At 55.6% G+C, this 253,098-nt stretch overlaps 14 protein-coding genes across 31 annotated transcripts in view; 7 read left to right on the forward strand and 7 right to left on the reverse strand.

Moving 5' to 3' along the window:
* The window catches only part of CCDC25 (coiled-coil domain containing 25), an 11,616-nt gene extending 784 nt beyond the window's left edge, over window positions 1-10,832 (reverse strand). Inside the window, exons 1-8 of one of the 3 annotated variants that reach the window (XM_052809693.1) lie at window positions 10,701-10,832; window positions 7,822-7,869; window positions 7,017-7,056; window positions 4,435-4,486; window positions 3,853-3,928; window positions 3,183-3,286; window positions 1,850-2,052; window positions 736-781 (exon numbers count right to left, since the gene is read on the reverse strand). In XM_052809693.1, the coding sequence (XP_052665653.1) occupies window positions 736-781; window positions 1,850-2,052; window positions 3,183-3,286; window positions 3,853-3,928; window positions 4,435-4,486; window positions 7,017-7,056; window positions 7,822-7,869; window positions 10,701-10,725 (594 nt within the window). In that variant the 5' untranslated portion in view covers window positions 10,726-10,832. Of the gene's footprint in view, window positions 1-735; window positions 782-1,849; window positions 2,070-3,182; window positions 3,287-3,852; window positions 3,929-4,434; window positions 4,487-7,016; window positions 7,057-7,821; window positions 7,870-7,939; window positions 8,168-10,700 lie in introns of those variants that run through there. The other 2 variants (XM_052809694.1, XM_052809695.1) reach the window with 2 other exon arrangements.
* An 825-nt stretch (window positions 10,833-11,657) lies between these two features.
* ESCO2 (establishment of sister chromatid cohesion N-acetyltransferase 2) lies at window positions 11,658-31,024 on the forward strand. The gene is made up of 11 exons (XM_052810229.1): window positions 11,658-11,694; window positions 13,458-13,526; window positions 15,079-16,084; window positions 18,487-18,577; window positions 21,485-21,545; window positions 25,701-25,830; window positions 27,408-27,539; window positions 27,859-27,948; window positions 28,427-28,570; window positions 28,974-29,155; window positions 30,341-31,024. The coding sequence occupies exons 2-11, from the start codon at window positions 13,474-13,476 to the stop codon at window positions 30,477-30,479; spliced, it is 2,028 nt and encodes a 675-aa protein (XP_052666189.1). The 5' UTR covers window positions 11,658-11,694; window positions 13,458-13,473; the 3' UTR covers window positions 30,480-31,024.
* A 604-nt stretch (window positions 31,025-31,628) lies between these two features.
* Window positions 31,629-42,267, reverse strand: PBK (PDZ binding kinase). Its single transcript, XM_052810098.1, has 8 exons — window positions 42,187-42,267; window positions 41,164-41,233; window positions 39,993-40,083; window positions 39,249-39,391; window positions 37,333-37,502; window positions 36,272-36,401; window positions 34,394-34,570; window positions 31,629-32,093 (listed from the first exon to the last, which is right to left on the reverse strand). Exons 2-8 carry the CDS (start codon window positions 41,210-41,212, stop codon window positions 31,888-31,890), a joined length of 966 nt encoding a protein of 321 aa, XP_052666058.1. The 5' UTR covers window positions 41,213-41,233; window positions 42,187-42,267; the 3' UTR covers window positions 31,629-31,887.
* A 741-nt stretch (window positions 42,268-43,008) lies between these two features.
* SCARA5 (scavenger receptor class A member 5) lies at window positions 43,009-81,927 on the reverse strand. Of its 3 annotated transcripts, none has more exons than XM_052810245.1 (9): window positions 81,661-81,927; window positions 80,228-80,346; window positions 75,577-75,705; window positions 66,998-67,672; window positions 61,512-61,592; window positions 58,993-59,091; window positions 51,651-51,698; window positions 46,485-46,676; window positions 43,009-43,274 (listed from the first exon to the last, which is right to left on the reverse strand). In XM_052810245.1, the coding sequence occupies exons 2-9, from the start codon at window positions 80,337-80,339 to the stop codon at window positions 43,138-43,140; spliced, it is 1,473 nt and encodes a 490-aa protein (XP_052666205.1). In that variant the 5' UTR covers window positions 80,340-80,346; window positions 81,661-81,927; the 3' UTR covers window positions 43,009-43,137. The 3 variants fall into 3 exon arrangements, with proteins under 3 accessions (XP_052666205.1, XP_052666204.1, XP_052666203.1); XM_052810244.1 differs by having other exon boundaries at window positions 46,485-46,679; window positions 80,228-80,343; window positions 81,661-81,926; XM_052810243.1 differs by having other exon boundaries at window positions 46,485-46,679; window positions 81,661-81,926.
* A 20,733-nt stretch (window positions 81,928-102,660) lies between these two features.
* Window positions 102,661-119,188, reverse strand: LOC128152222 (L-gulonolactone oxidase-like). Its single transcript, XM_052810325.1, has 12 exons — window positions 119,171-119,188; window positions 118,693-118,794; window positions 117,928-118,053; window positions 116,410-116,504; window positions 114,779-114,869; window positions 113,889-114,074; window positions 106,117-106,224; window positions 105,600-105,676; window positions 104,538-104,687; window positions 103,977-104,141; window positions 103,410-103,500; window positions 102,661-103,091 (listed from the first exon to the last, which is right to left on the reverse strand). The coding sequence occupies exons 1-12, from the start codon at window positions 119,186-119,188 to the stop codon at window positions 102,963-102,965; spliced, it is 1,338 nt and encodes a 445-aa protein (XP_052666285.1). The 3' UTR covers window positions 102,661-102,962.
* A 7,375-nt stretch (window positions 119,189-126,563) lies between these two features.
* EPHX2 (epoxide hydrolase 2) lies at window positions 126,564-136,420 on the reverse strand. The gene is given in 20 exon segments (XM_052810033.1): window positions 126,564-127,149; window positions 127,257-127,315; window positions 127,671-127,751; window positions 127,829-127,898; window positions 128,135-128,237; window positions 128,325-128,370; window positions 129,235-129,309; window positions 129,642-129,737; window positions 129,739-129,754; window positions 129,879-129,964; window positions 132,001-132,027; window positions 132,143-132,177; window positions 132,400-132,478; window positions 132,794-132,889; window positions 133,225-133,299; window positions 133,611-133,733; window positions 133,848-134,038; window positions 134,583-134,742; window positions 134,885-134,969; window positions 136,249-136,420. Coding segments are annotated over 20 exon segments (1,689 nt in total). The 5' UTR covers window positions 136,350-136,420; the 3' UTR covers window positions 126,564-127,064.
* Window positions 136,421-137,575: 1,155 nt separating this feature from the next.
* LOC128152243 (uncharacterized) lies at window positions 137,576-141,472 on the forward strand. 2 transcript variants are annotated; one of them, XM_052810345.1, is made up of 4 exons: window positions 137,576-137,678; window positions 139,175-139,653; window positions 140,157-140,361; window positions 140,809-141,472. In XM_052810345.1, exons 1-3 carry the CDS (start codon window positions 137,586-137,588, stop codon window positions 140,308-140,310), a joined length of 726 nt encoding a protein of 241 aa, XP_052666305.1. In that variant the 5' UTR covers window positions 137,576-137,585; the 3' UTR covers window positions 140,311-140,361; window positions 140,809-141,472. The 2 variants fall into 2 exon arrangements, with proteins under 2 accessions (XP_052666305.1, XP_052666306.1); XM_052810346.1 differs by lacking the exon at window positions 137,576-137,678 and adding an exon at window positions 138,154-138,261.
* A 1,855-nt stretch (window positions 141,473-143,327) lies between these two features.
* On the forward strand, window positions 143,328-152,425 carry CHRNA2 (cholinergic receptor nicotinic alpha 2 subunit). Its single transcript, XM_052809606.1, has 7 exons — window positions 143,328-143,568; window positions 145,420-145,761; window positions 146,958-147,112; window positions 147,905-147,949; window positions 148,169-148,278; window positions 148,702-149,809; window positions 150,375-152,425. Exons 2-7 carry the CDS (start codon window positions 145,698-145,700, stop codon window positions 150,498-150,500), a joined length of 1,608 nt encoding a protein of 535 aa, XP_052665566.1. The 5' UTR covers window positions 143,328-143,568; window positions 145,420-145,697; the 3' UTR covers window positions 150,501-152,425.
* Window positions 152,426-152,530: 105 nt separating this feature from the next.
* PTK2B (protein tyrosine kinase 2 beta) lies at window positions 152,531-182,306 on the reverse strand. 6 transcript variants are annotated; one of them, XM_052809601.1, is made up of 31 exons: window positions 182,263-182,306; window positions 167,831-168,078; window positions 166,348-166,526; window positions 166,126-166,213; window positions 165,669-165,748; window positions 165,412-165,474; window positions 164,970-165,024; window positions 163,963-164,103; window positions 162,910-162,984; window positions 162,709-162,810; window positions 162,154-162,271; window positions 161,880-161,919; window positions 161,744-161,790; window positions 161,390-161,443; window positions 160,954-161,051; window positions 160,777-160,861; window positions 160,126-160,226; window positions 159,914-160,029; window positions 159,581-159,681; window positions 159,344-159,433; window positions 158,602-158,806; window positions 158,048-158,156; window positions 157,844-157,909; window positions 157,046-157,171; window positions 156,121-156,267; window positions 155,416-155,451; window positions 155,101-155,128; window positions 154,648-154,694; window positions 154,256-154,399; window positions 153,677-153,757; window positions 152,531-153,589 (listed from the first exon to the last, which is right to left on the reverse strand). In XM_052809601.1, exons 1-31 carry the CDS (start codon window positions 182,297-182,299, stop codon window positions 153,374-153,376), a joined length of 3,123 nt encoding a protein of 1,040 aa, XP_052665561.1. In that variant the 5' UTR covers window positions 182,300-182,306; the 3' UTR covers window positions 152,531-153,373. The 6 variants fall into 6 exon arrangements, with proteins under 6 accessions (XP_052665561.1, XP_052665560.1, XP_052665564.1 ...); XM_052809600.1 differs by having other exon boundaries at window positions 154,648-154,703; XM_052809604.1 differs by lacking the exon at window positions 182,263-182,306 and adding an exon at window positions 180,296-180,620 and having other exon boundaries at window positions 154,648-154,703.
* A 5,717-nt stretch (window positions 182,307-188,023) lies between these two features.
* LOC128152239 (uncharacterized) lies at window positions 188,024-192,205 on the forward strand. Its single transcript, XM_052810339.1, has 6 exons — window positions 188,024-188,713; window positions 188,821-189,012; window positions 189,310-189,361; window positions 189,480-189,534; window positions 190,041-191,092; window positions 191,522-192,205. The coding sequence occupies exons 1-5, from the start codon at window positions 188,660-188,662 to the stop codon at window positions 191,071-191,073; spliced, it is 1,386 nt and encodes a 461-aa protein (XP_052666299.1). The 5' UTR covers window positions 188,024-188,659; the 3' UTR covers window positions 191,074-191,092; window positions 191,522-192,205.
* Window positions 192,206-193,315: 1,110 nt separating this feature from the next.
* Window positions 193,316-207,527, forward strand: DRC1 (dynein regulatory complex subunit 1). 3 transcript variants are annotated; one of them, XM_052810233.1, is made up of 17 exons: window positions 193,316-193,431; window positions 194,206-194,296; window positions 194,856-194,968; window positions 197,280-197,463; window positions 198,087-198,224; window positions 198,966-199,052; window positions 199,798-199,920; window positions 203,205-203,344; window positions 203,674-203,808; window positions 203,934-204,163; window positions 204,558-204,730; window positions 205,319-205,408; window positions 205,837-205,923; window positions 206,271-206,461; window positions 206,865-207,008; window positions 207,121-207,223; window positions 207,353-207,527. In XM_052810233.1, the coding sequence occupies exons 1-17, from the start codon at window positions 193,316-193,318 to the stop codon at window positions 207,467-207,469; spliced, it is 2,262 nt and encodes a 753-aa protein (XP_052666193.1). In that variant the 3' UTR covers window positions 207,470-207,527. The 3 variants fall into 3 exon arrangements, with proteins under 3 accessions (XP_052666193.1, XP_052666195.1, XP_052666194.1); XM_052810235.1 differs by lacking the exons at window positions 193,316-193,431; window positions 206,271-206,461 and having other exon boundaries at window positions 193,454-194,296; XM_052810234.1 differs by lacking the exons at window positions 193,316-193,431; window positions 203,674-203,808 and having other exon boundaries at window positions 193,455-194,296.
* A 1,309-nt stretch (window positions 207,528-208,836) lies between these two features.
* TRIM35 (tripartite motif containing 35) lies at window positions 208,837-213,652 on the forward strand. Of its 2 annotated transcripts, none has more exons than XM_052810231.1 (7): window positions 208,837-208,953; window positions 209,588-210,035; window positions 211,069-211,200; window positions 211,570-211,800; window positions 211,974-211,996; window positions 212,490-212,611; window positions 212,943-213,652. In XM_052810231.1, exons 1-7 carry the CDS (start codon window positions 208,871-208,873, stop codon window positions 213,506-213,508), a joined length of 1,605 nt encoding a protein of 534 aa, XP_052666191.1. In that variant the 5' UTR covers window positions 208,837-208,870; the 3' UTR covers window positions 213,509-213,652. The 2 variants fall into 2 exon arrangements, with proteins under 2 accessions (XP_052666191.1, XP_052666192.1); XM_052810232.1 differs by having other exon boundaries at window positions 211,105-211,200.
* A 4,832-nt stretch (window positions 213,653-218,484) lies between these two features.
* STMN4 (stathmin 4) lies at window positions 218,485-224,898 on the forward strand. 5 transcript variants are annotated; one of them, XM_052810301.1, is made up of 6 exons: window positions 218,485-218,593; window positions 221,814-221,871; window positions 222,329-222,424; window positions 223,134-223,342; window positions 223,540-223,731; window positions 224,688-224,898. In XM_052810301.1, the coding sequence occupies exons 1-6, from the start codon at window positions 218,543-218,545 to the stop codon at window positions 224,745-224,747; spliced, it is 666 nt and encodes a 221-aa protein (XP_052666261.1). In that variant the 5' UTR covers window positions 218,485-218,542; the 3' UTR covers window positions 224,748-224,898. The 5 variants fall into 5 exon arrangements, with proteins under 5 accessions (XP_052666261.1, XP_052666262.1, XP_052666259.1 ...); XM_052810302.1 differs by having other exon boundaries at window positions 223,137-223,342; XM_052810299.1 differs by lacking the exon at window positions 224,688-224,898 and adding an exon at window positions 224,237-224,677.
* Window positions 224,899-229,220: 4,322 nt separating this feature from the next.
* On the reverse strand, window positions 229,221-244,202 carry LOC128152150 (angiopoietin-related protein 7-like). Its single transcript, XM_052810220.1, has 7 exons — window positions 244,105-244,202; window positions 242,590-243,447; window positions 236,610-236,832; window positions 234,671-234,808; window positions 233,040-233,256; window positions 231,633-231,828; window positions 229,221-231,106 (listed from the first exon to the last, which is right to left on the reverse strand). The coding sequence occupies exons 2-7, from the start codon at window positions 243,022-243,024 to the stop codon at window positions 230,960-230,962; spliced, it is 1,356 nt and encodes a 451-aa protein (XP_052666180.1). The 5' UTR covers window positions 243,025-243,447; window positions 244,105-244,202; the 3' UTR covers window positions 229,221-230,959.
* Window positions 244,203-253,098: the final 8,896 nt, after the last annotated feature.

Raw genomic sequence — 253,098 nt, forward strand, 5'->3', positions numbered from 1 at the left:
ACCAAGGAGGAAGCTGCAGACGTGCCAGACCTCAGGCAAAGCACAGGTGCATCCAGTGCACACCAGGGCCCCTTCTGAACTTCAGCCCCCAGCCCTCCTGTGATCCACCTCCTCATTTCCCTCCTGCTGGCCTGCGCTCCTCTCCATTTTGGCTCCTTTTCCACCGTCAGACTGCAGCCATGTTATACTGCTTCAGTCCCAGGCCGACGCCTGCTTGCTCTCTGCATGCACATCCCTTCAAGCTTCCTCTTCTGCCCCTCAGCACCTATATTCACCCCTCCCCAAACTGTTGTCCTTACACCTCCAGTTTACTACTTGTTAAAAATGTGCATTTTCCCCCCTCCCTTGAAGTAACAAGGTGGCATATGCAGGTCGTGGTTGCCATTAGGGAGACCTCCTCTGCTCACGAGCCAGGTTATGCCCAAACAGCTCACAAGGAGAGTCAAGCCTGGTGCCCCACTTCAGACTCCATCTGTTCTCTCACTTGGGTGGGAAGGGGGCTGGGAGGACTTTGCACACACTTCCAGCAGCACAGACTCCTCCTGGCTGACATACAAGCAATAGGGCCCTCTCAGAAAGTGGAGGAAAGTGGCAGTGTCCTTCACCGAGAAGGGGTGACAGAGATGTGCTCTGTCATGCAGGAGTCACCAAAACCAGACTGCAATGCGGGCGCTGTACCATCACAATCCCGCATTGAATTTCAGCTGTCTGAAAGGTTTCTGTGGGCAGTCTTACCTGATTGGAGGACATGTTCTCAGCCTTCATTAAGGATGAGTAGCTCCTGGAAGAGAAATTACATTATCTTGCACAATACGTTTTCAAAACCCACCAACAGAGAGGCGTTTTGATAAAACAAGACCAAGTAACAGAAAACCAAATTTTCTTCCTTTCTGAGCTCAGGCAGGCTGGACCTGTATTTGCTTATCTCATACTCTCTGGCTAATTAAAACAACCAGACAAAGCCCAGGCACTATGCAGACTCCTCCACATTTTTGTTCTGGAACTACCAGCTAGATCATCCCAGGAGGTAGAAAATCCTTTACTTTGGGGGACGGCCAAGAGGCAGCTCTGGGGCGAGGTTAAATAAGCAGGCAGGCCCCTTACTCTGTAGCACAGCCGTGCCTGCTGGTGACTTCTCCCCAGTTTAGTTTGCTTCTCTAAGCTCTCCTTTCTGACCTCTACATGTGTTGAATCACTCACAAAATCCCAGAGTTTTTCAAATTCTGTTTTCACTGTCATTTACAGATAAACAAAACTTACTAAAGCTTAAAAGCAAGCTTTTGGGGCAAGCCAGCGGATACATCCAGTGCTGTACGGGGCCGTCAGTACTAAGGAACAAGCTCACACATGCTGTGGTATGGACAGAAAGGTCAATATGACATTTCAAAACACCATCCCTCATTCTGTGTTTAAAGGAGCGTGCGACTGAGGATTCACACATGTTTTAGTTAACATCAGTGATGCAAGAGGAAGCTGAAGAACTCTAGCAAAGGCTCAGTGCTTTCCAAGGCTCACGCAAAGCTGGAAGCAATTGCTCCCATCCCAATGACAGAGAGCCAAGCTGCTTGCCCAATTTCACCCAAGTTAGGGACAGGTTTCAAAAGACTCAGTCCTTTCTTTTAACAACGGTTTAACATCCAGGTTTATTTTAGGAGAAATGGGGAAAACGCATTTATTCTAAAGACAAAGGAAATCACTGGGCCATGCAGACGTCTATGCCAGAGCAGGTCAGCTGAACACTGAGTAATGCCAAGCCAACTATTAAACAGAAACTGCTGACCCATGACTCCCTCCCAGCACCAATGAAAACTGCAGTAGTTAGAAGTTGGCACTACAATTTATTACTTACCTAAGTTCTTCCAGCTCTTTCTTCTTCTTCATCTCTTCCTTTTCCTTCCGCTTCATCTCTTGGATCTGGGCTTTTTTCTCATTTCTCTCCTCTCTGTCCCTGGCTTCCTTCTCAGCCGCCAGGTCTGGGAAGCGCTCCACTTTTGTCTTCTCTAGCCGGTTCAGGATCTCGTTCACCTTCTTCTCCACTGTCAGCATTTTCACCTTTGGAGTGCAAAAAACTGTGATCCTTATAAAAAAATACTTTTATTCTGGCACTTTCTCAACGGAAAGAAAACACCCTATTTCCACTTTACACATGGCTGAATCCCACAAAAACAGATGCTAAGGAAAATCACTGCCACCAAGGCCTATTCAGCAGGTTGTGTAACAGCAAAAAGAGGCATACTCCCAACACTCAGAAGCACATAGCTAATAAGCATAAGCATTGCTAAGTACATAACCATTAATAATTTTGTTTCTTGGCACATGCCTCAATAAAGAAGCCAAGAGACAAGAACCAGTCTCTGCCAATTCCTGAAGAGGTGGCATGAAGTCTCTGCAGACCCATTTCGGAAAGAGCAGCTCACGCGCTGCTTGTTGACTGCAGGGGTTTTAGCATTTCTTGTCCCGGTACAGACCTGTTCTAGTCAAACAACTGCACCCCTAGAAAGCCTTCTCTCCCAGCAGCCAAGCTACATAACTACAATTTAAGCATAACATTATCTGTGGACACTAGGTCAGGCTTAGGAATAGCTTGGTACACTGGCTTGATCCTACACCAAAGCTAAGCAGCTTGGCCTTTTAACAGGTTTAACAAATTCAGAGGCAGCACCAGGGTGAGACAGCTCTCGGAGCAGAGACAGTAGAGCGAGCACAGCGTCAGACACTCCCAGGACCCCACACAGCCCTCCTTTGCCCAGCAAGTTCAAGTCCTGAGCCCTTCCAGACGTGTGGTTACAGTACTGTCTGTGAGCTGATCCAAAGTGACTGCTCATATGCAGGCTCTTCAGCTGTGGTAAGAGATGATTTCAGTGGAGATAAATTCAAACGGATAGCACAGACTAACACATGATACCATTCGGCATCAGCAAAGACTCGTCAGCTACACCGTGCTGCAGTTTGGAAACACACACTGCACAGGCTACACTCTGCTACAGGCCGACACTCAACCACGGATTTTCAGGTGACATTCAGGCAAGTCCAAACACGCTCCTGGGATCTCTCTTAGGCTTCAAGAGTGGATGATTCCCTGGCTTTAGGGCAAACGCTGAAGACAATCCACCCAGCTCCTAACATGGAAACGTTACAGTCTGCCACCAGGTCACCGTCACTGGTCTGCAGCAAACACTTACATCCTTCTGCCTGTGAAAGCCAATCTGCCCCACATCCATGTCTGCAGTCTTCTTCAGGTTAGTCCATGGCGTGTATACCACGTTGACGTTGTTCATCTTGCAACCTAGGAAGCAAGGGAGAAGGTAAACATTTCAGTTCTCTCCCTGCTGAAAGAGGTCTTAAAGCCTTCCGTGAACATGGAAACACTGGCAGTTATTCTTGTCACAAACATTACTAGCTAGGCAAGAAAGACAAAAACGGAGAAGCCCTTCCAGTGTTACAGTGAAACGGAAGAACACCACGACATCATTTTCTGCAGTAACATGAGCGCTGCAGCAGTGTTAACGAACTCCAGATGGAGACCGTCTTTGCCAGAAGAGTGATTACTATGGAAGGGGGCCCCAAGGTGGTGTTAGAGAAGAGACTGCAAGGCCTCCTTGGCTCAGACAGTAATATGGAGGCACAAACAGGAATTTCTGAGATTTAAAATTCCTCCTTACAAAAGTGTAACAGGCAGCCCCAGCAGCTGCAAGCGACATCTGCTTCCCGTAAGACCCGCTGGCACAGGCTTAACAGAGAGCACCACAGCAGAAATGTCACAAGTGTTTGATCCAAAAAACCACACGCTCGTGTGGACCAGAAACATTCGCCGCAAACACCTCACACCGATTTCCCGGGAATTGGTATTACCTTGAATGCTATTCGCCTTCACTAGATGGGCACAGTCTATCAAAACTTCTTTAGGAATGTCATCCACCGTCTGCCCCTGTGACAGAGCAAGGCAACATGAGCGGCTTGCGGCCGGGGGCTGTAGGGACTGATGAGCACACAAAAGCCAGGAAGCAGGGCATGATCATCTACAAACACAGCCAAGACCTCTACGCTCCACATTTTACAAGACTGGAATCTTCTGTGGCATTTGTGAGGAGAGGCTCGAAGCACTACGAGCGACTTGCAACCTGTTTTTCTCAAAGGTATCCTCATTTAGTGGGTGATGGTTCCTAGACATACGCTTTGTGTCAAGCCAGAAATCAATTGTTCTGTTGGGCCACGTTAAACTTCCCGCTCCTCCCCACGTTATTTGGTTAACGGAGGCTGTAAATTCAGTCTCCCCACACTGGTGGTTACCTGCACCCTGAGGGAGCCCTGCAGACTGTAGCAGTTCACGTAAGCAAAGATGGTCTCTTGCGCAGGAATCACTGCAGAATGGGCGCGTGCAGTTCTTATGTGAGTGAATATTAATGTTTTTAAATATACGTGTCACAGGATTACCTTGTGTAACCGAAGGTACACATGTGCAGAAGAGAGCTTATCCACATGAAACCTACAGAATAAAAAAAGCACATTTAACAGAGGATAAGAGATGGTGATCTGTTCTGAAAGATTTACTTCCTAACAAGTGACAAAATAGCCACTCCATGGACGACTGAAGTATAGAAATCTTCATGTTTAAAAGCAGGCAAGGGAGTCAGAGCCTATCCTTCAAGAAACATCAGTCCTCTCAATGGGAGACTGAAAAAATAAAAACCCATTCCCCCTCCCTTTTTTTCTTTTAAATGTTACACTAGATGCAGGCAACACTCACAGGATGAGCCTGCGTATGTTGTGTTTTGGTCTGTCTATTTATTCTTAAGAGGAACAGCAAACTCGTGAACTCTGCAGCAGGCACTGCTTCACCACTTACATGACTAGTCTCAACATCATAGAGTAAAAAATCCCCCAAATTTCTCACTGGTCAGTACTAATGGAGCAGCCTGGTGCTCTGCCTCCAACAGCGGAAACAGGCGATGCTGCCTGGGAAGTTTACCGTACCTAGTGGTTTCAGTGGGTACCAGTCCCAATAGCAGGTGAACACCAGTTCTGCATTCACTTCATTCACTGTCTCCAAGATTTCATAAGCCTCAATCACCCTGCCTCCCTACCAGACTGAAGAGAGGTCTCCACTCCAGTCCATCCTTACAGCACGGCCGTTCATCTCCTCAATGGCTCCAGCTGCCCTTCTCTAGACCTCTTCTAACTTGACTGTGTTTTTACCATAATCACCTATTTTTTAAGCCTCTGTCCTGATCAACACTCACTCCAACCCTGCAGACTTCCAAGGACAGAGGGGGGGAACTGATCTCATGTCACCTCCCAACCTTTCTTTCCACCACTTCCTTTTTAATATAACTGGACTTTTTCCTTCCTGCTGCAAGACAGAAAACACTCCAGCACCAACACATGAACTCTCACTTGTACCTCCTGAGCCTCCTACCCCAACTCCACTGGACCCCTCTTAAAGAGAAGTCTAAAAAGTGCCAGACACCATTAGAACAATTCCCAGGAGGCCTCTGCAAGAGGACCTAGGATATTTTGTTGAGATGGCACCAGGATACAGAAAAACCAACATGGATGTCAGTGTGAGCTACAAGATACAAAAGAGGTGGGGAAAGATGACTTTCATGGTTCAGGCAATTTGAGGATGAATCTCAAGGTCATTCCTAAATAACAGTGTAGACATACCTTAAATTATGTAGTGATAGGACAAACATGAGACAGAAAATGAATGTGATACTGCTACAACAGTGTGTTATTCAGCTGAAGCACAATCTCTTCTGCTAGAAAAGAAAAAATATTCCCTTGCCAGTTAGCTGACTGCTGACAAAACATCCTCTACAGAGCGTGTTAGATACTACCTATTAAAGCTTCAGTCCTACCAAGACATCTCAGCTCATCCTGGCAGAGGCTGCCTTGAAGAGTGAGAAGGAGCACAATCCACATGGTGCTTCTTGTTAGAAACTGTTAGCAAAGGAGAGGGTGGCAACTGTGATACAGCTGGTCTGTGCAATAGTGCCTGGAAGCAAGCTAACTCCTTCCTAAACATCTCTCAAACCTTATCAGTTTGGAAACTTTATGGACTAATCCCGCCAGCAAAGATGCTGTGAATTGCTGCTAACAGGTTTGGGAACTCCCCTGCCCTTGTTTTCTCTTCTGATGAGACCTTGTGAGCTAAAACCAACCCACACATGACAGAGCGCTTCCTTTTGCCTGCCTGGCCAAAGCTCTAGCGGGTCTGCTTAAAGCAGACACGGCTTTCACCCAGCAGGAATCAAAATATCAAACTCCTCTGCTCCTGCTCACCAACTGCAACTCCTGAGATGGCGATGGCTGTTTTACAGGACAGGCCAGTACATGCTCACAGTGCACACAGGGGTGACACAGAGGAAAAGGCACTGGGAGACAACAGACAGTTTTCTCTAGGCACAGCATTTACTGTTGCTTAAAAAACTTCTGGCTCCATCCCCAGGCCCCGTCTGCTCCGTGATTTCATGTGTTTATGCCTCCACTCTGCCTGTCCTCTGTTAGCCTTTTGGTTTTGCTGGTTTCGCTTGTCTGTGTGTGGGGACATCCAGGATCTGCTACTCTTGCTTGACTCAGGAGGCGTGCTCTCTTACAAATACCAAGCTGCCCTTCTGCTTTAACTCTGCTCATTTCCCAAACACAGAAAGAGTAACAGCAAGCTAGCACCTATATTCTGAAACATAGATATCCATGTATGGAGTTATTCAGGTTATTGCTACTCCAGCAGCTCCATGCACAGAAAAAAACCCAAAAGCTTCACAAAGGGGCCAGCTCCTATGATGAACAAAGCGGGGGGCGGTCGAGGGGGAGGTGCAGGGGAATGAATTCAGAATCAGTGGGGTCCCAACAGCTGCACCCAGGTCTGCTTCAATCCACCTCCGCCCTGGGACTGTATTTAAACTGCTAAGTGGCCTTGGAAAAAAAGAGACTCTACAGTGCCTGTGGAAGCAAGAGGGTTGTTACAATCATTTGACTCAGGTGCATAACGAAAGGCAATTTGTTTCAGCACCTACCAGATATCTTCAGGCCAGCCATACTTTATTAGATCTTCATCTGTAGGAATAAAAGCATCAATGAGCAAAGCCCAGGACCTCATCAACAACAAATCCAACGAGCAGGAGTCCTCCGCTGTTGGTCAGCCACTGCATGGCGACTGAACCGAAAGAGAAGAGGGTTTTAACGCTGCACCTGTCTGCTCCACTTATGGCAGAAACAGGTACGCCAGGAATACCTCCATCACGTAATTTTGAAATTTTTAAGTGAAAATATGTTTCTTCAAATATTGATCTAATGCGGGAGACTTTCAGGGCAAGTCTTCAAAATAGCCACACTAACACTTTTCCCTTGGAGTAAGACACCTGGTTTCACATCAACTACTGATGTGGAAACAGGAGGGGCAGCAGAACCGTAACCTTTACCATGAGGGAAAGGATGGGCACAGGAAACCTACAGAGTACGAATGCTCACTGGAGAGGGCAAAAATACAGACTGAGCAGGGAAATGGAAGGTTGGTTTGTAAAAAGTTATCAAACGCAACCTCAAAAACAGTGTTTTTCTCTAGACAGATTTTTTTTTTCCCCAGTGAATTTAGTTTTCACTTGTATTTGAAGGCAGTTACTCTGCCTAGTGGATTTACAAAATTATTTATCCTAAATAAAAGTAACACAGTGGATTTCAGAGGGGTAAGTCAGAATCACTTGCAAGGATGAACAAGTTTTCAAACAATATATCGAATTAACACATACAAAGACATCCTTTCAAAATGACCTTAAATCCCCACAAATCTAAATCTAAGCCGTTAGGCATTAATGTACTTACTTTCGTACTTATCTTTTCCCATGTAAATGGTGTAAACGGAAGGAACAACTGAGGGACAGAAAGAGGAAAACAAATCAAAAGGGGTTTGGACAAACTGTGCAAGGAATGACAAACGCACCAGTCTTGGTCACAGAAATTAGAATGAAAACTGCTTCATCCATCCATCCATCCCACTTCTCTCCTGGGGGCCGAAGGAAGATGGTTTTGCGTTTCCTCCAGATTTTGTCCCAAATGCTTCAACAGACTTTGGAATGTGGCATTTCCACTGCTTTCCATGGAAGATTATCCAGCAAGGAACAGCTTTCTGGGCAAAACCCCCTCAACATCCAGGTGGTTCAGAGTGTATCTGTGTAATTGTACAATCTGTTCAATTAAGCACATGTCTGGAGCCAGAAAGGCTGACATTGTATTTACAGTCTGGGATGAACATTCTGTAGGGCCTTGAGTGAAACAGCTCATCCCAAAGTACCAGAAGCCCAATGTGAACCTCCTCCAGGTAGCCTGGGAGGATTAAAATTCACAACACAATGGAAAGACCGAAGTTCCATAAACTCATTTGGCTCATCTGTGCCCTACTGGGACACGTAAAACAGTGTCCTTCTCTTCTTTAGGGCTCCTTCCATCAGGCAGTAAAGACACTGCCAATTCTGGGAAACCAAGCAAGTGTCCCTTCAGCGTCTCGACTGAAGGCCAGCACAGCTGGGAGATGGACACAGAGCAGTTAAGAGGGTGCTACAGTCAGGGAAGTCCTGTTGCAGAAATCACTGAGCAGCCTGCTTAAAAAAAATCCTCTGTTCTTGTATGTGGCAGCAGGGAAATCTCAATTTCACAGCAACACTATCTACCAGATTGTCACGTTTCCAGCTTCTACAATTTTTAACAATTATCTTGTGCGTGAGCAAATGCTGCAGCTATAGTTACAAGCCTCAGCGCTGCACTGAAATTTAGCTGTTCTTCACGAGGACCTACAGCACCTGTGCACTTCAGCACGAAGAATTACTGAGAGTGGGTTTTCCGCAGACGGCTTCACACCGTAACAGCCAGTGGCTGAAACAACCTGCTGCAGCAACACAGATTTGCATTTTTCATATATTGTTGCAGAACAAACAGAATTCTCTAAAGCAACTCACAAATTAAGGACTAAGAGCAAACAAACGAAAGGCAGGTGACCAAATCTGCCTCCAAAAAGCATCTTTTGAAAATATGGTGTCTAACCTCATATTTTCAAAGTCACTAAAATAGCAGACATACTTCTCTTATGTGCTACCACTCTGGCAGTGAAATGACTTGAATCCCAAACTGCTTACTGACCCAGTCCTTTCTGAGGGCATTTATATTAGAAATCCAACATCACTAGCACAAAGCCCAGACAACACTTTTCAGTTCAGTAATGAGGTAATAAGAAATGGAAATTAAAAAATATGAAAGGATTATATGCCTGTGGGAGTTAAAGGTTGGGAAAAAAATCCACCCTGGACACATAGGAGAGTCCAGAGAATGTGAGATCATCGTGACTACAGGCACTACCCATAAGCGTAAAATTAAACGCTCAAAAATAAAATTGCATTAGTGATGGTTCTGTGAAAATGAAGCTCGTCCTGCCAAAACAGCGGGGGAACGCTAACATAACCAAAAAGTAGATTACTTAAAACCCATATGATTTAACAGACATTAGTAACAGTGCAACGGATGTTAGGAAAACAGCAATAGCCTCATTGTAGACCTCTCTCTGGCAGCAAAACTGATTATAATGCGTCAGAAACCCTCTGCAGAACTAGCATTTAAAAACCAAAGGAGACTGTTCACATCATTAGCAGAGTTAACTGCAGCTTGTCTGCTCCTAGTACCCCCGAGGTACCCTACACGTCTGCCAGGCACTGTACCAGGCTCTTTCCTCCCCACTAAAAGGGAAGCCCAGGAAAGTCTCTGAACTTCTCCCTAGCAGCCTCCAGATAAGCAGAAAATGTTTCCATCCAAGTGCTGGGTTAAGTGATCAACACAGCCAGTGCATCTGTTCACTGAGGGTGTAAAGGGCCTGACTTGCCACAACAGAGGAAGAAAAGGGTTTCAACCAATCCCAAGAACAAATTTATTTAAGAAACATTCACAAGAGTGTTAAGTCTTGCCTTGTCCAAGGAAAATCAAGCAGCCAGACACTCAAATCTTTCTCACTAAGGAACTTTCTCTCTAGAATGGAGAAAAGCTATGCTATAAAATTTAGCTTGTGGATACAGTAGGTAAGGGGTAAAAACCACACTGAAACTTTCACAAGCAGTTTATACACTGGTGAAATGCCTGGGGGCACACCAAAAAGGAATATTCCTGTACTACCCTCCCTATCATCAGCCCATACTGCATCAAACCACAGATTTCTGATGCTTCAGAAGTGGCCAACCTTTCCATATGGGCAAACAAAAGGGATCTGTCTATATTAAAGGAAAAATAATGAGACAAATTATGCATTAAGCCTTCCTGCAAACTCCCGACGGCAGCACACTTGAGAAAGCTTTTCAGAAGTCACTCACCGGTACTGCTATTCATTCAAGGCTGTTAGCAACCACTGCTAAGAGGCTCCTCAGCTCAGGGAACCTCGTAGCTCCTAAAACGAGTTTAAGTTGTAGCCGATTTCGGCCCAAACCGTGTCCTTTACACCCAACCCCGGGCGCTCGCAAAAAGGCACCGGCAGGACTAACGGGGCTGCTCAGAGGCGTAGGGGCAGGAGGACGTGCCGTTACCGGACGGCCCCGCTCTCTGAGGAACCGGCCGGGGGCGCGGCCCAGTGCTCCCCTCACAGCGGCGGGACCCGGCCCGTCACAGACCAGCCCCCCCCGCCCCCGCAGGCACTAAGGCCTCTATCCGCTCTCCCCTCACCCACTCACCGTTGGAGGTGAAGTAAAACACCATAGCGGCAGCTCCTCAGCCCGCCCGGCCCGGGGCTCCACACGGCTGCCGCTCTCCCGCTCCAGCAGCGCCTGAGCGACGGCGGGGGCGGAAGCGAGCAGGGCGCATGCGCACCGAAGGATCCCGCATGCGCAGTGCGGTGCGAACGCTAGCTCCCGCCCTCTACGCATGCGCCAACTCTCCGGGCGGTGAAGCCAGAAAGAGCATTGCGCACGCGCAAAATTCCCGGGAGGCGATGGCACGGGCAGTTCGGCGCATGCGCGTTATGCCCCAGCAATGCTGGCGCGCCGTGTCGCGCATGCGCAATACCGCGGCGCGCGGCTTCCCGCCGTGTGCGCATGCGCAGGGCTCAGTGCAGCGGGGCCAGCTGAGGGGCCTGTGGGCGCAGTTTATTTTATTTTATTTTTCCTGGATACGCGTAAATGTCCCTGGGAGTGTGCCTGGAGGCCACGGGAGGACCTCAGCGGGGGGGCCTCCATGGAGCTGCCGCCGACCTGTCACCTCTCACAGGCCATTTAAGAGCAAAGACACTGCTGGGCACCCCCTAACCGCCCCCTTAACCTTTGCAAACGCCTCTCGATTCACTCCATCCCCTGTTATGCCCAAATCCCCGCCTTGAGCCTCCCGGCCCGCCCGCCGCACCACGCATGGACTACAACTCCCATTAGCCCCCGCGCGCCTACCCTCCCCACCCCCCTCAGCGCGGAGGCGGCTCTGCCCTCGCGAGGCACGCTGGGAGTTGGAGTCCCTCTGGGAGGAGCGGGGAGGGGGAGCGTGGCGAGTTCCGGCGTCTGATTGGCTGTAAAACGGGTAGGGCGGGCGCAGAGCGGCGCGCCGCAGCTAGGCCAATGGCGATGAAATACAGCGTGAGTGACGAGGCGCTCGGCCAATGGTAAGGGGAAGGGCGGGCGGGCGGGAGAAGGCGCGCGGATTCGAAGGCGCGGGAGCGTTGGCGGCGGAGGCGGCGCTGAGGTGAGGGAGCGCGGTCGGGGCCGGGGGAAGCGGGGCCGGGCCGGGCTCATGCTCAGGTGCGTGTGGAGGACGGAGGGGTGAGGGTTTGGCGCCGTGTTGAGGCGTAGGGCTTGTGTGAGGGGGAACGAGGGGCGCGGGTGACAGGGCCTGGTGCGGTTCTGAGGCGCCTGTGTGGGCTGAGGGGGGAATTGCCGGGCCCCCGGCCTGACGTTGTGTTGGGAGGGGGGGGGGGGGGGGGGAGTGTGTGTGTGGATGTGAGGGGTGTGGGGCCCCAGGCTGGGGGCTTGGTGCTGTCCTGAGGTGCACCAGGCTCTACATACCGGTGTAGGTGGGGTGGGGGTGACGGGGGGGAGGCAGCGTGGGGCCCGGTGCCGGGTGAGGTGCGGGGAGGGGGCTTCTGGGGGGTTTGGGGGGCTTTGGTTAGGTCCTGAGGGGTGGGAGATGTGTGGGGTGCTGTGGTAAGGGGCTGGTGCCCCAGTAGGGTGTAGAGTGCCTGCAGGGTGCTGGGATGAAGGTCTGATGCAACACTGAGGTGTGGGGCTTCTGGGGTGAGGGGCTGGCTGGGAACTGGACTATGAGCATTTTGGGAAGGGGTGTGGGTGGCTGGGGCTGGCAGTGGAGAGCTGCTCTGCAGGGAGTGGCCTATGGGACCATCAGGTTAATAGTGCAAGTTATAACGATTGCCCTCCCCACCCCCACACCTTGACTCTCCTGCCAACAGTGTGTCCTTTCCTTATCTTCTCCCTTTCATCTGTACCTGATATCTTATTTCCCAGGTACCTGCCGGCTTGTTGTTGTTGCCCTGTGCTTCTAAGGTATTGCCTGCCCTCTCTTGAAATTCCCCTCTGCCAGCACTGCTCTGTGCTGAGGTTGTACAACTCCTGCTGCAGCTATGCAGCTCCTGGCTCGATCCTCTGCCTCCACGTGTGTTCTTGGTGTTCCTGGGCTTGACAACAGCTTGTCATGTCTGAGCTGTCATCAGTCAACACTTCCCCAAAACAGCAATGCCTTAACGCAGGCAGGTTAGGAGGAACTTCCCCCTACTGGTAGATTATTGAATAAATTATTATTTCTAGCAGTTCATGAGCTCTTATTACTAGTCTTCTTGGATACAGAGTATTTATTCTGGGGTTTCAGTTTTGAAAAGCCATGTAACAGAAAAGTTAATATTTTACGATAATGATCTCAAACTGAGAACAAACAGCGTCGAGTGTTAAACTGCTTTAAATGGCTACTGTGTTAATGAAGGCTAAAAAAGCATGGTTTATGGTATTTGGCAAGATGGGAGCTGGGAGAGAAACTCTAGAAGTCTGTTGGGTAAAGAGCTGTCTCGGCTGGGAGGTAAACGCCAGCGTGAAATCCTCACAAGAATAAACTGGCCGCAAATATAGGCAGGAGCAAGAAGGTTTCTAGGAATGTGTCAGGGAGGTCTGGAATGAGCTTTGCCAGAGACAGAAAGTAGAACTAATTTCTGAATTATCTGACTCCATTTTAGAAAACGGACTTTAGGATGCATTTGTTCATGATGACAGAATCTGACTTGACCTGGAAGATCTTTTCTGTGTGCGCTTGTTTTATGGCTTATGCTCAACTGAAACAGAGTCCTGTGTTGTTCTAGTCTCTGTCATGCCTGAACTGCTGCCATTCGGTGTTTTCTTCGCAGTCCCCCTCCTCCTCTTCCTTCTTTACTGATTTTTTTGTTTTGTTTTGTTTTGTTTTTTACTGGAAGTCTATTTCCACCTATTAAAATTGTGTTCTTGTAGGTGCTTTGGTGAAGACATGGCAGCTGTTACCCCACAGAAAAGGAGCCGTAGTTCTACTGATACTGATGGGTATGTTAACTTTTCATAGATTTTTGTTTTTCTAATAAAACCAGATTAATTGCTGCACATAGAATAAAATAGGTGTTTAAAATCCTTGAGAGCTTTTAATGTAAAATGGAAAAAATATTAAGATGCTTCTGAGACACAGTTAGCATCAGCCCATGTTTGTTATTCATTTTTATATTGTACTGAGCATCTTGAGAGGCTTCATCTAATATGTAGGGAAACTGAATCTAAAAATGATCTTCGATCTATAGCATAGCACAGAATTAGAAATGAGAAAAAGCCCTTACACTGAGCTGATACTTTGCAGGCCCACATTAGTAGGTTGCATTATTTTGCATTAGGGCATTTTTTTTCTGTTATTAAAGTAAAGTATCGTGTTTTGGCAGTCACCTCTGTCAAGTGCGTATCCCTGTACATGACACTTACACGCACACCTAGCCAGACATAACCAGTAGAAACCTAAAAACTGATTGTTTAGAAACTTAAGAAATAAAACCCCTGATGTTTGCTTTTCTTAGTGGTAAAGCCTCAGTCTTTCCCATTTGGAAAGACTTTGATATACAGTACAGAAATACTGAGGTCTGCACAAATTATCTGAATAGTCTTCTAGTGTTAACAGAAAAATAGTTCTGTTGTTATGTATACCTAAAAAAATTATGGATATTTTTTCCCCCTAAATCTAGTGGAGGAGGAGCTACTGGCCATGAACAAAAAGCTGAGTTTTAAATCCAAAAGAATAGCTTGTTTCTTATTCTTTAGTAACTCTACCAGCTGAACAGATTTTTCTCATGCTTGTTGTCTACTTCCCCCCCCCCCCCCCCCCAAATATTTGGGGGGGGGCTGGGGAGACCAAGAGTGAAGTTTGATTTCTGAATTGGAAAGACAAATCCCTGAGATAGGGTGTAAATACTCACTGAGGAAACGCCCCGCTATGTTGTGCACCAAATACGTTACAACCAGGAATGGCTGAACGTGTCCTTCATGTAAATGTATTATCTCCTTTTAGGCAGTATGTTCAGAAGCTATTAGTGATTTACTGATGAGGTTTGAGACTCTGACGTAGCTGTCAGAGTGAGATTTCAGTGCATGCCTTTCAGAAACTGCTGTAAAATATTGTGAGTTCCCCCCCAAGCTTTATCAGTCTTACATACAGGGGTGGGGGATGCACGAGCTTTTCAGAGGCACAAATCTGAGTCGACAGAGTTGGTCTGAAACAAATCAAACTTTTTTTTTTTCTCCTTAATCATGAATAGCGCTGATTCTGTCGGCAGCGTTCCAGAAAGTAGAATGACTGTTGTTCCCAGGTGCTTTAACAAGTTCAGGCAGGAAAATAGATTTGCTATTTAAAAAAAAAATTGTGGAGAATGGCGAGACAGTCTTAGGCCTTTTGATATTTGTGTATTATATTTTGTTATTTGATATTTGTATTTGTTACAGAGCATATACCAGTACAGGCAACTAGGCTGAGTGAAAATTAAGTGTTACTTAAGTAAAATAATAATTGAAAAGCTTTCAATAGTACATGTGATGTTTTGCTCTGTAATTATTTTTACAGTTCATCCTTGGCCTTTGAGACTCCTGTGAAAAAAATGATGATAGGCTTTGCTGAAGGTCTGTCTCCACTCAAGAAATCAAGAAATGATTGGTTTGCTTCTCAAATAAAATGGTTATCTAGCTCCAGTGATGACATGAAAGAAAATGAGGCTGTCCCGGTGAAGCCGGCACTGTCGAGGAGGCTGGATGTTTCACCCCTTCAGGCAGCCAGTGTTCCCACAGCCGTGCAGAGGGAGTCCTCAGGGAAATTATCCCCAAAGCCCGCTTCCTCGTACAAGCCCCTTATGCCTGTGGTGACTTTTTATAGCAAGGAAAAGCGATACCTTACTCCTCTTGAGAGGAAACAACTGAATGAGAACCACTCCTTGGGTGAGAGGAACAGGGAGGAAAATCTCCCAGCTGCCAGCAGGACTGAGAAGATGAACATGAACTTTAGCAGGAAAACAAGCTTAAAGCCAACCAAGCACTCAACAAGCTCCCAGCATGGCAAAACTGTCCCCAAAACACTTAAGAAGGCAAAAGGAGATGTACCAGTGGTAAAACCCAGTGTGGAGAAAGAGAATGTGAATTGCTTAATTAAAAAGAAGATGGATTCACCCTTCAGAGTCCTAAGCATGACAGTTAAACCAGCCCTGAAACTCCAGCTGGGAGCAGCGTTCTTTTCTGCCAGGAAGAAATCGCACTCTAAAAAACCAGTTGTAGACACTAAGTCTCTCCAGGGTCTCCCCAAATCTCTGCAAGAAAACGATCAGCCCAGACCACCGACAACTACAAAGTCTAATTCAGCTGATAGAAACAAAATTCTTGAGGCGGGTGGTATATTGAGAAGTATTTCTGTGCCTCAGAAGAAAGGAAATGAAAACAGGGAGGACTTTACAAGCTGTGCAAATCAAGACAGAGATTTGGCACGTGAAGGAAAAACATCTCCGCAAAAAAGCAGAAGCACCTCTGGTCGGTTTTGGGCTTCGAAGTCTGCAGCTGCAGGAGACAGCGATGCAGAGAATGTGGTAAGTAGAGGGGTCATCAGGACCCACAGAGGCCTTCAGGTGACGCACACAGAGCTTTCTGAGCAAGCTGGAAGTAACACGTGCTCCAGTTATTCGGACATAGGGGGTTTATTTAGATATATTCGTGGATTTTGCCTAGGAAATCTTTCACAGATTTATTCCTGCCTTACGAAGGCATAAAACTGTGGTAAACTTTCAGGAAGTTCTTGTCAGCATCCCCGTCTGTCGCTAGCTCTCTGTTGTGGTGAAATATTCCATTTATGACAGCTGAAAGGAAAGCTTTCTGCATGATGTTTTTCCAAAAGACAACATGTATTCTTTTTTTATGATAAAGGGCAGCTGAAAAAGAAATTTCTAAATGTTTTAACAAATGTAACAAATGCCGAGGCTGACCTTGCTGAGTTCTGTGGGAGGTCAAGAGCCCACATCCTGGGTGTTCTCCCCAGGTAACTGTTTGCAAAACCTTACCTGCTCAAAGCTTGGTGGAAGGAGGCGCTTCTCAAGTTCTGCTGCTGTGCTCCTTGAAACCAATTTTGGTTTTCCCCACCCGTGTGCTTCTCAGCCAGTGAAGTAATCAGAGAAAGCAAAATTGTTTCTCGAGTGTCTTTAGAGATTTCTCCTGGGTCACAAGATGTTGCTTGCTGGGACAGCCTGTGCTGTAATTCAAGTGGCACCAGCAGGCTTTGGTGTGGTCTGGGCTTATCTTTTTAGCGATTATTTTCTCAGCAGGAACTATGTGTGCTACTTCTGCAGCTCCCTTCTCCAAGGAAGTGAGGCTAAGCCCTGGTTTCCCATGCTTTAACAAACCAACAATGACTTTTCTGAGCTGTTCTGTGTTTGAAGAACTGTAACATTTTTGTATATCACTGAAGAGGTATAAGCTACCTTAGCAGTGAATACTCCTGGTGATACAAAAGTGTTGTTTGGGTAGGTTTTTTTTTAAATATACATTTGATTCTTGTGCAAATATGTTTAGCAGTGCCTGGATGGTTAAACTTTGCAATGAGTCTCACTTATTGTCAACCAGTTAATGCTTGCCAGACCTCACTTTTAATTTTAGGATTTGCTAGAGAATTGTTTAGTTTGGTATGTGGATTTCGCTTTCTAATGTGGTGCTTAGGTGTGAAAGGTAAGGGTGGCAATGGAACGCATGCAGCAGTAAAATACAAATTCAGAACAGGTTTGCAAACTGTTTCATTACACTTGATGTCATATTTTGCTGTTGCATTCTGGCATCTAAAACTTAGGAAAGTAGGAAAAGGCAGTGCAATACTACTGTAGTATTTTATACTGGGCATTGAAAGGAAGTAGTGAACAAGATGGGAAGCTGTTTTTATAGGGCTAATGTGTTCTATATTCCTGTGTCAGTTCAATAAAAGACAGTTTATTGCCTCCTTTGTTCACCTGCACTGTTTTAGTATCTCTCTCACATTCCTGACTTGATTGTCAATATGTTTTTACAATGCAGCATTAATAAACCACAAATGTTAGCTTGTGCAGTCTAACCTTGTACATGCAGTAAAAAAAAAAAAACAAACATGAAAGCATTTGATTCTGCTGTGATGGCAGTTTTTTGTGTTGGCAAACTATTTCTCAGAGGTTAACCAGAAGCATAGAGTGTTTGAAAAGGGAACGTAGTGACTTCGTTACCGCAAACTAAATACAGACCAAGTTTGGCCTTGATCTAGTCTCAGATTCTGCTACAGCCGGTTGCTTTGCCTGGTGACTGTCTAGCGTTCCTGATGGGAAATGATACGCTGTCATATATAAAAAGAGCAGAGTTCAAGGCAAAAATCAGTTTGGCAAACTTTCATTTTTATAGAACATTTGCAAGAGGCTTCCAAAAGCTGTGAAGATGCATAGTTGTAGACAGAGAATGAAGCAGAGTCCCAGAAATGCTGAGGTAAAGAAATGATACAAACCTCTACAGTTAAGATTTACTTAAAAACACAAGAAAAAAAACCCGCACATCCTGCACTAAAACAAAAGAAGGGGCATACATAGGTGTTAAGGTGTTGAGAATCAAAATCCACGATCATTGTCATAAGCTGAATTTGGTCTTACAGCAGTCAAAGGCAGGTAGATGAGAAATGTCAATGGTATGCCTCAAGGCTGTGAGCAACCTGCAGGACATGAACTTTTCCTCAGTGCTGGGATGCAATGTTTTCAGCAACACTTTCAAATTCAGCAGTCAGATGTAACTTTAATAATGGTGAGATGGGTAGTCTGCTAAGACTGCGTTTTGTTATTGGAAAATACAGCCATTGGTAACACTTCATAATGTCAATTAATGCTCATTGTGAAGGTCCCTTGAAGTGTATGTGATTCTGTAGCTGCTGTCTGAGAACTTCATCAACTGGAGAGTTTTTGTTTTGCTCTAAGAAAATTGTCTTAATTTATAGGATGTTGATGAAATCAGTTCTTCTACAACCTGTGAGTCAGATGATTGCATTATTCCTTCAAGTCAATCTCTGTGTAAGGCACATAAGCGAGGTAAGTTGGATTATACATGTCTTGGTCTATGACCTTTGTTGCTGTAGGAAAATGACACAGAAGAGACTTTGAAAATCTCTTAGGTTACTGGCTTTTCCCCAGCAGGATCAACTCTGCTGAATTCCCATGTTGTCCTATAATTTCGCGTTTAAATAAGCTGGACAGTGATGATGGAGATTCTGCTGTTTCCCTGATGAATCTGTTTTAGTGTTAAGCTGTATGTAAACTGTGTTTTATCCTGATGTCTAACCTATCTTTCCTCTTTGCTTTACTACATAGCCCATTCCCAGTAAGATTTGGGAAATTACCGTATTTGAAACCTATTATTATGTTTTTTCCCCATTCTTTTCTCCCTGGACTGTTACCCTGATTCTTTCAGCTTTCCTTTTTAAATCTTTATTTGTAGGCATCTGACTTTTTCGTTTATTTTCTCCAGACTGAGTCATGTCTTTCCTGGTACAGCACTCCCAAACAGATCTCTGTCTGAGCCTTACCAGCACTAATTAGCAGGAAGGGAGTGATTCATATATTTCACATGTAGTGAATGCATACATTTCCACAGGAAACTTTGTGAGATGCCTTTGGTTTGAGGCAGATGGTAACCCAAGTGTTTTACATGCAGCTGCTGCCCAGAGGGTTGATCCCTATCCCTTATTTTGCCCCGGCTTGTTCCCTATCCCTTATTGTGCCCCAGCTTGTTAAGTATAGTGGTTCCTCTCATCCTTATTTTAGTCTGTTTGTTTCTGTCCATTTTCCATACAAGAATGCTTTTTAAATTAAACTCTTAAATGCCCCTATGTGCTAGGTATTATCTACAAACTTATAAACTTATATTATTGTTTATTCCTGATGGTCACCGAGGAAACGCCACTCTATACTTTTTGTTTCAGCAGTGAATTATTAACAATAAGTACTTGAATATGATTTTTTTTTCCCTAGTCAACTTTGCCCCTTTTCTTATGGTTGGTTTACAGGGACCATATTTCCCTACTAATGCAAGGGAATTTTCAGAAGTTATATATTAATTTTAAGACATTTATTATTTTTCCTCTTGGGGATAACAAGTGATAATAAAAAGAAAATATGTTGCTTAAATATTATTTTATTAAGGCAGACTAATGTGTTGGCCTTTACCTGCTGTCTCATCTTCCAAGTATGCACTAACATGTGCCAGTATGTTTGCAGGAGTTGAGGTCATGTTATTTTATCCTAATTTCCTGGTTTCTCCATTTTTTCCATTTTAAAAATAGGCAGCATTCGCTATTCTAGCCTCAGCAGCCCTGGGTTAATTCAATCCTTGCTAGCCTGAAAAGTTCTAATTTATCTGAGTGTTCTCTCAACATCTTTCCCCAGTTGTGGAAGTTCAGATCTCCTTTGTGTCTTAATTGCGCTAATGATCTCATCACAACTAATTCTTTTACTGATGACTGAAATAAAGCGCTAGATTATTTGTTGTCATTTGTCATCTGGTTTTGGTGTTTCCTCCTCTTTTGGTAGCAGAAACTTCTGGATTTTCCTCTTGCTGCTACAGGATTCTTTCCTGGTACTGTGGCCTTCCCAGGTAGCACTCAGTTTTCAATTTGGCATTTCTCCTTTCAGTCCTTCGTGTTGCTGCCCTGCTTTCCCCTGGTTTCTACTCTCTTTGTGATTCCTTGAGTTTCCAGTGAGAGGAAAAAGTCATGATTTAGCTGTGTTTGTCTCTTACTCCACTTCTTTCTGGCACATCTGGTCTTAATCTGTTTCTTGGAGAAATTGCCAGCACTCCTGAGCTTCCTTCCCCCCACCCCTTTAGTCTTGCTTTGCATGGGAACTTATTTATCCACTTTTGGAACGTAGTGAAGTCTGTTTTCTTGAAGGTCACCATTTCTCCATGCCGCCTCCTCTTGTTCTGAGGAGTGGCATGCTCTGTGCTGCCAGCCACTTTTCTTTATGCTACCTCCAGCTCTGTATAAAAGCCTCCTGTTACTGTGTTTTCTACCTGTTTATAAAGCTGTTGCCATCACATTCCCAAAGATTGCCTGACATTATTTGCCTGCTGGCACCTTTCCCAAGAAGTGCCTTGGCCCTCTAAGATGCTACATTTCTAGGAAGCCGTAGGCTTTTTATTGTTTGTTAGTGTCATCTTCATGACTCCTCACGATCTTTTCCACTACTGATATTAACAAGAGACTTTTTTATTGTGTCCTGTTTCCTAGAAACAACTGGTTCATCTTCATGGTATGTTTTTTGGCGGCTGTTAGGGCCACTCTTCTGCTTATGTACTTTACTATGTTTCTGTAATTCCTATGAATTCTCTGTCAAATATCTGTGAATGCAGTTGAAGTATGAGAACAGAAAGCAGCCTAGTACCTAAACTTTTTATACTTGAGGGAAAATATATTCCTAACTAATAATTTGCCTTGTTTTACTTATCAAAGTCTTTGCTAAACTATCCTAAAACTTGCAGCTTGTGTGCTGTAACCTGGCGCTGAGCCCATCATTTCCCAGCTTCTCTAGGATGAAGAAGCTATAGGTTCAGGCTGCCTCAGCCGAAATAATGGAAAATGGAGAAACCTCTGCTTGATTAACACTCTTAATTAATAGCCAAGGAAACACTAGACTAGTGCAGCGGAAATTTCTGCTTTGTAATTCCGATGTGAGAGGGGAAAGTACCAGATAGCCTGATCAATGTTACTTCAGTGGATTGAAGGTAATTATGGCTGGATACCATTCATGGACACAACCTTTATATACTGCAGTATCAACAGCTTCCCTGTACTCTTATAAGCTCTTGTCTATAGAGTTCAATTTCACTCTTGTGTATCATTTTGAAGTCTCATTGGTGTTTGAATTTCTGTTTCCATGTATTGACATGTTCTGCAACTAGAAAGGATTCTAAACCACAATAACTTCATTCATCTTTTCCAGCATCTGCTTCAAATGCTGTTGTCTACCCCATATTCAGTGTACCCCCTGCCAGCAAGAAAAGGTAGGCTTATCTTTGCTAAGTCTCTCCAAGAACGATCAGAAGTGTCATATCTGCAGAATCTTTTTTTTTTTTTTTTTTTGAAATTATAGTAATTCTAAAAACAATAGCTTAGCTTTCTCGCAATCCTTGTAAGGTTTGGGAGCCTGGGGTTTTTACTGGGTTGGCTTTTTTTTTTCCTTTTAAAGGGAAGATGAAAGATGAAAGTTGTGTTGGTTTAGGGGGATACTAGCCTGTGAATAGGGAAATACACATTTGCTTACTGTCTGTAATACATTTTACTTGTGAGGTTGTACATATTATTTAGCTGAATTTTTTTTTTTTTTTTAACGAAAAAGGAAATAATAGTTTTCTCTTAGCTGTTGCTAATGATAAAATCATTAGAACAGGGGGGACTGTTTCAGGATATATTCATCACCAAGAATGCCGTAGCCTTGGTGGTGTTTGGGCCCTGTAGAGGGGTTTTTATTTATACTACTTCTGTAGTGTTCTGTATCTCCCTATCTGGAGTGTCCACAATGAGCAGTAACTTTCAGTCTTTATGTACTGGCCATTCATTAGGGACCTGCACCTCCCATCAGCCAGAGACCCTCGACAGCACTAACTACAAATTTGAGTAGGTACCAGAGTTGTCAAAACAAATTGTCTTTACTTGGACAGTACTTGGCAAGTGCAGTGGCAAGGTATAACATTGCCTGCTGGCCATACAATGAGCAGAGAGGCATTGCTGTCCCTCACTAGAGTCTAATAAACGGTATGGGTTTCTGTATATATGTTTAAGTCTGCACTGTAGACGGCAAACGTGTGTGTTCATAAGTTTACTACACCTACATCACCAATTGGTATGGCAGTGATGGCTCTGGCATGTGCATTCTTGCTACATTTGAAGAAATTCTGTGTTGCAAGCAACCTTTTGAGCTAAGTTTGTGTACATCAGCTACAGCATGTGAAAATTTGACTCTATGTTTAACTGGGCCAGTTAACTCGTTGATTTACTCATTGAGTAACGCTGGAAAGGCTGACAGGGCAGGTCAGTAACTCTGCTCAGGCCAGTCTGTGGCTCTTGCAGGAACTGGCAGCTTCTCTGTTTCTGTCACAGTCAACCTCCTTTACCAGTTAAGCCTACAGTATTAATTTTTAAACTGTTGAAATGTCTCACTCTTGGGGAAGGCACTGGCTTACTGGAGTTGTACAGAGCTAAAGATTTCAGAAGGCTTGTTATTGTGGAATACCCATGTTCTTTAAATTTAGTGTCAAACTGAACTTTCTCTGCCATAAGGTTCATTGCTTTTCAATAGTAACTTTTCCTGTGATATGCTTTTGTAAATATTACAGTGCTGTGGCTAATGCTGACCAACATCTTCACTGTTAGCACTTGGGGAAGTATTTGTGTGCTATACAGAAATCACCTGAAGTGCAAAGATCATTAACTGCACTGGTCAGGTGTGTTTTGTATTGCACTTTTTTTTTTTTTTAACCTGAAAAATTTTAGTACAGCAACACTAGGTAGAAGCACACTCAGAAGTTTTGATCTAGGTGCCAAAGAAAAGGCAGAAGTTGTAATAAAAATGGGTGAAAAGGATTAACGGAAGCACTTGCTTCTCTTCCACTTTCCCATGTTCACCTGAGTGGGTATTTTGTAAGTTTGCTGGGCGATGTTTGCGTCCTGGTTTTGGCTGGGACAGAGTTAATTTTCTTCCTAGTAGCTGGTACAGTGTGTTTTGGATTTAGTGTGAGCATAATGTTGATAACACACTGATGTTTTAGTTGTTGCTAGGTAGCGCATACCCTAAGTTAAAGATTTTTCAGTTTCCCATGCTCTGCCAGCAAGCAGGTGTACAAGAAGCTGAGAGGGAGCACGGCCAGGACAGCTGACCCGAACTAGCCAAAGGCACATTCCATACCATAGGACGTCATGTTCAGTATATAAACTGTGGGGACTTGGCCAGGAGGGGCTGATCGCTGCTTGGGCATTGGTCAGCGTGTGGTCAGCAATTGCACTGTGCATCACTTGTCTTTACTTGGGTCTAATTTCTCTCTTTTTGTTATATTACTTTTAATTATTACTATTTTTTTATTACTGTTGTTGTTAGCATTATATCTTATTTTACTTTAGTCATTAAATCTTTCTTCTCTCAACCCACAAGTTACTTTTCTTTTTTTGATTCTCCTTCCCATCCCACTGCAGAGTGAGCGAGCGGCTGTGTGGTGCCTAGTTGCTGGCTGGGGTTAAACCACAACAGTTTGCTATTTACTGTGATGGAAATGAAGCACAAGCATGTGAAGTTTGCTTTTTGATTCTGTAAAAAGCATGATATTGCTAAATTACTTGCAGGCACTGGGACTTCTTACTCATAAGGTGTGATTGTACTACCTGGTGTCTGTGCTTCTGACTAGCTTATTTCTTCGTCAATTTGCTGTTGTACTCGTAGACCTCTAGTGGAAAAAGACTTTTTTTCTCACACAAGAACCAGAGCTACTAATGCCTCTCCCATATTGAATCAACTTCTTGATACATTTTGTTAACAATAAAAGCATTCTGAGATGAGTTTATTGTGAACATAAAAAAAAACCACTTAAAGTTGCTCCTAAAAGAGCCAAAATAAGCTTTCCAAAACATGTTGCGCTACTGTAGTCTTCTGCCACAGAAGTGTTGAAAGAGAGATCTGATTGCAATATTTGCTTTGCTTCCTCATGTGGCTTTTCAAATACCTTCCGTGGTGCAAGTGGAACCGTGGAATATGTGGAAATCCTGGTGTTTGTGATTAACTGATAATCAGTCTTGGATTTGCAGTTGCCTCCTGGGAAGCTGATGAGCACAAGCTTTTCCTACATGAAATCTCTGCTTTGGAAATTCTCCTTAGTATCCAAATCTATAAAATTGTTTGGTGTATCTCTAAATTAGTTCCATATTAAGGTTCACTGCACAATAGTTAAAATGTCCCATTTGAAGATTGCTTAAGAAATGCCACCTTACATGCAGAAGTCTAAAGGTAGGTTAGAAAACCTGTGCGATTATTAACATCCCTAACAATGTGCTTCTCTGTAGCTGAAGCCTACATTGTAAACCTAAGAATTCATATAAAGCCTCCATGTCTGGATCTGAATATGAAAAATTCCTCTTGGCCTTGCTTTGGTCCGCTTCCCTTTGGGAGCATGTCCCTGCTAGATGGCAGAGGAGAGCTTAGCCCGAGCACCAAGGGTTTTTCCTGAAATGCTGCTGATCCCCTGGTCTAAAGGTGGTGTTGGCGTGAGGATCTGGGACTTGTGGTGGTGAAGCAGGAGCTGAGTGGGGAAGCGGTCTGGGGACCCCAGGGGTAGACAGAGTGTGGGCTTGAGACCAAACTATGGTGATTCTTGGCCAAAGCCTTGTCACATGTTCTTGTACACCGTGATCGAAACCTAGATGAAATGCTTCGTAGGTTATTGGAGTTCACTTTTTCACTTTCTTCCCTTTTTTCCCCTTGAGGGGAGAGTGGTGTTGATGTGGTGTGCACTCTATAGTCAGCTTTCCTCACAAAATTGGGAACACTCGAAGCTTTGTAAGATGACTTCAGACGATGCTACTTCCCCTGCTGAGTCTGGCAGGGTAGGACCCTTATCCTTGCCTCTTATCACACTGTCCAGGAGTCTGGCACAGATTCCTGAGCTGCTCAGACCAAGCTGAGGTACTGTGGGTTGCAGTGCGGTCATGCAGCGAGGCACATGCTCACATTTCCAGGTATTCATAGTCACATCTCCCTGTGTTCATCTTCCCGAGCCCTTTGATGATTGCAGCTGCAGCAGCACCTATTTCCTCACCTGCAGTTTCCATACTTCACAGGCCAGGCCCCCTGCTGCTCAGTTTGTTGTGTATCCCTTCAACTGTTGAAGGAGCTGCTGAATTTCCAATATCCTGGAAAGGGATGGCTGTGGAAGTGAGAGAGGTGCTTAATCAAGAGTTATTTAACTTCTGATACAATTGTGGCGCTTCCTAGAGCCCCTGTCCTTCCCTCCCTCTCCCAGGGAAGCTGGCACCACAGCCGTCAAGAAGCTATGCTGTACCTGGCTTAGTTTGGGGTGTTCTGTAATAAGAGTCGCTACCCTGCCCTGGTACCCAGCGTGTAATGTTAACCTTTGTCTGCAGTGACTAATTTTCATCTCTGAAATTATTTTCAGGATGCAGGCTACGCTGGATGAACTGACTTCTCTGTTTGGGTCCAGCCCACCTGCAAAAACATCTCACACCTCGCAGAAAAGCAAGAAGGCAAAAAAGCTCTGCAAGCGCTCCAGAGATCAGATGATCATTGTAAGGTTCCCCTCGGGGTGTGCTGGGTCCTCGGGGTGACATGGTGGTGAGGAAACAAGAAATATGTCTTGAGTCTAACAGATAAGTAGATTTCCTCACGTGTAAACCTCAAACCAAGCACACTGTGACGACAGTAACACGGCAGTGATTAACGTATTTAGCACTTTAGGACAGGGTAGTAGCTGGGAAACACATTGTTATGGTTTCCCTGGGACTAACACTTTATTACATTTTGGAATTCAAAAGAGGTTTATGTAACATAATATTTAAAACAAAACAAAAAAAGCCAAAGAGGAACTCAGCCAAGCCTGTATAGATGCTATAGGAGTGAATTTGGCTGGATAATTTTCCTTTCCCACGGCTTCCTGGCCCGCTGCGCGAACAGAGTCAGCACAGCACTGCAACCACAGCGGCAAACGTCAGCCAGGGCAGCACAGGAGCAGGAATGTGCGAGCGAGAGCTGAGCCTGAACGGAGCTCGCTCTGTTAACGAGTGGGTGCCTCTTCGGTAGCTCCCTGTCTGCCTTCCTGCTGCTGCCCTTCGGTGTGGAGTACTGATTTTGGAGCAGCAGGAGGCCAAACGGTGTTATTGAGGCTCGCGTGTCATCTAGCTATCACACGTATGGGTTTCCAGAAAATACGCCCTCAGCGATGAGTAATTTTTTTAGTAAACCATTTGTTCTCACTTGGTGACATGCAGACGTTTTCAAGCCTGTTTCCTGAGGGAACAGGGCTTATGTGATCATTCTCATCTGCTGATCTGCCTTTTCTAGCACCTTTTGAGTCATTTGGATGGTTTCTGTCAAATTTGAGACCTCACAGATACAAAGTTTTGAGTGTTTTGAAAACTGGTCCCCATGGAAGGGAGAAACCCAGATGAATGCCTGTGCTGAGAGGAAAGCAGCAGCATGTATTCAGCAGCCATCGCTACCCTGAACATGGGTGGCTGGCCAGCCACAAGCTCCAAGCCTGCCTGGCACGCCTCAGCTGCGTGTCGAACTGCTGGGCCCACGAGGGACAGACTGTGGGTGCTGTGACATGGGGAGGAAGCCCGAACTGGGATGTGGGGAAGGGAAAGCAGCTGCTGCAGTATCGGCCAGTGCAGAGAAGTAAGATGAGTCCTTAACAAACCACGCTTCACTTCACCTCACTACTTAAAGAGCAATCTGCTGTTTGCTTGCACAACTGGCATTCAGTTCCTTCTCTTCCCCTCCCTGTGTACTGACAGAGATAAAAATGAAGTTATTTTTAGATAACTGATGAAAACACAGTACAGAGTTTTCCTTTGTTTTTTTGTGGTGCTCTTTTACATTGTTTTCTCAGTGAATATGTTGCTGAACTATTTCAAGACTTGTTCCAAATAATGCATTGATTGTATTCCCTGGATAATTTAATGCTATAGAGTTCTGAATATTCTGCAAATAAGCAAAAGCTTGTCCTCCTCTCCACAGATTCAAATGAAAACAAATACTTGAATCTTTGATGATTGTTACTAGAACTAATTCTCAACCTCATTCTTTAAACTGAACATGGTTTTGAACAGCTTCAGAGTGCTTAGCTGGCTCTGTTTCTCACTAGGATGCCGGTCAGAAGCATTTCGGTGCCATAGTTTGCAAGTCGTGCAGCATGATCTACACGGCTGCTAGCCCGGAGGATGAAGCCCAGCACATCCAGCACCACGAGAGATTCCTCGAGGGACTCAGATATGTGGTAAGGTGATGGCTGTGCTCGCAGCTCAGCTGAAGAACACGGGGAAGTGGTGTGTGATAGCCAGGTACAAAGTCAAGACAGCTGCAGGCAAACGTTTTGTCATCCAGAGGGGAGGTTAAAGTGTAAGTTAAGCAGTTCCAGCAACTGTCTGCCTTCATCAGTTTGATGAATATGACTTGACTTTATTCCTGAAAGCTGGAGTGGTTCAGATTACAGCTTCATCTGCCAGAGTCTGCACTGAATCACTTCCTCTCTCTTGCTAGACCACTAACTTGTTGTTTGTTTTTTGGTTGTTTTTTTTTTCCTCCCTCTGTGGCAGGGTTGGAAGAAAGAACGGGTTGTGGCAGAGTTCTGGGATGGGAAAATCGTATTGATTCTTCCAAATGACCCAAAATATGCCGTCAAGAAGGTACATGTTTGTTTATTTTGGGGTTTATGTTGTAGATTAGCTTTCTGCTGGCTCAGCTCCTGGAACTACCTCAGTGTGTGATCATACATTGCTTGACAGTGCACAGGGTGAACAGGAGAGCTGAACGGGGTTGTGGCAGCAATCTAGGTTGCTGTGGACACCCACCCTGACACATCCTAACCCTGTTCCCTGTGCTGAAGCTCTTGTTCTTACACCACCAGCATAACCTGATCCTTTCAGGCCCAAGGACTGGGTTGAGAGGCAAGGGTAGAGGACTGCACTGAGCAAGAGGTGTAGAGGGATGAAGACACAAGTGAGAGCCTGTTCTTTAACATTCTCTACACAGTTAGAGCCTGATCTTGTGTAAGCACAGGCTTATTTGGGGGAACGAGTCCACTTTCTGACAGGTTTCATGCCAGAGTCAAAGAATGTGCGCATTGGTTCCCTAACACACCTCTCTCCGGTTTTGTTTTCTTAGGCAGAAGATGTGCGAGAAATTGTAGATAATGAATTGGGATTTAAGCAAGTTTCTTTGAGCTGCCCAGCCAAGACTAAAGTATACTTGTTTGTGTCCAATGAGAAGATGATTGTTGGGTGCTTAGTGGCTGAATCAATCAAGCAGGTACATGTTATTAATATATGGGGAGGGGCTGAAATTGCAGGCTGGGGCTGTTTGCCTAAGCCTGTGTATTGGAAATCCTGGCTTAGGGCAGGAGGGGGGAAAATAAAACTAAGGAAATAAAACAAAAAAACAACCAACCAAAAAAACCACAACAAAAAAAAAGAAATTAAGGAAAAGCTTGTGCTTTTGTCAGGTTGAGACGTTGCTGGCAGGAGTTAGCTGAGTTTGCACGGCTGATACTGCAGGGAGCTTGCATCTGAGCCTGGTTTGGGTTCTGGTTTACCTTGCTGGGTGGTGGTCTGACTTGTAAGAGAGCAGAAGGCAAGGCTGGGAGCACAGGAGGGTCTGTGGCTCCGCATCCTGTTGGGAAGGAGCAGTTTGATGCCTCTGCTTGTCCCTGCAGGCTTTCCGGGTGCTGTCCGAGCCAGGAGCTGTGCCGTCCTCTGGCCAGGACGCCCTGCAGCACCACCGGGCTTGGCGCTGCTCCACGGAGCCGGAGCCTGCCGTCTGCGGCATCAGCAGGATCTGGGTGTTCGGCCCGATGCGCGGGAAGGGCATCGCCCGTCACATGGTGGACACGGTCAGGTAGGGAGAGGTGGTGGGAGGGCAGCGGGGAGCCGGGATCCCAGCTGGGATTTATCCTTGGGGGGGAAATGATGATTGCAGCAAAAAGTGTTTAGAAGGAACTTAGGGAAATGGATAAACTTGTATCGTTAAACAAGTCTGGAATCCCCACTTCATAGTGGAAGGATATCAAATGGACAGATATTATATGTATATCTAATATTAAAGTAATATTTTTATTTAAAATCTGACACAAGTGTGGGCCATGCTGTTAACTACTGGGTATAACCAGAACACAGAGCTACATGGACTGGATTTTCCAAGAGAAACTGTGCTTGTTGGGAAAATTTTTATTTTTTTACTGGTCAAGTTGATGGGCCCAAACACTTGAGTTTTTCCAGGCAGGAAATTCTGAGCTTTTCAAGCTCAGACGAAACTGGGAGGAAGACTTAAAAACTTCCCTTCATCTGTTAATATGGACTGCCTTGAGGGGGAGCTTGGCAGTCCATGAGCCTGTAATAGCACATATCTTCTTTGTGTCATATCTGCTCACTATGTGTATATAAAATACAGACATATAAAGTATATGAGTACATATGTGTATAATTTTATATATTTATAATCATTCATTATTGTATCTGGAGCTCAGTATTCTGTAAATTCATCAGCCGGTGTTTGGTCTCCGCTTCCTCCCATGGTTAGGGTTTGATGTGCTACCTCAATGACACCTTCCAAACCTACAGGCCGTGTGAGCCAGCTGGACCTGGGTGACCTGTGGGTGCCCACGAGAGTCCTGGCACTGCTGTGGTGGACTTCACTCAGGAACTGTTGCAAGATATTTAACTGAAACCTCTGGGTTTCCACGTAAAACTGTGCGTGTGGGTTTTCTACCTGTATGCGGTCTTACATTATCCTTCTTGCTAATTTTAAAATGCCTCCTGGTTCCTGATTACGCCAGAATCTGAGGGCAAACTGGCATCTTGCAACGATCTTCTCTGGTTTGAAAGTAAAGTGACAGAAGAAATAACAGCTCCCTGCAGAAAGAGGAAAACACCCCTGTGTTTTAGGGGTGTTCTAGGAGTCTGATAAAGCAGCCGGCTGGTTGCAGCGCACCAATACCTCTGCTTTCTCTTTCAGGAGCTTTCTCTTTCAGGAGCGCATGTACGGCTGCTACCTGAGCACTAATGAAATCGCTTTCTCTTTCAGGAGCACATTCATGTACGGCTGCTACCTGAGCACTAATGAAATCGCCTTCTCTGACCCGACACCAGACGGCAAGTTGTTTGCAACAAAGTACTGCCAAACCCCTAACTTCCTTGTTTACAATTTTATTTATAACAACTGATTCAACTTGGTTATTGCAAGTTGAGGTTTGTTGAAATCATCTAAGATAATTTGTGTGTTTAAAATAACACTTAAGCGTTGTTACCTGCCTAAATGCTGTTTTCCTGCTGAGTGCTTGTTCTTCCTCCCCTTGTGAGCAAGTTTGGGGAGAGTGTGTCACTTTGTGTACAGAGTTGTGTTGTATTTTAGTGTGTGCTGTGAAACCTTGCTTGGATTTTGGGTAGGGGTTTCTTCTGAAACTAAATTTTATTGCGAGTAACTTAATTTCTTTAAAAGGTTTAATTAATATAAATATGGCTGATTTCTACCTGTGTAGGTATGTAATTGAGCTCTCTGCAGTTTGTGCGCTGTAAAGGGCTTGTCTGGGGTAGAAGCCTTAGTACAAGCAGTTACTAAATTTATGCACAGAGGAGTAGGAGATGTCTTAAAACAACTGACTCGTGGCAGGACTTCTCCCAGTGTGTAAGACCTGGAACCCTCACGGTGTTGTGCTGCAGGGGAAGCTGTCACGGGAGCTGCCTTCTCAATAAAATGTGTGAAATGCTGCTCGAGCTTGTTTCTGTGCACAGAAGAGATGTGGGAATGCTTCCAATGCTCTCCTAATTGAGGAGTTCAAAGAAGGCAGCAGTGGCTGAAACAGAAGCTGAGGGCTGCGTGGGGGAGCAGGACAAGTATATGTGTTGTAACCTCTTTGTCTCCAACCAGCTGAAGGCAGGCATTTCCCCTAACAGCAGGCTTTCCTTTAACAAATCCCCAAGAGACGGTTTTTTCTTTCTTGACCCTAGACCCTTTTCTACCATGGTATGATTCTGTGTAACAAGCTGCTTTTCCTTGAGCTTGCTGTTGTGTCAGGAAACCTTTTCCTTGAGCTTGCAGCTGCTTTCCCTCAGTAATGTTCTTCTGTTAGCTGGGACTGTGCCCTGACCACCTCAGGAACACAAGTACTTTACAGGAGAGCCCTCACCAAAGCTTGCACATACCCAGCAGACACACATGCTCCTTAGGAGGAAAAATCCACCACTTACATTTTTTTTTTTCTTAACCTCAATGTGAATTTTTAACATCTCAGTCACAAAACTGTTGTTAATTCAACACAAAGAGGGAGGGAAGGGTTTTAAAACAGCTGTAAGATGACAACTAAAAGCAAAACTGTTGCACAGAGCATGTAGCTTATTTAGGAACAAGTGCAGGTGCAAGGGGATTGCTCTAGAAGCAGAGCAAGCCCCAGTCACCTCAGGCATGTCCTTAAACCAGGGGTTAGAGTTTAATGAGTTTAGGCTCTGGTTTTTAAGTACACAGAGCCGGTTTCACATACTAGAAGGCTAAATGCTGCAGGAGCAGCCTTACTCTTCTAAGTTTAATCCTTCAGCTCCTGCACCCATGGCACGGGTATGGGAGCTTGGATGCTTTTACTCCTGGGGCAGACTTGCCTCCAGTACTTCCATGATGCACGCAGCCGAGGGACGCTTCTTGGGGTCCTCACTGGTGCAGACAGAAAAGAGGTCGATCATGTGCTGGTAGGATGAGTCCAGTTCCTCCATGTTGAGGGCTGGGCGGGTTCCCAGGGCTGCATAATATGCTTCCTCATCAAAGCAGTCTTCATCAAAAGATTCATCTGCACAAGAAAGTGGCAAAGGTGTTGGGAAGGGTGCTGGAAACCGCGCTGCTCCCTGGCTGCCCCTCATGCATCACAGGATGGTTTGGGTGGGAAGGGACATTTCAAGTTCATCTAGTTGTCCCCCTGCCATGAGCAGGAACATCTTCAACTATAGACCAGGTTGCTCAGAGCCCCTTTCCTCATAGCAGAGGTGTTCCAACCCTCAGATCATCTTTGTGGCCCTCCCCTGGACCCGCTCCAACAGGTCCATGTCTGTCCCGTGCTGAGGACCCCAGAGCTGGATGCAGGACTCCAGGTGGGGTCTCACCCGATCAGAGCAGAGGGGCAGAATCCCCACCCTCAACCTGCTGGCCATGCTGCTTGGGATGCAGCCCAGGACACAGTTGGCTTTCTGGGCTGCCAGCGCACATTGCCAGATCACATCCAGCTTTCATCCACCAGTAGCCCCAAGTCCTGCCTTGCAGGGGTGTGGTGGGCTGTGACCTTCATCTCAGCTTCGCTATTCCTTTGTTATCCCTAATTACTGCCTAGGATACATCATTACTTTGACTTAAATCACTTATTTTGAAGCTCTATCTACCCCCTTTCTCCCAGGAGAATAACTCTGAGTCACCCCTGCAGAGCTGGCTGGGAAAAAGCTCTGCAGCCAGGAGACACTGAGAGCAGGAGAGTGAGGAAAAATCCCCTGGCTGCCTAGAGACCGAGTCAGAAAACACAAGCCAGCCTGTGGGTCAGTGCCAGCGCAAAGGCTGGAGCAAGAGTTTTCCCAGCACAGCCCATCATAGGATTCTTAGCTTTGTATCACTCCAGGGCACAGATCTGCCTGCAGGCAGCTGTTAGCAGCCCCTGCCCATCCCATCCACTCCCTGCCTTGGCTGCTCGGTGTAACTCTGAATGACAGGGTGGCCAAGAAGGCCAACAGCATCCTGGCTTGTATCAGAAATAGTGTGGCCAGCAGGACCAGGGAAGTGATTGTTCCCCCATACTCAGCACTTGTGAGGCTGCACCTTGAATACTGTGTTCAGTTTTGGGCCCCTCACTGCAAGAAAGATGAGGTGCTGGAGCATGTCCAGAGAAGGGCAACAAAGCTGGTGAAGGGTCTAGAGCTTATGAGGAGCAGCTGAGGAACTGGGGTTGTTAACCTGGAGAAAAGGAGGCTGAGGGGAGACCTTATCGCTCTCTACAACTACCTGAAAGGAGGTTGTAGCCAGGTGGGGGTCAGTCTCTTCTCCCAGATAACAAAAGGACAAAAGGAAACAGCCTCAAGTTGCACCAGGGGAGGTTTAGATTGGATATTAGGAAAAATTTCTTCACTGAAAGGGTTGTCAAGCACTGGAACAGGCTGCCCAGGGAAGTGGTTGAGTCACCATCCCTGGGGATATTTAAAAGACGTGTAGACATGGTGCTTAGGGACATGGTTTAGTGGTGGACTTGGCAGTGCTACGTTAATGGTTGGACTTGATCTTAAGGGTCCTTTCCAACCTAAATGATTCTGTGACAAATCCCTGCTTCCCCTGTGCTTTGTCAGAGATGAGCAGGTGTTTGGCAGCCTGGGTACAGTCCTGAGCACCCTTAACCTGAGCACAGCACACTTCCTTTAGCTTCCCTTTTCCAAAAAGGCTCAGCTGCCTCAAATATTTTTGTGCACCATTTCAAGCACAATGTCATTTTAAGCTTTTCTGGCCGCATCATTTTGGTGGTATCTCAACAGCATCCACCACACAGCTACAGCCTGACAGATTGCTCCTACACTGCCGTGATGGCAGAGGACATGGGATGGAGCCGGAGGACAGCCGAGCACACTGCAGGGCTCCTGGGGACATGTTTCAAGCCTACCGAACTGCACTGACGGGCATCTGATGAGCAGCTGAATTTCAAAGAGCTCTATCCAGATGTTAGACAAACAGCTGGAGCACTTAAAGAGCACTGGTTTGCAATGATTAGTTACCGTCATTTATCAACTTCTTATGGTGGAGTTAAGCCAAACGAAGTTGAAAGCAGCCCAGGCCCCTGCACAAACACTGAAGGAAGCCGGCAAGCACCCGCTGCAGAGCAGCCTTGGGGTAGTGCTGAGCACCTCGGTGCTGCAGCGAACTCCCCACTGAACTCCTCGTGAAGAGAGGCAGGGCTGGGAGACGCAGCAGGCACAGACACACTCTTGCAAGCCCTTTGGATGGCATCTCTGGGAGACCCAGCATTTTGGGGGTACTAACACATGCTGCGGATATCAATCCTACTAAGAGAGGAAAGCATTTCTAGGAGCAGAAGTTGCTCACCAGCAAGGTATAGAAACAAACCTTCGTCATCAGGGTCGCCGCCCAGGTTGAGGTGGGGCATGGAGAGGGTCATCATTTCCCAGAGAGTCAGCCCAAAAGGGAAGATGTCGGCCTTGTCGGTGATCACGCCGTCATCCTGCAGGGCTTCCTTGGGCTTCCAGGGCTCAGTGCCGATGTAGTACATCTCTGGGTCACTCACTGGAAGGAAACACCACAGCTTGGGTGTCTGCTGGGACTTGCAGACACTAAGACACAGTCACAGCTCGCCACACAGCAGGGATTTAGCCTGTCAGTTAGCTCAGGTGTGCTGAAGCCACAGGGCGGGATCTTTTAGGGGCCTGAACCTATTTTTCATTCATATATGTGTAGTCTCAAAGCCCCTGTAACCTGCGGCTTGCTCTGCGGCAGTGCCAGACCCACTGGGGCTCATGCTTCTCCTCCACAGGCCTGGCAATGCGTGTTGGGGACTGCGCAGAAACCTCCGTGAGATTTCACAGTGGAGCGTCCGAGGCCACACAGAGCGTGGAGAGAAGAACAGAAGGCCAGAGCTGTGCTCTGTAGCTTAATCCTGCTGTAAGACACCCCACAAGGAAGAAGTGAGAAACTACCTGCATTTTACCCAGGTTTCTCCCTTCCTCAGCTTGGCCCCTGCTGGGGAAGCAGGACAGATGTGACAGCAGTCACAGGGCACCTTGCCTAGACAACACCAGGGGACAAAGCCAACCCGACCCTGGTCCTCACAAGGCTCTGTCAGCCTCCACCACACAGTGCCTCCTGCCAGCCATGCAGTCCTCCTGTTTTCTTTACTCCAGCCCAAACCAAGTTCTCACCACTTTGTTCAATTTAATGCCTCCTTGATCTTAATTAGCCTTGGGAGAGTTGAAATGATCAGCTCTCAGCCCGATGAAGGAAAAACCAGCTCTGACTTGATCCCTTATATCCCTCTCTCAATTACAGGCCCCACTCCCAAGAGGAGAGTGCCACATTTCCACCCCGCTCTCCCTAGCAAATTCCCGAGCTGTCAGCAAATCACAGCTGTTCAAGAAACTTTTTTCTTGGAGGGCTGATCTTCAAAGCCCGGCCTGTAACAAGAAGCGAATGCCAAAATCCCTCAACACTTCACGGGTTGTTGTGCTTTAATCCTTGGCTACCACACAGACAGGGACCCAGCACCCTCGCTGTCGGTGGGTGCCGGTTGTCTCCTCAAGACCATGAGGAGGCAAAGCCAAAATCAGGGCTGGGTGGAGAGGACTTCTTCCTGTTAAACCAGCCCAGAAATTGATACTTTAACCACACTCCTCTCCAGGAGATTACGCTGGGGCGCTGCCTCCAGCTCTCTCGCTCCTTATAAAATGGAACAGCTACTAATAAAAATGTAATAGAGCAGCTTTATAAATTATGAGGCTGTCGCAGGCCCAAGCGCTGTGTAAAGCAGTGGAGAAAAGCATTCTTGTAATTAACCCAAACACATTCCTGCTGTTCACAGCCAAGCCACGACGCCATTAGACATCTGCTTCTCATTTACATGAAGTCTTTATAATGCTCACAGTTGGCTCGTGCTTCCTTCTAGCCCTATGAGAAAGATTCATTTACTTAACTCTCTGGCAAGAGCATCTCCTCAACAGGGTCCAGCAGGGCCTGATCCAGCATCCCATGTACAATGGCATTCCTGCCCATGGGAGTGAATGCGTGAGCATGGAAGGGCACGAAACAGATGTCACAAGTCTGGAGAATTAATGCTGGACCTTCCGAAGATCCCCTTCACCCGCACATGCTGCAAACGACGAGCCAGTCCTTCCCTCTGAGGACACGGAGGGGTAAGTGTGTTCACTCTGCTCCTGGAGCCAAACTCTGGCAGCCACCATGCATTCAGGTCCCCTTCCCAGCAGCCCGACCTACCGGTCATGTTCTCATCCAGGGGCAGGGACACTCCCACATCACAGATCTTGATGGCTTCAAAGTCACCTTTAACGACCACGTTTGAAGACTTGATATCTCCGTGGAGCAGCTTCTTATCGTTGTGAAGATACTAAGAGGCAGAGAGGAGTCGTTAACACCTACTCACAGACACAGCCATGGAGAGGCAGGAAGAGCCATCGGATTTGGACAGCAAAGCACCAACTTCTTAATGTTTAACAAATTTAGCCTTAAAACCTCGAGGATGGGTACCTGTAACATGTACAAAACAGGGCAGGTTGTTCCACCCAGCCTAGTTTTGGAGGCTTATGGTTGCCTTTTAGTGAAAGACTGCAAGAAGCGCCTCTAGCAACAAGTACTTGAGAGCGGGTGTGAAGCGCGGGTATTAGCTGATGGCCAAGCACACACCTGCATTATCCCTGGAGCTCAGAGCTGCATCTCCTCAGCAGCAATAGCACAGGACTTGCTGCCATGGCCAGGTCAGCCTGTGCTTTACCCTGACCACTGGCATAGCCCAAGGGGAGGCTCAGAAGCCATGCCGTGTTTAGACAGAGCACCGCTGAGTCTCCATTCCCCCCTTTTTTCCCTAAAAGCAACCCCAGCGCGGCAGTGGCTGCTGCAGCTCAGTGAGAGGAGGTACACAAGCAGCACCAGCTGGCAGCCACGGGCATCAGCTAAACATTTTCACTGCCAAGACCAGCTGCCTGGTGCAGCAATAAGGATGCAGGAGCCAGCAGCCAGCCGGCTAGCGAGCAGGGACAGCAGGTAGTCCCAGGGGAGGGCAGCAGGACATTCGTGACAAAAACTCCATTGCATCTGCTTTTATATTAATTCAATCTCAAGCTTCAGGGCTCGGTTTTTCACCTGAGTCTGTACAGCACCCCGGAAAAAAAAAAACCACCCACCAAGGCCTTATATGAAGCGTCACAGCATCTGCTCTCCATCTGCCAGCATGGCCCTCACACACCGAATTAGTTTATTTTTCCAGTGTCACCAGTGTATACGATTCCACACAGAACAGCTATGGTTAATATTAAACATACCTTCAGCCCCCTCGCCATGCTCAAGGCAACTTTGAAAATCGTGGCAGCAGGGAAAGGGCCCAACTGTTCTGCACTTCTTTCTTCAATTAAGTCATTGAGAGATTTTTCTCCTCCGTACTCCATGGCCAGACACATGCTTCCATCATTGGCCTCGGTAAACGCACGGTAACCTTCCAACAAAGATTGATTTGTTAGAGAGCCGAAGCAGTTTCTGCGTGCTTGCCGGCCCAATGGAGCCAGAGCATTTGGGGCTGCTACCCAGGTGCTTTCCCAGCGGCTCCGACCAACCCCAAACAAATTCACATGCCGGGGGGACCTGGCTTGCAGCTTTACATGGCGAGGTGAAGCCACAGGAATGTCCGTGGAGACCTGCGTGGGCACAAGCCACAAACCTTGTCGAGGTAAAGGGGCTCCCTCCTCCAGGAGGGCACACAGACACCCCCCTTGTTGCTTCCCAGGTCAGCTTTGCACCCCGTGCCAGGGGCAGGGAGGTTTACCCCAATCTTTGTGGGACAGAGAACCAGGAGAAAGGAGGGAGGAGAGCGGCAACAGATCTGCAGGACAGACATTCCCAGTTGCAAAGATAAGGGGCCACAGAAGCAAGACAAAGGGCGGGGGGGGGGGGATGTTTGGGAAAGCCAAGCCCTCATCTCACAGGGGCCATTTCACAAGGTTAAGACTAACGCCCATACAGACTGTCATGTAATCTTTCCTCCTCCGTGTTTTACTCCTGTCTGCAAACAATATTCTTCAGGTGGAGTTATAAACGGCAAAGTCTTGCATAATGGCATAACAAAAGACTTATCCCACATGTGATTTACAGCACCTTTTACGAAAAAGCAGTGAAATGCTTGCAGTGTGAAAGGTCGAGACTATCTTTGCTCTTAAATTCCTGCCAGAAGCAAGACATGCCATTTTAGGAATACAAACAAAATTCCTTGCACGCAGGATTTCTAACACAAGGGACCACAACTAGATAGTTTAAAGCACAAATAAGAGGATAAAGTCAGACAAAGCTGCTGTTCCAACCGGCAGGAGAGATTTTAGACAAGATAAGATCAGAAATGAAACACAGACTAAAGCAGCTTCTCAAAACATTCCTACCATTGAGAGCCAAGAGCCTCACAGAGCCTCAATTTTCACTCACAAAGGTGTGTCATCAGGGTGAGACCCGGAGCCTTATTCCGCACACAAAAGCCATCCCAAATATCACTAACACATTGCCTGTCCTCTGCAACTTTATGGTGGTCTCTCCCTTCCCTGAGGCCATTAGCTAAAGCTGCGGTGCCGGCGCAGCCCTGGGGCGGACAGTGGTTTCTCCAGAACCAACCCGCAGCTCTCCTCATGCCGGAGCTGCCCCGCAGCACAGAGCCGGCAGCGAGGCACCTCTCAGCTCCCGGGGCCACCCCAGCACACCAGCGGCTTGTGAGTCCCACCGTAACTGTTTCTGTGGGGTAACTTACCCAGACAACCACCTCTCAGTGACCAACGCCGATCTCAACAGGCAATGAAGCACCAAGGGCCGTCTTCTGCCACCAACCGTGCTGCCCCGGCAGCCCAGGAGCACTTCCAAGTCCCCATCACGCAGGGCAAGACTAAGTTGATTTAATAAGGTCCACAGTGGGCCCAACCAAAGGCACAGGCAGCCCGGCAACCCATCTTCAAAGCGTAAGGACGGGGCAAACACGCGGTGATCCTTCCCCTGTGCATCCTCCCAGCCACCGCACCCCGGGGCTCCAGACTTCCAGAGCCAGCTGGGGAGGTCTGTAACCCACAGCCCTCGGTGCGAGAGGAGCACAGAGCTGGGGAGGGCAGAGAAACCCTGCAGCAGCCTCGTGTCCCATCAGCTGGCTCCAGAGTCAGCTCCGACAGCTTGGTTTGCAATTGAAGCAACACAGGCTGTGCTGCAAACTTACCCACGATGTTGGGGTGCTGGAGGTTTTTCAAGATCTTGGCTTCTTCGTTCAGTCTCTGCTGATAGATGCTCTGCTGGCTCCTGTTGCATTTGGAATTAATTTTCTTCACAGCCCAAGGGGAGCGAGACAAACCTCTGGGAGATCTGCATGGGAAAACCCACACATCTCAGAACCGCTCCGTTCATAAGCAGCACCATGGTTAAAGCTCACACAGGTCACTGAGGAGCTATTCTGGAGAGCGCCTGCCTTTATTTTGTGGAATTAATAAAGAACAATGCTAAAATAAACTAAAGTTTGCTAGCACGCACACCGCAGAGGTGCATAGTAATGCTTTGCCCATATACAGTGCTCCTCCATTGAATTTTCAAGCATTTTAGAAAAGGAGATTTGTACAGATTTTCATTTTCAGGTGGAGGAGCTGAGGCTCGGCGAGGAAAGCAGCTTGCCCAGCAGGCCACAGCAGAGCCAGGAACAGGCCCCAAATGCCTGAATTCCAGGCCAGGGAAAGGCTGATGGGGTTATCCCAGAACGATGGGGTCCTTCCCAGCACCAATACCTCCAGCACACACAAGACAGCTGGAAATCCCACACCCCTTCCTCGACTCCGTGCCCATTTGAAGGGGTGCAGGCAGCATCAGAAGGTCAGTGATGGCAGCACTTTCCATCCCCTATATTATTCTAGAGGAAAAAAGATGCCAAGCCCTGTTCCCAAGCAGCACCTCACACCTGCGCTCTCACACGTACCTTTTCATCAAGTAGACGTTGACCCCAGTGCCGTATCCAAGCTTCTGCATGAAGGGAGAGGCTGGGATGGTGACAGAAACTGCCCCCCCATCTAAAAAGAAAAGAGAAACCCAGCCTCGCAAATGACTCCATACTGCAGATCAAACAGCAAGCAGCGGCTTCTCACTAGGAGTTCTGATGCTCTAATTACAAATCACACTTATGATTCTACCGTATGCGCTGTGCTATGTGCGGAAGGAGTTTGGATTTTTAGAAAAGCTCCTTTCCAAACCCCCTTTCCCCCAGTATCTTACCAAATTCGAACTCCAGTCCCACCGAACTGTCACTACCACCCTGGTTAGGTTTCTCACCCAGGACAGCTCTCTGTAAAGCGCTGTGCAATGTTTTATACTCAAGCCTGATCTTAGACGCAGCTTTTTGGTTCCTATCTACTCTCTGGTCTCAGCAACCGTACTGGGTTTGGCTGGGATAGAATTAATTTTCTCCACAGCATCTTGTGTGGGGCTGGGTTTTGGATTTGTGATGAAAATGGCATCGATAACAACACGGGGATGGTTTAGTTATTGCTGAGCAGTGCCTGCACAGTATCAAGGCCTTTTCTGCTTCTCACGCTGCTCTGCCAGCGAGTTGGCTGGGGGTGTGCAAGGAGTTGGGAGGGGACACGGATGGGACAGCTGACCCCAAATGACAACAGGGACATCCCAGACCATATGACATCACGCTCTGCAATAAAGCTGGGAAGAAGGAGGAGGAAAGGGGAGACATTCGGAACAATGGCGATTATCTTCCCAAGTCACCGCGACGCAGGATGGGGATGGCCAAACACACCCACCTGCCGATGGGCAGCGGTGAATGAACTCTTGAGTTTGCTTTGCTTGTGCACGCAGCTTTTGCTTTAGCGATTAAACTGGTTTTATCTCAACTCCCGAGTTTTCTCACTTTTACCCTTCCAATTCTCTCCCCCATCCTGCCAGGGCAGGGAAGGGAGCGAGCAAGCGGCTGAGTGGCGCTGAGCTGCCCGCCGGGGTTAAACCACGACACCCACCCCAACAGGCCGGTTTAACACCCATTGCCCCCCACCCCCGTGGCAAAGCACAGAGCCCCCAAAGCGTTCTGTTTCCCCACCAGCCCCTCTGGCAAGATTTAGGGCTCGCGCCCGAATGCGACTCACCAGATTTCTCCCTGTGGGCCAGGCTGTTTGGAGACTTGAAGGCTTCCATCGCTGCAAACTGTCCTGATTCCTACAGCAGAGAGGAGAGACTTTATTACACCTCCACCCCCAAAAACGCTGGAGGGAACCACTCAGGAGGACGAGCTGCGCGGGGCTCAAGCCCTAATCCACGCAGTGGCATTACAGATACCATGACAGCACATCAAAGGACATAAAATTACATAAATTACACCCTTTGGGAGTTCCCAACTGCTAATTTGGCTTCTCCCGGCTCTGCTCAGCAAGCGGGTTTGACAGCTGAAGCGGGGATGTCCTCTCCAGCACACCCAGCTCCGTGGGCTCCCTCCTTCCCCCGTGTCACCCCGCAGCTTGTCACCGCTGTGTCCCTGGCGGGGCTGACCCCCCCCGGGCCAGATCACAGAGGGGGAATGAACCCCGTAACGGGTCTGGGGGTGGGGGGGGGCTCTGAAGTCGGGCAAGAGTCTGGGACCAGTGCCCTAAGGGAACTGGCAAGCAATGTGGCACAAAGGGAAGGAGCTGGCGGGGGGGGGGGGGGGGGGTGGTGGTGGTGGTGGTGGGGCGTCCCCAGGCTGACCCCATCAGGACAGCCCCCCCCCCCCCAGCCCTCAGCACAGCCGGCACCACGGCGGGGGTGGGACTGAGGGTCCCACCTCTGGGGTGAAGGGGGGGGGGGCAGGCAGGAGGGGACTGCTGGGGGTGAAGGGGGGGGTCCCAGGGTGGGGGGGAGACAGGAGGGGACTGCTGGGGTCCCATCTCCGGGGGCGACGGGGGGGGTCTCAGGGTGGGGGGGAGACAGGAGAGGACTGCTGGGGCCATCTCTGGGGGTGAGGGGGGGTCCCAGGTTGGGGGGAGACAGGAGAGGACTGCTGGGGGTGAAGGGGGGGGGTCCCAGGGTGGGGGGGAGACAGGAGGGGGCTGCTGGGGTCCCATCTCCGGGGGTGAGGGGGGTGCAGAGGCCTCCGGGGTCCCACCTCAGGGGTCGGGGGGGGCCCGGGCCGTTACCTGCCGCCGCCGTTTGAATCCTTCGCGCGGGAACCCCGCCCCTTCCTCCCCCCGCCCCGGTACGGCGGCCGCGGGCGGACAAAGCACGGCGGAACGCGGAGGGGGGGGTGGGCGGAGTCAAATCTCGGCGGGGGCGGGGCCTGTGGGGGCTGGGAGGGGCTTGGGGTGGGTCTCCCAAGGGGGGGGGGCACAAAGGTCTTTTGGGGGTGCTTTTGGGGGGGGGGGGGCTGTTGGGGGTCCCCGAGGCTTTGGGGGGTATGGGAGAGGGCACCCGGGTGTTTGGGGGGGGTCTCTGTGGGGTACCCAAGCCCCTGGGGGGGGCTGTGTGGGGCCCCCGAGCCCTTGAGGGGGTCTCTGTGGGGTCCTCAACCTGTGGGGGAGGGTCTCTGTGGGGTCCCCAGGCCCTTGGTGGGGTCTCCATGGCATTGCCAACCCCTTTTGGGGGGGGGGAGTCTCTGTTGGCCCCCCAGGCCATGGCGGGGGGGGTGTGTGTGACCCTGGGGTTCAGCCCTTGGCGGGTCTCCATGGGGTCCCCAAGCCCTTGGGGGGTCTCTGGGGGGTCTCCAAGCCCTTGAAGGGATGTTTCTGGGGGGCCCCAAGCCCTTGGGGGCAGGACTCTGGGTGGGCTGGGGGGGGGGGTGCTCAGGCACCCCAGGGTGCTCTGTACCCCCACCCAGCGCTCAGGGGCTTCTTGAACCAGGGCTGAGCCGGACCCAGGCTCTGTATTTACGACCCCCCCATGCATCCCGCCGGACCCCCGTGAATCCCCACTGCTCTTTGAACAGCCCCCCCCCCCTTCCAAGCATGGCTGTGCCACCACGGTAGAGAATAATAAAAAGGCATTTATTTCTCTAATAATAAAACCATTTTGGGAAGCACAAGTGAGATTCGCAGGGCGGGCCGAGCCCCCCGGGACCCCCCCAGCCAGACCGGGGGTGTCATCCCCCCCCATCACGGCGTCAGGCACTTGACGCCGGCGTCCTCGGCGTGGCCGCAGTTGGTCTTGCCCCAGCTGGAGAAGCTGCAGCGCAGAAGGCTCTCCTCTGTCCCCTTGCAGGAGACGTCGTCCATCCAGATCCTCCCCGTGCCTGCAAAAACAGGGTCCCGGTGAGCGACATCGGTGGGCACCGGCATCGGTACCGGCACCGGCATCGGTACCCGGCACCGGCACCTCGGTGGATCCCTTCCAACCAAGGGCAGGTGCGTCGCTGCATCACCAGGATAAAGCAGAATTCAAGCCATTCTTGAGCAAAAGGCTTCATCCGTTATGAAAATTCCCTCCCCGAACTATTATATCGGTCCTTCTTTATAGTAACGTGTATTAATTTTGTTAAATTATATATTAATTCACATTATACACTGTAATGTAAAGAGGTAGTGGAGTTTTACTGGAGATTTTTGCATTTTTCATGCTTAAGTAAAACAAACTAAAGTGCTAGAAGTAAGGATTTTGCTTCTTGGAAGCTTCAAGCTGTCCACAGAGATGAAGGATGCCCCTGGACAACCAAGATAACGGCAGCATCTGATAGCCCCCCTGATACGGCTTTGAGACCCTCCCAGCATCATCTGGCATCATAGATCAGGAACTCGAGCAAGACTGGCTCTAGGGACGTCTGGATCAATAGAGAAGCAGCAAAAATGCTGCAAAAATAGAGTTGCTTTCCAAAGTTTTCCTATGATTAGTAATTAGTAATATGGATGTTAGGGATTAGTCCAATTGTGTTGTACCTGAATGCTTGAAGGGGAGAAGAACCCCATTTAAAACCACATTTGGGTGCCCCAATTTGGCTGGGACACCTCAAGTGCAAGAACAAATATTGACTCCTGTAATTTTACACTTTGCATCCCAGCCTCTCACCTGGGTCAGCATGGGCGAGGTGCGAATTTTTGTGGCACATCCTAATTCCCCATCGCTGCAAGCCACCGTCGCCAAAGCTCTGTGCCAGGGTCGCTGCCTAAGGGATGGGGGGGGGATTCTATTCCCCAGCCCGAGCCCCTTGACAACAGGTTGGCAAAACCTTCCGTTTTCTTTGTGGTTCGTTTTTTTTTCCAAGGGCACTATTCACACGGCGTGTCCCTCAAGGGTCCTTACTGGGGCCAACGCTATTTAATATCTTGATCGATGACCTAGATGGTGGGATTGAGTACACCCTCAGCAGGGTTACTGATGGCACCAAGCTGAGTGCTGAGGCTGAGATACTCTAGAGGGAGGGGATGCCATCCAGAGGGACCTTGATGGGCTCAAGAAGTAGCCCATGTGGACCTCATGAAGTTCAACAAGGCCAAAATGGATGGACAAAAAACTGGATGTGACCCAGCAATGTGCGCTCGCAGCCCGGAAGGCCAACCGTGCCCTGGGCTGCATCCCAAGCAGCGTGGCCAGCAGGTCGAGGGAGGGGATTCTGCCCCTCTGCTCCCATCGGGTGAGACCCCACCTGGAGTCCTGCATCCAGCGCTGGGGTCCTCAGCACAGGACAGACATGGACCTGTTGGAGCGGGTCCAGAGGAGGGACACGAAAATGATCCGAGGGCTGGAACACCTCTGCTATGAGGACAGGCTGAGAGAGTTGGGGTTGTTCAGCCTGGAGAAGAGAAGGCTCCAGGGAGACCTTACAGCAGCCTGCCAGTACCTAAAGGGGGCTTATAGGAAAGATGGGGACAGACTTTTTAGCAGGGCCTGTAGTCACAGGACAAGGGGCAACAGTTTTAAACTAAAAGAAGGGAGATTCAGGCCAGATATAAGGAAGACATGTTTTACGCTGAGGGTGGTGAGACGCTGGCCCAGGTTGCCCAGAGAGGTGGTCGCTGCCCCATCCCTGGAACCATTCAAGGTCAGGTTGGACGGGGCTCTGAGCAACCTGATCTGGTTGAAGATGTCCCTGCTCATGGGGGGGGGGGGGGGGGGGGGGTTGGACTAGAAGGTCTTCACAGGTCCCTTCCAACCCAAACCATGCTATGATTCTATGAGTCTATCCATCTGCCCCCGCACAAACACAGACCCCAGCTCTGCCTGCACGGGTGCAGCACAGTCCATCTGGCACGTGGCAGTGGGGTAGCCCCAGATTTTGGGGGCTACCAAGCCCCTGGAGATGCACAATCCCTGTCCTGGAGGAAACACCCCAAGGAGAGACACCAGCCGCCAGCACGCAGTGGGTTGTGGCCGTGGCAAGGCACTGGCTGTACCACGCTCCATGGGGAACGGATGGGGTCCTCCTGCCCCATCGAGGATGTCCAAAGGTGGCACCGTGATGTGGCAGGACCCTTGGGGCTGCACCTCTGCATCTGCTGAGCATCCACAAGTTGCTGGCTGGGGGGATTTGGGTGCTTTCATTGCTGTGCCGAGGGAGCCACAGGAGGAGGAGCAGCAGCTCTTCCCAGTTGGGACAGCCCAAGTCAAGCCCATGCCCCAACACAGGCTCTGGATGATGTGCGTGCCAGAATCCCAAGTGGCTGTAGCAGCTTAGGGGGGTGGTGGGAGACGAGGGTGGGAGACAGGGGGAAGAAACCTGGGTGTGAGTAGCCAGGGCAATGGTGGTGAAACAAGCTCTGAGGTCTCCCAAGGCTGGTGTGAAGGACACCAAAGCTTGGAGGGGTCCAGCTGCACTCACAGAGCAGGTGTGGTCAACTGGCATGGTCACGGCTAGATGATGGCCATGGTGGCCACCTGCTTGTGGGATCCATCGGCTCCTTGGCAGCCCCGAGCAGTTGGAGAGAAGGCAACTCAAGGAGTTAAAAAGCCTATGTGGAAGGGGAGCTGGCCTGGGCAGAAACACCCTAACCCAACAGTTTGGGGCCAAAGGCCACCCCTCCACCCGCCAAAGTGTTCCTGACATTTCCCCTATGTTTTTAAAAGCTTTTCTTTTTTTTTTTTTTCCTTTTGTTATTCTAAAGAGAAAATAGATCTCAAAAGTCACGTCCGGCTGAAAAACCCAAAGCGTTCGTTCAAAAACAACAAGCCTGGGGACGGTTCTCCGGTGCTGAGTCAGCGTGCGGCAGGGCGTGCGCGCCGAGGGAGTCGGAGCAGAGGAAGGAACCGCCTGGGCCGGCGCCAGTGATGTGCTTGCACGCGGTCCTGCAAGCCAACGCCAAAATATTTGCAGACACCCGGGGCTGGCTGTGCTAAATAAACTGGTGTTGGACCAGACCGAAGCTTCTCGGGCCATCACAGCCCATGTCTTGCTCATGGGGGACATGCTGGCTGCCTCCAGGCTCATTTCTGGGGGGTCTCTGGTTTATTTATGGGCTGGCCTTAGATATGGATGCTGGGCTAGGTGGGGGTAGAGGTGGAGGGATCTTACCTTGGCCGAACCGAGCCATGCGGTACACCTCCTCGGCGCCTCGGAAGCCCAGCATCCGGCACACCACGTCTCCATCCTTCTTGTCCCAGCCGTCGTCGCACACCGTGCCCCAACGCCGGTCATAGAAGACCTCCACCCGTCCCTCGTGGGAGCCGGAGCCATTCACCAGCCGAATCATCCCCTCCTCGGCGGCTGCTGCCGGGAAGAGAGAGGGAGGTCAGAGGGGACGTGGTGGCATCTCCAAGTGCTGCCCCTTGCCCACCTTGGACCACCTCCTGTGCCCTCCCCGGGGTGCCCGTGGCTGCAGAAAGCACTGGGTGATGCACCTCCAGGAGACCTGGAGACATCCCACCAGCATTGGGTATGGTGCTGGAGGGGTCCCATCAAACCCAGGGTTTTGTTGGAGAAGGCTGAGCCTTGCAATGGCCATGCCAAGATGGGAAACCTGTTTGCAGCCTGAAAGTGCTGCACAGAGGGCAGGCACTGAGCAAGGATCGGTCCTGAAGCCATCAAGGTGAGACCAAATGGAGACGGCTCAGGCTTGCAACGAGAAGAGAGATCTGAACAACCGTGTGGGAGAAGGAAGATGCCAGCAAAACCGGGGCACAAATAGTTTCCAAAAGGGACTAGAAAGGGAATCTCAGGTGATTGGGAGGCTCTTCCAGCCTCAAGACAGGACCCTGGACCAAGTCTAGGTTGCCCAGGTGGACCCTGACTTCATGCTTGAGGGGACAGTGAGGGGAGGCTCACGCCGGTCCGAAATGCCAAACTGGGGTGGGGGGACATGGCTTGTCCTCTTCCCCACCGTGGCATTGCTCCCTCTGCTCCCAGTTGCCTTTCTGTGGCTGCTCAACCTTCCTCCCTCCATCACCACTCTCCTGCTAGGGGAGACAAGCATGGTTGCCCTTCATCCTTCAGCCAGGGAGAAGCAAGCGCTGCTGGTGGTTTATCTGACAGGGGAATGACCAAGGAGCTCAGTACCAAAACCAAACCACAACGGTTCTCCCTCCACCCCCAGCCAAGGAAACCCAGCAAAAGGAACATGCCACAAATCCCATTATTTGGGATGAGAAAGGGGTCAAACGGAGAAAATCGCTGTCAGGCAGCTGGGCTCGCTCCGTGACTCACCGCGGGCTGGGACGGCAGCCGAGGGTGGAGCTGGGCTCCCCCAAACAAGGTTGTATTGCAGCTGCTCGGAGATTTTTATTTAAAGACATTTTCTCAAAGCCAGCATTGGGGTTTGGTTTTTTTTTTTTCCCTATCAAAACACACATTCCCATTAGAAATGTTCAAGGATATTACTTCTCAAATGCGAAGATAAATGGGCTTTGGATTGCTGTGTGAAGCATTTCCAGGCAGACCAAGATCTCCTGGATGACCATCAACGCTCCATCCAGCTCATCCTCTACATCCCATGCTGGTCCCTGGCGGAGAGGAGGTTGGGGGGCTGCACCCCGCTTCCATGCCACCAAAACCACCACAACCACAGCCGCCACCAAAGTCCCAGCAATGTAAAAGGGAACAAAAACTTCTTGTCTGTGATTTTGCCGGTACATGGACCACGGCAGCTTCTCAAGCGATGAACCCAAAAGGTCTCCACCTCACGAAGAGGTGACTGGTGCAGAGGGAGCTGCCGAGCGCTGGGTAAAATCTGACATTGGTCGAACATCTGCTTTAACTCCGCGGTGGTGGGATGTCACGGGCAGCCGTGCTCGGCTGAGGTATCTTCAGGCACCTTGGCTAACCAAGCTGGTGACCATGAGGTTGGCAAAGCAGTGTCCCAACCTGACCCAGGCTCTTGGGGCTGGGAGGTGAAGGGTTAATGGGACATTTAGAGACCAGAGCAGCATTTGGGACCTGCTGCACAGAGATGCAACGGGTTTTGGCACTGCTGGCTGGCTGGGACCTGCACAAAAGTTTGTTTTTTTCATGTTTCAGGCTCTGGGTTTTCCCTGGCTCGCTCCCAGTGGGAACAGGGCCACCCCTTCCAGTGACCTCCAGAAAGCACAGTCCTTGCTTGGCCTCGGCACCGGCCGATCTCCCACTTCCAGGACCTGCTCGGGGTCAGGCTCAAGAAGGGGTCTGGAAACCCTGAGCATGTTTTCCTGGATCTGGGCAGAGCATCAGGTTCACCGAGGAGCCAGGAAACATCTCCTGCTGTCCCTGAACCATCCCACTGATATTATTCACAGCCCTGCCGTGGACGCGGAGGGGTGGCATCACATCTCAGCAGAGGGGCTCGTTTGGGATGCTGCCGGCCGTCATCTTCGACCAGTCCCTGCCCTCTGGGATGGGATGTCTCCTCCCAGCCATTGAGCATCTTCGCTGAGGCAGCTGCCTTGGCTCACCCCAGGGATGGTGTCATCTGAGGGCTGGATGAAGCGACTCTTCCGAGTCGAACACGTGCGCCGGAGCTGCGGACGCTGCCCGGAGAGCTGCTCCTACCAAGCCAAGCTTGTGCCGGGTCCAACGCTGGTGTCCCCTGCTAGGGAGCCAGCCCAGCCTCCCCGCTCCAGGCGAGCAAGCGGAGGGTGGGATGCGGCCAGGGAAACCCAGGGTCCAGCATTTCTCCTTCTCCGCTCGGGTTGAGGTGGCGAGCCACGCAGTGTCACCTACCTGGCTCCACGTTTGGTGACCCCAACCGCCGGCACCGCGGCACCCGGGGCGGGTCCCCTCGCCTGCTTGCTCTCCCGGCACCAGGGAACACCGTGGCCTTGGGACCATTGTCCCTTTTGCACCCTGGAGCATCCTGAGGCAGGGGATCCTTCCCTGGGTGCTGCCACCTCAGGGCTGGGATGGCTACGGGAAAGCAACAGCTAAATGGGGCATGGAGGCCCCCACCAGGCATAATCCCCTCCGTGAAACCATCCAGCTCTGCCTCCAAAGCTGCCCACGTTCCCTGGTGCCTGGAGAACAGGCAGGTGACTGACGATCCAGGACCAGCTCCCTATATCCAACATCAGCTCACTGCTCATCCTGTCCAGGACCAGCTCCATATCTCCAACCCAAACCAGTTGCTCATCCCAAAGTCCTCATTCCTCCCCCCTATGAGTCTGTCCTCACCCCAGCCCTTCGCTGGATGCTCATCAGAGCCTGTGAGTACTGGAAGACGAAGACTGCTTCCCTGAGGAGGGGAAGAGATGTGCAATCAGGGCACGGATCCAGGCACGACCAGGACGTTCCCATTAATCAGCAGGGTGAGGGCTGCTAATAAAGCCACAGAGCTCAGCCGCATGAGTCCTGGCCACAACCCTTCCACTTAGCCTCTAACAAGCATTGCTTAGAGGGCTAATAAAAGATAATAAAACCCAGAAGTCTCCTCCCAAACCAATGCCAGCTGCCCATAACGGCCCCACAGCCCAGCCCAGCCCGGGGCTGTTTCCGTGCCCACGAGCCCTGGGGACTCTGCAAAAGCTGCAGCTGGAATCGGGGCTGTGCTCGGGTCCTGGCCCCGGCGAGCTGGCGGAGCCGTGGGGAGATGCACCGGGACCGAAGCGGGTTGTGCTCCAGAAAATTGTCCAGGAACAGGCCCTCCTGGTCTGCAGCTCCGGAGGAGCATCCCAGCCGTGCTCTCTGCCTGCAGCAGCCCCATGCCTGCAGAGTGGCCCAGCCCTGTCGGTCTCAGAGCAGCTCCCTGGCCCCTTCCCTTTCCAGTAAACCCTGAAAGCATCATCCTGTGCGTGTGCATTTGTTTTGCTGCAGCAATTACTTCCAAACCCCTCGACCTCCCCGCCGCCCATCCCCCAAAAACAGCAAAACAAGAAAGGAAAAGCTAAATTGGGGAAATAACTCCTGGTGGCCGAGAAAACAAGGGCCTGATTCTTTGCAGCTGGGCTGAGATATCATCTCCCCCGTGGTAATGGAGACCATCTGCCCCTAGTTCCCTGGGCTCCGCACCACCCTCTCCCGCTGCCCCTGCTCCGCTCCAGTCCCTTTGGTTGGGGAACATGGATGCAAACATCAAGTTTCCAGGGGGCAGATGTGGGTTATGTCCATCCCAGGAAATTAAATAGTGATATACCCCATCATTTGTACTTTGCGGATGGGAACCAGCTGCGCTTGCCCACCAAGCAGTGGCTGGAGGGGGCTGGGGTCCTCGGTCCTTGCTGGGGTGCTGGTACATCCCACTGCGGTGCTCCCTCCTCCCCAGCTGCCTCTGCTGCTGCTCCCCTTCTAACCCTGCCATGACCCTGCTCTTGCTTGGCACCGTTTGGGTGTCGTGGTGGCTGGTGGCAGGGACCTGGAGCCCCTGCATGGGCACCTGAGGCAGGAGGGATGTCCCCAAGGAGGAATGTCCCTGGGCAGGCAGGAGGGATATCCAAAGCTTGGAGGAAACCATCAGCATCTCCAGGGATCTCAGGGACAAGCTCCTTGCATGGCATAGCCGTAGCGCAGCAGAGTGTGGGCAGGATCCAGCCCCAGGCTCATTCCCTGGCATTTCTTGGCTTGCCAGCCCAGGAGGCCAATGCTGGGGAGCGGTTAGTCTTGGCCCCAGAAGAAAACCTAAAGCTGGGCACGGCCGTGGTCAGCAGCACAGTGTAGCCCAGGTGCCTCCATCCAAATGGGCATTTCCATCTTTGAGCCCTGGAAAAATGCTTCCTCGGGCCAATCCTGCCATGGGGCGATGGGTGGAAGAGATGTATCCTTCCAGCCCCTCATTCCTCTCACTGCCAGCTCCAGGCTGGCCCCAGGTTGGTGATGATGCTGTTTGCCAGCAAAACGCCGGCGCGGGTGGGCGAGCTCAGCCCTGAACTTGATCCTGTTTGTTCCCTGGGAAAAAGTGGGGATTAGAAACTCCCGGCCAGCTTCGGGCATCCTCAGTCCAACCCCAAGAGCCTGGCCGGGGTCTTGGCATGCCAAGGGTTCCTGGGGCTGCAGAGCAAGATGCTTCCCCTGCTTGGCTCTGCCTTAACATCACGACCACTTTCCTCGAGCATCCTCGGTCCTTGCACACTGCTGACATCTCTCCCACATCCCTGCCGGCTCCTCCTTGCCCAGGCAGGGAAACGCAAGGACGGGGCTTAGCAGCCTCATCCCAGCAGTGACCACTGCTTTCCTGCCCACTTTGCAGCAGGCATTTATTTCCCCCGCAGGCTCCTAACCCCTCCAAACACCACCGAAACCATGCCCGGAGCACCGGGGAGACAACTGCGAGCGAGCGCTTACCTGTGCTGCCGCCTCGGTCCCCCTTCTCTCCCTTCGGGCCTCGGTCACCTGGGAAAAGAAAGAGCACAGGGCATAAATCTAGCTAAAATCAGATTTTTACTGGATATCCTGCTCTTAGGTAATGCTGTGTGTCTGTAGCTCTTGGAAGGCTTTATCAGTTTGGGGAAACTGAGGCACGAAGCAGCAAATGATTTGTCAGCCCCTCTCCTGACGCCGCAGCTGTGCTGCAAGGCGATGGGACCCACCTTCTCACTCCCCCACCTTCTCCCAGGATCCTCCTTTTTAAAGGCAAAACCAACCTGGCCCTGGGAAAACACAGCTTCGTGCAGGATTTATCCCGCGTGGGGCCAGCCGCTCCCCGGGCTCCATGTGTTTGTATTTCATGCTCAAAGTGGCTCTTTCCCTCTGCATCTGGGGGGTGGCGCCCAGCCCTGGGTCCCCCCCTCGGTGGGGGGGTTGGAGCTGTGCAATACCCCCCCAATCTGGGTGCAGGGTAAGGATGGGAGCATGGGGAACCCCCCAAAAATCCTCCTGGGGCGCATGTCCTGTAGCAGATGGAGGACGGAGGGTTGGTGGTCCCTCCAACCATCCCACCCCCTCTGCTACCCCCCCACCCTGAACAGCCAAGCCCTTCCTGCAGGGCAGTAGCAGAGCAGGAATAAAGGAAAGCAAACCCTGAATTTGGGGCTGAAAACCCCTATTTGGGACTCAAAATGCTGCGTTTTGCTGGGGTCAGGGACAGGGATGTGGTTTCCCACAGCCTCGACGGAGCATCGACCCTTCCTGCACCCAGCTGGTACCTCCTCATGAGCAGATTTGCTGAACCCAAACCCCATATCCATTGAGAAGCAACGATGCTGGAGGGTTCAGACCAGCTGGGTAAACAGGCTGCCTTCAAAAACACGCCTATTTCCATATAAAAATAATGAGCTGAATAATTATCTGTGTCATGGCTTGGCTTTCTCCGCAGCTCGCGGGCATGGGCTGCCTCTGCCTGCATCCCACCACCTCCCTTAACCCCTGCCCAAACTCCGGCTTTGCTCCTGGCAGGCAGCAGCCGTGTTTTCCCTTGGTGTGCACCACAGAAAACACTGTCCTGAGTGGGACCATGGGCTTGGCTTTGCTGGTCCTGGCTTTGACCCAAGGCTGCAGAGGGAAGGGGCTGGAGAAGGCTCCAGGCTGCTCCGGCCAGCGATGCTCCGGGTGAGCCCCAGCCCTGCGGCACGGCCTCGCTTCGACATATCCTCCTCTTTTGTCTCCGTGTAAGAACAACAAACAACACAGACACACACACTCAGAAATTTCTTATAAAATAAAATAATAAGAAAAAAAAAAAAAACCGCGTGCAGGAAATTCTTGCCCTTTAACTTGGAGGCTCTGGGAAGGCGAGATTGCTCCCCTGGGCAGCCGCAGCTGTGTCAGATGGAGGAAAGCTGCCTGCAGCCTGCCCCGCTGATGGGAACCAGATGACAACAGCCCCCCGAGCAGCAGGAGAGAGGCCAGAGATGCTGCTCGCCAGCACGTGATGGTACTGGGACGCTGGAGTGGCCTGTGCTCTCCACCACCTTCCTTCCCCAGCCCCGAGAAAAGGGGGTTGGAAAGCAACAGTTATGGTTCTTATGTGTTTGTCCCCAAAAATCCGGCTCTTCCAGAGCAGAAGTGCTTTCCCTGCAAGGTCTGGGCTGCATCCTATAGGGCATCCTATAGGGATGATGGAGAGAGGTGAAGGTGGAAAGGTGGAGCTCGAGGGACAGGAATATATCAGCCGTGCTGGGTAGAAACGCTATGAGCTGAAACTCCTAGAGTAAATAACTGCTGTATCGTTGCTGCTCTCAGGGAGGTGACAGCAACTGGGACAAGTCAGGGACTTCAGAGATGCTGCAGGGGAAGGAAATACTCTGATGGTGGGAGACCTCAACCACCAGAAATGGTTAGAAACCCTTAAGAAAAAAAAACAAGGCAAAAAAATTCAGCATAAATTGAAACTGTACTGCACTGCTGCAAGAGGAACAGGTTGCCCAGAGAGGTGGTCGCTGCCCCATCCCTGGAACCATTCAAGGTCAGGTTGGACGGGGCTCTGAGCAACCTGATCTGGTTGAAGATGTCCCTGCTCATGGCAGGGGGTTGGACTGGATGATCTTTAAGGTCCCTTCCCACCCAAACCATTCTGTGATTCTATGAAGAGGCATGGCTGGCAGAAAGCAGTGGAGCCGGTGGTGAGACCTCTCCGGCAGCTGGGAATGCCATGGGGGAAACCAGGGGCTCCTGGCACAGGCAGAGCGAGATGCCCAGCAGCACATCTTCAGGGCCAGATGCTGCTCGCCTGGAAGCCCCGATGCGGGTGTCATTAGCCAACAGAGTGCACCCGGGTCTCCAAAAAAGCAGCAGATGTGTTCAGCTTAAAGATGCTGAGCTGTTAACAATGGGTCTGGGGGCTCTTGAGGAGCGAGAACAGGTTACGGATGGGGCAGGAGGAGCTGGTGCAATGGGCTCTGTGGCTGGACCTGTCCCAAACGCGGCTGGGGAAAAGCCCATCATCGAAGTCAATGCTGCTTTGGGATGGGTTAGTGGGTCTGACCAAAAGCATGCCATTCTAGGTGTGCTTCTCCTCCCCAGCCCTGACCTGTGCTACTGCATTGGGCTTAAACTGGGTTGGTTTTTTGTTGGGTTTTTTTTAGCTTCATATACATCTGGCAGAGGAAAGGCCCTTTAAAAGAAAGAAGCGCTTTACAGATGATGTCAACAGGCTTGCACGGGTGCTTTAAAACACTTCCCATCCCCTCTGCTTGTGCTTCCCCATCCGCCTTGGCTTTTCCTGTGCAGTCCTCCAAGCCCCTTCATTTCCTTGCTCTCCTGGAAGGCTTTTCTCCTTCTTTTCTCTTTTTCCCTTCTTCCCACCTCTCTTTTCTTCACAGAAGCTCTCCGGTGAGCAGAGAGGACAGCCCCTTCAGCGGCACAGCTTGCTGACTTCACCCTGGGGTGAAGCCCAGCTCCCCGAGGTGTCAGGGCTGGAGAGCATCCCTAGCTGGGGACAAAGCCCTTGTGAGCTGGAAAGGAGACAGCCTCGGGGCTGGGACAGAGCCCACGAGAGCCCCTTGCTGGCATCACTGCTGGTCCTCCCAGGAGGTCCTGCCCAGTGCCTTCACCCAACAAGTGTCAAGGTCTCGCTCGGCCGTTTCCCGCTGTGGGTGAATCAGTGCAGCTCAGTGTTTTTTTCTGGACTGTGCACACAATTTTGGCACAGACGCCACGACGAGTGACCCCCAGCTCTTCCCACGGCAGGAGCTCAGTCCCCACCGACGTCCTGCTCCTGGGCATCACCTCTGCTCCAAAAATCAGCGCTGCTGAGAGAGGCAGGGCACAAAACCTGCAAAGCTCATGGGAGAGGACATCACTGGAGGAGGGTGGACAGAGCTCCTGGGTCTGCAAGGTGAGGTGGACCACCACGGTCTCAGAGCAAGCCCCAGGAGAAGCTGCCAAAGCCCCATCTTCACAGGCAGAAACATGTTCTGCCTTCAGCAACATGCCAAAAACCTCCTCCTTGCCTGCACGTGGTGTTTAGGAAGGGGTCTTCTCTTATTGCCCTGAATTTATCTATAAATTAGTGATCCCTACCTTGGCTCAGTTACTGCTGTTTCCTCCTGAACGTGTTCCCTGCACGATGTTCTCCACGGAAGAGTGAAGAAGACTGATGTACACTGACTTTCCAGAATAATTTTCCCCATTTGGAAATGAGGAAAATAATACTCCACTGGGGTAATTTTGAGGGAAAATGCATCAAGGATAGGAAAATACCAACAAGGGAAAATACTCGTGACTCTGCTGTGGAGAGGAGAAAGCAGCCCTTGACCAGGTCAGACCATCTCTATGAGACGGTTTGACTCGGGATTTTTGGTGAGGAGGCTCATCCACCCCAGATGCCCCCCGCCCCACGACAGGCTGCATTTCCCAGGGAGCTGATAACTCTCCTGTGCTCAGAAGAAAGTCATTATAGATGTGTAAGACTAGTGCTGCAGAAAAACAGGCCTTTACTTAAAGCTCAGGCTTGGACCATTGCCTGGCTCCGTGTCTGTTTCCTATAAATTTCAGAGAATCCTATAAACCGTAGAAATTCAGTGCCTGCTGCCAGCGTGGTTTGTTATTTATTGGAGAAGGGGTTGGATGGAACCCCCTTATCTGAGCACCCCTGACCTCTGGGAGGTGGGAAACGGGGGCTGTAGTTTGGGGCTCCCTTCGTAGGGGACACAGCCAAGCCCTGGAGGTGACCTCCATCCACATGGGCCAGCAAGGGGAGGTGGAGGCAGGGAGCCCTGTGGTGGTGATGGGCTCTGGTGGGACCTGGGGGTGGTTCATGCCCCTGGGGGGAACACCTGATGGCTTTGCTGCCGTGGAGTCATCCTCACCCCAACCCAAGGACGCCTCCAAGAAACGCACAAGGAAGGGGGTGCATCAAGGCCACGGCTGGTGGAGCCTCGGAGACAGCTTAACCTTCTTCAAGCCAAGAGGTCTCCTCAGATACAGGGATTACTCTACACCAGTGAAAGGATGACAGCCAGAAGCAATGTACCGCATGGCAAAGATCCGACGACCCTTTGGCATGCCGTCTGACCCATCGCCTCCCAAAACCAAGAGCAGACGTGCTTCATCTCCCAAGGCAAGGGGGCTTGAGATGCAGACTGGCTTTGGGGAAGGGCCACCAAGCTTGTGGGGGTTGATGCTCTACTACTGTGGCGTGGCCACGGCTCTCCCCTGAAGGCAGGGGCTGTGCTGGGGGTGGTCTTCACCACCTCCTGGGCTGGTAAGCACTGGAGAAAGGCTTCATCCTCTGTTGTGTCTCCGGAGAGCTTCTTGCTGCAGCTGTGGTGCCCACCACGGGGTCTGTTAACACATCTCAGCACTGACCCAGCACCGCAGGGTGGAAATGTGATGCAGGAGCCCATCAACCTCCTTCCTCCAGAAGGGACCCGTCCCCCGGGGATGCGCTTTGCAGAACAAATCTGGCATCAGGGCTTGGTCCTCTGCTGAAGCCCAATTCAACTGGCCCAGGCTCCTTGGGATAATTTTCTTGTCTAATGAGTGGTTGGCACCGGCCAGTGAGAAAAACCCACTTTCCTCTGCTCCGGGGAAGGAAAGGAAACGGCGGTCCCGAAGCGCGTTGTGGTTTTGGTTGGCGGACCTCGTCGTTTGATGTGCTGCCAGGAACATCTCGGCGCCGATGTCTCCCTTGCGTTAGCACCCGTCCCTGCAGCGCTCACGCCTTTGCAAGGCTTGCACCAGGGACATAACCAGGGATTCGTCTGACCCTCTGCAGCATCAGACCAGGCGTTTTCACCCCGCAGCTCAGATGAAGTCCTGCACCCCCACAACACGTTATTGCAATCCTGCAGGCCAGAGTTACCTCCAAAAAACCCAAGAGAGAGCACTGGAAAACAAGCATGAAATGCTGATTTCTTTATTCTTGCACCACGTAGGGCTCTGTGCCCCACTGGCAGCCTCTGCCTTGGTGGGAGGATGGAGACTTGTCCCAGCCACATCATACCAGAAACCCTGGGCGTCCAGTTAGATGGGATGGGGTGATGGAAATAACACCCAGCAGCGCTCTTCAAGACTACACAGCACTGCATAAATATTGTCTGACCAGCCACGTGGCTTGGAGAGCCATCTCCAGCAGCTAACGGTCCTCAGGAGGTCAGCTTGTGCCCGGACTGGGGTGACTGGGAAAGCGGTGGGATGAGCAGAGCCCAGTAGGGCGGGTGATCACAGCAGCGAGGGCTCGAGGGAAAGAGGACCAGACGGGTGCTAATCCTGCAGGAAACCTTCTCGCCTTGGGCCGCAGCTCTGGGAGCTTCATGCTGCTCCCTTGCTACAGGAGGCCACCGGCAGCATCTCATCTCCTGCGTCTCTTTTCTACCTGGATCTAAAGCTCCCTGGGGCTGCACCAGGAGGTACTGGCACTGGGAGGCAGATGGTGTGTCCCTAGGAAAAGTCCTTCTCCTAAAGACACCACAAAGAGGAGAAGGGATGGCAGATGTGCTCCTGCCCCTAGACTACAAGGAGCTTTCTGGTGGCATGCAAGATAAAGGAGATGTCCACCGCTGTGGCTACCGCATGGGAAGGATGGGCCACCAGACACAACGCGGGGGTCTCACCCCAACCCCTGCCCCTGGCAATGACCAGCACTTTGGAGGACATACAGGAAAATTGGACGCGAACTCTGGCCAGCTCGCCAGCTCAATGCCAACTTTGCAGATAGAGAAGAGAGAGGACACTTAAAGAGGACGTTTTCATAGAATCATAGAATCATTTAGGTTGGAAAAGACCTTCAAGATCATCGAGTCCAACCATCAACCATGCTCACTAAACCACGTTCCTTCAGCTTTCACACGTGCAATTCACCCAAGGAGCTTGTTGCATGAAAGCAAGAGCTTGCAAGACAGATAATGCATGGGACCTCTGGAAGAAATGACAGCAACACCCCCAGCCTGGAGGTTCCGGGCATTTTCCAGACCTGGACATTGGTCTGTGGCCATGGCCCCAGGTACTGGTGGCCAGTGTGGCCATGTCGCAGGTCAACACCACTCACAAGCATGAGATGAGGGGAATACACCACTTTGGCCACCAGCGACCAGGGCAGCTCTGCCCAGGGTTGTGTCCCTTTCTTGGGCTGCGCTATTCCTGCCTCCCCCTGCCCACAAGGAATTTTGAGGCAGCAAAGATCATGGTTTGGGATTATCCATCCTGTTTTAGGTTGCAGCACAGAACTTCTTTTAAAAGGTCTCCTGGGACAGATCTGTCCTGCTAAATAGGTGCGTGGCCGCTTCCTACACCCACAGCTTCTCCCTGCTCTTAGCCGGGGTGTGGTGAGGTGCTGCAAAACCACAGCGAGCCGGAAAAGGTCACCAGAAAACAAACACAAGGCTATTCCTAAAACCCTGCCGGAGCCAAGCGTGGGAGGGCAGCCCAGCAGGTCCTCACGGGGCTCCGGTGAGGGCTCGGCGCAGGCAGCGCTGCCTGCCTGCCTGCCTGCGCCGAGCCCCACTGCATGGCAGGAGCATCATAAACCCAACTGTTTTGCTCCTCTCCCTCCAAGCCCAGCTCTCTCCACCGCTGTGCCTTGGTGGAAAGGTCTCGGTGCAGACGTTTTTCATGTGCAAGCTCCCAGGTCAGCAAGATTTCCTCTCCCCCAAGGAGCTCCAGGAGGGTCCCAAGCCAGAGGACCCACCACTCTCACACCCATGACTCTGCCCCTCATCCCAATGGTCTCCAGAGCCAGTTTGCTGCCCAAAAAGCCCAGCCAGACCCCACGACCCAGCCGCGAGCATGCACAGAGGCTGGTCCTTACCTTTGAACCCCCGCATCCCCACTGGACCTGGAGGGCCAAGGTCTCCTTGGTCCCCTTTCAAGCCACGTGGTCCTGGTGGTCCTCTCTCCCCGGGTAGCCCTGCAGCGAGGACAAAGAAGCAAAATGAGCCTGTTGCCACAGAGACCTACACAAACCAGAGGTATACACACACACACACACACACACAGTGTCCTGCTTGCCAGCAGACGTGCCAGTCGGTCTCTGGTTCTTTGCCAGGAGTCGGGGACCATCAGGAGACACCTGAGAGTCCAGCCCATCCTCTCTTTCTGCACCTGCCCCTGGATACGGGATGGATTTAACCCAGAGACAGGCAGGTGCTAATGCAGCTCTGAGCATCTTAAGGCTCAGATGAAGGTAACTGGGCTCCAAAGCTGGTGACCAAGGAGGAACAGTGAGGAGCCAGGGTGGAGCAGAGACCCCAAGGAGTCAGGATGTGCCCAGTCTGAGCTGCAGGTCCCTCGCATCCATGCACGCTGACCAAGAGCAGTGGGTTTGCTATTTATTGGAGAAGGGTTTGGATTAAAAACCCTTACCTGAGCACCCCTGAGCTCCAGGAGGCGGGAAGTGGGGGCTTTATTCTGGGAACTTGGGCTCCCTTTGTAGGGGACACAGCCAAGCCCTGGAGGTGACCTCCATCCCCGCGGGCCAGCAAGGGGAGGTGGAGGGAGGGACCCCTGTGCTGGTGATGGGCTCTGGTGGGACCTGGCGTTGGTCCCACCAAATCGACCCAGCAGGGACTCAGCCCGAGGCTGAGTTTGGGTTAGATCCAAAGCTCCTTGGGGGTGAAACTCCTCCAGCACCCGAGCTCAGCCCCCTGCCTGGCGCGATGCTGCTGGTCTCCCCTGCCCGTGTAGAGGGACCCCCGGATTCCCTGGGCGCTGCGCCTTCTGCCCCTCCTGGGCTGGGCTTTTCCAAATTTAGTCAGTAGTTTCCTCTGGTTTAAGAGGAAAAAAAGGTGCCAGGAGGAATTTGGGCACCAGCTCCAGTGGACATGGTCTGGGGCTTAACTCTTTCCCTGCTGCATCTGGCCAACACCTTGCCTCCCTCCCGGGGGGATGCTGCAGCATGTCACAACGTGGTTTCGTATTTGGGTAGAGGAGCTGGGGCAGAGGCAGGATGGTAGATCCGCTGTGCAAAAGGGGATTTACCAGGGATGCTTTGCAATGGCTGGCTGCACCTGAACCTGAGCTTCCCATATCCAAAGGGCTGGTGCTGTGACCGCATCTGGAAAAGCACCAGAGAAAGCGAGACAGAGGAAGACCCAAAAATAGTGGCCCTTTCAGCAACTCTTCCTGAAGGTGAACCCTCCAGAGATTGTTTTGTTTTTCTGTTTAAACAAAAAAAAAAAAAAAGAAAGAAAAGAGGAAAGCAGCCAGACGATATATTTCTGATGCTTGTTACACCCAAGAAAAACAGCCATGAATCTGTCAACGCAAAAAAATATAGCCGTCCGTGAAAGGAGCATGGGCAGCCAGCGCTGAGAAGGGCTTTCAGAGAGCGATCGGGTTTCCAGGCTGGCTCTGCCTAATTTGGCTGGTCCTGCTGCCCGCCGGGGAGCGGGGGGAAACGGGGTACCAAAATATGAGGTTTTAAGCCCAGCCTAATACCAGCAGCTCAGATGGACGGGGCCGGGGCGCTGAACCTGACTCGGACACCGATAGTCCTACGTGGGTCATGTCTTCAGCAGTCAAGGTGAAGCCAGGGCTGGACATCCTCTGGGATGGAGAAGGAGGTCCATGCCCCTGGCAGGACGGGTCCTGTTGCCTCAGTAGGAAAGAGCCTCTTGGGGACAGAAAATCCTTACCAAAGGGGATCCTCCATCACCTCTGTGCCATCCCTGGCTCTCGGATGCAAAGCCAGTATTTCTAGGTTTGGCTTAAAATTAGAAACAGGCTCAAGCCGAGTCCTGTTCCTCAGGGTGGGGGGTGTCTTCTGATGTTTTTTTAATTGAATTTCTCTCAAAACCAATGGTTGGAATTAAGAAGGGGGAAAAAATATTGGCATTCTTCACATTGAAAAAAAGCATCCCGTGAAAAGCCTCAGAGCTGCAGCCGGTGGCCGAGTCGCCCCTGCCAGGCTGGAGGGACCCCACGCCGGGTCCCTGTGTGCTGCCGGGGGGGTGCAGGCAGCGGGGCCAGCCCTCGTACCTTGTAAGGGCTTGGTTTTAGGGAGCACGGGGTGATGGCCAGCCCCTGCACACACCTGGGCTGGGTGGCTGTGTCGAAGGAGCCTGGGGGCATCAACCTGCAGGTGATGGACCCTTGCGGCTCTCGCTGTCCTGGGGCCAGCTGGGAGATGAGAGAGACACTTTGCCCCTAAAGATTGGCCGTCTGGCAGGAGATGGGGCAGCAGGTTAATCCTGTTCTTCAAGGCTTGTGCATAGCCAGCAAGGTCCCAAGGGACAGGTTGGGAAGTCACCAGGAGGTGTCCCGTTGACTCTATGGACTTTGGGTGAAGGCTTGCAGGGTTATGGGCACCCCGGACGTGTTGTTCCTTACCTCGCAGCCCAGGCAGGCCGGGAAGACCAGGTTCACCCTCCATCCCTTCATTGCCTTGGTCTCCTTTGGGTCCTGGCGGCCCTGAAACACACAAAGGTATTGGAGTGCAGCCATCGTGCCCCAGCTTTGCAGCCGTGCGGCAGATGCATGTGTGCACGCACCCACCCACCCTTCACCAGCCATTAGCATTTATCAGGTGTCCAGGGACCTCTGACAAACACAGACCCCTGCACACAGGAGCAAAGTGACAGCGAGGGAGCTTGCCAGCAGCCTTCCTCCATGATCTATGGATTTTAAAGGCCAAACACGACTACACCGACTTGTCTCACGTGCCAGAAAACTTCACCTTGCTGCTCCAGCGGTTCCACCTTGAGCGTGACTCTATGGGAAATTCCAGTCTCCTGGAATTTCCTTTTTACCAAAAGTTGTGACATCTCCAATAAAATAATGTTAGGGGGAAAAAAACCAAACAAAAATAAATGCATTTTGGAAATACTGAGATGAAGCTTTAGGAGGGGATTTGCATCACTGATCTCATCAGGAACTAGCCATTGGTAATTGCTTTGCAGTGTAAACTCTTGTGAGCGAGCAGAAAGTCCAACCCAGTAATAGAGTTATATTCCTCAGCCTGCAAAGGGCCAAGTCTGCAAAGCTGAAAACAATTATGAGCTAAATCAATTGGAAGAAAGAATTTGAACAGAAAAAAAAAAAAGACTCATGGGATGATAGAAAATAGGGCAGAGAGAGGCCTGGAGGGGTCATTTGGTCTTTGTCCTACCAAGCCAGGGCGATAATTAGAAACTGTTAAACACTGTTTTCCTAGAAACCCCAAAAGTCATAATCTCACAGTTGTGCAGAAAGCAAACAACCAGCCAGGGCTACAGGCAACGTGGTAATGCAAAAGGATCAGGAGGGGAAGAGGGGGGATGTTTAGCAGTCCTAATGAATGAGTAATTAGGATCTGCAAATATTATGCAGAAATTAGGGGGTTCCTGAGCAGATGAACCACAGCAAGCTCAGGAAACATCCCAAGCTGGAGATGGTCAGGTGCTGGGAGAGGACTACAGGGAAATATTGCATTAGCTTGCCCTGGGTTTCCTCTTCCCTAGGTGATGCACATCTCCGGGCGCTAAGAGGACGTGGGGATGGACCCTAGACCCTGTCCTCAGTTGGCAAAACAAAAGGATGCAAAGAATAATGGACACGCAGGAGAGCTGAGTACAATGAGGAGGCATTTTCAGGTGGGAACAAGAGGAACCACGAGCAGCAGGGATGCTGTCTGCCTGGGGAGAGGCAGGATTGTCCATGATGGAGAAGGTCCAGCAACGTTCGAGAGCTGCTCCATGGGCGAACACGGTGCAGGAGCCAGGCGAGGTGTGCGCTGTGTGAAGGTGCTGGGACAGCTGGTGAAATAGTTTTCATTCCCATAGCATTAAAGAAGGGCGTTACACAACAGCCATCAAATCATTGAATCACAGGATGGTTTGGGTTGGAAGGCCAACCCCCCTGCCATGAGCAGGAACATCTTCAACCAGATCAGGTTGCTCAGAGCCCCGTCCAACCTGACCTCGAATGGTTCCAGGGATGGGGCAGCGACCACCTCTCTGGGCAACCTGGGCCAGCGTCTCACCACCCTCAGCGTAAAACTACATATTCTTAAATCCGCTTTCTTGCCTGCTGGAGTTTGAAAAAATGAATAGATGGGCAAATAAATAAGCAATAGGAAGCACCTGATTGCATAAATGGACGGTATTAAGTACAGCTGTTGATTTTCAGTGCCCCAAAAGAGCAAGGGGGAGGTCAAATCATGCCAGTTTGTTAAAGTGCAATAATGTGTGTATGTTTAGGCTGCCTCATATCACCCAAACCCTTCTGAAACAACTAATGGAGAATGTATTAAAATAAGTCGATACCATTAATTTCAGCCTACAGGGTGTTACAGAAAGCAGAGCTTGCCAGAGATCCATGGCTTTATAGAGGTGATGGTGAGTTTGATGGGTAGCAGTGGGAATGTCAAGGCAAAGAGGTTTTTTTACCAGCATATCTCCTGCCCGAAGGTCCCAGGTGTCCCAGGATGAGCAGCAGCGAAAACTCTGTATGACCCAGCCATGCTCCTGGGTTCGGGTCAAGTTCTTCCCTCCCCTGCTGCACCCCAGCATAGCAAAGGTTGGGCTGCTGAAAACCACTTGCTTAAACAAAACAGATGCTTTCCCACCGCTAGCAAAACTAAAAGTAACCCTGGACACATTTGCAGTGGGAGCCACCAAGGCAAGGTCTCCCATTTTGTCACCCTGACTTTGCCCCAGGCATTCTCTCCAAAGGGAAGGGGTCCCACACCAATGGCACTGGAGCAAAACTACTGCTGACATGAAATCTCTTGCTTCTCCCACGCTGGCTCCGGCACGGCTCGGCTGAGGTCCCTTGTGCGGGGGCAGCTCCGACAACTTCCATCTGCTCTGGTTTTATGGGCATACTGGGAAATAATCCACACTAGGGCCCCACCTCAGTTCTGTTAACCCTGGAAGGGACATGGGAGCTGCCCGCTCAGGGCACCTCTCAGTGGGATTTGGGTTGGAGCTGCCCTTCCTCCTTAAAATCAGCTGCTACAGTGCAGCCCCCTAGTCCTCTGCCACCATCTCTTCTCTTCTCTTCTCTTCTCTTCTCTTCTCTTCTCTTCTCTTCTCTTCTCTTCTCTTCTCTTCTCTTCTCTTCTCTTCTCTTCTCTTCTCTTCTCTCATCTCAGAAGACCATCCCACGGGACATTGGGGAGGTCAAGGGCATGGACAGGCTAAGAAGGGAACTAAGTTTTGTGGAGGATGGCCATGGGCAGCAGACATGCTCTGGAAGAGCTGGAGACTGGGAGAACACAGCCAGGGAAGAGACGTTGTCCCTTACTCCCTTTCTCTAATGCCTGGGCTTAGAAACAGGGCTTGGAGATGGGCAGATCGTCGGGCTGATCCTGTTTGCTGGCTCCTAGGTTTTGGCATTCATCCCTCAGAGCTATTCCCACAGTAGTGAGCCCTGTGGTCCATCAGCCACCAGAACATCGCCTCTTGGCTACATCCAGGCAGCTCCATGAGCAGAGATGGTCCCATCCCCAGGGACAGCTGGTGGGATGGGACACAGGGAGCAGCTGGGGTGGAGGACGGGGGAGCACTGGGAGGGGCAGTTGGGAGAGGCTGAGCAGCACTGCAGACACCGTGCCAAGCTGGTCCCCACCCCAGAGTGTTTGGGGTTTACACTTGGGAAAGAAAACCCCAGCCCAGAGGCACCCCTGCTTCACCCGCCTGCCTGCACAGGGCTGGGCTGCTCGCTGCATCAGCAGAGGAGAAAAACCTTCCAAAACCATCGGGATGAGGACTTTCATGACGTGCGCAGATCTGACGGCCAGATGGGACCGTTGCAATCATCCCGCCAGACCTGCTGCGAGCCAGCACATCCCACCCAGTGAGTTGTGCGAGTGGATCCAGCCGGGCGGTGGATCTCAGGCATCCTCCCTCCTGGTGACACCGTTATTTAAGACCCAGAGCCCCTCTGTGCTGCGAGGCCAAGCCCTCTCCGAGGCACGTGAGCTGCTTGGCATGGTCGGCTGCTGGAGACGAGCCTGGGGACCTCCTGAAGCTGCCATCGCCAGCAAACAGCCTCAAAATCCAGAGCCCAGGGTAGCTAAGGTCTTGGGAGAAGAAAAATGCACCCCCAAGCAGGCAGCCCTGCATCACCCAGGACTGGCTCTGCTGGTGCAAATCCAGCCAGGAGCACGGTGGATTCATCCAAGGACATCTGGAGCTGGGGTAAAGCCAGCTGGGCACAAGGCTTCTAAAATTATCCACGACCCATCGCTGCCGACAGAAAGCAGGGAAGGAGGAGGGATGGGGAGAGAGGGAAGGGGCTGCCAGGAATGTGTCAGGGCAGCAGCTGATAAATCAGGTGCTGGCCCGTTGGGAGGGGATTTGTTTTGCTTTCTGCTTATGTTAATTGGATTAACATGGCGCATGGGTATCGGGCTCCGTGATGGCCCCCTTCCTCGGGGGCTTCATCCAAGAGAGGGTGACATCCTCCCCACGGCAGTGTGGGGAAGAGACGGCACCAAGGGTGGGTAGGCACCTAGGAAAACCTCAAAGCAACGGCTGCGACGTGGTCCCAGCAGCCCCGAACCAGGCGTTGGGAGCCAACGTCCCCCAGGGACCAGGGAAATTACCCCAGTGAGTTGCTGGTACCCACGGGTGATGGTTGGCCTGGATGGGGAGATGTGGCTGCTGTGGTTCAAACCACATCTGTCCCCTCTTGGCTCAGCAGACGGCCGGAGGGAGCAAGTGCCTTGGCGTCAGCCCCTTTCTGCCCCATCTGGTATTTCAGCTGGAAGCACCAGAAATGAGCAACAGCCTGTTGCATCTCCGCAAGTGCAAATCAACAGCCTAGAAGTGGGACAGCAACTGCCCCCCAACCTTTTGCTCTGCCCCCAGGAGCTTGCATTGGGCTCTTCTGTGTTTCTTCATGGTTTTTCCCCCCTCCCATGGCCAGTTCATTCCCTGGGACTGTGATCAGGTCATGGCATTTAACAGCCATGGATGTGTCCTGAATGAATTTGTCCAGCTCCTGCGCTCATGAGATAATGGTGTGACAAATGGCTGGATCTTGGAGATAATTAAGACAAAGGGAGTAGATGTTTAGCAGGTTGAGGGGAGGATTACCAAGGTAACCATATAACTGAAAAAAAAAAAGGGTATCAGGAAAACTAGGGTCAATGGTCAAGAGTTAGCAGGGGTGGGTGGTTTATTTCACCACGCCGAGAGTGGTGAGACACTGGCCCAGGTTTCCCAGAGAGGTGGTCGCTGCCCCATCCCTGGAACCATTCAAGGTCAGGCTGGACGGGGCTCTGAGCAACCTGATCTGGTTGAAGATGTCCCTGCCCATGGCAGGGGATTGCACCAGATGACCTTGAAAGGTCCCTTCCCACCCAAACCATTCTGTGAGTCGATGATTTTATGATTTGGGAGGGGCTGAGGGTGGTAAAGGAGAAGATGGGAGGGGGAAAATGGAGTAAAGGGGATGTACGGTGAAGTGAATTATGTGATTGATGACGACTGAGGGTACTGGTGGGCAGCCTTCTGTTTGATCACTGCAGTACAAAGCAGGGCAAGAAACCCCCCGTCTCTGCCGTGCTCGGTCTGGTTCACTTTCATGGTCAGGAGGGACCTGGCAGAGTTTTTTCCCGGCATCTCTGAGGGAACCTTGGGAGCTTTCTCCCTAACATGGATGGAGGAGCATTTGGAGGGTCCAAGAGTCCAAGGTAATGGAGACACCTGAACAGCACAGACACCTAAACAGTGGTGCCTGGTGGATTTGATACACCAAGGAGTACCTGAGACATCCCCACAGGACATCCCCATGCCACAGCTCCACCCAAAGCACCGAGAATACCCCCCATCCTCACGACAGCTTCACGCACCGACGAGGGAGCTGCTTACAAGAGATGCTCGGCTTACCCCGTATGACGGAGATGTTCTTCAGTGCGACGGAGTGCTCCCAGTCCTTCAGCCGCAGGTCCTCCGTCACGTTGTTGAGGATGGCCAGCTCGTGCTTCAGCTGCTCCTCCATGGCTATATGGATGAGACGCATCTGCCGGGCATCTTCGGTGGCGTTGCTGATCAGCACCTGCAGGTCCTGGATGCGGGTATGGTGGATGTTGACGTCGTAGGAGAAGGTCCTGTTCATGGTGTCCACGGCCCCGCTCACGGTCGTCACCTGGTCACTCAGGCTCTCCACCCTGCTGCCCAGGTGGCTCAGGAGATGGTCATGGTGCTGCAGCAGCAGCCGGCTGCTGTTGCCTTCCACGGAGAGCTTGTACATCTCCTGCTGAGCCGCGTCGCTCTGCTGGGTCAAGCTGTCCCAGAGGTTGGACACTGCCTTATCGGTTTGGCTGGCCTGGGTCTGCAGGTTCCAGAGAAGCCCTTCCAGCTTCTGCAGTGACCCCGTCATGAGGAACAAGGAGTCTGAGTGGTTCTGCAGGAGGTCCTGGAGCCTCCAGATGTGATCCAGCACATCCCCCTTCATGGGTAGGTGCAGCAGCTTCAGCTGCATGTCCCGAAAGCTCTCGTTGAGGCGGTTGACGTTCCCCATCAGCACCTTCAGGTCCTCGGGGGATGTCTGCGGTCTGGAGACTGCAAGGGATGGAGAGGAGTGGGACATCAGAAACCACCCCATGGAGGTGGGGACCCTCCTGAGAGGTGCAACCCCGTCTCCTCCCAAGGAGTGCTTGGACATCCCCCTGTTCCTTGGTGCTTGGAGGTAGAAGCCCAACCTCATAGCCCCAAAAGGTTCACCTCACCAGCCCCTCTTTGGCCCCATGGTTTTCTCCGTGGTTGGAGAAGGAGGTTGGTTGCTGAAGGACTGGAGAAGGAGGCACCTCGCTCGGGAGGGACAGCAAAGGCTCCCAGCAGCTCTGGGCTTCAGGGTGGCTTTGGGCTTTGCCAGATGGGTCACGATGCTACAAAGCTCTGCCTCATGGCTTCACCCGGCTTGCGTTTGCCTTTGGTCAGAGGACTGACTGCTAACAGCATCCGCTTCCCTCTCCTAAAAACAGACCTTAAAACCTGCTTCTTCCCCCTCTGAGGTTTTAATTCTAATTTTAACAATCAGGTTTCCCTTCTGGCCACTGATCTTGGACCTCAGCTCAGCCCCTTGCTCTGTAATGAAGACCATGAGGCTGGCTCGGCAGGTCTCCACGGCGCTGGGTGCGGTTTGCTGTCAGCCTCCAAGCACCACATCCCGCATCCTGGTGCTGCCACGGCAATTCCCAAGGGAGGAAACCCACCCCAGCTCAGGAGCATCCTTCACCCCCTGCCTCTGCAACCCCGGTGGCAGAGAGCTCCTGGCCACCCAGGCTCCCACCCCAAACTCCTCCTGGCCTCGTACCAGCTCCCAGAGCACCGAGACGGGGTTCGGAAAGGGAACCTAGAAATTTGGGGGGAACTTCTTGCTCTCAGCAGCTCCTAGCACCGCTCCAACAACCCCCTGCCCAACAAGCCCAGTAGCATCCAGTAAAGCCCGATTCTGGACCCCATCACCCCACCGCACACCTTGGTGCCCCCCAAAAACGCTGATCCAGGCAGGGGAATATAATCTTCTCCCTCTGCCTTGTGTTGATGCTGGGTCTCCAATGCAGCCCGGGGTGGGGGACTCAAAGCCAAATCCACACAAATAATGAGGTTTGTTTTTTTTTTTTTTAAATAAATAATCCCCATTGTTCTTTAAGCTGTGGTGGGGCTTCGGCTGGCGTGACGCCGCGGGCTGGCGCAGGACCGGCCTGGCAGCTCACCCCCTCATTTCCATGGAGGAGAAACGGAGCGAAGCCATTTGGTTTGAATTAAAATCGCAGGAATAAGGAGAGGGTGAAAGCAGACGTGCACACGCGAAGAGCTCCAGCCCCCCCCCACCCCAGGCTTGGGGCCACCCGCAGCGGTGGCACTGGGTGCCCGGCGTGGGGACCGGGGGGACCCGCCGTGCCCAGAGAGGGGCTGTGGGAGCACCGTGGGGCGAGCAGCCGCCCCCCAGCTCTGCCACGGGCTGGTGGGTGCCATAACGGAGGAGCTGAGCATCTTCCAGACACTGAAGGCATCTTTCCTCCATTAATTAGCCCCCATTAACTAATCCCGCTGCTGGACTGTCCCAGTTCCCCAGCCTGCCAGCTCGGCGTTCTCCTCCTGGGGCATGGGGACGCTTTTTGGTCCCCTCTGCGCATCCCTGCTTGTCACCCGCATCACTGCGGGGGGGACGTCTCAATGTCACCGGTTATTGCCCGTCCCTGCTGTGCCAGGCACCCAGCGGGCGCCGTCTTTGCCCGTGGGGGAAGGCGACCAAGCGACATCCCCAAAGCCACCCCGAGAGGGGACAACTGGCAAGGAAAGACCTTGGGAAAAATCGCCACGGGGCTGGCAAATGGGTGGGTGCCGCTGCCTTCTGCGTGGGTGACCAAAGCTGTTGCGTCAAGTGTTTCTCGACTCAGGGTGCCCATGATGGGTGCAGAGACAACCCACGGCTTCCTTGCAATGAAACCAAGGGGGAAAGCAACCCTGTGTAGCCAGCACAAGGAGAAATAACCCAAATCCCAGGTCCTGCGGTGGCCGAGGGCTGGGAAGCATGGGCGGGCTCCTCTCGTTTGCACCTGCGGTTAGCTGCAAAGCCCGCGGAGTTCTCCGAATTCCCATAAATCACTTCCAATAACCAGCTGGGATCCCCGCGGCTCTCCTCTGCCCAGCCCTGGCACCGCAGCCGCCAACCCGAGAGCAGCAACCGAGGCTGCTCCAGAGCATCCCGCAGCCAAAACCACGCCGGGAAGCTTCCAAGCAGCAACACCTCCAGCCTTGGGCTGCTCTGTGCACGCACGTGCATGCGTGCCAGCGGCTCTCCTGCCTCCCAAATCTTCTGCCTCCCACTTTCCACTTGCCGGGTTGGTAGGATGGACTAATCCTGCCGCAAGGCAGAGGCACGGACATCGCACCGCTCAGCGGGCGAAGCTGTGGGCCAGGGCTGCAGGCGCAGGGCTGAGCCAGAGGAGCAGAACGTGGGCGTTGTGGGCCCATAACACCCTCCTCGGTTTCTGTTCTTCGCATGAAATCGAGTGCTGGGGAGCGTTAGGGTTGCTGGGAGCCTGGAGTACACACACAGAGGCATGCACACAGCTCATGTGCGCGCACACATGCTCACACATGCATGCAGGCATGGGCACAGCACAGATACTTAAGCACACCAGTACATGCATGCCTGTGCACAGCACAGACATGTACGCACACACACACGCATGCGCACAGCGCACACACACACGCATGCATGCAGCATGTGTGCAGGCACACGGCACACACAAGCATGCACCCAGTGTGCACACCCATGAATGCACCCAGTGCAGACATGCAAATGCACATGCATGCATACACACACGAATGCACACAGCGCACACACACGCATGCACACAGTGTGCACACAAACGCACGCAGCACGCATGCATGCACACAGCGCACAGAAACAGACACACACGTACGCACACATGCACCCAGCACTGACATGTTCCCTGCCATGGAGCCCCAAAATACCGCCTGGCAGCACTGGGGGTGAGCTAACGGTCCTCAAAAGGCTCCGTGAGCAGCTTCTCCCTCCTGCTCTTGTGCTTTGGGGACACGCTGTCGTCCTGGCTGCTGTCCCCACTGGTGTTTCAGGGAGAAAAAGTCTGCAAGAATTCCACGGTCCTACCCCAAAATCCTTTCCAGGCCCTTCTGCCACTGCTGAACTGAGCAGCACCAGCCCTGTGCAAGGTCATGCCTTGCACACGTGCTCGCAGGCATGCACGTGGGCGTGAAAGGTGCTAAAAAGCTAATGGGCATCGAACGAAGGTGGCACAGTAGAGCCCCAGAAAGACAGAAGGAGGCGGTTTCATGTGGGTAAAGCCATGGAACAGCTTGCTGCAGGAAGGCTGGAAAAGTACAAGGCGAGAAATGCCTTGAGGTTACTAAATATACATATATTTATATAAATGCATACCTATATGCACACAGCACAATGCAAATGTGCATGCACGCACCTGCACACCTGCATTGCAACCCATGCAGAGGCACCCTGAGCTGCGCGCGCACACACACACACAGAGTCACGCTCACACACATTTTTGCACGACGGGGACCAGCTTGCTCCAGGGGAGTGTTTCGTGCCTGCACGCCATCGGCTCTGCCAGAGGTAATCCGGCCTCGATGGAAACCACCGCTTCACTGGGGCTAACGAAGAATGTGACCTGTGCCCTCGCGCTCCTGCTAATAATTTTCATGTGACTCGTCCCGGAGGAGCCTTGCAGAGGGGACAAGCACGCACACACGCAGCCGTGCATGCACACCGCTGCACTGCACACCCTCACTGCCACCCGGACCCGCTCCCGGGTGCACCCGTGCACCACGAGCACGTACAGGCACCTGCACCCTTGCACGCACCCAAAATCCGTCTTCCCCCTTTCAGGCTCACGTATAGCCAAGGTGATGCTGCAAAGCAGATGCATGCACGTTGAATACAGATGTTTTCACCATCCTTGGCAATCCAAGTTTTGCAGCGTTACCCGGCTGCGGAAAACCAAGAGGCTGCACGCAAAGTCTTGCAGGACGCCTCAGTTTGGTCTCCAAGCTGGAAGCGCTTCTGATTTGGACCCAGCTGTGAGCCCTGGGGCATTGCCACTGGCTCCCCTGGGTTTTATTTCTATGGGGCAGTCGGGCAGATGCTGAGCACGAGGTTCAACACGCAACTGGATGCACAACGGCAGCGAGTCTGGGCATCCCAAACATGAGCCCAACATCCTACAGCCTCAGCCCTGCGCAAGAGCATCTCCTCCAGCATTTCGGAAAGGGTGGAAACCAAGCCCTGGGCTGGGAAAACAGCTGCAGGAGAAGGATTTGGGGAAGGATGGGGAGAGGGGGACGGTGGGGAGCCGCCAGCACTCAGCTCCAGCATGAGTTTCAGGGCTTATTAGCCCAGGCAGAGGGCCACAGGGCCCCGCTGCCGGCAGCTTTTCGGTGGCTCAGGTTTGCTTCGTGTCCCCAGGGAGATGCTGGTTGCAGGCACAGACCCACTTTGGAGCCAGCTCATGGGGAGCAGGAGGAGTTTGCGCTGGAGCTGACCGGGGAGCGCTCACACCATGGGGCTGGGGCTGTTGCTCTCCTCTCCGCTGGCATCCTTGGAACATGAGTTTTGGGGCTACAGCTCTTGAAACGGAGGGTGCTCGTTTCCTTGGATGCTTCTGCCAGGCATCCAGGGGTGCCAAGCATGGAAATGTGGCCACTCTCAATATGAGCACGGAGATGGGGTGCAAGTCAGATGCCCATCTGTATGCACGGTTCACGTGAAATCGCTTGGCTCATTAGCCGCGTCCTAACGAGCCCTGCCTGACCTCCCGCTGCTGCTGGAGCAGCTCAGGGCTGGGTGCCTGGGGTGCCTGGGCATGGGGCCAGGTGGGGATTTGGGTTCAAACACCAAAGTGCAGGTCTGTGCATGCAGGCGGCTGGGATTTAACCCAGACCTTGCAAAGAAGCCAAGACTGGAGTTCTAACCTTGGGCTAGGTGCCTTTTTAGTGGATGAGGAGAGGTCAGGGACAGGGAGAAAGGGAGTGTGCACCCCCAGGAGCCAGAAAACTGCTGCCAGGCTTGCGAGAGAGGATATTAAAAGCAGGCTGCATTGAAACCACCCCGGCTCTGTTGCTGAAAACATCCTGTTTCCGCATCTCCGAGGTGGTTCAGGGTATTTTTGGCAGTTTACTCATTTTCGATCCCTTTTCACAGCGTGTCTTGCGAGTCACAGGACACCTGCCCAAGCTGGCTTCAAAATGATGCCTGGGGGAGCTGCCTTGCCAAACCCCCCAGGTTCGCCTCTCGGGAACACCAGCATGGATTCGGGGACTTATCTCTAGGGGGTGGTTTCCCATGCAATGCCCCAGCCCTGCTAGGAAACACCGTGGGGTGTGCAAGTGTGTATTTGCACACACATGCATGTTTCTGTGCGTGTTTGCACACATACACGCTTTCCAAGGAGGCTTTTGGGAATTTCCCTCCTTTCCCGTGGGCAGGATGGGAAGCAGCGGAGCAAGGCAGGCGGAACATCCCTGCTCTGTGTTGCTGGCCCTGGGGTGAAGGGATGCTGGCAGTGGAGGGCATGGACCAGGGGCACAGTTTCCCCATCACTCTTCCCCAAGACAGCGTGGTGAGAGTTGCTTTTTGGGGACAGTTGCTTTTTGGGGAGCAGCCGGGGTATCACAGCACATCCTTCTCCAAAAAGCATGAGGTCTGGAGATGAGCTGGACACCCCATGCTCATTTGCCCTGGGTGGGATGGTTTCTGCTCCAGGTGGGACCTGCTCTGAGCAGGGTCCTCACTGCGGCTGTGGGAGGACAGGGATGGACAGGATGGAACATCAAATGGTGATGTTCCTCTTACACCATCGTGGCCAGCTCCTCCCAGCTCAAGGAGCAGATGAGAGCAACTCTACTTCTCTAAACCCTGTATCTTTCTGTGCACCTTCCCCTCTGATGGGAGACAAGAGATGCTGGGCAGAAGGTCTCAGCTCTGGCAAGCTGGTGTCTGGTCTCCAGTAGCACAAAGTGGGATTTTCCATGGGAAAACCAAGCCCTCCACCATTAAGGGTGCCCATGAATATCCAGTCCTGGTCCTCCAAGGACCATCAGCTCCAATGTCGAGGTTTCAGCCACAGACACCTGAAGCTGAGGACCGTCAGGGTTGTCTCCCTGGGCTACATGTGGCTCCCAGCTGGATGTGGTCTCCTCGCCCTGTTGCAAGACCACGCTGTGCCTGTGGTTTTCCTTGATGTGATAAGACCGTTCCGGGCACCCACGGTCGGCACAGCCAGCTCCAGACCTTGTGAGTCAGCTACATCCAAAGCCAGAGGCTTGACTTAAAGTTCCAGACATGCAGAAAGCAATAACGAAAGAGATGATTTTTCTCTTCATTTTGCTTTTCTTCTCCAAGATTGCGGTCCACAACCCGGGGGGTAAGGTGGTTTTACTGGGGTCTTACTGAAAGCTGAAATCCTGCCAGTCACGGGACTCCAGGAGATGGGGCTTTGAAGATGCCCGTGAGCGTGAGCCTCCAGCTTTCCCTGCCGTCAGCCGATGCCCTAATGTTATTGTTATTGCTGGAGCTGCTTTCGGGTGAGCAGCTGTAGCTCAGCCCAGGACAAGAGCGCCTGTCCTGAGCTTTTTGCACAATTCATGGCATCCCTCGCTCAGGGTTTCGCAGGCCAAAAACAACATTAAAACAATGTAATGCAAGAAATAAGTGGGAGAGGCTTCAAAATTCCAGCAAAACCTTTTCTGTCCCTTCCCTAGCCCAGGAAAAAAAAAAAAAACCTAAATCCACCCTTTGCAAAAGACACAGGCTGCCTTCACGGTGCTGGCATTACCGCAGCTGGAGTTAAACTTGAAATCTGTCACCCCCCCCACAGCTGCCTGCAGCAGGCAAGGCACAGAAAATCATCCCGAAGGGATGGTGCGGGGGCAGCGCTCAGCCCTGCCCAGCAGCTAGTGGAGATTTGGGGCTGGAAAGGAGGGTGGGGGCATATCCCCCCCCCCCCCCCCCCATGGATACTGGGGTTAAAGCTGGGAAGGAGGTGGGTGGGAAGCAAGGAACCGGTCCTTGGTGGTGGCATTTCCCACCCATGCCTGCTGCGGCACCCATCCAAGCCCCCCCACCCAGCAGAGCCCCACACGGGGGTGGTACGGGTGCAAGGGGATGGTACTGGGACCATGGGTTAAAGCAGGCATCTTCCCAAACTGCTTCCAGCACGGCGAGGGGGAAAACAAGCCGGCGGCGACGTGGACCACATGGGATGTGTACGCAGGGATGAGCTGAGGCTGGGAGCAATTACAGGCATCTGCGAGCAGCTTTCCCATCCCTGTGCTCACCAAAAAGCTGGAGAAGGAAGGCAGGAGCCTTGCCGGCACGTGCTGTGCAAGAATAACGCCCTGCCTGTGAGCTGCCTGCGAGCTGCCTGCATCTCCGTCGCTGATGGAGCCAGGGCTTATTCTTACCCCAAGCAAAATGGAGGGGATCGGTGCAAACACAGCAGCCGTGACCTAGTGATGGGAACAATTCCAGCCCTGAACACGGGGTTCCTGAGCACCTCCTGAGCCTCACCATCCCCAGCACGTGATGTTTGGACCCTGCAGCAACTCCAGCCTCAAAGCTTAAATCAAAACCGCTCCAGATGTGCAGTATGGAGCGGCATGGGCTCATGTCATTGTCCCCAAGGAGCTGAAAGTGCAGCGCGGAGGCGATGCCTGCCTTGGTTTGCAGCCATCGCTTTCAGGCAGGCATCGCCTCCTTGCCCCACTTCTGCTGGATCCCGTATTTTCCTCCCCTGAATGGCATGGAAACCCTCCTGAATGCCACCGCAGAGGGTGCAGAATCATGGTCCCATGCTCATGGCCAGACCCAGTTCACATTTCACCGAGCTTCTGCGCAAGGGAGCATCACCCTGGGGTACTGCTGCACCCCACAGGGAGGACCCAGGCTCAGCCCTTACCTGCGAGGATGAATACTCCGACGAGGATGAGGAAGACGAGGAGGTAGAGTCCCACCACGGCGTACTTCAGTGCTGCCAAGGAGCCCAGCCGGCTGCAGCGTCCTGCTGCCTTCATCCTCCGCCTGGGACCTGGGGGACAGGGCAGGGTGTCAGGGAGAGCATCATGCACCCAGTCTGTCTGGGCTCCATCTCCCACCGGGAGAAAAATATTGCAAATATAATTTTGGCAATGCCTTGCGGGTGCAGGCACAGCTCTGCATGCCCCACTGTTGATCCATGTGGCTTCCCCTGAGTCAGGACCATCGACGCTGGCACAAGCCCACGCTCCCAGGTAAAGGCTCACATGCGGCCGGGACACCATTGGCAAGGCCTGATCCTGCCCATGCTGGTGCTATGGGTCTGGGTTGGAGGCAAGCAGCCCAGTTTCAGCACATGCACACATCTCCCCTCCTGCACGGGCAGAGCTGGGGTGCAAAGGGCCTGGTGGGGATCCCAGCTAGGAAAACATCAGCATCACGCACCGTTGCTGAGCCGTCACCCCTCCAGCTCCCACCCTCCGTCCCCATCCCCTGCCTGCCCTGCCTGCAGCCCTGGGACTCTCCCTGCCAGGCAGGAGGCAGGCAACAATAAGGGGCTGGAGGAAGGTAGGACAAGGGGTAATGGTTTTAAACTAAAAGAGGGCAGATTCAGACTAGATTTAAGGAAGAGGTTTTTTTACGCTGAGGGTGGTGAGACACTGGCCCAGGTTGCCCAGAGAGGTTGTGGATGCCCCATCCCTGGAAACATTCAAGGTCAGGTTGGACGGGGCTCTGAGCAACCTGGTCTAGTTGAAGATGACAGAATCACAGAATGGTTTGGGTTGGAAGGGACCTTAAAGATCATCTAGTTCCAACCCCCCTGCCATGGGCAGGGACACCTTCCACTAGACCAGGTTGCTCAAAGCCCCATCCATCCAACTTGGCCTTGAACGCTTCCAGGGATGGGGCATCCACAGCCTCTCTGGGCAACCTGTTCCAGTGCCTCACCACCCTCACAGTGAAGAACTTCTTCCTTATATCTAATCTAAAGACTGGATGTCCCTGCTCATGGCATAGGGGTTAGAACCAGATGATCTTTAGAGGTCCCTTCCAACCAAACCATTCTAAGATGCCTGGATCCTGACAGCCCTGCCAGTCTCTGCTTGCCCAACCCTGCACTAGCTGCGATCCAGCTCCTCTCTGACACTGCCACAAGCCCTGAGCAGCAAGAGCTGTGTGCGAAGGAGGTGGGGTTTTATGAATCAAATAGCCAGGAGGAAAATGCAAGGAAAGAGGAGGAAAGGCTCCCGTGCCATAAACCCAGCGGCAGGGAAAAGTCATCTGGTTTTGGGCTTTGCACATGTTCAAAGCTTGAGCTCGTGTTGAAATCTGGGCCAGGTTGTGGTCTTAGGTGGGAGCTGGAGCCTGATCTGGATACAGACCCCGCACCCCTCTGCCCCAGCCCCAAGGCTGCAGTGATGCTTCAGCCTGACGCCTTGGCTCTCTGGGTGACCCCGTGCTGCTGGGATGGGGTGCAGGGCGTTGGGTGCCGGCATTCTGGTGTTGGACCCCTGTAGAAACACGAGGTTTCTGAGAGCAGCTGAGAACCAGCAACTTCACGCCAGGTCAACAAGCGCTGCCTGGTTTTGCCCCTTGCCAGATCTGAGATGTCTCCAAGAAGGCACCACCAGAAGGTGGAGGAAGACTCCCAAACTCCCACCCCCTTGACTTTTGGGTGGCTGCACCCCATTGCTTTCTGCCCTCTAAGCCCTGAGGCACAGCGTAGCACCGATCCAGAGCCTGCATCAACCCAGCAGAAAGGGTGAAGCACGACAGCCCCGAAGCCAAACCTCCTGGGGAGGAGACCACCCTCACCCATGGCCATGAGCAATGCCCACCTCCAGCCGGGACCATCCCTGCTGGGCTTCGGGACCTCACCCCATCCCACCTCTCGGCTCCCTGTGGGACCAAGCTGGCCCTTGGGATGCCAGAGATAGAAAGGAGGTACGAGGGGTTGGGGGTGTCCCCAGCCTGGCAGGGACCCTTCCCCACTGCACCCTTGCCCTTCCCCAGCTGACGGTCCCTGCGTCCGTCCTGCTGGAGGACGGGGAGGTTTGCAAAAGCCTCCAGCCAGCAAAGGGTTACGCTGGGTGTATCGCTTAACTCGGCCCCATTTTGGGGCTCCAAAATGATAAAGTGCTGAGGTCAGGCTCGCTGACACCCAGAGGGGATCCCGCGGGGATGTGGGGTGCTCAAGGCCCCCCAGCTCAGGTGCGAAAGGCGGTGCCTCTCCTCCGGGACCCCTCCATCTGCGATTCATTACCCGCACGCGGTTCCCATTTGCTGTCACCGGCCAAACAGATGGAGCCGAGGGCTTCAGAATGAGGAAAGCTGCAATATTTTTCTGACATTAACACTTATATCAGGTCCTGGGAGACTCCGGGAGGAGCTGGCCCCGGGCCCCGAACCACCCACTCCTCTTTGCTGCTCTCGGAAGAGCAGGAGGGACCGCAGCTGCGTAAGCAGCGTTTTCACAACAGCCCGCTCCAAGGAGCCCACGGGCGGGCTCCGGCCAGTAACCAAGGGGAAAAGCAAATATTTCTTCCCCCTGCCCATGCCCCGGGGAGCTGGAGCTGTGGCCCGCCCGGTCAGTGGGGGAGCAGAAGGTGGGAGGCTGAAAGCAGCCAGGACTTGTCATCCCCCAAGCCCTGGGGGGGTCCGCGGCTGCTGTCCTGGGGGTCGTGGCAAGCAGCAGGCTGCTGCACTGGTCCTCAGCCCCACGCCGAGCATTTTCCGTGAGCCCAGGAGCCCACTCAAGTGGTCCCATCCTCATGATGAAGCTCTCAGGGTTGTCCTTGACCCTGCCCCGTGCAGCTGCAGACCAGACGCAGCCCCACAAGCGTTGCTCCAGCAACTTCTCCCGCGGGAACGGGCTTCCTTGGAGGGCCAGCTCTGCGTCGGGGTGATTGCGGATGAGCAGATTTGCCCTGAGAGGTCCGGGGCAACCAGCCACAAAAACACCAAAGCCAGGGAGATACCTTGAACCCTCCCTGCCATTGCCGCACACCGGGGGCAAGGTCTCCGCTGGGAATGGTGGCCTCAGTCGCGGAGGACACCAACTCTTCCCTCCCATCTCTTCCAGCATCGCTCCCTCCAGGCTCCACCACCCTCTCTGCCCATGTCGGCAGAGTGGCAGAGCATGGGGACAGCCCCCGGGCAGGATCTGCCCCTCTCTCTGCTGCAGGAAGGTGCCGCGGGCGTTAGACTTTACAAGCCAACGGCAGGAGGGAGGGCAGAGGCAGGAGCAGCCACGCTGCTGAGAGCAGGGGGACCCTCGCAGGGTGACGCCGAGTTTGGGGAACGGCATCAAGGCTCAGGCTTCACCCGAATGGGAAATCCACCCTCTGGATTCAAAGCTGTCCCTGTCCCCGGGGGCTGGAGGGCAGGAGAAGACACCCACACAGCAATGCCACATCTCCTCTTGCAATAGCCATCAGGAGCCGCTTGCACCTTGCAAGCATCCAGAAGCAATTTGTCCAGAGCTGGGTGTTCCCAGCTCACTCGGTGCCTGGATGCAGCCCAGCCCGGCACACGAGCTGCCCTCTGGAAGCACCCCGGGCTCTCCATCACACCCTGGGGATGTCCCACGTGCCTAAAACCAGGAAAGCGGGTGCCCCCTCACCCCAATCCCATGCTTGTGGTGGGGGACAGCAGTGCTGGGAAGCCTGCTCAGAACAAGACCAGTTTCCCCAGCAGCCCTGCAGGTCTCCAAGCAAAGCTGTCAGCAAAGGGGACCTCACATCTCTGCTTGAGCACCCAACTCTGCCTGCAAAGGCCTCGGGAAAAATTCATCAGGGCTGTTTGCTTGGGGACCAAGCCTGGATCTGGTGAAACATGGACAGTATTTCATGCGGCAAGAGTGAAGGAAAGAGCTCAGCAAGTCCACAGTGCAGACAGAGGCCAGCTAAGATGTGCAGGAGATACAAGCAGGTCCCGCTCTGTCCTGCTGCACAGCCCTGGTGCTACCAGTCCCGCTGCAGGGCATTTCTGGACAAGACTACGCGCAAGAGAGCCAGAGGCTTGGAGGAGAAAAAAAAAAAAAAAAAAACAAAAACCCCCCAAACCAACCTTTAGGAAGCAAAGTGACTTTCCATGGAGCACGACCCTGGTCAGCGGCAGAACTGAATGAGATCCTGCACACCTCAAGAGGCTCACGGTGCCCTGGGTCTGTCATCCCCCGTCAGACCAGAAAGGGGGGGACAGGAGAGGAGGCACAGAAACCCCCTTGAAATAGGATTCCGCGAGCGTTTCTCCCAGTGAGGCTGTGCCAGCAGGAGAGAAGAATTTTCCTGCTCTGTTTGGGACACACACATTCACCATGTTACTTCCACCAGGGCACCCTCACCCTGGGCACCCTCCCTTCCCGGGGCAGGGATTGCTCCTCTGCTCTGGTCCCCTGGGACCCGCGACTGGAGCTGAGCACCTAACTCGGGTCAGACACCTTTGCCTGCGTGGGGCCAAATTGCTGAGCTTCTTCCTGAGCAATCCAAGCTCCCATGTCCCTCCCCCAGAAGTTCTCCAGGTTTCTGCTACCAGGTTCAAAGCCCCCCCCCGCACACGGAGCCCATTCTCACCGTCCTCGCAGAGGTTCAGTTTGGAGAGGTTCCTTCCCTCGAAGGGCTCCTCGAAGATGGAGCCGTTCTCCCTCTCGTTGAAGGTGTGAAGGTACATGGCCTTGTTCTCCATCCTGCTGCTGGTGGAGCAGAACAGGCACATGAGACGGTGCTTGGTGGCTACGGTATATCCTGATGTGGCAGGGGCCCGATCCTGGCTAATCCTGTACCCTGCACGGCTCGGGCACCATGGTCCAGTGCAATATGGTACGGGCTGGTGCTGGGGACACAGACCTGCTGCCAAGGGAGCCCCCTGCTCTCGCTTGCCAAAGCTGACCACCACATCTCAGCATGGGCTTTCTTGACTTGCCCATGGCCCAGGCTGGGCTTGGCAGCGCCCCGAACGAGAGCCAGACCGTCTCAGCGAATGCGGGGAGAAGCTGGTGGGCAAGTTCAGCGGGACCACGGGCCCGCCACCAGCTAGTCCTGCCTGCGCCCTGGCAGCTCAGTGAAATGCTCACCACCGACACAGGACCCCCGGCTCGTTGGCCAAGGAGGGGTTCCCACCACCCCCCTCCGCTTGACCACGTGCCCTGCGGACGTCCAGCCTCGGTGTCCGCTCCGGGCATGCCCTGGATGTCTGTCCCTCCCCAGGGCTGGGGAGATGGGGGCTCAGTGTATGCATACAAGCCCCCCAGGACCTGTTTCACCCCTAGGGTTTGGGGTACCCCTGCACCCACACCACCTCTAGGTACCCCAGCACCGTGAGCCAAGCCTGCCCCCCCCGCCGGGCCTGATCCTGCTGTCACTGCCTCTCTGGTCAGGGGGGGTTTTTTGGGCTGGTCCTAGGGACAGGTCCATGCCCACAGTGAATACTGTCGGCCCTGGGGAGGTTGTCTCCCCTCTGCCATCGACATTTCATCGCAGCACCCAGCCGGGGGGGGAGCGGGAATCAGCCCCCAGCCCCCAGCAGGGCTCTGGCGTGGAAGGAGTTAAAATCACGCCCTAAGTGGGACCTGCTGAGCACTCCCAAACTCATCCCCTGCACCCCTGCGACTCCCCCAGCTCCAGCCACCCCTTGCTGTCAGCACACGGGTGCTCCGCTCCGTGGGGACCCCCAGCTCCTGCCACCCCCCCCCACACCCCCCCCAGCTAAAACCAGCCCCACTGGGAGCAGGCTGGGCAGGGACCTCCCTGGCCGGCAGCAGCATCCCCAGCCCCTGGTCCCACTCCCACGGGGAAAACATCACCCGTGTAACCCGGGAGAGGGGGGGGTGTCTCGCAGCACCGTGGAATCAGACCTCGCCCCCCACATCCAGCCCCTCCGCGCCCACCCCACGCGGGTGGAATGGGGGGAGATGGGGTGGGGGGGTGTCCACCCCCCCCCCCATCCCGCTCCCCCCCCCCCCCCCGACGTCCCCTTTGTCCCCGCTCCCCGCCGCGACGCCACTGACCTGCCGGGCGGACCCACGCGTGAGCGAGTTTGCCGTGGCTCCTTCCTTCCCCCCCCCCCCGCCCCCGCCTGCTCGCTCAGTCCCCGGGCTGCGCCATGGTGGCCGGACCAGGGGGGTGAGGACAGCAAGGGGACCCCCCGACCTCACCGCCAGCTCCCCACGGGCTCGCAGGGACCGCCGCTCCCCGCCAGCCTCCCATGGGTGGGGGGGGGTGATGCGCGGAGCCGGGGGGGGGGGACGGCTGCGGAGCCGGGAGGCTGTGAGCGAGGACCGCTCGGCCGGGAGGGGGTTTTTTTTTTTGTAGGCGGGGAACGGGAGGGGGGCCGGGCTCCCCACGCTCCCCCCACCACCCTCCGGGGCCGCCCCCCGCCCTCCCTTCGCTGCCCAATTCCCGACCAGTTCAGCCCGTGGCCGGCAGGAGCGATCGCAGCCCACGGAGAAGGGGAAAGGTGCTTGTGTGTCCCCCCCCCCCCGCCGCTGCACCCAACGGGGAAACTGAGGCACGGAGGACCGGGGGGAGCTAAGCTGAGCTGACCCCCCCAAACCACCGCTGCTCTCGGCCTCGGCGTGGGCCGTGCATGGGGGGGGCACCCACTGTGGTCAGTCTCTGAGGGGGGGGGCAAGGTGGGGAGGAAACTTTAAGGTGCTGCTGCAAGTCCCTCCGTGCCTTTGGGGTGCTGCCCGCTCCCCACCGCAGCCTGCAGCTAACGCAGGCCACTTGGGCTCGTAGCCCGGTGGTCCCCGGGACCCTGCGTCCCTACCCCATCCCTGGTCCTGGAGCAGAGCAAAGCACCCTCCGACACCTTTACGGGGTGGGGGGGGGGCTGGCTTGGCCCTGGCTGCTGTCCCCTGCGTGTGGGTGCGCGTGGGTGCGCTGCTCCCTTTCTGACGGAGCGAGCACTGGGCAGACTGGGACGGTGGGGTCACTGCTGGTTCCCCACCCGTAGGGATGACGGGGGCCAGGAGAGCTGAGCACGCTGCGTCCCGCGATGAGCCGCTCGGCCCCCCAGGTGCCATCAGACGGGACGTGACAACGCACCTTTTTGGAAGCCATAAACTGGCTGGGACTGAGACCTAGACTTGGGACGAGGATGCCAAGACCTGGGGGGAGAAGGGCAAGCCCTCCTTGCCCAGGGGCTTCTCCAGCCGTGGTACCATCCTGAGGACACCCATTTCCATCGGGAGGAAAGACCTCCAGGGGTGCAACCACACGGCTGCGGGTCTCCTCGCACCACAGTGCAATGTGAGTCCACGGCAGCTGCCTCCCACGGCCACCAAGGCTTCTCCTTGGGACACCTACCAAGGACACCCTGAAAATCTGGGACGAGAAAAGACAGCGCACTCCAGGTCCGAACAGCTTGGGGTAGGGCTCTGACCGCGGAGCTGGCTTTCTTCTCAGAAAGGCCAAAAGCATCATCGAAGCGTGCTCCGCTCAGACCTGGCCAAACATCTGCAAACGTTGCCCCGGTGAAACCGAAACTGCAGTAAATAAAGGCAATTATTGTAGAGTATTCCCAAGGTTTCCTCTTAATACAAAACACCCGACCAACCAGCCCGGTTACTTCTTTTGCATCAATAAAAAGAAAAAAACAGTCACGTGTAATCCAAAAAGGTTAATATTTTATTAGATTTCACGTAATTTCCAGCAGAGCTGCACTTTTGCATCTTGACAGCCTTCTCTGTTTATATGCCACACAATAAATTTGCCATTGGACGGTCCTGGGTTTGATTCAGGCGTAGATTGAGTCTTGCTCTGCTGGCTTCTACTGAAAAACTGAAATACATGAGCTAAAAAGGGATTCACCTTTACAAAAAGTGTATAAAAACTATGCACAAGCTACAACTAACTTTTAGTATAAATGCAATTAAACTCATACACATCATCTATCATCCTATTTCCTAAAAGACATTCAACAAAGCAGCTGAGGCACCTCCAGTGCTCACCAAACAAGGCCAGCATGGGGAAAAGCCCCTTCACGAAGGGCTGGCAGATGTGATGCAGAACCTGCAAGAGATCCACACCTTGGGTCCTTAGGAGCCTGCATTTAAGCTACAGAATCTAACCCATAACGTCTCTGAAATTCCCACTTACATGATGGTCAACACAGAAAAGCCATGAACTGATTGGTTAAAAGCAATTAAGGATAAAAGCCAAAAAAAAAAAAATCTTGATGAAAAAAAAAGCAAAGAAATACTCTTGTTGCAGGTCTTTTTGGTCAGTCCAGCTATCACAGGGATTTTGGCAAAACCTGGATTTCTTGGCATTCCTTCTGGAAAACTGCAAGGAGAAGAGCAAAATGAAACAGACTTAGTTATTGGCATCTTTTTTTGTAGAAGGGGAAGAAAATGATAATGTATTCAGTAGAAATGGATGGGAACATGCAAGTATCCTCAGCAGTCATGGAGCCCAGCTGTTTATTTAGGAATATATGGTGGGAACAGACACACAGCACCCCAAGTCTGTCCCCAAGCCCTCTCCCACCCACCTCGTTGATCCCAGAGAGGAGAAGTTGGACCATACCTGGCAGCACCCCAACCAGTTGGTCCCACGGACGAAAGGTGAGGCTCAGCATGTTGGAAAAGTCCTTTTCCAGCATCTTGGTGACATGCTCCTGCTATCGCAGAGGGCAACAGCGTCAGATGTCAGATGACAGAGCCATTAAGCTCCAGGAACTCCCAGTTTGCACTATTATCTGCCGGGACCGCCAAGTTTGTAACGCTAGTGATGGCAGCTTTGACCTGGGCATACCCAAAAAATCTGCTGGGGAAGCATCAAAACTGATCTTCCATACCCAAAGCAGATGAGGGGTTCCTTAGGTGAGTCTACATCCCACCTCGGTGTCCATCATCTCCGGTCAAGCCGGCATGCCAGATCTTTGGCCTGCGTAAAGGAACTTCACTCAAATAACTGTGATGAGTCTCGGCGTGTGTGATCACAGCCTGAATCCATCAGGTTTCAGCACACAAGAATGATGTGAATGGCCAGAGATGAGGTAGAAGAGCTCATATGAGGTCAGATATCAGGAAAGGAAGGGGCCAAGCTAGGAAATTACTACCTAAAAAATTATAATTTTTCTTGCTAAGTAAGAAGACGGCAAAGCTGGTTTGGGGGACAACCAGGGAATTGAATCCAAACAAAAATCAGCTGAAGCTGATCAAGAGCTCATTTTGTCACTGAAATTTCCAAAGACCATCACATTTATAACGTTGCAGAACAACCTGCATCTTGCGCAATCACTCTGTCATCTTAGTAGCTATGTCCCACACAGTCCATACAATTTCACCGAGCGTTAAAAGCACTCTGCAGTGACCACCAGTCCAGCCATTAATTTGTCTACCACACTTTCTGGATTGACAGCAGTAGGTTCTGAAGCATCATTCACCATTAGATCCTGGAACTGGCTCTTCATCTTCTCGTTTGCTTTTTCAAACATCTCCCTCCCAAACTCCACCTCAATGTCATGTTCCGGATGGGAATTTATCTGCTCGCATGTCTCCTTACTGCTTATCTGAGCAGCGCCTCTTGCAGCGATGGGAAACATCAACATGCTGTTGTTGATGCTAAAGCCGTGCTGCCCGGGAACCAGCCAGTGGCAGATTTCTACCTCCCAATCCTCCTCTTCCCAACCTACTTTTACCAACCTAAAAAATTCCTTTATTCAACAGCAAAACCTTCAAGTTACCTCCTTCCAGTTTCCCTCCAGCTTTTCCCAGTAACCTTTGACAAGGTCTCTGCTCCCCAACCCCACATGCTGCTCTCTCCATCCCGGGGATGAAAAGCCTCCAGTTGACCCACAAGAGAAGCATGATGGGTTTATGTGGTTTGACGATCAAGGGATGGGACAACAGTATCAAAAAGACAAGGGATTTATGCAGTTGGTTTTGGAACTCAGACATTTTCTCTGGAAATAAGATTGTGACCCACTGAACGCATCACCCAAAGGCACAAATTGACACATCCTCCTTCAGCCAGCAAAACTAAAGGCTTCTGCACCTGGACTCCACGCAAGAGCTGGGAAAACACGTCCCAGGGCCAGACAGCGAACTCACAGTGGCAGACGCAGAATTAGATGGAGAACCAGTCCTATGTTTGTAACACAGCAATAAGGTGCTCTGGATGGACAACACAAGGGACTCATAGATACTTTTCTTTTTCGAAAGAATTTATCTTTCAAGGGTTTTCATGATGATGTTTGTCTGCAGGAATTGATGTCAAGTGTTTACTAGCATCTCTCGAAAGCCTCATTTGCCAGCAGAATCCAAACAAACATTTCCAAGCCCAGGAGCAGGTGGAGCACACCAGATGGTAACGCAGAATTGAGATGGTAAAATTGAGAGATACTGGGTTAAATCTATACCACTAAAGACATTCACTAGAGCAGTGGTCTCTGGCCAACAGGCCAAATGGTGCACAGGGATTCAGGATGCTCCCTCTCCACCCTGTCAAGGCACACTGGTGATGTCCCCACGGCCAGTGGGCAGAAATTTGTGTGCACATGTGTGATTTTTCCGGTTCCAAGTGCCCATAATAACAACAAACCTGTCTTCAAGCTGACTTGACTGGTGTTTTAATAGCATGGCCTCAAAGGCGTGTATCACACAGACTTTTAAGACTGAGTTTGTATCCTGGGCTGGACATAGCCTACCACACTGCCAGGAGTTCCTTGCAGTGCAGGGTATTATTATTAGCTCTCAAGCTTAGGACCAAATCCATCATGCTCTGGTCACCTGGGGTTCCCATTTACTTTCCATTACCTTCTAGCAGGGCATCTCACAAACCACCTAGTGTTGCCCCAAGGATGACGCAGGAGCTGACTGTGGCTCAGCATTAAACACAGTTCTGCTGCACCCAATGCTGAATAATAACTACTGGTTATTAAAGGTCCCTCCTAAATGACAATGAGATGATAGACGATGGGCTTCCCCCGCTCGCCATCTCTCCTGGGGTCACTGCTTTCCCAGGCACAGGAGGTTTGAGGGGACAGCAAGGGTAGGGGAGCTCCAACGCGAGGGAGCGGTGTGGATGGGGGATGCTGCTGATGTTGCCTCTAGGTCCATGTTAGGATCCTATTCCCAGGCTGAGGATTTGGTTGTTGCTGGTTTATTCTCTGCCAATCAAGGCAAGTTTCTTTTATTAGAATACACAAGATGAATTCACTTTCTTCTTTTCTTCGGGGAACGGGAAATAGGAAGATAGTAATTTTCTTTCTTATTCTGTCTGAAGCCATGTAAAACACAGAGCAGAAAAGGGTGGAGCTGCAAACGCCACTGTGATTTATATATTGCACTGCTAATGCAGTACCTCGGTCCTGGTTTTCGAGGTAAAGAAAGGCTGAGGGCTGTTGGCTCTAGGAAGATTAGAAGCAATTAGGGGAGAGATGAGAAAGTTGCTGAGACGCATAAGTCAATTAGAAGCTTTGCCTAAGTAAATGTATAATGGTGAGATATTTTTAGTTTGCTCAGTGACTGGACAAAGTCATGCTGTCTTAGGTTTCTTGGGGAAGAAGAAAGACCTGCGTGCTTCCCAGACCAGGTTGCCTGCAGCTGAGTTTCCAAGATCAGTTCTGTGAGGGTATTTGAGAAGAGACCAGGCAAGGTTAGATGACAGTAAACATTTCACCAGACGTGTGTATCACTGAGGGAATGCAGACAAGATGTACCGGGATACAAAAAGTTCTTTAGAGTTGTTTTATCAAGGATGAGAGTAGGGTCATCTTGTCCTGCCAAGCCAAAAGCATGGCTTATGACATTTTTCTTCTTTGTGTTTATTTGGCTTTAGCAGGCGAATTAGCTCATTTGTTGCTTTGCTTCTACTAAAAAATGAGTGATGGCTTAAAAAATTTCAAAATTCCTGGTGGCAATTTTTATGTAACTACCCAGAAAAACAAAACAAAAACCCCCATCTTCTGCTCTTTTATACATCCCATCATGACCTTTTTGTTCCTGGATACCCAGGTCATTCCTGCTTGTCTCAACATATGGGAAGGACAGCTAGAAACCCTCTGCCTCTGCTTCGTCCTCCCTGCAGCCTGTGTGAGCATAAAATAAAGATCTTTGCAGGATAGTGGCGACAGACTTTTTAGTAGGGCCTGTAGTGATAGGACAAGGGGTAATGGTTTTAAACTAAAAGAGGGCAGATTCAGACTAGATATAAGGAAGACATTTTTTACACTGAGGGTAGTGAGACGCTGGCCCAGGTTGCCCAGAGAGGTGGTCGCTGCCCCATCCCTGGAACCATTCAAGGTCAGGTTGGACGGGGCTCTGAGCAACCTGATCTGGTTGAAGATGTCCCTGCTCATGGCAGGGGGTTGGACTGGATGACCTTTAAGGTCCCTTCCAACCCAAACCATTCCGTGATTCTATGATCCTTATAACAGCACGCTGGTTTGGAACAAATTCCCGCACTTTTATTACTTTCCCACCACTAATGGAAAGCAAAGGCAAGCCCAGAGCAGAGAGGGCACCGACAGCAGGGAAGCCGAGCTGTGGGGCATGCACAGCCACCACGGTACCTGTCTCTTATTCCGTGAGGACCACAGAGTCCCAGTACTCTTGGGCACTGACGGTGAAAACCAGGTCTTATTTCTGCAGCACCTCTGAGTTGCCGGGCAGTCTCTTCTAAAGCACACGAGCGTGCAGTACTTACGGAGCAGTCCCTAAAGTGGTGCAAGGATGCTCGTGCCACTGCACGTCACAGCTCGGGTACCGGAGGGGATGGATGCTATGGGCTGTGCACCTCCAGCCCACCATGCTCCTGCCAGGGACCTTGCTGGGCTTCACCATGGAGCTGCTCTGCTTCAAACCTCCTTCACGTTTCCAGTTCTCATCCTTTGTGCCTCTGCCATCGGCTTTGTTCTGGGCACCTATTTGCCTTTTTGTTTGTTTGGCGATGGGAAGTCTATGTGAATATTTACACTGTAGACAAACTCTGAGACAAGCAGGTTGCAGCGATATCTGCTCCAGCTCCTGCTCCATGCATGGCCTGGATGCATGAGGCTCTGAGCTCCACCACCAAGTTGGGACATGGACCAAAGCACAGCAAGTGTTTGGGGGCAACAGGAGGTCACCAGCAGGCAGCTGGAGATGAAAAATGCCATTTTTAAGGCAGAATCTGCTAGGAAACAGCTACCAGGAGCTGCTGCTGTGGGAGCCCCTCAGAGCAACAAAAAGCAGCAGTGCAAGTTTATGGAAAACAAACCAGGATGATCTGTAAGTGCATAAACTAAATAGCTCCCCCACACACACATGCAAAGAGCTTACAAAAGTATCTCCATATGTTGTTTTTTTCTCATTCCTTGCTTATCATTTGGCCTCTATAATCCCAGAGCTTCATCTTTAGTATATACCTATATCATATGTATGTGGAGCTATATACATTTAGAGCAATGTTGTTTAGCTTCTGCGAGACATGAAGTCATTATGCTTTTATAATCAGAACAGTTTGTGGCGCTCAAGGTAAAGCAGCTGAGAAGCACTTAACAAATTCCAAGCAAACATCTCCCAACCTATAAAAGGCGCACGGTCCAACCGCCCTTTTTTATCAGGGTATGTAATGTTTCAAAGGCCATTTCTGCTGTCATGGTCCAGCTTTCTCACGCAGAGAAACCTTTGTAGGTGCCCATCTATTTGCCTCAGATCTGTGTGTATTTATACCAGTACAACCACGAATGAGGGTGCTGCTGCGTGGTCCTGCAGACCATGCAGGAAAGGAAGAGACAGAGCAGATCACCTCTGTGTTTAATTAAAGGTATTCAGGTGCAAATCAGTGACTGGAAGGGTTTATAACAGCACAGAAGAGGATAACAGTAGGACTCTATGACCTTAAGAGTCTTTTCTGACCTAAATGAGTCTATGATTCTATGATAACCCATGTGATGCCCACAGGATAGCACTAACACCTCCAGGTACCCAAATAGTTTGGTAAAACTGGCCACAAAACATTAACTGGGTTGGAAGTTCAGATGTTGCTATTTCTGTTTTCATGGCAAATGGAAAGAAGAAAAAGCCTATCATATTTAATGGGAAAAGACATGTGTGTAAACGTTAGCACTGTAACTGATGCACTTGTTACTGCAATAAAAAAAAAGAATAATCCTTCCCAGCCAGCAAACGCTATAAATGACTCTACCTGCATCTTTTCCATTATTGCTCTGCTGTTTTTAGTTTTCAAGACTTGGTTTCTCTCCAAAATGGCATTGTACATGCTCAGAACCTTCTAGATTACAAAAGACAGTGAATGTTAGGAGGAGAAAATTCCCAACACTACCAAACCTCCCCTGACCCAAGGCAAAGCTGCCAGCAAGTCAGCTGGAAGCCAGCAGAGCACCCAGGCTGGCTACCCCAGCACTGCCGGATCGGCACCAGGCAGGACCGAGGCAGGGCGCGTGGGCTTCTGGTCCAGAAGCCATGTACGTGGCGATGCTGAAGCATCCCCTCCATCTCTGCCCATGATGAACAAGGGCCCTCAGCTACTCCTTTTTATAAGCCATGGGAGACATCGGTCATCCTCAAAAGAGAAATGGGGCTTTTCTCATTTCTGCTCTTTGGAAATACTCTGGTGGAAAAGGAATAAGGCTTTTGACCACACAAAGAAGGCAAAAAAACCTCATCTCCGTCCTTCCAGTGTTCCTGGGGGAATGAAAAAAAAAAAAAGAAGAAGAAGAAAAAAGACTCTTTTAGCAAATATGGCAAAGCTGAACATTTTATCATGCCCTTTAGTGAGAGCAGCGGTGCAGTTTGCAAAAAGATGACAACGTGGCCAGCCCAACCTGTAAAAACATCATGGGGTTTACTGGCTCAGTTCAGACCCAGGTGCCTAAATCCTTTCATTTTGGCTGTTACAGAACAAGATAGTCCTTTCAAACACCTTTGAATTAAGGATGGTTTCTGTGGTGGGTTCCCCGACAGCCCATCACAGGCACAAGAAAAGGGCAATTCCCCCAAGCTGTCTGGACAGAGGGACGTTGTTAGCACGAATGGTGAAGGGAGGTGGATGGTTTGTGTGGGTCAGAAAGTTGGCGATAAAAACAAGGGATGAGCCCCGTCCAACCTGACCTTGAATGGTTCCAGGGATGGGGCAGCGACCACCTCTCTGGGCAACCTGGGCCAGTGTCTCACCACCCTCAGCGTAAACAGTTTCTTCCTTCCATCTAGTCTGAATGCAGACCACTGTAGCAGATGCAAATATTGGGAGAGTTTTCTCCTTGCTAGATGCAGTAATTCCATCAACCAACACCTCCCAAAGGAGCTATTTCTGCAGCATGGCCTCTGGTCTCCAACATCCTTACCCTTCCTTCGTTTCCCTGCTCCAAACCCCCGGCTAGCCCATTCCAAAGTGGGAGAAGCTCCCCGGGAGCTCTGCAGGAGATGGCACACAGCTCTCCACTCACTCCTGGCCCCTGTCCCAGCAGACCCTGTTGGACTTCCCTCTACTTTGCTGCAAGCTATAACCCCTCCTCTGATATTTCCATGAGATGCCAAGAAGGACAGCTAATTTTCCTTACGGCAGGAAGCTGTCAGAGCGCCAAATCTGCTTTATGCACCCCTCTGGAGCAATCCAAGTAGGCAATTCCCGGTTTTATTTTTCTCTCTAGAAACAAGCCTCCGCCAAACCCTCTGAGCACGGCTGAGCCTTGGAGCTAGATTTGTATTATTTGCAAGTTCCCATTATTTCTATTCCATGCAGTTTGGTGGGGAAGATACCCAGGGCCACGGGGCTCTTTTCTCAGGGAGCAATCAGAATGAGTTGCTGCAGGCATGGGGGACCGGTGTGGGATGCTCTGGCTCCTCCAACAGCACTGAGATCGCTCCATCAGGATCTGAGGACCGGATTCTCCATAGAAATGGCCAAGGCTGCGCACTGCTGCAGCCTTTTTGCCTCTCTTCCCTCTGCTATTGGCAGGGCTATGATCCCTCTCCAAAACTTGCCATGTTTTAGGCATGTCCCTGGCCTGCCCCAGTGCTGACACGCACTCATGGCTTCTCATACTCACAGTTTTTAAGAGCCTCTTGTTCCTCCTGCAGCATTCTCAGTCGCTTTCAGGCTATTTCAGCTGCATTTTCACCTTCTGCACCTTTTCACGTTGAAAGGACATCCTCATTATCACAGCTTCACCAGGTGTGAATAGAGTTACAAAGCCTCATAGTAAATAATCTAAGCTCTCTTATCACCGATGTTGGGAGAAATCGGTCTCCGAAGCCTGAATTAAAGGTGCATAGGAATGAACATCAAATCACCGGGGTTTGGACATTTGAGCTCATTACCCTCATAATCCCTGCGGGTAAGATCTAGGTGGTGGCTCACCTGACCTGGGGTAGATGTCTACTTCAGGGCAGGCAGCTGCCTAAACTCTGCTGCCCATTCTCAGCGGAGCTGCAAGGGGCATCCCAGGAGCTGGGGATGGCCAGCATAGCTCTTCACACCCAAAATGCATGGGTGTTGAAATCCCTCCACTTTGAAAGTCTTTTCCTAGCCAGCTTTCTCTAATCACCCCTGACACAGACCTGAATTGAGGTCTCCAAAATCCCTGAGGACAGCCTTTGCCTGAGTGGGGAGACTATAGCAAACCTTGGACCAGCCCCAGGCAAATTGCTCCTGGCTGCGGTTTTTGTTGCACATTTAAGGAAAGAGCAGAAAGAGCAGAGCAGGATCAGCATGATGGACAGGCTACCACAAGGGTAGCTCCCTTAAATGAATGGTATATTTGGGTGAAGAAACCTTTGTGCAGGCATCCCATCCCCACTCCCCCTGCAGTCATCACATGCTTTGTCCCCAAGCAAAGGGGAGAAACTCTAAAAAGCCAACTCCTCTATTAGGAAATGCAGTTTAAAAGATGCTGTGACTTCCCAGGTCCTGGCATCTAGCTAAAATTGGAAAGCTCTATCCTCCAGAAATGTGCAAGTGAGTGAAAGCAGAATAATTTGGCATGAGCTAGTGTGAAGGGTGGAGGGCAGCAGAAGCCTGGGGAAAGTTCTCTCCTGTGCTTGCAGAAGCAGAGAAGATGATGGCACAGGTTGCCCTCTCACCTTGAGCCTCTGCCATTTCAGTCGACCTGTCCCAAAGTCCTCATCATCCCTGGGTTGTCCCTGGTTTTCCACAATCAGGCTGTGCTCAGAGGAGCGGCCATAAGACCTCAAAGACATCTACATTTCAAGAACTGCTTGAGGGAGAAAAAGAAGATAAGTAAGACATTTTCCAGCTGATGTCACTTGTGTCATTGATCAAGCACTGGAACATGACTGATGCTCACCACTCACCCCTTTGATGGCATGGGACAGCTTCGTTAGCCGAGGAAGCCTCCAGCACAGTTGTCCTGGGGTGCTGGATCAGCAACAGGGCAGGGGACATGATTTATACCCTATGGAAGTCTAGGGGACGGTAAACATATGCAAGATTTGGGGATGAAAAGCCAGGATAAGGCTTGCTCCTAGATGTGAACCAGCCAGGAGATGAGTGTGCTCGGCTGGGGTCCAGAAGACCCATGGCCAAACATCCCCAATGCCTCCAAGCCCACCCCCGGGATGCTTCAAGCTTGGACCCCCCCCCCCCCCCCCCGCCAGCAATTTGGCTGCTTGGCTTTCTGCCGAGGTGCAAAGGTAGGGTCAGCCCTGGGAGCTGCTTTCAGTGAGCAGAAAGCCAGGGCAGGCTGGTTCCCCACCTGGACTAGCTTCTTCTTGTCCCTCTTCCTTGGTGCACCCTGACACTGCAAAGACCATCCCCAGTGCAGCAGCAGAAACACCTTTGCACCTGAACAAGTTTTGCAGCTCCACGAGGCAGTGGTAGCTCCCAGGGTGGTGCCCATGTCCTTCACCTGCTGCCCTCCAGGACTTAAAAATGGGTGGAAAAAGCCCCCTCGGCTTCCCTTCTGTGAGGGGCTTCCCACAAGGGTATTGCACAGCTTTTTCCCATGTTTGCTTTTGCACTCCTGTCCTCCCTACTTAGCTTTTTCTCAGTGCTCCCTCCAGATATTTCTCCGTCTCTCGTGAGCTTTTCCTTCACCAAAAAAGTGTTGCACCTTGCTGTTAAATCCCTGCTGCAAGGCTGGTTGTCTGCTGGTGCCATTTCTCCTTTGAACACTGCAGAGGTTCTGCCTTGCTTTCCTCTGGCAATGTTAAACCCATTTCATCGGCTCATTTTGCAGAGGGAAGCGCTTCCCAAGCAGCTCTTTGGGGCTGGTTTTATCCAAGCGTGTCTTTCACAGGAGCACACTAAGTATAAGTAAGCTTGTTCTGAATGTTTTTATTTTACTAGCAAAATCCAAAGTATCAACAGAGACATAAGCGTGGCGGGTAAAACTGGGATACGTTCAGCATGTAAGCATGGTGGGTTATAGGGTGAAAGGCTCCTGTCCACAAGCATGAAGGAGCACAGAGGTATGATGGTTGGAGGCACCCCAATAACCTGGTCAGAGACACAGACACCCTGCTCCCACTCCTCCCGGGAGAGCATCAACCCCACGGTCCAGGGTGATACCCATCACGAGGAGTCAAGGGCAGAGTAACCTTGGGATGGAGGGTCACTGCTGAAGGGTGTGGGACTCATCATGGCATGCAGGGGAGGGGTGCTTGGGGATTGCACAGGACTCTTACCTATGCAGTATCATAAAATGCATACAAAATACCTCAGAAATGCTTTTTGGGGGGGGGAATGCAGCTGAGGTGATTGCTTATGAACCCACAGAGTAAAGAGAGCAAGCCACCAACGTGAATAATAAAACCGAATCATTTGAGACGATCCCAGCAGCACTCTAAGCATCTCTGGCTGAATGCAGGTTCTCGTGAGTGGTGTAGATGAAGAAGAACTCATTCTGCAAGTCTGCAAAAAAAAAAGAGGAATCCATTAAAGACAGCTGGCTCGTGGTAAATCTGTCACCTTTCCTTGCTCCTGAAATGATCCACCATACCCACTGAGTTCATTTCTCCTATGGGGTTTGGTTATTTGGTGTTTAAGGTTTGGGAATTGGAACACAGCAAGAGAAAGGTGACTTGCATGACAGTGGGCAGCTTTTGGGCAATTCCACAGCTGGGAAGTCCTGTTGTCCTGTTGCCCTTCCCTGCCATACCTCCAAAACGGGGGTGCAGGACCCCTCAAGCCGGTGCACCGGAACCGTACCTGGTAGCTTGCTGTCGTGTTGGTCCCATGGGCAAAAGGCGAGGCTGAGCGTGTCGGAGAAGTCCTTCTCCATTATCTTGATGATCTCCACCTGCAGCCATCACATGGCCAAGTACATGAGCAGGGGACAGGGCTTGGAGCCCCTCACCCCACCGGCCCCCCAGGCCCCCCTGTTGCTGCCTGCTGGGGCTGAGGAGCTCTCAGATGCAGAGGCGGCAGGTTTGAGCTACTCTAAAGCCCAAATCATTACTGATTTGAGGATAGGAATGATGTAGTTGCCTATTAGGGATGACAGCTGCTAGTCAAGTTAGATGTTTGGGGGCGGACCCTTGAGTACAGGGCTCAGACCCACATCAGTGCTTTGAGCCAAGTTGGGTCAACACTGGTGAGCAGCCGTAATGGATTAATGGCATTAACAGCACTTCTGGGCACCGCTGGAGGTGACTCCTGCCGCAAAAGCAATGCCAGCAGTGGCCTCCCAGTGTACGTGAGAGCCTCCTGATGCCAACTTCTCACAAGGAGATGCCTTCACGTTACTACACACGTGTTCACCAGATCCTTTTTTGGGATGTTGTCCTCTACCCCCAAACACTGCCCACGGCTGTAGAGAGGTCCCCACGGAATAAGAAGGTGCACAACTTACCTTCAAGTCCTGGAAGTGCCTTCTCATGCTCCCCTGCACTTCTTCAGACATTCCCCTTTCCAACTCTCTCTTTATCCCTTGCTAAGGATGGTTTGCATCCTTTAGTAGGCTTGTACTCCACTTTGCCTGCCAGCATCTGTTGGTAAAGTGGTGACTGTCACACTGAGATCCAGACCCAAGATGCCCATGGGGAGGAGGGCCAGTGGCGTGGTTTGGGAAAGGAAAATGCTGTGCTTTACACTGCTGTGTTGGAGGTGACCCACCTCCAGGACACTTTCCTGCTTAGACTTGGCTAAGGGGCCCAGCAGTCCATTTTCAGAATTAACTAATCAAGTAATGAAGGTGTCTTCCTAAAGCAAACACGAGTGACTTCTGGATTCTGGGTCTCTTAAGTTTTTTGTTTTCTGAGTATGCCACCTACTGATGGGAAAGGAAGGCAGTAATGAATTCATGAGCTTATGACTTTAGGATGCTAAAGGAGACATGAAGGATGTCCTTCAAAGATAGACAAATAACAAGGAATTAATTCTAGAAAAAAATCTGTAGTTTACAAGAATTAGCGAATTAGATTAAACAGGCAGCTAATTTTCTGTATTTGAGCATGATCAACTTTGGACTTCAGAACTCCCTCTGAGTTGATGACCAAGTAATCCTTTTGCCCTGTGGATTTCTTCCCTGCCTTTCAACAGCCAGATTGTAAGCCTGGACTCTTCTTCTGAGGCCATATTGGGGTTATTCTGTAAAAATCAAAAGAACATTCAGTATAAAATGAAGAAAAGATGAGGTGAATGGTCATACCTTCATAGCATGGCAGCAGGTCCTTTTCAATGGATATGGTAAGGGAGTGGTAGATTTCTGCTTTCTTCTGGAGGATGGCTTTTTCAGTCTCCCTGATGATGAAGTCTGCCTGCAGGAATAACTTCAAATGCTTACCACCATCGCTTTGGTCATAAAAAATGATCTATGCTAACAACCTGATAATAATAATCTCATAAAGACGATCTAAATTAAAGTGTGGCATTCAACAGATGACTGCAACAGTTGGTGCTGGTGGGCATCACCTCTCCATTGTGCTCTGACTTAACATGGAAGATGTCCCTTCCAGCTGAAAATACTCTAGTCTAGTCTACTCTAATGTCCAACTGGGAAGTTTTATGTCTGAATACAAGAACAAGTGCAAGGACTCCACACCCCCCTCAATATTGTTCTTGCTAAAGACTGGGTGGAACATCTCACATCTCCTTTTGTCACCTTTACAGGGCCTTGAAACAGAGCTAATCACCTCAACAGGTCCTACAAAGACTGTGCTTTCCCCCTGCCCCTCTTCTAATGCTCATTCTTGCTTGCACAGCCCCTCACCGCCGTCCTCCCTCTCCTCTCGCAAGGCAGGCACACCTCCTGCCGAAGGAACTTGAGCTTGTGTTTTATGTCAGCCACCACGTACTTCACCACGGCTTTCTGCAGTTTCTGCTGCATGACGTCTTTGAACGTGTCAAGGCAGGCTCTCAGAGTGGAGCAGGTGCCCATCTGGCTGCTGTTGGGGTAATAAATTCATCGAGGACAGAGAAGAAGGGATCGTGTCATCCACCCTCTCCCCACCCTGACGGAGCAGGAAGCCAAGGGGAAGCCACAGGAATGCAGGGTGGGACAAAGCAAGCAGAGCAGCACGGTTTCCACGGTCCCAGAAAGGGGAAACTTCCTTTAGATAGTCCAGACTGAAGATGTGGCCTTATTTTTCTTTGAAAAAGAGCAAATGATGGACACAATGAGTTGTCCCTTTCTAAAGCCTGAAGATACAAATGCTACCTTGGTCCACCTTGGCTGGAGGAAGCTCTCCTGGTCCTGTGGCAATGACCCGAGCAGGTCTTCCCCAGGACACAGTGGTTGGGATGATGCTCACATCCCACTTGATGGTACCTGAAGTCACTCACAACATGCAGTGGGTCCAGGTTTTGGGGTGCTGTGGCATTTCCCTGCTCCCCAAGTCTGCTGGGCACTGGGCAGTCGGTAGCCACAGGAGGTACAATGCTCTTCAGTTTAAGCAAGCGACCAGATGAAAGCTTGTCTTCATTTTAGCTCTGTTCACTGGTGATTCACCTTCTTCTAGTCTTTCTTTTCTGTCCCCATCTTTCCATTTCCCATCTGCTATGCAAATCTTAAGCTGTCTGAAGCATGAACTATCTCTGGTTTTATATCATTGTTGACTGACTGCTTGGTGCTAAGGGTGTGAAGGTGTGTGGGCAGACAGCTACGGTCTGAGGTTCTGCTGCCTGAACAGACCATGAGAAGCTGCTGGGCATGGCAGGAGAAACTGCTAAACATGGCACCTAAGATGGTGAGAAGCTGGCCAAAGTTAGAGAGCACCCTAAAATTTTGTGTGTGGTGGAGGGGGACGGTCAAACTTCACCGGGACCCCCAAGGGAGTCTGGGGGACCACTGGTGGAGCAGAGTCTTGCAAGGCAGCAGTGACCAGGTACCCACACCAGCAACACCATACAAGGCCAAGAAATGGTAGGTAAAGATATCAGAAATAACAATTTTGGGTACACGTGTAGCAAAACTGGGACCGTTAGGGAAAACGGAATCGGGGCAAGTAATTTATTTGGGAGGGGCCCGGGAGGGATCAAGTTGGATGGAGAAGAACAAGCAAGAGAAAATGGGGAGAAAGGGGAAGAAAAGGGACTGATCAAGTGCAAGGTGCTGCTCAACACACTTGTCTGGCCAGGCCCTGCACATGAGCATCACAGTCTGTCCCACCTTCTCATTAAATCCTCCTCCTAACTGCTCTCTGTGCGACTTCACTCCATCCTCTCTGTGTGTACTCATGTAAATATGGGTAATTCATGAGGAAACACCCAGCTGGACTGGCTGGATTGGGCTACTCACACCAGCCACTTTGGCTTTGGCTACAAGAAAATGCAATTTTCTGTAAGGTGGTGGGAAAGCAAACAGCGCTGGGCACTCTCCAGCTGGGCAGGTACATGCAGAGCCATGCACCAGAGGTGCGAATGCTGCCTGGGGAAGAGCTGACCGGCGGCAGCAGGGTTTAAAGGGCAGCAAGTCAATGATATTGCACGGATCTAAAAATAGGTGACAGCCCCAGGGTGTCTACGAAGTGAGAAAATACCCTGGAGGAGGGCATCCCACTGCGCGAGCCTCTCTCCTGGGAGCAGCAACGCCAGGTTTTGCACCGTGCTTGAGGGAAACACAACTTGGAGACAGGCTGGGGATGGGCAATGAAAAGTCAAGTCCTGAAAGGAAGGACTGAAAACTGGGATTTGTTCAACCATGAGAATGCTGAGGGGAAACACAGGAGTCTTCCAATGCAGAAGAGGACACTGGGAAGCAGAAAGCAACAGCCTGTTTCCATAACCCCAAGGAATAAAAGAGCTGGGGCATTCGGGTTGGATGTTAGGGGATGTTTTCTAGTACAAGGGCTCACGGAGTGATGCAGTAGGTCGACTAGGGAGGGTGCGAGGTCCTCAATACCGGGGGTTGGACAAAAACCCATCAGAAATGGGCTGGACCCGCCATCCTGCTGTGGGGCAGGGGATGAGCCAAGGCACCTCGAGGTCCCTTTCTGCACCTTCGATTTCATGCAGGGAAAGGAGTCTCTCACCTGAATATGTTTCCAAAACTCATGTCAATTTTCCACAGATGGGCTGAGCCAGGGAGTTGTTGATGTCTACCCAGCAGAAGGTCCGGGACACGTACACTCCCTTGTTCAGGCACACAGCTTTCAGCATCCTGTGATAACCCTGGTATCCGTGCTTTCGCTGTGGGATGGGAAACGCAGAGGAGTAAGGCACGGACAGGACTGACACCTGACCATGATCTGCACTACACAACAAGCCCAGGCAAGCTGAGCTCCAGGTATCTTGAGCTTTTTATAGCCTGGGGGACAGAGGGGCCATGCCACTGCTTGAGGGACCCACGAATACGCGTGTGCCTGTGAACCCAGAGGGTGTCCTGTGCGTGTGTGTCTGGGACACGGGCTGAGCGTTCCTGCTAGTTGACTCCACAATGGGAAAGCAGCTGCAGAAGCATCCCTCAGCCGGGACAGAGACACCGAGTCCCTGGGCACTGGGCTGGGCTGCAGTGGCCAGGCAGGAGGTGCTGGGGCTGGGGCTGCTGGAGGAGGCGGCCGTGCTCCCAGCTTCCCTGGACAGGGAGGAGATGCTAAAAGTCACTATCTATCTCCCTTCCATCAGGTGTACCTCGAAGGGTGCAGGATTACAGGACTCCCTCCCAGCGATGTTCACGGTGACAGAGGACGCGGTGCGGGATCCCCTTCAACTCATCTCGTGTTCTGAGTCTTCATCCTACCATCCTAATAGACTAACACCAGACTGGGGGCGACCCTGAGTGGGTGTTGGGGTGTTATCATTTACTGGAAACTGGGCTGTGTGCAGATCAGAAGGTAGTGGCTCCAGGAAAAGAAAGTATTGCAAGATCCTCCTGAAAGGGAGAGAATAGCATAGTCACGTTCTTCACTGCCTTGATTTTAAGGACATCACCGCTACCACCTCTGGGGTCACAGCAGGACTTCTATGAAGTTTTATGTTTCTGGCTTCTTTGCAGGACACCATGGCTTAACCTTAAAGTGTCCTTAGGAATAGGGTCAGCTCCACTGGTGGGTGCATGATTTAATGCACGAGAGTGGGAGAAGACAGAGACTTGCTAGAGACACGGCGACTGACAAGACAGACTCAACAGCAGATGTAAAATTTAGTTTTAAACAGATACTTCCTTGCAACTAGATAAGGCAAGACAGTGGTGGGTGTTGGTGTCTTTTCCCAAGTAACAAGTGATAGGACGAGAAGAAACAGCCTCAAGTTGCACCAGGGGAAGCTTAGATTGGATATTAGGAAAAAATTCTTCGCTGAAAGGGTTGTCAAGCACTGGAACAGGCTGCCCAGGGAAGTGGTGGAGTCACCATCCCTGGGGGTATTTAAAAGACGTGTAGACGTGGTGCTTAGGGACATGGTTTAGTGGTGGACGGCAGTGTTAGGTGAACAGTTGGACTTGATGATTTTAAAGGTCTTTTCCAACCTAAATGATTCTGTGATTCTACGGTTCTATAATTGTCACATCCTGGATATGCTGCTACGCTTATGTGTTGCTAATCACAGTAGTCCTAGAGATAACAGATAATTATCACTTTAAACCTGGACTATTAAAAAAAAGTATAAAAAAGCAAATGTAATTGGGATTAGGATTATATTTGCTCTTTTATACCATGCATCTTTTTTGGGGGGTGATTTTGACTGGCTTTTTTTCATCTAAAATGCTTCATGTAGAACCTGTAGATACTCCAGCGAAATGATTATGCAGAGAAGATCATGAAAGAATTTGCAGAGAAACTGTAAAAAAGCACCCACCTTTTACACCACCAAACTAGACACTCAATGCAGCACACCGTTGATTGAAAGCATGAGTTTTGAGACATCAATGTTAGTTTAATTTTCCAAGAGTTCAGAGATTCTTGGATTTATTCAGACTAAAGCTTCTCTAAGAAAACCAAGTCCTACAATTTGCAACAGAGGTGCTGAGAGACTTAAGCCTTTTCCTCAGAAAGAAATCTTCCCCAAAGTTACTGTCAATAAATGCAGTGTTAATTAATTAATCAGGCTAAAATCAGAGAGCCTGTTATTTAAGACAAACTACAGTCATTCAAATATCAGCTGCATAGGAAGAAGAAGCATTACCACAAAAGAAGTGCATTACAAAGGAGTTGAAATTTATGTGAGTTTATGCAGCCTCTTAGCTTCAGATTTGTAGAGTTGTCAGAAACTCCTCTTGCACAGCAGAAATGAAACTGCTGCAAAATCTGAGGCCATATAAAACCATCCTCCCGGGAAGGTGGCCAGCTCACTCATTTGAATCTTCACCCGCTTCCTCTTCACACTTTTAAACTATCTTTTCAAAAAAACAACCAACCTTCCTCTGTCGGTTGCCTTCAGGTTGCGTTTTCAAGATCTTGCATAAGTTTGAGAGCTAGAAACAAAAAATTCAGTGCTTACACCCCACCTGGTTCCAAGGGCTGGAGACCAGGTAAAACCTCAGCGAACAGGGAGCTTCTAGGAGAAACCACCATGGAAGAGCCACCTTGCCTATATTTTTCCCCAAGATGATGCGCTTCTTCCAGCATCTCCCTGTTGTCTCATCCCTGATGCTCCCGGGCACCACCAGTGACACCCGGGTGTTCACTGAAACCTTCCTCCTGCGTTCCTCAACCTGTTTGCTCGGACATGGCTGGGACACCAGGTTTGCTAGCTGACTCCAGCACCGTGCCTTGAGTGACCTGAGCTCAGTAAGAGGGATGGATGAGCTGCGGCATGCCCACCCCAGTGCCAGCTGATGGCTCTAAAAGTCAAAGCACATCTGCCCATGAATGGCTTGTCATTGCCCGGCAAGGGCAACCCCAGAGACATCATTGCTGGTGCCCCTCATCCTCTTGTCTTGCACACCAGCAACCCTGGCCATGACACCAGACACCCAGGCCATGGTGCTTGTGAAGCTGCGGGGAGAGGACACACGGGGAAAGCATGGCAGGAGTGAGTGGGAGAGCGTCAAACCAACCGGCGTCACGTGTTTTGGGGATAAATGTCACTCTCCCGTAAAATCTTGCACTCGCTTCCTATGTGAAGGGCAGGGAGGCTGCATGGTGTTTTGATGGTGTCTATCTAAAAGCATCGTTGACCTGCTGTCCATGTGTCCTGTCCATCCTGGGCTCCTCTCGAGCAGCCCGTGTCCCCTTCCTCATCTCTTGGGGATGCAAGTGTGGCTTGGACCAGCACTGTTTGGATTGGTCTAGCAGGGGTGGTTTCTAGGAGAGGAGGGACAGGAGCACGGGCATCACCCCACTGGATCCTGAGGAACACCTCCCGCAGGTTTTGGCAGCGTGGAGCAACTGGGAGAGGACCCAATCCATGTGCCCATGCATGGCTTCCCTTACACCAACGTGAGCCAGGTGGGGGTGGACCTGGCAGGCAGCCTCTTCATCCCCAAATCTGCCTGCGTGCTTCTGCAAGGAGGGATGGCCTGAGCTCGAGGACATGGATGGCACCAGCCCCAGGCTGTGCAATGGGCTCTGGTCTCCATGTCCAGCCCCGACCCCCGCAGTGGGGCCGTACAGGGACACCAAGCCCCTTCCTCAGTCCCCAGGGCTGGGCACCTCCATCGGACACACAGCCAGGCTGAAAGCACAGGCTCAGATAAGTTCTGCTCAAAGAAAGGTCTTTATTGAGATGTTGGCTTGGACAGGAGGTACTTGGGGCTGTACAGGTCTCGGGGGGACAGGGACATGGTCCTCCCCAAGCTGCTGGTTTCCAGGAGAGGTTCCCAGGCACCGCAGAGCCTTGTCAGCATCAAGACCAGAGCACGTCCCTGCCCGTGGGGCCAGCCCTTGCTGCCTGCTGTCACGACAGATGAGGGCAGAGCTGGGGGTGCGACACCTTGGGACCACGGAGGACCATGAGCTTTGGGGGTGTCCCGAGAACTGGGGGTGATGGCTGATTTTTTCCTCCATCCCCCACGTTGACCCCATCAGTAAAACACCTTTTCCAGGTAGGTGTTCAGGAACATCCCCGTGGGGTCCAGCTTCTCCCGGACGGAGCAGAATTTGGGGAAGGCTGGGTACATCTTCTCAAAGTCCTTCCGAGTGCAGCTGTGGGCCTGCAAGAGAGAAAGTGCCCGGGGGGGGCTGCCCGTCACTGGGGCACATGTCGCTGTCCCTGGACCTCCCCACCACCACTGTGGGAAGCCCCTGCAGAAGTGGTGGGACCTCCATCCCCTTATCTACATGCCCAGCATGGGTAGCAAATAGGGGAACACCATCTTCTCAAGGCACCCATCTCCCTCCGGGACCAGCCTGATGTGGGGGCCCTTCTCTGACCCCCACTCGACTGCAAATCCCCCCCTCCCATGATGAAGAAGGGGAAGGGACCCCCTTCCGCAGACCCTCTCCTCCCAGAGGAGCGGGGCTGTCCGTACCTTTGCCCAGTGTGGTCTCCCACCGTGCTTCTTCATGATGCCCTCGTAGGTCAGCCAGTAGTTGAGGCGGGGGACGTTCTTCCCGTAGGGCCTGGGGGTGGGTCAGGCAGGGAGGGCATTAGCAGGGGCTGTGGGGGTATTTGCACACCCAGGAAACCTCCCCAAGAAACCCCGACTTGGGGAGAAGGACAACCCCAGGGACCCATCACGGGTTCTTTGACAAGCACCGGGTGATGGAAACCCTCTGGGTACCAGCATGCTGCCGGTGCTTGGCCAGTGGACCCTCATGTAGGACAACATCCTCAAGAAACAGGGGTGGGTGGCTCTGGGGTGCTCCAAGGCCACCCCATCCCTGCTGGCTTGGTGCCTGCAAATGTCCGAGTGGGGTGAGCGGGCAAAGGTGTAGGAGCTTGCTTGATCCAGCTTTCCAGTGCCAGCCAAGAGCTGGTGTCGGTGTGTTTGAGCTGTGCATTTGCTGCTGCTGGGTCTCTGGGCTGGGATCCTGCTGTACCACTGACCTGAGGAGGAAGAGGAGGAGGAGGGGGGGGGAATGGGGACATGGCTCACCGGTACATGATGATGTTCATGTAGCAGCTGTCTCGCTGGAAGCAGGGACTCAGCCAGATCTCGTCCCCCCGAGCGAAGCGCACCTCCACGGGGTAGTGAGCCACCATCTTGGGGTTGTTCTCCAAGGCAGCCTTCAGCTCCAGCAGAGCTTCCTTCGTCTTCTCACTGCCCAGGAGAAGCCCCCGGCCCCAGTTAATGCCAGCATGGGCACAGCCAGCTCTCTTCGGGTTTGAACCCCCATCCCCACAGCTCCATCCCTGGCCCCATGCTGATTAGGGAATGGCTTGGCATGTCCCAGCGCATCCCTCCCATTGCTTTGGGCTCACAAAGCCCCAGGACATGGTGTGGCACGGATTTGGTACCCCAGGACAGGGATGCAGAAGGCTCCTCGTGCTAAGCTTGCAGGTAGGAATGGTGTCTCCTAGCCAGGTCCCTTTCTCCATGGCCTTGCTCCAGCTCCAGGCAGCCTGGGCTGGGGCAGAGCACAGGCAGGGGATGGCATGTGGTTCGGGCACTGAGCTCGGCTGGGGATGGACAGGGAGGGTCCGCAGAGCCATTTACATGGGGATGGCCCAGTCTTGAACGTGCTGCTTGAAGCGACACTCGTAGTTGAAGATCTTGTAGCTGATGGCAATATTCTCCACCCGGGAGCTGAAGAGGAGCCAGAAGAAGAAGCGGTTGATCCAGCACACCAAGCTGGGCACGAAGGTGCTGCAGGGGAGAGAGCAGAAGGTGAGACCTGACCGCAGAGCTGCTGCCCGGGGAACTGCCGAGGGCAGGCTGTGAGCTGTGATGCCACAAACCACAGCCTGGGGATGCTGGACAAGGGGATACCCTCTCAAGGGGCTGTAAGCAAAGCAGCAAAGCTGCAATACTCCAAGGGTGCTGGAGCCCATGGGGTGCTGCAGCCCTGCCTGGAGCTTGCCTGTGCTCACTCCACCTGGTCTTGGACCTTGCACCCTTGTCCTCAGCTCCCTCCCTCTCCTCTTGCTGCAAGCTAGAAAAGGGGTGCTCGGTCCTCACCTTCCCTCCCCCTTGAGACCTCAGAGCCTGCCAGGCTGGGCACTGGGCATCCTCACACTGGGGGACCGAGAGCTACTGGGGACAGGGTGGAGTGGCAGGGTGGACCCCTTGGCAGAGTCCTAAGTGGCCACAGTCCCTCTTCTGCCTCTTCACAGTGTCCTGCCTGGCTTTCCTGTGCCACCAGGGTCCTGCTTCCCAGCCTAGCCCCCACGACCTGGCTGGCTCTCCTCTCTCCACCCTGGTGCTGAGGACGTGCTCACAGCCACCACCCTCCTCCAAAAAGCTCCTTTGCTGCTGCAAACCCGCACTGCTGCTCCATCTCTGTGCACACACGAGGGCAGTGCAGCCCCAGACATCAATCCCAACCCAAACCCGCTCCTCCTGCGCAGGAGCTTGCTTGGAGGAGAACAAGCATCTCCTTCTTCCCCAGGGATGGGGGTGCTGGCAGTCAGTCCTCTCTTGCCATCTTCCCTGGGACTCCCAGCAAAGCAGCACAGGTTTTGATGTAGAGGTGCAGAGAACAGGTCTGGATGAGGCCAGCCCTGGACAAACCCACCCCACCCTACTTGTCCCCAAACGCTGCCCAGACCATGCCCTTACCTGATCCAGAGCAGAAACTCCAGCAAATAGTAGCCAACAGCATAATCCCACCACCAGCTGGCAGAGGAAGAGGGGGGCTGCAAAGCCAAGCAGAGGAAGATGATGGTCGTTAGGAACCAGCAGGATTGGCAGCTTTCTTGCCAGCGGGCATGAAGGTGGGAGCACATGCCTGGACCAGGACCAAGCTGGGAGCGGGGGTTTGGAGAAGAGCACCCCGGGACTCCCCATATCTCTCTCCCATGATGAAAAAGAGCCAAATCCAGTGCCCAGGAAGAGACCAGGCTTTGTCATGAGGATGCTGAGAGCTTGGACAGCCCCAGCTGCATCCATGTCCTGGGACACCCAGACCGTGGAGCATGGGGCAGAGTCCAGCCCAGCCCCAAAATGCCATTTCCCTGATCAGACCCCCCCAGCAGCCCTTGCACTGCAAGTCCATCCTAAACACCGGCTCTGGGAGGACACTCAGTTTTGTGCACGGGCCCTTCTCCCTTCCCACATGGAGCCCAGTGGGACCTGCCTTGTTGGTGGGATCCTGGTAGATGACGCTGACGTTCTCGCTGTGAGGGAACCACAGGAATCGGAAATATTGAGATCTCTGCAGGTGGTCATCGAGGTGATCGAGGACCTGCAACAACCAGAGAAATGGGTGCTGGTCGGTGACTGAACCCCACCACAGAGCAGGGATCCTGGGAGCAGGGCTTGGAGGCACCTTGGAGAACTCCCAGGAGTGCCAGGGAAGGTCCAAGGAGTCTGTCTGCAGAGTCTTGGCAAGTTGTGGGTTGGAGGGAGGTCAATACAGCCCAACCAAGCACCAAGGGGCTAATAGAGACCATGGACCCAACACCTGGGGAAGGGAAGCGAGCATGCCCATCATCTCCTCTCCCTCGGCCGTGGCAGACCCCCGTGTCCTGCAGATGCTGCTGGGGCTGCATCTGGCACACACACAAGCTCCGACCCTGCGTCCTCCTGCAATCACACATCTGCAGCCCCCAAACTGCCCCATCGGGCATTCCCAGACATAAGGCAGCACAGCCAGGGCTGGAAGGGCCCCCTCCAGCCATCAGCCATACGGTGGGGCATGCCGGGGGCTACCAAAATCCACCTCCTGGTCCAACGTCAAGGATGCCCTCTCCAGCTTTCACACCCTGGCAGCACAACCCTCTGCGGCTCTGGAGCCCCGGGGAAACAGGGAATGGAGCCGGGATGTAACAGGGGATGGAGCGGGCAGGGGACAGGCAGAACAATGCAGGTAATGAGGCTCGAGGGGGTGACCGCAGCCCCAGGACATATGCAGCCTGTTCCCAGAGCCACTGGGCTCTTGTTCCTGGGCTACTTGGAAGAAACCCTGCTGCCTGACACAGCAGCACCCACAGAAATGAAAAGACCTTTCAGCCGTTGTCCCTTCTCCCTGCCTGTGCATGCAAGGGTGGCGAGAACCTGTGCTCACCCCCTGCATGGTGCTGTTTTGGCCAAGCCAGCACCTCTCCCTCCTGCAAACATCTTCTCCAACCACCCCCTGCTCCTCCTGCAGAGATCACCCATAGTTTTGCAGAAAAGCTTAAAAACCCAGCAGCTTTGCTTCGAGGAGTTTGCTTGACCCAGGAGAAGGTGCAGTGACCCATGGATATAACCCCAGGAAGGTCTTGGCAACCTTAGCTGCAAAGCTGCTCCCTTCTGTCTGTGTCATTTGAATTATTTGTCTTAATGAGCTATTAATCACCAAGCTGGGCTGCTTTAGCACTGAGCATCTTGCTGTGACCCTGCCATAAGGTGAGGGTCTTCATGGGGCCGCACTGCTGTAATGCCACGGTCCCGTTAAAGCAGGGAGGATGGGAAGATGAATAGTGTATTCCTGTAATTGGTTAGAAATAATGCTAATGCTGTTGACTTCATCACCACATCTGCAAGCTCCCCAAAAGCCACAAAATCTCTCTAAAATGTTCCCAGAACAGCCTACTTTCTGGCCAGAGAAGTTCTTATGTCGGAAACAGTTAATGGTTGTGCAAGTAGAAGCAGGGCAAAAGCTACGACCCCACGTTTTCATCGGTTTGGTTTAGGAACAAATGAATCGAGTAGCTAAAACAAGTGAGGAAAAGAAGGATGCAGCTTTCCCAAGGTGATCCTGCCAACGTCTGTTTGTCTTCCAGCCGCGGCGTTTGAGCGCAGAAGCAAATTGCTAGTGGGGTGACCTTTTCAATGTGCGCTTTTGATTCTTGTGATATCGGTCTGAAGAAAATAAGCCCGCGACTTTGTAGGATAATTACAGCGCAGCGGGCAAGAGCTGAAGGCAGCGAGCGAGCCGGCTTCGGGAGTCCTTGGAGACGTCGTCGGCTGGCTGAGTGCCGGAGTCAGAGGCAGAGGTCGGGCAGTGGAAATCTTGTCACTGTAACGTGACCGATGCACACAATGGAGATGACCCTGGAGCCTGCAGAGACCCAGGGGATTTTGCTCGTCTTCGTTTCCCTCCCAGGAGCCCAGAACAAATCCCTTTGGTTCACAAAGGCCGGGTCAAAAGAAGCCGCTTGCTTTCTTGCTTACAAACACCCTCGAGAGCTCATTGAGCTGAGGGTCAGGCACCCCGCCTGCTGCAATGCAGGTCTGGTTGCTCCAGATGGTTTTCAGGGAAAGGACAAGGATGGGGCAAGCAGCAGATGTGGCCAAGGTGCTGTGGAGGACGAAGCACAAGAAGTTACTAGCACATGTCCTGTAGGTCTGCCTGAGCAATGAAGGGGAGCCAGGGAGCATGGGGAGCTCGTGTTTTAGGAGAGGAGATGGATGCTCAGCCTCCCCCTTTGCCTGCGTGCTGCCTGCGCCTGGCAGGGTCCTACCGCGTCGGGATACAGTGTCCGAGCCCTGGCTGGAAGAGTCACTTCCATTCACTGACACCAAAAACAACATTTCTGGCTAAGAGGGATGAGGTCAGGCCCAGCAATGGAGAGGGGGTTAAGGCAATGGGGGGTCTCGGGGGAGTTGAGCTGAAGAGATCCGTCCCAGGTGCCTGGGACATCCCCTAAAGGGTTAGGGTTAGGGTTAGGGTTAGGGTTAGGCAGTGGTAGGCTCAGACCAAAAAAAGCACTTCTTCACCCACCAGGTCGCTAAGCTGTTGAAGTCTGCAGGTGGCTAAAAGTTTGCATGGGTTCAGAGGCAGATCAGAGACCTTCCAGAAGAGAAACTCATTGCCTTATTACATATATACAAACCACCTCCAGCTCAGGAAGCCCCAAAGCTGCAAAGACCAGGGGAAGAAGTACCATATCTGAGTCTGACCCATCCTCATCAGCCTCCCAGCAGGTCTGGGACAAGGGAAGGATGACTCCATCCCTGCCACCACCCAGGGATGCTCTGCAGGTCTCTCTGGTGACCTCAGCTGTGCAATGAACCCTCTCAGTCCCGTGCCTTGTTCCTGGTCATTGTCAGCAGCTAGAGCAGCTGAGTTTATCCCAGTGATAAAGATAATCACGAGGCCAGAAAAGAAAGCATGCAGATCTTACATAACCACAAATCCAAGCCTGGCTCCTCTGACACATATATTATTTGCAATGTCTTAGATAACTCAGGCTTAAATATTTCAAGCAACCTGCTCCCTTGCCATTATTCTCTTCCGCCTCGCTGGGCCACTCGACATGAAAGCTGGAGATCTGGAAGCAGGCGAGGAGCAGCGATGACCGAGAATTGATAATGGCATTAATATTTATAGAGTGCATTCTTGTTTCACCCTCCTAACAGCCCCGAGGGACCTGGGGAAAGACGGGCTGAGCTGTGCAGGGGGCATAGCCCGGGCAGATGATGCTGAGCAAGGTAAAGCTCAGCCTGGGCTACCTGCCCTGCTCAGGATAGCAGGGTTATCCCGCACGTGAGCTTAAGTTTCCTAGCTAAAAGGCAGATTAGGAGGTGTAAAACAACTCTTAACCTAGCAATTTGGCTGAGGAAAGGTGCTAGAGGATGCAGTGAAGGTCTGAGCAAGCTGGCAGGGTGGGTGAGGACCAAGCCGTAAGGAGCTGGCAGGCTCCCACCACATTTAAACATACTTAAAATGCATTTAAAGCAGGGAACTCTCTGCTGCAGGACACCAGGGAAGTCGCAGCTCAGAAAGCAAACAGGCGATTCACAGGCAAAAAATACATCTGAGCCATTAGACACAAACTCATCACCTCTGCAACTGGAAACACCAGTAATGAACTCACTGCATGCTGGAGAAATACCTTGGTGGGTTTCCCTTATTCCTCTGTCTTCCCTTCCTACCTCCCAGGAAAAATAAGACCCTGAAGTGCTCCAGCTCTCCACTGCTCTGGTGCAGCTGCTCTTAGGGGGGTGACAGCAGGCAGGCAAACACGTTAATGACCCAGGTAATGTGCACGGACCTCTCTGTGCACCTCCTCGGCCAGCCCCGCCACCCACGGCGTGGCACAAGGACCACTGGGTTGCTTCGGATCAGGGCTTGCGAAGAAGATACTGCAAAAGTGCGTTAAATTCACGTTCCTGGTGGTGTTCAAGCCACCCCAACGGGGCACTGAATAATTCAGTCCTTAAAAAATTAAGGACAGCGTTTCTCAGAGCTTTACTAGTGCTGCAGCTCTGATCAATCCTGCAACAAATTTTGCTGCTTTTGTCAAAGGACTATTTATTTTTCATGAGCCTGACTTAACGAACGCTTGTGCTGTCATTAGCCAGGGCTGGAACTGGACCTGTGAGACCCAAATGAGACAACGGATGAGGATGCTGCTGAGCAGGCACCAGCAGGGACGTCAGACCTCACAGGAGGACAAATACGATCGTGGTTGAAGCAGATCCAAGCTCCTGGAGAGGTTCCTTTCCACCGCCACTGGTTTCTTCCTCCTGGTGTACTTTCTGCCTCAGTTTCCCCATCCAGAAATCTAACTCCTTCCAGTGAACGCAGCGAGTCCACACAGCATTTGGGAGGCCACCAGGTCTTTCAAGTTGCAGGTGGCCCCTTCTCTGTAGGCTTTTGCCTGTGCAATGCTGCAGCCTCCAGCGACGATCTGGTGCCAGAGAGCTGGAACAAGCTGGATGATTGCTCAGCTCAAGGCAGTAGGTCACATCCTGATACAGCAGCTGTGCCAGGATGTCCCAGCCGTGATGGGGCTGAGCACCAGATGGAACAGCTCGCTCCATCCGACTTCCCAGCACCATGAGGGTGGGAGGGCTCTAAGGAAATGCATCCAGCAGTTAAAAGGAGTTTATATAATGGCAGAGACAGGGAAACTCGGTTTTGATGTGTTCCCAGGAGAAAGAATTCCTTCAAATCACTCTGTAGAAATGCCCACTGGGCCTTCAAAACACTTTCTGAGGGAACCAGATCACACCCACCATTGGCCACAGAGCCACGTGGAGACCCAAGCTCGCAAAGCCCAGGAGATGCACTGCCCCAAAAAAGGGCACTTCATGATTCTTTCGAGGGAATCAGCCTGTTTCAGCCTAGCTCCTGCTGGGAATGGGAAGCTCGGCTGGAGGAAACCACTCTCCAGCACTGAGCGTCTCTGTACCAGCATCCCCAAACACTGTACCCAGTGCCTCAGCCACATACTGAACAAGAACCTAAACTTCTCATGCTCTCCATGGTCAGCTAAGTGCCCTTTCATAGGCTACATGTGAGATGTTGTCTTCAGGAGGGATATGGCCAGGAAGAGGGGACAACAGAGAAAGGATGGATGGTGGGACAGCAGAACTTGCCAAGGAGGAGACAGCATGTGAAACATTCAGAGCCATGCAAGATCCTAATCTATGAGAGAGCAGGTCAGAAACCCTCCTCAGAAAGCCACCCTCCCTTGGGGATGTCCCAGGTGGGTCAGTTACTAGCACCATACACCTTAGTCTGGGTGATACGGACCTCTGGCAAGACGGAGACAGACAAGTCCAGTAGCAACACGACAATTGGTTTAAAGGGAGTTTTCCATCACACGACCCAAGTGCAGCTCTGGGGTTGGATCCTTATAAGGGATTTGTTCAGCCTGCCCTTTGAAATGTGTCACCCATCGCACTCCTTCTCATCCCCAGCACGGTTTGTCACAAGTTCAGCTCAAAGAAAAAAAAGAGTTACACCCAACCTGCACGCTGGGAGATGGAGAGCCCCATCCCGAAAAAATAGCCTGACCTCACGCAGAAGAAGGGACCAAGTTATTTTCAAGAGCACAAGATGCTCATGGACTATTTTAAGCGGCCCATCTGTCACTGGAAAAAGCAAGGCTGTCCGTTAGCCGAGCAGCAGGACTTGACGAGATGGGAGACGGCACATCCTCAGAGAGCACACGGCTCGTGGGAGCAGCCATGCCCTGCGGGATGCTGCTCCTCTCCTCCAGGACCCAGCTAGGCACTGCCTGCCTCCAGGGATGCTGGCTCAGCGCAGGCACAGTCTTCTCCCTGTTCGTGCTTAGTCCAGGCAGCGCGTCAGCTCATCAGACCAGACCAGGATTTCCAGCAAGGGTAATTTTCTCCAGCTGGAACATTAAATCTGCATTAGGCTTAGTCATGCGTGCCTGGAGTTACCAGATCTCCTCTGACCTGCCAGCGCCTGCGAACGCTGGGTTAAACGGAGCAGAGGCGTTGGCGGATCCATCTCACGGTGACGTTTCCCACGGACAGAAGCAAGTGCCGAAGGCGGCAGCGCTGACGCCTGCGGGCTCCTTCAGCCTCTCTAACTTGATTGTGCCGGAGCCTCCACGCTCAGCCCCGCCGCGGCTTGGAGGCGGCCCAGGGAAGATGAAGCTGATGGCTACGGGCAAACCTCCATCCCTGCTCCGGTGGGACCGCTGGCATCGCACAGCCCGAAGCAGCTCCCCACCGCTGCGGCTGCCCTTCGTCTTGCTTCTCCCCGCCTGCAGCGAGGCTCAGGCATTGCTCACGCGACGGGGGAATAGTTTAAAACCCACGGGGTTGTACGCGAGGGGTAGACCACAGCTGGAGGAGGGGGTCCTGTTTCCGTCACCTCCGGGCTGAGTCAGGCAGGGGAGAATTGATGCTGAGGAGCGAGGGTGATGCTGCAGAGGCCGGGACACGGGGACGTTGGCAGGGGTCTCATGGTCCAGCCTTTTCCCTAAAGAGGGAACTGCCTCTCCTTCCAGCCCAGCCAGGAGATCTCTCCCGAGCAGGAGCCAGCCCCCCCGCAGCAGTCTCCTGCAGCACGGTGGTCCCATCTCCCCTGCCAGAACCCAGAGGATGTCTCTGAAGGACGCAGCCGTGTTCCAGCTCAGGGTCAGTCTCCCCAGCCCCAGGCGAGCACAGAAAGTCTTTGGCAGGTTCCTGAGGACACTGGGAGCCACCAGCCTGCTCCTGCAGACACAAGCTGCCCCGGGGCTGCACGGAGGCTGATCTGGGACAGTAAAATCAGCTATTCGAATCTCAGGCTGGATAAATGCAAAAAAACTGTGTCAATCTGGACCAGTTTTAAAAGAGGAGCCTGGGAACAGCTCAGGGGTGAGCATGGCAGTGATGGAAGAGGTGAGGTTTCACGTCACCTTCACACCTCTGAGCTGTCCTGGGCCAGATGTGGAGCTGAAAGCAGCTGAGAATGGACACAACTTCTCCCAGAGATGGTGCCTTGCAGTTCTCAGAAACCACCAGGAACAATAAATAAAGGAAATTAACTTTCATCTCCATGTCTTTCCCCGCAGCTCTCCCTCTCTGCCCAGCTCCCCCAGGCTGGACACAGAGGGGTGGCTGCAGAGGGTCCCAGTGCGAGGGGCAGAGGTCCCACCTGCTCTTCTGTGAGAACTGAAGAACTCATTGTAGACTCACGGCAGCTTGGGCTTCCCCACCCGGCCTCCTCCTGCATTTTGTGGCCAGCAAAGCTGCCAGAGCACACTCAGCCCTCGCCTCTGGCTCAGCTTGCAGCCACGCGAGGGGCTGCACCTCAAACCCTGCTTTGCCCCCGAACATCAACCATGTTCATGAACATCACCATGCAATGCATGTCTTGCTGCAGGTCCTGACCACCCACCTGCCCTACGTGGCGCAGAGGTGGCATTCACCAGTACCTCTCCTCCCCACCCCACTACCTGCACCTCTCTGGTCCCAGAAGATACTCTTCCCACCCATGGGAAGTTAAAATGGCATTTGCTAAGAAACATGGCTTTTCCTTCCTCTCCTTTGTCACCCGGGAGATGTTTCCAGCTTCAAGCACACCATGAAGATGCACAAGGAGTGCAACCTACACACACGTGCGGGATTTTCTACCGGAGTGCGACCACTTCCCAGTCTTCCCCCGACCGTGTCACCTCACCGAGAACTTTGCTTATCCCCAAGGAAGCTTCAAAAGCATCGCCCACATCGTACCTCGGTGAGGGTGGAGGGGAAGGCCACCTCGTGCAGGTGGAACTGGGGCACGCACTGGAAGGTGACCGTGAGCACGACGCCCAGGCAGCCGAGGTGCAGGCGGGCAGCCTGGAAGATGTCCGCGTTGATGGACTCGGAGCACTCCAGGATCTCCCCCGAGGCTGTCAGCAGTGTGAGTGCTACGACCTGCCGAGAAGGGAGCAAAGCTTCAGCGAGCGTTCAGTGTGTCCCAGGTCCATGCCAAGAACCTTCATCCACCCCAAAACTTTGGGTTGGGGGCTAAGCAGGGAGACCCCTGTACCACAACCATCATCACAGGGTGCTTTCTGCTGAGCTTGGCTCCACCAGCCCCTCTCCTGCCACCTTTGATGTAGTGACATAAAAGGATCCTTCTCTCTCTTGGGGTTGCTAGGAAAAGCCATCAAATAAAGAAGGAAAACTCCCCCGAATTACTGCACTTTTCCATAACCATCAGTGGAATTGCCATACAGGATTTGAGCTAGGAGTGGAGGATTTTCGTAAGTGTCTAGTTAAAAATAGACCAGGTCCTGCAGAGATTTGGGTTTGGGGGGCTCCAATACAAGAAGAACTGCTTTCCCTTTGGTACAGAGCTTATTCATTGGATTATAAAACCATAAAGCACAGGGACGGAGGAGTTTTGATCTGGATTATGTTTCGGCTGGCAGATGAGGTAGGTCCCACTGTGTGTGGGGGGACTTGGGGGGTCCCCCATAGCAGCTCCATCCCGGGGGCACAGGACCCCTCCTGCTTGCAGTGTCCTTACCCCAGGGCTGGGCACACCAGACCCGGACTGGGTGATGGGACATCTCCCCTGAAGCCCTCAAGATGCTGATGTCCATGCATTGACACTCTCCCAACTCGTGTCTCACCTGGGTGGGGAGGATGCCGTGCTTGATCCCAGTGTTGTGCGTCCCTGTCCCGATCACACCAGCTGCTGCCACCTCAGAAACGGCTCCTAAGCTGGGGGCAGACGAAGGGGCTGGGTGAGGACCTCAGTGTGTGGGGCACAGCCCCCCGTGCCAGGCGTTACACCGCATGCAGACCCTTCACAGAGACCGCCAGGGCATGCCCCCCTGCTCCAACGAGCAGGGTTTTCCACCCTTCAGGGTATCCTGCAGCTACCGGTGGGTTTGTTGGCCCTGTGTGCATGTCTCCATGGGACATATCTACCAGGATGCTGCTAGAGTCCATGGGGAGGAAGAGGCAGCCGGTGAGCGCAGGTCACCGCGGTCAACTCAGCTGTGTCCCATCTCACAAGTCCCCATCTCTCCTCATCAGCCTGGAGGGACTCACTGGGATGGAGACATCCCTCCCATATGTAGTCAGAGCACGGGGTGAGGAACCCGGGTTTACCCCAGAAACATCACTGTGGAGCAGGGCTGGAAGGAGCATCCACAAGCATAAGGTCTGCAGACCAAGGTCCGTTCCTCCAACCATGGCCAAGGCGGGCACGGGGGGATGGTAGAAGGTTAAAGCAAACAGGGTGCTGTTCCTGCTATTTTCCCCAAATACTCCAACAGCTGGGGAGCAGGGACGTCCTGAACCAGACATGGTTTCTGTGGTCATTGCAACCCTCGGTGGATTCCTCCTCCACGAAGGAATCCTGCTCCATTGGCCATCTGCTCCAGTGGGGCTCATTTCTCTGAACCCTCACCCCAGCTCTGGCCAGGGCTCTGACAAACCCATCGCTTTTATCAACAGAGGAACACAGCTATTGAGGTAGACTGTAATTAAAGAGCAATTTCTTCTCTGAGGTCAGCAAGTGAAAGAGATTGAGTGTGAGAAACGCTCTTCTCCATGGCTATTTCCTTTGCAAACCCATATCTGAACATGGGTCCCCCCAAGCCCTTGACAAGACACCCGCTGCAAGGGAGAACCACATGTGTTGGAGGCAGAGGGATCAGCCATGAGCAGCTCGAAGCGTCCCACCCTCTCCCCAGAATTGCCCTGGACCCCCCCAGCCCATCACTTCCACCTCCTTGTCTGGGGACAGCAGACATCTCAAAGCAATGCAGAGCAAGGACTCTCCCATGCCTCCTGCTAAGATATTCCAATGGCTAACTGCCTTTTGCCATCAAAACCTCATTTCTAGCCTAATTTTGTGCAACATCAGCCTCCTTTGCCCAGAGCTGCCTGCTGTCAGCCTCCCTAGGAGAGATGCTCTCATCTTTTTAGGGCCAGGGAGTGCAGAGTTTTCCTTCGTGACATGGAAAGGACCAGCCTGGTAGGTACAGTGAGAATATAGGACTGGTGTGGGGATAAAGGCTCCCCTTGTCCAGTCTCCTGCTCCAAGGCAGGATAAGCTACTCCATCGTGGAGGGGGTTGACCTGCGGTCTGCAGGACCCTGGTGGAAGACCAGATCCTGAAGTAAACACCCCTATTCTGCAGTAAAAGCTCTTCAAACATCCCTGTTTTGCCATGTCCCAGCACTTGATCTGGGACAAGGACGGACACCTGGGAGGATGCCCAGGGATGGCCCCGCACACGTGTCATACTCACTTGGCCAGGGCCAGCCCGTGCTTGCTCAGCTCGACGTTCAGATCCGAGAGGAAAATCCCACCTTCCACCGTCACTTGCTGCTTCTCCTTGTCCACCTGCAAAGGATGGGATGGGAGAGGGGAAGGTCACACAGCTCGGAGGAGAAACACCCCATGGAAAACACCTCGGCTTTTACCAACGCAGAGTTGATAACATCTGTACGGGAGAGTCACGTACCACGAGGGACTTGCTCCATCCTGACCTGCCACCTCTCTCAGACCTTCACCCAACCCAAAATCTTGTCCAACCCAATGGTACCACTGGTTCCTGCCCCTGGTCCAGACCCAGCTCCCCTCTGCTCTCCCCAGTCTCAGGGGTGTGTAACCTCTCCCATAACTTCTCCCAGGTGTTGGTCAATGCAAGGGAGAAGACACCCCAGCAAAGCTCAACCTTCAGCAAACCTCTTCACTCTGCCCTCCTGCCTTGCTTCAGCCAGCTCCTGGTGGAAGGAGAGCTTATTACCATTAGGAGCTATGCATCCCGCTTCTGACAGACAGAGCTGTCAGGGAGAGAGCCGTTCCTTAATTAATTATTGCTGTTAATTACCAGTAATGATCCAGCTCTTGGAATATGCTGCTAGAGTCAGGTTTTTTTCACCTGCAGCTGCAGACATACACACACATGCGCACGTACAGAAACACACATGCATATATATATATATGCACAAATGCATGCGCACATGACAGGCACGCACACACACACACGTGCATGCACACACACATGTGCATGCACACACGACACACACAGGCGTGCACACATGCACAGAGTCAGTTCTCTCACTGTTTATAACCAGCCAGCCATGCACGCCCAGTAAGAGCCCGGTATCTCCCTACACGCCGGAGGTCTGGAAGCAAAGCAAAGGGCAGGAAAACCTCTCCCTCTCAGCAGCCCTCATCTTCCCAAAGTTGTTCAGGATATGATCCACAGGCAACCAGGAAGAGCTGTTTCCTTCCCAGTGTCATCAAAAGGAGCAATCTCCCATGGGGACATTTCCCACCTGATGCAGGAACGAACCACGGACCACGAGCATCCAGCCGGGTCTTCGCCAGGCTGCTGTGCTTAAGGCACCTTTGCAAGCTCGCATCAAGCGAGCCGCGAAAAGAGATCCTGCCAGGTACCTCCTCCCCAGCCAGCAGACCGTGCTGGGATGAGGACAACATGCCAAGGTTAAGCCTTCGCTGAACGCACGCTGGGAAGACATCACTGCTTTGCATTTTTATAGCTGCTCCACGTGCTTCCAGTGCACAAGGGAAGCTTTTATACCAGGAAAATGTGCATTCCCCAGCCTTGCACCAGCGTTTCAGGGGCTGGTTTGGGAAAACTCCTGGCTGTGAGCAGAGGAAAGCCTCTCCATCCTTTCACCTCCCACCCTGGGTATGGCAGCGTCGGCGCAATGCCTCCCAGCCCTCGGTGGTCGCACAAACAGGGGTGCCACCACATTTCAGGGCCACCGCGCCACCTCCCAGAAGCCGGTCTCACCTTGAGGACCCTGTTCATCTTCCCCATCTGGATCATGAAGTCATCGGTGCAGGCGATGTCCGAAGGAGAGTGACCACCCCCCACCACCTTCACCCTCTTGTCACGCTGCCTGGCCATATCCAGGATCTGCAGAGACAACAGGCGGCCCTGAGCATCCAGCATCTCCCTCAAAGCTGTGTGCTCAGGGCGGTGGCAGGGGCACCGTGAGACATCCCAAGCTAAAACCTCACCCATGGTTGACATCCATTTACTTGGATAACTCATCATCTGGAGTTAAACCACCCCTGGAGCCCAGACACCTCTTGGCATCATCCGTGGGGGTTGGACTAGATGACCTTTAAAGGTTCCTTCCAACCCAAACCATTCTATGATTCGATGATCCCAAAAGAGGCGATGCCCACCTGAGACACTCTAGGGTGACAGAGGCATCTCTGGGGTGGCAAAAGTGACAGAGGACTCCCACCCCTCAGCATGGCAGCTGGGGCAGGCAGGGGACCCCAGAAGGATGCCAGATGCTGATGCCCAAGGAACAGAGTCCAACTGGGGACAGGCATGCCGGTTTTCTGCATCTTTTAGGTGTTTGGCACACCTGCTGCAGAACACGTGCAGTTCAGCGGGATGGGCCATCTTCTGGGGCTAGGGGAAGGACTCATGCTGTCACCAACTGCGACCTCTCTGGCTGAACATGATGGAACATCACAGCCCTTCCTGGCCTTTTCTGCTCTTCAATTCTAATGGGTCGTCTCCTAGAAGCACCTTCCTTACCTCCCGGATCTCCTCCACCGAGGTGGGCTGGAAGTACAGCTCTGGAGAGGAGCCATAGGTCTTGGCCCAGTTCTGGAACTTGACTCCTCCTTGGCCATGAACCTGGACCAAAACCAAGAGCTAAAGCAGAAGAAAGCAAGTGCCTCCCCTGCTTTTCCACACAGCCCATCCTTCGTCCGCCGAGACAACTGTACCAGAGCCAGGTTTCCCAAAAGATTAATTATTTACGGACACAGAGGTTCATCTCAACCCCTTGAGTCCATAGAGCAGACGTGCCTCCATGTGAGCGAGTCAGCCGGGGCTCCCTTTGCAGTCAGTGGGGAGAAATGGGAGGACGCTCTGGGCTGTTTGAGACATCTCCCTTGAGCGCAGCCCATCCCTTCCTCCTACAGCACGACGTGTGCTGGGCTCCTCTTGGTTTGCATGGCCTCTTCTGCTGTGGTCTCCTCTCAGACCTGGTCTCAGCATCCATACCTACCTCGTGGCCCATGGGCATGGCCTCACCGCCCAGTGTCCCCAGATGGCCTCATCATGAGGGGCTGACTGGGACCAGGCTGGGACCTCCCTCCAACCTCAGCCATCCACCCTGAGACACTGTCCCCAGGCCTGGCATGAAGGGGTGCAGCCAAAAGACCCATCCCCTCTCCCGGCAGGGGTTAACCCAAGGCAGGGCATCCCCAGGGTGGTTTGGATGGGTTCTGGCTGGGGGGATCAGTTTCCCCCCCGGCCATGGTCAACCCAGCTGGGGCTTGGGCAAGGAAGGACCTGGTGTGGGGTTGGGCACCAAGCCCCAGGGAAGATGGTGAATCCCCCTGGTCCCGGCAGGACTGGACCCACCAACACAACACTTGTCCCACCGTGGCTGCAGGGGATGATTTATTCCCTTGCCACCTCCTGCAGTCTCCTTCCTCCCGCGCCGTCCAGCCTCCTCTCCATCAGCAAACCCTCCGCCTTCCACCTTCCCACCCAGGTTCCCTCCTCTGCCCTCAGCTCATTTTCCTTCTCCCCGCCTCTATGATGGGTTCAGCTCCCATCCAAAGAGCAGACCCCCCCCAAAACTGGCCAAACTTCTGCAGGGGTGCAGAAGGGGCTCTCCCAGGGTGTCTGCAGCATCCTCCCCCCCCCTCTTCCTTTCCTCCCAGCCCCCCCAGGTTGTTTTTAGGGGCTGGGCAGGCCAGGGACAGTGGATGGCCCATCAACCTGCCCGGGGGGGGGGGGGTGACACTGCCTGGAGCCAGGGCCATCAGGAAGCTATGGGAGATAGCCCAGATAGCAGCAGGGAGCCTTCGGGGCGAGGGGGAGGTGGGGCTGGGGCTGCCCCACAGCATCCCCCCTGCAAGTTAAAACTCAGAGCTGGTCTGTGAGCCAGGGTACAGGGGGAGAGAGACAAAAAAAAAATGAGGAAAAAAAAAAAAAAAAGAACAAAATGGAGAAAACTGAAAAGCCATAGGTTAGAAACCACTCCAGTTCAGCAGCCAGAGCCTGACCTGATTTATCCAGGGAACCTGTTGGCTTTCCTTCCCTCTCTCTTTTTTCCAAGACACCTTTCCTATTTCTCATCAAGGCAATGTTGGTTATTAAATCCATATCAAAGCTGGTAATAAAACCGCATTGTCCCGACAGCCTCAACCGCAGCGCATGGCTGCCTAGACCACCCTTCCCACCCCAAAACCTGAGAAATTCCCCTCTTGGCTGCGTTGGCTTTTCCTTACCATCCCGTCGGCCTCTCCACAAGATGCTGCTGGAGCCAGCGGGACTCCGGCTGCTCCGGCACCGGGGATGAGGGATGATCCTGGCCGGTCCAAGGCTGGCAGAGCTTGTTCCTGCTCTGTGGGTCAACGAGGAGCTTCTCTCCAGGCTGGAAGGATAATGAGTAACAGCCCTCCCCTTGGGATTTGCCTGATTCCCTGGGGGAAGGAGAGGGGCTGAGCCCTTCGCTCCCTGCTGGCAGAGCAGGATCCGGGCACAGATTTGAACCTGGGGTCCCGCGTCCTACAAGGATGCTGCAAATTCCCAGGGTTTTGGGGAGAAGCTGCTCCACTTTTGGGGGTCCTCACCCTGGAGCGGGTCCCCTGAACCTGCAGCCTTTTGCACCAGGCAACCCAGGCAAAGGGGGGAATTGGGAAACGGCCCTTGCCAGGTTTGGGGGGACCCGGCAGCGGGCGCACGGAGGGGTTCAGGCAGCGAGCGATGCGACGGCCTCGCTGCATCGCATCGCCACATGCAGAAGGGGTGCTGGGGGGCTTCGCTGCCTGGCTTGCGAGGAGGAGGATGCTCCACGCCTTGCACGCTTGCCTTGCACCCCAAACTCGCTCTGCCGTCCCACCGGGAGCAAAGCGGGGGACAGGATCCGGCCGGGTAATGGGTCTCATCTGAAGGACATGCGAGGAGCGGCGATTTACAGGAGCTCTGCAGCGCTCCGTGGCTGCGCTTTGGTGATAAGCAAACCCTCCCTGGTCCCTCATTAAAGAGGGGATGATAACGATTTTTTTTCTGAGCCGGCTAACTCGGGCAAGGTGACCTCCGGGAGCACCGCTCCAAGCCCCGAGTGGGCAGGGAACCGCCGCTGCCGGCAGCTGCCTTCGCATGCTCGCGGGATGCTCGGAGACCTGGCCTTTCCAGCACAATCACAAACCGGGGGGAAAATTGCTTCTTAATTACAGAGCAGGAGCTGTGCAGCTTGTGAAGGACCTCACGGCACCTCCAGCAGCTTTTTCCATGGGACTTCACATCTACTTCCAAAGCTCCTTGACCTCCTGACCATCCTAAATCCCTGCTGGTGTTTTCCTGGCTGCAATGCAGCAAATTAATGAATAATCCTCCGACACACCTTCGAGGCCAGATAGATGCCAAGGCGGCCAGCCGATTGGGGTCAGACACCTCCCCGGCTGCCCAGCTGACAGCTCTGGGTCCAAGTGCTGTGCAAAGGTTATCGAAACCTCCCAAAACACCCTCCCCAGGGATTATTCATTAACAGTGCGGGGTGAAGGGGATGCACACGGGGAGGGACGCAGCTCTCCCCACCGCCCCGGTCTCCACCAGCTCTCGCCTGCATCCAGGAGGGATGTCACAGCTCGGCTAATTAAAGCTGAACAGCGGGGAATAATTCAATTAAAGGATGAAAGTAAAGAAAAAGAAAAAGAAAACAGTGGTGTTTTGCCCGGTGTTGAAGCTATTTGTGAATTTATTTGTGAATCGATGAAGTTTTTGGTGGGATGTAAAATGCCCCGGCGTGCCGTTGTATCTGTCCTGGAGGGATCCAGGCAGCAAGGGCAGCAGAGCTCGGCTGGGGCTCTCCTGCAGTCCCCGGGGGACACATCCAGACCAGGGAAGGATTCAATCCCCCAGGTTCAGCATCGTCAGCTGGTGTAAATCGTGGGAGCGCGATGCCAGCAGATGCTTTGGTTGGGTTTGCAAGGCCAGGGCGTGCGGTTTGCGTGGGGATAGCAGGACTGGGGACCCTGAACACGGCCAGCTCTCCTGCACTGCCAGGGTGACACGGGGTTGTCGGCTGCTGTGGCCTGGCTGGGGTTCTCCAGAGCAGCCAAAATGGGGATGGGAGCTGGGAGAGGCCACTCTGCACCCTCACTGGCACCTCTGCAGCTGCTGGCGTTGAGCTGGCCCAGCAGCAGGGTCCTGCTGGAATTTCCTGCTTTTGCAGCTACTTTCTTCACTGTCCCATCTGCACCACAAATTCCCAGATTCCAATGCACTCCCAAATTGCAGTACACTCCCAAATTGCAATGCGTTCCGAAATTGCAATGCGTTCCGAAATTGCAGTGCACTCCCAAATTGCAATGAGTTCCGAAATGACAGTGCATTCCCAAATTGCAATGCATTCCCAAATTGCAGCGCACTCCCAAATTGCAATGATGAGTTCCAAAATTGCAATGCATTCCCAAACTGCAGGCCTTGCTGCTGTGGCGGAGGGGCAGACACGTGAGGCTCTGTCTCCAAGCCCATGCAGGAACATGGAGATGGGATTTGCCCAAAAATTTGACTTGTGGCTGGAGCCTTCCCACTTGTCCCCTGCCCACCAGGCTCCTCCCCAGAGCTGCCTGCACTTGGGCAGGCTGGCTCCCAAAGCTGCTACCTCCCCTACAGCAGTGGGGAAACTGAGGCAGGAGTGCTTTGCTGAAGCTCTTTGAGTGTCTGGGCCAGGCAGAAATCAGGTGGGGTTTGGGTTTTTTGCCTTCGTTCTTCTCCGTTTAAAAATAAAACGGTTGAAATTTAATTATGGGCAGCTTTTATTCTTTATTTCTCAGCCTCCAAGGGCTTCTTTCTTCTTTTCTCTTTTCCGAGTTAATTGCTTCCTTTCCGAAAAAGGGCCAGCGAACAATGGCTGGAGGAGGGGAGGACAGGACCAGAACTGGACGCTGTATGGGAGCAGAGAGATAATTGTCCCTTAATCCTCACCACCAGGCACAGCCAGAGTCCCACCCTGTCCTCCCTGCAGATCAGCATCCCTGCTGCCAGCACCCATGGGTGCCTCGCAGCCTTTGAGGGAGAAGCTGATTAAAAAGAGATGAAAACAGCATATTTCCAGGGGATTTTGGTCCAGAGGACAAGCAGAGCTGATCACATCGTGGCACCCTTACACCAGGGTGGGTTTGGGTCCCTGGGGGGGTGACGCTGCGGTTTGAGCCGTGACAAAAGCGTGCTGGCCCCAGAGGGACCTTCACCCTTGGCACCCAGCAACCCGGGCGTTTTCAGTCCCAGCAAGGCTGAAATATTAACCGAGCATCCCCGGGGCGAAGCCGGAGCCGTCCCAGAGTCCAGGGACAGGCTGGGTTGAAATTTAACCGGGTGTCATCAAGCTCGGTGGGTGCAAGCGAGCGCGGCTGGGTGCAGTCCTGCCCCCCCTGCACCCAAACCCCGTGCCAGAGCTGGGGACTGTTGTTGGGTAAAGTCCTGGAGGTGCAGGATTAGGCCCAGCTCCTTCCCACAGCAGCCCTGAGCCCGTGCCCCAAAGCAACTGGGCTTTTGCTGGTTCTACCTATATGTTCTTTTTTTTTTTTTTTTTTCCCCATTTCAGATGGGTTTCTAAGGAGAAACCCCAGCAGCTGTGGGTTTTCCAGCCCACCCGCTGCATGCACGGGGCAGGGTCGCCTGCCGGGAGGCCAGCCCCGGGTCTGGGGCTCTGCACCCTCCGCAGTCCCCCAGCATCACCCTGCCAGTTTCTGCCTGCACCCCGCATCCCCTGTGTGCAGCCTGCACCCCAGTACTCCCACCGTGCACCCCACGTGCGCATCTTGCACCCCGCATCCCATGCACGCCGTCCAGCAGACATTTCCCAGCAGAGCCCCATCGCAGTCATTGCAGACACCCCGGTGGGGTCAGAGGGATGGGAGAAACCCTGGGGGTGACTGTCCCCCCCCCAGATCCACTTGTCCCCTGTACCACAGCGCAACTGTCACCAGCTTCGCCTTGGAAGCAGAGCCAGGCTGGGGAGGGAGACCGAAGACATGCCTCCACCTCCGTCCCCCACCAGCATCTTGCTTAAGCGCCAAAAAAACCCAACGGAGGGTAAATAACAGGACCCGAGGCTTTAATTCCTGCTCTCCTGGGGAACGGCGGTGGAGGGGTGCTGCCTGTCCTCGGCGATGGGAGCAACGCATCCTGGGGACGGCGTGTCACTCGTGCTCGCTGACCTTTGGAGGAGTTTGCAGCCACGTCCATCGCCGCCGGCACCGGCGAGCGCAGAAGAAGGAATGGGGGGGGTGCCCATCGCACCAGCGGTGCCAGAATTGGAGGTTTGGGGGGGTTCTGTCCCCATTTTATCCCCCTTGAACCGTGCGTCGCCATGCAAACCCCCTTGCAAACGGAGCCCGGTCCTCACGGCCGGGTCCCGGACACGTCGGGTGCTGTCACCCACGCGCTGAGAGTGGCTGAGTCTTCGCTCCCCTGGGGACACGTCATGATTCTTCTTCTCGATACCCTTTTTTTTGTTGTTGTTCTCAAAGGTGAGAGCAGGAATCGCAAGCATCTCTTCGAAAATAAACCCAGCCTTTTGTGAGCTGCCCTGTTTGCTCGCGGAGCTGCCCCTAACGCCGGGGCTTTGGGACATAATTTCTTCCGAGCCTCTGCTGCTGGGATCAGGGGTTTGAAACCCACCCTAAGGTTTTTCCAGACATCTTCTTCTTCCTTTCCACATCAAAGAGCTGAGAGAGGAGCAGGATAGAGCCACAGTGCGTCGTGCAGATGGAGACCACATCAGCCCTGGGGGGGGTTGCTGGTACAAGCTCCCCAGCTCCGCAGCACCCCGAGGGATGCGGTCCTTCTCCCTCCGCTGCGCCCGAGGCCATGGTGAGTGGCTTCGAGCTGGGAAAAGAAATGCCCCAGAGGAGCTCAGTCAGATTTATTTCTTTATTTCAGACTCCATCCGTCACGCTGGGGCCCGGCCCCACGGGTGCTATTAGGCAGCGGCAGCCGGTGCCATCGCTCATGTTCATGGCTGGAGGTTTTCTCCCGGGAATAAATCCTCTGAGAGATGGAGCGAAGCCCTGGAGGAAACCAAGGTGGGACTTTGCATCTCTTCTGATGGCATCTGCATTGCTCTGGCCTTGCCCTCCTGGACCCGCCAGCATCAAAGCCCAAGTCTGCTTTGGCTCAGCTGGTTTCCCAGGTTCCCCGCTCCGCAGGCAGTGGTGTGTCCCCATCCCAACCAGTTGCCCTTTGGCTATTCCCACCCCACTGGTCTGCATGCGTGGGCATCAGAGCTTGCTGGACGTGCCGAGGACACGTGCATTGCGGGGAGGGAGGATGCATGCACTGGGGACATGCACACCCTGGAGACTGGGGATGCATAGGTACCAAAGATGCATGCACCCCTGGGGCTGAAGACGTATACATCCAGGGTGGGCGGGTGGGAGGTGGAGAAGCCGGTCTGGGCTTCAGGAGAGGGGGCACGGAGCTGGTGTGGGGCGGGAATCTGCAGGAGGGGGGCAGCCCGAGCAGGAGCAATGCCCTGCTGTGGCGATGTAGGAGGGGATTACATGGTGCACAAGGAGCGAAAGGGGCTTGGGAAGCTCTCTGCAGGTCCTCCTGCCTCCCAAAATCATTCCCAGGGTCTGTGGGAGGGCCAGTGCGCTGCTGGGCACCGCCGCAGCCTTGCAGCCCCCCCAAGAGCGGGGTGGAAACACCCAGGTCAGGCCCCTGCCAGGGGCTGGGGTGCAGGGAAGGCTGGCAGAAGGCTGCAAACACCTATTAAAACCATAAATCCAGATGCCAGTGCCATGGGAGAGGCCGTTTTGGCAGCGCCCGCTTGGCTTTCCAGGCAGGGCTCCAGGGCGGGTGCTTGGTCGCAGCTCCCGGCCGCCCAGGGATGATGCTCTTGGATTTTACATTTCAGCAGCAGAGTCCAAAGCAGCTCCGAAACCCGCTCCCGAGGCTGCCTGCCCTGCCAGCAAACCCGGAGAGGATGACAGCCAGGGTTACAGATAACTCCAGGCTGGAGGGAGCAGGTTTAAACCTCTCCTTGCCCACCCAGGGCCTGGGGGTTTTTTCCCCTCCCCATCTCCAATGCACGCAACTCCTTTTTCAGGGATGAATCCGGATGCAAAACATTCCCGTGGGCTTGCTGGCAGAGCGGGCTGGGAGGAGGGATGCAGACAGACAAACCGCAAAGCCCCAGCTGAAAATAGTTGAGGGCTGGGGAGAATTTAGCTGAGGGGGGAAATACCAAGCGTGTTTGCCCAAATCCTGACGCTGTCCTGGATGTCTGTTGAGGCCGGGAGAAGGGCCGGGAGCTCAGGGGAAGGTGGCCGAGGGCAGGGGCTGAGCCCTGGCACCACGGGGATGGGCCACGGGGAAAAGGCAGCGAGATGCCGTATGAACCCGCACCCTGCGGACCACAGGGAGAGCCGAGGCGCTCGGGTGACTTTGTGCTTTATTTCTCAACGTTACAAAGCAGAAGGTGATTTCTCAGGCAGCATTCGTTATTAGTGCATTAAAACCTCCACGCCAAAACCAACCACGCGGCACGAGTGGCCACAACCCGGGACACAAACCCCCCAAGCGAGGGAAGCCCCTGGGATGGGGTCGGGGGGATAGGGCAGCCCCGATGCAGCCCCTGCCATGGCACGAGGATGGGTCCAACCCCAAACCATCTCCCAGCACGCCAGGACCCCCACGAGAGCTCACTGGGACCTTTTAGCTGCACAAAGTAGGGGCGATGCTTTGTGCTACCCTCCTCCCAGCCCCGGCTCACCCATCGCTTCCACCCATCAACCCCCCCAAAATACAAATCGAGCCCTAAAGGTAAAAATCCAACCCTAAAAGTTAAAAAAAAAAAAAAAAAAAAATCAAACAATCAAACCCTAAAGGCACAATCATCCCAGGAAGGGGGGAAGGCACGGGGTAGGGCCCCCCGCTCACAGCCTGGAGATCTTGGGCAAGGGGGTGTCGGGGGGGAGCCCCTCCAGCCACTCCACCAGGATCCTGTTCAGCACCGCCGGCCTGGGGGGAACGGCACAAAGCTGGGGTGGGATCCGGCTTCCCTCCCCCCGGAGAAGAGGGAGCCCGGCTCCGATGGAGCGAGGCCATGCACGCCGGGACCGCCGTACCTCTCCATCTGCGTCCAGTGCCCGCACTCCTCGATGTGCTCCCGGCGCAGCTGCGGGATCTACGGAGGGATGTGCCAGAGCGGACAGGGGTTGGTTTGTGCCAGGATCCGGCACGCTGGGCACCAGGAGCCCACCCCGGGCTGCCCCTGCATCCCCAGCTCTTCATTTTGGCCGAAGCAAATCCCCTCCTGTCTGCTGCAGGTAGGAGAGAAGGCAAATGCCCCCCTCCATATCAGCCTGCCCCCCCTTATCAAGTGATGTCCCCGTATCTGGGCCAAATCCAGTCCATCTCGGCATGATGGACCTGCCCTGGGGCTCTCCCGTGGTAGGATCTTATGGAAGCGGGATGGCTTCGGTGCACGCCGGTCCTGGGCAGGGGCAGGACTGGGGTGGGATGGGACCACGCTGGCTCACCCACTCCTCCATGCCCTTGCTCATGCTGGGATGGAGCACCACATCCTTCCCGGCTGTGACCATCAGGGCTGGCATTGTGATCTATAGGGGACACAGGTGACAAGGTGCAGAAGGTGTTGGGTCTGCAAATGCTCCCACGGGGCAGGATCAGTCCCCACCTTCCTGTCCTTGGCAGAGAGAGCCCAGCGCCAGTTGGGTCGCATGTTGCGGTACCAGTTCAGGGGGCCACTGGGAGAGAGGGTAACAGGGTGGAGATGCTGGGACTCAGCTCCTGCCGACACCACCACGGGGACCATCTCACCGCCCACGGCACAGCCGGCACGGGAAGAGCCTGCAAGGGAAAAGCAGCCTCCCCCCGGCAGCCTTGCGCCTTCGTGGGGTTATAAAGCAAGGCCAAGGTGGGTTTGGGGGTCCCCCCTTCTGCAGGGGGGTACCCCACCAGCCCCCCGGGCTCCTGCCCCTACCTGAAGCCGGATTTCTCGAAGCGCTGGATGTAGTATTGCAGCTCGGGGCCGGCCAGGATCTTGCTGGCGGGGGGGTTTTCTGGGAAGCCCACCAGCAGCCCCCCTGCAAGAAAAGGCACAGCACTGCCCACCCGCAGCACCCCCCACCCGCAGCACCCCCCACCCGCAGCCAGGTCTCCCCCCGCTCTACCTCGCTCCTGGACCCTGTGGAAGTTGAGCGCGAAGGGCAGGCGGTCCTGCGGGGAGAGAGGGGGACCGAGGGCAGGCAGGCAGCGGCACCGTGCCCGGGGGGGAACCCCATTCCCGGGGGGGCTCCCCGGGACTGCCAGGCAGACTTGGGGCTCCACGGCCCTCCTCGCTGGGAGCTGGCATTGAGCATCACGGCATCCCAAGGGATGCAGGAACCGACCACGCAGCGCTGGGCTGCGGAGCTGGGAGCCAGCACCGAGCATCACTGCATCCTCGTGGATGCAGGAATTGACCACGCAGCCCCGGGCTGCGGATCCAGGCACGGCCTCCCGTACACTCCCGGGGCGCTGTTATTTTAAACCGCAAAGGTTTTCACCCTGAAGCGAGACATTAACATTTGCAGGGGTTAAGGAAGCCAGTGGCACTGGCACGGCGAGGGCAGAGGGAGAGCAGGAGCCCCTGCCCCTGCCAGCCGTGCTGTGCTCCAAGCCCCAGCACCAGACAGGCCACGCTGTTCCCCAGACGAGGCTGCCTCTCCCCAGGCAGCACAGCTTTCTAAAGGTCTTCTCAATCCCTACTTGGGGTCAGCTTTGAGTCCTAAAGAGGTGCGGGCCTTGCACTGCTGCTTACAAGGATGCGTTCACTCTGGTCCCTACTGATGCAGACTGAATGCAGACTTTGCCTCAGAGAGGCAGCAAAAGGACAGCAGACACGGGGTGGAACGTGCCTGAGGGTCACTGTGGGCTACTGCAAAGCCACCCCCGAAGCTTTGGGCTCCTGGCACGGGCAAGGTGGAAGGAGAGAGGGGTGCCACAGGCAGAGCCCCAACAAGTCTAGCAGGGCTCGGAGAGGACATCAGGCTGTGAAGCCCTCTGCTCCCACCCCAGGTCCGCCCTCAGCCCCACTCCTACCTCCTGGCGCGTGGAGCGGATCAGGACCTTCAGGGTCCGGCTGATGTCCTTCTCGAGCTCTGCCTCTGCGACACCCTGCACGGGGGGAGGAAGCACCACGGGTGATGCCAACCCTCCCCAGGGACCCAACCCACCCCAGGGCCGGATCCTGCCACCCATCGGGGCTCGGCTGGAGGCCGGGGATGGTTTTTTGCAGAGTTCAGCACGGGAACAAGGTCTGGTAAAGGTGACCACAAGCCATTTGCAGCTGGGTGACGGCGAGAGCCCCACGGCGTGGCACCCCGGCTATGGGCAAGCGATGCCCAGCCATGAGCTGGGGACCCCAACGTGGGCACACCCCCATACTTGGGAGGGTGGTTTAAGCCCCAAAATAGGGTGGAGAATAAAAATTGTGGTCCTGGACTCACCGGCTCCTGGAAATAGAACTGGTAATCAAAGGTGGGGTAGGTTTTCATCTTCTCCACGATGTCCACAGCGGGGTCGGCGGGTCGGTACGGGGTGTTTCAGCGAGGCGACGGCTCTGGGACATCACGGAGGGGGACAGAATCAGCATCGCACCCAGATTTGGGGTGCCCCATGCGAGCTGGGGCTTTGCTGTAGGGACAGGACAGGGGCAGGGGTACGGCCAGTCCCCAAGGACCCACCTCACCCTCTCGGGGTAGAAGAGAGCCATGTTCCAGACCACAGCACCGCCCCAGTCGTGGCCGACCAGCACGGTCTGTGGGATGCCCTGCGGGGAAGGGGGCCGTCAGCCCGTGCCCCCGCGGCTGCACCCCAAAAGCAGCACCCGAGAGGTGATTTGCCTTCCTCCGAAGCAGCAAAGAGATCAGGAAACAGTAATATTTCCTTTTTTTTTTCCTTTTATGTGTTTTTTTCCTTTTTTTTCCCCAAGGAAGAAGCGTTACCTGATCCCCCCGGAGCAATTTGCTCTGACTTTAAATTAAACATTTCAAGTACCTGGGCCCTCCAGAGGAAAGGGGTTTGACATTATCCACCAAAAACACATCTCAAGGCTGCTCATCCCCTGGGATCACCCGTACGGGTGTGATCATTGCACAGGGTGACAGCAAGGGGAATGTCTCGGTATCAGCACAGCCGAAGAAATCCCCAGCCCCTCTGGGAAGGGGCTCGCAGCATCCCCCAGGGCCAGACAGATCCTGCCCAGAGCCGGGCACGCCGAGCTCACTGTTCCCCCCCTGCTCCATTCCATTTTCCTGACCCCTCTGGGCACCTACAAATAAATCCAATTAAAACCCGCGCTCCTGACAATGTAGCAGCTGGTTCATAATTAGCTGATATTTAGAAGCGTAATTAAAATACCCTCCCGGCAGACGTGGCTCAGGGCTGGCTGCGTGCCGGCGAGCCCTGCTTGCTGCCATCCGACGGCGTGAAACCCAGCGTCTGAGACCCACCCCCCCCCACGGGGGGGAAGAGGATTTGGGGGGGGTCCCAGCATCTCCCACCTCCGATGTGGGGGCTGAGCGGGTCCCCTGGGTGCTGATGGGTTTCATCCCACCATCCCTGGCCATCACCATGCCGGCTCCTGGACCACTCTGCCTCTTCTGCATCCCAGAAATGGGCTCAAACAACATATGAAGCTTCACGAAGTCATTTATCTCCCCCAAAATCTCTCAGGTTGTCCCAGGGGAGGGAGAAGGAGCCCCCGCGGGGGGAGAGGAGCAGGATGGGCCCCGACAGTAGCAGAGGAACAGGGAAAACCGAAGTCCCATCCATACGGGGTGCCACGACCTCACATCCCATCTACCGAGCTCACCCTGAAGCAAAACGGGCACTGACCCTCTTGCCAGGCTGCGTATCGACGGGCACCTTTCTATCCATTTTCCTTATCATTTTTAACCAGCGTGAAGGCAATTCCCCAGCCAAAACAATCTCAGTGATCTATCATCGCTTGCTTGGCACCAAACGGGAGCCGCAGCCCTGCAGCGCCCGGCTTGGTCCCCTCCCAAAAACCCATCCAGCTCCGATGCTGGCACAAAACCACCACCACTCAAACAAGGAGCCCTTGCAAAACCTCAAGGGCTTTTTTTTCCCCTTGTTTCTTGAGTTGTTTTTTTTTTTTTTTTTTTTAGCACTGTGCTTTTTGAAGGACTCGTTCCTTTGGAAGCCATTTTGCAAGGAAAAAGCCCTGCAGATGTTGGCATTTGCGAGCTGTACCTTCTTCCCCTACACTTACATCTCTTTTAAAAGGCGCAGAAATCAACCCCATCCCCTCACCAGGATGGGAATTAAACCTGGAGCTCCCAAACCCAAGTGGATCAGATGCCAAGATGACACCGGATTCGAGCTGTGCCGAGGGGCAGCGTTGGTCCCCCGGCCACCCCAGCCACTTGGGAGCTGCTACGGTCGGGGTTTAAGGGGGATGGAGGGGATACAGCCCAGCATCCTTCTCCACGAGTATCTCGCTGCCTTACCAAAACCCGAAACAGCCATTTTTCTGGTGCCACCAGCCCATCTCCCCACCCTCAGCAAGGACACAAAGTCCAGGAAAAGGTGACGCAGAGCTGGAGACCCTCCCAAGGATGAGTTCTCCCCACTGGCAATGGGTTGTATGAACATCCCCATCCTTTAAAATCCCATCCACGGAGAACACAAAGACGGGGCTTGGTGCTACCCCAAGGGTTTTGGACCAAAGTCACCAGGGAGCTCAGGTAGCCCAGCATGGGAAGGAAGAGGTGAAGGGCAGCCACGGGGACGTGCACCCAAACCTTGCCAAGAAGGAGGGACCCATCGTGGGGGGCTCCTCACCAGTTTGTCCAGGAAAACCGCCAGGTCCTGGGGAAGGGAGGAGAGAAAGGGTCAGATCCTGCCCGGGACCATGCCTTACCAGCCAACACCACCCTCCACACCGCACTCATCCTGCCCACGTCCATGCCCTGCAGCTCCTCACCTTGCATATCTGCTCCTGGGAATATTCTTTTATGTCTGCACAAGAGACATAACCGCCATCATTTTAACATCCATGTGTTTCTACAGATGTGTTCTGCATCCACCTGAGCTGCTGGGGCTGCAGGAGGAACAGGACAGCTTCCACCCCGCCAGGAGAAAATTCCTCCACCCATCTCCTCCTGGGTCTTGGCTTCGGGGTTGGCAGCTCCAGCCCCGAACACCCTCGTCCCCCCCATGCCCCAGTTAAAACCAGCTCACCCGGCGGGGCCGTGGACTCCCCGTAGCCCTTCATCTCCAGAGCGATCACCCTGAAGCCGGCATCAGCCAAAGCTGGGATCTAGGAGGGAAAGCAGCAGCCTCCAAAGGATGCAGAGACCCCCAGACCCCCCCTCTCCCCTGGTGCCAGCACCCATCCTGCATCTGCCCACCCCAGCACGCCTGGAGATGTCCCCAGGAGGGCAGATGCGGGCTGGTGAGGCTGGAGGGTGGCAAACACTCCTGGGCTGTGTCCCGTGTCCCTCAAGGCTCAAGGCAGGGGGGTGGGACAGCCCCGGGAACCCCCAGGAGTGATGGCCAGGCACCCCCTCCACCATGCTCCAGCATCCCACCGCCAGCCCCCGTGGTCCACCCTGCTCCCCGTCTCCTCCATCACCTGGTAGCGCCAGGAGAGCCAGGACTCGGGGAAGCCGTGGCAGAGGCAGACGATGGGGCCGTGCCCCATTTCCACAAAGTGCAGCTGGACGCCGGGCTGGAAGGGACGGAGAGGCTCGCCGGCTGCGGGTGGCATGGCTTCACCCCCCAACTCTCCACCCACCGCCGGTCACCAGGCGTGGGAGCTCACCCCCCTCCTCCAGTCCACCATCCCAGAGCCACGCCAGCACGTTTTAGCTCCTGGGGTGGATGGAGAAGACCTGAACGATGGGGCTGGTCAGCATCCCCCACCCGGAGCAGCCCACGCGGGAGGGTGGACAACCCAACAAGCCACCCGTGGGCTGGCACATCCTCGCACGAGGTTGAAGACCCTCCCCAAGCCCTGCCAAGACCGGGGACACCTTGTCACCGAGGCAGTCCCCTCCACCCTACCCGGATGGGCACGTATCCGTGGGTCACATCGGATGGATCACACGCAGTTGGCAGCGGCTCTTCTTGGGTGAGAAGCTGCGGGGTGAGGAGCACAGGGTGAGCTCCATGGGACATCCCCACCGCCCTGCTGCTGGTGGCACATCCGTGCGCTTGAGATGGACACGGCTCAGCAGGTCCACGGGATGAGGTTATCGGGGGGTGGGCAGAGTTTGCAGGAGACCACAGCCCCCATCCCATTCGTTTCCAAAGCCGCCCGCAAGTCCTGCACCAGCGCCGCATCACGGCAAGACCCAGAAGCCCGAGCCCATCCCTCCTGGCTCTGCAGAACTGGTCCAGGATCCCCAGAAGAGCAGGGGACAGAGAGGACCCAGCCCACCACTACGTGCCTGGAGACCCGAGAGCTCCTCTAGCTCCTTCAGGACGGTTTCGGTGTCCCTGACGAGGACGGTGGCCATGCCCATCTCCCGGGCCGGCTTCAAGTTCTCCCCGATGTCGTCCAGGAGGATGACCTGGAGGTAGACCAGCGAGAGCCGGGCTCAGCGCCCCGGGGAAGGGCAGCCGCTGGACTTCGGGTGCCCGGGGGGACCCCTCTGTTCCCTGTGTTTTGGGGGCGATGGTCGTACCTCCTGCGGTTTTGCCCGCAGCGCATCCAGGGCGTAGGTGTAGATCTGGGGATCTGGCTTCCGCGCTCCGAGCCGGCAGGACTCGATCACCAGGTCGAAGTGACGGTGCAGCAGGTTCATCAGCGTGGCCGTGAAGAGCCGCCCCGCGCTGTCATCCACCCAGTTGTTGGTGAGGACACAGGTCTTAAATCCTAGGAAAGGGCAGAGAGCCCTGGTTTTCCCACTCCAGCTCTCCCACAAGTGTTTGATTTCACCTCCCCTCCCCAGCCACATTTCTCAGACCTTCCCAACCTAAAATCTCTGATTTACAAGGCTCTGTCTGGACCAGGATAACCCCGGCAGGAGATAAAAGGATGCTCAGCAGGAGCTTATGCCCAATTTGCACTTCCAGGAAGGCTCAATCTTCCCAACACAAGCTGGATGTGAGCCAGAGCTCGGGCACGCCGAGATGCTGAGGACCGAGCCGATGGACCGGCCATGGCATGGGGCAAAGAGCTACGGCATCCTGCTAATTGCTGGCTGGGTGATAACATGTCCGATGGATTTGGTAGCAGGGCTCAGAATATTCAGTTAGAGGACGCTGAGAGGTGACATCAGGAGAGTCCTTGGATGATGATGAAGGACCAAGCAGGGACCCCATGGTGGGACCCACAAGGGACCCCCGTGGCACCTGCTTGGGAGGGGAGCAGCACCCTTACTCCAGCACCCCTTGCCCAAAAGCCCCCCAGCACCCACCGTTCCTGCGCAGCACCCTCGCTGCCCGCAGAAGGGGGGCATTGACCGTCCCCTCGGCTGCCATCTCCTCGAAGGCTCGGGTGACGGAGAAGGTGGGCGGCAGGACGATGCCCGAGGCGGAGGCGTGCTGCCTGCAGCCCTCTTCCATCTCCGAAAAGAGCTGGAAAACACCCACGCAGTCGTTCAATTGACCCCCCCAAGAAAGAAAAGGCAGCCCATCCTGGAGCCTGCTCCCCTCGGCTCCTTCCCGAGCCCCATCCGAGCCGCCGGTGATGCTCCACGACTGGTACCCGCGGGCTCACCTGGGACAGGGTGATCTGTCCCCTCATGGCTTTGGCATAAGGACTGTCGGATCCGCCGGCAAACATGACGTTTTGCAAGAAATTCCTGCAAGGCAAAGGAGGAGAGGTCAGCTGGGGGGGGGGACATGACACAACACCCCAATACCGGAGGGGTGCTGGGGTGCGCTACAGGGAGAAGGATGCTCTGTGCCTCCAGCCTCCATCATCACCCAGGACCGGAGCATCACTTCATTACAGGACCGGGAGATCGCTAGCCATTTATTTCTGCTGGCAGCTCAATTACTTCGCCCTGCAGATAGACGAGCAGGGAGCTTTGCCAGGAATAAAAAAATAATGCGAAGAGCAAGGTATTTTGTAAGCTGTAGCTCAGGGAAAATAATTTGCCCCTATCACAAGATCACAAAAAGCCTTCTCGGGCGGCAATAAAACAAGATTACAGCGACTGGCTTTAGGACAAAGCTGTCCTCCGAGTCGATAAAAATGCAGCTCAGTTAAAAATAAAGCAGCTTTACCTGTTCCAGCAGGATTGCTGTCATTATTTTTTTTTTTTTAATATAAAGCGAAGCAAAAATATGTTTGATGGCCTGATAATCTGGGAATTTATTGCTCCATCTGCTCCACATCCTCCAGCATTTAGTGGTTTTTTTTTTTTTTTTAACTCCCTGCTTTTTTTTAACACCCACGCGCTGCTGGGAGATCCCAGCGTTTTCGGGGATGCAAACAGACAGAACCTGTTTGGCTCCTGTTTGGGAGCTTTTGGGATTACTAATTCCCAAGTACCCCGTATTAAATGGGCCAAAGGGTTCGCTAGGACTTGAGAGGCCCGTTGGGACCTGCTTTGGGTCTCATCAGCTCCAGCTCATGCACTGAGTTGTGTCGGGTCTCAGCGCTGGGGCAAGGATGGGCTTAATTAATTATCCTGCTTATTTAATAATTAGTTGCTCTTCTTACTGCTGCTGCCAGCGTCCCCTGTGGCAATCCTGCCTCTTTGGGGGTTACTTTTAACCACTGACCTGCACCCCACATCCAGGAGAGGCCACCCTGCCTTCTCCCCCCAGCCTGCACCCCACATCCAGGACAGGACCCTCCCCAGCCTGCACCCCACGCCCAGGCCTGGGGGTCCCCAGCCAGTACCCCACATATACACAGGGACCCCAGCTTGCCCCCCACGCCCCGGACAGGGTGCCCCCAGCCCCCTCCTCCTGCTATGGGGGCCCCAGTCGCGCAGACCACGCGCGGGCGGCGGCCGCACACACAGTATTGTCGCCTCGTCTCTACGTGTCTCCGGCCAAGCGGCGATGTGCCGAAGCGCGGGCGGACGAGCGCCGCCGGGCCGGGCCGGGCCGGGCCGGGCCGGGCCGTACCTGGGCAGAGCGCAGTCCCGCTCGCAGGAGCCCAGGAATTGCTGCAGGCCGGGCCGAAAGAGCACGCCGCCAAGGTCGAACAACACGGCCCGCCGCGCCATAGCCGCCCCACCGCCGCCGGTACCCGGACTCGAACCCGTGACCCCTACGCCGCCAGCGCTGAGGCCCTTCCGTCGCGCTACAGGCCCCGCCCCCGCGGCCTCGCCCCGCCCCCTGCCCGGGCGCCGCGCTGGGTCCTAGCGCCGCCGACTGGCGCCCGTCACGGTGGGTGTCCCTCCGGGGACCCTCCGCAGAGCACCCCTGCACGGGGGACACCCCCCCTCCGTCCCACCAGCACCCTGCCGGTCCCGTGGGGCTGTGGGACCCCCCCCGGTCGCGACGTCTGGTGGTGGCAGCCCCCCGGCCCCCTGCTGCCGTGGGTGCCCACCTCTCCACCCGCTCCCTGCAGCTGCTCACCCAGGTTTTGCCCAAAATCGCGTTTTCTCCCATTAACGGGGAGCCCGGGCTTCTCCTCAGCTCCCCAGGGTGCAGCAGCACCCGCTGACCCGACCTGCCTGCCCCCAACTCCGAGGGGCCTAATGGTGCTGGAAGCGGGAAGGGGCCGGGGGTGCGCAGGCAGGGCTGGCCACGTGCTGCAGGCGTGCACACGCGTGTGCACACACATGTACACACGCACACGTTCACATGCACACGCCTGCATACATGCAGGAACACGTGCACACCTACATGCACATATATGCCCGCCCACACGCACATGTGCACGCCTACACGCATGCAGACATATATGTACACATGCACACACAAAAATGCGTGCGCACAAGCATGCACATAAACACACACATGCAGGCGTGTATGCACACATGCATACACACGCGTGCACATGTGCACATACATGCACACACACGTGTGCATATGCAAAACACGTGTGTGCATGCTGAACATGCATGCACACCACCAGGCACGTTGCTGGGGATGTGTGTGCACCGTTAAGCATGTGTGTGCTTCTCCAAGCACGTGTGTGCACGCTGAGGCTGCGCAAGCACTGCCAGGCATGTGTGTGCACACTCAGCACGTGTGTGCACTGCTAAGCACGCGTGTGCGCTGCTGAGCACGGGTATGCACCACCAGGCAACTGCGTGGGCTCTGAGCACATACGTGCGTGCTCAGCACACGCCTGCATGCCAAGCACATACGTGCACACGCGTGTATGCCGCCTGGCCATTTCAGCAACCCTGAACCCCCCCAGGGAGGCAGCCTCGGGGGGGGGACGCGTGACCCCCTGCACACCTCGAACCAGCCCTGGTGTGCTCAGTGCCAGACACGCCGTGGCCAAGGCCATGCGTGTGCGTGTGCGTGTGCGTGTGCGTGGGCCGGCCCCGCCTCGGGGAGCCGCCGGCAGTGCCGTGGCGGGACGGCCGCGTCGCCGAGCGGTGAGCCGGGCAGGGGGGACCGGGAGGGATCGGCAGCGGTTTCACGGGCAATCCCAACCCCCTGCCTCAGTTTCCCCACCTGCAAAACTGGAGGTGGGATGCTGGCTCGGCTACAGCTCGGGAGCTGGGGGGGGGGGGGGGATAGAACTGCACCCCTGCCCAGGGCAGCAGAGCTGGGGGGCTGTTCCTTGCTGGGGTGGTTATTGGGGAGGGGGCAGAGTTATTTTAGGGGGGCTCAAGCCCAGACGAGCCACGCATTTATGGGCAGCATCCCGCTCCTGGGGCTCGGTGTCCCCCATCCCTCGTCCCCAACCTCCCGCTGTCCCTGGGACCCCTGACGCGACCCCCCCAGCACCTTCCCAGGGTGGTCCAGCGCCGGGTGGGTGGATGAAACCCCCTTCCCTGATTTCTGGCATGGCTCAGATCGCCGGCGGATGAAGGCTTTTCCTCCTCCCATCACGGCGGGGGCAGCTCTGGCACAGCTCCTCCGCTCACCCCAAAACGGGGGGCCGGCAGCGGGTCTGCAGCCCCCCCCGGGTCCCAGCCGCCGTGACGCCAACCCCGGCTTCTCCCTGCTAAAAAGGTGGGAGCATTTTTGAGGGGAAAAAAGAGGGGGGAAAAGAAGAATTTTGCTGGCCTGTTGCTATTCCGGGAGGAACAACCCAGCCTTGGTGCCAGCGAAATGCCAGCATGGCTACGCCTCTGAGACCCAGCCAACTCGTGGCAGGGCTGGGCCGCGGTGCTGCTGCGGTCTCCCCTGGGGGGGGTCCCCCAGCTGCCGCCCCCCCCCTTCCTCTTCTTTTGGGGTCCTTTGCTTCAAAGCGAAGACCACCCACCCCTGCCAGGTGCTGGCCTGAGACCTGAGAAGCTCGTTGCACCCCAGGATGCCGGCACGGAGCTGGGATGCCGATGGGAGCCCCCTGCCCTCTGCGGGGGGGCTCGGGGACAGCTGGGAGGATGCGGGGTGCCGGTGGGGACCCCCCCTGAGCCCCCGAGCCCCCGCGCCGCGCCGGCAGCCTCTGGCACCCGCTCCCCCGGCCCCGGCGCCAAGACTTTCCGGTGGCGGTTTTGAAAGAGCCGTATTGTCTGCCCCCCCCCCACGGCGGCCTCCTGCTTTTCCATGGCTCCAGAGGGGGGTTTTGGGGGGGACGAGCAGGATCAGCCTCACCCCAGCCCTTCCAGCCCTCATCTTAACCCCTCCGTGCCTCAGTTTCCCCATCAATATGCTCAATGTGCTGCGCTGGGCGGGGGGGAGTGTGCAGAAAGGGTCGTCCCCCCCTTCCCGGGGGGGGTTCCTCCATGGTGCAGGGATAGTGGGGTACGGCACCCCCAAATCCCAAAGCCCGGCAGCCAGAGATGCATACGCATGGAAAAATAAGGGCGCTTGGGGGATTTTGCTGGTGTGAACTGGGGGACACACACCCAAAAAGGGTCTCAGAGGGTGTCTCAGCTGCAGCCTCGACCCCCCCCCCCCCCATTTCTCTTTGCTCCTGAAGGACACCATGGTCCCGGGGGGCCCCGGCTGGTGCCTGCTGGTGGGGCTCTGCGCCCTTGTCCCCCCCGCCGCCACCCAGCGGGGACCAGAAGAGGACGTGACAGCCAGCGTCAGGACGGAGGAGTTGGGGTACCACCTCGCCCAGGATGGGGACCCCCTCCGGGACCCCCAGCGCTGCGGCATCACCTTCCACGCCCCCAGCCCTTGCAGCCCCCGTGGGCCGCCCTCCTCTGCTTCCCGCGAGGAGCTGGATCACCTCAAGAACCTCTTGCAGGACACCAAGGCCAGCCTGAAGGACGTGGAGATGGCGGCCACGCTGGAGGACAACCAGACCCGCTACCAGGACATCATCACCGAGGCGCTGCCCGCCATCCACGGGGCCAACCTGGAATTTCAGGAGAGCCTGGATAACGTCCGCAGGGAGCTGGAGGCTCACGTGGCCGAGGCCGATCACCCACGGACGGCCGAGAAGAAGGAGAAGTAAGTGCCACGGGAGGGGGATGGACCGTGGGAGATGCTCCGTGGAGCTGATGGCCCGAAATCCGTGGGTGGGAGCCAGCCCCAGGCTGTAGACACCTGGGGGGGTCTGGGTGTCCCCAAGGGTCCCACAGCCTTCGTGGTGGCTCTCAGGTGACACGCGGGGTTTGGATGCTCAGCAAACCGCTGCCGTTAACATCCATGTGTGTGTCCCTGCCCTAAACCCACCGTAGCGGGACCGGTGAGGGGTCCTCCGAGGGCAGGGTGGGGGGCTGCGATACCAGGAAGGGGGGGTCGTCACTCCTAAACCAGTGACCCAGCACAGCCGAGCCACGACGTGATGATGGAGCAGCGTTCGCCAGGATGGAGGCGTTGCGGTACCTCCTCTCCCAGCTTGGGGACCCCCACCAGGACCCCCGGTGCTGCAGCATCACCTTCCACACCCCCACTGCGAGGAGCCCGGTAAGGACACGGGGGACACTGAGCCCATCTCCCTGCCCCACCAGGCTACGGAAGGGCGTTCGCGTGGTGGCCCACATGCTACGGCTCACCGGCCGCCTGGCCCAGACCCTCGATGCCACCTCCCGCCGCCTCCACGCCGAGCTGAGCCGGCGCCTGCAGAGCTCGGCCGCCCACGCCGCCCACGCCGCCGAGCCCTAGGACGGCGGGGGACGGGCTCCGCCGTCGCCCCACGCATGGCCTTGCTTGCTGGTAGGACCCCAACCCAGCTCAGCACCACGGTTTTTGGGGGGGGTCCTGGCTCCTCTTCTCGGCCCCGGGGAGCTGTGACTTTGCACGGGGGGTTTGCAGAGTCGGTCTGGGCGCCGGAGCCGGCAGTGCCGGCAGGGGACGGGAGGTTGTCGCCTGCTACGTGATGCCATTGCACGTGCGATGCCATCACACACGCGATGCCATCGCACGTGTGATGCCATCACATACACGATGGCCGTAACCCCGGTCCCAAGTGTTTGATGCATTTATCCCCCAGGAACTCTGCCATCATATAGCAGAGCCTGGAGCCACTGCGTGTGCCCAGCCCCGTGTCCTGGGGGGAAAACCCCTCCGCGGGGGGGCTCCTTCCCATCCCCAGCAGACCTCTGTACCCCTTTCATCCTCCCTGGAGGAACTTTATCCACACAGGCTCCTTTTTTTTCACAGCTAGCCAGCCCCGTGTGCCAACAGCTAAGCCATCACACCCGAAGCCTTGCCCGAACCGGGCTCCAGCAGCTCCCCAGAGGGTCTTAAAAATTAACCCCAGCTCTTTTGGGGTTTGGATGCATCTCGCCGGTGGTCCAGCAGCATCACCGCCCGCCTGGCATGGGCAGAGCTGCTGCCGGCTCCGGTTAAGCCTTTGCCCTTGGGAACAGCTTGTCCAGGCTTGGAAGAGCCTTTTTGCCCCTGGGGGGGGGGTAAGGGGGGGAGGCTGGGTCTGGAGCTGCAGGCAGGGCGGAGGGGATGGGGCTGCCCTGCCTGCACAGAGCAGGGCAGGCAGCGGGCAAACGGCTGGAGACGAAACGGCCTGGCAATAAATTGAAGCTGGCAACTCGAGCGCTCCCAACCCACTGAGGTTTGGGCAGCGGGAAAAGAGCCGGAGGCAGAAAATCCCTCCCGTGTTTGTAAGCCCGGAGGTTCTCCCAGGAGGCTGGAGGGAATGGCCAGGGTCACCCCGGCACGTCGGGCTCGGGGCACCCCGCTACCCCCATGGTGCACCCTAAGGATGGGCAAGAGGCAGGAATACCCGCGGGCAGCGGCAGCGGCACTTCTGCAGGAGCTGCAGGCAGCGAAATAAAGATGCATTGCGCTCTGCCAGGCGTCAGCGTTATCTCCGCGTCTGTTTTCTCTCCATCCTCTGCTGTCTAAGGGGAAAGGAGGACGGATGAGGTTGTCTGCAGCGTTAACTGTCCCTCCACCTCCAAAATAGTCCACCCTGATCGGGAACCCAGCGAAGGGGATGGACCCCCCAGCATCCACGATGGTTCCCCCCCCCCCCCTCAGCCTTCAATCCACCATCCAGCAGCCAGCTCCGTTTTTTTCCTCCCCAGAAAAATCAATGTTTGTTGTCTTCTTTTCCCTGATTAATTCATTATGGCCTTGCCCAACTCATCCTTCTCCTTAATTCCCTTCCTTCGGTGGGCCCGGATCAATCTCCGGGAGCAGCCCTTGCGATTTCCAGCTGCTCCCCATCCCTCTGGCATCCATTGCTCCATCTTCCCCCGCTCCCAATCTCCCCAGCTTCGGGGGTCCATCCAACACCAAACACTCCCTTCGGCCTCACAGGCAGCCTTGGGACGTGGCCGTGGGCTGAGGGCTCTGCACCGTGGCACGGGGACGGGGCTTTGCATCGCACCGCTGGCTGCAGCGTGGTTCCCCAGGGTGGTGGAGGTTTGCCAGGGTGTTTTGATGCAATCGTGACATCGGTGATTAAAAAATGGAGTGGTTTGATGCAATCATGACGTCGAGGAGACATCTGGATCACCCCGGCGTGATGTTTGCATCGGTGAGATATTTGTGGCCGTGGGGCTGGAGAGGCGACAACCCAGTATCTGCCTGGCTTTGGCACGGGCTGCTGCTGGGGTGGTGGGATGGCAGGGTACCAGCTCCGTGGTCCTCTTCCTCATGGATTTCTGGTATTCAGCATCCCAAAGATGGTAGGAAAGCCGCATGGCTGCAGGCAGGATGGGGGTCCCGCAGCAGAGTGGGGGGAGCAGTAAATTCAGGTGCCCTCCGTGCCCGGGTCTGCCTCTTCATTTATCTCCCAAGGGAAAGGAAGCAAATCCTTGGGCAGGTCCCCCATGGCTGGAAATTGCAGTCCTGGGCTTCGTTTGCAGGAAGGTTGCACATTAAATTTCCTAGCGGGAAGGAAGGAGAGAGGCTGCTCTGGGGAGAGGCTGGGTCTTCGCCGGGGAGGTCGGGAAGCAGGGGGGGGAGCTCTGGGTTTCCCATCCTCTTGTGGTCAGAGAACCACCTCTCTGGCCCAAAGTAGCCCTGTCCCCATCCCTGTCCCCGTGGGGACACCTGAGACAGGAGGGGGAAGGGGTCAGCAGGGTGGGGGTTGATGCTGGATGTTGCCCCGACTTTGCTTTCCCAATTTTGCAACCGTTCCCTTGGCAGTGTTTTAGGGGGGGGGCAAGCGTGGGCTGAGGCAGGCGCTGTGTGGGGTCAACTCAAGACCTTGCACCCCGTTTTCCCCAGACCAGGGGACATCGCCGCTCCCTGGAGCTGCCCTGCAGCCCACAGGCAGGTTGGCACTAAACCCCCAGCCTGGGGCTGTGGGGCAAATGGGGAAACCCTGGTCTGGGGGGAGGGACTGGGGCAAGCAGCCCCTTGCTTCCCCCCACCGGTACAAGAGCCTGGACCTTTGAAATGCCCCCTGCAATGCCCCCTGCAATACCTTGTGTGATGCCCATGCAATGCCCTGCGATGCCCCCTGCAACACCCCAAGCAATGTTTCCTGCAATGCCCCATTCTGTGCTCCGGCTCCACTTCTCCACAGCACTTTGGCTCCTGTTCTCCTTCCCTCTCCCTCCTCATCCTCACACATAAAGCCCAACACCCCCTTCCCTCACCCCCAGCTTGAGCGGTGCCTTGGAAGAGACTGACAAAACCCTGACAAATCCAGCCTTTTCCAACCCCGGGGAAGCTTTGGCAATGCACAGGGGGCAAGAAGGGCTGGGGGAGCCGATGCCCCCCCAGCCTTCCTCCCCCTCATCTCCCTGCCTCCCCTCCTTCCCTGCCTGGGCATGGCTTTCCCTCCTCCCCCAGCCCCTGTCGTCACCGTCACCGCTTCGAGTAAGAGCTGAGACATCCTTCGCCAGAGCCCAGTCCTTGCCGGAGCCCTCCGCGGCACAGCATCCCAACCCCGGCACTGCCGAGGGAACGGGGAGCTTCGGGGACCCCTCCTTGCTCTCCCTGCAGCAGGTAAGGGGGTTCGTTGGGTCCAGGCTGGGTGGGAAGGAGAGAAGCTGTTTTTCCCTGCAAATATCCATGATTAAAGCTGTTTGCGGAGTGCTCAGGATGGTCGGGGAGCGATGGGGAGGCAGCGGCGGGGAAAGTTTCCCAGCTCTGCATGAAGTTACCATCTAAAAATGGAAAATCCCCTGCTGCCTGCCTTTAAAAATCCAATAAATAAGTTAGTTATTCTCGCTGCCTCCCTGACTGCACGTCAGGATGCCGAGAGCTTCGCCGGGCTCGCCGAGGTCGCGGGCATCCTCCGGTCCAGCCTTTAGCATCCGCACGGGGCAGATTTCTGCATCCCTTCAGGAAAGTGGTTGGCAAGTACCAGCATTTTGCAGGCACGTAGGTGCCTCCCGGGGCATCTCTGCTGCAGGGTCAGCACGCTTCAAACCGAGCGCTTTGTGCCACGGAGCAATGGGAAATCCGTCAGGGAAACGGTTTGGATGCAGGGAGGCAAGGCAGGGCTGTAGGTAAAGGTCAGGCAGGAGGGTAGGGCTGCCCGCCCCGCTGCCAGGCTCTGCCTGTGCGGTCTCCCACCCACGCAGCCCCCTTCCCGCTCACCTACCCATCCCCACTGCGACCCACGGGTGCATGTCCTGCGTGGGATCCTCTCCACCCGTGTGCCCCCCAAACCCCCTTCGCCCCGTACAGGCGGTTTCAGGCACAGCTTTGCATCACTCAGGGCACCTCCTTCCCCTCTCCAGTGTCTATCAGAGCTGTGGGGAAATCCCCACTCGTGTGACCCTGTAACCAAGCCCAGAGTGGGAGCAGCTCCCCCAGCACCCCCTGTACTCTCTCGTATATTTAGATATCTCAGCCAGGAGAGGCACATCCATAATTTTCTCTCCAGCTCAGCACAGCGGCCAGTGTTTCTCCTCCCGTTTCTCCCCCACTCCACCATCCTTGTATTAATCAATTGAAAATTGCACAGAAGACGATGATGACTTCAGGAGGGCTTCGTGATTTTACCGGGGCAGGGAGGAATTTAAGTTAAAGGAGCTTCTGAGAACCTCCTTCCCTTTGGGGGTAGAAGCAGTTGCCTCCCGGAGAGGGGAGGCTGCTCCTGGGGGCATGGGTCAAGTGCGGAGGAGTCACCTTGTAAGCAGGAACAGATTTCGGGGCCTCTGCAGAGCAAGTGATTCCCCCTTTTGCAGAGATTTGCCTTGCCAGGGAGGGGAACCAAACACATCCGTGGATGGATGGATGGATGCATAGGTAGATGGATGCATGGATAGATGGATGAATGCATGCATGGATGGATGAACAGATGCGTGGATGGACGGGTGGATGATGAAAGGGTGATCTCTCTTCTCAGAGGTGAGTGGTACTGGGGAAACCAGCCTCAGGAGCCCGTTCGGGGCAGTGCAGCCTCTTGGAGCAGCTGAGATGCTTCCCCCTCCCTCGCTCCCAGGGCATGAGGGAGCTTTGAGTCAGGGAGGGCAGAAGGATGGTTGAAACCAGTTATATTCTGGTCACCCCAGTGAAAGTTGAAGCACTGGGCTCCATCTCTGCTATTAAATCACGCAGGGGCAGACCTGGGCTCCCCATCGCTTTAACTCACAGGGTCCAGCTGCCTGGCTGTGACCGACGCTGCCCAGATTCACGCCCTGCCCGCCCGAGGAGCGCTCGTGAAACGGGGAGCAGATGCTTTGGGGACATTTTCCCTTGACTCTGCCATGGTGGCAGCTCGGATCAACTCCAAGCCCCGCTCGCAGCTGGGAGCGGCTTTGAGGGAACCGCAGCGGGACCGTCACCTCCCAGACCTGCACCGTGGTGGCATCGCAGTGACAGTGCCGCTCTCTGCTGTCTTTCCAGGAATGAAATTTGGGGCAGGTGACTTGGCAGAGCATCCTGACCCACACACCCTGGCCCGGCTGTGTCCCTGCTGAGGCTCTCCCAGCCCACATCCAGCTCCATCCATGGGTCCTCCAGCACTCGCTAACAGTGGGGACACGCAGGGCACCCCGTCAGAGGTCCCCTATGGTGGCTTTCCCTGCTGAGCCTCCACTCCCACCACCATCTCAGCTCATCCCCGGGGGGCTTTGCAAACTGCTCCAGGGAGGGGGTCCACGGGGGACACCAGCACAGGGAGCATGGGGCGGCTGTCCCATGGCATCACCCCCTTCATCGCGTGGTGCTTCGTCACCTTCCACGCAGGTAAGGGCAGCTCTGGCTTTCCCTGGGGTACCTGAATTTTCTTTGCTTGAGCCCTGCCTTCCCATGGGGGTCACCCACTGGGGCCCTGGGGGGGCGGTAAATTTGGGGAGAGGGGAGGGGGCTGTGGTGCGTGTCCATGGAAAACCAGTTCTCTCCCAGTTTACCCCCATGCAGTCTCACAGCATGCCCAGTCTCCACACCGGCATAATGTCCCCCACCGCACGCCGTGCTAGGACGGGGTTCGTGTCTTTGCAAAGCAGCTTGCCACCACCCAGACGCTTGGGTGGGGGTGGTCTGCTCTGGGTCATCCCCCCCAGGGGATGTACCTCTGGGACCCCAGATCCATCCCGTGTAAACTAGAAATGTGGGAGAGAAGGAAAAAAATGGATTTTGCTTCCACCTGCTGTCAATGCAAGACCTCCCATGAACTGGGCATCTTGCTTGTCCCTTCACTGGGGACCAGCCCTCCCCACCACCTCTAAGACCCTCAATTCCTGGCCAAAGTACAACACCCAGGGCCCTTGCTGGGCTTGCCTGCCCAGCGGGGAGACTTTGCACGGGGCATAGGGCATGCTATGGGGCCATGCACCTCCTTCTTCAGGGCAGAGCCACCCGTACAACGTCTCTTTGGCTGCACTTCACTGTGCAAAGCCCTCCCTCCCTCCTGCCATCCCTCCCTCCCTCCCTCGGCCTCCCTCGACTTGCTGGTGGAAATTTATGGGGCTCTGCAGCGAGAGCAAGGACGGCCGAGCGATGCGCCGAAGACCAACGCCAACAATTTCTAGGCAGAGCAAAGAGCGTTGCGCTCCTTCCCAGCCCTGTCTCCAGCCCAGCCTGAGGGATGGCCTCTGGGCAGTCCCAAGGACTGCGTCAGCCTCCACCTTGCAAAGTTGAACCAGTTAGCACCAGTAAGAGCAGCTGGAGGGGACTGGGAGAGGGACCTCAGGCACGCAAGAGTGGGATTTTCTCGGCCAGGTTGACCTTGCACCACTCTGCTCCTTGGGACGAGCACGGGGCAGCTTTGAGGGGGCTAATTCCCCTCTCCCCATCCCAAAGTGGGGTTCAGCATCCCCGCCTGCTGCAGCAGAGAGGGGGCTTGCCCAGAATGGGCACCCCTTTTCAGTGGGGTGCAGGGGTGTGGAAAGGGGGGTCAGCAAGCTCTCCCCCACCCCGACCCCATGCCCATCTCCCCGCAGCCACCTGCCTGCGGGACCAGCCCGGCAGCCACGCCGAGGAGCGTCTCTTCAAGCACCTTTTCACCGGCTACAACCGCTGGTCGCGGCCGGTGCCCAACACCTCCGATGTGGTCATCGTGAAGTTCGGGCTCTCCATCGCGCAGCTGATCGACGTGGTGCGTAGCCCACCGGGGGGGACCCCCAGTCCCGTGTCATGTCTAGCTTTTCACCAGTTGGTCCTACTGGTCTGCCAGACCAGGACCTGGGGACCCTGGTAGGAGGTGGGGTTCAGGCACCAGCAGCCTCCTGGCCATCTCCAGCAGGCGACAAACCATCCACCGTGCCCCCCTCAGTCCTCCAACGAGCAGGGGGTCTGCACCCCTCCTCTCCATCCCAAACCCTCCCTTCTCCTGTCAGCAGGAGAGCACCAAGGAAAACTGCAGTTCTCCATCTTTGCCACGTCCTTATCCAACATCTACCTGCCCCGGGGCACCTCTGGGATTGTGTGTCCATCCCTCCCTCACTCATTCCTCCCATGCACACCCATCCATCCACCCATCTACCTATCCATTTATTCACCCATCTACCCATCCATCTGTCCACCTGTCAACCTATCCATCTATCCACCTCTCTACCTATTCGTCTGTCCACCTAGCAACCTATCAACATATCCATCAATCCACCTGTCCATCTCTTCTTCTATCCATGTGCATTTGTCCATCCATCAGAGCGGCTCAGAGCTCTACGCTGCAAAATGCTATTTCTTGCTGCCATCTAGTGAGCAGTTATCACAGGGAAATAGAGTGTCTCCTTGGACTTGTACTGGTACCAGTTGCTCCCAGAAGCTGAACCCCAGAGGCAGAGGGCAGAAAGTGAAAGCAGTAATTTGGGGGCCAATGCATTGACGGGACAAAGCCTTGGGCTCTCGCTGCCTGTTTCCTCTCATCTCTCGCTCTTCCCCACCGCAGGATGAGAAGAACCAAATGATGACCACAAATGTCTGGCTGAAGCAGGTAGGAGCCTGTTCCCTCTCTGGGGCAAGGGCAGGAGCGTGTCACGGAGGGTACAGCCTTTGGGGCAGAGAGACCCTGCCCAGGGGGGCTTGGTGGCATCTCCATGGTGCTGTTCCTGGAGGGATGCTGCCAGGGGAGGAGGAAGAAGGTGGCATCGGACAGCTCGGTCCCACCAGACCCAGGGCCACCTGACGCCCTCCCCTCCATGTCTCCCTCCAGGAGTGGAGTGACTACAAGCTGCGCTGGGACCCGGCAGACTTTGACAATGTCACCTCCATCCGGGTGCCCTCTGAGATGATCTGGATCCCCGACATCGTGCTCTACAACAAGTGAGTGACGCTGCTGAGATGGGGCATCCTTAGGGCCAGCTTCTTCTTCCCCTTCCCCTTCTCCTTCTCCTTCCCCTTCCCTTCCCTGCAGCTCACCCCATCTCATCCCATCCCATCCCATCCCAGCAGCTCCCCACCACTGCCAGCTCCCCTGGGCCTCCTGCCCTCCATCCCACCCCACTGGTAAGGATGCAAATCAGTCTACATCCATCTCCCCATGTCCGGTGCTCATGCTCCCACCCATCTCCATGCTCCGGATGATGCCCAGGAGGGTGAACCCAGCACCGTGCAGGGATGCACGACGGGGCCACAGCCTCAAATCAAGGCTCATACCAGCCCTGAGAGCTGAGGGAGCTCCTGGCCCTATTACTTGGGGGAAACAATTCATCCTCCTCTGATCTTCACATCTCTCCATGCCTGCAGCGCCGACGGGGAGTTCGCCGTGACCCACATGACGAAGGCCCACCTCTTCTCCAACGGGAAGGTGAAGTGGGTGCCGCCTGCCATCTACAAGAGCTCGTGCAGCATCGACGTCACCTTCTTCCCCTTCGACCAGCAGAACTGCAAGATGAAGTTCGGCTCCTGGACCTATGACAAGGCCAAGATTGACCTGGAGAACATGGAGCATCACGTGGACCTCAAGGATTACTGGGAGAGCGGCGAGTGGGCCATCATAAATGCCATCGGCACCTATAACTCCAAGAAGTATGACTGCTGCACGGAGATCTACCCCGACATCACCTTCTGCTTCATCATCCGTCGCCTCCCGCTCTTCTACACCATCAATCTCATCATACCCTGCCTGCTTATCTCCTGCCTGACCGTGCTGGTCTTCTACCTGCCCTCCGACTGCGGGGAGAAGATCACCCTCTGCATCTCTGTCCTGCTGTCCCTCACTGTCTTCCTGCTGCTCATCACGGAAATCATCCCGTCCACCTCGCTGGTCATCCCTCTCATCGGCGAGTACCTCCTCTTCACCATGATCTTCGTCACGCTCTCCATCATCATCACTGTGTTCGTCCTCAATGTCCACCACCGCTCCCCCAGCACCCACACGATGCCCTGCTGGGTGCGCAGCTTCTTCCTTGACTTCATCCCTCGCTGGCTCTTTATGAAGAGACCCCCGGTGCTGCCTCCCCCCGAGGGGACCGCCGGGCAGTACGACCTCCCGGGGACGAGGCTCAGCACCTCCCGGTGCTGGCTGGAGACCGATGTGGATGACAAGTGGGATGAGGAGGAGGAAGAGGAGGAGGAGGAGGAAGAAGAGGAGGAGGAGAAGACGTACCCCAGCCGCATGTCCCAGGCGGGCTCCCACGGCCAGGGCACCCAGTGCCGCTACAGCTGTGGGCGCCAAGCTGGGAAGGCGTCGGGGGGCTCGGCCCCCCGGGTGCCCCCCAAGGAGGAGGAGGAGGAGGAGGAGGAGGAGGTGGGCTCGGACCGGGGGCTGATGCTGTCCCCCAGCATCCTGAAGGCCCTGGAAGGGGTGCAATACATCGCGGACCACCTGCGAGCCGAGGATGCCGACTTCTCGGTGAGTGGGTGCCCCTGAGGGCTGGAGGGTGAGGGGGGGTCCCCTACCCTGGGTGCTGCCTCCTGCCAGTTGTACCTCCGTGGCGGGGGGTCAGTGCTGGGACCCCCGGTTGGTCTCCTGCCTGCTGAGGACCCAAAGCCAGGGAGAAGATCAACGACCACCTCTTGGGAGATGCCCGGTCCACGGGGTCAGTTGAGGGTTCCTCCAGCTCCCGTCCCTGCTGGCTGCAGGGATGTTGGAAGTCCCTCTCCTGCCCGTGGTGTCCTGCCCTTGGAGAGCAGAAATGGCCCAGCCTGCCCTGCTGGGACCCTGCACCCCTGTTTTTAGCCAGGTGGTTTCAGAAAACCCTGGGTGGGATTAGTTCCGCCCCAAGAAGCCTCCCCAGGGAGGTCCATCCCCCAGTCCTGCTGCTCCAGGGATTTCCCAAGACACAGGGTATCTCCTCACCCAGAAGCAAACCGTGGATGCAGAGCAAGCTCCGGGTGGTCTCCTAACCCAAAGGGGTCCTAAAGAATGGGGGGGCTGCATCCTTTACCCACACTCACAGACCCTTTCCGCTCGGCAGGTGAAGGAGGACTGGAAGTATGTGGCCATGGTGATCGACCGCATCTTCCTCTGGATGTTCATCATCGTCTGCTTGCTGGGCACCGTGGGGCTCTTCCTCCCGCCCTACCTGGCGGGGATGATCTAGGGGCTGGGGCAGGCTGCGGTGGGGACGGCGGGCGATGCACGCTCCCTCCTCCCGGGGAGCGGGCACGGTGGTGCCCACGGCCAGCCGGACCCTTGCCTCTCCCTGGGAGGACCCGGCTGCAACCACGGAGGACCCTCGGATGGGAAATGCAGGGTGAAGCAAGGGCTGTGCCGAGGGGTGACCTGGGGATGATGGGGAGGGACGGCTGCCTGTTGTCCTACCTGGGGCGGTTGCAGCAGTCCTGGGATCAGGGAAGGCATGGCACAGCTTCTCTGTTGCCCAAGCACAGGCTGGAGGCATCTAAGAGAGGCATCTGCTTCCTCGAGCTGCTGCAAGTCCTACCCAAAACCCGAGAGCTGCGTCTGGTTGTGACTCCAACGTGCTGGGCAAGAAGAGGGGACCTCACAGCTGCTTTAGGACGCATCCTGACCACAGGGTGCTCAGGACCACAGGCTGGCGCGGTCATGCATGATGTGAGGCAGATGACAACACTTCGGATGGTCCATGCAGAAGGGGTATGGTTGTGGGATGGAGGTCCCTGCTGAGCCGCATGGCTTGGAGGTCTCTGCTCTGCAAAGCCCACCCCAGGTGCAGACCCTCTGCAACCCGCCAGCACGAGCGGTTGCTTCCACGCCATCCCATACCGGAGGTCGGAGTGGCAGGGAGATGGGAACAGCCGACCCAAAAATGTGGGTGGTTTGGAAGGGAAAAACCACCCTGCAGAGCGGGATAACCCACCCGGCCACGGCCAGATGATGCCCGTGGACCCCGGGATCTTGGGGTGCTGCCTCGCGCCAAGGCTGGTGGACTCAGCTGGCGTGGGGGGAACCTGCACTGCCGAGGTCCATCCCGAGCAAATCCTCCTCTCCATCCCATGTCAGATCCCAGACCGCCTGGCTCTGATGTCTGCTGCCATCCAGCTTTTAATTTCTAGCTTCCATATATCCTAAAGGGCATCTACTCTCTTCTTCCATGTCCTCAGAGGCACCAGGATTTTCCAGCAATGTTTTCTCCTCCAGGAGACCAACCCAGGCATCGCGGTGCTGGATGCAGTCCAAGAGGTTTCAGAAAACACTTTGTGCTTTCAGGAGTGAAACGGGCTGGAATAAAGGGTGCCACGAAAGGACGTGCATGTCCCGAGGGTGTTGCAGCCGCTCATGCAGCCTCTGGTGCTGGCAGGCTGGCTCAGGCGTGCGCACAGCGGGCTGAGAAATGAGATGTGCGAGGGAGCGAGTGCCTGGGCACGGCTGGCTGGATGCGTGCGTGGGTAGACGTGCGTGCGTCTCCAACCCGGTACGCACGAGCTTTAGGGCTCTGCAGAGCCAGGAGTGCAGAGAGCTCTCCTACGAGGACAATTTCTGGCTTGGTTGGGGCTGCATCTCCTTGGGGTGATGCAGGGATGTTGGTTGGAGGTGAATAGGATGGGATACCCAGCGAACAGGGCACTGCCAGCCGTGGCACAGCTTCAGCAGCCCTCACCGCGATGGGGCAGAGGGGGGGACTTGCTCCCCTTCCCATCTTAATCCCTGCAGCCCCTCTTGCCAGCACCCACCGCCCCGCTCAGCTCAGCCCTGCCTGGCTGATGAGGCCACCAAGGCACAAGCTGTGGGGTGACCACCCCCAGTGTGGCAGTAGACCCCCAAGCCTCCTTCTTTTGGGGGGAACCCATCTTCATGGCTGCGCTATCCCACATAAACCACTTCCCAGCAGCCTCCGCCATGAATTACTCGTGATTTCCTGACGGTCTTCGAAAAGCAAAAGTCTGCAGATACTCTCACTAGCAAGCCTTGGGGTGGGAGCAGGGGGAGCCCAGGACCCTCGTATGGATTGTGGGGTCGACGGGAGGGAAATGGGGCTCCGGAGGGGACGTGGACGCAGCAGACCCACGTTCACCCCAGCAGCTCCCCTGGGGATGCTGCCACTGGGACAGCTGGGAGGTCTGACCATCATGACCCTTAACTCTTTCTAAAGAGGTGCTGGTGACCAGGGAACTTGTCCTGGGGGGTGACAGGCAAGCACAGGCACAGCAGGACTTTGTGCGTGGTTTATCTCAGCCAGAATGAACAGCGTTGTGGGAAGATGCTGGGGAAAAGCCCAAACCGTACGGTTTCCAACTCAAAAGCACAAACCGAACAGAGACTTGGTTTGCCGTCGTTGCTTACACAGAGCAGCTCGGAGAAAACTCAGCTGGAAGAGGCACCGTTCTCCTGGTTTGTGTCACCGAAGGCTGCGGTTCGTGGGGTCCCATCCCTCCCCGTGCTCTGCAGGTTTGGGGCCGGGCGCGCTCCGGCCACGGGCGCTGGAACCGGCTCCACCGCGGCACGCGGACCCGCTTCCCATCATTAAATAAACTCTTCTATACAATGTACAAGGAAACGCAAACAGTCCCTCCGGCCACCGTTCCAACGGCCCCTGGGGACCCCCGTGCGGCCCCCCCGGGGTGCCAGCTCCCCCAGCCGCCGTGCCCCCCGGCTCCCGGCAGCGAGGAGCGGGGTCCAGGTCCCCGTCGCGACATGCCGCCCGCGGCTGTCCGTCCTCGGAGGCGCCGAGGGACGGACACACGGACCTGCTGGCAGCCGGGGAGAGGGGAGCCGCCGAACCAGAGGGATCTTCAGCTGCCCTTGGGGACGGTCAGGTCCCCCCTCAGTCCTTTCCAGGGACGAGTCACCAGATGCCTCCCTTCTTCAGAAGACCGACGAGATGATGCTAAAGACATGAGTGGCTGCAGGAGGAGGGGGGACAGGGAGGGCAGGACAGCGAGGCCATGGGAGACACACAAAAGCCAGCTCCTCCGCGACGCTCTCCTCCCATCTCCGCCGACCGAAGCGCGGCGGTCCCTCTCCTCCTCTCCTTCCCCCTCTCCGCCCCTGCCCTCACTCCAAGCACAGCTTCACCAGGTTGGCCTGGACCTTGGCTTGGTCCACGGCATCCAGGAGGTTCTTGGCGTCCACGGCCAGGGTGTGGGAGGCCGTCAGCATCTGCCGCTTGCACTCTTCGCTCAGCGAGGTGACGGCGTTCTGCTGTGCCAGGCGCATCTTGTTGATGAGGTCGGCCAAGTCCTTGTTGAGCAGCTTCTGGGTCCCCTCGATCTGACCATGACACGCAGGGGTTACAGACGGGGGTGCCACCAGCACACGACCCCACGCCGGACCCCTTTCCCTCCTCCCCAGTCCTACCTCGGTGCGGGAGGCAGCAGGCAGGACAGGCAGGATCTCGTCAACGCTGCCGATCAGCTTCCGCAGGGACAGGCCCACGTTCTGCGGGGAGGGCAGCAGGGTTAGGATGGATCCAGGTACGGGCACAGGGAAGTGGTGCATGGGAATAGTCTGCGTCACTAAGTCAAGGATCCCATTCGAGAGAGGGCCATGGTGGGAGACTCTCCCACTGTTGACACAAGGACCCAACGGAGGAGCAGGACATGCTGGAAATGCTCCCACCATTGACCCGAGGACCCAGTAGAAGAGCAGGGCATGTTGTAAACTCTCATCGTTGACCCAAGGACCCAACAGAGGAGCAGGGCATGCTGGAAATGCTCCCACCATTGACCCAAGGACCCAATGGAGAAGCAGGGCATAGGGAAATGCTCCCACCATTGACCCAAGGACCCAATGGAGGAGCAGGGTATGCTGGAAATGCTCCCTCCTATATGTGCAAGACCTTCCCGAGAAGGATGCTTGGTGGGAGCCACACAGCAGTCTCATTCCCAACTCCCCCCCCCATTCCCCATAGAAGCCCTGGTGTTGTCCCCTCCCTACCTTCACCACGAGGATGTACCCCTCCGGGGGCAGGAGGCTGATCTCGTTCTTCAGCTGCAGCACGGCCCGCACCAGGTCCATGACGTTGCTGTACACCGTGTCATCTGTGCGGTCCAGGTTGGCGGTGGGGGCTGGTTGGATGGACTGCCAGGGACCGAGGGGGCAAGGAGGGAAAGACCAACACTTATGGGGAGCCCTGGCCAGAACCATGCACCTCCCACCCACGACCCCGATGCTGCTGGGTCTGTCTGACCCCTTTGGGGCCTGGGGGAGACAGAAAAGTCCCATCCTGCAGATGCAGAGGGGTGATGGAGGTGGAGGAGGAGGAACGAGACTGTGGAGATGGAGGAGGAGGTCCAGAGCCATGGTGGCCCGATCCAGGGAGGTCTTACCTGCGCCCCGAGTCTTGGAGGCTTCTGGGGGGGGCCCGTGAACTCCGCTATGCCGTCAGTAAGGGAAAGGAAGGATAGTCACTCCAGCTGCTCCCACGGACACGTGGGCATGCTGCAAGACCCCTGGGACCCGTGCCACGTCCCACACCAACCTGCAGCAGCGTGTCCCACTGCGGTTGGACACCCTGACCCACCCCAAGTGTGCCACCTCCCCGCAGGGTCAGACCCCCCTGGACCCCATGCCCGGGACAGGCAGACCCCTGCCTAGGGCAGGCAAAGCTGCTCCCCAGGATCTGGGATTTCTTTCACAGAGGATCCCAAAGCCGGGAGGGACACAGCCCCAAGGCTCCTCGCAGCTCGGCACAGGGCTCCCCGCTTGCAGCCCCAAAGTGGGTGCTCCCAAGTGGGGGGGCCACAGGCAGCCCCACACCCCGTGCAGCTGTGGGCACTCACTGTAATCCGTCTCCTTCTCCGGGAGCAGCTGTGGAGGGAAGAAACAGTGAATGAGAGGCAGAAAGTCCTGGCTGGAGGCAGCGAAGAGAGAGGAGGCATCACCATCCCCTCCCGCGGCTTCTGGTGGGGAGCTCCACACCACCAGTATTTCACCCCATTAACATTTTCAGATTAATTTTCCCAATGCGAGGGGCACATATATAAATATTTATCACCCATCCATGCCAAAGCAAATGAGGATCTCTGGACACCCTTAAAAGAAGGACCCCCTGCACCCAAATACGACCTGGCTTCTCCAGGGCTGGCACCACTCACCGGAGGAGTGTTGTTGTTCATGAACACTGTCGGGTCCTGCAAAGGGGGAGAAGCTTTGTGAGAGGCATGGAAAAAAGGAAAAAGAGAGGAAAAAAGGGATTTTCCTGATTTCTGGGAGACTCATGAAACACATCACAGGAATGCATCTCTGCAGGCTTCGGGAATGTGGGAGGGGAAGGGGCTTCATGCCCATCGCTGGTCCCATCCCATCCCATCACCCCTATCTGCTGCCTGGGGCACCAGAAACCTCAAACTGCTACTTCAAAAAACCCAAAGCTTAATTCAAGCATCTGACAGCCCCCGGGGGCGAGGGGAGCTGGGCTTTGCTTTATTGGCTGCATGAGTTGATCAAATAAAAGATATTTAGTTTCCCTCCAAGCCTGTCTCGCCAGGAGCTGATGCATTAGTTACATGTTAGCTATCTCCAGTTCTTATTTCAAAAGCATTATAAAAGCTCATTAAGACACGATTGCAAGTATTTAAAAATTGCCCAACTTTCAAAATATTCATTTTGAAATGAAGCAGTTCCATGAGATTTTTACGGGCACAGAAAATAAAGGGGTGCAAGAGGTTTGGCTGCTGGAAGAGCTGTTCCTCCAAGGGAAACTGGCTTTTCCAGCCATGAAGAGCAACCTCAACACTGCAGTGGCTCTTCCACCACCTTCATGAGGGTGCAAGAGCTGGAGGCAGCCCGAGGCCACTCACCAGGGACTTCTCCTCCTGCCGCAGCCACTGGTAGTCCTCCACCATCTGCTTCTGCTGCTTGTCCAGGACCTGCCGCATCTTCAGCCTCTCAAACTCCCAGAGCTTCTGCGCCTCCTCCCTGCTGCTGGGACGGAGGAAATCTTCCTCCTGGTGTGCAGAGCCGGCGGTGATGGACAGGGCTCAGGAGTCAAAGCCCCCCTCCCCAATTTCGGCACAGGAGCCGGAGCCCCGCTCCGCACATGCAAGCCATGCGCCAGACCCCAACAGCCACGAACCCCCAAACTGAATTTGGGGAGCACTTGGGTTTCCAGCAGAGAGAGGAAACCACCGGCTGGCCCCACATCTCCCACCGCTGCATTCCAGCACTTTCCATGGGCAGCATGCATGGACCACCCTGGGGACGTGCTCAGCACCACGGCCGTTCTGGCACACCGGGCAGGGCATCGCAGGATGCGCCCCAACACCCAGCTCTGATTTCGGGGCTAATGTAACCGAGCTCAGGCTGCAAACCACCGCTGGCATTTCAGGTGACAATGCCGAGCGTGAAGACCTGGCCCAAAGCCCCGAGGAGCGGCAGCCACCCATCCCCTGCCCGTTTTTGGGGACGCCGTGCCAGTTGCTTGTCCACCAACGTGCTTTCACCAGGCTGTGCGTGCAAACATGCATGGCGGGGGGCTGGAGATACCCCAAAGCCCTTCACGAGCTCGATCCCTCCAGCCCGCAAACAGCACCCATGGGGTGACAGGTTGGGAGCAACGCTGAGCTCGAAGCAGCGCAGGCGGCAGCACAGAGCGGAGCGTAGTGCAGCAAGCATCCCTCCGACCGAGCCCTCGCCTCCTGCGTGGTCCCCGGCGTGCCTGGGATGAGGCCACCCGGGACCGGGATGTCCTCTGGATGCCGTGGGATGGGGGAATCCCTCTCTTACCCTCATGCTGTGGCGCTTGAAGACATTGTGGCGGTTGAGCGGCGGGGTGTGCAGGGAGTTGGCCGGAGACTGGTACTCGATGGGGCTGGTGAGCGTAGGCGAGCTGGCACACAGACCCTCGGGCACCTGCGGGCAGGCAGGGGGGAGCGGGCAGCGGGGCGATGCGGGCACAAACAAAGCCACGGGGGTTAGTGCGGACAGACGGAGCAGACAAGGCAGGGGAGAGCGGCTTTTGCACCGGGAGCAGCCTCTGCCCTCATGCCCGTCCGTGCAGCAGGAACGGGACCTTCCTCCCTGCTCGGCTCTTCCTCGCCCTAAGCGTGGGCTTGAGACCTCCCGTGCTGCTGCCTGGACCCCTGTCCAGCCCCAAAAGAGCATCCAAAATAGTTGCTCTTGAGGGCTTCACCCTGGTGCTCTAGGGACCAGCACTGGGGTGGGTGACCTGTGCTCCCGCAGGGCAGCCAAACAGCCCTGGTAGCACTGGAGAGCAGCAAACCTCCTCTCCTCCCAGCCGAGCATGTAAACCGGCCGGTGCCGAGCGTGCAAACTCCCGTTCCCTGGAACAAAAGCCTCTCTGCCAGCTCCGAGGGGCAGACAAAACACAGGGCAGGACAGGGCTGAGCCCCGAGCGGTGCGGTGTCCTGCTGGCAAGGCGGCGGGAGGCTCTTGGTGATGGTGTGGGGCACCCTGGACCCCCAAAAGCCACGAGCCCCCGAGGGCTCGAGCTCCAGGCAGGGCTTTCTGGCGTTGATCCCCTTGCTCAGGTCCCTGCAGGATGCTTCGGCTGTGCAGCCTTACCTGGAAATGCAGCTTGGGAGCCAGGAGGTTGCTCTGGGGTGGTGGCTTGTACCTGGGTCTGCTGGGCTGCGGGGAGTGGAGGAGAGAGAAACGCATGGTGGGTGCAAGATCAGGGAGGTCCCACTTCCACGGCACCCATCAGCGGGTCGAGGCAGGGAGATGAACCTGCCTGCGCTGCCTGCATGGGCTCTGCCCTCTCCTCACCTTTGGAGGTGGCTCCTGGAAGGATGGCGGCTCCAAGATTTTGGGAGGCCGGTGGCGGTTGTTCCTCTCCTGCTCCTTGGCCAGCTCCTTCTCCATCAGGTAAATGTCGCTGCAGGGGGAGACGGAGGGTGACAGCCCCGGGGAGGGAGCCTTGGCACAGCCCCTCCGGCAGGGACGTATCTCCCATGCCCAGGGATGCTTGAGCTGGATGGACCACGGAAAACATGAGGGAGCAAGGAGGGATGGGAAGAGCAAAGGGAAAGGACTGGGAGGACGTAGCTTGGTCCCAGACGGCCACACCAGCATCACCCTGGCTGGCCCCAGTGAGATGTGGGGTCAGGACTCCCCTGCAAGACCCCTCCCTGGGAAGCAAAGCATTTCCATTTCAGCCCAGGCACCACCACCCCAGGGGCAGGTGGGCTCAAATCGTCTCAAATGGTCCTTTGAGTTCAGACTCGGCCAGAAAACTTCAGACCCAAAATCTTGCAGGGGTTCGTGTTTCTCCTTCACCCACTTGCCCACCCCTCCATCAAACCACGGACCTCCCCGCTCACCTCAAGCTGCAAACCAAGTCCTTGAACTTGGGCCTTTCGCTGGGGTCGTAGTCCCAGCAGCGCGTCATGAGGGTGTAGAGGACGGGTGGGCAGATGTCAGGCTTGGGCAAGCGGTCGCCCCTCTCCAGCACCCCGATGACATCCTTGTTCTCCAGCCAGAAGAAGGGCTGCTTGCCGTAGCTCAGGATCTCCCACATGCACACGGCTGCGGGAGCAACAGGAGCAACCTCAACTGATGCTACAGCTGGGGGACCAGCCCCTCGCTTGGGTTTTTGGGGACCTGGTGACAGTGCCACGCTTTGCTGCGTGACACCAGGTCACTTGGCTGCTCGGCCTTTCTGGTCCCTCGGTGAAAAATGCAGAGGAAAGAGCTGCCTGCTCTCCCGGGGAGCTGCAAGGAGCCCAGCTCCTGGTTGCCGCTGGCCATAGGGCTGTTGGGGATGGACAGAGGGTCAGATGAGCACCAGAGGCCATGGGGATGGGCTGATAGGCAGGGGGATGGATATTTGCAGGGGGTAGAGTTTAACTCAGCCCCCCCGATGGTCTTGAATTCACTGGAGGAGGAGGAAGCACCTAATGATGGTTGAATTGCAAGAAGCTCTGCCCCAGGAGCCCTTTCCCCAAGGGCAAGGCTGGAATAACTCCCCCGCTCCAGAGCAGGATTTGTCCCTGTGCATTAAAACAATGCCACGGGAGGCGGACGAAGCCCAGGACCCCGCTCCGTCCCCGTCCCACCGCGTACCGAACATCCAGACATCGCTGGCCGTCGTGAAGCGGCGGAAGTTGATGGATTCGGGTGACATCCACTTGATGGGGAGACGCGTGATGGACGCTGGAGGGAGAGACAAGAAGGTGGCTGTGCTCACTGTGGGGGGGATGGAGCAGCCCCAGCGCAGGCAGGGCAGGGCAGCGAGGTCTCACCATGGTCTCTGCCTTCACAGGGTTGAAGCGAGCCCCAACCCCATCACGCAGCTCTTACCTTTGTAGTATTCCTCATCCTCGATGTACCTGGAGAGCCCGAAGTCGCCCAGCTTCACGCACTCTGGAGAGGCCACCAGGATGTTCCTCACGGCAATATCCCTGCAAGGAGAGAGACCCTTGGCTGGGGAGAAGGGACGGAGAAGGGATGGAGAAGGCGAGCTCACACCCGGGCAACCAGCTCACCCAGCTGCAGAAAGGGTGTGCAGCAAAGGATGCTGCCAGTCTCTGCCTCTGCCCGCTCCTACTCCCCACCTGCCTGTCCCCCCAGCCAGTCCTTGCTTTTCCCTGCCTTCCCGGCATCCTGCCTGGCTCGTTTTCCCTCCTGCCCTACCTGTGCACGCAGTTGATGGCCTCCAGGTAGGCCAGGGCTTTGCTGATCTGCAGCACGTAGAGGATGAGTGTGGGCACAGCAAGACAGTGCTTGTTCTGCTCCAGGTATTGCCCCAGCTGCAACGGGACGAGTGAGGGGGGCTCAGGGACTGGGCAGGGGTGGGAAGGGTGGCAGGGGGACAGGATGGGCTCCGGTGGTGGGACCCCGCTCACCTCTCCGTAGGGATAGAGCTCCATGATGATCCAGGTGGGCTCCTCTTCCGCAATGCCAATGAGCTTCACGATATGGGGGTGGTCCAGCTTCTTCATCAGCACTGTGGGAGGACCATGTCAGACACCCTGCAATGGGAGGGCCCCCCCTCCAGGAGCCCAAACTCCTCTCCTGGGGTGTAGGGGCAGGTCTCTGCCATGAAAGTGGAGACAGAGCAGGAGGAATTCCCAGCAATAGCCTAGTACGTCGCCAGAGGGGTTGGGGCTCCTGGTTTCCAGCTCCCCAGGGATCTGCATCCAGGTGGTGCCTGTCTGCTCTCACACGAGGATTCAGCAGCTTTTCTTCCCCACTCCCGGTAGCCATCCCTCCCATAAACCAGTAATTTTGGAGAACAGCCCTGCCACAGGGGCAAGGGCATGGGCCACCTCCCTCCTCCTGCTCTGTCCTGCATTGCAATGGTAATTTGTCCCCAAACAGGGACCAGAAGATGCCAGGAGAGGGTATCTGCCATCCTGTCTGTAACACCCCACCATTGCAGTGCTGCAGACACCACCAGGCCCCCCACATCTGTCCTCTGCCCACCTATGCGAGCCCCGGGGGGGGGCTGAGCCAGCTCCATCCCCCCCGATGGGCAGCAGGACCACCCGGCATACCCGCTTCGCTCAGGAACTTGTCCTTGTTCTCCGGGCTGCAGTCCTTCTTGCAGGTCTTCACGGCTACATTGACCCGCTCGCCTTTCTGCAAGGAGAAGGAGGGGTGGGGGCTGCTTTACCCCACTCCCCCCGGCCGTGGAGGAGGCAGGCAGGGCAGGGAGAGGGCAGGACGCTCACCGGGGTGGTGTAGATCCCCTCGTAGACCTCTCCGAAAAAGCCTTCTCCGAGGATCCTGCCCAACGTGATGTCCTCCCGGGAGATCCCGTAGTGCTGGACTTCATGAACAGGGGAGCAGGGCAGAGGTGGCAGCGCCAGCGGGCAGAAAGCTGCCTGTACCCCTGCCTATTCCGCAGGCAGAGCCCCCATACTAAGCGGGAGATGTTGGCGATCCCTGGGTACCAACCCTCTCCATCACCTCCTCGGCAAGGACCCAGAGGTCCTGCCCCATGGCACAAGGGGTGATCCCAGCTCCTTCAGCCCCTCTGGGGGGGGTAAGCTGGGCAGTGCAGGCAAAACCTTGTTCCCAGCTTTGGGGGAATGGAGGAGGAAATTGGGAGGGCTTGGTTGGGGTGTTGGGAGATGGGCAAGAGGGCACCCAGGGGATGGCACCTACCTCCAGACCTCGGTCTTGTGGACTCATCAGGGATTTCAGCATAAATATCAGAGTCTAGGGCAAGAAAGAGGTTGCAGGCAGGGATTCGAGCAGCTCACCGGGCAGGGGGGTTTCTTGCAGCATCCCCACGGGGTCCAGCCTCCAAGCCCAGAGCAGCCCCCGCAGGGACCTCGGTCATCGGGAGCGTGTAGGATGCCAGCCTAGCCCTCCTCTGGGATGCTCGGCTGCATCTCACCCCCCAGGTAAAGGGCTGCGGGGTGTCCAGTTCCACCAAACGCCCAAATCCCCATACACCGGTGTCCCACAGCCCTGCCTGTATCCCCTGGGAAAGGAGGAGAAGAGCCGAAAACTCACCCACGCTCATGCTGTCCGACAGCGTGAACTGCCTCTCCTCCAGGTGCCTGTGGGGTGGGAAGAGGTCGGGGTCAGGGAGCGGGGTGGGGGGACAGGACGGGGTCCCAGCCCCACTCCAGGACCAGGCGCTACTCACGGGGCCGGGATCTGCGGCAGGCTGATCCTCTTCTCCCGCTCTGTGGAGAGGACAGCGGACAGTCAGTTCCCAGCCACCCCCATAGGAGCCTGATGGGTGCTGGCCCCCCCGCCCCCCAGATGCCTCGACCACACATGCAGTGAGTTTGGTGGGTCTCAGCTGGGGTCACTCTAAAGCCACGGGTGATGCTGTGGCCATGGAGAGAGCAGAGAAGGGCTTGGGGGGGGACAGGGGTGAGGACCCTGGCGGGGTCGGTGCCCTCCAGGGCGCTCACCTCTCCTGGGGAAGATGATGAGGGAGGTTTCCAAGTCCCCTTGCAGCCGGCAGTAGCCATCGATGAGGTCGGCCATGTTCTCTGCCTCTGCCAGAGAAGCCGTCTTGATAGCCAGGGACTGGGGGAGACAGCAGGGATGGGGGGTCAAGTGAGCCCAAAGCTGGGGCAGGGGGATGCTGGGATGGGGGGGTCCCCCATTTCTCTCCGCCTTGGGGTAGCTTGGTGACCACCTCCCTGCTCTGCAGCTGATCCCGGTTTCTCCAACATCATCTTTCCCAGGACACCCCAGCCAACACACCCGGCACCAAACCACCCCTGAGCAGGGGTGGACCCTTGGGGCAGGGGCACCCCCGGGACAGCCTGGACGTGTCCTGCTTTGGGGGACAGTCTCCCCTCGTCCGGGGCTGGAGGCAGGAGCTCTCTCGGTGGAAACAGAACCATCCACCAAGTCCTGCCTAATCCACAGGGATGCGATACCACCCCACAGCACCGGAGGATGCCCCATCCCACCCACACCCCCCAGCACCAGGGGCAGCCCCCCCAATGCCTCCTCACCTGGGGGGTGCCGCTGAGCCCCAGCTGCAGCACAGCCCGGCCTTCTTCCACGCTGGAGCATTTGATGGACTTGATGTGCTTGAATTCGGCCAAGCACGTGGGCTGGGGAGAGAGGCAGAGCCCCGGCGTCGGCTTTATTCACCAATTTAAGAGCAGCCACCCCCCATTCCCCATCCAGCACCCAACACCCCCGCCCCATACCTTCGCCTCCTTGCTCGTCATCTGCCTGATGCCCTTGGGTCCGATGACCAGGTCCACCGTGATGTTCCACCCTTGCTGGGGGGGGGCAGCAGAAGGAGGATGCAAATTTTAGGGGGCAGGTACCCCCAGAGCCAGGTCCCCTCCCTCAACCTGCTGCCATGTGTGAGACACCTTGGGAAAAATCACCTTCCCGGCGGGACTTGAAGAGGGGATGGTTTGGGGAGGGGATGGTGGACGGTGCAAGGCGAGGAGCCCAGCGTGGCTGGTTTTCCTCCTCCTGGCCCCAAAGGGGTTCCCAGCGCTCCTGGTTTGCCGCCTTCTCACCCCAAAGGGGTTCAGCAAACTTCAGGCACCGGTTTGCACCCACTGGGTTTGGACCCCTGGGTGTGGAAGGTCCCCAGAGCCCCCGCCGCAGCCCCAGTCCCTGTCAGCTCACAGCATCCTCCAAAAAGGAGCCCCCAGAGCCTCCCCCCGCTGCAGGCAGGGGGAGAGATGCTCAGCTGCCCCTCGGGGAGGTGATGCTGGGGGGCTGCATGGGGGATATTGGGTTTGTGTCTCCCTTGGGGGGACAGCGAGTGATTTCTAAGCCTTAGAAACACCCCGCAGGGACTCCTCCAAGCTGGGGGTGGCCGAGTCCCCACCCGAGTCCGGGGACCACGGTCCGGGAGCAGCCCACAGCAGGGTGGTTTTGTCCATGCTGCCACTTGCAAGCATCCCTGGTCTGCGCTGCCTAAACGGTGCCAGGGGATGCTTCAGTGTGGGCAGCTTGCTGCCCTGCTATGCAGGGTTAATTAACGGCTTGAGAGCACTGATGACTACGGTTGCATCTTTAGCAAGACTTTTCTGGGTTTAAGGGCATGGGAGATGCAGCCTCAAACACCAGCTTGTGATGGAGGTTGTCCTCATCCTGCAGTGGCCCCCCTGCACACTGCCTGGTACAGGGGGTGCACAGCCAATGCACCTGACCCCAAAGCACCCAGGCAGGGGGATGTCATCCCATCCCATCCCATCCCATCCCATCCCATCCCATCCCATCCCACCCCGCGGACTCACAATGAGCTCGCAGCGGTAGCTCTCCTGGTCGATGTTGGCAAAGGTGGAGAGGGTATGGAGGAACTTGAGGATGCACTCCTCCTCCCGCAGCAGCGCGTACTGCTGGAAGGTCTGCTGGATCATCTTCCGAAACTGCTTGGGCTGTGGACACAGTGGCCGCTAGCCATGCCGGGCACGTGGCAGGCACGCAGCGGGGATGTGGGGTGCAGGGGGTGCGAGCTGCACGTGGACACATGCACGCACATGGACACAGGTGCACCCATGCACGCATGCAAATATGAATATGCACCTGCACATATGCATGTGCATCTGCGTGCACACCCATGTATGTCCACATGTGTGTGCATGCCAGCATCCCTCCGTGTGTGCGTGCTCACTCACGTGTACTCCAGTATGGGCAGATGTGCATGCAAAGCAATGTGTGCGCACATGGCCATATGTGTGCATACATACGCACATGTGTGCATGCAGGTGCACCATCACATGTGTGAGCAGATGTGCTTGCATGCATATATCTGCATAGATATACATGCATACATATGCACATGCGTGCAAATACACCCTCACATGTGTGAGCAGACATGCCTATACATGCAAATCCACCCGTGCACACATATACACAGGAGCACACACAGCCCTGTATGTGAATGCACACACAGAGGCAGATACACCTTCACAAGTGCATGCAAAGCTCCACGAGTGTGGGCAGATGTGCACATACGTGTGTGCAAACGCACACATGCACACTGATGCGCACATCTGGCCCCATACGTGCACGTATACACACGTGCGCATGAGTGCGTGCGTGCAGATACATCGTCACACGCGTGAGCACAACCGCACACGTACACAAGTGTGGGCAGATGCGCGCGCACGTGCAAATCTACGCGCGCGCTTCAATGCACGCACGTGAGCAGCCCCAGCCAGGTCCGTGCACGCTCACACCCCTTGCACCCGTGCACCCAGCCCTGCCTGTCCGCACCCACACCCACGCACACGTCCCTCACCTTCAGGTTCTCCTGCATCTGGCTGGGGAAGAAGAGGTCCAGGCCCACCTCTTTCCTGGAGAGCAGAGACCCCCGTGCACGTTAACGGCCCCGCAGGGACCCCCGCTCCCAGGGCTGCGGGGGGGCCTCCCCGGGGACCTGCAGACCAGCGAGGGGGGGGATGCACCAAGCAAAGTGGGTGCTGAGGGGCAAGGGGGTGCTCCTGGGGGAGAAGCCTCCCACCCAGCGCAGGGTGAAATGTTCCCATCTCCCCCCCCTTGCACCCTCCCCATCAGCAGGGCTGATGGCTGCGGGAGGATGAGGAGCTGCGGGACGGTAAGGAGCTGCAGGAGGATGAGGAAGGCCATCTGCAGCACCCCAGCTCCTCGGGGCTGGCTGGACAGGGTGCGGGGTTTAGGGGTAAGGGGCTTTCTGCCCAGCAGGACGGGCTGTGCCTACTCACTCCAGGAACTCGAAGTTGGACTTCTTATCCAGCGCGTTTTGAGGCATGTCCTTATAAAACCTCCTGCGAGAAGGGAGGGACATCAGACAGCCACCCTTGCACTTGCATCCCCCCCCCACGTCCTCCCACCACGGCAAAGAAAGCGCTGGAAACTCTGTCCTCTCCTGCAAAACCCTCCACGGCCCCAGCCCTCACTCCCCCGTCCTCCCCAGCCCTCCCACTGCAGCAGACAGGCTGGGACAGGCAGAGACACGTACCTGAGCTCGAGGCAGCCCAGCTGCAGGGCCATGCCTTCGCTCACTTTGCTGGCATAATTCTGCATGTACTCGCTCCGGAGCTGCCGAGGAGACGCAGGGGTCAGGAGGAAGAGGGGATGGATGCTGGCACGGGATGGTGGCAGGGGATGCTCACAGGGGATGCTCGGAGGGTCCATGCCCTCCCGCATTGCGTGCTGGGATGCAGCAGGGGCAGGAGTGGGGTGAAGGGGTCGGGACCAGCTATCTCTGATGGACACGCACAGATCCAGCGGAGGGATGGGACCACAGGGGCTGCCCGTCAGCAGCCCAGGGTGAAGGTAAATGGGCTGCAAGGTCTTGGGAATCAAGTTTTCTGGGCTGGAGAGGAGGAAACACCCTCCTGGAGCTAGGGGGTGGGTCAGGGTGGCTGGAGAGGAGACCTGGCTGGGGCTAGGAGACCCCCAGGGCCACCTCTGACCTGCTGGTAGAAGTAGAGCAAGGTGGTCCTGTCCTCTTTGAAGCGCTCCATGAAATCCTCCGGCAGATAGCGGATTTGGAGATCGTACCTGGCAACAGGAGAGCCCCTCGATGAGGACCATGCTGGAGAAGCTTTCCCTCTAATGGGGCTCGGTGGTCCCCACGCTCCTGCCCCACGTGGGTTTGGGGACACGGAGAGGGACACCACCACCATGGGTCCTACCTCCACTCAGCCTCCAGGTGCAGGCACTCGTACTTCTCCTGCACTTCGCCCACCGTCAGGTCCGGGTGCAGCCAGTGGATCTCATCCGACTTCACGTGCTTCAGGCGGAGCCCGTAGCACTCGGCCAACTTGATGTCGGGCCCGATGCGGCCGCTCACCAGGATGGACCTGATCACCTCCTGGGGTGGAAAGGAGCAGGGCTGAGACCCCAGCATCCCCAGCCAGGCTGCAGATGAGCTTTAGATAGCAGGAAAATGAGGAAGAAACACAGCACAACTGCAACAGAAATGTCCCTGGAGCAAAAACGCAGCCTTGGGCACAGCCACCAGCCCCAGCGGTCCCCATGTGAAGCCTCCAAAGATGCCTCCAGCTTGCTCTGCAACAACCCACAGCCTGAACATGCCTCATCCAACCTCCCAGCGGTGTCTTGGTTGGGGATAAAAGCCCAGGTGGGTCATTTCCACCCTTCCTTATGCCTCAGCTGAGCTACACCTGATGCACGGCATCAGTTGCTAGCAGGTAGCAAAGCAGACATCATTGTTGCCGGTGAGCTTGCGGTGTGGCTTGTTTCTCCTGCCCCAGAACTGGGGCATTGCGGGCAGGGAGTCCCCAGGACCCTGCCAGGCCTCTGCTCTCACTCTGGTAGCCAAAAAGCCAACTAAAAGCTGATGGTTATTAACAGAACCGGTGGCCAAGATGACGCCGGTGAGGAGTGACCACCTCTGGATTGCTCCACTCCTGCGTCCTGCTGGCTGCGCTCCCACCCCTGCACTGAGGACAGCCAGACCGTTGCCATTTCACGGCTTAGCTTGCATTTTCCCTCCTCGGGCATCTCCTTCCCAGCCTGATGAGTCCTCTCCTGCTTGCAGTATGGGCAGGAGAGCAAGAGATGCTGCTGGCCCTGGAGCTGGGTGCATCCCTGGGGTCCCCAGCAGGCAGTGGCACCATGACGTGGCCACGGGGAAATGCTGAGGGCTTGGGACTGTGAAGGTCACTGTTCCCCTCATCACCGAGGACCTGTGTCCACGCAGGTCAGCGGGGATGGAGGAAAGGTGGGGACCCAGGTCCTGCCGGTCCCCAGCCTCATCCTGACAGTGCGGGCTGAGCCCCAGCCCTGCAAGGCACCTTCGTGTCCCAAATCCACTTGCTCCCTGCACCACTGTGCCTGGGGATGTCTTCACTGGGGCCTGGGAACTCCTCTTTGCTACCCAAGAAGGGGACCAGCAGCAACTCACCGGGGCCAATCCTTGCTGCAGGAACGGGCAGTGGGGCCAAGGAGCCCTCGCCCTCTCTAAGGGCCCCCTGAGCCACCAGAGATGGCCAAATTTTCTCTCTGTCCTCCAGGTTTTGGTGCTTCTCAGCCACAGGGCTCTGGGGGCTATCATGTCATGGGAAAGGGTGTCTGGGAAGGGAGCTAGCTCTGATGCCGGGTGGACAAAACAGCCCCCCCTCCCCTGCCCTGTCCACCCCCCTGCCCACATACCCGGATCTCCGTCGTCACGGGGCACTTCACCAGCTTGAAGTTCTTGCCCATGTTGAAGCTGTTGCTGTAGAAGCACACCTTGAGGATCCGCATCTCCTCCTTGTCCATCTCCAACGTCCCCATGCCCAGGGTGGCTTCCAGCGTCCCGGCCAGGCTGCGGGAGGAGCTGCTCCGTGGGCGACCCAGCGCCTCGGGGATGGCCGACATCCTCACCACGCCGGGGGTGCTAGGAGCTGAGCATCCCTTCCCTGTGGGACAGACACCGCGCTGGCACGGTGGGGACTCTGGAGAGTGGGGGGGTCACCCTGCGGGATGGGGAGAGGGTCGGGGAGATGGGGATGGGAGAGGCAGGGGTGGGATGGGGACAGCGGGGACACCCCCAGGAGGGAAGGGATGGAGAGACGGATGGAGAGAGAAAATAAAGAAAGAAAGAGCGCAACAAAGGGTGCCCTCCGTCCTGCCGTACGCCCCCGGCCATGCACGGCCACCGGGTACTGCTGAGCCCAGCACCTCTGGGCAGAGCCTTGTGTCCTTGTCACCTCCAGAGCAGCGCCTATGTGTCCCACCACCTCCAGAGCAATACCTCTGTGTCCCCAGCACCTCCAGAGCAGTCCCTGTGTGTCCCCATCTCCTCCAGAGAAATACCTCTGTGCCCTTGTCACCTCCAGAGCAATACCTCTGTGTCCCCAGCACCTCCGGAGCAGTCCCTGTGTGTCCCCAGCACCTCCGGAGCAATGCTTCTGTGTCCCCAGCACTCACCATTTTCTCCCCTCCATGAAACCCGGGTGAAGGTTTCAGGCTCCAGCTTCCCAGCACGGGTACCTGCAGCTGCAGCTGCAGTTCAACAACGTGACCTCCCAACCGAGCTGAATTTAGCAGATAGCTTTGCAAAAAAAAACCAATAAAAAGCAAAAAGGGGCAAGCAAGCCGGGTTCCTTCTCCCCCGGAAGGGCGATACTTGTTTATATTGATTTGCTCTTTTATTTTTAGAGGGGATAAAACCCAGAAGCCTGCTCAAAAAATGTCATTTGAGCCAGAAGGGAAGTGGCTTGAGTTTTCTCTTCGCTGAGAAAAACACTGAACGGGGTATGTCAGTCTTGGATGATCTGAATGGATCCAAAATTTTCCTCTTCACGTGGCTTTTGGGTTGCAAGCTGGGCAGGGCTGGCACAGAAGAGGGTTTGCTCTGGATTGCTTTCTCTACCTCTCTGGATATGCATCTGGGCTGAGGCTGGGCAAACTCAGCTCACATAACCCTGTAAGAGTACAGATATTTCTCTCAGCCCAGCCACTGGCTTCCCAGGAAATCACACAGCTTTACACAGAGCTTGAGCGAGCAAAAAAACCAGCCAGCACAGCCAGATGCACGGGACAAATTCAGATTTGCAAAGAGATTTGCAGGGAGGGGATGGAGTCGGTGGGACCGGCTGCGGGGACGTCCCATACATCCCCCTGCGTGGGGCTGAGGGTCCCGCTCTCCCCACGATACCCACGGGGTCGGACGGGCCGAGACGGCCTCTGATACGGCAGCAAACAGCATCAGAGCATCCCTCGTCTCACCCGGGGGCGATGCGCCCAAACTTCGCGGCCGGCTGCCTCGGCACTGGAGCGGATGGGGAGCGCTCGCACGCAGCCCCGGCAGCACCGACCCGGGGGGGGGGGAGCAGCGAGGATGGGCAGGAACTGCAGGTCCGGGCTGCAGCCATCTCCCCATCGCCGGCCTCTGCAAAACCAAGCACCGATGGGGGAGACGGCAAGGAAAAACATGCAGCAAGGAGCTGTCAGCAGGAACCCTTCCCAAGGCTGGCTGCTGAGGTTTTCTTCCCCCGTTCCCCCGCTTCTCCTTCCTCGCTGGGATTTGCAACATCATTTGCACAGCGCTTAGAGGCGGCTTCGCTGTAATTACAGCCCCGCGCGAGCTTGCGAGCTAGCGGGATGCTGCGTGCTGCCTCCCGCAAGCTTCGGCTTTTTAAAGCAACTCTCCTGAGTCACTGGCCTAAAAATACGCGCGGCGTAGCCTGACACTTTCGGATCCGTACCAAGGGTTTTGCTGGCAGCGGTGCAACGCGTGGACGGCCCAGACTTTGTTTTCCGGGTTTCTCCAAGGGAAAGAGGGTCCGCATCCCCGTGGCTGCGATGGAGCATTGCTACGACAGGGATGGGATGCTGGGATGCTAACCTTGGACCTGAGCGAGGCAGCAGCGCTGAGCTGGGCACTCTCGCCTCTTGCACGGGCCGGCAGCGAGCCCAGCCACGCCGGCGGTCACACACTCGTGAGCTCGCGTGCGTTTTTCACACTGAGTTTTGATTTTTTTTCTCTCCTTCACAGCAGTTTCTCAGGCTGCACAAGGAGGACCTTGCAGCAACCCACATCCTTTGCAGAACACCCCTATGGCTGGTTCCCTGCAGGCGATGTGCCTTTTAGCCAGATCCCCTTCTCATACAGGCTGCAAGGGCTGGCTGCAGCGCGGACAACCAGGGCATCCCCCCTTGCCCTGTCCTGTCTCCGGCCATGCCGGGGAAGCCGAGGCCATCCCTGCAAGCGATACCATGGATGCTACATGCCTGAGCAACACCAGCCCGCAGACCGCATCCACGCTGCCGCTGCCCAGCATCATGCTGTGCTGGATGAGGGTTTCCCTGCTCAACCAGTCTTAACCAGGGAGAGGGTCAAGCAAAACCAGCAAGCCCCCATCCCAGCTCGGCAGCAGGCACAGAAATGCTTCGCTTCAGGCTTTGCTACAGCTCTCGCTGCTCTGCAGAAGAAGCCGGTACCCAGAAAGCTTTTCCTCCCAGAAATAGGGAAAATAAAGATTTCTTTCACTAAATAGCTAAAACCCAAACCCTGCGTTCTCTGGGTTTCAGAGGGACCTTCCCAGGGGGGTGTCACGGTGGGGACAATGGCCCAAGCCAGCCCCCGGGGAGGGGGAGTTTGGCCCTCGGTTGAGAGGGGCAATGGCTGACTTAGGAAGCATGCTGGTATTTCTCAGGGCACATGGACCCAAAATGTTTCCCTTTGGCTCATCTTCTTTTTCCCCACTTTCTCTTCGTTTTCTGCTTTCTTCCTCCAGCCCCATTCCCACGACATGTCCCCTCACGCTCTCAGTGAGCCCACGGGGCCAGGACCGGGGCTGGATGTCCCCTCCGTGTCCCTACCCTGATGAACGATGCAGAGAGCATCCCGCAGACAGCATCCCGCTGCCCCTGAGCAGCATCTCTGACCGTCACGGCCGGAGATGGCCAGGGCTAGAGGCAGCCAGCACGAACAAGGGCACATCCCGTGTTTCGATGTCCCCTCAAGCCCAGCACGGACACAAGGGACGGCTCCAGCTCTCCAGCCAAGCACCCCACAATCTCCCAGCCCCTGCACGGGTCGAGATGCCCATCCAAAATAAAGCCGGGAAGCGCAGCGAAGGCAGTGCCTGCACCCTGCCTGCACCGCAGCTGTGCAGCGCCTGGGGGGACACATCCCCAGGGCCTTTTGGCTGGAGGGGACACGAACCCCATATGGACCTGGCCATACTCTGCCTCTCAGCTTCAGGGATGAAGAAGGGGCCCTGGCCACAGCCCAAGCCCCCCGGACCTCCACCCCCTGCCCGCTCGCCTCCTCTCCGGCGCGGGGACGTGTCCCACCGTGGGGACGTGTCCCACCGGAGCCCGGTTCTGTCCCCAGTGGGGACAGCCGTGTCGTACGCGTGACGCAGCTCCAGCCAGGCAGACGGGGACGGTGGAGCCCACGAAATGAAACCGAGAGCTTGCACTGCTGCCACCGTCACCAACATCCCCTTGCTGCAGGCTCTATGTCCCCCCCACCGGCAGCCCCCGTTGCCTTCTCCTGTGGGTGACACCCCGAAAGGTCCCCACGACGGCTCAAAGCCACCTCTCGTCCCGCACCCCGGCACAGCCCTGGATCAGGAAGTTTTTTCGCTCGCTCCCACATTCTCAGAAAAGTTTGATGCCGGGGGTGCCCCTTCCTCCAGCCCTACCCCAAACCCCAGACGCACCTGGGCTGACGGCCACGGCCACAGCGACACGCTGAAACCCCACCGAGCCCCTTCCCCAACTCAGCGCGACCAGTTTGCCCGTGCTCAGCCTTCCGCCCACCTCCTCGAGGAGGCGAGGGTCTCGGTCCCACCGTTGCACCCTGGGGCACCCCAGGCACCCAGAGAAGGGGGTGCAGGAGGCAAGTAGGACTTACGGAGAGGCAACCGTCCCCTCCGTCCCCACGCCGAGCCGGCGCTGATGGAGCCGGCGTTTCCTGCTGCGGTTGACAAGCGTGCGCAGAAGTATTTGCATAGCACCCAGGCAGGCAGGGCCCACGCGCAGGCACGCTCACACACGTGCCGCAAGCGGTTGCTCAAGCCCGTCGTACAGATGGGGGAAACTGAGGCACGGCTCGCTCCTGCCCGGAAGACCAGTTTGGGTGGTCTCAGCACAGGGAGGTGGATGCAGGCAGCAGGCAGAGAAGGCAGCTCGTATCCCTCTCCTCTGCAAACCTCGAGGTTCGGGTCCCACTGGGCGATGACACGACCCCGAAGCGCCTGTGCTGGGGGGGGGCGGGAATCTGACCCGAAGACCCTGCAGGGGTCGGGGGTCCCTCATGCCGGGACCCAGCGCATCCCACCCCAAACCATCCTGCCTCTTCTCTCGGCTGCTGCCAAGTTGGATCCTGGCTCCATCCAAGGAAAACACGGCCCCGGGAGCAAGCCAGGGACTTCAGCCCAGCCTGAGTCACCCCGGGGAGCAGCATTCCTCAATGGCAGGGGACAGTGCAGGCAGGGCCCCAGCAGGCAGGGCTGCCTGCTCTGTCCCCCCCTCCCCAGCCCCCGGCCCTTCCCCTATCTATGCAGGTATTTAAATGACTCATTACTTTATTGCTCCAGTTCCCCGGGGAACAGACAGGCTCTCACCCTGTTTGGCACCTACAGCATCACACTCCAGCCCTGTTTCAGCACCGAAACCAGTGAGTTTCCACCGTATAACTGGGAGTGGGGATGGGTGCTCTCCAAGCCATCACTTGTGGTGGTCTGACCACCCTGCTGCACTCCCAGCCTTATCTCTCGTTCCTCATATCTACCCCAAATCTGCCTTGTCCAGCTCCCATCCATCACTTCAGCCCTGTCCCCCAGAGAACACGGGGAGCAGGTTTTTGCCTCTCCACCGCAGATCCTGGATAGGTATTGAGGGCTGGCAACGCAAAAACATGCCTCAGGGAGCTGCCGGGACCTCCACGACGGCTGGGAGCCGAGCTCCAGCCAGATCCGAGCCTCTGCCATGGGGTGTAATGCCGGCTGTCCTGCCTCCTTGCACATCCCATTCCTGTCCTCCATCCCCTCTTCCCCCGGTCCTGCCCACCCAGGGCATCTCTCCCCTTTCCCACCAGCGAGGGTTCATCCCTGTGGGATTTCACACCGGCTGGCCTCGGCGCATCCCCGGCGCACGCACGAAGCTGCCAGCTTGGCAGCGGGATGCGACGGCCCTGGGAGGTGGGATGCAAGGTGGGATGGCAGCAGGGAGCCTGGTCCAGCGGTGGGAGCTGGCTGAGGGGCACCGGCATGGTCCCACTGCCCCCATTCCTCCCCCCCCTCCCCGGGGCAGGCAGCACTGGGGCAGGCTGGGGACCGATGTTTCCTCACGTGATGTCCCCTCAGAGGAAGCCTGCATTTCGCAAAGCGAAGGAAATGACACAGGCTCCGGCCAGAGAGAACAGGCTGCTCGGGAGGAGGGTTGCAGCAGGTACAGAAGCGCTGTCCCCTCTGCTAAGGGACCCCAAAAAATGCCCACCCTGCTGACCCCCCCCATCCCTGGTGCAGCAGCTCCCCATGACAGCCAAAACCACCCCCAGCAGACGACAAGCATCCCCAAGACCTCCTCGGGTCCCATCGCATTTCTGCCCATCTGACACCCATCTTACTAAAACAGCATCCCAGGACCCCTCGTCCTGTCTCCTGGGGAGGGGGTTATCCCCCCCCGCAGACACGCACACCGCTTTTTCAGACTGGGAAAACACCAGCGTGGTTGGTTTTGGGTGCAAGGCTGGGCATGGACCCGCACCCCATCTCCCCCTGCATCCCATCGCCCCCCCCCGCATCCCATCTCCCATCCCGAAGCTGCGACTGCGACCTGCACCCCAACAGCCGGTGAGACGGCCGGTATCGGCGACGTGCTCCCGGGGAATTAGAAATAACACCCGGAGAGCTGCCGTCAAAGCCCACGCGCGGCAGCTCAGCTGGAGGGGGTGACTCAGGCACGGGGGAAAGATCTCCGTGTTCCCGGCGCAGAGCAGCGCTGTTTATCTGGAGCCGGCGCTGGGACGAGGCAGGACCATCTGGGGAGGAACGGCTCGCCGGGAGATGGGGATGGCGGCTCTGCCGGCAGCTGCTTGGGGATGAGACGGCAGGCTGCCGGCATGCCGGTACCCAAGGTGCCGGGATGCCGGTGCAAGGCTCCCCACGAGAGTGCACTGGGGAGGGGGGCTTGGGGACCCCCAGCCCCACTTTTTTTGGCCGTGGCCAATGCGATGCCTGATCCTGAAGACAAAATGTCCCCCCTGAGCTGCTGCTAACTGCTCCCAGCCACCTCCTCCCCAGGCAGGGGGGTCCTGCAGCTGCCCCCCAAGCATTTCGTAGGCCCCATGGCTGCAGGGGGGCCACAGCATCCTCCACCCAGGGCAGACTGCCCAGGTTTCAGACACAAGGTTTGTTACAAGGATCCCTTCTGGTCTCCGCTCCAATAAAGTTCTTCCTGACAGAACTACCTGAGCATTGCCCCTTGGCCATGCCAGAGACATCGGCTTCTCTGTGCTGCCCCAACTAGGAGCAATCCCATGGCTGCAGGGGGAAAAAATGGCCCCCGAGCAGCCCCAAGCTTTGTAGGAAGAGGGGTTCATCCTAAATCCCTCATCATTTATGCCAGGAGAGAAACAACTCACACCACAGCCAGCAAAGCTAAGTTTTTATACTCCCCTGCCTGCTGCCTGCAGCTGCCAGACACAAAAAGGATCACAGGCAGGCTCCAAGATCTGGTTTCCAGCCCGTCCTACCACGGGACTGAGGTCCCACAGCCCCACAGAGGTGCTACAATCCTGTATCACTGGGGCTCACATTCATTCTTACAATTAATAATGTAATTATCACTTCGTGCGTGTTTTTTTTCTTGTACATCCACAACCAAAAATGGGTGCAACAGTGCTCCAGCCAAGAATAATGCAACTGTGGTGTAACGAAAAGGGTCAAATGTGCCAATAGCCTGGAAGAGCTCCCAAAATCAGGCCTGGGGGGCTCTGAAAACCCTTGAGGGCAGTTGTAGGGGAGATGCTGGAGATGCTTCTTGCTCTGGGAATATACAGGACGGGGCTGAGACAGCATCCCCAAGACAAGGGGCTGGAGTGGGCTTGCAGGGCTCAACCCTCCCCACCAAACCAAACCACCCAAGCTCACGAAACGCTATCAGGCTAAAAATAACCCCTGAGCGGCACTCAAAGCCTCCCCTCGGGGAGGGCAAACAGCTTCCCAGGAACAGGGTGGGCGTATTTCCCGGTAACCTTTCTGCCGGAGAAGGAAGCGGAGCGGGCGAATGCTTGCAGCATCATTTTTGGCACGGCGGGAAGTGTGCCGGCGGGTCCTGGTCGCTAAGCATCCCGGTCGCCAGGCAACCCGTGGGAATCACGGGAGATGCTGCTCCTGCTTCCTTTCGGGAAGGAGGGGGGAAAGGAAAATAGAGGGTCTGGGGTAGAAACCCCCCCTCTACGCGCGAGGCTGGGAGGGAGCTGGCACCGGGCATCGGCCGTGGGATGCGGCTGGCATCACCGCACCAAGGTACCCATCAGGGTCCCTACCGCAGCCAGGGCACCCATTTCTGGGTGCTTACAACAATTCCACTTATTATATTCATCTCAGCTTTCTGAAGAAAACTCATCTTCTCCAAAACTCCTGGATAGGTTGTAGCTTTTTTGGCAGAAATTTCCCAGGAGGTGCCAAGCTGCAACTCCTCCAAGCCCTTCCCCTGCGCCAGCCGGGAATTTCAAGTTCCAGCCACTTCTCTGCAGCCTGGAAAAGCCCTCGGCCACGGTCACACCACACAGTGATGACCTCCCCCAGCAAAAACCACCAAGCATCAGCTCGGAAGTCACCCCTGAGTTCTGCTTTGAAACTCATTTCCCTTTCCAAACTGCTGGGCTCCACCACTGAGCTCTCTCACTATGGTTGGTAGGTTCGTTAGCAGGTCCCACGCCACCCATTATATTATCTATACTGTCCTCTGCTGCAGCACGGCTTTACAGCCACCCCTCCGGTTGGGCTGCGTTAGAGCTGCGCAGTCCCAGCATATTCGGCTGGGTTTGCAAAATGTGGAAAGTTTGCATTTCCATGGGGAATTCAGCTGAGTTTGGGGGAAAATAATTGCTGTCATTTAATTGAGCATTTTATTTTCTTGCTCGTCAATCATTTCTACCGCACGCTATCACGCTGCTGCGCGGGCTTACACAAGACCGGCTCGCCACCACACTGAAAGTTTTTTAACCTTTGCAAAATTTCCAGCCTTTTTCTCGGAATGATAAACATTTAAAATACCATTTTAAAAAATGAAATAAGCCAAATGACCCTCCAAGGTGCCTTCAGCTCTCCGCCCACCTGGCCTGAGCTGCAGACGCACCAGCTCAGGCCAAAACATGACATTTAATCCCCTTGGACTCCCCCAAACTGGGTGATTTCTGAACTTTTTTCAGTGCGAGGTCCCTAGTTTTTTGACCTCGAGGTTTTCCTTTGATTTGGGGCTGGGAGAGCAGGTCCTAGCAGGGGGAAAGGCAGCTTCATTTCACCTCATCTCTGCAGAGCGCCCGGGCAGCGATGCTCTCACCTATGGAGCAGAGCTGGTTGAACATCCCATGCTGTCTCTGCAAGGGGAAGGGTTTGGAGATGCGGGGGGGATTTCCCCGTCTGAAATCCCTCCGTGCTTCAACCTTTGGAGAGAAAACCAGGCAGTAAAATGCCCCGGTTTCTGCCAGGTGGAAATTCCCCGTTTGCTGGGCCCCACGGGGACAGGCCAGATCCTGGCAACACAGGCAGGTATTTTGCCTCTGGCTGTAGTGGCAGAGGGAGGTGAAGGCAATCCCCCTTCCTCCTCCTCCTCTTCTTCCTCCTCTGCCCTGCTGTGGCTCAGAGCAGGGAGGGGAGCCCCAGGCAGCCCCCCAGCCCTGCAGCCTGCCCCCCCCCCCAACCTGGCACCCAGCCTTGCCCTGCTCTAACCCTGCAACAGCAGCACCCAGCCGGGACGAGGGAAGGAAAAGCCTCCAGCTCGGGGGCCCTGGGAAGGGAAGAGATGATTTCCTTCATGCAGGGGCAGAGGGGTGTGCGGCATGGCACAGCATGCAACACGGCACAGCGTGCAGCGTGGTCGGGTGTGCGATATGGCAAGGTGTGCGACACGGCAGCGTGCAGGGTGCGCGGCAGCTTGCACAAGGCTCAGAGGCAGAGCACCCCAGGCGATACTCGCTAGAGCCAGCTTAGGACGCGAGACCAAGGTCAGGTTGCCCGTGGCACCGCTCCTGCTGAGATGGAAGTCTATCAAATCTGCACGAGTAGTTGCATCGGGCTGAGGCTGGGTGGGCAGAGCTGGGAGTCAAGCGGGGCAGGTACCAGGACTCCCTGCCAGGCAGGGTCGAGGGCAAGGGACAGGCAGAGCTCTCCTGCATCAATTAATGGGGCCAAGATGCTGAAAACCTCCGCGGAAATCACCTCCCCGGGGCAGGGCATCACTGTGCGACTTTTCAGTCTCAAGAGCAAAGCGGACACTTCTAGGCCACTGTTTTCAAGTTCTCCCCGGGATGAAATAACTCACACCCTAAAAAAGTCTGGGCTTTTTTCCCAACGGGAGCCCTGCTCGTGCCTTCAAGTGGGTCTTTGCTCAGACAAGCCGTGGTCTCCGGGGTGTACGGAGTGGCCGCTCACAGCGACGCTGCCTGCCCCAGAATCTGCAGCACTTCCTTCCCTGCGCGGCACCTTTCTGCACAGCGGGGCCATCCCAGTTCAGCCCAGTGCACTAGCTAACTTGCCTTACTGGTAGTTACAGCCAGGGAGAAGCCTCCCCCCTCCCAGGATGTGGCTGCTGGGTTTTCCCCTGTGGAACCAGACTTCTGCTGAAACTAGTTTTTTAGCCATTTTTTAACACGAAACGTAGCAAACCGCCCCAAAACAAAAAGCCCAACTGAGTCCTGAGAGGTTTCCCCAGGGGCTGACGGGAGCCGCATCTCCAACGCGTCATGTTCCTGTTCCCTTTTTGATGCCACTTCCCCAAACAGAGCTGGGTGGCCTCACTGCGATGCCACCGTGGCCACCAGCACTGTCTCTCCCTGCCCCACGGGAGCTGCGGGCCAGCCGGCCAGCCTCATCCCAGGGGAAAACACAGCCAAGCCAGAGGGATTGCCACCCCTCAGGAGGATTTTCCGAAGGAAAAACCTAATTTTACGGTCATGGTTCCCCGGGGAAAGATCTCCCTGGGATTTTTGTGCCGGGCATCCTGGGTTTTACCCCTCCTGCATGCCAGGATGCCTCGCTGGAGGAGACGTGCGTATCACATGGGGTCTGCCACCACTGCAATTTGAAACACGAGCAAGGCTTTGCATGAAAGGTTCTCAGCTCCGTCTACCCCTCATGAGTAATAACTCTGCCAGGGAAAAAGCAAAATGATTCAGACACTGCTTTCCCAGCCCCCAGCACCTGGAAGAGCCTTTATGCTGAATATTAATAATAGCTGAGCGCAAAGGCATGGAAACGCAGAGCTTGGTGACAGTGGCACTTGTGCCCCTGCATGCCAGACCTGTGCGTGCCCTTGCACACACATGTGTGTGTCTCACTAGCGCGTGCAAAGCATTGCTGGCAAAGGCGAGGCTGTGTTTCCCGTGCACACACACCACCACGCACTGTGTGTGCATCCCTGCCCGTCCTTTGCAGACACCATGGAGAAGGCAGCCCCTGTCCCCTGCTCTCTGACGCCCGTGGCTCTCCAGACACGTGCAGCCTGCTCCCTCGCAGCTCTTCTCGCTCCGACCCTCACCTATGCCCTTGCAGGCAAGGCTGGGAGCTGTAAATCAGGGCTGCGGACCTGAACCCAAAGGATGATCTGTATCCCGATGCTGCCCTTCCCTGCCAGGTGCCGGGAAGCTCACGGACACTGGGTTTTGGCTCCTGCTACGAGGATCTTTCACCCACAGCCACGCAGAGGTGAACTCGCAGCATCCTCCCTGCCTTTGCCATGCGGCTGATGCCAGAGGAGCACTCGGAGGCGATTCTGGAGCGACCGGTGAGAATGGGACTGTTCCTGGGGTGTTCCTGTGCCCCAGCAAGCCCTGCTGTCACCCCTTCCCCAGGGCTTCCTCCAGCACGAAGGCAGCAAGGAGGGCTACGTGATGGATGCAGTGGGACACTGGAGCTGGCTGTCCCCTCCCTGACAGACCTTGGGGTCCCGATGGCCACCTCGTCCTGGAAATAGCCCTGTGCTGGGTGCAGTTTTGGGCCAAGACGGGGGTGGAGGACCCTTGCAGCATCACCTTGCCCATGAAGCTCCCACACCACATCAGGCCTGGCCACCAGCGCTGACCTCTCCCCACCTCCCTGCCCTAATGCTGGTGCCTCGTCCAGCGTGGTCCCACTGCCAGCATGGGACGTGCACCCAGCCTTCCCCGGCTGCTGCATGTCACCAGCTCCCCGCCACCTCCTTGGGACAGTCCCAGCCCCATGTGCCACCTCCAAGACCCCCAAGTCCTTCCCGATCCCTGGCCAAGCGGTCAGACATCCCCCTGGATGTCCCCGTCCCACGGGACCCGGCGGTGGGGTTGCCTTTTCCAGCCGTGGGATGTGGGGCAGATTTACCTGACCAGGGCTGGGTTAGGAGGAGCAGCGTGTCCCGGGGGAATCCTCCGTTGGGATCACGCATCCCCAGCTGCATCGAACCCCAGCGGAAAGCGCACGGGGCTGTTGCATCAGCCCCCTGGACTGCAACGCTCCGATCTCCGGCTCTCCTCCCCCGTGTCCTCAACGGGCGCCGTGCCGTGCCGGTGAGTGCAGGCAAGCAGGCAGGCATGTTTTCCGGCAGGAACCGCCCCGCCGTTGGGCAAACATTGTCGCCGGCAGGAGATAGCAGAGCCTGGGAACCTCCCGAACGCTGGCTGCAGGGTGGGGAGCGTCGGGGGGGGAGCGTTGCACCCTACCTTCGTACCCCCAAAACTCCCCAGCACCCCAGCACCGCTGCGGGGAGGGCTAAGGAAACCCTGCCCGTCCACCACGGATGGCCGGCCGCGTTGGGGGACCCCCACCACGGGGTCAGGGGTGCCCCTCTCCTGCGCCTACCAAGGCTCCCATTGCCTGTCCTCCCTCGGCTCTCCCCCCCCCCCCGTCCCCTCCTGGCACCCAAGCGTGTCGTTGGCCGCCCCCCCCCCCCCCCCCGCCGAGAGCTGGCAGAAGCTCTCACCTTGGCGGAGGGCACGGGAGCCGCCTTCGTTCCCCCCGGCTCCTCGCCCCGGCGGCGGCGGGGACAGGCGATGGCGTCGCCGGCGGGGAGGGTTGGCCCAGTGGGTGAGTCGGTACCGGTGGCGAAACCGCTCCTCCCCAACCGCCCGCTTCCGGAAAGGGCTCACCGGAGCTGCCGACGCCGGGGAGGAAGAGGAGGCGAGAGGCGAGGAAGGCCCAGGACCCCTCACCTGCCCACCCAGCCTTCCCCACCTCAGTCCTGCGGGCGGGTTGGGGCAGGTTTTGGGATCCTTCGGGAATTTGGGCAGGGAGCCCGAGGCGGACGGCGTTCAAGGCTTGGTTCCGCTCGTACCTCGGAAGAGCTGGCACGCTGCCCCACGGTGAGCCCCCGCTGCAGGGGTTCCCCCCCAAAAAAAACCACGAGTCCGGGGGACTCCCCAGCACCGCGGAAGAACCCAAGGCAGGAAGGAGGACGGTGCGAGAGCTGCCGGGGCCGACGTTCGCGGTCACGGGACGGCCGTCCGGCACCGCCACACCCCCGGGGCCGCAGCAACACCTCCCTACTTCTGGGGTGCACCAGGCCCCCCCTTAATGCCTGCTTTAACGCTCCTCCGAGGACCCCCTCCATGGGTGGACATCGAGGCCAGCCACCCAGGCCCCCAGAAGACCTGACCCCGACCCCAGGGCTCTGCCAAAATGGTTTGGGCGGCGCTGGGGACACCAAGGGAGAGCTGGAGGAGGAGGGAAGAAATGGGGTGCACCCCATGCCCCCCGCCCCATGGCATGCAGTGGGGCAGCTGCGATCCCGGGGGGTGGTGGGGGTGGCATTCCTGCTGAGCAGGAATGGGGAAACAGCAAGGCAAAACTGGCTGGGCAGTTGCCCAAACCCTGGGCAGGAGCTTGCAGGGTCCCGGGAAGCTGCAGCCCCCCCGTGGATCCCTCCCACCCGCTGCTCGGCAGGTCCCTGCCGTGTCACCCCATCAATGGCTGCATCCCATCACTCGGCCCCATCACTGGCACGGGGGGGTCCCTCCCTGCGTGGGCATCCCCTGCCTTGGAGGAGGTGTTCAGAGACAGGTCTTGCCCTGACGCCTTCCCATCCCTTCCTCCTCCGCTCAGCTCCCTCTCCTCCCCTGCTGCCCCCAGATTACGCCCCCCCCCCCCCAAGGTGTGATGCCTGGGAGCGACTGGTGCTACACCAGGCACAACCTGGACACGGCCCCTTCCCGCTACAGCCGCTGGAAGACAGTCGGAGCATCCCCGCAGCACGCTCCGGCAGCTGGGCACGGAGGGACAGCAGGACCTTCTTGCACCCTGAGAGGTGCAGGGAAAGAGGCACAGAGACCAAAAAGCTTCTGGGCATGAGCAAGACCCTCTCAGGGACCACGAGAGATTCGGATGGACACGGGTCAACCACCGTCACCCTATACCCAGCCCAGCCGCCAGCAGTGCCCGGAGCTCCCGCGGCAGCTCTCCCACGCACGGAGAGCAGCGCTGACAGCCTGCGCCCACTCTCCTGCCCGAAGCCAGCCAAGCTATTTAAACGCCTAAATACCGTCAAAGGGATGGAGCTACCTCCACACGCCTCGGGTGGGCTGGCACCTCCCGGCAAGGAGCAGGGGGAAGCACGCTGGGCAGCGGGGGCAGCTGGAGTGGGGGAGAGAGACCCCTCTGCTCGCTGCTGCGGCTCCATGGAGCCGGGGATGTGCATCAGCCCTGCACACTCCTTTCCTCCGCACCCCTTTCCCCCTCCATCCCCTCGCCCCGGTCCCATCTCGCCCACGTACTCCCAGGGAGGTGCCTGGGCTCCACACAAGTTTGGGAAAGACCCTGGCATGCTGCTCCCATGCCCTGGCCAGCACAGCCCCCAGGGAGCTGGGCAACCCTTTCCCTCCTGCTAATCCCTGCCAAAAATTAACCCAACAGCCCCCTCGCCGAGCCCCCAGCGGATTCAGCCCCGTGACTTACAGGAAAGCTGGTTGAACAGCCTGCTGAGCCATCCCATGCTCCTGCACCGAGGGTGAGCTCGTAGCTACGAAACGCTCAAGAGAAATAGGTTTCCCCCCGCCTCCCCTCTTCCCCAAACCACCCTCTTCATTGGCACAGAGAAAAGCGATAAAATCTGACGGGATTTATTAATAGCACCTCTCCCATCACTAGGGAGCAGTGCTTCGGAAACGGCTTGGAGCATCCCAGCGCTGGGGTGCTCGAGGGAGAAAGGCACCAACTTACTTTTGCCAGGGAGCAGGGCCAGGGCCAGAGGGTTGGGGTGATGGAGGAGGACGCCAGTTGGAGCTCCAGAGCCACCAGCAGATGTTTAGGAGCACCGAGAAGGAGCAGAAGAAGTTGTGTAGCACCGGAGTCGTGTAGAAGAAGTGGGGAGACGATGCCAGGAGAGGCGGCTAGGGGTGTCCTTGGAGCCAGGAGGGTTGGATGGAGTGGTCCCCACTCACGAGAAGCGGGTAGAGGGATGCTGCATGTCATTGCTGCCATCTTGAGGCCGGCCAACCTGAGCTGTCCCCCACAACCTATCGCAAGTTCCAGCAAAGCAGTTATTTTATTATTTATTTTGATAATCAATCTTGTTTTCACTTTTAGGGGGTGAAAAATCCTTTTCCCAAGTGGCTCAGGCCCCAAAACCCTGAAAACAGCAGGAGTAAGGGCAGGTGGGTGTCTGCCACCGGCATCGATGAGGAGACACCAGCCGCGGCAGCACAGGGTGCCAAGCCATGGGCGAGATGCTGGAGCAAGATTTGTGATGCTCCGGTGTTTTCTGGGACCTGTCAGTAGGAGCCGGGACAAGTGCTGGCAATGAGGTGCACCCTGATAGGATCATCATGGCCTGTGTGAGCACTGGGGTTCCCCAGTGGGGGTGTTCCCCACCAGCACCCCATCTCCCCTCAGCCCTCGGGAGCAGAAAGTAGGGTCAGGCCGTCAGGGTTGGAAGGGGATGGGTGATCAGGCCCTGTGGGTTAGCAGGAAAGCACCCAATATGGGGCTGATCTGCTCTTCTTTTGCCATCTGAAGGTCCTTGGTGAGAAGACTGCTCAGCTTGCTGGGTCCTGGAGCTCTTACACCCATGACACCTCCAAAGGGGCCAAGCAGGCAGTGGGGAGGGCTGGTTGGACTATCCTAGAAGCCACAAATTATCTACTGACATCCCTGCCCATTGACCCCAACTCCACCCGTGCCCACAGACCCCAGGCTGTCCTCCCTCACCCAGCCCAGCCATCACCCTCCTGGTGCCTTGGTCCAGCCACGATAGGTTCATTCAGCCCAGCAGAGCCGAGATCCTGCCAGGGGCTTGGAGGAACCCCAAAGCCCTTCCCTGACACCCCTCGTTGGAGGATGCCTTTCGGTTCTGCCTGGCTCCTGTCCCAGGGAAAATAAGTGCACTCTGAAAGGGGCTCCCTGGGGACCAGGTTGGACATGAAGCAGCTGATGAAGCACCCGGAGAGGCAGGACTGTGCCGGGGTGGGGGACCTGCTCCCCCAGCCCTGGGATGACGGTGATGGATGAGTGTGAGATGACCAAATCCGGCCACCTCGGGGCAGCAGGACGACCCCTTCTCCTCCATCCAGAGCTACTGGTGGTCATCACTGCAGGGTTGGAAGGGTGGTGGCCATGAAGCACAGAGGAAGAGATCTCCGGCTTCAGCACGCCCGGGCATCCGCCCACCTCCGGGCTGTGGGAACTGGTGGCATTGCCTGTGTTGTTGCCATGGGGTTGCCATGGTATTTGTATTTGCGGTCGCCATGGAGACAGGAGGAGGAGGCTGGGAGTGGGGGGCTGCTGCCAGGGCTGCCAGGATGTCCCCCAAGCCCCACATGGAGGAGTTACAGGCCTGACCGACCTGTGGTTCCCCAGGTCCTGCTCCTTGCCCTTCTTGAAGATAAGAGTGACGTTGCCTTTCCAGGGGATTGAACCTCCCTGCTGGAGTCTGCTACAAGCGGCTCTGCTGGCTGCGTGCCCTCTCTCCTTCCTGGGTGGGTGGGACAGGAGCCAGGCAGAACCGAAAGGCATCCTCCAAAGGGGGGTGTTGGGGAAGGGCTTTGGGGTTGCTCCAAGCCCCTGGAAGGATCTTGGCTCTGCTGGGCTGAGTGACCCATCGTGGCTGAACCAAGACATGAGGAGGGGGATGGCTGGGCTGGGCTGGGCAAGGGACTTCCCAGGCAAACGCTTCCAGGGATGGGGCATCCACAGCTTCGCTGGGCAGCCTGTTCCCATGTGTCACCACCCTCATGGTGAGAACTTCTTCATTATTGCCAATCTAAACCTACCCTCTTCCAGCTTAAAACCGTTCCCCCTTGTCCTGTCACTACAGGCCCTGGTAAAAAGTCTTTCTCCATCCTTCTTTTAAGCCCCCTTTACATATTGAAATATATAAAGACCACAGCAAGGTCCCCCAGAGCCTCTCTTCTCCAGGCTAAACGACCCCAACTCTCTCAGCCTTTCTCCATAGCAGAGGCGTTCCAGCTCTCTTGACCATTTTCGTAGCCTCCTCTAGACCTGCTCTAACATGTCCATGTCTTTCTTGTGCTGGGGACCCCAGAGCTGGACGCAGGACTCCAGGTGGTGTCTCATGAGAGTGGGAGTCAAGGAGGAGGGAGCATCACCTCCCTCGACCTGCTGGCCACACTTCTTTTGATGAAGCCCTGGATACAATTGGCTTTCTGGACTGCAAGTGCACATTGCCGGCTCATGTCCCACTTTTGGTCCACCAGTACCCTCAAGTCCCAGTATGGACCCAGGAGGGACACCACTTGTCGCTGATCTCCCTTTGGACATAGAGCCATTGACCACAACTCTTCAGATGCAGCTGTCCAGCCAATTCCTTATCCACCAAATAGTCCATCCATCAAACCCATATCGCTCCAATTTAGAGACAAGGCTGTTGTGTGGGACCATGTCAAAGGTCTTGCAGAAGTCAAGAGAAATGACAGCAGTTGCTCTTCCCTCATCCACCAACGCAGTCACTCCATTGTAAAAGGCCACCAGATTAGTCAGGCACAATTTGCCCTTGGCGAAGCCATGTTGGCTGTCTCTAATCAACTCCCTGTCTTCCATATGCCCTGACATGTTTTCCAGGAGGATCTCTTCCATGATCTGACCAGGCACACAGTTGAGGCTGACTGGTTGGTTGTTCCCAGGGTCCTCCTTTTTACCCTTTTAAAAAATGGGTGTGATGCTTTCCAGTCAGTGGGGACTTCACCTGACTGCCAGGACTTTTCAAAGACCGTGGAGAGTGGCTTAGCAACTACATCTGCCAGTTCCCTCAGCACCCTGGGGGTCCAGGTCCCATGGACTTGTGTATGTTCAGGTTCCTCAGATGGTCTCAAACCTGACCTTCTCCTATAATGGGTGGGACTTTATTCCTCTACTCCCTGTCTTGAGATTCAGGGAATTGAGAGATGTGGGAAGAGCAATTGCCATTGAAAACTGAGGCAAAAAAGTTGTTGAGGACCTCAGCTTGCTCCAGGTCAGTTGTCACCAGATCCCCTGTCTCATTTATCAGGGGGGTACCATTTCTTTTGTCTTCATTTTCTGACTAACATACCTATAGAAGCCCTTATTATTATTCTTCACATCCCTTGCCAAATTTTGGTCCAGCTGTGCCTTAGCCTTCCTGATCCCATCCCTGGGCAGTATCCCCATATACTTACTACGATGCATGTCCCTGCTTCCACTGCCTATGCATCTTTTGACCAGGAGACCCCTACTCAGCCATGCTGGTCTCCTGCCTTGTTGCCCAAATCCTTGCACATGGCAATCAGTAGTTCTTGTGCTGTAAGAAAAATGTCTTTAAAGAGCTGCCAGCTCTCTTCTGCTTTTTTATCCCTGAGGGCAGTTTCCCAGGGGGTCCCATCCACCAGTTCCTTAAACAACCTTTCCTCAGGTTTTGGGTTTTGACTATGCTTTTTGCCTGACCTATATCCTTCCAGATCATGAATTCCACCAGGGCTTGATCACTGCAGCGCAGGCTGCCACTGATCTTGACCTCTCCAATAAGTTCCTCTGTGTTGGTGAGCCACAGGTCGAGTAACACGTCTCCTCTGGTTGGCCTTTCTATCACCTGGGTTAGGAAGTTATCCTTTATGCACACCAAGAGTCTACTAGACTGCTTGAAGCTTTCTGTGCCACTTTTCCAGCAGATATCCAGCAGAAGTCCCCTAGCAGGATCAGGTGAAGGGAAGCAAGAGTTGGGGCTGCAGCACTGGAGCCTTGGGTGCATTCCCAAAAGGTTCGTCGGAGGGACATTCAGAAACAAGGATGAAGCAGGGACCTGGGATGGATCAGCTGGGGACATGCTAGCCCTGCCTAGGGTGGGGACGAGGCACAGAGCAGCCCCAATGTCTGTTCCCCTTGCCAGCACTGTCCCTGACACCCTTATAGCCCTGGAAGTCACTGCCCCCTGCTCATTATCTCGGGGGTGTTTTAAGGGTGCTACTATTTCAATCGGTCAATAAAGGTTGAGTTTCACTGGTGGGTTCTCCGCCGAGGTCTCACGTTAGCGGGGAGACCGCCTGTCGCTGGCTGCTGTTCAAGACGAGCCCCTTCCTCCTTCCCTCCGTCTGCCCTGCGGCTTCCCAGTTGCAGCCTCTTTTCCCGCTGCCTCTCCCCAGTTCCCGTGCCCTGGGAACACGGCAGCGTGTGGCACAGACGAACCCTGTCAGCCTCTGCTGCCCCTTGAGCTCCTGTGCAGGTACCAGAGCTCTGTGCCAGGCGAGATCGCCCACAGTGACATCGTGTCGACACACAATGGCTGCCACAGCCCCCCCAGGGCCCATGGACCCTGCAGCCCCAAGCAGGGACATTTGTCAGCACAGTGAGGACAAGCCCAATATATTGGCCCATGGAGAAGACCATGGTGAAGGAGGTTGTCCCCCTGCAGACCACAGAGGACCATGCCAGAGCAGATATCCACACCGCAGCCCATGGAGGACCCCACAGCGCAGCAGGTGGACGTGCCTTGAAGGACGCTGCTGCCCGTGGAGGGGACCCCACGGTGGAGCCATTTTCTGGCAGGAACTGCAGCCCTTGGGAAAAACCCATGTTGGAGCGGTGTGAGGAGGGCTGTATCCCTTTGGTGGGGCCGCATGCTGGAGTAGGAGAACAGCGGCACAAAGTGTTATGGACTGACTGCAACCCCTACTCTGCACCCCTCTTTGCCCCTTGAGGGAGAGGAGGCCAAAGAGTTGGGAATGGAGGAGCCAAGTTGAACCTAGGAAGAAGACGGAGTGGGGGGAAGGTTTTTCCTTTTACAAAAGTTTTTACTTTTGTTTTTGTTTTACTATCCTACCTTATTTTTAATTGGCAATAAATTAAACTAATCTTCCCCAAGTTGAGTCTGTTTTGCCTATGATGGTAGTTAGTGAGTTAGGTAGTTAGTTAGGCAGTTAGAATCATACCATCACAGAATGGTTTGGGTTGGAAGGGACTTCTGAAGATCATCTAGTCCAACACCCGTACCGTGCACAGGGACAACTTCCACTAGATCAGGTTGCTCAAAGCCTTGTCCGAGCTGACCTTGAACATTCCTAGGGGCATTCCTGGTCCAAATTGAAAACCAAAGTGTGGAGGAGCATCCGGAGCGAGCAGGGCCAGCTGGGGACAGCACAGAGCTTGGCACCCAAGGGCACCATGTGAGGGGACCGGCCATTACCACCCAATGTCCAGTTTAAGGTCAATGCGCTCTTCCAGGCCAAGGCGATGGAAGCCTAGAGAGCACTGGCAAGAAAAGTCACCATGACAGCTCCTAAGCGTGGATGGGAATTTCACGGAGAAACCCTTGAGGCGAGTTGGCCTAACCTACTCCCCATCCCTCCCTCTCAGGTTTCCCTGCCTCCCTGCAGCCACACAACCACCCCGACGGGGTGTCCCAGGGCCCTGGCCGGGATCCCTGGTGCGACCGAGAGGAGAAGGGACCATCACGGTGTCCCTGGCTGGTGAGAACCCATCAGTCCCCGGGGATGGGAGTGGGGGGCTGCTGCCAGGGCCACCAGCAGGTCCCCCCGGGGTGCCAGAGCTGCCCTGGTGCCACCAGGACCAGGTAGCCATCGCAGTGGCCCGTCCTGGCCGAGGGGTGGAGGCGGGTGGCCCAGAGGGACCTTCCCTGCCCACTCTCCCGCAGGCCCTGGGCTCCGTCCTGGGGTGCGCTGCCCCGCTGAACCCTGACACGGGGGCTCTCTGGGGCGGCTGCTCCCCGACGGCTTCACAATCTCCCACGCCAGCTCAGCCCTGGGTTGTCGTGGCAGCCACTGTGTGTCTACACGATGTCACCACGGCATCACAAAGGCGGCCCCCCTCTTAGTGGGTTGCGGGGAGGCTCGGGTGTCACTTTGACTGCACGCGAGCCAGCGAGCAGATGGGCAAGCGTGTGGAGAAGACAGCAGAGATGGGAGGAGAAGCAAACAAGCAGGTAGGAGCGGGGTGCTTTGGCGTCACCCCAACCTCTCCTCGCCGGGTTTCTCGGCCTCCCCACAAAGGGGCCCTCCTGACGCCTTTGCACTTCCCCCGGTCATGCAGAACCGCTGGAGGAGATGCTGGCGATCCCTGCGCGAGATGGAGGAGTGGAAGCTGACGGTGCTGCTCTTCCTCTCCAACCTGAGCCTCTGGGGCCTCTGCACGCTCGTGCTGCCCTGCACCCCCAGCTTGGTGGCCATCCTGGGTCTGGGCATCTTCATGACGTGGTGGCCCAACATCAAGGCCAAGGTCAAGGTAGGCGTCCGTCTTGGCATCGCCCCAAACGCTCCCTGGGCAGGGGCTAGCCCGGGGCAGAGCCCATCCCCGGGGTTTTTGGGAGGGAGCGGTGAACAGCGGCCGTCGCCCACCCAGGCAGGCCCCTGCTCCGCAGCCACCGAGCCACCTCCGCTCGGGCACCGGGCTCGGGGCCAGCGACGCTCCTGTCCCTGAAAGTCCGGTGACCCTTCCCAGGGTCCTCGTCTGCCGGGCAGGGGCCCTCCTGGCCGAGGGGAGACACCTCACGCTAACCGGGGGCTTGCTTTCTGGGGGCAGGGGACCTCTGCGGGGAAGATACTTCGCAGCAGCAGGAGGAAGGACCCGATAGGTGAGCAGCCCCGTCCCAGAGCTGCGCCGGGCTCCGCAGCGGCTCCCGGCCGAGAGACGCCGTAGCCCCCGCGAGAGACGGCTGCCCTCGCTCACTCTCCCTCTGCCTCTTGCCCCAGGATCCTCTGTCCCCTGGGAAGGCGTGGAGGGCTCTACCGAGAGCCTGGAGGCAAGGTAAGCGGAGCGCTTCCCTCCAGGGGAGCAGCCCCCTCCGGGAGCCCCTGGCTGGGGAACCCCACTGGTGGGTCCCTCTGCCCCGTGCAGCTGCCCCGTTGCCCCCGGGAGGCTGCGGGTGGGCGAGAGCAGGATCCGGCAGAGAGCCAGGGCCCGGGCTCAGCCCCGATCCCCGAGGAAGCCGAGGAAGGGAAAGGGCTGGAGGGGCGAGGGAAGGGAGGGATGGCTCAGGGAGGGCAGGTTTCCAGGCCAATGCCCTCTGCTGACACCCGCCGCACCCCCTCCCACAGAGCCCACCGGTGGCCCCGGCACCCCTCTCTGTCCTCAGCCCCTGGCCTGGGCTTGCCCCATGTTCCCGAGACCCCAGCTTCACCCCCAGCATCCCAGAGCTGGCAGGGCTGGCTGCGGGCAGCTGGGAGATCACCCAGGAGAAGGCAGCGAGAGGGAGCCGGGTGGGTCCTGTCCCGCAGCAGCCCCCACAGTCCCGCCGGTATGTCCCCCCACAGGTCGGGGAAGCCCCATGGAGGAGAATGGTGGGAAAGCGGCTACGGCAGGGAAGCAGCCTCTGCAAGGGAGCTCCTCTTGGAGACCGGAGACGTGGGTCGACGTGGAAATCCCAGTGCTGCCAGCAGCTCAGAGCTCCTCAGGAGCCAGCCCTCCACCGCCAACATGGAGGAGCTCGCCAGATCCCTGATGGAGTCCCTGAACATCACCCAAATCTGCTGCAACCTGCTGGGAAAGCTGAACGTAGCTCAGGATAGCAGCACTCCAGTCCTGTGCGGAGCCATGTGGGAAGAATATCCCGTCTGCCTGCAGTGCCGTCGATGCCTCACCGGCAGCTGCCCACACTGCAGCCAGCCCGCGGCAGAACCGGACCTGGCCACGCTGGCCGTCACCCTCTGCGCTGTGGACATGCTGGTGCACGAGGAGGACCTCCAGCTGGAACTGGCGCTGGGCTTTGAGCTGGCCATCAGCGGGGAGCCGGTCTACGTGTGGGAGATAACCCAGCGGCTCCCCAAAATCGCCCCCGAGAGATGCTGCGAGGAGTGCAACGCGCCTCTGCCCAGGAGCCCCGGGGACGGCAAGGGCTCGCGGGCATCGTTCCCCGTGGCCAGATCCCCGGGAACCCCAGCGGGACAGATGAGGCTGGGCAGGCAGGACGCGAGGGCTCCTCCTGCACGGCAGACCGGGGCAAAAGGCGGCGATACCAGCCGTGCCGACCTGCAGCCAGCCGGGCGGGGGGAGTCTGTCCCCGCCGTGGTCCCCACGTGGCCCCTGCCCCCCTGGGCACAGCCTCCCCCTCCCACGGCCCTGGACCGCCTGCGGAGAGTCGGGCTGGAGCCCCTGCCCTTGGTGGGCTACAAGGGCCTGCGGCAGGGGGTCGGGCTGCAGCGCATCCGGCAGTCCTGGTGCAAAGTGAAGAGCAGCGTGCGAGAGAGCTTGGCACCCAAGGGCACCACGGAAGGGGACCCGGAGCTGCCGTTCCACCTCCGGTTTCAGGTCATCGCGCTCTTCCACGCCATGGCGATGGAGGCGTGAGGAGCACCGGCGAGAAAAGGTGGGACGGGGAGGAGCGTGGGCAGGGCGAGCGCAGGACGGGAGGACGGGGACGGGTCTGGGCTGTCTTCTGCAGCCGTGGAAGCTGTGCTGTTCGGGAGGCGTTTCTGTGGGACGAGATCGTGTGGCGTGGGAGCACGGGGGCGGCGGTGAGAGACGCGATGGCCTCTCGCTGAGTTTTGGTGTGGACACCGCTGGGGAGGAAAGCGCGCGGAGAGGCAGGGTCCGGCTCAGAGCCGGAAAGAGGCCGGGGGAGGTGGGTGTCCTGCGGGGCTTGTGGAGGGCAAGGGTTAATGCCGGGGATGCCCAGGAGATGCCGCTTGGAGCCCAGGGCCCCCCTCTGCCCCCAGCCTGGGCCTCTGCGGGGGGGATCCTGCTCGGGGACGAATGGAGCCCTGGGGTCCCTCCTCACCCCCCTTCTCTCTTCCAGGGCAGGCCAGAAGAGACCACCCGCTGGGCAGCACCCCCAGCCGATGGGGAGAAGTGACTGGGGCTTCCCTGCCCAGCAGCAGCCCCTCTCGGTCCCCGTCGTCCCCAAGACATCGCCGTCTGCCTGCTGCCGTCCTGCCCAGAGGGGAAGGCAGGGCCATGCCTGCTCTGCTCCCCGTGCGGCTGAGGGACCAGGCTGCCGGCCGGGGCACGGACACTGGGGAGAGGCAGCGGGAAAAGAGGCTGCCACTGGGAAGGCGTGGGGAAGACGGAGGGAAGGAGGAAGGGGCTCGTCTGGAGAAGCAGCCAGCGACACGCCGTCTCCCCACTAACGCGAGGCCTCTGCAGAGAAGCCAGCAGTGAAACCCAACCTTTATTGACCAATTAAAAGAGTAGCATCCTTAAAACACAGCCAAGAGCTCTTCTGTTATTGCATGACCGGGGGGCAGGGTAGGGTGTCAGGGACAGTGCTGGCAAGGGAGACGGACAATGGGGCCACTCTGTGCCTCATCCCCACCCTACGGGGGGCTGGCACGTCCCCAGCTGATCCATCCCAGGTCCCTGCTTCACCCTTGTTCCTGAAGTCCCTCCAAGGAGCCTTTCGGGAGCGCTCCCATGGCCCCGGCCCCAGCTCTCCCTCCCTTTCCCCCGGGGCCGGGGGCTGAGCTCCCTGGGAGGGCTCCGAGACTCCCAGCCTGGGTGCCCCGGTGAGGGATGCACAGCCTCGGGATCGACGCCATCCTCTGATAGCATATTTCCATACATTCTGTATGATATGCCTAAATATTTTGATGATGGTTTTAATAGTTTGTACCAGCCATGGAAACTGTTTTGCTGCTAGGTGACTGTAAAAGTGAGATTTGGTAAATAATTATTAGAAATCTTATACTAACGCTATGATTGAAACAATAGACAAAAGTATAGGCAAGCAATTAACTAGTAGAGGTAGTTACTCCTGAGTTTTGCAGTTCTTTGCGCTTATGACTAGATGAGAACAATGCTGAAAGTGACCACATGTGATTGGAACTGCATTAAGCTTCAAGATCAAAGAACAAGGACAAGAATAAAGGCTTCAAGGACAGCCAGCAAGAACTTCAAATGGGTCAGTGGTCGCAAAAGCAGCCCTTTGACTCAAATGGATCCTTCATTGCGCATGATCGGATGTAGGCAGTACTATGACAATCAGTTATAGTCGTTTCTATGTATATGCATACTAGTCTGATTAATATGCAAGTAGTTATTCCGTAGAACCTGTGTGTGCTAAAGCTGTGGTATGCACGCCAGGTGGAACTATCCCCCGTGCCTCCAGCGCTGCAATGAAGAGCGCCTGCTTTCTAAAACGCCAAAACCAGTCTCGGAGAGTTTTCTCCGACCGGCTTTTCGGTATCAACAGGGGGTTCTGCCGACCCAGCCAGGACCAGCGGTGCAGCGCAGAGGACACAGAGCCCCAGCAGTCCCTCAGAGTGCCCCCGCGGACGTTTTTCACCCCAATAATTCGCCCTTTCTCCCCCTTTTTCGCTCCCTCCCTTGGGATCGAGCCCGCGCTCCCCCCTCTCCCGCCTCAGGGCGGTTGCCTCAGGGGGCTCGCGCAGCAACGGGCGCCGCTCGGGTGGGCGGGAAGCCGCGGCGCGCATGCGCAGCCGTGCCGGGCGCCGGGGCGGGGAAGCGCGGCTGGCGGCGTTGCGCATGCGCTCCGCCGGCGTTGCTAGGCGACGCCGGGACGCTGCAGCCGCGCGTGCGCGGTCGCCGCCTCCTGCGGGCCAGGCGGGGCTGCCTGAGGCGGGGAGCGGGCGCGATGGCGGCGGCGGCGGCGGCGGCGGCGGGCTGGCGAGCCCCGGCCCTCAGCGACCCCGGCCCCGGCCCCCAGGAGCGAATCGCCGCCCGCCGCCGCCGCCTCGATGCCAAGCGCCGGTGAGAGACGGGGGCTCGTCCGCCAGCGCCCCGGTTGTGGCGGCCTGCACCCCCAGCCGGCTCCCCCTCAACCCGAGCTGGGCCCGGGCCCCTTCCCTGCTCCCAGCCGGCACCAAGTCGCGCACCTCCTCCCCAGACCCCGCGTCTGGTCACAGGGGGTTTCCTCTTCCCCGAACTGGGAGGGTTTCCTCTTCCCCGAACTGGCACCGGGGTGGACGTCCCCACCCTCAAACCAGTGCCGGTTCCAGATCCCTCACCCTTTTTTCTCCTGTTTTCTCCTTCCTGATCCCAGAGCGTTCCCTTTAGGTTACACTAAGGGTCCCAAGGAACTAGCATGGGGTCGGTGCTAATACTGAAATGGCTCCAGACAGAAGCGGGCTGTCTTCATGGCCAGGCAAGGGTCCCCCACAGCCACCGCACCCAAGGCCTGCCCCCAGACAGCCTCTGCCCTCCTCCCCTTGGGAAGCAAACAAGGGCTGAGCCCCCCAGCCCTGTGCTGCAGCAGTAACCAGCCCTGGGCTGCACTCCCAGCTCCAGAAAGGGAAGCCTGGACCCCATTTTCCCTCGAGGAGGCTGTCCTACCCTTTCCTGTCTCTTTTCTGCAACTGTGGGGACCTCCTGACCTGGGACTAAACGTGCTGAGGGGAAGAGAGAGCAAAGTGTGCTGTGCTGAACCATGTGGTCTGCGCTGGAATCCCAGATCCAAGGCCATCTCCGAGCATTAGAAAGATGGTGTTTTGTAAAATGTTATGTCTTTTCCCCTTTTCTGCCCAGGGAGGCCCTTGGAGAAGATGGGGAGCTGAAGGTGGCTCAGGTGGAGGAAGAGCAGAGAAGGAGCCACAAGCAGATTGAAGAGAGCAGGCAGGTGCGGCGGTAGGACAGGAAGGTCCTCTCGGGTCCCTGACCTCTAGACATTTGGCTTTACCCTCATTTTAGCTTTGGGCGGTGCTTAGTGTCACAGAGCAGCATTTATGTGAGAAGAAGCAGGGACAGAAACTCCTCAGGACTGAGTGGGGAGTGATTCTTGGGCCAGATCCTGGGGATATGATTTCCCTGTGACAAGCAGCCCATGGATTGGAAGGATCTGGGACTGACGCCATGCATCCAAACCCCAACTCAGACACCTAGCCCCATCCGCACATGCAGGGGAAGCAAAACAAGAAGGTGCTCTGAGCACATTCCTCTTGGTGCTGATGGCCTGCAGGGCTTTCCAAGGAGAGGGAGGACCCACGGGTGCATTGAGGTCCATGCAGTGCTCCTCAATGTTGCCATAGCATGGGAAGACAGGGCTTATAGGTCCACATAGGCACCTCGGCTTAGGGATAGGAGCCAGACTGTGGACAGGCATAGCAAGAGTTGCTCCAGTATCCCTCCTTCCAGAGCTCAAGTCTCTGGGTATGGGATGTGTACCACCTCCTTCACAGAGGCTGGCCAAGCTGCTTTTTGATGGCACGCAGATGGTGACAAATATCCAGGTGGCTGCTGACTTGAGAGAAACGCAAAGGAGGGCGGAGGAGGCAGAGCTGAAGTTACAGAGGTAAGAGACTGCACAGTGGGTCTGCGCTGCTGGGAAGGAGCAGTGCAAATGTTGGTGCAGCTTTCTGAGGACATCCTAATGCCGGTCATCCAGGAACGCTTAGCAGTTAGGGCTACACTGAATTTATGTTCAAAAGGAAAATTTAGGCAAACAAAGAACCTCCGGGTCCCACCTGCCACAGCTGGATCTCTACAGAGCTCTGCAGCTTGTTGTGGTTTAACCCCAGGCAGCAACTAGGCACACCACACAGCCGCTTGCTCACTCCCCCCCACCCAGTGAGATGGGGAGGAGAATCAAAAAAAAAAAGTAACTTGTGGGTTGAGATGAGAACAATTTAATAACTAAAGTAAAATAAAATATAATCTAACAATAATAATAATAATAAAAAATAATGTTAGTAATGGAAAGGAATATAATAATAAAAAAAAAGGGAAATAAACCCCAAGAAAAGACAAGTGATGCACAATGCAATTGCTCACCACCCACTGACTGATGCCCAAGCAGCAATCCGCCCCTATCAGCCAACTCCCCCTAGTTTATATACTGAGCATGACCCCCCTAGTTTATGTACTGAGCATGACATCCTATGGTATGGAATATCCCTTTGGCAAGTTCAGGTCAGCTGTCCTGGCCATGCTCCCTCTCAGCTTCTTGTACACCTCCTTGCTGGCAGAGCATGGGAAACTGAAAAATCTTTAACTTAGGATATGCGCTACTTAGCAACAACTAAAACATCAGTGTGTTATCAACATTATGCTCACACTAAATCCAAAACACACTGTACCAGCTACTAGGAAGAAGGTTAACTCTGTCCCAGCCAAAATCTGGACAAGGTCAAGGCTGGTGGCTTCCCCAGGTGGCACTGCAGTACTACAGACTATCTGGTTACCAATCTCCTCCAGACCCATCACATCTTGAGCTCCAGAGTGTGAGAAATGCAGCTTGTTCTCAAATTTTCACCAGGAGCCTGTACCACATATACTTGTGGTCTTCTTTCTTGAGAAGCACAGGCACAGCTGCCCTTGCTTCTGGCTTGCTGAGCAGCTCTCCTGAGCCTGGAGGTGACACTGTGGTAGACAATGTGCCACCCTGGGCTGAGAGGTGGCTCAGTAAATGGCCTGTTTCCAGAGGTTGCCCTCCAGTCAGAGAGATAGGAGTAGTTATTAGCCATACTATGGGAATGTGCGGGGACAGCCACATCAGGCTGTGTGTGAGGAGTGGGAAGAACGTGAGGCTGTGCTAATTTGAGAAATTGGGTATTAAGGTCTTCGCAGTGAGAGTGGTCAGATGCTGGGTCAGGAGCCCCTGGTGCTGTAGAGATCCTCCATGGAGGTACTCGGCACATGCCTGGAAAGGGCCCTGCACAACCTGCTCTGATGTTGAAGTTAATCCTGCTGTGACCAGGAGCCAGAGATTTCCCGAAGCCCTTCCAGCCTCGGTTATACTCTGATCCTCTCTGTATGCCTTCCTGGGCTAATCTGTCCTGCTTCACCAGCGGAGCTGGGCAGTCTCCAAGGGACTGGCTCTTTCAGCCCTGGCCCCAGGATTCCGAGACCAGCTAGGAAACACTGAGTTTTTGCTCCTACTGCCTTTGGAGGGCACTGTAGGAACAGTTTGTGGGAGGCTGGCTGTAGCAGGATGTGTGTCCCTTGCTCAGTGGCATTCCCAGTGGGAATCTCATTAAGGAACTGGGTCGTGTGTCCAGCAACTGCCCGTAGAGCAGGTTTGGGGTTGGCAAAGGTGGTGGCCACCGTTCAGCCTGACCCAAGAGCCATCCCCAGAGCACGTTGGATGGTGCCTCTCTTTGGAAGAGGAAAGACTTTTGTAATATGGATGTCGGCTGTTCAGTGCCATTTGGCTTTAGCTGGAGTATGGTCTCTGGACAGTTTGACTACCAAGTCTAGACGTAGCTGGGAGGCTGTTTGGCACTGCTTGTACATCACCTCTTGCCCAGAGACAGCTCGCTTGGCAGAAGAACTAGTGCTCCATGCGAAGGTGACTGCTGCTTGAGCTGAGCTCTTTAGTCTTTTCTCTTCCAGGTAAGCGGTTGTTAGAGCACTGGGGAAGGGCAGAGCTGGGGAAATGCCTGTCTGAAGAGAAGGGACTGCAGGATGCCAGCTCTGCCCTTGTCCGATGCTCTAACAAGCACTTGCAAGAAAGCTACTGCTCCACTGATATCTTGATGCCACTTTGAATTCAAACTGGGTTATGCAGGAAAGTGCTCCTGCAGCATGGGCCACTGAACCACATCTGAAGAACTTGCTGCCCTGCACCAGCTCCCCGTTTGCCGTGTGCTCCTTACTGCCTGCAGGGTGGAGAAGCTGGAGAATGAAGCCAAGTCTAGCACATACAAGTTTGAGGAGATCACCTCCAAGTGGGCCTTGGCCAAGGAGATGACGATCCCACAGGAGCTGTGGCAGCTGCTGAACCAACAGCAGCAGCAGTGCACGCTGCTTCTGGAGGAGAAGAACAAGCTCATCGGTGAACTGCAGCAGGTAGCGTGGGGACCAGGCAGGGACAACTGGGAAGAATGGGGGGTTTTAAGCTCTGGAGAATGCTGTTCTAAAGCAGTGGCCATCCCGGTCTTGCTCCTCAATTCACCAGTACATGGCAGGGATCTGTGTAGTGTCAGTTGGTCTGGGTCAAAACTGTGCCAGGAGTTGCAATGCCAGCATCCCAATATGGACGATGAGATCGGGTGCCCTGGCACTGTTCAGTGTACAAGGACAAGACACACAGGACACTGGCAGCAGTAAGACAAACTGGCAGGTCCCAGACTGCACCATAAAAAAAAGGCAAATGAGCAGAGAGGGGGAGTGTTTTTGTAGAGAGAAGAAAGCCTTCCCCATAGCAGGTTCCCTGGCCCCCAGAGAAGGAGTGGTGTGTCTGCAGGCACAGCATGTCACCTCCCACTCCATCTCACCTGGACCTTTTGGCAGCGATGATCTGTCTCTCCTCCCATCTTCCCTCCTAACTACCTCTTGACTTTGGCTCTTTGTTCTCAACTCCTCTTCTCCTTTGGAAAAGGCAGTGTCTGGGTCTTACATTCTCACTTAGCCCCTGAGGACTCCTGGTCAAATACTTCTCTCTGATTTCAGCATCTGCTCTCCTCCTCCAGGAGCTGAAAAACAAAGATGAACGATACGTGTGGGCCATTAAGAAGCAGTCGGATGATATTCACTTGCTTTTGGAGAGAATGGAGGAACAGATCAGGCTCATGCTGAAAAATTACCGTCATGAACTCCTGCAGATTGAGGTAGCCAGTTCACATGGTGAAGGAAGAGTCCAATGAGAAAACCTGCAGCCGCTTGCTTCTCCATATCTATGGCAAAAAAGCCTCAGGCTCATTGCGCTGGCTGGGTTGACTACTGTCCAGAGCAGCAGGGCTGATGTCTTGGTGAATGAGGCTGAAATCCAGCCAAGCAGGAGCACTGAATGGTGCTGAGTGCTGAGGGGCTGGTTTGTTCTGTGCTGTGAATGACTGTGGTTCAGTGCAGAGCAGCTCGGTGGCATGTGAAAGCTGTTGCTGCTTGATGGCTGATTATTCATCTCTAAAAGCCAGAAAGGACCACTGTGGTTCTTTAGCCTTACCCTCTGCAGAGCACCAAGTCCCACCTCGCGGATCAAACCTGCATTTGTTGCTGAGTGAGGGCATCTCTCCCCATTAAATGTCTTGTAAGGTGAAATCAGGTGGCTGTCTGACCAAGCTCCACTGCTAATCATCAAGCAATGATTTCCAGCCAACTCGCAGAGCAACCCACCACCCAGAGCATCCCTCCCAGCTCTGGGTGGCTGATAGCAGCAGTCCCCGTTGGGTCGCAGTGTGAGCTCTCTGCCAGCGGGGTCCTGGCATGGAGAGGAGGGACCAGTATGTGTTCATTGGACAGTGGCACCAGTCTGCAGCTGATCCTCTCCTGGAGGCTGCTAGCCTGGGCCAGTGTAAGGTTGGCAACGAGTGGTGCCAACATGATGGTGAAGGGCTCTGTCTCCTTCACAGAAAGCTTTTGAGCTTGAACGGCGAGAGCTGCTGGACAACAACAGGAAGAAATGGGAGGAAGCCATCCAGGCCCACAACGCGCAGGAGGTAAGGTCCATGTGAGATTTAGAATCGTAGACTCGTAGAATCATTTAGGTTGGAATAGACCCTTAAGATCATTGAGTCCAACCGTTAACCTAGCACTGCGAAGTCCACCACTAAACCATGTCCCTGAGCACCACATCTACACGTCTTTTAAATGCCCCCAGGGATGGTGACTCCACCACTTCCCTGGGCAGCCTGTTCCAGTGCTTGACAACCCTTTCGGTGAAGAAATTTTTCCTAATATCCAATCTAAACATCTCCTGGTGCAATTTGAGGCCCTTTCCTCTTGTCCTGTCACTCGTTACTTGGGAGAAGAGACTGACCCCCACCTTGCTACAACCTCCTTTTAGGTAGCTGTAGAGAGCGATAAGGTCTCCCCTCAGCCTCCTTTTCTCCAGGTTAACAACCCCAGTTCCTCAGCCGCTCCTCATGAGACTTGTACTCCAGGCCCTTCACCAGCTTCGTTGCCCTTCTTTGGACAGGCTCCAGCACCTCAACGTCTTTCTTGTAGTGAGGGTCCAAAGGCTGCCAGGACCAGTGCTGCTCTCCAGCACTGGTCTGCCTTGAAAGACACATGTACATGAAGGCAGCTGGTTCCTCAGGAGTGTGGGGGGCAGAGGGGCAGTTTTTCAGCCTGCTCTGCAGGGGTATTATCCATGCATGAACTTGCTTTGGGCTGGCCAAAGTAGCTGTGATCACGGGAGGAAGCTATCACCACTGATGGATGACATTCTCCTTTTGCCTGTAGCTGGAATACCTGCATGCCCGTATGAGGAAGGTGGAAGAGTTTGAGAAACAGCTGAATCAGCTGCGTGTGCAGGATGAGGAGGAGTATAACAGCATGAAGATTGAGCTGGAGAACGATGTGCAGGTACAGAAAAGGCTGGCGTGTGCCATGTGGGGAGGCAGTGGATCAGATCTCCCTGAGGTTTTCTGCGCGTAGCTGATTGTGGGGCATCTAGATGGTATGAAAGCTGCAGCTGGTATCTGGTCACCTCAGCTCTTCAGTGTGCACAGTCCAGCACCGTGTCAACAGGGTGATGGAGCTGTTGTTCTCTCCTCTGCATGGGTCCTACACCACAGTGTCCATCTGCCCTTGGCTCTCAGAGGTCTGTAGCACGTGAACTGTAGCTCTAGGACATCTGAAGCACCTCAGAAATGTCAAGGGATTTGCTACTGCTGGCATCATGATTGATAAGAGGATTGAACAGTGTGAGTGTCCTGACACCAGATCATTTCAGGTCAACCCAATTTCCAACTTTTTCAGGGTCTTGGCCTAGGAGGTGTGAGCTTTTTCCTCTGACATCTAGCCATAGACCATGATTTCTCTAATGCCCATGAAATCTACCTGGTGTGAGAACTGTCATGAGTTTGCACTTACTCAGGTAGGAGGGCATGCAGTGGAAGAGCACAGCCCTGGCACACCGCTGGCTGAACATGCACCACGGGCTCTCACTGCAGATCCAAACCTCATAGCCATGGCTTCCCTGAGATACAGATACCTTTTAATCCACTGCATTCTCTGCGAGCAGTGGTGGCAACAAAGCAGTGCATCTGTGGCTCTCTGCAATCCTGCCAGTGCCCTGGACGGCAGCCCCGGCATTGATCCTGGGCTGTCAGGTTTGGCTTTGCCCAGCATTATTCAGCCTCCTCTGCTCAGCAGAAAGCCCTGCTGCCACTGACACCTTCCCTGCTAGTTGTGTGTGTTGTTTCCTGGGCTACACGATAGAAACGGGACATGTTGCATTTGGACTTTAGAAAAGCTCATTGTTTGTCCCAGGGGATGTCCTCCTAGGAAGCTCAGGGTAATACAGGCTAGGGCCGATGTCTAGAAGGTTTTGCACAACTGCAAGTGAAATATTACTGTTACAAGGTCCCTGTCAGCCTGAAAAGGCAAGTCCAGGGAGGGCAGTCCTGACTTTGCAGTTTCTTCGCTGTCATATTGATAACCTGGAAGGTGATACAGAGTGCGTAACGTTCGCAGATGGCTCTGCCTTTTGGGGAGGGAGGCAGCAGCATGCTGGAGATCGAGGTTCACAGACAGCGATGTGGGGCTGTTGTAAAAATACACCTGCTGCCTTTAGCTGTAGTTGTAGGAGGGTTTATGTGTAAGGCAGGGGAGGTAATTATTCCTCTCTACTTTATACCTATATGTCCTTGTCCAGGTTTGGCAACATACTTGGGAACAGGGGAAAGAGCCTAGAACAGACCAAGTAGACAAATGAAGAAAAGGTTGAAAGGCTGGGGCTGCTTAGACCAGGGAAGAGATTTCTGTAGGGAGGTGATAAGTCTACAAATATACACAATTCTCTATGATGAAGGTGGAGAATGACTTCTCTGTGTCCACTGTAGATGCAAGAAAAAATAGTGGGGTTGAGTTCTGGTAGGGAAGATTAAAACTGGCATTCAGATTTAGGGTTGAAATTTCAAGCCAGGAAAGCCTAGAAATGACAAGGACTTGCTTGATGGTTAGCTAGAGTGACTGTGCCTTTGGTTTGCTGCTCTTTGATGCAGGGTTTTAGGAGTAGCAGAAATCAACTTTTGCTGGGGCTGATTTGGTGAAGTTGTTCCCTCTGTGGGGCAGGGGGATGAAGTAGATGTCCTCCTGGTTCCCTTTAGCACTGCAGTTGTGTAACTCTGTGTAGCACAGAATTTACCCTTCCAGTTCAGGGAGAATAAGAAAAGAGAAGTTGGAAACACCTATTTTCCTGATTAACCTGTGATATCGCTGTCCTGAAGTATCTCTGAAACAGGAGCTTAACCAAGACCTAAGGATGAAATCTATGGTTTGGGGGTTATTGAGTACTCCCCAGTTTCACTAGATGGGAATCAGCATTTTAAATATAGGGTTTGGTCCATGGTCTTCCTCCATCTGCTGCAAGGAGAAGGTCCCTTGGCTCTGCTGGGATTTCCCTCTGTCTTTTCTTCTGTCAAGCTTTGATCCTAGCCAGGTGGGACTGCTTCTGGGTGTCTTCCCAGGTTGTTTGTACACTCTGTTGTACGTAGGGCTACCCAGAAGAGCTCTGAGCCAGCTAACTCGGGTACCAGTGTCTTCCCTGCTTCTAGCCTACAGCTCAGGGCTCTTTACCTGCCCCCAGAGATCCCGCTGGGCCGAGAGCAAGCCTGAGCCCCTGATGGAGACCCTGCTGAGTCTCTCTGCTGTGCAGATTGCCGTGCGCAACTGAGCCTGCAGCTGATGCTGTAATTTGGGGCCATGCAGCACCTTAATTCCAATCACTTCTTGTCATGGAAGAAGTCTTTATAGGCCTCCCCAGTAAAGCACTGTATTATGAGATTTTTTCAGTATCAGATTTCTGCCTCCTTTTGCACACGGAAAATGCTTATACTAATGAATTAAACCATGCCAGGCCCAGACACCACCTCTCACCCATCCATGCAGTCACGCTGCCTGCGCCTGGAGTTTCCATGCCACTGTGTCCCCCTGAGCTTGCTTCCAAATGAGCTGTAGGGCTGGCAGAGAGCAGCTCATCGGTAGGGTGTGATGTCTCCCAGCCCAGAGCAGCAGCCCCAGGAGACTTGGGCAATCAGCCTGGGAAGTGGCTCTTCCTTTCCATCAGCTGTCGAGCAAATGAGGTGCTGGGAAGCTGAGGGAGATGTCTCCATTGCAGAAGTCTCCTCCATTGCACCTGTGGAGCAAAGGAGAGAACTTGCTGCCTCTCTCCTATCCCCCAAGCTATGCAGCGAGATGCTGCCATCACAAATGCTTCGGTATTTGTTTTGTTCTGGTTTCCTTAAGACATGGAGTTCATGCGGGCAGTCTTCCTGTGTGTCCCTTCCTTCAGCTCGTCAAATAACTTCTGAGCCTCTTGGTTAATTCAGAGACATGCAGTTCCTAAAACTCACATGAAAATCAGCAGCTAGGTTGAGGAGAGAAGCCCAAATTAGTGCCCCACTGAGTGAAAGTCGGGTACAAATGCAGTCCCTTCTCACTTCCCCAGCCTTGGCCCCGTAGCATGTACTTATGGACAACCAGCATCTCCATCACTCACCCATGAGTGATGCCATGGGGCCAGGGATTAGCTGGAGAAATGTGCTTGGGAAGATGGGGTTTGGAGATCAGGATCAGTAGGATCCAGGCTTCAGTGTGGCTTTTGCTCATGGCACGGCTTGTTTTCATGTTTTTTGGAATGCCAGAACCTGGAGAGGCAGCTCCAGCATATGAAAGCTGTCTATCAGCTGAACCAGGAGAAGCTGGAGTACAACCTTCAGGTGCTTAGGAAACAGGATGAGGAGAACACCATCATCAGATCCCAGCAGAAAAGGAAGCTCAACCGGTAAAAAACCATCCCTGGAAGATGGGCTCTGCCTTACCTGCCATTACCTCCCATATGCCATTTTTTGTGGAGCCCATCACCTAGCACAGGCCAACGAGCTCTGTCCCAGCCCATCCCTGGGCAGGGGCAGGGGTTAGCCCAGAGCAGAGCCATCCCCAGAGGACTTTGAATAGGCTGGCCATGGCCAACCTGTGCCAGCTGCACCAGGGTCAGTCAGGCCTTGGCACTGAGTAATAGATAAGCAGCCCCAAATCCCAAAGTCTTCATACAAGCTGGGTATGCCTGAAGGTGCCTCTTTGGGGATGCCCAGCTTTGCTGTCCCTCCCCAGGCTCCACAGCTTGCTCAATAACCTGAGAACAAAACTGGCTAACCAAGAGAAGCAGTTCAGAGAGGAGAATCACAGCCTGGCAGCCAACTGCGAGCGCATCACGGGCCAGTGCAAGGAGGTGCAGAGGAGGATGAGGTGGGGTGTGCGTGGGCATCCACCCATGATGAGGCCTCAGAGCACCTACGTGAGGTGCGGGGAAAGCTGGCTCATCATTTTGGGGCACAGAGCCTCCTTCCATGGGCCATCTCCCTTCTGCACAGGCACTTTGCTATCAGCGACGCTGAGAAATTCACGGAGGTCTGGCTTATGAACGAGGAGGAAGCCAAAGGGCTGATGCGGAAAGCCCTCGATGCAGATCGTGTCATTCACACTCAGCAACTGGGACTGCCCTGGGAAGAGCCTCGTTACTGGTTCCTGAATAACGTTGGCCCCCTCGGGCATTACAAGGTGAAGAGGATGGCAACCAAGCTGGCTGCAGAGGTCCTGACAGGTGGGATGCCCAGTGCTCTTGTCATTCGTGTGGCACTGGGAGACCCTCACCTTCCTCCATGACAGCCCCTTCTGTCACTCCTGTCCTTACCATTGCAAGGTGGGATCTTACAGGGGTGACATTGCAAGCCCAGACAGGGGCTGTCCCCAGCCCTGAGCAGACTCATGCCAAGCCAGCTTGGGGATCTTTGCACTGTACTTTTGCCCAGTGCTCCCAGTTCCAGACAAGCCGACCAAGAGCCAGCTCGTGTCCCAAGATCTTTGGGGTGCTTTCCAGGTTGTGGGGAACAATTGTGATTTCCCTGATGACTCCTGCAGTGATGTGACTGGGGAGCACAGCCTGAGGAGCACACTCAAAGCACAAAGGCTTTTGCTCACCCTTCTTCATGTTTCAGAGAGCAGCTCTGGGGGACAGGAGGAGGAAGGGAGAGAGAAGGAGAAGGAAGAAGTGGGCAGCGGAGAAGGAGGGAAAGAAAACACAGCGAAGGTTGAGGGTAGAGTCACACCCCTGCGAAATATCTCCAAGACGACTGCCAAGAGGATCCTGGAGCTCATCAGTGACGAGTCGGTGCGTGACGATGTAGCACATGCCTTGACCAGGGAGCAGGCATGCTGTCCTGGGGTTGCTCTGGCTTGTGGTGGATCTCTTCTGAGCTCCACATCTTGGGGTGAAGGCTTCTGCATGGCACTGCCATGCTATGCCAAGCAGCCTGTTGTCAGATTGCTGCCCCACGGGCCAGGAGAGGATCTCCAGGTCTTTCCACTGTGTGTGGCACATATATGATGCTAATAAAAGGTATTGGCAGGCACAGCCCCGTTGCCCAAATCCACAGCTCCCCAGGCCAGAATAAGCACAGGCAAACCTACTGCATCTGACGCTCCAGGCTGTTCCCTGCCTCTGGGGACAGTCAACAAGAGCTTCAGATCATGACGTCCTTTTGGCATCACCCTGCTGATGACTCTACCTTCCCTGTCTGCTGGCTGGCTGTTCCAGAGCCTCCTGGCCCTGCCAGCCTCACGCTGCCCAGCTGCTGCCTACCCTCCCCGCTCAGCCCGCCGTCGCAGGATGGCACGGCCATAGCGTGGCATGGGCTGGCTTCTGGGCAGGGCTGGACATGCTGTTTCTCTGCACCCTCTTCTCTGCCTGTCTCCCAAGGGTTTCCTCATTGAGAGCAAGCTGCTGAGGTCCCTGCAGGCACTGGGGAGGCACGAGCGTACCCTCGTGAAGCTCGACTCCATCTTTGCGGTGAGTTGTGGCTTGACCCATCAGGGGCTGCAGGGAAGGCTGGCGGTCACCGGAGAAAGCTCTCTGCCCCATGTCCGCATGGCACAGAACTGAGCCGCCCCAGCGAGGTCTGGCTGGGCTGCTGGGGGGGCTCTGGGGCAGGAGGAGCATGGCGGGAGGGTGTGAAGCGCTGTGGCCAGACACTTCTCGGCTCAAGGCCATCCTGCTGATGAATTAAACAACATCTCCAGGGCCCCTCCAGCCCGTTCTCAGACTCTCCCATCCACAGATACCCCCAGCTGTCCCACACTAACCACTTCTTACCATCCGCTCCTGCCTTGCGTGGCATTGCCAGAGGGGCACTCTCTGCTCCTGGGAAATGCTCTTCGTTTCTCTCCCCCTCCTGTGACGTCTTTGAGGGACGCTAAGCTGGTTCCTCTGCTCCCTAGGCCCTCGAGATCGACAGTGAGGATGACCTGTACCAGCTGGTGGATTTTTTCTTGAAGTACAAAGCCCAGGAGATGGCTGTCAGCCAGGTGGGACCACGAGGGACAGCAGTGGGGAGAGCCCAGCAGAGCCAGGGGTCCAGGGAAGGGGGAGCAGAATATCTGAACACCCAGGGAAGGTAGAGGGGGGACCAGCGTGTTGACCCTGAAATGTTTCCATGTGACTGGACAAGGGAGGTGAACATGCCAGGGCTGAGGGGTTGTAATCTTCTGCCATGGCTGAACAGAGCCTCTTGCACATGAATTTTTGCCTCAGCTCCCTAAGTTTGCCAAGGGACAAGGCTGCGGGCAGGTGGAAGCTCCCAGAGGGAAGGTGGCTCTTGGGGAGGAGGAGGTGGTGGAAGGCACATTGCCCAGCTTGCTGGCCTTCCCTCCAGAGCCAGGGCAGCCCAGGTGCAGAAGATGTCACGGATCTAGCTGAGGACAGAGAGGACAGTGGATCCGGTGCCCAGAGGAACAAGCTCAAATCCCCTCGGAGCTCGCTGGGCTCCCTTCCATCTGTGCACATCCATGCTGATGATGTCCTGAAGATCCTGAAAGCGTTTGTGCGGGGTTTTGACAAGCTGAGGTAGGAGTAGGGGCAGAGCGGGGCTGTTGTCACTGGGAGGGAACCAGACTGGGGCACAGAGGGGGCTATGGGGGTGTGCAGCCACGGCTGGGAGTGACTGTATTGCCCTGGCTGGAGCAAGAGCTTCCTCTGCCTGCCCTGCAAGATTACAGAGGGGTGAGGAGGGTCCCACCACAGCAAGGGGTACAGACGGTGCCTGAGCGAGGGATGGCTGGGGACAACCAGGCAGGAGATGACCAGCAGCCCGGGGAGGGAAGCAAAGCCATGGGGCAGGCAGGTACCAGCCGTGGGGTTGCGCTCATTCGTGTGACGATGGCGATGGTGCTCAGTGCAGCTGAGGGGTACGGGGCTGTTGGTCACTCGTGAAGAGCTGAGCCCCAGGGCTTTGTTCTCTGGCCCCCAGGGAGAAGGACAGATCAGCAAAGGAGGTGCTACAGGTACGGGACAGCTCCAAGGACGGGGAGTACTGGGAAGCCCTGGCACACGTTATCCCCGAGCCGACGTTGAAGCTGTGGGATGCGCTGGCGGTGGCACTGGAGGAATATTAGTGAGTGCCTGCCAGTGCTGTTGGGGACAGGGCAGGCTGGTGGCATGGCTGGGGGAACCGCAGCGGGGCTGGCATCGACTGGCTGCGTCAACCCTCTGCCCTTCTTGCCCAGCGAGATCCTCACGCGGAGAGCCAGCCTGCTCGCCGAAGCGGCCCTCCTGCAGCAGCAGAACTCGGAGCTGTGCCTGCTGCTGGAGGAGTACATCAGCTCCGGGGTGAGTGCGGCATCCTCCTCCCCTGCAGCCTGGGGACATCCCACCACGTGTGCCCCACGCAGAGGTCCCAGACATGGGGCCAATGCCTGGAGCCCATCAGTGTCAGGCTCAGGGTGCTTCTCCCCACAGGTGAACAGCAAGCTGCTCTCCCCTCCCACGAAGTGGATGGACCTGAACCTGTCCTGCCCCGGGGAAGCGCAGTGGGTCCCCAGGGCCAGGGCACAACTTTTCTCTGCCCCGAGCTGAAGCTGTGGCTGGAGCCAGGGCTTTCTGGCAGGGACTAATAAACCGTCCCCAAACCTGAGCCGTGAGTGTGTGTGTGACCTGCGAGGAGCAACCCTCTTGCCTCTGAAGATGCTGGGAAGCCGCAGCCGAGCATCCCCCCCGATCCAGGGGACTCACGGCGCTGTGGGAAAGCATTTCCCCGCTCACGCCACAAAGCCGTGTGGTCTGTGTCCTCCCTTCCCTCTGTGGAGCCAAGGCCAGGCAGGAGCCTCCACCTCCCGCAGGTCAGCATCCCCACCGTCCCGAGGCGTCCTGGCTTCAGGAGAGCCCACCTTTCTTTACCTGACTTTACACCTTGTTCCCCTCTTTTCCTTTTGCTGCCCCACCACCTCCTTTTCTCCCCCCGTACTCCTCCCAAACAACCCACCCCCAATTACTTTTCCCTCATCGGTCCCCGTGCTGCTACATCTGTACCTAAATTAGGCATTTCCAGGGTGATATCAGCCCAAAGCGGTGCTACCGGCAGAGTTGTCTCCAGGAGGGCCACGTCGCATCCATGCCTCCCTTCCACTCCTCTGGTTCACACCAGTTACATCTCATTCCCAGTACAGGCTTCCTAGCCAGCTTTATCTTTAACCTTGACTCCCCCGCCTAACGCTAACACAGCATGAGCAGTTTCTCATACCAGAGCAGAATAACACCATTGTTGGTTATTTTTTTTTTTGCTCACTGGGTATCTGTGCCCTTGGAATAGTTTTCACTTTTCTCCTGGTCCCCATCTGGAGATCCGTTCAGTTCGAGGGCCGGTGATCCCGTGGCTCGGCTTGCTCGCCGTACCCCTGGGGTACAGCAGGATCCACAGGGCAGAAATGCAAACGGAAAGGCCAAGATTGAGGGGGTGGAAGGCAGGGAAAGAGTTTCGGGGCAGGGAAGGCAGGGACGGGCGCTTTGCCTGGGATAGGGGAGCGGCAGACACCACCCACCATATCTGGGCTTGCTCTGCCGGGCTCCCGGCACCGCCGAGGCGCCAGCTCCTGGAGTCAGGGGATGTCCCGACAACCCGGGACCGAGCAGCCTCCAGCTCCTGTAATCGCGGAGGGAGGCGAGCGAGTGGGTGTCAGCGGTCCCTGCCCCACCGGGGGGGGGGGGGGGTGGCAAGAGAGCCCTAAACCCCCCACGGGACCAGCACGGGGTGTGCGTGGGGGGAATCATGAACCTGTGAAAATGCCCCCCAGCAGCAGCAAGAGGACTGAAGTCGGGGGGGGGGCAGGAGACCCTCCGGACCGGGGGGGCGGTGGGCTTGTGGGGCCGTGCCCGGGCGGGGGCCCGCCCCGGCGGCTGCAGCCCGGCCCCCGCCCGCCCCGCTCCGCCCCCCCCGGGCGCCCTCGTTGCCGCCGGCACCGGACGATCCCCGGTCCTGGGATGCTGCAGACGCCAGACTGGGACCCTCACTGCCCGTCCCGGCGGAGGGGCCGCTGCAAGCGCTGCCGCTCGCCCTCGGCAAGGTAGGGAAGCCCCCCCCCCCCCCCCCGCCCGCCGCCTCCGGTGCACGGCGCTGGGCATCCCTATGCACGGACACCGGGGTCTGCGGACCGGGGCTGCCCCCTGGGCTACGGTCCCGGCAGCGGAGCAGCCCCGGGGGTGGTGGCTGGGGGTCCGGGTCCGGGCAGCGGGGCTGCCCCGGGGGTGGTGGTGGGGGTCCGGGCAGCGGGGCTGCCCCGGGGGTGAGGGTCCGGGTCCGGGTCCAGGCAGCGGGGCTGCCCCGAGGGCGAAGGTCCGGGTCCGGGCAGCGGAGCAGCCCCGGGGGTGGTGGGGGGGGTCCGGGCAGCGGAGCAGCCCCGGGGCTGAGGGTCCGGTCCCCGGGACAAGCCCCGCGCAGTGTCCGGCCGCCCCCGGCCCCTTCCCCGCGGACCGGCCGCATCCCGGCGCGGCGGCCGGAGCCTGCCCGCCCGTGGCGGCTGCCAGTGGCCCCGGGCGGTGTCACTCAGGCGGGTGCCTGCCCGGGGAGGGAGCTGCGGGGGTGAGTCACAGGCAGGAAACCGATTGCATCAGGAACGGGGCTGTTTTTCCAGCCGGGGCTCCCGAAAAAACCCCGCTCCGGCCTCCCTCCCTCCATCCCTCCATCCTCTCTCTCCCCAGCGCCATGGAGAAGAGAGCCAGCCCCTCGGCCAGCAGCTCGGTGGCCTTGGCCTCGTCCTCCACGGCCACCTTCAAGGAAGAACTGCTGTGCCCCATCTGCTACGAGCCTTTCCGGGAAGCCGTGACGCTTTGCTGCGGCCACAACTTCTGCAAGAGCTGCGTGAGCCGTTCTTGGGAGCACCGGCACCACGTGTGTCCCGTCTGCAAAGAGGCCTCCTCGTTCGACGACCTCCACGTCAACCACACGCTCAACAACCTGGTGGAGATGATCCTCAAGGAGGAAGGACAGCGGCGGGGCCGGGCGGCCACCCTCTGTCCCCTGCATCACGAAGAAGCCAAACTCTTCTGCCTGGAGGATAAGGAGCTGGCGTGCTTCGCCTGCCAAAGCTCCAAGCAGCACGAAGGGCACAAGATGCGGCCGGTGCAGGAGGCGGCGGTGGATTTCAGGGTGAGGGATGCTCCAGGAAGAGCCGGGGGGGGGGGGGGGGGGGGACAACGACGACACACCGATGGCACGGAGAGGCACCCCAGCATCTGGAGGGGTGCAGCCCACGCACACCCTGGCACAAACTTGCCAGCTCAGGGCTTTGGCTCGTGCGCGGCGTGGTTGTACCCACCGGCGTGCCGGGATGAAAGACGAAGCAGCCACGCTGCGAGGGTGGGTCCCCACGGGAGTGCCCCTGCCACAGCGCTGCCCCACGCTCTCCCTGCCTAATAATTACCCGGTGCCACCCCGTCCCCCAGGGCCCGGCCGTTTGCCCTGTGCTAAAGGGGACCGGGGTGATCCTCCAAGGGGTTTGGCCCGGTCCCCTGCGTTTCCTCGGCTCGTTCATCCTCGGTCGGGCTGGATCCTGCCATGCTGGTTATTGCAGCAGCCGGTTATTGCAGCAGCGCTTTGGGGTTGGGAGCGTGTTTGGGATGGGGGGGGTTGCACAATTCCTCCAGCTGGGGAGGGACACAGGATGGGGAGAAAGCCCCGAGCCCCGCGGGGCAGGACAAGCTATGGCTGCGCGGGGAGGAGGAAGAGGAGGAGACGGGCTCTGGCCAGGAGCCGGGCATCATGCCAGGATCCGCCGTGTTTCCCGGCCGGGAAAGCAGCCATTGCCGCCCTGACTCAGCCCACGGGAGACGAGCCAGATTTCAAATGGCGCGGGGTGGCCGTGGGACTGCTGTTTTGCAAGGCTTGGCGGGCTGCCCGCAGTACCCAGCCTCCCTGGGAGCGGAGCAGCGGCTGCTGCGGGACAGGCAGGGACTTGAAGGGCTTAAAAACAGGGCGGGAGGATTCGCCATGGAGCAAAGCTCCTCTGCCTCGCTGCTTAGGGGCGGCGTGTTTGCACGGTCCGGCGCGGAGCTGACCCTGTGCAGCGCTGGCAGACCTCGGCCGCAGGAGGGGAAAGGGTGGATTGAGCAAGGATTCTGCTTAACCTCGTCCTACTGGGTTTGGGGCTCTTGTCTTTCCGCATTGGAAACCCTGGGCGTAGGCTTGCGAGGGTCCTGAAGGCGTCTCCTCCCCGCAGGCCAAGCTGAAGAACATGGAGACCTCCTTGCGGGAAAAGGCGAAGGATTTCGGGGCCGTGCATCGCTCCTACGAGTCCATCTCCAAACACAACCAGGTGCGTGGTCCCTCCTGGCAAGGAGGCAATGGGCCTGATCCTGACACATGCATGCACACGCCCTGGGCAGGAATGCAGCTGGCTCTGGGGTGAAGCACTGCACCCATCCTGGGCTGCTCCGTCTCTGAGTGAGGAGAGGGATGCTGGGGAGAGGAAGGACTCGGATGGGGAATTGGGCACCAGGGTGATGGGGCTGTGCCCGCTGTGGCAGCAAGGACATTGATTTGGGGAGGGCAGCGTGGTCCCAGCGAGTCCCAGAGCGCTGGAGCTGGTCGGAGGGCTCCGGAGGAACGTTTGGGGGAGGACGGGGGGAGCCCAAGGGGAGTCGTGGGCTCTGAAGGGAGGTGGTGACATCCCCACACGGGGCAGGTGGAAGCGGTGCGGCTGGAGGAGCAGATCAGGAGGGAGTTTGAGAAGCTGCACGAGTTCCTGCGGGGCGAGGAGAAGGCGCTGCTGGCCCAGGTGCAGCAGGAGACGCAGCACAAGCATGGCCTCATCGAGGGCAAGATGAAGCAGCTGGCGGAGGAGAGCCGGGCCCTGCTCAACGAAGCCCGCCAGCTCCAGGCGGACCTCAAGGAGGATGACTACACCTTCCTCATGGTAAAGCCCTGCCGGGGTGCTGGCCCATGCCCTGCGGGGTGTCACCCTCCCCGCGGCACCCTCCTGCCTCTGTCGGGGTGCGAGCAGGGTGCTGGGTGATCCTTTGGGTGTTTGCAAGCCCCCGTGATTCCTTACAAATGGGGTCTGATGCCTGGTGTCTCCTTCTCTTTCAGACCCACAAGAGCCGCAAGCGCAGGTAAGTCCCGGTCCCCACCACGTCCCCTGCCCGGTGACACAGGGTGCTCGGGGCGGCTGAGCACACCCCGCATCCCCTCCCTGGGGCATAACGGGGTCTCCTGCCTGGCTGCAGAGTGAGGTCTCTGCCCCAAGCGAGTTCCCGTACCCACGTGTCCCCTCTGGGTCTGGGTGCTCCGGCAGAAGAAGGTGCTGGGGGTCCCCAAGGCCAGGCAGCACCCCTGGGTGCCTCCGGGCAGGATGAGGTGGCACACGTGCAGAAACAAAGCAGCATTGCAAGTCTTGGAGGAAGCATTAAAACCCCGATATTGGGGGGATTTGGTGCTGGGATCTTCCTGGGGTGATTCACCACCCTCCTGGGGTGAGAGGAAGGTTTGGGAGATGTGGGGTGCTGGTGAGGAAGCCCCTGCCAAAACACCAGGTAGGTGCCAGGAAACCCAGCTCGGTCCCTTCCTCCATCCCTGACCCATCTCCATCCTCTGCCCTTGCCCCAGGATCGCCTGCACGGCCGAGGAGCCGGAGGCCGTGCCTTCGGGGATGGTCCTCGATGTCGCCAAGTACCTGGGCTCGCTGCAGTACAACGTGTGGAAGAAGATGCTGGACATCATCACCGCAGGTGAGCTGCTGGGTCCCCCCCCAAAGGGCGGTTGTCCCAGGGCTAAAGCGGCCTTTGCGTGGGGCAGCCCCGGGGGTGGTGGGTGCTGGAGAGAAGAGGAGCACGGAGCAGCCATGCCCACGGCTGAGGGGCCTGGGGAAAGGGATTGGAGAGCATAAAGGGTGCTGTGGAGCACTCGCACCCCGAAAATGAAGCCCTTGAGGGTGCATTTCTCCATGGTGAGCTGCGTTGTCCCCAGAAAGGAAGGCATGGACAGATGCAGGGCTCCAGCCCATCTAGGAGCTCATCCCTGCGGCAATCCGGGCTCCTAACGCACATATCCCCACCACAGTCCCCTTCAGCTTTGACCCCAACTCCGCGGCGGGCTGGCTCTCGGTGTCCGAGGACCTCACCAGTGTCACCAACGGGGGCTACAAGCTGCTGGTGGAGAATCCCGAGCGCTTCACCTCGGCCCCCTGCATCCTGGGCTCCTGCGGTTTCTCCACCGGCTTCCACACCTGGGAGGTGGACCTGGGCGGCATCACGAACTGGCGGGTGGGGGTGGCCCGGCCGCGCAGTGGCATCCACTGGACCTTCCACCACGATGCTCGCTCCGGCTTCTGGTACATCTACCGCCTGCCCGGGAAGGATGGCGAGACGTGCCGAGCATCCAACACGGCGCGTTCGGAGGCGGCGCTGGGCGACCTGAGACGGATCCGGGTGGAGCTGGACTGCGACGAAGGGGAGCTCTCCTTCTACGACGCCAACCGCAAGACCCACATCTACACCTTCCACGAGAAATTCGGAGGCACAGTCTTCCCCTACTTCTACGTGGGGGGTACGCCGGTGGGTGCGCTGCCTGAGGCGCTCCGCATCTGTCCCCTCCGGGTCCGTGTCCACGAGGATGTCCCTGTCTAGTGGCCACCACCTCCTGCCTGCATTTGGGGTTCTCCAGATGCCTTTTCAGCTTTCCTTAGAAAAAAAAAAAAATAAGGGGAAAAAGAATTTGTTATGTACTGTCTCTTTTTTTTAATCATCAATAAACACTCAGCTCTTCTAGTACGGCTCTGCACTGCTCTGTGCCCAAATCGCCCTGGCTCCTTTCCTGCCCTTCTCCATCACGGAGCAAAGCTGGGGAGGCTTTGGGGAGAAGGTATCTCCCTGCCAGGGGGCTGTAAATAGTAAATTAAACCATCCAGGGGCTTTCCAAGCTTGTACAAGTGCTGCAGCTTGCAGGGCTCTGAGTGTCCCTGCAGTGGGTAAAAGTAGGGGACAGTGGCCTTTGCCCATACACCTTGGGGACAGAAAATCGCACATGGCTTGGCTGGACACGGGCAGAAGCGTGTGTTTCCCCCCTACAAGAAAAACCAGCAATGGGGACATCCTTGAGGGTGACAATCCATCTCCTCTTACCCATATCCCCATGACTTTACCCCTCTGAGGGGCTTTTCTGTAAATCCCCAGCTCCGGGAGTCAGGTGATGATGTGCGGTTGGTGTTTGGAGGTGGAGGAGGTTCAGGGGTGGGATTGGGGGGGGTTGGGGGGACAAAACCCACCCTCTGCAACCCCGTGCTGGGTCTGGCCCAATATTAATTGTACCAAAAAGGCTTTTTCCTCCACCCTGGTGAGCCCTTGGGGTTTAAAGGTGATGTCCTGGGGAAAGGGAGGGTGCCTGGTGGGCCGTGCTGCCCTCGCTGCCTGGCGCAGCCTGGCCAGGACCTCGCTGGCAGGATGCTGATATTAACGGGTGGTTTCCATGGTTTCTCACCATTTGCATAGGATGCTCCTTAGGAACGAGAGCTGGCGGCGGAAAAACAAAAGGGAGATATTGGAGGCGTGCGGTGCGGGGGCGACCCCGGGGGTCCTCCACCTTCCTTACGTCGGCTGACGTTATCTATTTCCAACTGAGCATCCCTGGATACGGGGAAAGGAAGAAAATCGGTGCGAGTGTCCCATCTCCCTCCCTGTGCCGTACCCCGACGCTGCCCATCACCCCCCGAAAAGCTGGCGCTGCCTGGAAATTTGGGCATCCAGCGCCCGATTTGGGCAGAAGCGAGGTGTTATTTGGGAACAATAAAAAGGTGGTGAAGCTCTTTGAGTTGCCGGGGCTGCAGCAGGATGAGGTGTTTGTCTTTGTCAGGTCCGAAGGGAGCATTTTCCTCCCGCGGCTGCGAGTGCCAGAGCAGGTGTCTGGCGTAAAAATGGCAATAAAGGGTGAAATGAGGCATCGCTTTGGACAGCGAAACTGAAACATTTTACTTTTTTTCGAATCATTTGGTGAAAAATTGGTTGGCAGGCAACAATATGAATTAATGAACTGGTTGGCTCCCTAAGACTCTGTGATTTTTAGTATAATCAACGGTACCTGCATCTTCCCCTGAGCTTAATTTCATTCCCACAGAGGCAGAGAAATGGCTTTAAGCGAAAACTTAAAGCTTGCGGCAACGGGTGATGTCTCCCCGGGACTGAGCGTTTGCTCGCACATCCGAGCAAACAAAACGATCCGCCAAAACGTTGGCGGACAAATTTGGGGAAAGCTCCGGTAAGGGGCAGATGGGTTTTAGGTGGGACCTTCCTCTGCGGCCATCGCATCCTTCCCCGATGCCTGAGATCCCACCTGGGACACGCCGGTTATTTGCAGGACCCTTTCCGAGCTCAAACCTTCCTCCTTGCGGCAATTAGAAGGATCTATTATTATTATTATTTTTTATTATTTTTTATTATTTTTACTATTATTTTAGCACCCTTTTTGGCTCTCACGCCGAGGAAGGGAGCGATGACCCCCCCTCCAGCCTGCGGGGTGCCCGGGATCCCCATCCCCATCCATCCCTGCGCTGCTCCCCTGCCAGGGGCGGGTGGGCACGGCTGCTTCACGGGTGGGCGTGGGGTGCGAGTGGGGCTCCCCGGTTTTTGGGTGGGGAAGCCGGGGGGGGAGTGAATCCAACCGGGGGCGACACGATGAACCCCCCCACCCCACCCCACCAGGCTGTACCGACACCGACACCCCCCCGCAGCATTTTTCCCGCCCCCCCTTAATAGGGACGGGCGATATTTCGGAGAAGCAGGCGGCTCTCCCATTGGCTCGCAGCCGGGCGATGATGTCATTTCTGCCCAATCCGGGGGAGGGCAGCACCTTTTCCCCGCCCCCCCCCCCCCCCCAGCCCTCCCTCCCCCCGGGTACCAGCCAGCGCTGGGGCCGGTGCATCCCGGAGGGGTCGGGGTGGGGGGGCAAGTGGGGACCCCCCCCGTCCAAGGAGTTTTTTCCCGGGGTGTGCACAGCCCCCGGGCAGCCCGGAGGATGCAGGATCCTGGGGACGGATCCTGCACCGGGTCCCCAGCGCTGGGGCAGGGGGGGGTCGGGGTTCAGCCTGTGCCCTGGCAGTGATGGCCGGGATCTGCCGACGGCTCTTCCCAGGGCCAGGAATCCTCTGGGACAAGGAGGGTCCGAACCTGTGGGTCTTCTTGCTGAAGGATCTGCGGATGCTGAACGTTTGGGGGGGAAGGTTGGAGATATCCTGGGAGAAGAATGGAGGGAGGGGGATGCAGAGCCCACCTCCAGCCCTGCAACCCCCACCCCCCCCCGAGCACATCTGGAGGATGGGAAGGGGCTCGGGGGGAACACCGTATACGCTCACCCCACCCTTAGGGTCTCCCCTGGGTGCCTGCTCTCAGCAGAGGGGCATCCCGGGACACACGGACCTTCCTACAGGAGCATCCTCGTGGTCCAGCCCAGATGGACCACAGGCTGCAGATGGGTCCCATGGGCTGTGTGCCCATGGCAAAAGGTTTTTTCCATCTATCCCACCCTGGATAGGGTTTGGATGCTGGCACTGGGATGTGGAGCAAGTTTCCCTAAGCCAGCAGGCTGCAGCCGTGGGAAGAGGCAAACCCTCCTGTGGCCTCCTCTCGCTGCTGGGGCTCTTTCCAGAATAAGTCTGGCTCCATGGCCAACCTTTCCTTCTGCCATCTCCTATGCTGGGAGATGCTCCCATGCCAGGCTGACCGCCAGAGAGGGTTTGGTGGGAATGGTGTGGATGGGAAAGGGGTGGCCCACGGCAGCCTGCAGTCCCCATCACGCTGGATAGACCCAAATCTCCTTTTTCTGTGCCTTGTTTAGTTGAGACCAGCACATGCTGCTGGAGCAAAACAGTTCCCGGAGTTGGAACAGCCAGGAGGTTTTGTGGGGTGGAGGCTGACAGCCCTTAGGGATGGTGGCCACCAAGTGTCCCCAGAGCCACTGCCTTACACAGAGGCTCCAGGAGCTGAAACCAAGCTGGTCCCCCCAAATGCTGGTCCTGTGGAGCTGGGGGACAAGGAGGCACCTCTGGATGTGACCCCCCATTCCCCCCCCAGGGCTCACAGCATGTCCCCTGCCTCCAGCAACCCCAGCCAGCCATGCAGCTAAACTGTGGCCACCAACGCGGGCTGGCAAGGAGAGGTTTGTGCCCCGAGCCTGGACCACGTGGAGCTCAAAGGAACGTTTCAGCAAAGTCCCCTGCACCCCCCCCCCCCGGCTCCGTGGGGTGCCACGCATCCCGGTGCCAGCCACGGCAGGGACCGTCCCACAGCCACGTGGGTCCCCACAATGGCTGTTTGTCCCCCAGTTGGCCGCTACGTCTTGACTCTTTCCTCCCCTTGGCTGCTCCATTTCAGGGCTGTGATCCGTTCCCTCTGCAGCCCCTCGCATGTCCCACGGGCATCCTACCCACGGCACCCATGCCTGCGTGGGCACCCCAACCTTACTGAGCCAGGGGGGCTCCGGCACGGAGCTCGCTCATCCTCCCAGCGTTAAAGGAGGGAAGCGATGTGCCATTAAGTTTCAACGGGACGCGTTACGGATGCCCCACCATGAGCTAAATGGCTGAGCTGCGGTGTCACGCATGCGATGTCACCTCCACTTCCAGCTGGGTCACCCCGTCCTTCCCCATGTCCTGAGGCCATGGGCTTTGCAAAGCCACCCTACATTTGTTTTCCAGGGGGAACCACCTCCCCACCGCCGCCCTAGTGCTCCTTGCATAACGGAGGCGACCGGTACCTAAATATACCCGCACGGTTCCCGGGAGGTGCCGGGCTTGTGATCACCGTCAGATGCAGCCGTCGGCGATAAATAGGCCGGAGCGAAGTAGATTTGGGGGAAGGAGAGTCATTTTGTAGGAAGGGCGCAGCCCTAAAGAGGTGTCCTAGCTCTGCCGGGGCTCCCCGGGGACCTCCGCTCCCCCCAGCATCCATGGCGGCATCGCACCAAAATAGTTTCGGGATCTGGGACTCGGTCTCTCCGAGTTCCCGTTGCCCAGTTTGTAGAAGGAGGATAACGAGTCCTCCAGTGCCTTCGGGGCTGGGAATGGGGCAGGCCGGGCTTGTGCCACATCCTGGTGCTGGGGGGATGGAGAGGACCCCCCCACAGCCCGGGTCGGTGTGGGGCGAGGGGGGAGCGGGGCGGTTTGGCCCCATTGGAGATGCCACCGTGGCCCCATTAAAGCCTCCGAGTCCCCTTCTTTGTCACTTTGTCACTCTACAGCTTTGTCCTGCTCTAGCCGAGAGCCGAAGCTTGCTTTCCACCACGCGCTCAGCCCTTTCAACCCATCACACCCCCCCAGCACCCCCCAAAACCCCTTTTTTCGCCCTCCCTTTGCCTCCTGCCCCACCCCACCCCCGCTTTTAGCATTTTTTCCCCTTTTAATTTTTTTTTTAGCCCCCCTTTTATTTATTTATTTAATTAATTGATTTATTTCTTTATTCCCACCCCCCCCCCGCCAAAGCCCAACCCGAAAATAGCTGCTCGCCGTGATGTCACCGGGCTGGTACCCGGTTCGTACAGTCCCTTAACCAATCAACGGCGGCGGTTCGGCTGAGCCAATCACCGACCGGGATGGTGATGTCATATGGGGGGGGCACTGGGGGGGCCCCCCCCCCGGGTGGGATGCTCCGCGCAACCCCCCGCGCCCGCGTTAAATGAGCCCGGAGAGCAAAGCGGAGAAGCAAAGCCCAAGCGCCGGCGGTGGGGTGAGTGCCTGGGGGGGGGGGGCTTGGTTAATTGGGGGGGGCTTGGTTAATTGAGGGGGGGATGTTTTTTGGAAGGTAAAGGGGTGAAAAGTTTTTTGGGAGGGGTATTTGGGGGGGGGAGGTTTCCGGGGGGTCCCTGGATGTCGCTTTCTGGCCGCGACACCCCTTTTTGTCCCCCTCCCCATCCCTCCAGCATCCTCCTCGCCGTGCCCGGGGCAACCCCCAGCCCACCCACTCACCCCCCCCCGCCGCGCCCCCAACTGCTTTTGGGGCAACCCACGCCCGGGGTGCGGGGATGGAGCTCAGCATCCTCCGTCTCGCCTCGCCCCAGCAGCCCCGGGGGACCCAGCACCCTCAGGACCCCCAGAGGACTGCGGCACCTCGCCCGGACCCCCCCCCCCTCCTCCTCAAAATGTGGGACCCCCCCTCCGGAAGACAGGACCAGCCTGAATTATTGATGGTGGCAGGATGCTGGCGGAGGTGACCTGCTCTCAGCAGGCGCTGAAATATTTATTCCAGGGAGGGGGGAAAAGCGAGGGGGAGGAAGGGAGGAGGCGGCTGCCATCCTGCTTCTCCCCCGGAGCGGGGGGGGGGGGAAGCATCCATCGCTTCGCAAGCTTCAAAGGAGGGAGCGGGGAGCCCCCTCCATTCCTCCATCCCCTCCCTCCATCGCTGGGTGCTTCTGCCAGGGAAGGGGATGGGAGATGGCGGGGGGGGGGTGTCCCCCACCGTCTCAGGGGAACTCCAGAGGGGATCAGGGTGTAAAACCGGGTTGCAGCCCTTTGGGGGGGTCGGATCGGTTCCCGTCCCTGCCATGTGCACCTCGCTGGGAGCAGGATGGTTCCCGCAGCCTCTCCCTGCTGGGGGGTTTGAGGGAGGTTTCAGCCTGGGGGTGACAGCAGTGGCAGGGCCCCAACCACACCCCGCTCCCCTTGGGCTGGCCATGTGGGTCGTGGCGGGGGGGGGGAACCGTTACTGGGAAGCAGAAAGGGAATGGAGCTCAGCAGGGAGGGGTTTCCCTCTTGGAGGAGCCTCCAAACACCTTGAACAGCATCTTCATCCAGTGAGGAGGAGTGGGGCTGGCAGCCCACCACCCACCTTACCCCCCCCCCCACCCCAGCTGGCAGCAACCCCAAGGATGGACCCCATCTTCCTCCCCATTTCGGGTCTGATGGGCGATTTCTGCATTTTATCCTCCAGCCAGGGCACGAACGCCACGTGAGGTCTGGCAGAAGGGTTTCTGTAGCATGAAATGCATCCAGGTTCCCCCCCGCGAAGCCCAGGGAAAATGAAGATTTGGGGTGGTAATGCGAGGAGCGGGGAGGCACGAGCAAGAGAAATGCTTTCAGCAAACGCAGGCAGCTTCCAGCCGGGCTGTCGGAGCTCCAGGCACAGCCTCGTGTCGGCACACGAGCCATCGGAGCATCCCCACCCCGCCTTGGCACCGCGCTTGGCAAGAGCCGTCTAGGGCAAAACCCTTCAGCCAGGCGAGGAGGAAAGCCCTGGGTGGGGGGTACACCCCTGGGTAACCCCCAAACCTGACCAGCTCTGGCTCCAGGGGTCACCTAAAAAAGGGTGAGCATCTCCAGGAAAGGTGTCCCTGGCAGGCTGTCCCCAAATTTTTTCCCTGTTCCCCTCTGGCGACCGCGGGCCGGTTATTTGTGTGATGCTTGTGTCAGATCCCAGCAGGATGGGGGACGAGGGGTTGGGATTTCTTGGGACCCCCCAGCTCGAGCTGGGTCTGGGTGTGATGTAGCTGTGGGAGCCGGCAGTGCCCTGACAGCCCTGGGACGCCCACGGCGGGGTTGCCCCTTCCCTGGGGAGCTGGCAGGATTTAAGAGTCCCTATTTTAAAGAAGGAATTTTTTTTTCCCCTTAGAAACAAAAGCCATGTAGAATTCCAAAACCCAAACTCAGCCCCCCGCTTTGGCACAGCCAGGAAGGGCATTTCCACCGGGAAACCCCTCTGATGCCACCGACACCCCGTTTGTGTCCCACAGAAACCCTGGGAAAGGGGGATAGCCCCGGCTTATCTGGGTTTTAATGAATGTCTGGGTGTTGCCGCCCCGTGCCAGGTCTCGTGCTCACCCTGGGGCTCTGCACCCCGGGGATGGGTGGGGGGTCCCGGGAATGCCCCCACACCTGACCCACAGCCACGGAGACCCCCGGAGAGGCTCCCAGTGGGATGCGGGAGAGTGTCCCAGTGCATCAGCCCTTCTGCCTGTGGTCTGGCAAGGGGCGAGCTGAGGACTGGGGCTCTCTAGACATGAGTGGGGGTGGCAGCGGGGGTGGGCTTGGGTCACAGCAGAGGCTGTGCAAAGGGGTCACACTTGTCGGGGGGGGGTGCATGTGCATGCCGTTCCCGACACACGTGTGCACACGTGTGGGTTGTGCAGACGTTGGGCAGCCCGGAGCGGGGAAGGGCTGTGTGTGCCAGGCACATGCCACCGGCTGCTGCCCTCGTCCCAGTGTGTGCCCATCACACACCAGTGCGTGCCCATCTCACCAGTGCATGCCCACACACCGGTGTGTGCCCCTCACATCAGACCAGCGTGGGCTCATCACACCATACCAGTGTGTGCCCATCCCAACAGCACGTACCCATCACATCACACCATGTGTGAGTGCCCACCACACCATCCCAGCGTGTCCCTCACATCACACCAGCGTGTGCCCATCACACCGGTGTGTGCTCATCACACCAGCCTGTACCCACCCCACCAGCACGTACCTATCTCACCAGTGCATGCCCATCACACCACACCAGTGTGTCCCTTGCACCACATCAGTGTGTTCTCATCACACCAGTGTGTGCCCATCTCACCAGTGGGAACCCACCACACCATCCCAGTGTGCCCCTCACACCACACCAGTGTGTTCTTATCGCACCGGTGTGTGCCCATCACACTAGTGTGGGCTCATTGCACCACTCTGTACCTATCCCAACAGCACGTACCCATCACTTCACGCCACATCTGTGTGCCCATCACACCAGTGTGTCCCTCACACCACACCAGTGTGTGCCCATCTCACCAGTGTGTGCCCACCCCACCACACCAGTGTGTGCCCACCCCATGCCCCCAGCATGTGCCCACCCCAGCACCCCCAGCGTGCATGTGAAGCCACGTGTGGGCAGCTGTCCCGCGGGGGACAGGCAGGGCTGGACGATGTCCCCAGCCGCTGGGACACCCCGCGCTGATCCTGGCTCTTTCCTCCCCCAGGCCCCAGGAACACTCTTGCTGCAGACGCCCAAGGATCGCCACGCCATGACTCTGGCTGGTACGGCACCGGCATGGGGTCACGCGTGGGGATGGGGGACACCGCGGCGTGCCCGGCCCCACGTACCCAGCCCTGGCACCTACCCCATGCTGGGCACCCCTAGTTTGAGCAGGGCCCCATCCGAACCGCCCCAGGGATAGCTGTGCCCCGGGCTAACCTGGGATATTCGCAGCATCCCAGCGGTCACAGGCAAGGGGTCACGCATGTGGCTGACGCACCAGGACAGACATAACCCCTGTGGCCATCAGCAAGGCACCCCACCTCTGCGTGCCTCAGTTTCCCTTTTGCGTGCCTTGCTTCCCCCACCCAGATCACCCTGCTTGCAATATCTGGGCAAACTTTGGTGCCAGCCACCATCCCTATCCCAGCCCTTCCCTGGCACATGGTCCTGCTGCAGATGCCTGGCAGGACCCCCCCCCCCGACTCCTCTGACCCCAATCCCACCATCTCTTCCCAGCTTACAAAGAGAAGATGAAGGAGCTGCCTCTCGTCTCCCTCTTTTGCTCCTGTTTCCTCTCGGACCCCCTGAACAAGCCGGCGTACACATATGAAGGTAGGAGCCTGCTGCCCACCCACAGTCGGGGGCTGCGTGAATGGTGGGGGCAGCGGGGGGGCTGCAGACCCCCCCCTTGGCATGACCGGGGTCACCCTCAAACCGAGGGAGGTGGTTCCACAGTTTGCTGGTGCCAGCTGGAAGCAGGGGGCCGGGTCAGGGTCAGGGTGGGGGGGAGCTCAGGCAGCCCCGCAGCCCCCCTCCGCCGCGGCTCCGCTGCACGAAGCGCCGGGCGTGGGCTCGGTATTTTTAGGCAGACGGCGTCGGGTGATTCAGACTGATTCATGTCAGTGGATCCAGAGGCGACAGCGGCAATGGAGGGGGATGTCCAGCCTTGGGGGGGGGGCTCCTGCTGGCTAGCTGTGGGGGGATCTGCAGCTAGAAAGGGGCTTCGTGGTCCCATTCCCCGTCCCCGAAGCAGGGCTGAACCCTGCCCTGTTTGCTCGCTTCTCCCTCGGGGGGATGCCCAGCCCCTCAGCTCACCCAAATATTCCCAGCTCAGCCCCCTTGATGGGCATCTTGGAGACCCTACCCCAACCCACGACATCGGGGCTGAACCACAGGGGTGCGTTTGGGGTGCGGGGATTTGGGTGAAACCCATGGAGATCGGGGGAAGTGGTGGCCCATTGCGGGAGCTGCAGGTGCGGGTGGTTTGCCCGAAGGGGTGGGATGCACCCGTGCCGGCGGTCAGCCCGTGCCCCTCTCCCAGCAGACACGGTAGACCTCACCTGGTGCGTCATCTCTGACATGGAAGTCATCGAGCTCAACAAGCGCACCTCGGGGCAGTCCTTCGAGGTCATCTTGAAGCCCCCATCGTTCGACGGCATCCCCGAGTTCAACGCCTCCCTGCCCCGGCGGCGCGACCCGTCCCTGGAGGAGATCCAGAAGAAGCTGGAGGCGGCGGAGGAGAGGAGGAAGGTAGGTCTGGTGGCTCCTGCGTGGCAGGGCAGCACGGGGACGGGCCATGGGGACACGCAGCCTTGCACTCGGGGTGCTCGCCCGGCAAGGTAAGCCCGCTTTTGGGGACGTCGCTGAGTTTGGAGAGGGCGGTTTTGGCCAGGAGGGGAAGGGACCCGTGGTCCGCGTGGCCATCGCTGTCCGCTTTGCCTGTGCAGTACCAAGAGGCTGAGCTGCTGAAGCATCTGGCGGAGAAGCGGGAGCACGAGCGGGAGGTCATCCAGAAGGCCATCGAGGAGAACAACAACTTCATCAAAATGGCCAAAGAGAAGCTGGCGCAGAAGATGGAGTCCAACAAGGAGAACCGCGAAGCCCATTTAGCAGCCATGCTGGAGCGCTTGCAGGAGAAGGTGAGGGCCTGGTGAGGAGGGAGGGGGGAACGTGCTGGGACACCGGTCCAGGAGGGTGTCACAGGGCACTTGGGCACCCTGCATGGCTCTTGGGGTGGCATTACCCCCCGGGGACACCACCAAAGTGGGGACCCCCTCTTCGCTTCCCACCACGCAGCAATACCCAAAGACAGCATCCCACCCGGGGTGGGGGGGGTCCTGCCCGGGGACCCACCGAGCCTGATGTGTCCGTAGGCTCACGAGCGGTCGGCGGGTGGAGAGCTGGGACCTGTGTCTTGTCCACAGACGTGCAAAGCCTTTGCCTCCCCCGTGTCCCACCGTGATGGCCTCGACCCGCCGCTTGCAATTTTTCCACCTCCCGGGTGACAGATCCTCCCCCGGTCCCTTCCCCAGAGGCCGCGGAGCCGACAGCTCCCCGGCAGAGCTGGAGGGGTCCGTGCTGCCATGCTAGGAGATGCTTCCACCCTGCCAGCCTGTGCAGACCTCTTCTCTCTCCCCGAAGCAGGTCTGTTCCCAACCTCAGCATGGAAGGTCCCACCCTCACCACCTCCAGCTCCCTCCAAAACATCCCTTCTGCAAGGAGCTCGCCCAGTGCCCTTCTCCAAACGCCTCAGCTAGCCTTGGGTCAGAGGCAGAGAGCACGAGATAATGAAGGACAATCCGAGCTAACCCCATCTCCTTGGGGCTCCCGGTCCATCCCGTCTGGTTGACGTCTACCTCCTAGCTAGAGGGCGAGGACAATCTGTCCCTGAGTGCCTCCACAGTCCTTAAAACACCCCAGGGGAGGAGAGGACGCTGTTGACCCACCGGTGGTGTCCCTCGGGGGATGAACCTCGCGAACGCCCTCGTGCCTTCGAACCCCTCCGAAGCCGCTGGCCTGCCCGTGGGGACCCCGAAGTCCGTCGAGCTAACGCGTGTCCCCCCCTCCTTCCCTCCTACCCCCCCCCCCCCCACAGGACAAACACGCGGAAGAAGTGAGGAAAAACAAGGAGCTCAAGGAAGAAGCCTCCAGGTAAAGAGGCGATGGTTGGACTGACAGCTCCGGGGAGGTGGCGGAGGCTGCCGCAGCGCAAGGTCGGATGGTGGAAGGGTGGACGTTTCCTCTGCTTTCTTTGTTCGTGAATGTAAAGAGTTGACCGGTGAAGCCATCCTAGTCGTTTCGGGGAGGGTGGGGAGGGAGGAGAAAGGAGGGAGGGTGGGCGGGAGGGTGCCGGCTTCGGGATGCCCACCTCCTTGGTGGGTCTCGCGCGCCGCCCGTCAACCAGGTCCGGAGGAGACAGCCGAGGGCTGGTGAAGCGGAGGAGGTGGCCCCCCCGGGGAAAAGCCGGAGGGGGGGACAGAGCGGGTGGGGAGGGAAGGGACGGGAGGGGGGGGAAATGTGCGTTGTGTGTGACTTTAATTTGGTGCTGGGCAGGCAGGGCGGGCAGGCGGGCGTCCCTCTGACTTCTTTCTTCTCCTCCATCCCACCCCGTCAATGGGCAGCAGCATCTCTTGACGTCCCTCCCTCCCTTTTTCCCGCCTGGACTCAGGGCCTCTTGCCCGGAGCGGGCGTTATTTGCCCATAGACCTTATAGAACTATTCTGGGGAAGGGGGAGAAGAGATCCCCCCATTGGAGGTGGTCAGAGAGTGAGGCTCGCTTGCTCCAAAGGCTTTATCTGGCTGTAGGAGACACTGATGAGCCTTTCCAAGGGTGAAATGGAAAAGCCCCGTGACTTCCCAAAGAGCCGCTTTTTTTGTAAGAACCTCCTGAGAATCACCTTTGTGGGAATTCTTGGATGAAATCCCTTTTTCTGCTGTAGAGCAGCTGGAAAGCCATTGGCTTCTAGAGGTGGCAGCTCAGATGGCTATTTGGAAAGGGAGATCACCCCCATGGAGAGCGAGAGCAGGAGAGGAAAACAGGGCAGGGCTGTGGAAACCGTGATGGAAGGGACTGGGAAAAACAAGAAGGAAAGAGGAGCTGGGGGAGCTGAGGCTGGAGAACCAGAAGTGGGATGGAGGTGCCTTTCTGGAGAGTGGGAGAAGACAACGGCCATAGGCAGCCCCTGGGGACGGCAGTGGCACCTCCTGGGGACACCAGCACAGGAGGAAGGCCAGTTTGGGATCCCACCAACAGCTCACGACCAGCCCAGGAGGTGTTTTGTGGGAGCTGCTGAGCAATCTCCTGGGTGATCTTTGCCTCCGGGGAGGGTGAGCGAAGCAGAGAGCTTGCAGTGAGATCCTTCCCCACCGGAGGAGAAGAAGAGTCTGCTTTCTGCGGAGGGGTTGGGGGGGGGGGTGGCTATGTCCCCTCCTCTCCCAGTTGCCAGCAGGCAGTGGTCCCAGTGCTGCGATGCCCCGGCACCCCATCAGCCTCCAACCCTGATGCTAACAGAGGGTTTGGTCTCCATTATGGTCAGAAAAGGCTTTCCAAGCTCTGATTCAGGTCCGGAGGGAACCACGTCTCTTTACCTGTGCCGCGAGATGCTCGCCCGGAGCCCTGGGGGGGGAAACAACCCGGGGAGGGGAGCATGGGAGAGGGCGGCGGGCGACGGAGACGGAGGGGGCTGTTCTAGCTGTGGCACGAGCTGTCCTTTTTTTGTATACAACAGTTGTAAATAAACTGCCTTGGCATTTCTTTCGTTTTCTCATGATCTGTGCAGTGTCTTGTGTGTGGTTTTTTTAGGATTTTTTTTTTTCATGACCATCACCCCAGTAGCCCTTTCCTGCATTTTTTTTCAGTCTCAGTTCAGACGCCTTTCCTAGCCATGGGACTGGAGACCTGTGGAGCACGGGCTGGTGGCCCTCATAAACCTTCTCCATCTCCAGTAGAGACACTAGGTCCCAATTATCACGGGGATGGAAATACTTGCATCGACCCAACAGGTCAGATGGAAACTATCCTCGGACATTCCTTGGGTAGCTGTAAACCAAAGCAATGCCAGGTCATGTAGCTGTTCCCCCAGCAAGATACACACACAAAGTTCAGCAGTAGCCAGAGCCAGCCGCTGCTCCACAGCAGGACTATTGCACGTCCACGTGCGCAGGGGTCTGCAGGGCTGTCTGGTTAGTACGGCAATGCCCGGGACCCAGCGGGGTGTCTGCCTCATGGCTGTACTCGATGAGGCTCTGTCAATACAATTTCCAACCCCACATCACTTTAGACAGCACTGTAATGGGGTCAGCCAAATTAACAAGGCAGGGGTTAGTTTGAGTGCGAAGGGGAAGAGTGGAAGAAGGAGCCAGGCTCGCAGGCGGGAGCCCTGTCCTGGGACAAGTCAGACATGTTTTCCTCCCCCAGCTCAGGACTGAGTATACGGGGTCATTTGATGGGGTGTGTTTAGTTTCTTGCTTAGCCACACTGCTGTGTCTTGCCCAAAGCCTGGCACCCAGCAGACGCCTGGACCAGGACCATCACCTTCCTCCAGGGGAAGCCAGCAGGTTTGTCAGACCCCTGCAAGGGGAGAGGCAGGGAAGGTTATCTCCACCCGCTATAAGCTATGGAGCATGAACACCCAGGGGTCCAGACTCAGCCTTTCCTTTCTGCAGCAGAGCTGCTTTTGCAGACGCTGGCTCCAATTCTCCTCCCTGGGAGGAACTCAGGCATCCTCTGCCTGGATTTGGGGCTGGCAGTGATGAGGCTCAGGCTGCTCTCAGCCTTGCTGGGGTACCAAATACCTTCATCTTACCATGCAGAACCGTTTGAGATGCTGCCAGGATTTCCCACGGGCCCTGTGTCCTGTGGGTCCCACGTCACCTCTGCCCACCCCATGTGCCAGCCCCTGAGAGCCCACGAGTCTCGAATGGCAGAAGACACCCACACCTGGGTGAGGGTTGGAGCTCAGGGCCTTGCACCTGGGCATCCTGCACCAAACATCGGAGAGGAGGGGATGGAGGTCAGGTCTTTGCCTACATGGTGGAGCCCTCTCCTGAAGCACTATCCCGCAGGCACAGCCAGGACATACAAGGGGAAAGCACAAAGCAAAGGTTTGGTGCCTTCAAGAAACCTCCCAAGGACAGGTTTCATGGCACTTGCCAGGCTCTCAGGGCTGAGACGTGGACAAATCTTCTACACCTGATCCCACCTCTCCTGTTTGAAAAGCCAGATGGAATCCCAGCCCTAAATCCCAGCCCAAGCAAGACCTGTGCTATGAGTTGCACCCCCTGAACATCAGAGGACGCCTGGGTGTCCTTCAGAGCAGACGTGACAGGAGCCGCTCAGTTGCCGACCTGCACGTGAGGAAACAAGTGCCCATCGCTGCAAAGAGACATATAACAGATCGAAGCACCTACAGAAACAGCATCCTGGAAGTGCCTCCAGGACGCCAAGCAAAAAGGTGAATCTTCCTGGCACCAACCTGCTGCCGGGCTCTGGGAGCTTTTCCTGGCTCGTGCGTCATTGACGCTGTGCAGGGACAGTTCTGTCGTTTGAAGTCCTTCGTCCCGTCCATAGCCTCGTACTGGTTTCTCAGAAATCATAAATTTGGGCAAGGTACCAGCCATTCATTCATGGGAAGCTGGCACTGGTGAGCAAGGGGTGCGGCTGGAGCATTGGGTGTCATAACTAGCTGGGGCCTCTGCGGGGAACTGGGGGAGTGATTAAAACTGTTCAAGGGCAAGGATCATAGAATTATAGAATTGTTTATGTTGGAAAAGACCCTTAAGATCATCAGGTCCAACCGTTAACCTAGCACTGCCAAGCCCACCACTAAACCATGTCCCTAAGCATCACATCTACACGTCTTTTAAATACCCCCAGGAATGGTGACTCCACCACTTCCCTGGGCAGCCTGTTCCAATGCTTGACAATCCTTTCCGTGAAGAATTTTTTCCTAATATCCAATCTAAAAGGGTGCTGTGTGAACTCCAAACCGGTATGAAAATCACGTTATTCTGTCTGCTCCTCCAGCGTGCAGACTGTCTGTGTGAGAACCTGTTTGGGCAAGGTGGAGGAGTCACGCCTGAAGCAGAATGATTCATCTTAGAGAGTGTACTCCAGTATGAACCCCGTAACTGTAGGGGAGCTTTGGGGTGCAGAGTCTTGCAAAGCCACCTGTATGCAGGCAACCGTAGCGAAGGCCAAGATTACCTCAATCATGACATCAGGCACAACAAATTTGTGGAGGGATGTAGCAGAATTGGGACCAATAGGGGCAAAAAAAGTAATTAGGGTCAGATCGGGCTGAGAAAAAGAGGTGGTAAGGTAGAAATAGAAAAAAAAAGAGGAGTAAGTTATGAAACCAGGTAAGGAACACAGGAGGGTGGGATCTTTCGGTGGTCGGAAGATGGATGCCTACAGACGGTGGTAACGCTGACCTGGGTACCCAACTGCATGGGATGACCTTGGACAACTCGCTGGACTCTCCATCAAGGCTATGTCCAAAGGACTTAGTGGAAGAGAGTAAAAAGGGAGACACTTGCACGCTGGTATGAAAAGTTGTGGGGAAGGAAGGATGGTAAGACTGTAATTCAGCAGTAGCAGTGTGTGATTCATAAGGTTTAAGAGTGATACCTTTATTGTTGTGTTTAATAATGTGCAAAATCAGATTGTAGATTAATAATGATAACGCAATCATTAGTTAATTAGGTTGTTGCTTATTCAAGTGATTTATTAGCCTCTTAGCAGGCTATTGCTTACCCAGGGAACCTCATGGCCTTTTGAATGCCTGCTGTCCAAAGAGGGAGGCTTGGACCCTGACAGAACAGTGTTACATCTGAGACACACGTGCCATGAGGCAAGAAAGCTCTCCTCCCACCGCTGGTAGTGCCCAGATGTTCACAGCAAGTGATGGTACAACTGCAGCATAGACCAGCCCATTGCAACTCCCAAACACCATCGGATATGTCTTGGGAACACCCCTCAAAGAAGACTGCCAAGGCAAACCTAGCAGAGGGAAAGACAAATTATGTTGTTTTATTATCTTGGGGATATTAGTTTGTAGGATGCTTGGAAGGTAACTTCTCCACTTGGTTCACCGATGAAAAATGAGGTTCCAGGCAAAATATAGTCCAGATTAGTGTAAAAGCTGCAGAAACCATCAGGGAGCCAGAAGAGCATCAAGTGGGAGGCAAGTAGTTGGGAGGAAAGGTGCTTTGTCTCTAATACAACTGCCTTTCCCCTTCGCTGAACCCTCTTTGAACTCATCTGCGCACATGAAACAGGAAAAAAGTAATCTAATTAAATATTCGCCACCAAACACAATCAGGGCTGAGGCCAAGACCTAGCTTCCATGTCTTGATCCTGTGAGGAGGCAAAGTCACAAAAAAAGGAGGATCTCTCACTGCAACTACAAGTGGAAAATTAAAAGACAGCAATGATGAATTTTCTTTATCCAGAGTAAGGCAGTAAAAAAAGACTTAAAATCATGTGTGATCATTCCCACAGACCACTTCTAGGGTGGATAGAAAATTCATCCCAAGTTCTTTGCCAGAGAAAGGACGGAAAGGTGAAAATGGAATGAAAAATGGAAAATCTTCCACATTTTTTATTTTTAAATCTTTTCACTTGGAGTATTATTATCGCAGTTAGCTAATGTCCATGTGTGTAACACAATCCCTGCCAGAGAAGGCGAGGGCCACTGCAGACCTTCCTCCTCATTTGCCCATGACACCATCCCTAGGTGATGCACGCTGCCTCTCCCGGCTTTCCTCAGGGCCATCTCAGCACCTCGGAGCCACCCTACCACATCCCTGGGGTGGTGGACCTACAGACGCAGTGAGGTGAACAGAGAAATTCTGCCGACACTGGAGAGATGCTCATCTTACGGCACAAGAACCGGTCCATCACATCCCGTGCAGAAAACTCGTACAGTATTGCTGGTTCTTTGCTTCCCTCTAAAATACTGTTGGGTTGGTACCCAGAACACTCAACATCTCCGTTCAACGGAAGGTCCAGCCTCAGTGTGTGGCTGACTCCCATCACCTGGTCAACTGGATTTAGTCTCAAGCCTTGGGTATGCCCAAGCTTGCCAAAAACTGCTGCTACCCAGTGAAACGGCAAGCCACATACTTGTCTTTGCAAAGCCCTTCTCAGCAACCACTTCCATATTTTTAGGAGAGCTTTCACCAACCAAACACTTGTTGAAGGTCTTGACACCTCTGCTGTTGGTTCAATTCTCTCAAAAGCAAACAGGCATGGTGGCTGAGCCCCCCCAGGATCTCCAGCGTCAGTTTTTGCTCACAGCAAACTATTTCCAGCCCTCTGTTCCCAACGTTCAATATGACATGAAATGAAGAACGTCCCAGGCTCCTTCATGGGGAGAGGTGGGGCCGGAAAGTGCGTGGTCGGATCATCATGACCACCTTCCTCAGGGAATAGTAGTCTGTGTCCTTCCACGAGTACCACACGATACCGTCTGGCCCCAGGATCTTGCGGTTTTTAATGGAGTATCGGCCGCCCTGTGATGCAGAGAAAGAAGGATGGTCAGGCATGGGAAATGCATGGAAGCATCATCTGGATGGGAGCATCGGAAAACCAATTGCTCTGAAACACTGGAGCAAAGAGCTTAATGACCATGCAGTGAAAAGAGCACGTAAAGCCCAACATTTTTCAAATGGTCCCAGTGGAGCTGGCACCCATCTGTCTCAGGCTGTGAGTCACCCGTACCACAAGTTTCCACCACGCAGTCCCAAATCCCAGCGTGCGAGGTGTCTCAACACCCATGTTTGGCCAATGGCACTGAAAAGGCTGGACTTCCTTGGTGCCCAGCACTCATTTTGTTCTCTCCCTGGAGAGCAGAGGCTGGTCAAGCCAGGAGGGACTGCTATGATGTGAGGACCAACAGCCTCCTCCCAGCCCTGGACCTCGTGTGCTAACATCTGCAGCCTCATCCCTCCACCTTTCCTTGCAGTACACCCTGTTGAGGTTGGAGAAATAGGACTGGTTGGAGAAAAAGCACCTTGTGTCCTCGTCCCTCCACCTTACCTTGTAGTACACCCCGTTGAGGTTGGAGAAAAAGCACTGGTGGTACCACCAGCCTCCATGGGAAATCTCAGCACAGATGTTCCCCGAGTCGGGTGTGCTGAAGCTCCTCTTGTTGTGGTACCAGGCAAAGGAATCCTCCACCGTCCCGCTGAACCCGTCCACGTGCAGGCGGTAATAGTTTGCCTCGTCCTCAATGCTGCAAGTAACAGAAGTGGGACTACTTAATGGGGAGTGTTTGAGTCTCCTTTCCAACCTGGATACTGCATTCGTGGTGTGGACACCTAGCAATCATTGAGCTGCTTTGGCCAGCCTCCCTGCTATGATTCACCACCTCTAGAAGCCAAAGACGTTGTATTTTCCCTTCTGTGGGATGTGCATGATTTTGTCATGACTCAGGGCGCTTGTTAGAGGTCTGAACTGGGCAGACTGTGACTCTAAAACCACAATAAAGGACTGCAGCAGCTTTGGCAAGACAGTCCCCTCTAATTACACAGCACTGCCTCCTCTCCACATAACAAGCATCCTGCTCTTCACCTAGACTGAGCTAATTAGTAATTTCCCCCTGGGCTAGCAAAGGCTGAAGGTCACTGCCATTGCACATGACAACTGATGAGAAGAGTCAGGGTGACCATTCAGAGCACACATTTGCTGGTGGAGGATGCTTCACAGCACATTCAGGCAATGGGATTTTTTTTTTCCCAGCAGTTTCAGCAGTTTTGGGGTCTACTCGAAGCCCTCAAGCTTCAAGTGTCCATAAGGTGCAGTGCTCCCTTGGACATCCTCCCACAGTGGATTACTCCACAGTCACCCACAAGCATTTCCCATAGAGACAAGGAAGTAGTTTATCTGGGACAGTCTGGACAGAGCTGGTCAACCCTGCTTAGGAAGGGATGTGGTTGATGTGGTATGGATAAACAAAACACCAGAGGAGGGGGAGAGCTAGAGACACTGAAGGACATTACATCAGGTCCAGCAAGTAAATGAGTAAAGAGGGTAAATATCAAAACACAACTCTACACCAGAGAGATGCTGGAGGGCCTGCCCAGCAAGACCATGGGATTCAAACCCTGTTTTTGACATAGAGCTCAATAATTTTGGCAGAAAAAATATCCCTCAGCAGCTGGGTACTGTCCATTGGGTCCTACAGCTCCCTTCCCCCGGAGCTGTGGATGTTGGCCATGGCCAAAAGACACTGCACATTTGCTAGCTCACACCCAGGCTTCAATCTGGAGCAAAATTTGGTGGTAAAATCCAGGTGAGGAAGAAAGGATAGACAACCTGGGCCCAGTCTGAAGAGCTCTCTAGACAGAGTCATTCTGACCACAATGGGGTTCCCATGCCTGAAGGTCTCCCGACGTTGAACCAGTTGCATCTATGAGAACTAGGGAAGGCCATCCCACTTCCTACCTGAAGACCTGGTAGAAGGCATGCTTGTGCTTGTTGTTCCAGTCCTCCAGGTCGATGCGCAGAGAGTAGTCCCCTTGGCTCGTCATCTTGTGGATGTTCTCATTGCCCAGCCAGAACTCACCACTGAGATCCCCAAAACCCTCCTTGTACTCGTTCCAGGTCCGGTTGAAGTCAACTGAGCCATCCTGACGCCTCTGGATGACTGTCCAGCCCCCACCTGCCAGGAGAGAGAGATCATAAAATGAGAGTCTCCAGGGAGCATCCAGAGGTCCCAGACAGACCCCTTACTGGTGTCACCGCTGAGGATCCATCTGCAGCTCAGCAAGGTGTCTCCTTGTCCTATGTCCTCCCACCAACTGGCAAAACACAGGGGATAAAACGTGATGCCCATCATAGCTCACAGAAAGACACTCCTACGTCTCCCGTGTCAGTTCATGATGGTGTTCCCCTGTTGGCTGTCAAAGGGTCATTCCAGATCTTAAGGTGATTTTAAATGAGAGAGAGATGGTAGTTTTCAGGAGGCAAATGTTTTGGGACTGGAACAAACTAGAGATCCTGGAGTTTGGAGATTATTACGTACTGTTCCTGCAGCACCACAGAGGCACACAAGCTCTCCCAGTATTGTCTCACTGTCTCCATCTGCTCTCCCATCTGTCCAAATCCCTCTCTCCTCTGTCATTTTATTCCAATATTGTAAGCTTGGGATGGGGGGGGGGACAGGACTGGGCCATCTTGTTATTCGCTGTTTGTACAGCCTGTCACTCTACAGTGTCCAAGATTGTGTTGATGGTCATGCAAATAATAGTAATGACATAACAGAGACCACATTGTCTGAACAGCCTGTTTCTTAATGAGCATGTGCATCCCAAAGCTGCAATCGCCTGTAGATCCTCCAACAGGCGAGATGCCTATGCGTGGGGAGCTGAACCCCTTCCTCCAGCATGGGACGCGTTGATGTGACACATCCTTCTGGGCTGGAGTAGATCCATGGGGCAAGGAACTGACAATTCACTGCCCCATTTCCCTGACGACTGCTGTTATTCTTCCAAAACTCAAGTGTTGCAAACTAATTTTGTTAGTGAGTTTGTGCCTTGGGATGACAGTAGCGTGCTCTGTACGGATATTTAGACAGCAAGGCTGTGGGAGGTCACCTGCTCCCTCACTTATACTCCAAAATATCTGTGGGAGAGGATCTATCTCTCCCCTCCTCAGTTCAGCACAGCTACAATCAGTGGTTGCCCACACATGGCCCTCAACTGCCCAGAGATGCTCCAGATACTCCCAGTGACCACCACTACTACAGAAGGGCTTCCTTTTCCCTAAGCCCTGTGTCATATCCACTAGTGTGTTGCAAATATCTTGGATGCATGAGGACATCTCAAAGAGCACTAAACGCCTGTATTTAGGCAACCGAATTCCAGCCATAATGTCTGAAGTATTCATCCAAACCCCTCCTTTAGTCAGCAGAGAGGCCAAGTCCTCTGTCCCTGGGGAAGAGCCCTTCTGGAGACGCTACTCTTGCTGACTATGAAGTAGCTTAGAAATAGCTCAGATATAAGACGCAAATCTCAGGTTAGACAAATCCCACCCAAAGCTCTGCTGGAAGATGTTGTAGGTGCCTCCTGCAGTACCTTCGGTGTCCATCTCACACAGCACTTCGATAGGCATCCCTCCGACCGAGGGCATGATGCTGTAGACCCCAGACCGCCGGAGCCCGTTGTAGTAAACAGAAGCGCAGTCGATGGGGCAGTTCCTGGCATGCTTCACCTCTAAGAAAGCAAGCAGAGAAACACGGTGTTTAGTGCACAGCGTGGAGAAAGGAGCACACAACCAAAGCCAGAATCATTTTCAGGCAATCGTAATGCAGAGCCCAACAAATAATCCTGGATTCAGAGCTGCTTCTGATGCTGAAAACCTCTGCAGCGCACCAGCTTCATGCCTGAGTGCAGTGGCTTATTAGTGATAAGGTTTGTTAGCACAGATCTGCGCTTAAGAACGCTGTGGCTGAGGAACGATCTTCAGTTCAATTGGTTTTGTAATGGCAACACAGAAATGATATGCATTTTGCCAGGCTCAAATTAGATTGTATCTCACACCAAAACGTCTTATACATTGATAAAGAATTGGCTGGTTCTCCAGCAATGGTGGGTGTAGATAATAGCGGAAGGTTTTTCTTCTCCCAAACTGCTGCTGTGGGTTTTGTCTTACACGGAAAGGGGATCAAAATCATTCTGGAGAACCTAAGAACGTTTTTAACTGGGATATGTCAGGTGGGATTTATTTCACGTGGCACCAGCCATCTATACTTCAGGCAGGCAGTCTCAGCTAGTCCTTAGAGACAGGCTTCTGCAGAGGGCAATTCATCCTGGTTTTATGTGGAGAGGAGAGAAGAGCTGCTCTCCCAACTCCCTCCATCACCTACCAAAGGAGCTCAGCTGAGCTGTCTGCACAGAGCTGCATGCTGACATCCGAGATGCCCTGGGGCTGGCTTTCAGCAGCCCCGTGTAGGTCCTGTCTTGTATCTGCTGGGCTTATGTGGCTGTTTTGGATGCTCCAGAGTATTTCAGGTGGCACTAGGTGTCAGGTGAACCGAGACCCTAGTCATAGCAGTGGAAAGAGCATGCTGAATTGCTCTCGGTCCATGCACTGATTGCCCTGTTATCTTAAATATCCAGCTCACGTAGGGACATGCATGTGTAGATACCCAACATGAAGCATCTTCGCTTGTGACCTGAGCCTCGCTGGTGGGATGAATCCCATTGCTGCAGGGGAGTGTGTGGGGGAAACCAGTTGTGCGCAGCAAGCAGAGGTCAGGGGGAGGCAATCTAGACCCAGGAAGCATCTGGGACAGCAGGCAGAGCCCAATCCCACGTAAAGTTAGTCAGCTAGAAGTGCTGCATCAGCTGGCGTTCTCCAGGCCAGAGAAGTCACCATCCCCGTCACATCAAGTTATCGAGATGAATCCCTGCTCTGGCTTGCACAGAGCAAAACATTCCAGGCACTAACAAGGAAAACAGCCAAAAACCTAGCAAAAATCTAAATGCATTAATTAAAAAAAAAGAGCATGTGAGAAATAACAGAAAATAATTGTTTTTCAAAGTTGAAGAGTTTCACCAAAGCCCTAATTTCATGCTGTGAATTTTTGAAGAAAAAAAAAAATTCTTGGTTTTTTGCGGGTTTTTTTGGATGGAAAAACAGTCTCTGGCTTTGGGAGGAAGGCTTACGCAGCCGACTGCAGGTGGGGTGATGATGGATGCAACACCATCCTGGCTGTCAGAGCCTTGAGCTGCTCCCTGCGAGCATCCCACACCATCCGTGGAGAGAAAAAGGAGGTTCTGAGGGCAGGACCCCTCTCCTAGGCAGCACAGAAGCCATCCCCAGAGGTGTCCATTGCTCTGAGGAACCCTCCTGGCTGCCTTGGAAAGGCAGGTTGGGTGATATCAGACTCCTGGCCAATGCAAATGGGATTTAAAGCAGTTTTCCCACAGCCTTTTCCTTCAGCCCCCCAAGAGACAGAGGATGTAAGGGCGAAGCATCCCCTCCCAGCGAGCCCCAGCAGCTCCCCATCACCTGGATGGTGCATCTCCTCCTGCAGCCTCATCTCGGCGGGGCCGAGGCAGGTAGGATTGCGCCAGGCCCAGTCGGTCAGGACAGAAATGTTGTTTATCTGTGCCTGCATGTCGTAGAGCAGCGTGGCCTGGATGTGCTGCAGGGTGCTGGCCTCGCTGTACCGATGCTCCAGGTCCTGCACCCGTTGAGCCAGGCTGTGGTTCCGGCCGGCCGCCTCCTCGTGCTGCGGGCAGGGAGAAAGGTGGGATGCGGGGGATGCCTGGGGACCAGTGCGGAACCGGCGGCGTGGCCCCAGGACCCCCTAGGGATGGGCAGGCAGGGGAGCAAGAGGGCAGAGGAGCGCTCGCTGCTCGCACCAACAGCGACCGAGGACCTCAAGGACGGTGCCCGCATCCTCACCCTCACCCTGCATCCCCGGACCGGTCCCCAGCTCACCGTGGGAGCCACAGGCAGGTCGATATTGCCAGGCTGTGGTGCAGGCAGGGCATGCACAGGCAAGCCTAGGGCTGCAAGAGCAGGGCAAGCATCTAGGATTCCTCTCCAAACACCCTTCAGTCGGCAACCTGTTGTAACGTGGATGTGGCCTCTACGTATTTAGCAATGCCACCGCAGCTGGGTTTTCCTTCCAAAAAGTTGTCCAGTCTCCCCTTGAACCATATAATATTTTCTAACATTATAAGGGTCTCCACAGTTTATCAACACGTTGCATGATGAGCTTGCATCGCCTGCTCTTTGGGCGACGGCTGGTGTCCTATAAAGAGCAATGACCACATCCATGCTATGCAAGGAGGGGGTGTGGTACAGGACCCCAGCCCCTTTCATAACCCTTTTGCTGCTTCTTTTTAGGACAACCAGACTCTGATCCTATGTAAAAATATATGTGAAGCTGGCTGGAGATGCCCACAGCTCGTGCCAGGAGATGGGCACCCCGAGCCCCACCAGCACGCACCGAACATGCCGCAGACACAGTCACTCCAGACACGCTTGCCTCTCTTGTTCAGGGCTCCCAGCCCATTAGATGGCAGAGCAGGCCTTAAACAGCACCTCCAAAATCCCACAGAGCCCTGGGAATCCACCCTCCCTCCCCTGAGCAATGCAACAGCTCTACACCCTGCTCCCCAATCCCTCCTGAGGGTCTGGCAATCCCAGACCCCCATCTGCGGTGGAGGGATGCTGGGTGTCCACCAGCGCTGCCCTTCCTTGTCCACCTCTTCCTCCATCACCCACTCTGCATCATTGTCTTGGGCTCACAAGTCACCTCGAGACCCCGAAAATAAACAAGTTTATATTCCCCCCTCCCTGTCCCCAGAGACGGGGCAAATCTGGATTTTCAAATGTCCATGCAAGCATGTGGCTTACTGAATATCCCTGGGGACACAGACATCTGGCACTTGATTCATCAGTACCTGCAAAAGTGCAGTAGTGCTGCTGAGGGTTGGGGAATTCCTTCAGCTGGAAGGGGTTTGCATGCCCAGAATATGGGTTTTTCCCTTCCAGCTGCTCCCAGGACCCAGCTCACACCTCAGTCCCCATTCCTGCCAGGACAGGTCTGAGCTTGCCGTTCCCAGGAGATGGCATCACCACTGCTGGGTTATTGTACCAGTAACTAACGGCAGCTCTGTAATATCCTTCCCAGTGCTGCTTGAGCATTGCCTCCATGGCCCTGCTAAAAGCCCATCAAACCTGCCCGTATCCTAAAATCCAGAGAAGCTAGATAGGCAGGGGCAGCAGAGTGGGAATTATGGCGTGCAACGACATGGTGCTTTCCTTCTCAGGACTGCAACGTCCCCGGCTCTACCATAAATCAGCCGTGTCCCCTCCAGCCTGCTCTGTGAGCTGTGACTGATACAGGCTTCTTCCAGCTCCCTTCACCCACGCATCAGCTCTCCGAGTAAACCCCATGATGCTTTCTCCCAGACAGTCTCCTCCTCCACAGTTGATACCTTTTTTTTCCTGGTGCTGATTAAAAACAGCACAGCCAGACCACCGCGATGGTGCCCTGATGCTGCTCCCTTCACCGCATCCCTCTGCACCGGTGGGACCGGGGCTGTAATTTTGCACCGCGGGGTCCTGCTCTGTGCATGCCCCAGCCGCGCAAATGCAATAGGAGTGGAAATACACAGGGAGGGCTGAGCGAGGGGGTTCCGTTTGCTCCCTAAATTGCACTGGAAGGAGGGAAGCACGGCAGAGATGGGGTCAGCCTGTCTGACCCAGTTTGGGTGTCCCCGTTAGCCCGAGAGGAGCTGTGACCTGGAAGAGCCTGTTGCTCTCACTCAGCTCAGAAAGGAATGCTGAGCTCAGAGAGACGTCTCTGCTTGGACGGACAAGCCCACGCTGAGCTCCCGGAGAAACGCGGATGGCAAACCCCAGGGAGACCAACCAGCGGCAGCTGGAGGCTGATTAATGAAGATGGATTAAGGGAGCAACAGCTCCTCGGTGGGAGGAACGGAGGCGGAGGAGACCTACCCAGGCTGACACAGCGGGGAGTTGGGCAGGACGGCTCCTGGGGGATGCAAGGGGATGCAGGAGGAAAGCAGCTTCCCGGGCTGGGCACAGGCGTTGGGAAGTGGGCAAACCAACGCAGTGGGAAAACTCCTTACGGGAGAGTCCCGAAGCCGGCGGGGAGCAGCTCAGCAGCCGTTGCTGCTTCTGGTTTCCTCCGTTCAGCTGTAACTCCCCGCGCAGCGTGCAGCTTGGCTTCTTGCTTTTTCCCCCCCCCCTCCAGTGCTTGGAGGGTGACAGGACACACTCATTGCTATCAGCTAAACTCTCCAGATTTTGTTTAATTCCTTCTTCTTCTGCGCCTCCCATCCCTTTTTTTTTTTCAGACTCATGAAAAAAACCTGAGGTTGGAAGAAATGGCTGGAAGTCTCCAGCCCACCCTCCTGCAGAAAGCAGGGCCAATTTCCAAGCTGGATCTGTTTGCTCAGGGCCTTTTCCAGTCGAGGTCTGAAACTCTCTACAAATGATCTCAAAAGATCTCAGAGGATGTCCCCTTTCTGAGTGCAGCGGTATCTTGGTGGCACAGATGTTGCTGGCACCGTCCCCCAGGTATGAACCACTCGGAGACACCTCGGTAGGACCTGGGACCTGGCTGCTCCAGGACACCTGGGTGCACCCTGTGTCCCTCTGCTCTCCTTGTAGGGTGAGGAGCCCAGCAGCACCCCACAGCAGACACATCTCCTTCAGAACTCCTCGCCTGGGTTCCCACTGAGGAGAAACAAGCTCTCCCAACTCATCCCATCCTCCAGGAGACATCCAAGAGGTCCTAGCAGCATCTACATCTGCATTCACTGCTCAGATCTCTACGAGATCGGCTGGATCCCATAGAGATCCTTGCATGGCAGACGCTGGAGTCGGGTAGGAGGAATCCCACCCTTCGCTGCTGCTCCAGAAGCATCCCTGTCCACCAGCTTCTCCCCAGCTGCCAGACATGGGCTGGAGTGCCAGGGTATGATGTGAAAGCATCTGCTACCTGTCTAAGGATGATGCAGTAAAAAAAAAAAAAAAAAAAGAAAGAAAGAAAATAGCAGGGAAAGGGATGATAAACTAAGCAAAAAGGCACAGAAATTACCAGGCGGGTCATAAGGGAGACAATAAGGAAGAGCTGAGGCTTCAGCCACTGCAGATGGGCCAGGAAGGGACCTGCTGGGACATGGCCTTGAACAGGGTCCAACTGATCCCTGCGGTAGATAAGAAGGGGGAAACACGATTATAAGGACTATTATGGGCTTGTGGGACTGTGTGAAACTAATTATAGGATGTTCAGGGGAAAGGCTAAAGGTGGGGAAAGGAGGGTGGATGGGATAGGGAAATGAGTGTAGGAAAATTGAGAGATGGGGGAGTTAAGAAGGGCTGGGCTTGAGTAAACCAGCTGCCAGCCCAGTGCCCTGGTCCAACTGAGCCTGATCACTGCAGTCTGTTCTCTCTTCTTTTGCAGTCCTTTCATTAGCTTATTTTTTTCAGTGCAATCTCACTCTCTCCTATGTGTGAGTGCTGCAGGGTCTAAGTGCCTGCAACTGGAGGGACGTGGCCCACAGGGCTCACAGGTCTAGGTCAGGGTGTACATGCATGTGCATGGGCACATCCACGTCTATGTGCATATATGTGTATTTTTATGTGCACATGCACGTGCATATGTATGTGCATGTGTATGTGCGTGTATGAGGGGTCTAAACACCAGCAGCTGGAAAGACCTGAGAGTGTTTGTATTGCCCCGGTGAATTTAACTGTGCTAGCAAACTTCAAGCTGGACCAGCTGGCGAGCAGGAGGAGACCAGCATGCAAGCTGAAAAGGGGCAGGATCTGGGCATGGATGTTAGATGGACTGAGAGCCCACGCTCCGCATCTAATTCCCTTGCCTGGACACCAAGCGCCCTGTTCGAGGCCACCAGCTCAGCTCCCCCTGCAGCCACCACCAGGCAACCAGCATCCCCGGAGGGAGATTCTCCTCCCTCTTCCCTCTGACTCTGAAGAGAACCTGCACAACTGCCATAGACCAAACGCCTTGCCTTTAGATGGGTCATTTCAAAGTCTGGAAATGAAGAACGGATTAAGAGCATGAACGCTGCAGGGGAAATATTTAGTGCATTACCATCCATCTCCCTCCTTGGCTCTGAGTGGGAGAGGTCAGTGAAAGAGCTGCAGCTCCAGGTAGCACAGAAGTGTGTTTTGGGGCCAGCGTAGGGAGCTGGGATTGGGGAAGGACAGATTAAACAGTCCTAAGGGACAAAATGTCACCAGGGGGTGAATGTGGGAAGTCAGGAGACCGAAGACCTATTGCACCAGCGTGTCCCAGTGCAAGTGCAAGGAGAAAATGGGAAAGGAGCAGTGGAAAGCGGGTGAGAAGGCAGGATGGGGGACAGGGGCCAAGAGGGGAGGAGGGACCCTGGGTGGGGGGCACCGAGTGGGTCTGCCTGAGCACAAGCACCCACCCTGACTCTCGTGCTTCCCTCCCTTCCTCCATTGCACCAGGAACATCTCGATCCCACGGAAATACCCACGGCACAGACACCCACCCAACAGCGTGGCCATCCCAGCGCTCGACCAGCCCCGCAGCCTGCGGCACGGCCTCGCTCTCCCCACGGGGCTGCCCAAACGAGCCTTTCCAAACAGGGATCCCAAGGGCAAGGGTGAAAGGAAGACAAATAGAGAATAAATCACCCCCAGACCCTAACCGTATCAGATCTCATCTCCTGCAAGAGCAAAGACAAGGGTGCTGTTCACCCAGCAATCTGGGGATCTTCCAGCTGACATCGGTACATTGCTGCTGGTTCTTCTGCACATCTCATCAACAGCCCAGTGAGGAATCTTAGCTGGGAAATGACTCCTACGGCCAGCAAAATACACCTTGCTCCCACCCCGTTCCCAGCTACAACCCCGTGCAAGCTGCTGCTCGCCGCTGCTGAGGGCCAAGCCAAGTGTTTGCCGGGCAAAACCACGGGGCAGTGCCAAACATCTGAGAGCTTCAGAGGTGCCAAACGAGGTTGGAAAAAATGTATTAGCGTGAAGCTTTAGGCTGCGGGGCTGGTGAACGGAGCCGGGGTGGGATGAGCACCAGAAAGGAGACTGCAGGAAGGGTGCCATGGGCTGGAGGTCAGGGCTTCTCCTGCTCAGCTGTGGCCATCAGAGATGTGGTCCTTCACAGCCACCCAAAACTCCAGGTCTAGTCTGGGATCCTGCTACGGGCAATGGGATGGATCAGCAACCCCTACAAGACAGGCTCAAAGGTGGAGGAGATAGCACAGCTAAAACTCTGAAGGGTTTGTGGCTAATGTCAAGAAAGATCAGCCCTGGAAGGCTCCTGAGCCATCACAGTAGGAGCAGCTGGGGTTTAATGGATATCCCAGCCCCTGGTCAGAACAAGACCATGTGCTTCACTGGGTGTCCTCCCCCTGCAAGCTGCTGGGAGCTGGAAGGGACCGTGGGGAGGGACCGTGGGCACCCGCACAGAGGGGGTCTGCGGTGGGCAGCCCTTTACCTGCAGCTCAAGGACTTTGATGCGGTGCCGGTGGTTCCTCAGCTCCTCCTGTAGCTCTGAAATGAGCTCCCGCAGCTCCAGGACCTGCTGCTTGCGCTCCTCGTTCTCGTGGAGCCAGTAGGACACCTCATCGGTGCAACGAAACATGTCCGGGCACCGCTGCTCATCCCCTTGCGGCAGCGTGGCCACGATCTTGCAGCGGCCGTTGGGCAGCACCTGGTTGCTGTACTCGCCACACTGGATCAGGCCCGTGCCCTCCTGGGGACCCTCGTGGTCTCTGTACGCCGCGGGCAGGGATTTCTGCAGGGAGAGGCTGCACAGCGTGGCCACGAGGATGAGGGATAGCAAACCTGCCCTGGCAGAGCCGGTGACGGGGCAGACCTCCATCAGGCGGGTGAGGATGGTCCCCGGGGATGACCCCACGTGCCTCGTCATCAAAGACCGTTGGGGAGAAAGGTGGCAGTCCCCAGGGCATAACACCAGGTCTTCTCCCGAGAGCTAGCGGGTGAGGTTGCAGCTGTATGGGAGCAGAGCATCAGTAGGGATCCTAGAGCTCCCGCCGAGGGGGTCACTGCAGGCAAGGGACCTGCCTGTCCCCATAGAGCATCCTCCCCGACGTCACCCGGTGGCCACCAAGCTGGGACCAGCTCCGGTGAGAGCTCCTCTGCTCTCCTGGCCAGGCTCCACCGGCTTCGTGGGCTGCGTTTCCCTTCCTGCAGAGTTGCTGGTTGGCTTGGAAGGTGTTGAGGTCTGGCCGGGGGTGGTCAGCCCCTGGGGCAGGGCTTTCTGCCCATGCAGGACCATGCATGGGAAGGAGCTGGCTCCCCCAGATGGGGCATCCCACTATGCCGTCATTCCCTGAAATGGGAACCAGAGCAAGGAGACAGGTGATGGAGAGAAAGGATGAGCAACCAACCCTCCCCACCATGCTGCCCATCTGCAGCAAACTGACAGGTCCCCCCACCTTCCCTGGCCCCCTCCAGCCATCCCCATGGGCCAGGGGCTCAGGGCACAGATTTGCAGCTCTCTCCATGTCCCTCTGTATGACTTTTTCTTGACAGATGTAACTATAAATGGAGTTATCAAGTGAATGGTGGCCATCTACATGGGGAGCCCAGACCACCAATCCAGCCTTGGGCAAGGTTAGACCACCAACCCATCCCCGGGGCAGTCTGGATGGACCCTGGCCGCGGGCTGATTGCCCCACATGGGCTCAGGTCCAAGGGGACATGGAAGGATGGTGGCCTGGCCACCATCCAGGTGAGACAAATACATGACTTGGTCCCTTTTAAGCAGAGAAATTGGGCTCCCCTTGCAGCCAGAGCTGCCCTCTGATCCCTGCCCGACACCAGGGCTCCCAGCCATGGCGTCACGCTCTGGGTCTTCTCCCAAGGTTTCTCCCCACCAAAAGCCATCCCCATCCCACTCTGGTGAGGACAGAGGACTGGGAGGGATGCCACAGCTCCCCAGCAGCACCCCAGCTCCCAGCAAGCAGCACCCCAGCTCCTGAAATACCTTCAAAAGTCCTGGCCAGGCTCTCCGGCGGTGAGAGCAGAGAGCAGTGAGCACTGACTGGCCATGGGGAGCGGGGTGTGATTTAGGGGACACTAAATGCTTATTCCCCTTGATCCTATCACCGCACTATAAATAGGGCCAAGAGAGCCGCCAGTCTCAGACAACGCACAGGAGGGAGGAGCACAGGTCCCGGTGTGACCTTATCAGTGTACAGGGGATTAAGCCGGTGCCTTGGCAGGAGGGCATCACTCCCCCTCGCCTAGAAACCCCCTGTCACAACCCAGGGATGTGTTTTGGGGAGAGGGCAGTTTCATCCAGCGTGCAGTGACCTGCCCCATCCCAGCAGCTGTGGGGGGGAAGCTTCCCAACCTGGCCATGGACAGCAGCTCAGGGCAGAGAACAGCCATCATTTATTTAATTCACTAGCCCAGGGCTTTCTTTTTGATTTTGCAAGGGAGTAATGTCAACAGGCTTGCTTAATTACATATGCTAATCATTCAGCTGTAGGAATGCAAGCTGAAACCAGAGATTTCCATATTGGACAAAACCGCTGGCTGTTGGGTTTTCTTCCCTTAATGTAAAGAGTTTCTAGATGATGTTCCCAGAGTGATTCCCACAAAGGAGATACTCAAACCAGTTCAGATGGCCTCCAAAAACAGAGGAACTGCCCGGAGAAGGGGAGCTTCATTAGCAAACACCTGCTCCGGCGGTTTGGAGAGGTGCTGAACCTCACTGGTCCTGCAGCAGCTATCCCAGAGGGCCACGTGAGTGTCCTTTGGAGGACCTGTCACCTCCACGGACAGGACCCTCCTGCACTGCCGGTGGCCCCCAGCAAGGCTGGCAGGAGGCTGTGGGTCTGCATGTGATAAGGGGAGGACACAGCTTGCATTACACCCAAGCATCCCAACCCTACATGCCGTGGTGGGACCATGTCCTGCCCTGACTTCCCCACGGCTGGATCCAGCCTAGCGGATCCACTCTTCCCATGGGAAGGATAAAATCTGAGTTTAGCTCTAGGGTCAGGCAGAAAAACTAACAGCCCAGCCAGATCGCCAGCCCACAACCAGCTCCTGGCTTTGCTTTCAGCTTGTAAAAATGTTAGGCGAAGGGGTTTTATTTGTTTTCTTCGTCTGTGTGGGGAGTTGATCGGGGCAGAGCAGGGGGGTGAGCTGCCTCTGACTCCTGCAGCTCAGGACACCCCTGGGCTGATTTCTGCATCTCCGGCACAGCAGGCATCTCTGTGTCCGTATCCACCACCCAGGGTGGCGTGGAGAAGAAGGGACCGCAGCAGCAAGTCCCCTGTGCAAGCAGAGCCTGCCCCAAGCTTGTGCACACTAATAAAGGGAGAGCAACCAGCCCAGGCAGGGAGCAGATCACCCCAGCTCTCCCCAGCTGGGAGAACCTCCTGAGGACACCTCGTCTTGCTGGGGCAGGGACCTGGATTGCTCCAAAAAAATCACACCTCTTCGCACATGCTGCTTCCAGCCAAGTTGCCCTCTGCTCTTTTTCAAGCGTGGCTGTGCTTGGCTTCAATAGCCACTTGTGGGAGGAAAAATAAGGCTGAAGCATCCTCCCTGGAGCTGGCAGGAGCTGTGCCAGTGCAGCGGGTAGCCAGCCTGGACAGCAGTGCTGAGTAAAACAGTGGGGAGAGGGACTCTGAGATCAGCCCACAAAGCTCTGCCATGAGAGACAGCAAGAGAAGTGCTGTGTGAAGGGACACGATGGGCAGAGGATGGGAAAATGGGGCTGGGGGCAAGGGGGAGCCAGAAAAAGGGCATTGCAGGGAAGTGAGGAGTGGTGGTCCATCTGGACGTGATGGACGTGAAGACCTTTCAGTGCTGACACTTCTCTTTGGGCTGGATCCCACTGCTGCACCAGCAAACCCCACTCCACCACCACAAGAGTTGTTCTTCTGGTCAGACGTTAGACGTTTACTCTCCAGGCTTGTCCTGAGCAATCCCATGGCCAGTGGAGAGAAAACGGATGCAATGGTAGACACCAAAATGATGAAAAGATTAATTGCACCCCACAGATGGCTCTTTATGGGGCAGTACAGGGGGGTATCACGGCAGGGGACCAAGGGGAACATCTTGCTCTCGAATCCCAGCCAAGAGCTCCTCCAGCACGATTAGCTAAAGACCATCTTTCCTTTATTGCACATGAGTGGATAGACATTTAACATGCTTGTCTATAATGAAATCCATTATCCTTGTCTTTCACAGAGGCCCTACAGTTCTGGTTCCCCCTCTTCATGGCTGGAGGTAGTGGGGGAGAGGAGGTGGAGGAGGGATGGAGCCAGGTACGGCCAGGCCCTTTGTGTGGCCACTCAGGAGGCACTCTCCCCATAAATGTTTGGGCTCCTAAATGGATCTGACCTCCCCTCCTCCAGACCCTTTGCCTTTCATTTTCCTTCCCTCATTATTCTTGGGGAAAAAAAAAAACCCAACCCTCATCCAGATCATTAGCGTCAGAGACGGAGACGGGCGCTGAGTGCCACATGGAAGAGGTGAACGTACATTTCATTCAGTGCCCCTCGAGTGGCATTTTGCTCAAGGCTGCTCCTTCACAAAAGGAGATGTGAAAATGGTCCCCGCTGGCGGCTCGCCGCTGGCCGCCCTGACAGGGCTCGATGCAAAGCTGCCTCTTCAGGGAGACAAAGCACGGCCGTTTCTTCTGCCTTCGATTGATGTCTGAGTTGTTTGGGGAGCATTTAGCGAGGAGGGGAGAGGGGAAGGGGGGGGAAATTCAATGAGAGCGCCTAGGCAATGCTAATAGAGATAACGGCTCTGAAAGGCTCAAGGTTGAGTGCTCGGCATTTGGTCTGCCCGTCTTCAGCATCCTTCCCCGCTGTTTGGGGTGACATCAGCTATGACCCCTCCAGCGGTCTGGGATTAATTGAAGCCAACACCAAGAGCCCCGGGTACCCCTTGGCCAACTCTTTCCAAAGTCATAGATGCAGATTACACCACCCTGCTGGGGACTAGCTGTTCTTGAGCATCCATCTCCCCAGTGTGCTGTGAAAAGCAGCACCACGAAGCTCTGTGCCACCACCACCCTCCTCTGCCATGAGCACGTCTTCTGCTGCTTCCTCCCAAATGCAGGAATGCACTATGTTTCCATGGGCAAGCAACTCTTGCTCTTCCCGCTCCATCCCAAATCCCACTCCATCTGCTCTCCACTGTAGTTTCTGGAGGAGATGAGGTCCCCACTGCCATGGCCCAGGTGCTGCAGCCTCTCCTCTGCTCGATGGCCTGTGGCCAGCCTTCAACAGCTCACGTGCTCTCGGTGTGCAAACAACCTACCGGCTCTCGCTTGGTCTCTCTTTGAGGGAGAAATGTCAAAATACGCAATACTCTTCTTATTCCTGCCCGATGGAGTGAAGACAGCCCCAGGTATCCCTGGATAAATCTCCATCCCTGACCCTGCCTTGGTCTCCTGGAGGAAAGGACAAACTAACCCAACTCTACCTACCCCAAATTCTTAAGATTGTAATGACCCAGATTAGCTCCCCCCGCTAACAGCAATAATCAGTGATTTGCTATAAAATAATCAGCAGTAAGAGGCAGTTCAGAGGCTCCTGAAGAGCAGGGAGCCCCAAAAGCAGAGTAAATTTTAGTGCTGCTCCGCTGCCCGCAGTCACGCTCCACAAATATCAGCAAAAGCCATACCCTGAGGTACAGGGGCCATGGATTTCCAGGGCTCATGCTCTCCACCAGCTCCAAGCCCTGGATGCAAAACTGCCCTGCGATGCCCTGCCCTGGGTAACCCCTGGGTACATCGGATGGAGATTTAGGGTCCAGCTGGAGCTGGGGAGCTGCTTGTGCTCAGGAAGGCACCGCAGGTCTCAGGGCTGCTTTGGGATCCTGCGGGGATCCGGCTCTGCCCGGGGGTTTTGCTAAGCGCCTTCGCCCTTAATCCTCCCAGAGAGCACCAGCCCCGGGCAGAGGCAGCATCTCGAAGGGGCAAGCAAGGCTGTTCGCACCCCTCAGGGATGCTCCTCTCTTGGCTGCCCGCAGCCTCCTGAATCCCCCTCCCATCCTCTCTTCTCTCCTGGAATATTCAATGTGTGATTTAAAGAGAGATGAAGTTGCAGAAAGGAGGAAAAACAGGACACGGCTGAGTGTCACAGGGGCTGGGTGCAGTTCTCCTCCCACAGGACCCCAAAACACAGCGTGAGCTCTGGGTTGCAGGAATGAAGTCCCTGCTGGGCTCCTAAACCCTGCCGAAAGCCGGCTCCCCCCTAAGAAGCCGTAATCCCTCTTAGGGGCACGGGCAATAATCGGGGATTTGGCTCTGGGTGTGCAAGTGTGTGTGTGTGTGTGTGTGTGTACACCACGTGCATATGTATAACTGGGTCAAAAAGAAAAGAAAGGTAGCGTGAATGAGGAAAGAAAATGCTGAATTGGACAATTTGGGGTTCCTGACCCCATCTCTCCTATTGCCCTGGAGATGGCTCTGCCCTGGGCTAACCCCCAGGGCCGGGTGCGCACCCGTGCCGGGCAGGAGGGGATGATCCGGTCCCAGTCCTGGAGGGAGGGCAGGATTTATCCACGGCACTTTTAGCCAGCTGAAAGTCAGGTAGCTTCTCCCAGCTCATGGTCTGGGCTGGCTCCGCTGTCACCAAAGAAGCAGCTACATCCCAGGAGGACCTTCGCGTCCTCGGATGGGTGGCAGGGACCCGAGGAGCTGCTCCAGGCAGGAGGGCTGTCCCTCTGCGGGGACAGGACACCCCCTCAGGAGGGTCACAGCTGTGCCCCTACCCCAGCCATGGATTTGCTGACCCTGTCCTTCCAGGCCAGAAAACAGCACAATTTCCAAACCCAGGAGTTGAAATGAGATTAATTCAGTCTAAAAGCAAGGTGCAATATTTACTTACTGTTTTGGGTTTTTTTTTTTTTATTACCAGCAGCTGGAATTGAGCGAGATGTGCACCTCAGGGAGGGTTTCCCATGTAACACACTGTCTCACTCCTGAGAGCTGCTTGCATCCCCAGCCAGAGAGGCAGCAGCCCTCTTCCTGCCCTCCCCGGCTGCTCCGAGCGGTTTCAAAACAGTCCACAATGGAGAGAGCTGAGCTTTCGCAGAGAAAATGGACTTATTCCCATCCAAGCCATTATTCGCTGCTGGGGGTTACAGCCCCAAAGCCCTGTGACCATCTCACTGCTCCTAGAGCACACTGACTCTGGGATATCCATGTCTTTCCTGTACTGGGGGTGCCCAGGAGTATTTTTGATTCCTTGCATTTCCAAGAAAAAAAGTCAATTGTATTTCCCTCAAAAACTCTTAATGAGGGGGATATAAATTGCAACGGATGGTGGTCAGGTCCATTAGTTCTGCTTTGCAGCTCTGTGCTTGCAGAAATGCTGAATGGGGGCATGGAGGGGTTTGTGAGCCCTGGCAATGACTGGTGATGCCCTGGTGATGCTTGGTGATACCCTGGTGATGCCCTGGTGATACCTGGTGATGCCCTTGTGATGCCTGGTGATACCTGGTGATGCCCTGATGATGCCCGATCTAGCACACATGAGAAAACCAGGTGCACTGGAGAAAGGTCATGGTGGTATTTGTCCATTCACTGCTGTCCAAGGAGACTGGTGTTGGGGGGCAAAACCAGGACAGACAAAAACAGTAACGTGCTGGGCTCATCTGCCAGAAGATCAGCAACTATTTCTGCAGCCAAGAGCCTCCTCTGAGCCAGCTTGGTCCTCACTAGGGAATGTCATCACCTTGATCCCTTGGGGGGGTCCAGAAGGAAAGACAGGGGTAACAGGAACAAAGCCTCAGCCCTTATAGAATCATAGAGTCATTTAGGTTGGAAAAGACCTTTAAGATTGAGTCCAACCATTAACCTAGCACTGCCAAGTCCACCACTACACCATGTCCCTAAGCACCACGTCTACACATCTTTTAAATACCTCCAGGGATGGTGACTCCACCACTTCCCTGGGCAGCCTGTTCCAGTGCTTGACAACCTTTTCAGTGAAGAAATTTTTCCTAATATCCAATCTAAACCTCCCCTGCCGCAACTTGTGGCCATTTCCTTTTGTCCTTTTTGTCCTTTTGTTATTTGGGAGAAGAGACCGACCCCCACCTTGCTACAACCTCCTTTTTCAGGTAGTTGTAGAGAGTGGTAAGGTCTCCCCTTAGCCTCCTTTTCTCCTTCCTCCTTCAGACAACTCAAATCAGCTCAGTTGTGATGGTCAAGAGAAACCCGACTCCAACTTTCCAAAGCCATGGAAAATCAAGCTGCTGGCTCCTGTCATAATTTCTAAAGGGATCAAGACAGAGCTGGAGGACAGGGCTTCCCTGAAAGGATTTGGCCAGTTGGGATGAATTTGCTGGCTGGAAAAATCAAGGTGAGAAATGCAAGAGAATTCTGGAGGCACCAGAACATGTTGAGATTTTCCAGGCTATCAATATTTGAGGAAATTCAGCCACAACGGGGGATAAATGTGCCAAGAGGTGCTCAAAGACTGATGTGCAAACCAACACCTTCCCTACAGAGAAAAGTCCGTGGTCCCAGCTGCAGATCCCAAAAGACAAGCTGGTTTTCGAAGGAGACTTTGGGAGAGCAAGTGCTCTTGTTCCCTCACCTGCTTTTCCAGGCTGCCTTGCTGCAGCATCTTTTGGGGTCATGCACACCGGTTCCCAGGTGCTGACAGCCTCTCTCCCCCTGTCTTTGGCTCTGCTCACGAACTACATCTGCACCAAGACCAGATGCTGCCTGGGAGCATCCCCAGGTATTGCACTGTGACCACCCAAAGCCCTTTCACTCCAGCCAAGCTCCCCGAGTCTCTGGATCGCCATCACGCTCTGTTTCGTGCAAAACCAGTGCCAAACACCCTGTCCTGGTGCAATATGTGCAGCTGGTACCCACCAGAGCATCCTTTCTAGGAGACATGAGGGTCATGAAGGATGATCAGGAGCTGCTAAGCAAGGCAAGCATCCTCTCAAACACTTGTGCCACTGGAAATGTTGCTCTGATAATAAAAACTGAGGCATTTCTTTACAGAGCAGGGAGATGGGCTGTGCAGCTCCCAGCCAAGGGATGCTGTAGGTGCTGAAAATCGATTGGCTTGAAGGGGACACTGGAAAAGACTGTGAAAAAGAAATCCAGGAAGGGCTATTAAACACCGTGACCCACAGATTGCTCTGGGCATGCGCTGCTTATCAGCCTCTCCTCCTAACAAGCACAAGTTGCTGCAGTGAAGATGCGTCCTTCACCATGAACTCAGAAAAGCAGCAGAAACAAACCTGTTTAAGCTGAAAAGGCTCTCGTCCTTAGAGGAGCTTGCTCAGGTAAAGGGTTTGATGCAGTCTTGCACAGATCCTGCAATTATAGTCGGTGCATGATTTATCCAGTGGGGTGACATGACTCAAGCTCCTTGCAAATATCAGGAAGAAAAGATAATGCCAGAAAAAATCTACAAGCAAAAATATCGAAAGTCATCCCAGGAAACACCTACAAGCAAAAATATCAGAGTGACATCGTTCAGATCCTCAAATGCCTTTGGTTGTCTGTTCCTAAAGAAGTGCCCAATTTCGATTCAAATCAGAGAGAATCAGGCACAATTATAGATTTTAGCATATAAATAGTGCTGAGGAAAAGGCATTTGCATCAATAAGCTCAGGCAGAGCAGCGATGAGTGCCATTTGTTCACATGCCACACAGCTATGTTTTTCATCCATTTTGGGTCTGATCCTACTTTTATCAAAGTCAGTAGGAAAATCAGTTGACCCCAGTAGAAAGGAAAAGGACTCCCCCCTCTGCAATAAAACTCATGTGTGCCACGTCGCAGCCAAAAAAAGGACTTTTTTTTCTACTGGAGGCTCTCCTTGGCTGCTCCTGCTGCGGAGCTCAGCACCTTCACGTGAACTTAAACCTGGTACCAGGTGCTTGCTGGGCCAAGGAATCGGTGGTGGGATTCCCAGCCCCTAGCTTCAGAGCTGTTCTTGCTCCTGCAGAGAGGCTACAACCAAGCAAGCATCAGCATTTTTCAAGAGCAAGGTGCATGGCGTGTATTTCACCACCCGCCACGGGCACAAGGCAGGCACGAGGGGGTTCAGAAGAGAAACCTTGATCAAAGCCAGCTGGAAACCACTGCTCCAGTTGTGCACAGATGTGATGACCTCCGTTTATGCACCCAAAAAGGCCCTAATCCTATGGGCGATCTGCCATTTGCTGGCTCCAAGGCTCAGCTTTACCATCAATAAGTCTCTTCTGGCTTTAAAATCTTCAGGCGATGGAGATGGATAGTTTTATGGTGGTGATCCCACTTCCAGTTCATCTGGACATCTCCTGGGGTCCCTGCTCGTTGTACCCTACACAAGCCCTTAATGCCACTGTGCTGGGGGTTCATCCTCACCCCATTTCACCAAACGTGAGATGAAGATGGTCCGGATGGAGCAGGGTCCTCAGCACCGCTCCCCACCCCACCAGCTGCACCCAGGCAGGAGCCAGGGTGGGTGCTGAGCCCAGGAGACCTGCTCGAACAGAGAACGGGTCAACAGTCTGCAAACCGCTGCGGGAAACCTGTCCTGAGATAAGAGGGAAGGGGACTGATTCGGCACCCAACGGCACGTGGCTGTGCCAGAGGGACGCGTGGGTCCTAGGACAGACCTACGTGGCCGTCACAAGGTTTTTGCAAGCCCCAGAGCACCTCTTTCCCCCGTGACGCTGGTGTTTACAGCCCGGCGGGATGGCTGCCCCACGTCCCGTGGGATTTGAGCACAGCTGCGACATTCGCACCCGGACCCGGAGCGCATTCACACCCAGGTGCGACCTCTTCTCCAAATTAAAATGGAAAGGCCAGAAAACACGTGGCTAACGAGCCCATTCACCCGTGGACATCTCACCCCCGCACCCAGCCCTGCCGGGAAAGGGTTGCACGTCCTGAGCATGTGGCTTTTATGGAGACAACGTCATGATGAAGCCACCAGATCTCATTCAAGGCATCCCTAAAGTGAGGTCTCCAGCACCGGGCGGTTTGCTGGA

The sequence above is a fragment of the Harpia harpyja genome, chromosome 15, assembly GCF_026419915.1.
Source record: "Harpia harpyja isolate bHarHar1 chromosome 15, bHarHar1 primary haplotype, whole genome shotgun sequence".
NCBI lineage: Eukaryota > Metazoa > Chordata > Aves > Accipitriformes > Accipitridae > Harpia > Harpia harpyja.

Excerpts from the sequence above, each read along its gene's own strand:
- ESCO2 (XM_052810229.1), top strand. The coding sequence starts at position 13,474 with ATGGCAGCTGTTACCCCACAGAAAAGGAGCCGTAGTTCTACTGATACT. Across the intron at positions 13,527-15,078 it reads AGTTCTACTGATACTGATGG|TTCATCCTTGGCCTTTGAGA; the intron begins GTATGTTAACTT and ends TTATTTTTACAG. Across the intron at positions 18,578-21,484 it reads GTGTAAGGCACATAAGCGAG|CATCTGCTTCAAATGCTGTT; the intron begins GTAAGTTGGATT and ends CATCTTTTCCAG.
- PBK (XM_052810098.1), bottom strand. The coding sequence starts at position 41,212 with ATGGAAGCCTTCAAGTCTCCAAACAGCCTGGCCCACAGGGAGAAATCT. Across the intron at positions 40,084-41,163 it reads GGCCCACAGGGAGAAATCTG|ATGGGGGGGCAGTTTCTGTC; the intron begins GTGAGTCGCATT and ends TTTTCTTTTTAG. Across the intron at positions 39,392-39,992 it reads AACGTCTACTTGATGAAAAG|ATCTCCCAGAGGTTTGTCTC; the intron begins GTACGTGTGAGA and ends TTTCCCATGCAG.
- SCARA5 (XM_052810244.1), bottom strand. The coding sequence starts at position 80,339 with ATGGAGAACAAGGCCATGTACCTTCACACCTTCAACGAGAGGGAGAAC. Across the intron at positions 75,706-80,227 it reads ACTGAACCTCTGCGAGGACG|GTCCCAGGCGGAGGATGAAG; the intron begins GTGAGAATGGGC and ends CCTGTCCCCCAG. Across the intron at positions 46,680-51,650 it reads GGACCGAGGCGGCAGCACAG|CAGCCGCCGAGGAGGGGATG; the intron begins GTAAGCGCTCGC and ends TCTTCCCGGCAG.
- LOC128152222 (XM_052810325.1), bottom strand. Across the intron at positions 114,870-116,409 it reads CACGGGCTGGCCCTGGCCAA|CTTAGGAGCCGTTTCTGAGG; the intron begins GTGAGTATGACA and ends GTCTGCCCCCAG. Across the intron at positions 114,075-114,778 it reads ACGGCATCCTCCCCACCCAG|GTCGTAGCACTCACACTGCT; the intron begins GTGAGACACGAG and ends CCTTCTCGGCAG.
- LOC128152243 (XM_052810345.1), top strand. The coding sequence starts at position 137,586 with ATGCGTGTGCGTGTGCGTGTGCGTGTGCGTGGGCCGGCCCCGCCTCGG. Across the intron at positions 137,679-139,174 it reads GACGGCCGCGTCGCCGAGCG|GACACCATGGTCCCGGGGGG; the intron begins GTGAGCCGGGCA and ends TTGCTCCTGAAG. Across the intron at positions 139,654-140,156 it reads ACGGCCGAGAAGAAGGAGAA|GCTACGGAAGGGCGTTCGCG; the intron begins GTAAGTGCCACG and ends CTGCCCCACCAG.
- CHRNA2 (XM_052809606.1), top strand. The coding sequence starts at position 145,698 with ATGGGGCGGCTGTCCCATGGCATCACCCCCTTCATCGCGTGGTGCTTC. Across the intron at positions 148,279-148,701 it reads GACATCGTGCTCTACAACAA|CGCCGACGGGGAGTTCGCCG; the intron begins GTGAGTGACGCT and ends CCATGCCTGCAG. Across the intron at positions 149,810-150,374 it reads CCGAGGATGCCGACTTCTCG|GTGAAGGAGGACTGGAAGTA; the intron begins GTGAGTGGGTGC and ends TCCGCTCGGCAG.
- PTK2B (XM_052809600.1), bottom strand. The coding sequence starts at position 182,299 with ATGGGATGGCTCAGCAGGCTGTTCAACCAGCTTTCCT. Across the intron at positions 164,104-164,969 it reads AGATGCAGGAGAACCTGAAG|CCCAAGCAGTTTCGGAAGAT; the intron begins GTGAGGGACGTG and ends CTGTGTCCACAG. Across the intron at positions 156,268-157,045 it reads TCAAGCGCCACAGCATGAGG|GAGGAAGATTTCCTCCGTCC; the intron begins GTAAGAGAGGGA and ends TCTGCACACCAG.
- LOC128152239 (XM_052810339.1), top strand. The coding sequence starts at position 188,660 with ATGGGCAAGCGTGTGGAGAAGACAGCAGAGATGGGAGGAGAAGCAAAC. Across the intron at positions 189,013-189,309 it reads ACATCAAGGCCAAGGTCAAG|GGGACCTCTGCGGGGAAGAT; the intron begins GTAGGCGTCCGT and ends TTCTGGGGGCAG. Across the intron at positions 189,535-190,040 it reads ACCGAGAGCCTGGAGGCAAG|GTCGGGGAAGCCCCATGGAG; the intron begins GTAAGCGGAGCG and ends GTCCCCCCACAG.
- DRC1 (XM_052810233.1), top strand. The coding sequence starts at position 193,316 with ATGGCGGCGGCGGCGGCGGCGGCGGCGGGCTGGCGAGCCCCGGCCCTC. Across the intron at positions 194,297-194,855 it reads AGATTGAAGAGAGCAGGCAG|AGGCTGGCCAAGCTGCTTTT; the intron begins GTGCGGCGGTAG and ends CCTCCTTCACAG. Across the intron at positions 198,225-198,965 it reads ATGAACTCCTGCAGATTGAG|AAAGCTTTTGAGCTTGAACG; the intron begins GTAGCCAGTTCA and ends TCTCCTTCACAG.
- TRIM35 (XM_052810231.1), top strand. The coding sequence starts at position 208,871 with ATGCTGCAGACGCCAGACTGGGACCCTCACTGCCCGTCCCGGCGGAGG. Across the intron at positions 210,036-211,068 it reads AGGCGGCGGTGGATTTCAGG|GCTTGCGAGGGTCCTGAAGG; the intron begins GTGAGGGATGCT and ends CCCTGGGCGTAG. Across the intron at positions 212,612-212,942 it reads GCTGGACATCATCACCGCAG|TCCCCTTCAGCTTTGACCCC; the intron begins GTGAGCTGCTGG and ends TCCCCACCACAG.
- STMN4 (XM_052810299.1), top strand. The coding sequence starts at position 218,543 with ATGAGCCCGGAGAGCAAAGCGGAGAAGCAAAGCCCAAGCGCCGGCGGT. Across the intron at positions 218,594-221,813 it reads GCCCAAGCGCCGGCGGTGGG|GCCCCAGGAACACTCTTGCT; the intron begins GTGAGTGCCTGG and ends TTCCTCCCCCAG. Across the intron at positions 221,872-222,328 it reads CCACGCCATGACTCTGGCTG|CTTACAAAGAGAAGATGAAG; the intron begins GTACGGCACCGG and ends ATCTCTTCCCAG.
- LOC128152150 (XM_052810220.1), bottom strand. The coding sequence starts at position 243,024 with ATGACGAGGCACGTGGGGTCATCCCCGGGGACCATCCTCACCCGCCTG. Across the intron at positions 234,809-236,609 it reads GGAGGAGATGCACCATCCAG|AGGTGAAGCATGCCAGGAAC; the intron begins GTGATGGGGAGC and ends TTGCTTTCTTAG. Across the intron at positions 233,257-234,670 it reads GTGTGAGATGGACACCGAAG|GTGGGGGCTGGACAGTCATC; the intron begins GTACTGCAGGAG and ends CTCTCCTGGCAG.